This window comes from Larus michahellis, chromosome 21, assembly GCF_964199755.1.
Source record: "Larus michahellis chromosome 21, bLarMic1.1, whole genome shotgun sequence".
Lineage (NCBI taxonomy): Eukaryota > Metazoa > Chordata > Aves > Charadriiformes > Laridae > Larus > Larus michahellis.
In genome coordinates, this window is record NC_133916.1 from 2763438 (window position 1) to 3038832 (window position 275395).

The window sequence follows — 275395 nt, forward strand, 5'->3', positions numbered from 1 at the left end:
CCTGCCCAGACACCAGGGTGACGGGCACCAGGCAGCCATCGGGAGAGCTCTTTTCTCGGGGAAGGCAGCACGGTCGGGGCGGGGGGGTTGGTTTTCATGGCAGGGCCTTCAGCAGGGGGAAAGGGAAGGAGGATGCGATCGGTCCGAGCTCAGCTGCCCTTTCCCCAGGCACAAGGGCTTCACCAGCACCTCGTTGCTCCCCAGACGCTGCCAGCCCCAAGCAGCTCGGCCCCGCGGAGAGGCAGGGCAGCCTTGACCCGACTTTCCCTCTCCCAGCTGTGGTCGCTGCCTCCCTTCTCCCCCCGGCAGCTGGGAGCAGATGAGGCCAAAGTCCCAGCAATCTCTGCTTTCCACTGGGGGCTGATAAACGGCGCGGGCGCCGCACGGCAGCGATCTCCACCCGTCCCGGTTTTGCACAGGAGAGAGTCAATATTTAAACCCAAGTTTGTTTCCTGGGCAGACAGGGGAGCGCTGGGGCTGCGCAGGGCGGGGAGAAATCCCCGGCTCCATCCCGGGCACCAGACCCAAACCTTCTCCACCCATCCATTTGTTCTCCTGACCGCAGGTTTCAGGTCCGTCCCCCCGTCCCCCGTCCCCATCAGCTATACTACACCAGCCCCAGCTGCGGGGCCAAGCACCCGCTAACGAACAGGGCAGTATTTAAGGGAGGGGGGTGCTCAGCCAGGGTTTGGGTTCTCTCCTTGTCTGCTGCTGGTGCAGATGCTGTCCTTGTGGTGGGACACCTCAAACAAAGCATGGGATGAGAACCAGGGTTAGGAACAGGTGGAGGTAAGGAAATATTTAATCATCCTACAAACGGCAGCCCCTGCTTCAAGGTAAGGCAGCATGTTGAAACCTGGTTTTCGTTTAAATTGATCAAAAATTATGTTCGGGTGCTGTTTCCAGCAAACCTTGTGGGTCCCAGGGAACTGGCAGAAATCGCAGGCAGGATGCCTCCTCCGGGGCAGATTTAGGTAAATTCTTTAAAGGAAATAGTGCTTTTCCTTGCAGTGGCTGCAGCCAGGCTGTGCGTGGGGTGTAGGAGGTTGCACGGGTGTGTGACCAGCAGAAGGTGGCCTTAATTTAGAAGGTAAAGGCGTGTGTTCCTGAGCAGGCGCTGTGTGACCCGGGAGATGCAGTGCCCAGCGTTGGGGTGGGGAAGAAACCAGGCAATGCGATCAAAGGCCGGTGGGGAAGGAAGGACCCCGTGAGCCGTGCAGGAGAGGACGGAGCAGCCGAGCCGCCCTGAGGGGTCTGACAGCAGCACAGGGTCTCCACCACCCCTTCCAGAATTGCTCAGGTCCATTTTAACTCCAAATACCTACTTTGAGGTACGTTGTTTGGGAGCAGCCAAGCCCACTCCTGCCTCCACCCTTGCTCCAGGTGCTCCCAGTTGGCTCAGCCTAAACCCGCTGCCCTTCTACGGAGCTGAGGAAGATCAGAGGGAATCGGAGTTTGCAGCAGCTGGTTTAGTCCTGGGTTTGGGGAAGAAACCAAAGGAAATGCCTGTCTTAAACTGAAACCCTCCCTGAGTGAGGGAGCCTGTTATGCAAAAAAAACCAAAAAAAACAAAAAAACCACTTTTTAACAAAAGAAACACCCAAGAGTTGTTGTTTTATAGCTGTATTTTTGGAGCATAGTTAAATCCTCCTTGAAATAATCTCTGGTGTTAGGGAACAGGGCCATGCATTATTTAACTTCTGTTACCGTAAGACAAACCGTAACGGGAGGAAGGGAGGACAGACAGGAGCAACTTCACGACACCGAAGGGAGCTGGGTGGGAACCACCGATCCCAGCGTGTACCAGCACTGTCCCGCACGCCCTGCCTTGTCCCCAACCTGCCTGAGGGAGGAAAACCCCTGTGCGATGGCAGGTCGGGGTCCCCAGAGGACCCCAGAGGATGGGCTGTGACCCCACCTGCTGCAGCACGTGGGAACCTGCTCAAGGAGCCCAAAACCTCTTCCCAGGGAGCGCAGCAACATCTCTGTGCAAAAGACTGCTTCGTGGGGGAAGCGAAGTGGGGGGAAATCTGCCTGCCCGCCGCGACAGCACAGACTGGTGCAAAAAAAACCCTCTTATCTGGTGAGCTGGGGATAAATCCTGCCCTGCTGCCACCGGTGAGCTCTGCTACGCGAGGGCCAGCCATGCTCCTGTGTGCATGAGGAGCTCCTGAACCCGACGCCTCACAAGCCTTTGGCGAATTTAAGGTTTATTCCTCTACTCCAGCCAGCCAAGGACCGAGTGCCCCTCCTGCAACCGAACCCTTCTGTGTGTAGCTATCAGCAGGACGCTGCCACGCAGCAGCCCAGCACCGCAACACGCGGCTCCGTGTCCATCGGTGAAGCCCCAGCTTGTGGTCCTGCGGCCGGGAGATGCTCATGGGATGCGGCCGGGCCGGTCCAACCCAGGACCCCCCTCCCCTGAGACCTGCGTGCAGGCTGCCTGCCCAGGTTACACCCAGCAGCTCCGCCGGGTGTATCCTAAATACAGCCCATCCTGCGGGGAAAAAGCCTTCCCAAAGCCGTTACCATCTGCAGCGCACGCCCCTCCCCGAGTGCTCGCTCCGTGTCCAAGTCCCAGCGCTGCCCTGGAGCCGAGCCGTACCAGTCTCTTTGGGACTGTGCTGCTCTTTGTAGTGGGACGGTGTTTCCCTTTTCTGTTTGGATACTGTAATTTCCTTCTCAGGCCCAGGGGAGGTGGTGTGCTCCCTAGTGTTCAGGTACCCTCAAAACCTTAAATATGGGTGGCAGGGTTGATCTCGCCCGAGCTGAGCTACCTGCCATGCAAACGTTTGCCCTCTCCAGAAGAGATGAGGCTGGAGCCGGCGTAGCCTTCCCAGCAAAGTGACCCGGATCTCTTGCCGCTTCTCAGCTCAGGCAGAACGAAGCAGTCTTTTGTCCCTGCATCTCAGGGCTGGCTCGTTTAGTACCTGGGCATTTTCTGGTTGCCCAAACTTCCCCAGTGACTCCAGCGCTACAGCCTGGACCAAAGAGACAACTCCCTTCTGCTCTCCCTGCTACACATCCTGGTCGAGACAGCCATGAGGATGGGGCTTTGGTCCAGCTGGAGCCTGAAGCTGTATCTCCAGAAGCCAACTTCTTGCTGGCCTTGCTGGAGAGGAGGTGTCTTGTTCTGGCACCACGGACTTTGGATTGAAAAGAAAAAAATATACATATATCGAAACAAGCTTAGGGTTTCTTGAGGAGTCCACGTTCATCAGCTCTCCCTGTGAGCCGGGGGGGGTCAATCGATGGGGAAGCAGGTGGCCGGCATGGGAGCTCTGCGGAAGAGCAGGCTGGAGCCGCGGAAGAGCTGCCCCTACGGAGGAGAGAGCAGAGGGTCAGGGCAGCCGTGCTGAGACCCGACCAGGAAACTGCAGCAGGGACCGACCCGCGCCCGCCGCAGGGCTGCGAGGCCTGAGCACCCCGGAGGAGAAATCGGGGTTTCAGCCCTGTGAGCGCTGGGGTTGGGCATTTTCCCCCAGGGAGGGCTGATGGAGAAGCGCAGGGCCATCTCGCTTTGCTGTGCACAACGCTTTTGCCAAAAGTTCGCAGGCTGCAAGCTCGGGGTGTGTAACGGGCAGACCAGTACTGTCATGCCTGGTACCAGTGCCAGAACTGGAGGGATGGAAATGGGTTACTGAGCATGTCAAGGATGCGGCACAGGCACTTCTTGGGCAGCGCTGAAGACCTTGGGAAGAAGCAGATGGAACCCAAAGCTCCGTGTGTGCCCTGCTCCCTCACCTGAGCACTGAGATACCTCCAGCAATGGATCCAGGACGTAAACGCGGGAGCGTAGGGAGGGAGGCCGGCACGCAACCTGCATGGCAATGAGAAAGAGCTGAGACGGTCTGTACAGATGTCACATTATCCAGACAGGTAACACAAGAGCAGCGAGAAGTGTAAGCAAAGACACAGAAACAGTGTCCGCACTGGGCTGAAGGCCAAATGACCAGCTCGTTATTTACAGTGCAACAGATCGTGTAATTTAATTACCCCTGGAGCGTACAAACAAGGAGCCGTTACCTGGATACACTGAGTCCAGGACCATACGCTCTATCTACGCCTCCAGGAGCCAGCAGATATCAAGACGTTACACCAGCTTGGATGAAGTCCCCTTCCCACCAGCACAAACTCAGAAGATTTCTTGTAGCCGTGGGATTGGGAAAGCCAGCTTGGTCCTGCTCCTGTCTGTACCCACCGCGGCACTAAGAGCTTTGCTTTCCCTTGGGCTGCTCCCCGGGGCCGGCACGGTCCCTTTCATCCCTTCTGCCTCCGGTCTCGTTCAGATCGGACCACGCCACCGTGACTCTCCCTATTTCTCTCCATTTGAGCTTTTATGCTGCTCTTGTCTGTGCCCTCTGATGTAAAATTATAAGCAACCTGGGACAGGAAACGAGGCAGCTCCGCGAGGTGCCGTATAGTTTACGGTTCTGTATGAAAGCTTTACGATCGTTAGCAGAGGATTCAGACAACAAGGGGCTGGAAGAAAGGAAGGGAAAGCCTTAGATCTCGGTGTGACGGACATACCCACAGTTGTTCACTGCCATGAGATCTCCCACCAGAAGGAATGGGTACGTCAGCATGCTCACAGCGATCTGAAAGCACAGAAAACCTGTAGCCTCTCTAATGTTTGTCAAAAAAAAAAAGCTAGTCCCAGCTTTTGCACATTAACAAAGATATCCTCATCTTTCGATACAAAGTACAGACCAGCCTTTGTCCCCAGACCATGAGCTGTCACCCCCCGGCATCAGGAAGAGGAGAAATGACACGGCGGTTGCCTACGTACCCCCATCACGAATTTTGTGTAGCTCCGGATCACCGATGCCTGGCTGAACTGGAAAGAGAAACCAAAAGGGATTGTGGAGGAGGTGGATGACACCAGGCTGTCACTGTCCCTACCTGACACCCCTCGGAGCCTGAGGTGATGGGTGCGGGGCAGGGGAAGAAGGCAGAAAGCAGCAGTAACCACACGGCACCCCAAGCTGAGGATCAGGGAGGACATTTGCTCTCCAACCTCAACCTCTAAACTGCAGCAGAAACACAGCCCAGAGCAGACGCTGCATCTTTAGCACTTTTACAGAAAGAGACACTAATTTGGATAAATTAGCCATTAATTCCTTCCAACTGCAGGTGCTTGGTACGGGCCCCCCCCAAACCCTCCACTGACCACTTCCACTCACGTTATCGTCCACCGCGTAGGTGTTGATGAAGTGAGCCAAGAGGTTGCAGCACCAGAGGAAGATGACATCCCCCAGGATGTGAGGGACTAAACCGCTGCAACGGCAAAAAGAGGAGTGTGAGGTGTAGAAGGGTCCCAGTGCCACCTTCCATGGTGCCCAGCCCTCCCTCCGCCAGCGCAGAGGAACCCCACTCCCCCAAAATGCATCTTTACTTAGACAGGAATTGAAGGGAAAGGGGGAAAAATTCAGGGAAGAGCTCGCCTGGTCTTCAAACGTGGTTCTACATGTGCTGCCAGCTGCTCTGGCCGGGGGATGCTCTGGAGTAGGAAGTTTGGGATCTGTCGCGTGGGCAAGACTTAGCCAAGTCCCCTTGTTCTACCCCAAATCCCTCCTTGGCCCAACTCCGGCTCTGACACCCGGGCGAGACCCAGATGAAGTGGGTTTCCATTAAGCTCATTTTGCAGACGCTCTTCAGGATGCAGAATGAGAAGTTCATCTCTTCGTGGAATCTCCCTCCTTTTAGAAATCAAAACGACAGGGGTTGTTCCTGCAAAACCTGCTCTGCTGCCAAGTGGGATGAGCTGGGGGCAGCACTCCATTCCCCGATTTTTCCCAGTCCCTGATCTTCCCCATCCCTGCTGCCACCTGAGAGCGTGGGGACACAAGGTGATGTGCTGCTTAGGCTTGTGGCTCTCATTGACACGTGGGCCGGAGCTCCCAGCAGCATGAACACGCCCAGCTTCCACAGCTAATGGCACTAAAACACTTTAAAAAAAAAAAAAAAAGTTTCAGAGGGTTTTTCCAGTTTGTCAGAGCTCCTGCAGCATCTGTTGCAGCAGCGCAGGCATCGAGCGCAGGGCCTCCTGCTTTGGCTGTGCAGCCGTTCCACTGCAAAAGGATCCAGGTGTGTTTTAAACCTGCCTGTTTCACCAGCAGATGTGTTCAGCCAGTTCTGAAAATGAGCCTGTGGAGAGCCCCAGGAGTGTTTGCTGGGCCGGGAAGGGCCACCTCCAAGCACACGACTCCGAGTCGATGGTTTCTTCCCAAACACAACGCTGCCTCTTTGGAGCAGGGCACCAGTTTTCTCTCCTGCTGTGGTCGCTGCAGCAGCAGAACGGCGATCGGGACTCTGATTCAGGCTGTTTCGCTTGCTTGGTGTTAGGGTTTATACTTTTTGGAGACAACCCAGGTATTATCAAGGCTCTGGAGATGCAGCCGAGGTCTCAGGGGCTAGGCACAGCAGAAGTCTCCAACAGAAGATCTGCTGGCTTTAAAAGATGTGATGCATGAGAGTGACAGGATAAAGAAATCAAAGCTCTCTGGTCCCAAAGAGATGGTCTGCTTTGCATTTAGCATTCAGTCTTTGTTTAAAAAAAAAAAAAAAAAAAAAATCCTTTCTCTAACACAAAGTCAAGTCTGAAGCAGGCTCCTGAGCTGCTGCAGGTGCAACAGGGGCTTAACAAAGACCAGAAAGAGAGGGCTGGGCCACGGCAGCCGCGTATGTAAAACCTCACCCATCTATTGATAGAGAATCAGATCATTTGTTCTATTTGCAATCAGGATCCCACCCCTCTCTTTCCTCTGTCATCAAAGTAATGACAGATGCTGAGCCTGAGTTGGCGGGATGACTGGAGATCAGGGGTCTCGGAGCGCTGCAGAAAGGGACTAAAAAAAACCCAAATTCACTTGTGCTACAGCTCTCGCACCCAGCGAGATGCCCAAGGAGATCCAGACTAGGAATATTTTTAGAAGATGACAAGTCGTTAAAAGCTGAACCAGCGGCAGGCAGCTGGTGAAGCCTGTGATTATGGTGATGGTACCCAGCGGGAGAAATCCCAGTGCCAGGAAGGGCTGGGACAAGCCATCTTCGAGGTGACCGCGCACAGCAATCTCGGAGCCCCAGGAAGATCTTTCTGGCCTGCTGGCAGGCAGGAGAGCGCTGCAGATACGAGGGGAAGCAAGATAAGACCATCCCCTGAAAAGTCTTTATCTCTAGAGGCACGCATCCAGAGCGTGTGCCGCTGTTATTGCTGCGTAGAGGTTATAAGGCCATGAGAAGAGCGAGCACCGCAATGATTTTAAGGGAGTGGACGTGTTTGGATTGCGTTAGGAGGGCAGAAAAGCAGCATTTTGGTCCTACAGATGCAGTCTGTGTTCCCCTCACGGCAGTGCGATTTCCTAGCGGGGCTGTACGAGCACGTATAACTTCAGAGCCCTCCTGAGACATTTTGGGTTGTGTTAAAGCCTTTCCTGTGAACTATTAAGTTTAATTAGGCTACCAACAGTGTTTATTTTATGTGGAGGAAGGGAACGCGGCGGCTCCTTTCACGTTATTTCCTCGGGAGAGGGAGGATTGCTGGGCAGCATGCTCCAACCGTGCCCCATGCCCAGGGAACGTCCCAGAGGAACCTGTATTTAATGGAGGAGATGTGGGGCTGCCCAGCTCAGCAGAGGAGCTGTGGGCTGCAAAAGGAAGATGCAGTGACACTCGATTGATGGGGTCTCTGCAGACCCCTGGCCCTCTCCCCTTGGGAAAAGGACACGGAGAGACGCCCTGCGATTGCTCGCTTCTTTCCGAGGCGTTCGTGTTTTATCAGAAGGCCCAAATTTTCTGATTGCAGAGCCAAAGGCATCAGGCCTGAAAGCCCCTCCTGAAATTTTGGAGCTGCCTTTACTGTTTTTAACATAATAAAGCCAGTTATCCCCGTGCTGGGAGCGGAGGCAGCAGGTGGTTCTGCTTTTCTATAGATGTGTAAAAAAAGGCAAGAAGTGTTAATTAAGGGTTCAAGCAAAAAAAAATGGTGTCCGCTAGACTTCCACTTCAGCGACGCGACCAATTCACCACGCTTCCTAAGCGGCTGGAAGCACCTTTCAGGTGCAGGCAGCAATGCCGCTGAGCCGGGCATCACGCTCCCACCATACAGGCAAACCTGCTGCCAGCACCAACCGCCTGCTCGTTACAAGCACCCACGGTGCTCTTCAGAGGAATGTGCTGCTTATCCGGGCCCTGGCTTTTATTTCAACACGGGGTCTCATTGTTGCACTTGACCTTGGTGCCTGTTGCACAAACAAATGCTTTAAATGGCCCTTCACTGAAACACAAAGAAGCACCAGGGGGAAAAAGAAAGGTAAGAAAAAAAAAAGAAAAATACAGAGTTTTCTCTGGGCTCTGAAGGTTTGATTGAAGATAAGATCTGGGGCAAACTTAATGGTCAAACTGGAGCGCTGTCAAAGGCGCAGATTTAATCCGCTCTCATGGGAGCGATGTGGGAGTCCCGCGGTCAGACAAGGTTTCAGATGGGGGGAGCTCAGCGCGACTCTGCGGCTGGCAGAGCGTCCAGGAGAGCCATCAGCACCTTCGGACTATGGGGAAAAGCACTTAAGCAACAACTCACGTACACAAAGAATCCCAGGATCCCTTCTTCCTTAAATATCCTGCCGATGGCGCTGAACACACCGCTGCCAAGAAAGGAAAAGAGCTATAAGCGTGCAGGGATTGCTCTGACTCTGTCCCGCACAGCTTCACGTGCACTCTGCAGCCACCAGCCACAGCAGTGTCCCCCCCGCAAGCCACCCTGCCAGCAATGCAGCGGCCAGCTCTGCTCTGCTGCTTCTCCTCGACCTCTTAAGGAGGGTCATGTCTGCATTCTGCCAGTCCGCAATAACGCCTGGGACAACGCTCAACTTGCTGATGGCTGTTTAGATGCCGAAGCCAGAAGAGCTCTGCTTGGCTTTGCGTGAGTGGATACACATGCCGCAACTACGGCACGTAACATGCTTCGATTAGGCTGATTTTCAACCCGAGAGCCCTGTCCTGCCTCGAGGAGCTCGCACTGGAAGCCGTGGGCTGGCTGCAATTGTGTCGAGCATGCTTTCAGGTGGCTGCATGTGTAGGTTTGTCCTGCAGAGAGGCAGGTATTACTGAAAAAGGCTTGGAAAAACCTTGCAGAGTAGCAGGGCTGAACCAGCACTTCATATTACCCGCTCTGCCTCCCTGCTGACTTCCCTTTCTATTAACACGTAAAGCAAAAAGGCAGGAGACTCACCGTGTGATCAGTAAGGTGCATTACAGCCACCAAAATCCACAGAGGCACACCAGGGACAGAGCCCAGCCTCCCCACATCCCTTCATCCCAAACTCATCCACCCTCTAACCACGGCTCAGATTCACTTTTCGGTCTCCCAAACCTCCTGGGTTGCCCTATCCCCCACTGGATGGGGCACCGCTGACTCCTGGACTCGTGCTTCTCTGTGCCCAAACCCTTCAGAGCTGCAGCCGCTCACCTGTATTTGACTTCCCGGCCTACGAACTGGACCATGCAGCGCATCGAGATCACTAGGAGGAAAGAAACATAGGGCTGATAAAGCCATAAATCCAGTTTGGGTTGCAATGGACGTGAAGGAAAATGCAACTTGACCCTTCTGCCCTCCCTTCCATCATCGCCTCCGTCTCCTCTCGGTGGTCCTCATCACTGCAAGGCTCATTAGAAACTAGAGCTCTCCCTTAGTCTGTAAGTGATGGGAAGGATTTTTGACCCTAACCTCAACGGGATCTCTAGGACAAGCTCTTGGATGAATGGGAAGAGAGCACCTCACTGCTCAGTTGGGGTAGTCCCTGAAGGCCAACCCAAGCATCAGCCTTCCAAATGACCGCTCGAGACCTGCATCTGTTCTGTAGTTTTGTACGAAGCCATTTCTGATAGAGGAGTAAATGGGGTTTTTGGGGTGATCCCCAGGCAGGGCAGGGCTCCTCGCTCTGGAGGGGGTTGCCAGGCAGAGGGACACGACTCACCATGCAGCGGATGTGAGACAACCCGGGACACGCACTGCATCATCATCTCGTGAGATGTCTGGGAAGGGGGGAAAAAAACACACCTGTATGAAAATCCGCACTGTTCCACCTGCACAGATCATGCCCCTTCCCTTAGTGTAGCGAAACCCATTTTAGGTCCCTCTTTTGAAATCTGCTGTTCAAGATAAACCTCAATTTCTATGGAATTTTTCATGCCTGGACTCAGAGTGGCTACTAAATACCATGGCCTTTTCATCCAGTTTTCTCTCCGAGTAATTTCACCCTCAGCCCACAATTTTAAGCTTCCTTTGCTCTCCAGGCACACCCCCCATGGGATCTTCCCGATCACTCCTTAACATGCAATATCCACTTCTCACCTCTTTTACCACTTTCCTAAGGGAGGTCTTCACATCATCCTTGTTAGAAACATGCTCCATGTCTTCCAGTGGAAAGGCCTGAGTGGGGAGAGAAGAAACATATGGTCAAAACTGAGGGAGACGCTGACCCACAAACCCTCGATGTCTGAGGACAGGAGGAAACCACAAGCAGTTGCACTCTAGATGGAAGGAGAAGAAAAACAGGCAAGAAAGAACAGAAGAGAAGGAAGGAGGGAAAGCAAAACAGGGAAGAGAGGGGTCATGAAACTGCACACAAAAGGCAAGTGGTTGTTCAAATTAAATAAATATTGTTTAGAAAACAAGTTTTGGGGATATGGGCACTATCCTCCTCCTGTCCTGGAGGATTATTCAAAGCCCTTAGGAGACAGAGAGGGATGGGGGCTTTTCTCCTCCACGCACAGTCGTGGCTGGGTACATGCAGGCTCCCTGGCTCCGCTGCAGTAGCACGGGTGGACCCTGCAAGCTGATTTATGGAGAGAGAAGCCGACCTTTACCTTCTTCACGCTCCCCCTGGTGATGGTTGATAAAGTGCTTGAGATGAGGCGAGGAGTAAGACCGCGGAAGAGGCCTCTTTTCCCATCCACTTCCACGATGTGTCTGGCTGGGTAAGAAAACACCAGGCTGCCGTCAATCAGGAACTGGCCAACTCGCCGAGAGCACCCCAAACACCTCCGGCGTTCAGCCGAAACTGCACCGGAGCTCAGCACAGCACGGCAACCACTCTGCGGTCCCACCGTAAGTGATTTATTGTAACACTCCTAAATAAATTTCACGTAGGATGCAAACAATTCTTAAGTATTCCCTGTCCTATCTGTCTAAGCTGGAAGGATAGCTCCAGTATTTTGGGCTACTTGATTGTTTCGCTCACCCGAAAGGGCTACAAGGCAGTTTGGAGTGAATTGGGGGAGGGAGGTGTGGTGTCACCTCCTCCCTCTGCCCTGAGGGGTCAGACTCAGGCTTAAAATGCATCTCGGGATGGTTCCTGATCACCACCTTCTCCCAGGCAAGCTTCCTCAGGTCTCCAGCCAAAAAATAAGCCAACAGATCCAATTTCTCCCTGATGTGACAAGGTGGAATAGGACCCACCAAATGCCTGTGGGTACCGATTGCTCCTGCCCCCACCCTCTGCTGTCCCAAGCGAAGCCAGGAAGGCTCTGCGCACCTCCATAACCCAACACTGTAAATCTATTTGGAAAATGCATCTTCCAAAGGGCAGCACGGGAGCGTTTCCAGCCCCGGGTGACCCAGGATGGGTTTGCAGTGCTTACGTACTGCTCCTGCGCTGGGTCCCCCCCACCCCATGGGTACCGCTGTCCCATTTTGGGGTCGGTCCAACTCGGCTTTCAGGACTGTGCGCTCCCCTTCCCCACAGCAAACCCGCTGTGAAAGCAGCCCCCAAGGTCACAGAGTGTTCACCCACCTCTCCCGTGCTGCTCCACCCACAAAGAGAGAAAAACAGTACTTTATTTCCCTTCTAAACATATTACCTTCCCTTTTCTTGGTATTTCTGTCCCTTTAGGGCTCCATCTACAATACAAATGAGCAGGGCAGGGGGCCGAGTTATTGCAGGGTAGCGAAGAAAAGCGTTTTGCTGTCTCCAACACGTGCAAAACCCTCCACCAACAAACCTAATCTACTTAAACCCCCACTGCTCCCTCCGCTACGGTGCAAACCCAGAGCGACCTGCCATGGGAAGGGGATGCAGCACCAACGCTGAGGCCACCACCTCCTTGTCCCCAACAACAGGTGGGTAAATGTGACGGCTTTGTGGCTAGCTGTAGTGGTTTATGTCTCACTGGAGCCACAGGATGCTGCCAAGGGGAGGCGGGAGTGCTGCTGGAGGTCGGCGAGGTCGGCCTGGCGGCTCCCAGCCCTGTTTTTGGGGAGGACGTCGCGCTGGCAGGGAGGGACGTTCGCTCACCGTAGGTGAAGAAGCCGGGCAGGTACAGGACTTTCCTTCCCAGCACGTTTCTTCCAACGGTTGGAGGTAGTGGCTCGTGCCCAACCTGCAAGAGAAACCCTGTGAGTAGGTCCCTGTCCTGGTGTTCCTGAAGCCCCTGGGGTCTTGATCCTGGCACCCATGAGCTGCTGGAGGGCCATGAGCCGTCACCCTCAAATACAGGGGGGTGCCATGACACATGGGGTCCCCAGGGTACACGGGGTCCTCAACCCTCCCATTTTATGGGGCTCCCTGTTAGAGGGGTTCTGTGGATACCCATTCCATAGGGGTTTCCTGTCCCACGTCATATAGAAGCCCCCACTGCAGAGCGTATCCCTATCCCCCCCCCCTTTTAAGGGGTCCCCACTGTACAGGGTGTCCCCATCCCCTGTCATATGAGGGGGTCCCGATGCCCCTGCTATAAAGGAGTCCCCGCTGCACAGGGCCCCTCACCCCTCCGTTACATAGGGGTCCCTGTTCCATAGGGGTCCCTGTTGCCGTGGGTTTCCTCATCCTCCCACAATATAAGTTCCCCCATTTTTATAGGTGCCCTCACCCCCCCCGAGTTGTACAGGGACCCCCGTTATACGGGGTGACCTCATCCCCTGTTATATACATATATATATCCCCCATGTTGGATGGGGTTCCTCGTTGCCTCCTTATATAGGGGTGTCCGTCCCCCCCCATTATACAGGTGCCCCCATTGTGTCCCGTTATAAAAGGGGGGGCTGTATATATAGTGGTCCCCAGCGCATGGAGGTCTCCATAGGGGCACTATAGGGTCCCCCACCCCCCGCTACACTGGGGTCCCGATACCCCGTTATACACGGGGTTCCCCGGTGCCCCTCTCCCCCGCCCCCCCCCCTTCCCGGCGGCCCCGGACCTGGACGAGCAGCTTGACGTAGAGCAGGGGGTGGCTGGCGGCGGCGAGCCCCGCTCCCAGCACCACGAACAGCCCCTCGGCGCCCTCGGCCCGGGGTCCCCCCGGGGCCGCCGCCGCCGCCCGCCCCGCGGCACCGCCAGGGGGCGCCCCCCCGGCCGGGGGCAGCGGCGCCGCCGCCGCCGCCATGGCCCCCCCCCGCCGCCGCCACTGCGCCTGCGCTGCACGCGCTGTGCGTGGCTGCGTCACGGCGCCGGGAGGGGGGTGGACGGAACCATTGCGTGAAGGGCGGGGAGCGCGGGCGGAACCATGGCGGGAGCGGCGGGGGGGAGAGGGAGCCGCGGTGTGAGGGAGGGGCCGGGGCCGCGGTCGCGGCCGCCATGACAGGGCGGGCACGGGGCAGGGCCCTGACGGGGAGTCATAGAATGGTTTGGGTGGGAAGGGACCTTAAAGCCCACCCAGTGCCACCCCCTGCCCTGGGCAGGGACACCTCCCACCAGCCCAGGTTGCTCCAAGCCCTGTCCAACCTGGCCTTGAACCCCTCCAGGGATGGGGCAGCCACAGCTTCTCTGGGCAACCTGGGCCAGTGTCACACTGCCCTCACAGCAAAGAATTTCTTCATGACATCCAATCTAAATCTCCCCTCTTCCAGTTTAAACCCGTCCCCCCTCGTCCCATGGCTCCCCTCCCTGATCCCGAGTCCCTCCCCAGCTTTCCTGGAGCCCCTTTAGGGACTGGAAGGGGCTGGAAGGTCTCCCCGGAGCCTTCTCTTCTCCAGGCTGAACCCCCCCAGCTCTCTCAGCCTGTCCCCACAGCAGAGGGGCTCCAGCCCTCCCAGCAGCTCCGGGGCGTCCTCCGGCCCCGCTCCAACAGCTCCGTGTCCTTCTGCTGTTGGTGCCCCAGCGCTGCAGGGGGGTCTCACAGAGCGGAGCAGAGGGGCAGAATCCCCCCCTCGCCCTGCTGCCCACGCTGCTGGGGATGCAGCCCAGGCTGCGGGGGGTTTCTGGGCTGCCACCGCACGTTGCCGGGGTGTGTGGAGCTTCTCCTCCACCAACACCCCCAAATCCTTCTCCTCAGGGCTGCTTTCCAGCCATTCTCCACCCAGCCCAGACTGGTCTTTAAGGTCCCTTCCAACTCTGACCATTGTGTGATTCTATGACTCGTGCACAGCCCCTGAGGGCCACCCCAGGGCTCCAACACGTGGTGGGACACAGCCCACCCCGTTGCAGCGGCTCAGGCCTCCTCCTGCCCAGCTTGTCCCTGTGTACCATCCCCGCTGCTGCTCTGGGCTTGGTTATGCCACCAGTTTGGGCCACATGGCAAAGTCCCCCCAAGCTGAACAAATTCCCAGGGTTTTCTCAGCGTTTCTCCTACTTGCAACCTGCTCCGCTTCCTCTTTCCTTTTCCTTTTGAGGCCAACGCAGAGACAAGCTCTCCTATCACAGTAAGAAGGACAGCAGATGCTCTTCGCCTTGTGCAAACCCTCTTCCCTGAACAACATCGTGGATCCCAGAAACACCTTGAAGCAGAGAGGGGGAGAGAAGAAGGGAGCCGCAGCCATCAGCACCCTGCAACTCCTTTACACCCGGCACCCGCTCACAGCCAGGGCCATGGAGGACGAGGCCGATAATCAACGGAGCGTGTTGAACCTGGTGGCTGTGTTTGAAGAGCACTGGTAAGGAAGGAGCGTCCTGGGGGCTATGGGTGCATTAGGGCTCCCCGTGGTTTTGGAAGGAAGAAACCCGCTGTGGAGGTGGTTTGGAGGCTGTGGAGAAGCTGACTAGAGGATTTGCTGTTCTTTAGCATTCAGATCTTCTTCCTCCTGCTGCAGGTCATGGACAGAAGACTGAAAACCTCAGTGGGATGTGCCTGACCCAGAGTTAGGTTGTGGCATGCTTGTTCCCTCCGGGCTCAGCACCTTTGCAGTGGGCCTGGCTGGTGAATGCTTTTTCCCCTGCTGCCGGGGAAAAAGGATTTTAGTTTGCAACTACGTTGGCAGGGGTCTTCACTAGGAATTAAGTGCGTGAGTGTCTGGGAGGATCCGAGCCTCAGGCACCAGCCTCAGACTGTCCAGCTATTTGCAGCCATGTGGCTCCTAGGAAGGGGAAGAGAAAGTGTTGTTTGAAAGGGGAAAGCGAGTTTCTTTTGAGCAGCATGGCAGTCCCGTAAAACAGCACCTTCTCTTGGAGCATGAGCTGGGATCCGCAAACAATGTGTGCCAGAGTCGGAGCGAGGCAATCTGCCTTGCCCTTGGTGTAGAAGTAATTCCAAGGCTTGGGGTGAGTCATTGTTGTGGTCCATGCCTTGGTTTCCCCATCTGTTGAATCGGGATACTGAATCTTGCCTTTCCTTGCATCAGTGAGGTGCTCTCAGTGAGCCTTAATGAGGCTGCGTGGTTGGGCAGTTTTGCAGCGCTTCCTAAAGATGGTCAGGCACAAGATTTCCTTCTGCTCCAGGAACTTCGCCTGCGCCTCTGCTGTGTGCTTTGCCCCAGGCTTTGTGCTCTTGTTGGCTCCAGAGCAGCATGGTTGTCCCCATGGTCCCACAGTGGAAATTTGGCCTGTGATATTGTTGTGTTGGAACTGTTTGCGGCATTTGATCTGCCTCCAGTTCGCTGCTGCAGTGTGTTTGTTGTTTATCGTGAAGCGTGAGGTTCATTTAGAGGAAATAAAAGTAACTTAGGACTTTCAGAGGAAGCTGGGGAACCTGTAAACAAGTTTTCTGGAACAGAAAACAGTTTTAGCCTAAGTCAGCACAAATAGAAAGAGAGAAGTTCCCTGTTGGATCTCGGCAGTGGGTTTAGGCTGGCAGAGGTCTGGGAGGCACCAGGGGGGACAGATAAAGCCTCTCTGTCACATGCAGGGTTATGCCAGCCCCCCTGGACAGGAAAGGATGCACATGGCTGTGGATGCACTCCCAAGTTCACAGACGTGCTCATCAGCATGGGGATGGACCCGTCATCCTCTTCAGATGAACGTCTGCCACTCAAGTCATCTCCTATCCTCAACTTTGCAGTTTTACGCCCGATTTTGTCCCAGTTTTCTCCTTCATCCCACTCCTGTCTGCAGGCCGCTGGTGGATGTGTTCCTACTTTCTGCCCGGAGCAATTTACTGCAGGAACCAGCTCTCAGATGGCAACTCACTGTTGTCATCTTCAGGGCCTGTGCTCTGTGAGGTTTCTCCCCCATGGCTGCTCTGGACCTGTTTTCCTTGTCTTTGACAGAAAAGGGAAGAGAGAAAACCACCAAAAAACTACCCCTCTGCAAAACCGCCTACACAAGCCCTCTTCTTGACTGACACCTCTTGGTTATTTGGCTTTTAAAGCCTCGTGCCCAAGGCTGCTGGCTCCCTGCTTTGGCTCCACGGTGGCAGCAGCCAGAAAGGAGAGCTGTGCCAGCACCGCAAAGGCTACGCTTCGGGCACTGGATGGCTGTGGATGAGCAATGGCTGTGGGTGGGATAAACGGCAGTCGTGCTTTTCTAGAGCAGGATGGGAGCTAAACATAGCAGCAGGAGGCACTGTGAGAAGAGAGCCTGGATCCTGGCCCCCTTGGAGGATGTACGGGCTTTTAGACCTTGGTTTGTATCAGGGTTGTAGCAGAGCAAAGCAATTCAGCGCTGGGGTGCTGCTGTGCCTTATCGCCTTCACTTGAGGACGGTGGCTTTAATCTGGACTTGAGTGTGCTGGGGCAACAGGCGAGCTGATCACACTGATTCCTCCATGGCAGGGCCAGCAAATTTTCCTGGAGGGACAAACAGGCTCCGCACGACCAGGCTGCTCCTGCAACCAGCCAGCCCCAGCAGCTTCCAGCATCCCCTGCCAGCCAGGGCCAGGGCCTCTCCCAGATGGCTGCCAGGCACCAAGCGGAGCAGGAGAACAAGGAGGAGGAGGAGCAGCAGGGTCAGCGGGGGCTCAGCTTCAAATGCCTCCGTTCATTCCGACACAAAATCAGCGAGGACAACTGGAGGAGGCAGCAGGACCCCGGCTTCGAGACCGGCAGCAAGGTAAGCTCCGGAGGAGCCTCAGGAGAGGCTGGTGCGTGCCCATGCTCAGACCGGGAGTCATGTGGGCTGGATCGGGGAGCTGAGGTCTCTGTTGGCCCTGAGCAAGTGCCTGCCCTGCAAGGGCCAGTGTGTGGGGTGACAGAGAAGTGTCCTGTTCCCTGGTGCTTCGGGCACAAATTCCCCATAGTCAGGTAGATCCAAGCAGACCTTGTCTCTTCCAGCTGTGACGTAACTACGACATGGGGATCAGATGCACAAGTGGGCCCAGCCAGGTCCGTCCCGGGACATCCCCAGGGCTGTGCTGCTCTTTGCCAACTGCAGATGTGTTTCTGCAGGACCGCATTCAATTCCTTGGTGGAATTGCAGGCCATAGGGTTAACCCATCCCACCTTTCCCCACTCTTTAAGGTCGCTAGCCCTGTATTACTCTGGGAGAAAAAGGCACACAAAGGGGTGACCTAGGAACATGAACCAGACTTCCCAACAGCCCCAAAAATGCTTTGTTTTCACCCTCGTTTTTACCACATGCTTTGTTGAGGTCCTTCCTTTGCCTTCCCCTGGAGCGAGGTCCAGTTTAATGTGGGCTGTGAACACTGGGGAACAGAGCTGCATCCCCTTGGGCCGGTGGGTAAAGCTTGTTTTGCAGCCCACGAGACTGAGCCCTTCTCCCTATACAGGAACCAGAGGAAAAGAAAATAGCTCTGGAGCTGTTGGAGACAGAGCAGGCTTACGTCAGCCGCCTCCACCTTCTCGACCAGGTGAGCTGGGGAGCAGAAGGGCTCATGGAAGTCTTGGAAGCGATAGCCCTGCTGCCGTCTGCCCCCACCAGCACAGCTCAGACACCTGTGCACAAGCCAGGGACTGTTTCCTGGAGGTTTTGGAGAGACTAAAGCTGGTTCTGGCCTTTGCTTTTGCTATACCCCACACTTTCAAGGAGCACCTTTGTCCCAGGAAAGCTTTCCATCCCCCCTGATTCTCTCCTGGGGCCTGGGATTTCCCTCCTGCAGAGTCTCAGCCCTTTTCACTGGGTGACATGGCAGTCTCAAGGAGCGAATGGGGTCCTCAGGCCTCTTCCTGACCCTTTTTATTCACCCCTGCTTTCTTCCAGGTATTCTATACAGAGTTGATGAAAGAAGCCAAAAATGGGAAGACAGTCCCGGAGGAGGTGGTGAAAATGATCTTCTCCAACATCTCCTCCATCTACCAGTTCCACGCCAAGTTCTTCCTGCCAGAGCTGCAGAAGCGCATGGAAGATTGGTGAGCTGCAGGAGGGGAGGGCAGGACTCCTGGCTTTCTTTGCCAGAATGGGGGAGCAGCGATGAATTTGGTCTCCCACCAGGACCAGAGAGCTCGGCCTGTTTTGCTCCAAATGTCTTTGTGCTGGAAAGCACTTCTTTAAAACACTCCATCCCATATCGGGGTATTTCTGAAAAGGGGGGTGACAGCTCAGGTGCTTTAGGGACATGCCCAGGTATGAATGGCCCAGGCTGGCTGCAAATTGGGCATGTTCTCGTTCTGGAGAGTGGGAAGTTGTATGGGGACGTAACAGGTGGCAGCTGCAAACCTCTGTCCTCCACCCCTTTGCTTTATCCCTCATTATCTGTCTGCCCCCCTGGACTGAGGAAGCTGCCCATCTGCGGTTCCCTTCCACAGGAGCTGCAACCCACGGATTGGGGATGTGATCCAGAAGCTTGCGCCGTTCCTCAAGATGTACGGCGAATACGTAAAGAACTTCGACAAGGCTGTGGAGCTCATCACCTTCTGGTCAGAGAAATCCCCGCCCTTCCAGGAGCTCATTGCTGACATCCAGGTAATGGGCCACAGCAGCACGGAGGACCTCAGCAATGCTCCCCAAAACCTCCCCACAAGGGAGATGCAGTGGAGGGTGGGAGCTGCCTTGGTCACCGTTCCTGTCTTTGTGTGTCTTTCTGTCTTGTCTCTCCCCAGAAGAGGAAGGTCTGCGCTAACCTAACGCTGCAGCACCACATGCTGGAACCTGTGCAGAGGATCCCGCGCTACGAACTCCTCCTGAAAGATTATGTCCGAAAACTACCACCTGAGTCCCCAGACCGGGACGATGCGGAGAGTAAGGGCTGCGTCTGGCTCTCCCTGCTGTGGGGGCAGGCAGGGTGGGTTTGTGGGGGAAACAGCAACCCCCGATGTTGTACACAGGCATCAGGATACCTGGATTCTCTGACCAGCTGCCCCGTGCCCTTGGATAAACCTCTCAGTCTGACCCTTTACTAGCAGAGAGAGGGATTAATCTGCCTTTTCGGGGTCTGTAGAGGTCAGCGGGGAAGGTGGGTGGTGTTTCAGGATAAGGATGATCCCTCCCGAGCATCCCCCAGGGAGACCCGCGGTGACCGCGGGAGCTGTCAGACCCCTGAGGATCACGGCAGCTCCCAGTCCCGCTGGGACGGAGCGATAAAGGAGCCGGCTGTGTGTCCCCCCGAGGACCCGACCATGCCACCACACAGTCCGGCCGAACCTGGACTCCTGCGCAGCGTTCAGGGCCATTCAGGTTGTGTCCAGGGGAGGGCAGCAGCCACCACACATGGCTCCCTCACGAGAGAGAGACTCGGGGGTTTTCTCCCACGGCTCTCGGTCAAGTGTTTAGCCCTCCTCCCTTTCTCTTCTCGTTGCAGAGGCCCTGGAGATGATTTTTATGGTGGCCAAGCACTCAAACGCAGCTATCGCCGAGATGGTGAGTGCCTGTCCCAGCTGGTAGGGCTTTGCAGCTCATGTCACGGTGATTTGCCAGATTTCCTCGTGGCCTCTCGACTCAGTGGAGCACAGCCCTGCCCTGAATGGGACAGGAGCACCGTGGGTTCAGCGGAGGAGGTTAGACCCTGCTCCTAATGCCTGATCCCATCACCCTGAGCCTGGGGAAGTCATGTCTGCAACATCAACTGTGATGTGACCAGCTGTTTCAAGGCTGGGAGCTGCTCTCGAAGATCAGTCTGGAGTGAGAGAGCTGTACCCCCTCTCTTGGTACTCAGCAGCTGGCACGGGAGGTGGGGATGGAGGGGACCCAGGGGTGACAAGGTTGTGGCTGCTCAACTGCCCCCAGAAACAGGTCCCTCTGCCTCCCCCAGGAACGGCTGCAGAACCTCTGGGCGGTCTATCAGCGACTGGGCCTCGAGGACGACATTGTGGATCCCTCCAATGAGCTGATCAAGGAGGGGCCGATCCAGAAAATCTCCACCCGCAACAACAGCACATCGGAGAAGTACCTGTTCCTGGTGGGAGCTGGGATGCCCAGGGGAAGGGACAGGGGTAGGACAGGAACGGGGAGAGGGACAGCACAGCCTGGACGGGGTGTTGCTGGGTCATCTCTACCCAGAGGGGATGAATTCAGAGCGGGGGGGTTTGAGCCCCTCAGTGCAGGGCACCCTGTAGAGGACATGGTTGGGAACCAGCTCATCCCATGGGCACGGCAGCCCTTGGGGGGCGTCACGCTCCAAGAGTGCTTTGCATTTCCAGGGTGGGAGAGGGCTGTGGCAAAAGCAGTCACGTTTTAGTCTGGATTCTTCCCAAGGACCAGCTCAGCCCCAGGGGGGTGAAGGACCCTAGACCCCAGGGAAGCCCCCAGCTCTGAGCAGGCAGGTGCTGGGCTCCAATCAACCCTCTCCTCCTCCTCCTCCTCCCTGCCCAGTTCAACAACATGCTGCTGTACTGCGTGCCCAAGGTCATCCAGGTGGGCGCCGAGTTCCAGGTCCACCTCCGCATCAACGTGGACGGCATGAAGGTCAGACAGGCACCTTGTATTTGTGATTCCCCCAGACCCTGGCTCCCCTAAAATGCATGCTGCTCTGGGGTGTTCCTGCACTTCCTCAGAAAGGAGGGAGAAGATGGAGCCAGGGGTGGCTTTGTGGGTGAGGAGGACTGGTTGATACGCTCTGATCCGGTGAGACTGCAGTGCAGCCTCATGCATGTAGGATTGGAGGGGCTGAAGGGTTTGTGCCTGAGGGAAATCCCTGTCCCCCACATCACCGAGGAAGGGCCCTGTGTGCTGGATGTGGGCCCAGCCACTCCACATCCTTTCTTGGGTCTCTCTCAGGTGCGGGAGCTGAACGACACACAGTTCCCTCACACCTTCCTGGTCTCGGGAAAACAGCGGACGCTGGAGCTGCAAGCTAGGTAAGGGGAAGGGCGACAGTCCTGCAGACCCTCTCCAGGAGGAGGGACACCAGCTCACTCATCTCCCCTTTTGTACCAGGTCTGACGAGGAGATGAACGCCTGGATCAAGGTACCACTGAGTGCTGGCAGAGGCGGCACATCTCACTCATCCTGGCTTGGATGCCTGGGGCCCCAAACCGGGCTGATTCCCCACTGCCTGTGTCAGGGGCAGCCCCCCCCAACTGCTCCTCCAGCCCTGCCTTCCCCTCTAGGCCTTCCAAGATGCCATTGACAGAAAGGAGAAGAGGAGTGAGACCTTTAAGACAGCAGTGCACGGGCTGGAGACGGGCACCTCTGCATTGAAGGTAACCCTCCTGCCCTCCCCATGCCTTGCCTGCACAGAAGCTCAGGGAGAGCCCACCTGGCTGTGCCTCAGTTTCCCAAGCTAAACAGAGCTTGGGGGGAAGGCTGCAGACAAGAGGAAAGGCTAGGGAAGAGAAAGGTGAGAGCAGAGGGGCTGGGACCACCTGGACCACGGCTAGCTAGCCCCAGCAATGCTCCCACCCCCAGGCAGAGGAGCTGGGCCGTCGAGCTCCACAGTGGGTGCGGGACAACCTGGTGACCATGTGCATGCGCTGCAAGGAGCCCTTCAATGCCATCATGCGCCGGAGACACCACTGCCGAGCTTGTGGATATGTGAGTCACCCCGTCCCCTCTCTCTTCCCTCCCTCCTGGCTTGCTCAGGTGGCCGCTGGGGCAGAAGCACACATCTCCTACACCTTGTACCTTTTCCCCTGGCTCCTGCCCCTCAGCTCCTCATGGAGTTGTCCCTGGGATGCCCCAGCCCTGCCCCAGTCTCACTGGTGTCCCTGTCTGGTGGTTGTAGGTGGTGTGCGCTCGCTGCTCTGACTACAAGGCTGAGCTGCAGTATGATGGGAACCGCCTGAACCGCGTCTGCCAGGAGTGTTACGTCTTCCTGACAGGCCACGTGGTGCTCGAAGACCGGGAGGGGAAGCACAAAGGCATCCTGGAGGTGAGCTCTGCCCCTCTCTGCCCGACCTCCTCGTGTCCTGCTCCTCTGTCCCTCTTTCTCCAAGCTCTGCCACCCACCACTGTCCCCAGCGCTGCTGTCCCAGCTTGGCCGTGTGCCTGCAGCAGGAGGGGTGGGAGTCGCTCCTGCAGGAGTCAGAGGGTGCGAGGACGCTGGATGTGCTGGGACGCTCCCTCCCACTCTGCGAGCCTTGGGACCAGGCAGCCAGGGCTCCCTGCACCACAGGATCTGAGCAGGACCTGCACAACCAGGATCACCCCTCACCTGCCCCTGGCTTGGTGGGGGAGTTTATGGAGCAGGCAGAGAATTCCCCAGGAAATGTTGTTCACACAGTGCCCTTTCTGCCTCTTTCATGGGATATTTAGGGATTTCTTTGCTGTTTTTTGGCAGAAAGGTGCTGCAGAGATATCAGGCAGGAGTTTGCTGTGCAGTTCCCTGCAGCTGCTGGACAAGAACGGCAAGGGGGGCACACGGGGCTGGTTCGTCATCCCGCAGGATGATCCCCTCGTGTTGTACATCTACGCAGCTCCCCAGGTAAGACCGGGCTTGGCTCCACCTGCAAGGGACATCCCGGTGTGCCCATCCCCTGCCTCCCACCGTGGTCTCTTGACAGGACGTCCGAGCCCACACCTCCATCCCACTGCTGGGCTACCAGGTGAAGGACCTGCCCCAGAGCGACTCCCGTCACCTCTTCCAGCTGGTGCAGTCCCGGCAGGTCTACACCTTCGTGGCCGACACGGAGGAGCTGAAGCAGCGCTGGATGAGGGCCATGGCGCGCTCTGCCGCGGGGATTACACTCTCGGAGGAGGAGGATGAGGATGCAGACTCCTGCGACGAAGCAGAATAAGGCCATGCCCACCTCCTGGGCTGCCTGGAGCGTCAAACCTCCCCCTGCCCGTCCTGCTCGCCGCTGGCTTCGGGCTGATCCCCGACCTCTCTGCGCTTTGGTTTTTCGTCACGAAAAGGACAAGGCGGAGGCACGTTTGCCACCGCACGGTCAAGCCGGATCCCCTTTCCTCTCCCTCCTTGCTCTCCGCATTGGACAGAGATGATGGAGGTACCCGAGCCGGGAGGCGGAGGGAGAGCCGGGGGGGTTTCGGGGAGCCTGCGCCCCCGCAGCCAGCCCCAGCCCGCTGTGCCGTGCCGCCGGCTGCCGCCCGAGGGCAGCAGCGCCTCAGCCTTCCTCCCGGGGGGATGGTGCAGGGGGGATGCCCCGTTTTGTTGAAAGCGTGTGTGGGATTGGGACTGCTGTGATAAATCCTACCTGCAACCCCCGTGTACAGTCCAAGGAGCATTTTTGGGGGGGGGGGGGTGTATTTTCCAGAGCGCCCAGTGGGATTGTCATCGGGATCCCACATCGCCTTATCTATAAGCATCCCGGTTCTGAAACCCTGCAGAGACAGCCAGCGTGTAGCTCACCCTCACCCGGCTCGGGGACCCTGGTGCTGGATTTAGGATGTCCCTCTCCCAGCCTGTCACAGCCCTGGCCTCGCACTGCAGCAGTCCTGTGCTGTGGGGGTACCCCTTAACCACAGACACCCCCAGCCCGCCACCCCACGCCAGCCTGCACTCCCGCCCATCCCACACTCCACCTGCACCCCATCCTGCCCACAAGCACCTTCCACCCTTGTACCTCTCTCGGTCACCCGTTTCCAGGGGGGCAGATGCTCTGGGGCAAGGCTGGGTGCACACAGGTGGTGCTGCCGCGCTGGTGCTGGGCAGCGATGCTGGGGAGACACGGGGGGGAATTCCCCTCTCCAGCCTCAGCATAACGAGCACCCCTGCTCGTTTCACATAGCGCTGCACCTGCAGCCCCACGTTTCTCTCTGCGTCCTCTCCAGCTTCCCCAAAAATGTTGCCCAGGCAGATTTTGCCACTCCTGAGCCATGGGATGTGGGAGCCCCATGCAGGGATGGCTGTCCCCGGCAGGCAGGGATGGCTGCCTGCACCCGCATCCCGCAGCAGCTCCAGCCCACCAGCCTCGGGCAGGGCCTGGGGATGTCACAGGCCAAATGGATCCATGGAGAGTGGGAAGGGACACGAGTCGGAGCCTGATGCTGCAAATGGGGACAACACTCGGGGAAAGGATGGGGAGCAAAGATGAACCAGTCATCACCAGTCGGGGAGGGCTTCGGGGAGCCAGGAGAAAGCTGTGAGCATCGTCCTCCTTCCTCAACACACCCAGTTCAGCCCATCCCAGGAAAGGGCAAACCATGGTGGCTTTATCTCCTCCGACTTAAGAGATACCATCAAGGAAGGGGGAGAGGAGCTAGCTGTTGGGGGGAGAGCTCTGCCAAAGCGATTGCCCCTCGGGGTGCCACCCAGCACAGAGCAAAGCGCACGGGGCTTCCCCGAGACACCCCAAAACCGCCCTCCCCTCCCACCACCGCCTCACGTGAAGGGGGAAACCCCAGCACCCCTGGAAAAGCCGGGTGCCGCTGGAGGGAAAGAGTGAGCAAGGGGAAGCCCGCAGGGCTGGAAGGTTCTGCCTGGTGGCCTTCCGCCACGGCGTCACCCCTGTGTCAGCCAGGGACAAAACACGCCCGGAGCGGGGAGCTGCCGTCAGCCCGCGGCTCATGAATGGGCCTAAGAATAGATTTCCTGTTTACCGACCGAAAAATCGCTTCTGGGGCAGAGGGCACCTGGGCGCTATTTTTACCAGCCCCTGCCCACCCCGGTCCTGGCCTCCGGCCACCCACGGGGACCACTGCCCCGCTGCTGCATCCGCGTGTGCCGGGGGAGAGAGGTGGCCGAGGGATGCAGGGGGGTGATGGAGGGGGCAGGTTACCGCCACGGCCTCGGCGTCGCGCTGTCCCCACAGACGGCTGGGGGGGAGACAGCATCGCTCAGCTGCCCCGAGCTTAGAATCATCGATTCTGTGATTCTTAGAATCATACAATGGTTTAGGTTGGAATGGACCTTAAAGATCATCTGGTTCCAAACCCCCCCGCGCTGAGAACAGACACCTGCATCCCCGAAATGGGCTGGTGGGAGACCTAACTCGTGGGCTGTTTGGTGGTTCCCCCGCTCCGCTCTCCTATAAAAAAAAGGAAAAGATTTTTTTTTTTTTTTTTTTTTTTCACCCAAGACATGCAGCAAATGCGCTGATGAATTTTTCTCTTCCCGTGCTTTTTCAGCCCCCGTCGCGGCGATGGTCAAGCGGAGCAGTTTGGCCTCTTGCCTTCCCCGCGCAGAAAGCGAAACCCCATGGAGAAGTCGCGCCGTTTCCTATTCTCGAGAATGAGGAAGGCTCGGAGGCCATTTACTGGAATCCCCCCGCTCCGCCACAGCCCTCCCCGCGGCCTCTTCTTGTAAGCACTGACCAAAATACATTGTGAAACCCGCGCTGCGGCTACGCTGGGGGCCGGGCCACCCCTCATTGAGAAAATCCTGCAGCAAAGGGGAACAGGAGCCGGCGCAGCCGCTGCTTTCCAGAGGATTCGTTCTCCTCTCATCCCAAACCCCGGGTACCGCACCCCAACCTGTCCCCCCCCGCTGCGGGAAAGGGGGTGCAGGGAGGTTCAAGGGCATGGAGCGAGAGGAGAGGTGGCTGGAAGGGATGTGGAGAAGCGTTGGGGGTGTTACAGACCCCCCCTGCCCCGTGCGCCGCTGCGGGGCTCTGTGCGGTGCAATCCCCCCCTGCGCCCTGGGAAGGGGCTCAGCAGGTCCCGGGGCCGGTTCTCCCACGTCCCCTCCAGGTGTGGGGCGGAATCGGGACCATATGGGCCCTATAAAACCCCACACCCCCAGCCTGCAGGGCTGCTCTTGGATTGCCCTGGGAGCTTGCTCTGTAAGGACAGGCTCTATAGGGGGTTTCTCTACAGGGTAGGCTTTCCCCCTCTATAGGCACTGCTCTATCGGGCATATTCTCTTGCTTGCTAATTGTGGGTCCCTATAGGGGCTGCGCTCTGCTATGTGATGGGATTGCCTGCCCTATAGGGGCTGGTCTCCAGGGGGCCGCATCACTGGGGCAACAGCTCTTGCTCTATAATGCCTGGGCTTGGGTTGTAGAGGAGTCGGGGTCCACAGGGGCCAGCCCTCTGCAGCGGGTGCTCTTGCTCTATAGGCGTCGGGCTCTATAGGTATCCAGTTCTATAGGTGTCGGGCTCTATAGATGTCAAGCTCCACAGGTGCATTCCCCTGCGCCATCATCCCCTATAGGGCAGTGACCCACAGGGGCTGTGCTCACCGATGCTGAGCGTGCAGCCCCGGGGGGGGAACCGATCCAGAGCATCGCAGCCCCGGGGGGGGCCCGATCCGGAGCATCACCCCCACGGCAGCGCTGGGGCTGCAGAGGCCGGAGCTGCGGCAGCATGGCCTCTCCCCAGCCGCGCAGCCTCCGCAGCCCACGGGGGGTTCCACCGCTTTCAATAACAGATCTGCCGAGGCCGAAGGCAACGGAGGCAGAGCTGTGCCCTGGCGCATCCCCTCCCCACCATGCCTGGGGCTGCGGGGGGGGGGCACGTGGGACCCCCATCTCCCCTGAGACTGGGGGTAACATCCCCCCCCTGGGTGGAGGGATTTAAGGACGATGCTAAATGATGCAAAATATCTGTGATGCCCCTCTAAAAAATAAAACCCACAGCCAGGATTTTCCAACCTGAGGGCTGGGGTACCCCCATCCTGCTCTGCCCCCCCCCCCCCCCCCAAGCCCCCCAGGGAGCAATGCAAAGCATCGGGGGGCCCCAGGATCCACCCAGCTGCACCCCCCCCTTCGCATTGCACTGGCAAGACCTCGCTGCTGGGGTGTCCCCAGGCTCAGGGGAGATTTTGGGGGGGCGGGGGGGGGGGGGGGTGCAGCTTCCCCATCCTTTTGGGGGGTCCCCGCAGGCTGCTGGCAAAGGGCGTTTCGTGCAATTGAGAACCAGGTCGTGCATCCCGGCGGCTGGCGAAGGCGGGAGGTGTTTCCCGGTGGCGCAGGAATTTGCTGTTTGCGCCTGTGTTGCAGGAGGCTGGGGGGGAAGGAAGGAGGAAAGGGGTGGGGGGGCGCTGGCGGTTGTTATTATTTAATTTTATTTTCCTGCCTCCATCCAGGAATCTCTGCAATGTGCCGGCTGCTCCCCGGGAGGCCGGGGCAGCCGTGAGTCACTGCTGCCGCTGGAACGTGACTCAGTCCTGCTGCTCTCCCCGGCAGGACATGACCAGACTGCCAACGCCAGGGAGAAGCCCCAGCGCCGCTGCCTGCCCGCGCCGGCGGGCGAGGATACCCGAAATCCCCCCGGAGAGCTTGGCCCCCCCCACTTCTCGATGGGATATCAGCCCTCCGCCATGGGGCAGAGCTCAGGCTGGGGGGCAGAATGGTCTCTTTTATTTATTTTTATGTAATTTTATATATTTTTATTTAATTTTATTTAATTTTATGTATTTATAATTTATTTATTACCTTCCCCCCCCCATCCCCGCCCCCAGCCAGGAAAACCCTCCCCACCCACCCTGGCTCCCCCATCTGTGGGTGGCTGGTGGGTACCTCCCCGGGCTTTTGTTGCCCCCGTCTTCCAGGCCAGGCCCTATAGAGGAGCAGGGAAAGCACTTTGGCACCACTCCTGCCCCAGTTCCCGTGCCTCAGTTTCCCCATCCGGTGCGGATAGGAAATTTCCCCATCTAGGGAGCGGGGTTACTTCAGGTTGTGCTTTGAGGTAGGTGAATAGCAGCTGCGGGGGGGTTATTATTAATATTAATAGCCAGGCTTGGTCAGGGCTCAGGTGGAGGGGAGGGACGGGGTGGGGGGGGGACGTGAAGCAGCCCTGAGTCACCGGGCAGGAGCAGGGGGGTGGCCCAGCCCTGCGCTGAGCACCAGCACGCTCGCTGCACCCCAGCTCCACGACATCCAGGGGCTGAGGCCGCCCTGCTCGCCACACCTGGGGCTGGATGAGGCCAGGCACGAGCCCTCCTCGTCCTCATGCCGCTGCCGCATCCGTGGGGAAACGGGCTCCTGGGGTGGGAGCGCAGCGGGGGCGGCTGCGGGGCAGAGCTGAGCACGGGGACGCTCATCACACCTCAGGCCACGCGGTACCTCTGCGGCCGCAGCTGCCTCCGTCAGCCGTGATTGAAAGCCAAGCCGGGCTGGCAGGCCTTCTCTGTGATCTTGTTAATTAAGAAATACATTTAATTAGCAGCACCCCAGCTGTGACTCAGCTAATCATCGTGATCGACACAAGAGCCGGACTCCAGCATCAGGGCACGGAAGCGCCAAACCCACCCCTCCCCACCTTGGCAGACGGGAGCCCCCGGCTCCGCCGCGGGACCCCAGCGCCAGCCGGGCACAGCCCGATGCCCCCCCGGCGTTTTTGGGGTGAGTTTTGCCCCGGGCTGGGGGCAGGATGGGGCTGGGACCGTCCCCCTGCATCACCTCGCGCAGGCAGGGCGTCAGCGCCACCCGGGGCATTGCCACGCTGCGAATAATCATATTAATAACCCATTTACCGTGCTATAAATAGCCCCGATAATAACAGCCTGGGCTTTCCAGGAATAGATTGTCCAAAAATGCGGCGAAAACCATTCCCACCCTGGCCTGGGTTGCAGATGGGGAAACTGAGGCAGGGCTGGTTTCGGGCACGACGCTCGCCCGCTGCAGCGAGCCGAGCCGTCTGCCAGGCAGCTGTGGAATTTGCTCCCGAATAAACCGTCATGTAAATGAGCCCTTATGTATATTTATGAGTGCCATCCTGCCAGCTGGAATCTAATAGGGGAGAAAATAAACTGGGAAACTGCCCTGGAACAGGATGGCGGTGCTTCACACTTCACACCTCGGCCCCACTCCCCGCCGGCGCTGCCCGGGGGTGGGTGTCTGTCCCTCGTCCCCAGGGTGTCTATCCCTGGTTTTGGGTGCCCAGCCCTGCTCCTGGATGCCCAGCCCTGGTTTTGGGTGCCCAGCCCTGGTTTTGGGTGCCCAGCCCTGCACCCTGGGGTGCCCAGCCCTGCTCCTGGATGCCCAGCCCTGGTTTTGGGTGCCCAGCCCTGGTCCTGGATGCCCAGCCCTGCTGCTGGGTGCCCAGCCCTGCACCCCAGGGTGCCCAGCTCTGGGTCCTGCATGCCCGTGTCCCCATGTCCCCAGGTCCTGGGGTGCCCGGGATGCTGACACCGGCTGCCCTGCAGCTCCTGCAGACTGCAGTGGGCTTTGGGGGTGCAGAGAATTTGGGGGTGTTGCCAGGACTGGCTGCAGGGCGGGGAGGGGGGGGGGTGTTGCAGTGGGTGACGCTGCAGTGCATATGACATCCCTGTGCACAGGGAGGGGGTGGCACAAGGGGTCCCTCCCCACTCAGCAGGACCTGGGTGGCAGCTCCGTCCCTGGAGCTCACGATGGATGGATGGATGCTCCTTCCTTGCTGTGCCAGGGATGCGCACACACGTGTGTGTGCGCGCGCGCATGTGAGGCTGCCACGCGGGTGCTGCGGGACACAGAGCCCCCCACCCTGCGGGCAGCTGGGTCAGGGGTGGCCGTGACCCCCCCCGTGATGGGAGAGCAGAGCCCGGGGGGGTGCCCTGTCCCGGATTCCCCGCAGCCTCCGCAGCGGCGCGGGGCGGGGGAGCGGGCGGCGGGAGCGATGCGATTAGAGATGCAGACAGCGCTGCTCGCCTGATGTCTTCCTGTCTCGAGGAGATGGCAGCAGCCTGCGCGGCCCCTCCGCCGCCAGCCAACCCCCCCCCGGCACCCCACACCCCGGTGGGTGCCCTGTGCCGGGGTGCAGCCCCGCTGCCCGCGGCCGGCTTTTCGCAGCAGGTGGCAGGGGGACGCGGTCCCTCGGGTGCCAGCAGGCCACGAAGGGATGCAGTGGCACCAAGGCCAGGCGTGACCCTGCAGCCATGCCAGGGGCGGGCGGGGGGAATGTTTCCTCCCCAAAAAGGGTGGGCGGCGAGGCTGGGGGGGTTCAGAGCAGGGATGCTGGCAGGGCTTCGTGCTGCAGCACCTCTCCCTCCCTCCCCCCTGCTGCTCCCGAGCGCTCGCCGCCGTGATTCCCTGCAACAGGCTAAAAATATCCCCGGGAGCCGCCGCCGCACACCGGCACTTGGAGGTGGTTATAAATAACCCGGGGGGGGGGAAAGCTCGTGCTGGCCCCGCGTTGCTCCGGCCCTTCCCAGCTGCTGCAGGAGGAGGACGGAGCCCCCGTCCTCGCCACGATGCTGGAGGGGTAGATGGAAACGGGGACGGAGCAGCCTCTGCCCCTTGGAAACTGAGGCACAGGTGGGGCTCTGCGGGGGGGGGGCGAGGAGAGGGGATGGGCCCCTTTGCCCGCGATGGTGGGGGAGAGGGGATCAGCCCCGTGCTGATGGCAGGGCTGGAAGGGGGGGGGACATAAACGCCTGCGCTCGTGTCACCCTGAGTCACATCCGTCTGCCTCAGATACATCCCTCGGCATCAGACCCGGCCCTTTGCAGCAGCTCCATCCCCTGCAGCAGAACCAGCCTCCCGCATCCGAGCCATCCCTCTGTGCTGGCTCTGTCCCTTCGCACCAGCTCCATCCTGCTGCCTTGGATCCATCCTGCTGCTTCAGATCCATCCTCCTGCCTCGGATCCGACCTCCTGCCTGGGATCCATCCTGCTGCCTCGGATCCGTCCTCCTACCTTGGATCCATCCTGCTGCCTCGGATCCACCCCCCTTCATCCGATCCAGTCCCAGACCAGCACAGCCTCTCTCTTCCCACACCACCCTCCTCAGGATGGGGGACAAGCTCTGGGGACCAGCTCAGGGGATCTGCCCCCTTCCCTCCCACCTCTCTGTCCCACGGTGCCCCACTCCATCCATGCACCGAGCTGGGGCAGTTCTCATGCCCGTGCGTCTCAGGCAGCTCCACGTTGTGGCCGGCTTCCTCCGAGGGAATGGGCTGCAGGAGGGCAGTCCCGTGCAGGATGCGGGTCCCAGTTTGGCCCCATGTCCCTCTTGGGGCCGAGCATCCCGGGGGAGCCCCCTCCCGCCGTCCCTCCCTCCTGGCTCCCGTTCTTGCCGTGTCCCAGCCCACCCCGGCGGAGCTGCCAAAGCACAGGGCAAACGGGGACAAGCCGGGAGAGAGACTGATTTTTGCGAGCGTTTATTTTCCTCCATCAAAATCCACCAGCCAGAGAAAGCGGCGGGAGGCGGGGGGGTGGGGGGAAGGATGGGGAAACCCATCGGGTTTCACGGGGGATGCTGCCGCCTCCCGCGCCGGCGCTGTATTTATTTCTCCCCTTCCCTGCGCCACATTTCATGTCGGCCCCGTAACGAAGCCGGGTAATAAATATCAGCGTGCTGGTAAGCGGTGAATCACCGCCCGCTCCCGGCGCTGACGCGCTGCCACCGCCACCGCGGCACACCGCGTTTCTGTCCCCAGCCCTTGGCCCTCCGCCAGCCCCACCTGGTCCCCGGCCAGCGAAGCCCCCGCCATCCCCGGCCCCGCGCCACGGCCAGGGCCACCGGGCAGTTTCAGCCGCGGCATAAACACGTTTGGCCGCATTCCCCTGGCTCCCGCCCTGGAGTGGTGCTGGGAATCGGCTCCAAAAAACACATTTTATGGGAAGGCACCCGCTAGGTAGTAATGATTCACCGACTGCGGGAGACCCAGGGATGCTCCTGTCCCCCAGGTGCTGGGGGTGGCCCCCACTGTCCCCATCCCCTGGTGTCACCAGTGCCTAACTGGTCCCAGTGGGTTAATTCCACCCTGGGGGAGATGTCTGCTTACCCAGCCCCCATTTCCCCCCTTAAACGCCCCTGACACCCACCAGCCCCGGGTCCTGCTGCCTCCCTGCGCCCATCCTGCACCCTTCGGCCTCGGCCAGCTGGTCCCAGTGGGATGGGGGGTGGGGGCGAGGGGGCGAGCCCGACCTGGGCGGGGGGACCCTGACCCAGCTGCGGTTTCCCTCCCCGCCGGGTCAGCGTGTTCCCGGTTGAGGAACAAAAGTGACACGTCTGTAAAACGCAGCCGCTGCAGGATGCCCTGGGCTGGGGGAGCACCTCCCGCCGCCCCCGCCCACCCAAACCCCCTCCAAAGCAGCTCCCAGGAACCCCAAACCCATCCCAAACCCAGCCTGGGTCCCGCTGCTGTAACGGGGCCGGCACATCTGGGAGGCACATCTGGGGCCATGCTCGGTGTCACCCTCGGTGGCAAGTGCCGCCGCCCATCCCAAGTGCCGCCAAAGTGGCGTGGTCCCCGGGAGCTGGGGTTCAAAGTCTCCCCCGAGTGGCTGATCCCCTCCACAAGTTACAGAAGGTCCTTGGACCTCGTGAGCAGCTGGTGTGAAGCTGTAATTACCTTAATTAGCTCTGGGATTGCATTCCCTCCCCGTGCTAATTTCGTTTCTACAGTAACCAGCCCGAGAGGTGTGCGTGCGCTCGGAGCGAGACGGAGGCAGGAGCCAAACCAGACACCCCGAAACCGCCCCGAAACCGGGGGCCGCCCCCAAATCCCCACGCCCCAGGGCCTCAGCCGGCCCCGCTCTCCCCCTGCCGAGGTTCCAGAGGGTCCTTGGCGTTTCCCACCATCCCAAGGGGATCATTTGCCGCCGGCAGCATCCACCCGGCTCTGGGGAAGGGACAGTCGGGGGGAGCGGGATCGGAGGCTGACGGTGCCCAAAGGCAGGGGTGGATTTAGCAGCAGGCAGAGCCCGGGCTGGTTCCTCGCTGCTGGTATTTGCTGTAACCCAATATCCCCCTGATGTAAGAGCCATTTGGGAGGAAACCATAAAAGCTTCAGGAAATGGGTATTAATTCACATCGTGGCAATAAAAGGGAAGGAGGGCTCCCGGGCAGCACGGCCACCTCGGGGGAGCAAAGGCGAGCGGGGCCGGGGAGCGCATCCTCCGCCGGGACATCCCAGAGCTGACACACACCCCCCGCCCCCCCATAATGGGGAATTAAATCCCCCCTGAGTCTTCTTGGACCAAAAGAGGGGGTGCTGCCAGGTGGGACCGCCAAGGTCTCATCCGGACGGGGGCGAAGCATTGCCGGCCCCTCGAGTCGGGCGTTTGTTTGGAGCTGGAGCGTGGCTTGGGGCGACTTTCTCGCCCTGGAAATTTGGAGCGGGTCCAGCTCTTCCCCTGCATACCCTCCCCTGACCGCGTCCCTCCCCGACGCCGGCCGGCTTTGGCATGGAGAGGGCAACCCCCCAGCACGGGCGAGAGGCCGGGACTGCTCCTGACCCACAGACCGAGCAGGGGGGAGCGAGGATGGGGGAGCCCCCTGCTCCAATCCCCCATGAGGGCACGCACCCGGCGATGCCGCTGCCCCGCTGGTCTGGTCCCCGCATCGCGGCCATCACCGTGGTGAGCATCATCCTGCATCAAAAGGCCCCTGGGGCGGGCAGGATCCATCCCGCTGCCTGTGGAGGGAGCGGGGGATGCTCCGGGGATCCCCGGTGGGGGGGGGGATGCATGTGGGGTGCCCTCCGCTCTGCCGTACTGGGAGCCCTGGGCTTGCCACACATGTTGGGCTATAAATAGTGCTGGAAAGCAGGTTGTGATGCTCCCGTCACTCGAGGGAGGATTCGGCAGCCCAAAAAGCCAGCGGAGCCCAGGGAGGGGGGCCAGGAGGGCGCAGGGCAGGGACCACCCTCCTGCCCCCCCCCGTTTCAGGCATCCGAGAGCCGCGTTTCCCAGGACGGATTTCTCCCCGGCAGCGGGCAGCGGCAGCAGGACGGGCGGCAGAGGCGAATTTTGCTGAGTGGTTGCTTTTTAAAAATAACTCTGCCTTTGTCAGCAGGTCAGGGTTGCTCCAGATTGAATAATGGCAGCCGGCCGGCCCTCCCCTGCTCCCGGGCGCTCGCTGGCAGCCCCAGCCCGGGACGCTGGACCACGGCCCCTTCGCCAGCATCACTGTCCCCAGGGGCTGAACATCTCCCGGGGAGGGGACACGGTGCCCTGCATCCCCCACCCCGCTTCCCCAAAAGCCACAGCGGGTGGCGATGCCCCAGATTCGCATCCCCAGGGCTGGGGCGGGGGGGGGACACACATGGGGGGAATCGGGGCGTGCGGGGACGGAGCCGCGGGGCGTTTGCCAAAAGGGCTGACTCACGCCGTAATTACGCCTTAAATGTGAGCAAGTTCGTGCAGGGATGGAAGATGCTCACACGAGGGGAGGCCGGGAGCTCGCCCGCTCTCCCCCTGCCACAGGCTCTGCCCCAGCCGCCGCCGCGGCACGGAAGGAGCAGATCCAGCCGCCTTCCATCGGGAGCAGGGAGAACGGCCCCAGCAGCTGAAAGATGAGGGACCATGGGGATGACGGGGAAAACCTGGGGGAGAACGGACAAGTGGCAGGGGAAGGAGGGTGAAACCCTGCGGAGCAAACCCTGATGGCAACGGGCGGTGAATCCAGCGATGCTCGGACTGGGCACGGCACAGGGACGCCTGCGCAGACGGTTCGCGGGCTGGGCTGGCTTCCAGGCGGGAGGCGTTTGGGAAGAGATGAAGCAATTCGGCAGCACCGGCCTCGCCGGGCACCTACGGCATCCGGAGGGGGAATAAAGCACATGGGAAGGAAAAGTTTAAGCGCGAATGGCAGCGAGCCTGGACCAGGGTCGGCTCCAGGTGGTCGAAACTGATTTCTTAAATTCTTGTCATTGGAGAAATGTTGCCTGATACGGGGAAAATGGAAACGGTCTCTGTCTCGGTGGCCAAAGGAGGGGTTTAGGGCAGGAAAGCAGCTCCCTGGGTTTGTCCTTGCTGCTGTAGGGACCAGGGATGCTGTGCTACCTGGGGCTACGCTGCACCCAAAGGATGCTAAGGAAAACGGGGAGGAATGGAAACCCCCCCCAGGCACATCCTGTCCCAGGCAGGATGGGGACAAGGGGACAGGCCACCTGCAGCGGCCAGGCTGCCTGTGGCCACCCAAGGGCTCCCCAGAGACCCCCTGTCCCCTTCCCCATCTCTCTTTGGGGCAGTTTGGGAGCAAACATTGGTGCTGCTCAGCGAAACCCTGCTCCGGGGTGGGTGCGGAAACCGCGGGTGCCTCATTGCTCCCTACAAAGACCCGCGGGGCCACGGTGGGTGGGGAGACGCCTGCTCGGCTGGGACTCCATCAGCAGGATGCAGGAGGGTGGAAAACAGAGGAGACACTGAAAAGGGGTTCAGGTTGCCGGGAACTGCCACTCGGGCTCCCCCAGGGCATTTTCCCCCGACAGCAGAGCGGTGGCACGCTCAGCACCCTCACGCAGGCGTCCTCACGCACCCTTTGCCGAGCCGGCAGGGACGTGAGGTCTCCCCGTCGCGACGCTGTCGCCGGAGCGAACGCTGCCAGCGAGGCCAGATCTCGCTGAGAAATCCTCAGCCTTGTTCAGCTCTGATTTACACCCCGGAGACGCTGCCGCGCTCGGTAAAGCCGCCGCTGATTGATAGCAGCGCGACAGCATCCCACCCCGCGCCATCTGCATCCTCCCCCGGCGCCCGGGGACTGCCCCGTGCCACCCGCCCGCCCGCAGCCCCATCTGCCCGCCATGGCGTCGCCCCGCGGAGCCGTCCCCACCCCACCACCGCCGCCGGGACACGGGGATGATGGTCCCCAGCCCCCTGCGGCACCCTTGGCCACCTCCATCCCCACGGGACCGCCGTGGGTCCCTGCATCCCCGTGCTGCTGGGATGAAGCATCACTCGCCATGGTGCCCGGCGGGTACCGGCTCTGCCGGAGGGTGATCCTGCGATGAAGCAACGGGGACCTTTCCACATCCCCATTGCACATCCGCGGTCGCTCCCTTCCCTGGTTGCAAAATGCCTCCCCGAGCTTTTTTCCATTAAAACCAAACCCTTCGGCACGTTTGGGTTAGGGGTGGACACCAGGGATGGGGTGGATTTGGCCTCCCATCCCTCCTCCTCCTCCTCCTCCTCACCCGTCATGCTATTTCAGAGGTGAGAAAGGAAATCGCAGCCTTGTTTTTCCTCTTGGTTTTTTTTTGTTTTGTTTTGTTTTTTTGTTTTTTTTTTTTTTTAAATAATAAAGGCAGGGAGCAATTTGGGACTGTGCAGCTCGCGGAGGGGCTGGCGGCGCGCCGGCGCTCTCCAGGCTGGCGGGGAAAAATGGGGAAAGGAGGGGGGGGGATATAAAAGGTTTCATGCGGTGAGCCGGGCACTCAGGGAAGAGGCTGAAAGGGGGCGGTGAGTGCTTTGTATTTCATGCTTGAAGGCACCAAGGCTTTTACCAGCCTTCCCATCATGATTTAAGACCGGCTCGGCGGTTTCAGGAGGGGATGGGAGCCACGGCTGGCAGCTCGGCGGGACCCCCCCCGGGTTTGCCTGGGGTGAAGCCTGGTCCTGGCTTGGAGATGCCCCATATGGGCAAGTACGAACCGCGGGTGTTTGCGGGGCAGCTACGGAGTCAATGGGGGCATCTCTGGGGCACGAGCGTGGTTTAGACTCTGCCCTGGGATGTGCCTTATGGGAGCAGTGACGAGCCCCGGTCCCCGCTGTCTCCCCCCCCCGCCATCCCCCTCCTGCTCAGCACCTCATCTGCAGCACGAGGGGTCTCATCCATCCCTGCTCGCGGGGCTCATCCCTCCTCAGAGGGTTATTTACTGTCGGCGAGGGTGCTAATCCTACGGAGGAGGGTGCACATGGGTTGTGGGGTCCTCTCTCACCCCCGGGTCCTCCTGAGCTGGCACCCCAAGAGGCAAAGCCCCCCAAAGTGGGTTATTTCCTCCCCAGGAGACATGAGGGGGGGTTTGCAGCCGGCTGCTCCCTGGCACAGGGATCTGGGGGGGACCAGCCGCGTCCCCCAAACCCATTGCTCTGGAGCACGGGGTGCAGCCCACGTTTTGGGGAGCGCAGGGGGCTCGATCTCATGCTTCAGCCGCAGCAGCGATGTGTTTGGGACTGAGGTTTTCATCCCTCCCGCCGGCACCTCCGGCAGCGTGGGCTCCATCAGGTTGGTCCGTGCCCTGGGACCTGGCCCCTTGGTCCCCCCAAAGGCACCCCAGGGGCGAGAACGTCTCCTCCGGCCCCCCTGTCCCCCACTCTCCATCCCAGCCACCTCCACCCCAGCCGTGGGTCTCACATCCCAGCTGCTCTGGATCAGGCCCAGTCCCCCTCACCCCACCCGCCCGGGGCTATATAAACCCTGAGCAGCCCCAGCTGATTTTCCATCCCTGGGCTTTGCTTTTTTCTTTCTGATTCTGTCTTAAACCAGGCCCGTGGCTGCTCGTCTCCTGTGCTGAGGCTCTTCTGCCGCATCCCAGGCAAGATGCGGCTGGGAAAAGGGCTGGAAGGATCGGGGATGCTGCAGGGGAGGGTCGGATCGTGGCTCTTGGCCCGGCGAGGTGCGTGGCTGTGTGCTGTAAGGGGGGGGTGAGAGCGGAAAAGCTCCTGAAAAGGTTTGTCTGCAGTTCGTGGGGACGGGGGGGAACTGGAAAGGAGAAGTGAGGGGGTGTGAGCAACGGTCGTGCGGGACATGAGGTCTGCTGGGGCAAGGGAAGAGGGAAAGTGTGAGCCCCAGATCCGGGTTTGGGGGCGAGAGTGGCCAAGGATGGGGCTGGGGCAGGGATGCAGGCGGGAGTCTCAGCCCGAGGATGGGGCTGGAGCAGGGACGCGGGCGGGAGTCTCAGCCCGAGGATGGGGCTGGAGCAGGGACGCAGGCGGGAGTCTCAGGAGTCTCAGTCTAAGCGTGCGGGGGGAGCACCGAGGGAGCACCTCCGTTTGGGATGCACTGGGATGGGGAATGGGAAAAGCTCAGCATCACGGGGAAAATGGTCCCCCCGAGACACCCCCCTCCCCCCCCGCCCTGCCCCGAGCACTGCTGCTTCCTCCTGGCAGCCTGGGGGAGGGCACAGGGGGGCTTCAGTCCCGTCCCCCCCCCCCCAGCTTTGGGGCTGTGCCTGGGGTGACATCGGCAGAGGAAGGAGCCCCATTTGCTGCAGCCGCGCCAAGGGCTTTATTGCAGAAAACCCCAGGGAATTAAACATCGTGTTGCTCCCGGCCAGCAGCCCCGGGGGCTCCCTCCACCCCAGACCCCCCGGGTGGCCGGGCAGGGTGGGGACGCAGGGACCCCTCGCCGGGCAGAGCCGATAACCCCCCAGGGCTGCCCTTCCCCAGGGGAGGCAGCCGCAGATAAAAGCCCTGTGGGCAGAGCGGGGCTCGGCTCCAGGCCTGGCCTGGGCTGATACCAGCCCCAAAGGGCAACCTCTCCCTCGGGCTCGGCTCAGCCCAGCGGACCGGACGCCTCCCCCCCACTTCACCCCAAATTCCACCCCTGCTTTGGATAAGCAGCTTGCATCGCTCTGATTGAGCCCGGTGATACCCAGGCGTGCCCTTCCCCTGCTCTTAGTCAGGTTCGACCACGCTTTTTTGGGGGGGTGGAATCTTCCTTATTATAAAAGGGAGAGACCTGCGGCGATGCCCGGATCCGCTGGCAAACCCCTGCGAAAGCCTCCGGCATCGCAGGTCAGGAGGAGCTGGAGCGGGGCTGGGGTGTGTGTGTGTGGGGGGGGAAGCAGCTGCTTTGGGGATTATTAATGAGCAGCGAGTGATGGGAAAGGCGAGGATCAATTGAAACAAAGGAGTGCAATGGTAAAAAGAACCGTTTGCGGAGTAATGGGAGTCCATTTCTCCAGCCGACTGTCGGAAACGCATCCTGTTAAACATCCATCAATTATCCCAGCTTGCAAATGCATTAAGGTAATGAGGAATTATCCATCAAATACACTTAAAGCCAGTACCCCCCCACACCCCCGCCAGCCGCCCTGCAAAAGAGCCACTTCAGGAACGGAAAATGGCCTGAAGGTGGATGGAAAGGTGGGGGGTGGGGGGGCAGCGAGGAGGCGTGGGGCTGTGTCCCCCGGAGCCCGGTCCAGCTGAGAGGATGCTTTCCCAGCTCCTGGGCTTGGTTCCCTGCTTCAGTACCCGTGTTTCCTTCAGAGAGCTGCAGTGACACCGACCGGTGTCCCCCGTGGGCAGCCCAGGTACGTGCTCCCTGCCTCAGTTTCCCCATCCCTCCTGCGGCGCTGCCTGGGGCCACCCATGGGTGCTGCTCGTGTCTGCGCCGTGTCCCCCGTCGCCTCCGTCACTTCTTTTCCCAGGAACAGAAGTAGCGGTGAGTGCGGTGTGCGGTCTGGTAGCTAAATTCCCCAAAACCCGCCATCTGCCACTGCCTCCCCCTGCATTGCCCACACCCAGGACACCCCCGAGCTGGGGGGGGGGAGGGGTGGGGGAAAGGGCCTTGCAGCTCCTTGGGATGCCGATCCCTGGGCTGGATGTGCTGAGAAAAAATATAAAAGCATCTGGCAGGGAGGATCCTGCTCTGCCGTCAGCCGGGAAGGGGGTCCCGGAGCCTCCATCGCCCCGATGGGGTCTGGGGGGCTGCGGGTCCGGTCCCTGTGTGGGGAGGGATGAGCCTGTCCCCACCGGAGCGGGTTGGAAACTTCTGGAGCCGTGGGATCTGAGCAAACAGGAAAATGAGGGATGTGTCCCAGCACAGAAGGCTGGAGGGGCTGGGGTTGGTGGTCCCGGGTAATTAAACCCCTTTGGTGCTGGATTCGGGGCCAGTCCGGGAGTTTTCCGCCCTGGGTGATGCAACCTTGCGGCGAGCCCTCGGCCCAGGTTTCGGTGCCGTGGTGTGAGGGGACACGTCCTCCTCCTCCTCCTCCCCAGGGACAGGGCTGGGTTTATCAGGGCGTTCCCCCGGCAGCAGGATTTGGGGAGCCGGGGCTGCTCTGCGGTGCTTTGCTGTGGATTCTCTGATGTCTGCTGCTGTGGTTGTGGGAGGCTCCTGCCTCTGCCTTCAGGTGGGGAGAGGATTGAAGAGCACAAGTCGGCGTTCCTCAGTCCGTACACCCGCCCGCTTCCCCTCGGCTCTGCAGGGACTGCTCGGTTTGGGGTTGGAGGTGGCCAGCAGGTTCGGAAGTCCTTGGGATGAGGCAAATGGGCAACCAGCCCGCGTTTCCGTAAGGAACAGTGAGAAAAACCAGCTCCTGGGCTTGTCTTTCCCAGGCCTGATATCTCCAACTCCCAAACCCCTCTGGAAGCCCCATCCGGGCTCAGCAGAACCAGCCTGGGCTGGGGACCAGAGCATCCCTCCATCTGTGGCCCCGTGGCAAGATGGGAGAGCGCTCAGTCTGATGACAGTAACTGCCATTAGGTGTCACAAGAGCATCAGGTCTTTGCTCTTCCTGGGAAGATGAGCAGTGGCTGGAGGGACGGGAGGAATGGGATGATGAAGCAGCCTCTGAGGTGGCACCTTGGAGCCGGAGATGCCCCAGGCAGGGGAGATGAGCTCTGGCTGCTGGGAGGGGACTGTGTGTCCTTCGTGATGCCACTGTCATCCCTGGAGGTCACCATCCTTTGGCCCCCAGCTGTCCCCTTCCCTGTTGCCTCCTGGGTCTCCTGCCCTGGCGCTGGGGACAGGCAGGAGGTGGCAACAGGTTCCTGCACTCCCGCGCTTGGCCCTGCAATAACCCGCTGTGTTTTATTGCACGAAAGCAAAAGCAGCGGCTGCTCTCGAGGAAGCGACTGGTGCCTCAGCTCCTCCCTGCAGCCGTTCCCACCTGCAGCCAGTGGCCTCCCCGTATCCTCCCAGCGCCCAGCAGGAGCCCAGGGCTGAGATATCTGCAAAAACAGCCTATTCCTCCCCATTCAGGACGTATCCAGCCATGGAGGCTGCGAGGGCACAGCCGGGCGGGCTCCAGACGCTCACCTGGGAGGGATGCTCGGGGGTTTGTCCCCTCCTGGGATTTCCCACTCCCGGCAGGGTCCTGGCCCCGTGCCACCTCCCAGCCCCCTGTGCCGGGGGCAGCTGCCATGCTCAGATAATCTTCCAGGAATTGGCAATTCTTCCCCCCGCCACCCCCACCCCCAAACGCCATTTCCCTCTTTAATTTTGCAGCATCTGAAACAAAGCAGCATCCGGGGCTCAGTACCTTGATAAGGAGCCACCGGGAAAAACCTTTCTCTCCTCTCCAACCCCAGGCAGGAGGCTGCAGCGAGCTGATAACGCCGAAAACACCGGCTTCCCCGGGGGAAGGACCAGAGCGGGAGCCGCCTCGGGGAGCATCGCTCCCCCTTCCCTCCCTCCGGCTGGTGGGGACGGAGGTGGCCGAGTGGGAGAGCCCCGAGCGCTGGGCTGGGATGGTTTCCCGGCCCCGGGTGACCTCCCGGCATCACGTCATCTCTCCCCGCTCGGAGAGACTGAGTTCATGTCTGGCCTCCCTGGAGCTGGGGACTGACGCCGGGGTGATGGCCACCTCCGCAGCCCCAGCGTCTTGGCTGGGGGCGCAGCCTGGCAGGGCTCTGGGCACCTCGGTGGGGTGTAACGGAGGTGTCCCGGGGTACCGCGCACCCCAAAACCCAGGGTGTGGGACTCGCAGCCTCGAGTCGCCGTCCCCTGGCTCGCTGTGTGAGGGGCCGGCGGCGTGGGGATGCTTTTCCCGTGACTCACAGCATTCCTCGCAGGTCAGCGGCGGCCGGAGGACACCCCAACAGCTCTCGCCGGCCCTGCCCTCTGCCTGAACTCCGCCGGCAAAGCAAATTTGCCCCCCCGTCGGAGACCGGGGGTCCTCGGCCCCACAGCTGCACTGGGCAGGGGGGAGGGAGCGGGGTCCCCCCAGGGTGGCCCTGGGCGAGGATGGGGAGGGGTGATGGAGAGCCCATGGGGGTATTCATGCCGGCAAACCATCCTCTCTGCAACGTGCGGGTTTCTTCCACTTCCACCACCGGTTCTGCAGAACCCCGAAGAGGAAGGGGGTCCCCCATGCAGCCCCGGGTGTTCCCCGAGCCCTGCCTGGCCCTGTGCCTCAGTTTCCCTGTGCCAGGGTGAGGGGAAGCGGTGCCAACCCCTCTGACGCCATGCAGGGAGGTGAGAGGGTTCCCATTGCTTCTCCCCACCCCAGCTCTTTTTGGGCACATCCCATCCCGTTTGCTGCTCGGATTTCCGCCCCCCACCGGAAATATTTCCCTGTATCTTTTCAACTTGAGCCCTTTGAATCCACTCCCGGGGACCCTCGGGGTGCTTCCCCTGGCACAACCCGCATCTCGCTGCATCCCGCCGCCCCCAGCCATCCTGTCTCTGCCTTCCAGGTTATGTGTCACGAGTGTGTCAGTTCTCTTCACTGCCGTAGCATCCCTTTTCTGACCGGGACCGGGGCAGGACGAGTGCCCAGGAGCAGGGACGGTGGCAGCGAAGTGGCCCCGCAGCACGTGAGCACCCATCGTGGCCGTGGCCCCGCCGGCTGCCCTGGCGCTCAGCACGCAGGAATGCCGTGAGTTTGCAAAGTGGTTTCAGCGAGACATTATCTAATGGAGGAGGAGGAGGAGGGCGGATTAAGCCAAACCCACAGCACCGGCTTTCAATTAAACCAGGCGAATTTACGGCTTCTGACAGAGTAAACACACTCTCCGAGCGGCCGATGGGGTCCCGACCCAGCATTTCCCCTTCGTGCCCTGGCAGGCGAAGGGAGCAGCATCCCGCGGGATGCGAGAAACCCTCCGGGCTTTGCATTATTTACCACCGCGCAAAGTGCAGGGAAATGCGGGTGATGCCACAGCGGGCACCGCACGCCAGAGCTGTCCCACCCCGGGGACCCGGGCTGTGTGGACAGGGAAGGGATGGGAGAAGAGATGGAGCCCTGGGAGAGGAAAAGCCCCAGCGGCACCCACTGGGTGGGAGAGATGCAGAGAGCCCCGGGGCTTTGGGTAATGCAGCAGCACCCTGGGATGGAGGGTGCTGTGACCCGATGGATGGGTGATGCTTGGTGCAGGCAGCCCAGGTGCCAGGCTCAGCCCCGTGGCAGCTCCCTTCCACGTCCCTGCTTCGCTCCTGCACAACCCAGTGCCTCAGTTTCCCCCTCGGAGCAGGGAAGGGTGCAGGCTTCCCGGGGGTGGCAGGGGAAGGGCGAGCCGGATGAGCCAAGAGAGGATCTCGCAACCGATGCTGGGAGCATCCTGCTGGCACTGCAGAGCGGGGCTGGGTGCGAGGTGCACCCACATGTGTGCCAGGGCACGCCGGGCATCGCCGCCAGCAGCCCAGCCCTGCCCGGCCGCCTCCTCCGCCCGAGGAGGGGGAGATGGCAGCATCCCCGCTGCCCTCGCTCCGCAAAGGGGTCCGGTGGGACCAGGATGGCGCATCCCCCCACCCCGACCCCCAGCACTGCCAGGCACCCGAGGCTCCCTGAGCCCTTTTGGCCACGGAGGAGGAGCCCTGGGCATCAGGCTGATCCCTGGCTATGGGAGATGAGGCCGCGGTACCCAGGCTGGTGGCACGAAGGGCAGCGCAGCCTCCAAGTCCCACAGCAGCATCCACACCCCCGATGCAGGCACCTGGCCAGGAGGGTGACGGAGGAGCCCAGCAAGACTCCTGGGGTGACGTCCCGGCACCGCTGCTGACGTCTGATGCTGGGAAAAGCCCTCCCTAGAGCAAATAAGCGGCCGGGCTGTGCAAACCCGGCTCGGCGGGTGTCTCCGGGCAGGTATCTGGGTTCCATCTGGCCGCTGTTTACCTGCCCGCTGGAATCCGCCCTGCAAACTTCCTCCTCGCACAGCCCAGATAAGGCGAAGGAGCCACGCTCGGCCTTGCGGGGAGGACCCTGGCACCCTGGCCTCACCGCTGACCCCGGGATGGGTGTCCTGGGGAGATGGCGATCCCCTGGGGATGCCCTGGTCCCTGCACAGGGCAGTGCTGCCGGCAACAGAGAGGATCCCAACAGGGTTTCAGGAGATTTGAGTACCCCAGACAGGTCCCCGAACCCTGTTAACACCAGTGCAGCACTGAGCATCCCAGGAGCTGCAAACCGGTGTCCAGGGAGCGGACAGGGCGGCTGGGTCCCCTTCCAGGAGTGTTCGGGCAGGTCGTGGCATCCCCATCGCTGCCTCAGTTTCCCCTTTGGCCGAGTTCACCTGCCCCGCACGTCCCTCCCTGACCCGCGGCGGTGGCTTCTGCGGCGTGCAGGGACCTGCCACCACGCAGGGAGGGGACCGCGGCGGGTCCGCGCCCGGCCATTACGCTGCCTGACTCAGGCAGGACCCTGCCTGCCTGTCCCGCTGCCGGCGCCTTCAAAGGCAGATGGGATTGTTCAGCCCCTCCGTGCAAACAGCAGCCACCCACTGCTCTGCCCAGGGCGTGCGGGGACCAAGAAGTCCCCGACCCACTCATGTCCCACCCCACACCTTGCATTGAGGTCCTACATCCACCCCAGGGGACAGGGAGACCAGCAGGTGCCTGGCCGCAAGCGCAGCCCCACGGTTGAGCCCCTGGGACCCACCAGCTCTTTCTTGGGTGCTGCCAAGGAGACGAAGGTCCCCCAGCTTCTCCCCGCTCCCAGTTTTGCAAAGGGGAGTTTCCAGCACAGCCCTCGCGATGCAGGTGGCTGGATGGAGAGGGAGTGAGGCTGAGACCCAACGCATTTCATTACACCTTGCAGCGAAACGCATCCACGCTCTGGCACTTCTTGCAGGCCCCCGAGGTTTGCAGCGCTTGGGGCTGTATTTCCACCTCTACGAAGGGGGGAAACTGAGGCAGGGCAAGCAGGTGCCGCCGGGGCGATGCAAACCGGGTGGGAAGGAGCGCGGCAGAGTGGGGAGTGAACCCAGCCCCGGCCCCACACTTGCCGGAGCATGTTGTGAAAGCAGCCGGTTATCAGAGCACCAGCGTCACGCTCGGAGCGAGCGGCTTCCAGGAAAGGAAGGAAGTTGTGGGGTCACCCAGCCCCGCTGCCGCCCTTTTCCAGCAAACAGCCCGGCCGTGCTGATAACGGGGCCGTGCCACCGGCTGCGCAGGAATTCGGGGCTGCCGGCCGCACGCGCTGCCTGAAACACAAGATTTCCCCCCATTTCCTCGCCCATAAAAGCCGGCTGCGATGCTGGGGCCGTGGTGCCCGGTGCCGATGCCGCCTGGCTCTTGTGCAGGGTGCGGAGTGGCATCACACACTGGCAATGCCCCAGTTCCACCCCAGTGCCTCTTACTGGTGGAAACTGGGAGTCACTGGGCTGGGTTTCGTTCCTGGGAGGTGTGGGAAGGTGCTCAGGGATGTGTTTCCCACTGGGCTGTCCTGGCACAAGGTGGGGAATCCTGGTGCAAGGTTGAACCGGGACACAGAGGGTGCCGTGGGGAGCTGCTGCTCCCACACAGCCTGGCTCCTCTCCCACCGCTTCCCATGGGACACAGTCCCGGAGGCCAGCAAACCAGCAGGGCATGAGGCAGTGCCACCAAACTCACAGGGCCCTGGAGAAGCATCAGGGCAGGATCCGACCCCCTGCCGCCATCCTGCCATGCCAAGTGCCCCAGGAGGGAGCAGGGACCAGAGCCTGGAGCCCGCTCCACCCCGATACTGAGAATAATTACATGATTATGCGATTTGGAAGTAAAGAGCAGGTTAATCTCTGATCTCGTTAGTCCGTGTTTTACCATCTGCTTTGTGCAGGCAGGAGAAGCCCTCACCCCGTGGCGCAGCCGGGGAGAAGCGATGGAAACCCCCGGGGAGAGCCGGAGTCCCTCCAGAGTCCCACGGCACAGCAGGACCAGGGGCCATCGAGTGCTTTAGGAAAGGGGTGCAACGGGACACGGGCACAGCAGAACAAGCGGATGCCACCCAAGGCACCAGCTGTCACCCACGGCCGCCAGCCCCAGCCCCAATTCCTGGAAGCCAGGTGGGATCCGGCTCAGCGTGGGGCAGGGACTCCTCCTTTGACCAACAAGGGCCATGACGGCAGCAACAGCCCCGCGCTCCCCCGGGGCTGCCGGGAGGGAGATGCTGGATGCTGGAGTTCAAGCCACGGGGAGAGGTTTGTTATAGTCCAAGTGGGATAAAGAGATGGAGGGATCAGACCAGGGACATGCAGGGGGTCTGCAGCAGAGGAGGGGATGGTCCTACAGCTCCTGGACTCCTCGGGGGCTTCCCCCATCTCCTCCACTCAGGGATTTTTTTTGGGAAGCAGGCAGGGAGGGCGAGAGCTGCCTTTTATTATGCTCTTCCCAAGAGACTCGCGCCAGCCCCAGCAGCCCTGGCCCAGCCTTTGCACCGAATCTCCACACCCAGCGAGGGCAGAGCCCGCTCTGCAGGCTGCCCTCCTGGGGACGGGGCTGGATTTCCACCAGGATTTCTCCTGGCTGAGTGCAACACCTGGCCTGGCTCCCTCCGGCACCCAGAGCCCCCCGGGGCTATGCTGGGGCAGCAACTGGTACCCAGGGACCCCCATGTCCCCGGTGGGGCTGAGCCACCAGCACCGAGAGCTGGCGCCTGCGTGTTGTGGGCATCACCGGGGACGGTGCCCCTTCATCCCCAGCGCCCTGGGGTCTGTGGGGGGGTGGTCCCAGCATCCCGCTGAGCTGCGCAAAGGGATGAAGGTCAAACCTAATTGCCCATCGCCTATCCCGGGGGTCACCGCTCTGACCCCTCCATCCCATCTCCGCACCGTTCGCCCCACGTGGCGATTCAGCATCCTCCGGCTCGGAAACAGCGTCCGGCCTCCCCAGAGCCCCCCGGGAGCCTCCCCTTTTCCAGCCGCAGACAAAACCCTCTCCCGCTCGCCCCACACGCTCCTCAGCCGCGTGTCGGCTCAAGGCCCGGGGAAAAGATGAAAGGGATTTCCCGGCTGACCTCCTCACCCCGCACTATTTGCACCTCCTTTCTCGCACGCAGACAGGCATTTTTCCCATGCTCAGGGGGTCAGAGCCCTCCCTGCACTCCGGCCAGAGCAATGCCAGGAATGTACCTGGGAATAGGCAGGACTTCGCAGGGCGGAGGGAGAAGAAGAGAGCCGGGCACCCTCCAGTCCCCCATTGGCCACCAAAATCATTTTTATAACCTTTACAAGGTGCTTTTCTCATGCAAACACTCTGCAGAAAGAAATTCTTCCTGCCAGTGCAGGCTGGAGGTGCCCGGACACCCTGAGCCTTGGATGTAGCTGGATTTTGTGTCCTTTCCCTGAGGTGATGCCACCCAGGCATCATGGGTGCTGGTCACCGGGCAGATCCTGAGCCCCCAGACACAGTCAGGGTCTCACCTGGGTGCAAGGTCCCCCCCAGCACAGCCATCGGTGCAGGTGCACCCACTCAGCCTCCTCTAAACAGCATTTGGGCTGATCCCATCCACATCTTCCCTGGCTTGCAAGCCATTTTTTTGCCCTTTCATCCCCTTTTTTGGGGGGGAATAAGCCCATCTCCCCACTCCATCCCCACAGGGGCTCCCTGGCCCCCCCCGTGCCTCAGTTTCCCTGGGCTAAATAAGGGAGAACAGCCCGTCCCTAGCACACACCTCTGGAAGTGAAGCCCGGTTGCCATCCCAGGGCAGGCAGTGGGGTCGGATCCTGGAGCATCCCTTGGTCCAGCCTGGGGGCTGCACTTCCACCCTGCGACAGTCCTTTCCCAGCTGTCAGATCAGAGATGGAGGATAATAGGGAATAACACAGGAGAAATGCGTTCCCCTCCCCTCCTCCCCACCTTGACCTTGCGTCACCCAAAACAGCCATAGAGGGGAAGTGAAAATGAAGCAACCAGGGACAAAACCTGCGCCCCAGCTCGGGAAGTGCCAGGTGATGCCCAGGTCCGGGGGCTGCTCCCATCACCCGTCAGGGTCCAAACCCCGCACCCAGCCCCAGAACCCAGCCCGTGCCCCCCGCACAAAGCCCGGTGCCTCTGGCCGTCCCCTCTCCCTGCCCCTTTCCTGGGGCACCCAGTGGGTGGCACAAGCCCCCTCGGAGAAGCGGATTTTCCTGCCCGTGCACGGGGACAATCCAGGCGCCTGCAACTGAGGGGGACGGGAGGGATGGGAAACCTCCTGGGGCCGCGGGAGGACACGGAGGGGAAGCCAGACCGGGCACCCCAGGACACGCCACACGTGCGCGGGGCACCGGCTGCCGGGACCTGGCTGCGGAGGGGCGCTCGGGGAGGAACCCACACAGCGGCCGGGGGCCATCACCCCCCTGGGCCCACTGGGGACGGGGTGCGGGCGATGCACGGCCCGGGGTCCCCACCGTCACCCCGATACATCCCTCTTTCCCCTCTTGCTCTGCGAGAGGGTTTGCTTGTAAACAGCAGCCCCTGGGTAACACTTTTAATCCCTTCGCCTCTTGGCTATTATTCATCCCCGGCTAACCTTAAAGCCTCCCCCTTTTTCTCTGCGAGGCACCCCCAGAGCAGAGGAAATTCCTCAGCCCTGACGTGATGTGAAACACGAGCGGCTCGGCCCCAGCCGCCCCCTTCCCTGCCCCAACCTCGCCGGGCCATTTCCCAACCCAGGTTTCCCTGTAGCATCCCACTCCCCGCCCCCCGCCCCCCCTCCCCTTCTTTTTTTTTTTTTTTTTTTTTTTTCTTTTCCCCCCCAACCACCCTTTTCTGCTTTAGACATTGTAACCCGAGAGGCTGGAAATGCAGCTCCTTTCATCTTCCATTTCCCACATCCTGAGAGTCTGGGGAGAAGGAGCCCACCCAGATGAAGGAATCCCAAATATGTGGCTCCCTCCACCTCCCCGATCCCCTCCGCCGCCCCCCCGTGCGGCTCCATTCACAAAGCAGATTAGCCATGCTGCCGCCTCCGCGCACACCTCGCCCCAAAAGCCCGCGCTCAAAGCCAACATACAAAAAAAAAAAATCATATAAATTAAGAAGAAATCCCCACGTCTTCTCCTCCCGGGTTGCAGGATGGGTCCCTGCGTCTCCTGGCCCTATCACCTTGCTAAGCCGGAGGAGATCGGCACCCGAAGGCCCAGGACTGGGTGCTGGTTTAGAGGGGTTTTGGGGTGCTCCAGCACACCAGTGAGGACCATTCTCCTCCCAGTCCTCGGATGACGCCAGCCCAGGATGGGACATGCGGTTCCCAAGCTGTCACCGCTGTGTTGGGGTCTCAGCTGGGTCTGGGGGGAGTCCCCAGGCACCCAGAGGACGGTGAGAGGGGGGAAGCAGCACCCGGTGGCTGCGCTGGCTCCTGGCATCCATGATCCCAACCCATGTCTGGGGGGAGCCCAGGCTGGGGATCCCAGAGGCTGCGCCTCTGCAGCACCCCCCCAGGAGCCTCTGTGCACCCCGGGATCGGCCGCATCCTGCAGGGCGATGCCCACCAGCTACCCCGCGATGCTGCCGGGGAGGGCACACACACTTCCAAAGTCACCAGTGAGACACCAGGCCACCTTTTCGCTGCCGTAGAGGTGACTTCAAGCGGGTGGCGGCGCTTTGGGGGGTGTCCCAACCGCAGGACCCATTGCCTGGCCGAGGGCAGGGCCCGCTCCCTCGCCAGGGATTGCTGACTGCGCGTAGGTGGGAGCATCTTTGCTGGCCCCACTGAGGAAGGTGACACGCTTTCCCCGAGGACCGGCAGGTCCTTGCCACCGCTTCGCCCCACGCCCTGGGCCAGCCGGTTCTGCGGGCAACCGAGCCCAAGCGCAGGGTGCCACGGGCAGACGCAGCCAAGGTCACGCAATGACTCAAAAAGGCTCACGGTAGGAAAACCACAGCCTTTCTGTGTCACGGCTTTAATCGCCCCGCAATCCTCCCCTCCCTCCTCCAGGGATGCTGTCCCCTCCGGAGGGGGATGCTCCTGGGGCTGCTGTGGGGTTGTGCTCCTGGCTTGGCATTGACCTTGCTATTTTGTCTGCAAGACACCGGTGGAAACCTCAGTTTTAACCCTCCACAGGCTGCAAATCTGCTCCACCTCCACCCTGGGCAAAAAAATCACCCTTCTCTCCCCACCCCCCGGGTATTGCCCTGGCCCTCCCCATTTTCACCTATTTGCTAATTGTGCTGGCGGGGAAGGCGAGGGGGAGGAAATACAAAAAGTAAACTGCGAAAGCAACACTGCAGCTCCAAGGGCCCAGCACAGCAATCAAGCGATAAAGCAGTAATTAAGCCTGATTATCATGCAAGGCAGCCCCGGTTAGACTGGAATGCCGCTGAAGAGCCCGAAAGCTGCCGGGGGATTGTTTGCAGGGCTGAGAACTGATCTTTTGATGTCTGCTGGGAGCTCCTCTCCCGCAGACCTGCCACCAGCGCCATGTGCCACCCTGGGGACCTTCTTCTCCCCAGGCAGGGTCCTGCTTGGGTTTTTCCTCCTCGGCAAGCCCTGCGCCGTCTCCTCTGAGCTGCAAACTGCTCCCCGGGGGCTCACGTCAAGCGTTGGGGTGGGAAGAGGCAGCCTGGGTCAAGGATGCTGCTGCCTGGTGGGGGAAGGACTGGGATGCTGCTTGGACATCCCTGTGTCCATGTAAACGCGACCTATGCGAAAAGACGTGGGCTGCTCTCCTGCAGCCATCGTCCACGGCGGCTTTCATCCCGGAGGAAGAGGGTTGGGAAAAGAGGCGATTCCTCGGGATGAGGGCAAAGCGGGTGGCAAACAGGATGAGGTTTTTTTCATCTCAGCTTGAATGTCTGAGACATCCCCATGGCCTTGCCCGGGGCTGGCAGGGGGAAAGGTGAGCATGTGGGATGGGCTTGGGGGGGGAAAGGTGGCTCCCAGCACTGGTTGGGGGTCATTTGGGGAAGGGGGATGTGTTTGGGTAGGTTATTCTGGCTACAGCTGGGAAACAGGGACACATCCCTGCTCTGCATGGCCAGGGCGTGGAGAAACGTCCTCCCATCACCTCCAAGACTGGGAGAGGGTTCCCCAACCCAGAGAGGATGCAACCCCTGGGTGCCAGCAGGAAGAGGCGGCCGCTGACTCAGTCCCCCGGGGAAATTAGCAGTTGGGCAGGTTTACGCACAAGGATGATTTGGCCTCAGATCATCCCGGTTGCAAGACACGCTGCTGCTCCCTTCGACGCTAATTAGCAGGTTTGGGCAGAACGAGGAAGAAGCTGCACCTCCCCGAGAGCTCGGGAGAAGGCGGCCCCTAGGAAAGCCCTGCCGCTAAAGAGCCTGGAGCTCCAGGGCAGCCCCTTCGGCACCTTCCACCATCCCCGGCGAAGGATTTGAGAAAGTGTTTGGGGCCAGATGCTGATTCTCCTCGTCCCACGGCTCAGCACCCGCTGGCAGAACCAGTTGTCCCAAATACACTCAGGCAGCCGATGGGAATAAGGCAGGAGAAAGGCGCTGCCCACCCCTCAGCTTGCGTCACCCCAAATAATAACAATAATATAATTAAAATAAAAGAAAAAAAAAGGGATGAAGGCTGCTGCGTCAGATTTTCCACACTTTTCCCCAAACAAAGGTGTCACCTTCTGGGTAAAAAACAATGTAGGTTTTTCAGATTGGGGTTTTTTACTGTCAGCCCCTGAAAGAGGACGTGCCGCTTTCTCGGTAAATCTAAAAGAGGCAACAGCGGTGGCAAGCACTTCCCAGCTGAGCCGCAGCCCCGTAGCCGGCTTTGGCGTTGGCATTTTGGTTGGGTTTTCGTATTTAAAAAAAAAAAAAGAAATACTGAAGGAGTCGGGAGCTCACCAGCATTTCCAGTAAACCCCATTCGATTTCAAGCAATTCATCCCACAAGTATGTATGGGATGCTGGGAACTCCTCGGTCTCGCCGGGGCGCGGGAGCCCAGATGGGCTTCGTCTGGAATAATTCAGCTCCCGGTGGCTGGAGCTCTTTGCTCTAAATGCTAATAGAGTGAGTAATCAGAGACCTCCATCCAGTAAATTATTTATCTTATCTCTGGAACTCGGGAAAGCATCTCAGCCAGTGACTTTTGCGGAAAAGGAATTTTTTTTTTTTTTTTTAAAAAGGGGGTTGTTAGTCAAGAGTCCCCAGCTGGAATCGCCACTTTTACTAGAAAAGGGAAAAGTTCAGACCCGGGTTTGCCCGCGATGAAGTAACGGCAGCGTGGGACGAGCCGGCGGGATGGGCGGCGGGAGATGCCAAGCACCACCGGGAAGCTGTGAGATGGCAGGAAAAAAATGAATAAAGGGAAGGATAAGCTAAAAAAGAAATTGGCATTTTCACGTGGATGTGGGGAGGAAGAGCAGCTCCCTGACCCCCGACCCCTCATGTCGCGGCAACCGGGGGGACGCGGGGGCGCTCCCGTTGGGAATGGGGACGGCAGCAGCGTCTTTTATTAGCCACGATGGTCCTTTACTCGCCCCGCTCACCCTTTACTCGCCCCCCATGCCCCGCCGAGCGAGAACCCCGCCCCTCCCGCACTTCTTTGGCGCCTTTTCCTTCCCGCCACGGCGCGGCCGGCCACGCCCTCCCCTCCCCGCGTCTCGCTCCCTATTGGCTGAGGCGCCGCTGGGCGGGCCGGCTCGGCTGGGCCCGGCGCCGAGGCCCCGCCCCCGGGCTGTCCCCGCCCCGCCCCCGCCCCCGCCCCTCCCGGGGCCGGCTGGGGGCCGCCGCGCCACACGGGAGCCCGGCAGAGCGCGGAGCAGCCGCGCCGCCGCCGCTCCCTCCCCGCCCAGCCGCCCGCCGGCCTCCGCCTCCTCCGGGCTCCTCCGCTCGGGCAGCCCGACCGCCGGGAGCCGGTCCGGGCTCGGGAAGGTGGGCCGGGACCGGCCCCCGATATCGAGCGAGGGAGCCGGGATGCTGCTCTCGAAAATTAATTCGTTGGCCCATCTACGTACCGGGACCGGCGGGGAGCTACACAGCGCTAAACTACAACCCGGTAAGAGAACGGGACCGGTTTTGCCCGGCCCGGTTCGGTGCCGGGGGTGGACGGTGGGGCCCCGGGCGGAACGCTGACGGCCGGTGTCGCCCGCAGGGAAGGAGAAGGAGCCGCTGGAGAAGCTGTACCGGATGGGCCCGCTGCTGGGGAGCGGCGGCTTCGGCACGGTGTACTCGGGTATCCGCCTCTCCGACAGCAGCCCGGTGAGTGGCGGGGCCGGCGGCGGGGCGGAGGAGGAGGAGGAGGGGGATGGCGGGGCGGGCGGCGTGCTCAGCCCGCCGCTCCCCTTGGCTTGCAGGTGGCCGTCAAGTACGTGGCCCGGGAGCGCATCTCCGAGTGGGGCGAGCTGGTGAGTGAGCGGGGCCACCGGGAGAAACTGGGGCATCACGGGCCGGGCGTGGGGATAAGCCGAGACCGGGGAGGGTGGAAACGGGGGCACGCCTGGGGGAGCGGGCGTGGGGTCACCGCGGGACGCGGAGCATCCCGGGTGGGGGTTGCCCAGTACCGGTGGGGCCGAGCTGGGCGGCACTGGAGTGTCCCCTGAGCGGGGGGATGCCCAGGCATCGGTGGGACCGGGCAGGGGGGCACCGGAGCATCCCGGGAGGGGCGTGCCCAGTACGTGTGGGGCTGAACTGGGGGCACCGGAACATGCTCTGGTTGGGAGGATGACCGGGACCAGGCAGGGGGGCACCGGAGCATCCTGGGCGGGGGGATGCCCAAGTACCGGTGGGTCTGAGCTGGGGGGCACTGGCGCGTCCTCTGGGTGGGGGGATGCCCAGGCACCGGTGGGATGGGGCAGGGGACACCAGAGCATCCCCTGGGATGGGGTCTGCCCAGCCATCAGTGGGGCTGAGCTGGGGCGCATCGGAGCATCCCAGGCGGTGGGTACCAGACCCCCGGCGCAGCATCAGCCCTGCTGACGGCATCGTGGTCCCCCCCACAGCCCAGCGGCACCCGTGTGCCGATGGAGATCGTGCTGCTGAACAAGGTGGGCTCCGGCTTCCGCGGCGTCATCCACCTCCTCGACTGGTTTGAGCTGCCCGACAGCTTCGTGCTGGTGCTGGAGCGCCCGGAGCCGTCGCAGGATCTCTTCGACTTCATCACGGAGCGGGGGTCCCTGTCCGAGGAGCTGGCGCGGGGGCTTTTCCGCCAGGTGCTGGAGGCCGTGCGGCACTGCAACAACTGCGGCGTCCTGCACCGCGACATCAAGGACGAGAACATCGTCATCGACCTCTCCACCGGCGAGCTCAAGCTCATCGACTTTGGTTCCGGCACCTTCCTCAAGGACACGGTCTACACCGCCTTTGACGGTGAGCCCACGCCCGGGGGATGCTCCCGGTACGGGGCACCACACAGCCCGGTCTGGCCGGGCACCGGCGGTTCCTCCGTTTGCTGGCGGGGGGCTAGAATTAACGATTCAGCCGGCTGCCAAGTTGCTTTTTTGGCGTGGGGCGGATGTTGTGAAACAGGAGCCGGCTCCCGGCGGTGCCAACAGCCTCCGCCACCCACCCCGCCCCGGGCTGGGGCAGGGCGGGGGGGGGGAGCCAGCCCCACACAAACAAACACCCGTGGGGGGAGCACGGAGGGGTTGCCAAGCCCGTGCGCCGGCCGGTCGGGTTTGCAGGCGCCAAAGGGCTCGGGCTGCTCCGCTCCCCTTGTTTGCCTTGGCTTATTTGTGTTGTTATTTTTTTTTTTTTTTTTTTTTGGCCAAGGCGGAGGAGGGGAGGGAAAGGCGTGGTTTTCCCCACCCGTGGGGGTTTTATTTTTGCATGTAACGGTCGGGCCTTCCCCGGGCCCGTGCTGCCCTCTTCCGGCACCGGCGGCTTTTTTTTACAACCCAAAGTTTGTAAACAAGAGTCACGTGCTGGCAAAGGGGGTGGCGGGTCGCAGCGTGTGTGTGTGTGTGTCCCCCCCCGGTCACCGGTGCAGCCCCCGCATCCCCGGGGATGCTCGGGCGAGGATGTGGGAGTGGGCAGCATCCACCTGACGAGCTGCGGCTGTATCCTTGCAGGAACACGGGTGTACAGCCCACCGGAGTGGGTCCGCTACCATCGCTACCATGGACGTCCGGCGACCATCTGGTCCCTGGGCGTGCTGCTCTACAACATGGTCTGCGGGGATGTCCCCTTTGAACAGGATGAGGACATCATCCGGGGTCAGGTCTTCTTCCGACGGCGGGTTTCTCGAGGTGGGTACCTGGTGTCGTGGCAGGGGCTGGATAATGGGTGTTGGGAGGTGGCACCGGGCACACAAGCGTCCCGCTCCTAGGGCTGTGGAGGAGGTTATCTCCCATGGTGAGCTGGAGGAGGTGGAACACGAGGGGCTTGATCTCCTATGGTTAGCTGGAGAAGGTGGGACACAAGAGGCTTGGATTTCCCATGGTTAGCTGGAGGTGGGACAGAAAGGATTTGATCTCCCATGGTTAGCTGAAGAAGATGGGACTGGGACACAAGTGGAGTTGATGTCCCATGGTTAGCTGGAGGAGGTGGCACATGTTCTGCCACCCTGCTCTCCTCCGAACTGGATAATCAATTGGGAGGTTTGGGTGCAGCTCTGAGCACACCCAGCATGGCCTGGGCACTGTGGATGGTGGGACAAGGTGGGCTGGGGCCTTCTCTGGCTGACCAGTGGTTTCTCGTTTCTCTTCCCAGAGTGCCAGGATCTCATCGTGTGGTGTTTGTCCATGCGCCCCTCGGACAGGCCATCTTTGGAGGACGTTTTCAACCATCCTTGGCTGCAAGGCATTCACCTGCCCCAGGAGACGGCGGAGATCCACCTGCACAGTTTGATCCAAGAGCCTGACAAGTAAGAGCTCCACGCATCTCCTGCCCAGAAGAAGCAAAGAAAACCAGATGACTTCCTTGTGACCGTAGCACTGAGCAGGGCTCATCAGATGGGAACACGCACACCTTGTCCTGGAGCTCCGCTGGAGACCTGCTTTTCCAGGCACTGGTGGACACATCTTGTCCTGGAGCTCTGCTGGAGACCTGCTTTTCCAAGCACTGGTGGTCACCATCCAACCCAGCTGTCCTGGCTCCATGTGAATGACCCTGTCTTATTTGATGTTTTGCCAGTAAATTGTTTTTTCGGGGGTTGGTTCTGGTTTTGGAGGCTCCCAAGTGTCTTCCCAACCTGCTGAATTTGGGACTGCCAGAGGATCAGAGACCTTATTGCGAGAAAAGCTTCAACGGGGGGAAAACTGACTTGGGGGGATGGCAGGTACCGCGCCTGAATGGCCGTCTCTTCTCCGCTGTCACCGTGTTCGAGTGCCTTCAGTTGCGATCTGGGCTGTGCTGGAGGAAAGACTTGAATTTTCCTACACTGCTGCTTTTCCAAGACTCGCCTGGCTGTAGAGTTCCTTTTTCCCTTTTCAAAGAGAAAACGGGTCAGAAGATGCTTGGGAGCCAAGCGGGCGCTGCCTCGCCTCCCGTGCCTCCATCTCGCCTGGATTTTCTGGGCTTCTTTGCTTCCCTGTGCCCTCACAAATGCACAAACAATGCAAACCAACAGAGCTGTAAATGTGTACAAAGTTCTATAGGAGCAAAGCTTGAAGTACAGTTGTTCATAGGGATAACATTTTACCTTGTTTCTTTTTTTTTTTTTCCAGTTTTTCGTTTTTAATTTATTTTCATGAATTTGATGTTGTGTTTTGCTTTTTGTTTTTTGTTGTTTTTTTTTTTTTTTAAGGAAGAGTTCTAGCCGGTAGGGTAACTTATTTATTTATTTATAATTCACGTGGGTTTCCAGCCCGCGCCTTGCTTCTACAGCTGCTGATCCCCCGGTTTTCCATTCGGCTCTTCCCTCTGTGTCTGTCTTGTGTCCGTCCCCGGGCCCGTAGCGTTTCTGGTGGAGGTGCGGAGCGTTTGCCTGCTCCCCAGCTCCCCGTGTACATAGTTCTGGGTGCTGTTGTTTCCTTGCCACGTGCAGATCTCCGTTTGCAGATGAGTTTGGGTTTTTCCCCATGGGTGTCTTGGCTGGGGCTGGGGAGGGGGGAGCCGGCCCGGGCTGTCCGCGCTGTCGAGTCTTTCCGTGTAACCAAGTGTGTAGCCGGCGGGTTTTTTGTTAAAGAGTTCATATTGTACAGGGGAATTCAGAAATCTTATTTTTTTTATGCGGTTTTAAATAAAAACAAAAAAAACACTCGATGTGATGGACATATCCCTTTCTTGCGGGGCGGGATGAAGGATGCTGCGAGTGTGTCGGGAACCAGTGACAACACTGTGGCTACGATGGGGACCGCTGGTTTGTCTCCAGCTGAGACTAACTCCAAAGCTCCTACCCCAAGGTTTGCCGAGCGGCGTTAACCAGGACCAGCCAGCCGAAAACACCATGGGGAAGGCTGGATCCGACCCTCGGCGGGGTGTTTCCAGCACCGACTGCTCCTGCCAGGGCTCCTGGGAGAGATCAAAGGGGTGTGGAGCCCTTTGCCTTCCCGTTCATCCGCAGGCTGGTGCGGAGCATGTGCTGGGGACAGCGAGTAAACAAACATCAAAGGAGCCTTACGAAACGCCGGATGTTGTCAGCCAAATTCAATTTTGGTAAGGCAGATCCTGTTGCTCCGGCTCTGTTGGCGCCGAGCGGGTGTTGCATGCCGGGTGCCGGTGGGTGAAGAAAGCCGCCGGCGGGTTGTCCCCACCTCCAGCTCGGCTGTGGCCAACGCGGAGCCGGAGGAAGTCGATCTTCGGATTACCAGAAGTCGGTCGCTATCAGTCAGCAGCGGTAACGCTTCGCTCGAGCTTTTACCCTCCAAACTGTCAAACCCCATTTCCCAGCTCCGTGGCGCTTTGGCTTCAGGGGCATTGGTTGATTTTTTTTTTTAATTTATTTATTTTTTTAATTTTTGCTCATGTGTTTGGTTTGTTTTGTTTTAAATTAATTTCATGTGCAGAACTTTGAAGCTCTGTTCCTGTTTGACCTCATGGAGGACCTGCTGCTGCGTGCGCACAGAGCTGTGTCCCCGCTCAAAGGAAGGGGCACATTTCCCTTTCTGCAGGTTACTTTGCAAGTCCCCCAGCCAGATCTGACACGGAATCAGGGCTTTCCTTGGCTTGCCCCATGGTTTTCTTGCTTAAAAATCCCTTGCCCAAGGAGTCCCCCCTTTTCCCCAGCTCACCCCGGGCTTGCCAGCACCGCTCTCCGAGCCGTGGGGCTGCTGAGGGAACCGGGGGTCCTGGAGCCACGTCTCAGCTTCATGGGGTGACCTGGTGTGTTGTGTCACCGCTGTGCCTCTGCCTTCAGCAGAAAGCGTTAACTTGGTTAGTTTGTTTTGCTTTTTTCTTTATATATATTTTTTTTTTTTTCTTTTTTACTCAGCTGCATCTTTCATCTCCTCCTCAGGGCCGCCAGAAGCAGGAAGCGCAGCTCCAAACGCCTTCAAAGTTTAGGCCTATTTTGAGATGCGGTTTGTATTTAACCTCCTCTCTCGCTTTTCCCCCGGACCATCCGGGAAGCTGCTCTTACACGAAAGCAAACCACCGCACTGCCTAGTACCCCGCCAGGAGCCCGAGCCCCTCGCTTGGCCACTCTCACCCCCCGGCACCACCGAATCGCTATCGCGGCCGCCCCGGCTGCAGGCTGAGCTCAGCCCACCCTTCCAGTAAACGCTCACTAACTGCGGCGGCGTTTCTTAGAAAACTCGCCGCAGAAAGGCCGAGCAGGTCCGGCGCGGGGCTGGAGTGCTGATAGTCACTTTCTTTCCGCCTGTTCCTGATGATTTTTCTCCCTGCCAGGCTTGTGCTGCAGGAGGGGAACGGCGCCATCGCGTCCCCCAGCGAGATCTCGCTGCCTGGGTACTGTCTTGTCACGACAGGGTGCGTCCGAGGTTTGGGTGTTGGAAAAGGATGGGTGCACGTTTGATCCCCTGTGCACCAGCCTTCCTGGGCAGTAATACCTTCACGTGGCGTGGCCAAGAGACACCAGACTTGGGTCCCAGACTCTCTGCCACGGAGGAAGGACCACGGTAGATGTGATGAGCGATCTGAAGATGGGCAGCCACAACATCGGCTGCCCGGTGCTACCCTCCATGCTGCCCATCACCATGGCATCATGGCACGGGGACTGAAAGGAAAAGGCCTTTTCACCCCTCGTTTCTCCTTGATGGGGGAATGTTCGCTGCTGCCCTTCGGGGCCATCAGCTGTGATAAAAAGAGGATGAAGACCTAGGAGTTACCCAGAGGGAAGCAATTCAGAGCCAGCATCGCTCTCCCACCTGCCATTCACAGCTTTTTATTGCAGGGGAAGCACCCACAGTTCCGAAAGTGGGGAAAAAAATGATGGAGCGGCACCAGGATGAGATTTCAGGCCGTTGGAGCTCCTGCTCTGGGAGCACTGGAGTCCTGTGAGTGACTGAGGACTTGCAAAGGGCCAGCACTCGTCACACTTGTGGCTTCCTGTACACTCCATCCCCAGCTAAGGTGCTTGGTGATGCAGAAAGGACCAGCCAGGGGAGCCTGGAGCCACAGCAAAAGGGACATTTATATTTTCCACCTCCCTTTCAGGGAATGGGAGATGGGCGACAGCCAAACGCCTGCCACGGCTGGAAAAATGCAGATGAGCAGCGAGGAGAAAAGCCGCCGGGGGAGCGAGGGCCGGGCTCGCCGCAGGGACCTGAAGAGCTGAAGACTCGAAGGTGGCATCTCGCCCCGTGTCCCATCCCAAGGAAAACATCCAGCTGCCCCCGAGGCAGCGTCTGAAACCCTTTGGCCCTTCTCACCCAGTGAGTCACAGGAGCTATTTTAAACACCTGCCTTAGGAGGAGGTGAATTATCAGCAGACGAGGTGTCCCACAGCTCCAGCTCCCCCATAATAAAGCCTTGGGGAAGTCTGTCTCTGAGAGCTTTGCTGACAGCCTGTGTGGCAATAGCATTATCTCCACGGGGCATGTGGGGAAACTGAGGCACGGTGCCCCAATTCAATGGAGATCTTTAGTGGCGCAGCTTGGGCTCACCTGCCTTTCCCTGCCCTGTCCCTCTTCGGGCTGGGATCGGCCACCAAGGAGCTCCCAGCTTCAGACCCCCCATGTCCCCTGGGCAGGGGATTTTGTCCTCCAGCAGCTGAGACCAAAGCCCTGCACCCCTTTCAGCATGAACCTGAGGTGAAACGTGTCCCTTCTCAGGCCTCTTTGGGAAAAAAAAAAACCACCCATGCTGTGAAGGCGAGGGGAGGGGGGGGCAGGTGCTGGTTTCGGGCACCTGGAGCCCAGCTTGAGACCAGAGTCTGGTATTTCGGGGTTTACACCGACCTTCCCGAGAGCAGGATCTGCGCTAACACCACCTCCGTGACACATCGAAACTGCACCGCTCAGCCTGAGAGTCGGTGGGGGTTTTCATGAGGAAAAAACACTTTATTCGCCGTAAAAAAAAAATAAATAATAAAACAACCGCAAAAGCTTTCCGGTGTGTAAAGTTGAGTCGAATTTAGCAGCTTCAGCTAAAGGAACGTATTTTTGAAAGGGGTAATCAGAGTGTTTCTTTCATCCTTTTCCAAGCTTTTGGTCCCCTTCCTCCAGAGTAATATTTTTGTGTCCTTAATCACCGTGTTTTTATTACAGTTAGGAGGGGGGGGTAAGCGACCCAAAAAAATGAAACAGCGACTCCTGTTTCAAACTGAAGCAGCTGCTTCAGTTAACCCGAAATGACACCCAGGCGCACGCGTGTGAATTTGAAGCGCGGGTGGGTTGCAGGGACGGAGATCTCACCCCGCTGCCGAAGCTGTGAGAAAAACAGAAGCGGCAAAGTATCATTTCAGGTCAACCCCTGCCGAAATTCTTCATCTTTCCCCCCACTCCACCCTCCCACCCCCCCCAAAATGGGCAGGCAGGGCTGTGCCCCCTGGCACACACACGCGTGCGGGGCCTCGTAAGCCATCGGTACCGACCCCAACGGAAACCGCCCCCGCGCTGCCAACCGCGTGGCACGGATGTGCCATGGCAGCCGGATTTTCGGTGCCAGGCTACTACTCGTAGCAGATCGCTCACTGCAGCACCAACACAGGTGCATGGGTGCACGTAGATCCCCCCCCACCAAAGCACTTTGATTTGGCTCAGGGTGGCCCAGGGTGGCTCCTGCCGCCACCAGCTGAGACCTGACAGCAATCGAAGCACAGCCGTGGATGCCGAGGGCTTGGATTTCAGTCCTTTCCCCCACCTTCTGGGTGGGTTTTCTCTCCTTTCTGGGGAGAGGTACAGGGTGTGGGCAGAGCAGAGACAATGAGCCACCTTCCCTCGCCAGGGCGGAGGGATCACCCTCCTGTTTTTCTAGCTGGGTGTTTCCAAACAAAGTCTTTGATAAAGCCAATATAGATGAAGCACGAGAAGATGATGTGTGAATTGTTGTGGAAAAGCAGGAGGGAAAACTCCTCCAAGGAGGATCCATCCCTCAGGCTGAGAGGGAAAAGCAAAGTTAACCCACCCTGCCTGGACAGAGGGGCTGGCAGGCATCCGAGGAGGCTTTGCAGGGATGTGCGGATGTTGAAAATGACTCTAGGACAGACGGACAGACTCTCCGGCACGCTCAGCCTCCCACTGATGCCCCATGCGGGATGGTTTCTGTGTCCCAGAGTTTGCAGCCGTGCTATGGGATAAAGTGATTTGTGATAACCCTGTTTGTCGCCCCTTGTAGCCCACAGGTTTTTAACTCTGGGTGGAAGGAGCAGCATTTCCACCCTGGACGGACTAGCTCCATTCTTGAAACTTTTGCTAGTCCAGCACAGCAGCTCCTGACCAGGCGGGCAGTGACCTCCCTGCAGCTGGCTACCTCGAAAAGCTCTATTTTTGCCAGCTCTTTAGTTTCCCTTCTCCGCTTCAGCTTCGGGATGGGAAAAGGAACTGGCTCTTCTCCTTCGGCTTTCGTTCTCCTTCAGAATCGAAAGCTGCCGGAGATCCTGGGCTCGCTGCCATGGCCTTGGGCTCGCTCTGCCCCCCCGAAACATCTCCCTGGATCTCGAAAGCAGCCGATGGAGGGTCCCTTCCAACTGGAGATGTTCTATGATTCTATGAAAAAGCAATAGCAGGTGGGGTCAGGGTGAATCTCCCTGCGGTGAGGCGCCAGCGACGGGCCTGTGCCGCCCTCTGCCGTCAGCCCCATCCTCCCAAAACACCCGGATTTGCCAGAAATACACCTGTTTTTTTCATTTTTTGTCCCTTTTTTTCCATCACTCCCGACCCTCCTGCATCCCGACAGGTTCCCCAAGCCTCCGCCCGAGTGCTTGTCAGGAGCCATGATCCTGCCGAGCCCAGACCCGATCCTGAGGGGGTGGCGAGAGCTCTGTGTGTCCACCCTGGCCGGGAGGCTGAGCTCAGGGGGATAATTGTCCCTTTGCCCGTGTCCCCAGCGCCTGAGACACCCCGAGGGACGCCCGGCTCCCCTCCTGCCATTGCCCTGACTCATGTGAGGCACGGCCACGCCGGCGGCCTGAGCGTGAGAGGAGCTGCTAATTCACCAAGGGCCATCGCACGTTCCCCCCAGGAGCGGGAGGTCCCCATGTCCCCACAGCCCGGGGACACCGGTGACAGCAGGCCCCGTCCCACTCTGCCCACACCCGGCGCCACCGAGGCCCAGTGGCTGCCGGACGCCCCTGGCGGGACGGGGGTTCTCCTCAGGGCATGAGAGGGACGGCAGCGCTATGGGGTCTGGCGGGGTCCCATGTCACCTGGGAAGTTTGTGCTTTTTTGCCGTCTGTGCTTTTTTTTTTCCCAGTTTATCCCTGTTTATTCAGGGGGTGACCATTTGACCCACAGCTTCACCCACAATGGTGGCTTCTCCCCCGCCTCACAGCTCCCCCCATATTGGTGGCTTCTCCCTCGCCGCACACCTTGCCCCAAAATGGCAGCTTCTCCCCCACCCCAGGTGTCGTTCTGAGGGGACACCCCGTCACCAGGGCTTGTCTGGGGGCCGGAAATGGCCCCAAATGGCCCCGAGTCCTTGCAGGGACCATGACAGCCGCGGGTGCCAGCGGAGCCAGCCCGGGGTGCCGCAGGTACCCAGCCGGGCCCCGTCACCACTCGATGTCGGTCCCCCACTCCGCGCGTGGTTGTGTCCACCCGCTCGCCCCCCCCCACCGCCCCGTAGGTGGTTTAACCCGTTTCCCCCCGCCCTCTCCCGATGGTTTCGTCCAGGTGCTTGCTGGGCGTGCCCCTCCTCTCCCCCCGCAGCGTCAATGGTCTCTCCCCTTCTCCAGAGCGGTGTTTAACCCTTCCCGCCCTCCCCTCTGCAAGGTCCCCCGTGTTGCCCCGCCCCACGCAGCCTCAGCGCCGCTTTCTGTCCCCACTCCGCGCCCCTCTGTGTTAATGGTTCCCTCCACCCTCCCCCCCGTCCGGGGCCCGATGGTTTATCCCCTCCTCCCCCCCCAAAAATGGTCTCTCCCTCCTCACACAGCCCCGCCCTCTCCCTGCCTGCCCCGCCCTTTTACGCTACGTCACTCCCTCCTTCAGCTCGCTATTGGCTGATCCGGAACGCCTTGCCCGAAGCGGCCAATGGCGGCGCTCTCCCCGCCCGCACCCAAGATGGCGCCGCCGGAGGCTGCGGGCGGGCGGCGGTGAGGCGGCCTGCGGGGGGCCGCTGCCTTCCTCCGCGCTCCGCCGCTGCGCCGCGGGGCCGGCCGGCCGGTGGGCTCGCTCGCTCCGCTGGCTGGCCGGCCGGGCCCGCCCCTCCCCTCCGCCATGGCGGCCGAGAGCGGCAGGCAGTTCTGGAAGCGGAGCGCCAAGCTGCCGGGCAGGTGAGCGCGGGCCCGGCCCGGCCGGTACGGCCGCCCCTCCTGTTCCCCGGGAAAGGGGTGCGAGGGCCGCAGATCCACTCCCCAGCGCGGGAGCCGTGGGTGGGGGAAGCTGGAGCAGCCCTTCTGCCTTGGGAGGGGGCTGTCAGGGGCACTCACCCTGGTTATGGGGCTGGGGGCCATGAGGGATCCCCCTGTAAGGGGAGAGATATCGGGGTATCGACCCTGGCTATGGGGCTGGGGGGCACCCCTGCAACAGGGGGAGTACCAGGGGTATCAACCCTGGTTATGGGGCTGGGAACCCCCCTGCAAGCGGGGGAGATACCAGGAATAGCCACCCTGGCTATGGGGCTGGAGGCCCCGGGGAACCCCCTGCAAGGGGAGAGGGGGGATACCAGGGGTATCTACCCTGGCTATGGGGCTGGGGAGTTGGCTGGGGGCCCCGAGGTTTCCCCCTGCAAAAGGGGGTGACACCAGGGGCACCCCAGGCCATGGGGCAGGGGAGTTTTGCTGGAGGAAGCCCCCCTGTGTAAGGGATGAGGGTAGTGCCAGGATTGTCCCCTTATCACAGCAGGGCAGGCCGTGTGGGGACCCCTGTGTGCACCCTCTGCCCCATGGGAAGCAGGGTGGAGGGGGTCAGGGCCTTGAAGACCCCCGCCTTGGGGTGGGCTCGGGGACAGGGCTGTACTGTCCTCCTTTCCACAGGTACCGAAGAAACCTCATCCCTTTCCAGAGCCCTTAGAGGTGTCGCCTTGGGTGGCAGCAGCTCTGTCCCAAGCAGGTGCCTCTGCCAACGCATGTGTCCCCCCTGCACCGTTATCCTCTCCTATGCGGGGTGTCACTCCCGATCCACCTCTGCTCAATACGAGGGGCTGTGGGGGCTCTCAGTGTGCACCTCCCCTGCGTCGGTTCCTGTGTGATGTCCCGGTTCCTGTCGCGGCACCCGCACTCACCCAGGGATGGGAGAAACAAGTGAAACGTCCCCTTCAAGCGGTGTTTAGGAAGAAGAGGCTGGTGGTGATGAAGGAGATGCTCCCTACAAGGTCTTGGGAGCCAGGCTCCCATGGGGAGAGGGCACCCACCTTTCTGGGGAGGCTCTCACAAGTGCTGTGCCCGTCTGGTGCTCCTCTCGTTTGCCTTATCTGAACCCTGGCCTTCCCCTCCTGGTGTGTGGACGCAGCCTGAAATGCTTAGTTGGCTTTAAATCCTGCTAGGCCAGTTAAATCTCTCTTTCTAACGTGCTTTCACTTGCTCCTTTGTCGCTGCGCCGGCTCCCTCAGGTTGGTGGGACAATCCAGGTCTGTGGCGAGCAAAGGGAAAGCCACGAGCGCTACGTGTTCCTCCTCGTCTGCTCACGGGGGAAGAAAATGCTGTGCTCTCCCTGGGGGATTTTGTCTCCCGATTGCTCCCATCACTTTCCCAGAGGTCCCAGCCGTGCTTCTAACTGGTGGTCTTAGACAGCATCTCTCTTCTGCAGCCGGTGACTTCGAGCTTTGGCTTGGAAAGCTCAAACCAGGTGAACCGGTCTGGGAGGCAGCCGGGCCTGCCTGACAATACGCTCCAACGTCAAGTTTTTTGGCAAAGTTCTCCCTTGCTCCTAACTGTCTGCTTGGCAAATATCCTGCTGTCCAGGAGCCTTGTCACCACCTTGAAATACCCTGCGGGGCCCGTCCTTTCCAGGGACGGTTACTGACGGGTCTTGGGTAGCACAAACGGTGGAGGTGGGACGTGCTGTGTTCGTGGTCGCTACGCGTGAAGCTGCCTTTCTTTTTTTTTTTTTTTTTCATCTGAGCTTTGAGAGATCGTCCTGTGCAGATTCTTGGCTGTGTCCTGTCTTTGCCCTGACAAGCTGGCAGAGGGAGGCTTTGTAAAGATTTGGAGACTGCGTTCGCTTCCTTTTCCATGACACTCCGTGCACTTGGTCACTGAGTTCTATTAGCTTTTAGTCGGTGGTTTTTTTTCCCTCTGTAGACTTAGGGTGGCAGAACTAGCAAATGTTGTTTCGTGTCTCCAATACTGCCCTGTGGTTTTGTCACTGGGAATTCTCACCCCAGTAATTTTCTGGCTGCGTTGGCAGGTTGGTCTGGTGTGTTACCCTGTGCGATGGGTTGTTTGCTTCCTGCTCTTTAGAGAGATGGGCAGTCAGGCTCTGGTGGGGGGTATTTAAAAGCTGTTTTAAAAGGAGAGAAACAGAATCTGCTAGGAATAAATACGCTCTGTGCCTGAAGTGGCACTGAGGTTTCGCGGATGTGCTTTCTGCTGCGGTGTCAATAACGCACACCCTGCGATGGTCTCCTCGTGAGCAGTGTAATGCAGATACCGCGGCCGTTGGACCAGCCGCTGTCACTCACCCGTTGCACCAGACAACGAACATGCAGGTAACAAGAAATGCTGGTCCCAAAGAGCTTAAACTGAGATGGGACAGGGGACTTGTCCGATCAGTCTGGGAGCACAGTGGCAGTTCAGGTCCCGGCTCCTGACCCGGTGGTGTGTTTGCTGGGCGGCAGTGCCTGCCCTGAGCTTTCTGTCCATGCAAAAGTCAGGCGAAGGCAGCTTCAGACAGGGAGTTCAGCTTGGAGATGGCGGATTCACCTAGCCAAGATGCATCAGGGAAGACCAGGCAAGAGTGGGGAAATAATGGTACGAGCATCACTCGTATAATAATAACTCGTATAAATATAATCGTATAATATAACTCGTATAAATAATGATACTCGTACGAGTATCGCTCCCCTGCCTCCGATTTCTCGCTAGGATGTGCTCATGCACCTTTTGTGGAGCTGTGGGATCTGCTGGGAGTCAGCTACAGGCACGTGAGCTGAAGGAGGGGGATCAGACATCGAGGGCACTGCAGAAACTATGGCACAAACTTGCTGTCTGGCACTTGTACGTGTGCTCGTGTATCTTAGAAGTCACCTGTTGCACACTTTGGAGCATTTGCGCTCCTCTTGTCCACACAGGTGGATAGGGCAGAGAATCAGCAAAGATAGGACAAACACGGGGAGAACCTGCTTCATGCAGTGGTTCGAGCTCACCGATGCAGGATGGTGGTGTTCAGCCCTGCCTCTGTAGCTTGCTGGAAACAAGACTGTCATCTTCAGCTGCTTGTGTGGGAGCACAGGCTGATGGGCTGTGCAATTAGATCAGCTCGGGATGCTTTGTTTGGGGGAGCCTGGGATCAAATTCTTTAAAAAGAGCTGCTTGGGAGGTGGGACCCTCTGCCATTGCATCGGCCGTTAGCCAGCGAAGGCATCAGCCGATTGCTTCAGAGCCTCAGGAAAGGGTTTCCTCACCCAGAGCTGGCTGCGGCATCCCCTCCTTTATCTCTAACGTACATCGTTTGTTTGGCTTGCGAAGTTCAGGCCTTCGCGTGTGAATCAAAGCGGTCACCCGCTGGCAAGGCGCGGATCCCCACGCAACAAGGAGCAGCGTTGTCACTGCTGTCACGAGACGGTGCCAGCTTGGTGCTGGGTATCGGAGAGGCTCTGCCGGCTCCTCTTCTGCGAGGAGCTGCCATGAGTCATTGGGAAGCAGCACTGATCTGGAGGGGTTGTTTTTCTTACTCCTGATAATCTGCTTGCTATGCCCACCCACGGGGGTGCCTCTGCTTTAATAGCTGTCCTGACTCCTAGATGCTAATTAGTCAGCAAACTCTTTCCTAGGCTTGATCGCTGGTGGGTAAATACAGTGAGCCTTTTCAGCGCTTCCAGCCACGCAGGGCGGCCGCTCCAAGCGGCGAGCCCACCCCTCGCCGGGCTGCACCACCAGGATTTCTCTGTGCTGTGGTTGTTTCCAGCCTCTGCCCTGGATCTCTGCATCCCTCCCCTGCCAGCTGGGCCTGTTGCTGCCGCCTCCCCAGCATCAACTGGTTCCCAGCGTGCTTTCCAGCTGCACCAGGCTGCCGTCCCCCTCCTACACGGCTGGGCTCTGCTTGTTTTACTGCCGGGCACCATCTGCAGCTCCTGGAAACCAAGCCAGCTCTGTTGACCCAAGAGGAGCCTGTCCCTTGTGTGCCAGCTCTGAATGGGCCCTTGTCTCTGCCGTGGGATGCAGGATGGTGCTGTGTACCAGGGGAAGGGGAGGACTTGTTTTTCAGAGATGTTTTTTCAGGGTGGGGTGGCTGTGAATAGTTACCCAAATGGAGGTAATAACTCAGGATCCCTGTCTCGTTTCCAGAGCCTGTCAAACTAGCAACGAGCGCTCGTCTAGTAGCTCCTCTCCGAGGTGATGCTCCCCACGGAGTGCCTGCAGCCCTCTGTCTCCCTGGCCCGCTCCGCAGGGAGGCGAGCCCAGGGACTGAGACGTGGTGACTCACTTCAGGCCACATTAGGAAGTAGTTGATTAAGTTGGGATTTGGACCCGAGTCAAACTGTACCGTAGCAGAGGCAGCTTCGTTGTAGCATTGGCTACGAGCCCAAGAGCCAGCGCGGGGTTCAAACCCTCGAGTGCATTGCGGAGGAGCCCCAGTGTCCCTGGTTAGAGTCCTTCCCTGTGCCGCAGGGCTCGGAAGTGTGAATTCCCAAACCTGGAAATCCCCTTGATGGAAAAGAGAATGGACGTCAGTGTATAAGGCAGGGGGACTGAGACATGTGGTGGCTCAGAGTGAATCGGTGGGGCAGAAAAAGAGGCTCTCTGCAGGCTGAGCTGGGATTTGAGATCTGCTAAGAGTTTAAACAAGGCTTCCCTTTGCTGCCGCAAAGAACAAATCTTCATCTGAATGTGGCACTTTGGATCTAAGGCTTTGAAGACAGAAGGTTATTGAAGTTCCTTTTGGTCCGTATTCAGCTTCTGACAGCAGGCAAGAAATGTGACCCCAGTCTAGGCTGAGGAGATTATTCGTGGGTGCTCCGCAGCTTTTTGCACTGTCTTTTTTTTTTTTTTCTGTCCTTTTCCTGCAGCATTCAACCTGTCTATGGAGCACAGCATCCTCCGCTGGATCCCCGGCTCACCAAAAAGTAAGTGTTTATCTTCTGGAGACGCAGGCCACGAGGCTTTTCAGGTTTTTTGGCTTGGTCCTGCAGTAGGTGGAGGTCTCCAGCATCCTCTGGCACTGTGATGTTCCAGCAGAGAAGGCCAGCAGTGGCGTGTGGGGCTGTCTTGAGCTCTGCAAAAGCTTGCAGGGAAAGCTTATCTTCTGTGGCCAGAAATCCGTGTTGTATCAGCCACATCAAAGGAGGCAGGTGTATTTTTTGGCAATGGCGTCTGAGCCCTCTGCTCCCTTTCAGAGGCAGAAGAATTAAGGGAGGGGGAGGTAAAGCTGCTCAGCCGCAGAACGGCAGCACCCTTCCCGGCAGGAAAAGGCAGAGCTGATCTGAACTGCCTCCTTGTCTCTATCTCACGCTGTGTAGCGGTGAAGGTTCCCTCTTTTCTGTGACGCTTCAGCTGGTGGACTTTGACTCCTGTAGCTTAAGGGTAAATGCGAAGGCTCCTCCTGTGCCTGAGGAAAGAGCCAGGCTGGTTCTGTCTGCTGGGAGCCATAGCAGCTGTACCGGGAGTGTCCTCGAGCGCAGACCACCTCCGTCTAACCTCTGACATGCCTCTGCCCAGGTCGCAAGACTTTTTTGGGGTGTTAATCTACTAGCTTTTCTCTAGGGTGGGGGGCAGGCAAGGCCAGAGGAATTCTACGTGTCTCTCCTTTGCCCTTCTGAGCTGGGAACGCTGGCGCCTCTCCAGCTGTCTGCTGGCACCGGGGCCTCCGTGCCCTGCCATCGTACCAGCTCGGGCTCTGCCTCCCGGCAGCGGGCAGCCCAGAGAGACTTAACACATTCCTTGGGGTTGGGAGGAGGAAGGGGGGAGACTGGAAAAAGGGACTGGCTGATTGGTGTGAGGACATAGGGAAGGAAAGAAAATGGACTCATCTGACAGCATTGCTCTGATACTGTTTCTCTCTGGCTCCCAGCTTCATCAAGGACCGCTCCAAGGCCAACGCGCTACCTATGAAAAACAAGAAGGCCTCCAGCTTCCACGAGTTTGCCCGCAACACCAGTGATGCCTGGGACATCGGTGATGACGAAGATGAGGAATTCTCTTCCTCCTCTTCTTCTTTGCAAACTCTGAACTCTAAAGTGGCCAAGGCTACGGCAGCCCAGGTTCTGGAGAACCACAGCAAGCTGCGGGCGAAACCGGAGCGGGCTCAGTCCGCTCTCAGCGACATGCCCACCAACTGCAAGGTCATCAAGTCCAGCAGTGAGGCCCAGCTCTCCAGGACATCTGGTAAGAGCCATCTTCAGGAGCGGCCTCCTGCTCCGGTACTCTCGTGGTTGACCGCTGAACTCAGCCGCTTGCTGCTACTCGCATGTAATGGGCAAGAGGCTGCAGCACAGCCTGTAAGCCCAACAGAGACTTTTGTCTCCTTGTAGTATCATGCTCTCCAAGGAGCCATATTTGAAGTCCTGCCCTTGATATTTCAGTCTCCTCTGCTGCTCATACAGGCACGTCTGTCCCAGAGGATCCCGTGTTCTGGGTGCTAAGGGATTTTGGAGATATGTTAAGTTCTTGCTCAGGATTTCTCACCTTCTGCTTTCTTTGCGTCCCAGTGTGCTGCTCTTAGAAAGGTCCGGATGGGGCCCTGTAGACCCCAGGTCAGTACAGCTTGGGCAGAGACCTGGGCAGCGTCAGCCCCTGCTCACTTTGCCTTGTGGCAGGCAGACGCTGCTTGTGCTGTGAAAGTCACCCAGCAGGTGGCATTGGCAGCCCGTCGCCTCCTCCTCTCTGTGCTAGCAATTAGCTTGATCACTCTTCAGATCAGAGCCGAGCAGGGCAGATCTGAAGGTCAGTTCCTCTGAGATTCTCACGGGCTTCTTCTACCTCGTCTCCTGTATCCTTCTGCCCATGGCTTCCCATGTGAAGGGAGAGGGCTGATCCACGGGCAGCCAGGTGTCTGGATGCAGGAGGAAGAAGGAGAAGGGGAAACAGAGAGAAGTGATGGAAGAGCCACAACAAATGCCTGCGAACCGGCTGATCCCCTGGAGTGGGCCGGCAATGCTGAGGCTGGGGAAGAGAAGGGTGAAATCTGCGGTGGCAGGGCTCTGAGGAGGAGCGAGGTGGGGTCGGAGAGGTGCCCTCTCCTTCCCTGCCTCACTGCAGCATCTGCTCCTTGCAGAGGAGGCCTGTGTGCGGACCCCCCTTCAGAAGCAGCAGTCCCTTCCCCTTCGGCCCGTCATTCCACTCGTCGCCCGTATCTCTGACCAAAATGCTTCGGGTGCTCCCCCCATGACGGTGAGGGAGAAAACCCGCCTGGAGAAGTTTCGGCAGCTCCTTTCCAGCCACAACACGGACCTGGGTGAGTGTGGCAAAATGGGGATGCTGCGGGTGGGAAGGGGGAGGCAGAGGGGGCCTGCTGCCCGCTTCAGGTTGCGATCAGGTCTGCTCCGGGGTGGATAAAATGACTACCTGCAATTGCTCCAAGCTGCACCAGCTGCTCTGATGGCAGATGGTTGTGTCCTCCACAAGCCGCCTGTCCGTTTCCAGTCTTTCTCCATCTCTCAAATGATGGTTGTGATCGCTGGGGGCTGTTGGGCTCTGCATGAGGACTGACCCTGTGGCACATTGAAGCCCCTGCAGCCACAAGTCCTGTGCCCAGGCTGAGCTGAAGGCACCTCAGCTCCCCTTGCCACAGACCCACGTCCCCAGTCATTGCAAATGTGGAGCCTTCCTGGAGGCTCAGTGTCTCCAGAGCCTGCAGGAGCAGACTGGGCTTTCCTCTCCTTCTAGGTGTAGTGGTTCCTGGACGTGCCTAGGATCTAATCCATTGCCACCACTGTCCGTTTGCAGATGAGCTGAGGAAATGCAGCTGGCCTGGTGTGCCCAGAGAGGTCCGGCCCGTGACGTGGCGTCTCCTCTCAGTGAGTACTTGGAGCTGTCACATAGGAGTTTTGGGGGGAACGTGCCGAGCCAGGGACGAGCCCTTCTAGACCTTCGTGTGTCCCGTCACCAGGTTTGCTCGTGTTGTATCTGTGCCCAGCCTGTGGGTGAGCTATAGGGTTTTTTCTTTTTTTTGGCTCGAGGAGTGCAATTGCTACATCATCTTTGAGCACAAAGCCCAAATTGGTACTGGGAATATGTGGTTCGCTCTGTTTTGGGAAACTGAATCCCATGAAGTTGGGTTACCCCAAGATCAGAAAAGGCATCAGAGGTTGGGAAAGCCAAAACCCGTGAAAGCTCTTTCCCCGGCTCCTGAGTCTCTGTGCCTGATGCTGCCAGAAGCACAAGGTGCCTGGCAGGATTTCAGGGGATGATTTGTGGTGAGGGAAGAGGATCTGCCCTGACACGGGTTTTCCTGCCACAGGGTTATCTCCCCGCAAACATGGAGCGGCGAAAGCTGACTTTGCAGCGTAAGCGGGAGGAATACTTTGGCTTCATCCAGCAGTATTACGATTCCCGGAATGAGGAACACCATCAAGACACCTACCGACAGGTACGAGCCCTCTGCCTGCTGCCTGCCTTTCTGCCTTGGTATATCCCTTTCCTCTCTCTTGCAGTTGGGGTCATGCTAGGAATTCCTCTAGATATAATTATTAGGAGTCTTCTTGGGGACAGGACACCATGTTTCTGTCCTCCTCCTTTCGGGTGTTAGTTTAAGCCTTCCCTAACTTGATCTAATAACTAGATTTCAAACCCCAGCTCTGGTCACCTGCCCACACGCGAGCAGAGGAGACCAGAGATAGAACTGGAGTTGATTTTCTCAGTGCAGCTGCCATCTGTAGCCCTCACGGCGCTTGTCAGCAAGTGCAGCTCTCACTTGGGGGGACGCTGAGGGGTGGAAGCCCCTCTGTTAACCTGTGCTGAGTTATTGTGCCCCTGAAAAGTACAGCTGGTGTGTGTAACCCACCCTCTTTTCCAGATCCACATTGACATTCCAAGGACCAACCCACTCATCCCGCTCTTCCAGCAGCCACTGGTCCAGGAGGTAAGGTCGGGGGGGGGCGGAAGCTCTTGCCCCACATTTGCCTTGGGGCATGTGTGTGGAGTTAGAGCAGCGCTGCCAGTAGTGAGTTAGCTTTGGAGGGAAACTTCCCCTGGCCGATGGCTCCTGATGCAAATACCTGCTGAAACTGTCTGGTCTTGTCCCATGTTTCTGAAAGACTTCACACTTGGAGCTCAGGGGTTGTGAGATCAGCTCCTTTGTGGCAAGAGGTAGCCAGGAGTTGGTAGCGGACCTGAAGCTTTTTGTTTTGAAACAAATTCAAGGCATTTGAACCAGAGCAGGAGATGAGTTCTGTTTTGCTACGAAACCTCTTCTGCGCGAAGCAATATGTGAGAAACCCAGGCGGGGATGGGTTTGAGAAGGTGGCCAGGAGGTGTGAGCCTCTGTCCCCCTTAGGAACAAGCTCAGTGCGTGTGTGGTTTGTCAGAGCATGGTGTCCTGGGGCTGGGGCAGTGTGGAAATAACGCTTTGGATGTTGTGGGGCAGCTGCTCTCTTGGGAACTCTCCTGATCTGCGATGTTTTGGTGTGCCGATGGCTGATACTCGATGGTTAAAGAGCCCAGATAACAGCCTTTGCTGTTCAGGCGATGTTCAGCAAGGGCAGCCCTGTCCTATGGGTGGAAGGGTCTTAAGCCACCTGGATCTTGGAAAGTGGGGTCTGCATTTCTTCAAGAGGAGGCTTTGATGAGGAGCCTGGGCTGCCTTGTTCTGTGAAGTGTGGACTGACCTGTGGATCATAGAATACAATCATAGCATCGTAGGGTTGGAAGGGACCTCTGGAGATCACCCAGTCCCACCCCCTGCCAGAGCAGGGTCACCCACAGCAGGTGGCACAGGAACGCGTCCAGGTGGGTTTGGGATGTCTCCAGAGACGGAGACTCCCCCACCTCTCTGGGCAGCCTGTGCCAGGGCTCTGCCACCCTCACAGCAAAGAAGTTCCTCCTCATGTTGAGATGGAACTTCCTATGGTCAAGTTTGTGCCCGTTGCCCCTTGTCCTGTCCCCGGGCACCACTGAGAAGAGCCTGGCCCCATCCTCCTGACACCCACCTTTGAAGTATTTATAAGCGTTGATAAGGTCCCCCCCTCAGTCGTCTTTTTTCCAGACTGAAGAGACCCAATCGTACAGGAGTCTCCTCTAGGACTCGTATGCTTCTTATCTTACTGGTACTGCTGTAGAAAAGCCTGTCAGCGCATGATCTCTGCTCCCCCAGCTTAGCAGTTATGCTTTTCCGCCTTTCCTTTTTGCACGGCTAACGCAGGTACCTGCTTTCCCTCGTTCTTCCCTAGATCTTTGAAAGAATCCTGTTTATCTGGGCCATCCGACACCCAGCCAGCGGCTATGTACAGGGAATCAATGACCTGGTCACTCCGTTCTTTGTTGTGTTCCTCTCTGAGTATGTTGGTAAGTGACATTTGCTGCTTGAAGCACGGTTCTGCCTCTCCACCGCAGCGTTGGAAACGGTGTGAAGTGCTGGCACCAGGAAAGCTTGCCGGGCTGGAGGGGATGATGTGCTCTTCCTTCAGCGCCTGTGCCAGGCTGGAGACGCATCTTGACCCCTTACTGGATCTTTGCTGCCTGGTTGAATTGACTTCAGTTTTCATGACTTTTGCTGAGCTCCGTGGTAGTTGAAGGGCTAAGGATGGATTTGCATTTGAATGTATTTGGCATCCTCGAAGCTTGGAGGAGAATGGGGTCTTTCAGGCGCTGAGGGAGCGTAGGCAAAGCCCCGATACACAGAGTTGGGAGAGGGGAGGGTCTTGCTCTCAAAGCTTGGGCTTGGAGCTGGTTCTTGCTCTAGGAGGAATGAGTGAAGTATAAAGGGACCCTGCTGAGAATGTAAAATAAACTATTTAACTAAAGGTTCCTGTCCCGTGCTGCTAGTACAGGTGTGTTTCTCAAGCTGAGAGTTTCAGGAGGCAAATTGACTTCTCCCCGCTGCTTTTGGCTTTATTGTCAGCCAGTTGCTTTTAGGCAGAGATCAAGTCATTTCCACGCATGGCATTTTTATTCTTTCTGCAGCTCTAGCTGTGTTTTGGGGTTGACGTTAAGTCTGGGATGCCGTAATCCCTATGCTTAAAGGCTCTTAGCTTTCACTGTAAAGAGAAGGAAAAAGGAATTTATAAGACTATATTAATGACAGAAAAATCCTGTTGAACAAATATTGTTAAGGTCTGATCCAAAGCTTGTTGAAGTCCGTGGAAACCTTCCACTATTTAGTTAGGTTTTGCAAGCTAGCACTCATCTGCCTCTTCTGAGGATGTTGCGAAGAGGTAAAGCACTTTTTTTCCACGGAGATTTCTACTGTGGTAGCCGGTGTGGTCTGGATTGATCCCTAGGAAGTGCTTTTGCTCCTCACAGCCTGAAGGAAAAGGCACAAAATGTGGCCTTGCTGCCAGCTGGAGTGAGTTCCCTTCCCTGGGAGGTCAAGAGCCTGTTGAGTCAGGTCTGAGCAGGTTCCCTTTGAGCGGCTTCTCCTGTGTGGAGGCTGGTTTGATTGATTTATTGTGTTAGAAGCAGAGCTGTGTGCACAGTGAGTTTTCCGTGCAAGAAGGGAGCTGGTCTGAAGCACCAGAGCTGCCTGCAGGTAACTGGTGTGGCTTCTTGCAGCCCTGTACCCTGTTGGGTGTCGGGGCTCAACTCTCTGCATGTGGCTGCAGAGTTGGTGCTGCATCGGACCTGTGTGTCTCTCGCTGGAGCCGTGCTTCTCACCGTCTTCCAGGGCTGTTTTCTCTTCCAAGTGAAGCTTTCTCTCTGAACACTGCTTTCCTGTTTCCAGCTATTTCTGAAACTTGTGTTGGAGGGGGAAAAAAAAACCAACCCAACAAACCTCTACATGAGAGCCGTTGAGTTGAATTTGGCTGAGCAACATCACGCGTCCCCGTCTGTCCCCAGAGCCTGGGATTCAAAGCCAGCCTTTAGGTCACAAGCTGTCCGTGTGGCTACCTGCTCCCTGGTCTGGCTGTGTAGCAGTCGGAGTTTAAGGACGAGATCAGTAATTGCCTTGAATATACACGGGAAAGTGTCACGTAACCCCTTTTGCAACAGGATTTAAGTCTCTGGTTTGGAGCATCAGCTCTTCTCTACAGCTGCTTTTGTTGAGAGCCCCCTGAAGAGCTGGTGCAGGGCAGGGGAGGTCTGGAGGCTCTCCCTGTTGGATCACTAATTCTCAGGATCCCCGGATAAGCCGTGTCTGTGCTGCGCCCGAGTCCTTGCAGCAGGAGAGCCAGAAGAGGCCTGGCACAGTTTGGTAATCCTTGCACAACACAAGGCAAGGGACAACTCACTTTTTCTTATTTAAAGGAAATTCTGCTTGTCTTCTTCAAGCTGTGTCCCCCTTGGAAAGGGGACAATCTGTGTGGCTCCGGCAGTCCCTGCCCACCGAGCTCATACATCTGTGTGTCATCTGAGGGTACTTCCATGTTCAAAGGTGTGTGTACAACTGGCCTGGAAAAGTTTCCCTCGCCTTTCCTGGGAAGGGGGCACCAGCACTGGCTCCATCCTCAAACCTCTTGGGTTTGCTGCCCCTTCTCTCCTTTCAGAGCGGGTGTTTTGTTGACTGCAAGGTGCTAGAAGGGACCCGCTGTGCTGCCAGCTGGCTCCTCTGCTTAGTTCCCCACCATCTTCCCTGGGATGTTTGTGTTGGAGCCTTTGAAGGGCTGCCTCCCGTGGCAGCTGACTCAGCAGGACCATGGCAGCTCTCTGGGCACCGCGGTGCGCGTGTGTGATTCAGAGCCATCAGGCGGAGGTGGGAGTTCACGGGCTGTTGACTGTTTAGCTGTTCAGCACAAAACCGGGCTGACACACTGGTCTTCTACTGCTCAATCTAGTGGCTTCTCACATCTTAGTCTCACAGAATCCCAGACTGGCTGGGGTTGGAAGGGGCCTCTGGAGATCACCCAGTCCCACCCCCGGCCAGAGCAGGGTCACCCAGAGCAGGTGGCACAGGAACGCGTCCAGGCGGGTTTGGGATGTCTCCAGAGACGGAGACTCCCCCACCTCTCTGGGCAGCCTGTGCCAGGGCTCTGCCACCCTCACAGGAAAGGAGTTCCTCCTCATGTTGAGATGGAACTTCCCATGGTCAAGTCTGTGCCCGTTGCCCCTTGTCCTGTCCCCGGGCACCGCTGAGAAGAGCCTGGCCCCATCCTCCTGACACCCCCCCTTTCAGTATTTATCAGCGTTGATAAGGTCTCCCCTCAGTCTTTTTTCCACCTCTGGTAACAGGCTGGTCCCCGTCTCCAAGTTCACTGTAGACTTCTAACCCACCATCCCATGCTTTGGGCAGGCATTGCATTCACAGAGAACAAAGCAACTTTTCCCCAGATAAATGAACCATTTTCTTGGTGCTCGTCATCTGATTAATGTGTCTGGTTGATGGTGTCTCCGTTACATATCAGTTACCAGACCAAGGCTTAAGACATCCTTCAGAGGCTTGACTGGCTTCCTACCAAGGGCTAGAGTGTGTCCATGGGGAAAATGTGAGTGGTTTGGTAGGGGATGGTCTGTAGCTTATCAGACATGTTCAGGGAATAATTTGGCAGTTTCCTTTCATGGAAGCTGACACAAGCAACGAACTGACAGTCAGCAGTAACCCAGCAAACTCCCGGGCCTTTGAGCGCGGGGGGATTAAACACGGCTTGCTCGGGGTGAAAGCTGGAGCAGTTTGGCTGGATTCGGGAGCAGGACCACACTGCTGCGTCTTTGGGTTGGTGGCTTTCCCTCCTCACCGTAGAAGGTGTGGGGAGGAAGGGTGTTGCCTGTCCACGTCCTGAAGGAGGTAAATAAATCAGTGAATGAAAAACATTTGCAGGAAGCTGGTTCTTTTGGATGCTTAGGGAACTCAAAGAGCCCGTTATTAACTTGCATCTCCCTGGCCTGACCCTAAAAGGGTCCCATTGATATCGCTTCCCCCTTCGTTCCGAGTGTGTCCTTGAATCCAGTGTGTGTACACCCCTTGGACCAGCTTCAGAAAATACCAGCTAGGCTGAGCAGGGAGGAGCAGCTCTTCCCCGGAGCTTCCATTCCCTGTGTCTGAACTCCCCTGTCCCCTTCTCCAGTGCTAGTTGGGACCCGTTGCTTCTCCTGTTCTTGCACCTAATCTGGACGCAAAACTCCTCCTGCTCCTTCCAGGTGCTGTGCAGACTCCCGTGAGCCCTTGGCAGATGGGATAGATGTAACTCCTGCGTTTTCAGCTTTCTCCCAACATGGCGAGCTGGCTCATCTTCTCCTGGGATGCTCTACCTGCACCTACCGGCTGCCTTGGCTACTTGGCAGCAAGCATGGGCGGTTTGAGCCCCTGCCACTGCCAGCTCTGGAGCTGGAGCAATTCCTCCTCCCGGCTGATCGATGGCTTCTGCCGCAGATGGCTGAGCTCTGCTTGTTTTCAGCTGGTGCCGGCACGAGGAAGAGCTCGAGGGAGGTGTTGGGGCTGCAGGAGCAGCTGAGCCTGCTGTTGCTGCCCTCCGGGTGGGATGGGCGCAGGCTGCCAGCGCCGCTGGGGAGGCAAGAGGTTGAGCCTCTCCATCTCCTCTCTCCAGGGAGGATGGAGAGAGACAGTCTGGCACCCGAGGAATTGGGGCAGGGATGACGCCTTGGTGCCTGCAGGAGGAAACCATATGCCCCTTTTTCCAGGTGATCAGAGAGGGCCCGGCAAGCGCAGGGGTGCTGAGCTGTTAGTCCTGCTAAAACGGTCCCGCAGCCCCTCCTGCTGCCCTGAGTCACTCCCAGCTCTCAGGCCTTGCGTTTGCCTTTAAAAAACGGCAGTGACAGAGCTCAGAAATGAGTTCAGCAGCCTCAGGCGGTGTCAGTGGTGGCCCCTTGCACCCTCTCCCAGGGCTCTCTGCCCGTCTCAGCGTGTGACACCACTTCCATCCCCCATTCATGGACCTTGCCCAAGGGATTGTCCTGGCTTTGGGACCTGTTTGGTATTTCACCAAGTCCGTAGAGGGGAGCGGTGCCATGGAAAGTATTGATCTCGCTCATTCCTAACTGGCGTTGTTACTAAATCCTAATCATAGTTAAATTAAGACTCTTTCCCTATAAGCAGGAGCAGAAGTGGAGCTGGGATGAAGGGAAGGTGTCGTGGTTTTGGCCAATGGCCGGCAACAGATGCTCCCCCCCGCCCCCAACCTCTCGTACACAGAGAGGAGGAGGAGAGATAAAGAGATTTACAAGTTTAGAAGAAACTAAACTACTTTAATGAAATATTAGTAATAAAATAAAAAGGAAAATAATGAAATAGATACAGTATATACAAAACTGTATCAAGCTCCCAGGATGACGTCACCGGCAGGCACTGGGGGAGCCCCAGACTGGACTCAGCGGCGGGTGGGAACTGGGTTCCAGAGCTGGAGTCAGGAACACGCGGATGGGGATCAAAGGCAGACGAACAGACGGGGTCCTCCTCGGACGTCAGCCGTTGAAGGAAGAGACTGACCCTTTGATCCCTCAGCTTTTACACCGAGCGTGGGGCAGATGGGATGGAACACCCCTGTTGGTCAGTTTGGGGTCACCTCTCCTGTCCGCTTCTCCCAAAGGTGGGACCCCTCTAGGCTTTTCCGCTTCCGACCCTCTAACGGGGCAAATAACAAAATTAGCTGACCTCGGTTGTTACAGCAATAAGTGTAAGCAAGAGCCTCTCTGCGTACCATCCCTTGGCACAAACCATAGACACTGGCCGTATCACTCTGAGAACGAACCATTTTCGGCACAACACGCTGTTAATTTCAGAGGGTTAGAAGAGGCCTAGCGAAGAAGTGAAATTACTGAACAGAAGGTTGGTTCTGTTTTACCTCAAACCGGGACAGAAAGGGAGCCTTGTACACGGGTCTTTCTGTGGCTGACCCAGCTCAGGCTGTAACAGCGGCTTGTCCTCAGCTCCAGCTTTGCCCTGGACCTGTCGCTCGCGTTGGGCGCAGACCTGCCTGTTCCTGCGCAGAGCTGGGACTGGCTTTAACTCTTCTCCAGGGGTCTAGTCCTGCACTGAGCCCCAGCCGCCAGAATAGGGGGAGTCGTGAAAGCTCCCCTACGGAAAGCAGGGGTGTGGGAGCCCTGCCTCCTCTGATCCGCTCCATGCTACCCCCTGCCTGGCATTTGAGGGGCTTCGAGTGGGACTGGGATGCCCCTTCTCCTGTAAATGACATTTACGGGATCATTGCCTTCCCCAAGCACCAGCTTGCCCTGTGACGCTGGCAGCGGTGTCCCGGCTGCCCCCAGCCCCGCCGCAGGTGGCTGTCACCGCGCCGCTGGCTCCTTTTCAGGCCCCGTCGGAGCCATATGTCGAGTATCTCACTCCTTTCTGCGGCGCCTCTTTAATGATGCCGCTGAGCAGATGTTTGTGCTGAGCCGCGCACCCCAGAGAGCTGGGGGTTTTTCCAAAGCTTCTTGCAGCGTGCGTCGGCTCGTGCTGGGGATCTCCTGCCACTGTTTGGCCGCGACAGCGGTGCGCTGGCAGGGTTGCTCCTTTGTCCCCATACTGGTGCAAGGAGCAGGGTGTCCCCCGCCACCTGGGCAGGTCACCACATCCCCTTCTCCATCCCGGTCCTCGTGCCTGGAGCTGCATCGGGAGGTCTTCTGCACGAGGCTTATTTCTCCATGGCTGAGCCTGTCTCTCCCACCAGTCCTGACCATACTCGTGTGGCCTTGTCCCACTCCTTTGCCTGCCCATCCTCTGTGGGGGAAGTTTTCTGGGAAAGGAGATGGGTATTAGATTTTTCCTGCCTTTCTCATTACCTGAAGCATTTGGGAGTGGCTGCAGAGAAGCCAGCAGAAGCGTGATAGTTCTGGACAATGACCTGCAGCTGGAGAACAGCTTTGCTGCTCCTTCTGCAGTACAAGGGTGCCAGATTAATGCAGGGTTAAGCCCTTCCTTGTCCCTAAAGCTCCCGGTGACAGTTTGCTCCGGAGCTGAGCTCTGCCCCAGAGGAGGGGCAGGGGTGGGAGCGGTGTTGGAGTCACTGGCTCTGCGCTTCCCATCCTCCTGCGGGCAGGATCTGTTAACGTCGGTTTTCACAGCGCTGCCAGCCTGCGACAGCTGCCCTGTGGCATGTCTCAGCCGCGAGGGTGGCCCAGCTCCAGCCCCGAGCCCCCTCCTCTCCCTCTTGTGCTCTTTTCCAAGGAAGATCAAAGACGCTTGTTAGGATTTCCGAGCCTCTGGGTTTGGAAAGGGGCCAGTTTAGTCCTGGCATCTGTTGATCTGATTTAGCGGCGTGACGGCAGCGTGATGGGCGCTCTCCTCCCGAGGAGGAAAGGGAGGGAGCTGCTGGGTCAGCCAAGCCGGGAGGATCAGACGTGTGTTTCCCGACTCTCTCCTCCCTGGCATCCACTGCCCGCCCGTGCCCATTGCCCTCTGCAGCCTCCGGGTCACGGTGAGCCTGGCCTGGGGCAGGTGATCCCAGCTCCGAACTCAGCCAGCATCACCGCTGTGCCCACCCTCAAGGTCTCTGCTCTCTCCCTTGTCCTTCCTGGGGCATTGGCAGTTCTTCCTCCTGGGCCCTCAGAGTTGGCAGCCACTTTTTGGGTGCCTCTGTTGTGCTTCAGTCCTGGGATGATGCTGGCGAATCCGACGGGGAGTGGGAACTGAGCTCCCCTGTGCTGCCCCAGCCCAAGGGCGGCGTTTGCTTCCCTGGTTTCTGGCTGCAGGGAGGGATTCACCTCTCCCAGACCCTCCTGTGGTGCCACCAGCTGGCAGAGACCTGCTGTCACCCAGGGCGGGATGGGCTCCAGCGAGAAGTGTCCCACATCCCAGAGGCTTTGTCCCTGCACATCCCTTGCCCCAGAGGGGTGACAACAGCAGCAACGCAGTGGGATCCCCCTCGCAGTCCCCTTGGGAGCCGGGCTGGGTTCGGATCATGGCTGATGAATATTTTGGGGTCCTTCAGCCCTTCCCCTGGGTTGGAGAAGTAGGTCAGTACGTGGGTGCTGTGCTCTGTGCTGGGCACCTCAGTCGTGCCACGCAGGGAACCTTGTAGTGCCTCTTGCCCTGCCTTGGCTTGATAAAGCCCCTCGGTGTGTCCCGTGAGCCTCCCGGTGTCCCCCATCCCCCTGATGCTCTTCCCTCTCTGTTTTGCAGAGGAGGACGTGGAGAACTTCGACGTGACGAACCTGTCGCAGGATGTTTTACGGAGCATCGAAGCCGATAGCTTCTGGTGCATGAGCAAACTGCTGGACGGGATACAGGTGAGCCCTTCTGGGGCCGCAGAGCTTTCTCTCCCCTTGCTGGGGTAGAGTCGTCTTCTCTCTGCCTTTGGGTGAGCGCTCCGCATTTCCTAGCGTTAGGGAGATTTTGCTGCTTCACTGAGCGGTAAAATCCCGAGGAAATAAGATGCTGCGGCTGTCAAACCATCACTGTCCTTTCGAGGGACTTCACAGCAGGCAGATGATCCTGGTGCTCAAGAGCCACGTGGCTCTCGGCTCATGGTGATCGCGGCTCCCTGTGGAGCTGGGCATCTGGGTTTGGGCATTTCTAGCTGTTGTTAGAGCTGCTGCTTCTGACTCGTGGCCTCTCCCCGCAGGATAACTACACCTTTGCACAGCCGGGGATCCAGAAGAAAGTCAAAGCCCTGGAGGAGCTAGTCAGCCGGATCGATGGTAGGTGACAAGGGGGCCCGAGCGGGTTGGAGGCTCTTTTGTCACAACAGTGGGAGGCCTCCTTTGCAAGTAGTACCCTCGGGGCAGGGGTAGACACTTGCCTACAACACGTATGGACGCAGGGCAGGGTAGGGTCAGCCAGAAACCCCCTGGGGATGGGGTTTTTCTGGCCAGGGGTAGCACAGAGCGAGGAGTGGAGGCGTTCGGCAGAAGAAGGTCTCAGGCTGAGAGCGCGTGAAAGCCGGCGGGTTGGGGCAGTGCCGTGAGCGGGAGCTGGGGCACCCTGGTCCCCAGGTGTGTAAGTGAAATGTGCTGTTTCAGAGCAGGTACATAACCACTTTAGGAAGTACGAGGTGGAATACCTGCAGTTCGCCTTTCGCTGGATGAACAATCTGCTTATGAGGGAGCTGCCGCTTCGCTGCACCATCCGCCTCTGGGACACCTACCAGGTACGACGCAGGCTCCCCCTGCCTTCCGCGCGTGGCTGGTCACGGGGGGGCCGGTTCCCTGTACGTGGTGGGATGGAGATCTTCTGGCAGCACCGTGCAGCCGGGGAGATGAGGGAAACAAAGCAGTGTGGCTCTGGGACATTTATTTCCAGTTGGGTGATGGGTGGCCCAGTAAGACGTCTATGTCCGGGGGAGTCGTGCTCCAGTTGAGCTGCAGGAGTTGACCCAGAGTTTTGTTGTCCGCAGTCGGAGCCAGAAGGATTCTCCCATTTCCACCTCTACGTCTGCGCCGCCTTCTTGATCAAGTGGCGGAAGGAGATCCTAGATGAGGAAGATTTCCAAGTAAGTCCTTGGGGCCGGGGGTAATTCCCTGGGGATAGAAGGGAGGGAATTGCTCTGGTTGGGATTCCAGCGTGGGCACAGTCAGCCGTTATCTCAGAGCTGGCTCCAGAAGCATCCAGTCTCGGGATCTTTGCCTAAAAGTAACTTCTGAGCCTCTGGGCTCAGAACTGGGCTGTTGGAGGGTGCAAACACCAAATGCCGGCTCTTTCCTGGGCTCGAGCTTTGGTCACGGTAAGTCCCTTTGTCTCTGCCTTCTGGTGTCCGGCTGTGACACTCTGGTAAGCACCCTTTATCTCAAGAGGTTTGGGGGCACCTGAGGTGCTTCACTGATTCGGATCTAGACACAAGCCCGTCTTAGTGCTGTCTCTGAGCCTTCCACACCTGAGTGCGGTGAGCGAAAGTTATCGAGGTGCCGCCGCCTCTGGTCCTGCCGGCCCCGAGCCTGCTTCGGGTCTGTCCTCTCTGCCTTCAACCGCCCCAAACTAAGCGCCTTCCCCTCTTTCAGGGCCTTCTGATGTTGTTACAAAACCTGCCCACGATACACTGGGGGAACGAAGAAATCGGACTCCTGCTCGCCGAAGCCTACAGACTCAAGTACATGTTTGCAGATGCCCCCAATCATTACCGCCGATAGGTGCCAGGACTCGACTCCCTCCTCTCCCCCCCGTGCCCACCCCCTCCTCCTGTCCCGATCTGATCACTGTGGCATTTTTGTCGTCCCAAGTCCTCGGACACTCCGGCCGGGAGCTGCTCCTCGCTGTACAAAGCTCACATCGACTCTTGTCTTAACTCTTTTTAACGTGTGCCTGTCTGCCACTCCATCCGCCTGGAGGTGCCACTCCAACCACCGTCAGTATTTCACGCCGTGCCGGTGGCTCGAGCCAGGGAGAGCGGCGTGAAGGGGCTGGGGGGGGACACGACATGGGGGCAGCTTTACAGATAAACTGAGCCGAGGACGTTCGCCCTCCTGTCCTCTCCACCCCCTGCCCTGGCCTTGTCCGGCTGGGACCACTTTGGCTTCGCCGCCTCGTGTTAAACCTCCCACCACGTGCTGTTCCCTTCTCTCTTCCGACACCGTTCACTCCGATTCCCAGAGGAAAATGCCTTATCAGAGACCCGCCCGGCCGGAAAAATCCTTCCCCCCCCCTCATCCGACCCTTGAGGGCGGCAGGGCAAGAAGTTTCTCTCAGGGCCTCGCTTCGCCCCCAGGGTCCGGAGACCCCAAGCACTTTGTGGGTTCGCGAGAGCCCCCCCCCCCGCCTCCTGCCCCCTCTCCTTCTCTCCATCCTCTTCGCCTCCTTCTCCCCGTGGGACGACGGGGGGGGACACGACACACCACTCCATCCACGCGCGGTTCCACCGATGCGTGCCATCTCGACGGGACTTTTGGGGACTGAGGTGCTGTCGGTACGGCCCCCTCCGGCACGGAGCGGGGGGGATGTGCGGGGGTGGGTGGGGGGGGCGCTGGCAGGGGAACAGCATCTCCCGAAACCCCCTTGCGAAGCCCCCGCTCCTCCAAGGCGTTCTGTGTATATTGTGTTCTTGTGTATATGGGTCAAAGATGTACAATATACGTCTTCTGTTTGTAGCAGATAATGATTTTATATTTATAACGTGCACCCCCTGGTTCTCCCCATCCTCTCCGCGCCTGGGAAGGACGCCTGGGGACGGCGGCGTAGGGCTTTGAACCCCTCTGGAGGTCTCTGTGTGTGGGGGGGACACGACAACAACATTTCGGAGCCGCAGGTATTTCTGCCCCGACGTGTTTTTTGCAGTTGCCCGGAAGAGGCGCGATAGAAATACGGATCTCCAGGCTTCCCCTGCAAGGAGGATTGGGACGTTTAAAGGAGGTGGGAGCTCCCAGCGGGAAGCCGGGGAGATCCGCGTCGAGGAAACAGGGTATCCGAGCTCATCGGCTGCTGGCACGTGTCCCTCCGAGTGCTGCAGAGCTTTGCCGGTGCCACCGGTGGGACTCTCCGGGGAGGAATGACCCCGGATCCGGCGTTGGCTGCCCCCAGCCCTGCGGACGCCTCCTGCCGGGGCTGCTCCCGCGGGACCGGCGAGGACCAGGCTTGGCCTCGCCACCCTCTGCTTTTAAATCCAACCAATCGTGAATGTTTGACCGGGCCGTTCTCTCCCCGCGGGCAGGCACCGTCCGCGTCGTGCCAAGGGCTGGGTGCGGGAGGAGGTGGGGGGGACGGATCCGGGCCACCCCGGGCTTCTCCCCGCGCTCCCGTGGGGCGATGTGGGCTATCTCGGGAGGTTCCCGGACCCTCCGCTTTCTCTTGCTGTTCCCAGTGGGAAAAGGCAATGGGCCGCGATGCCGGGGCCGAGCATGTGAAAGGCAGAGCCTTGTTGCCAATAAAACTCCAAACAGTGTCTCAAGAAACGGCTTTGCTAACCCGGAGTTGTTTTTCTCAGGCGTTTGGACTTTTATTTTATTTCTGTGTGTGCCTTTTGTTGTTTCCTCCGAGAGACAGACCTGGCGGTCCTTAGTTCAACGCGACAAATTAAAAAGAAAAAAAAAAAAAAAGCAGCAAAAGCCAAACCCAACAGCTGAACGGCATGGTGGGGCAAGAGTTTGCGGGGGGGCTGGGGGCGGTGAGTCCTTGTTTGGCCTCATGAGGGGCTTTGGGCAAGTTCGTTACACACACACACCCCCCCCGTGCCTCAGTTTCCCCACCTGTAAAAGGAGGGGGATGTTCTCCCCTTTCTGTTGTGCTGGGGGACTCGGTGGTGTCCGAGTTTGCTGTTGGTCGGAGCAGCTTATGGGAGGACAAACATTTAACCCCCCCCCCGCCAAGTCGCCTTCTATCCCCTATTAATTAAAGTTCAAGCGCATGGAACAAATAGAATTAGTTCTGTGCGACGCTAATGCCCTGCGCTGGCTGCCCAGGCTTTGTTTTAATGGATTGCGGAGGGCTGGCTCTCCGGCTCCTCCAGGTCCCACCGGGGCCACGCAGCCCCTGTCCCCATCCAGGTTTGTGTCCCATCACAGCCATGTCCCCAGCACCAAGTCACCCCCCCCCCCCCGCCCCAGCCCTGGACACCCCTCCTGGGCTCTGCTCCCCACACCCGCCCGGCTTTGCGGAGCAGTTAAATCAGGGAGCCCATCGGGGTTGTTTCTGGCCCCAGCACTGGTGGGAGCTGGTCCGGGTTTTGGAGTGTCTGCCCTGAGCAGGACGGATCCTGCAGCAACTCGGATGGAGTCCCCTGTCGTCCTTCGGCGATGGAGGCTGTCACAGCCGGGGGTGACGGTGCCCCCGGTCCTGCAAGATGCTGAGCATCCCCGTCCTGGGGCAACCCGGGATGTGGCTCCATCACGCCCTGGGATTTCTCCTCCCCGCCCGGAAACATCAGCGTGGCTCCGGGCGAACTGTTGGGTCCCTGCAGGGAGGGGACCGGAGTGTCCCTGGGGCCGGTGGCACTGGGGGGTGGCCAGGCTGCATCGCTGCATCTGCAGGAGGCTCAGCGTCACCTCCTGCCCTGCCAGCCCCGGGGGGAGCCAGCACCCACCAGCAACGGGGTTTTCCCCTGGGTTTTAGGAGCTGCAGGTCCTGTCTGGGATGGAGCAAACGCGGCAGGGAGCCACCCTGGGCAGGGACACCCCCCCGCCAGCCCAGGTTGCTCCAAGCCCCGTCCAACCTGGCCTTGAACCCCTCCAGGGATGGGGCAGCCACAGCTTCTCTGGGCAACCTGGGCCAGGGGCTCACCACCCTCACAGCAAACAATTTCTTCCTCAGATCCCATCAAATCTCCCCTCTTCCAGTTTGAGGCCATTACCCCGTGTCCTATCATTACACTCCCTGATCCAGAGTCCCTCCTCATCCTTCCTGTAGCTCCCTTTAGGGACTAGAAGGTCTCCCCGGAGCCTTCTCTTCTCCAGGCTGAACCCCCCCAGCTCTCTCAGCCTGTCCCCACAGCAGAGGGGCTCCAGCCCTCCCAGCATCTCCGGGGCCTCCTCCGGCCCCGCTCCAACAGCTCCATTCCAAGCATGGACAACATGGACAAGATGGACAACAGAGCCCTGCCAAGATGAGAAACACGCCCCAGCCAGGAGCCGGGGACCTCTGCACAGCTCGGCTCCTCTCCACCTGCCCAAACCCCCCTGCCCACAGCCCCGAATTCCCAATTCCCATCCCTTCGGGACTCTCGGCCACCCCCTGCTGCGCAGGAGCCCATCCTGCAGCACCCGGCCCCGGGACCCATCGCCCAGGGAACACACTCACCTCCGGGAGATGCTCGAGGCAGCACAAGAAACCCCTCTGCTGTCCCGTCCCTGTCCCTGCTCTTCCCAACCGCTTCGCGCCCGCATCCGGGACAACTGGGACCAATAAACACCACCCTGGTAAGAGACATCCTCAGGACAACACTAGGAAGGAAGGACTCTTTTTTTTTTTTTTTTTTTTTAATACATTAGAACATTTATTTCTCAGAGAGAAAATATAGTCTCAGACAGTCAGATTATAGTAGGTAAAATTAGCTTTTTTTTTTTTTTCTTTCTCTTTACAAGCATAGATTTTCTTATTACCTCTCGTATACCATCTGATATAAACAATTCTAGAAAGCAAATAAACTCACTTTCTACAATAAATAGAGCGATCTGTGCTTTACAGCAGACTGACAGTCACGTTTAGGTCCCGTAGCAACAGCAGGATATCAGCCAATTCAAACTCTAAAACGTCATTTAAAAAAAAAAAAAAACAAAAACCCAACAAAAAACCCCCAACAAACCCAAACTGAACCCAAAAAAAAAAAAAACAAAAAAAAACCCCAAACCCGAAAACAAAACCCCAAATCCCAAGATCTTAAAAACATATACACAGGTCACAAAGTCCACAGCTGAGCTACCACCCGGAAAAGTGTTACGTCCCTGGAAATAAATGACACGGTGTGCATATAAAAGACCCAGCAACACAACTGAGGACTTCAAGAACGGTGACAGTAGGTCTAAATAATTTAGAACCATATTTTACAACTATGTACACAACGTCCTTCCCTAGCCACACTCCGTAGGCATTTTATTATTATTATTATTATTATTTTTTTTACAAAACCCTATGCCCCACCTCTATATGTTACAGGACTCTTCCTTCAAGTGTGGTTCCGCGTCCCAATGTATAAGAAGTGGTATTTTTAAAAAAGTAGACCAAGTAGAAATGGCAGTGATTACTCCCCACTATTCATTATTATTATTATTATTTATTATTATTATTATTAATTATTTTGACCCCCACATTCTCTTCAGTATGAAAAAGTTAAAATAATAAAAAAATATTGAGTTAAAAAGCGAAATGGTGATATTCACTCTACAATCTTGCTCTGCGCCTTTGGTTCTTCAAACGGGGAAAGCGAAAAAGGGAGAGACAACAGAAGAGATCCCGAGAAATTATAAAGTCCTTGGCTAATAGAAAAGGGTTTTGTCGTCAAGTTTCCAAACAGCAGTTTTTGCAACACAACCCCCCCCCCCCCAAAAAACCCCAAATAACGCAGGGATTGTCTGCAGAGCCGGGTTTACCGGGTTTTAATGGATGACAACGCTGGAGACCCCCCGAGCCCCGGCACCGGGGAACGGATCCGCGTGGTGCGGGGAGAAGGCGAAAAGGCAAAACGGTCGTGTGCTCTACTCAGCGCCTGGATTCAAGCCCAACCGAGCCAGCGGAAAACGTCGGAGAGGCAGAAAATAAAGGGAAGAAAAGCAGAGGAGCCTTACACCGAATGCGCGTAAACCAAGGCAAAAGATGCCTCTCCCTCCAACCCTGATCAACCGCGGTGCCCGCAGAGCTGCTCCAGCCCCTCAGACACCTCCAAAATGAGTTTTGCTTCGTAAAAAACAAACAAAAAAAAGGAAGTTATCTTTGCTTAGACTCACTGCTATACTAAACCCTGATACCAAACGTTACTGGAACAAGCACGGTCACAGAAATCAGAATTTAAATGTGAAACTACCAAATAAACGTCTAGGACGTACACACGCGCGCGTGCGCGCACACACGCAAAATCAGGTAATTTGCTTTTTTTTTTTGTATTTAAAGCTCTGTGCATCTGTGCACGTCAGGCGTGCGCAGCAGCGGGGGAGGTCACCAAAATATCTCAAGCTTTCCTGAACGCAACGAGAGGAACCCAACGGGAAAACGCTACGTACGTAGGCAGGAAAATCGTAACGCAAACTCCCAGCTACGATTTTTTCTTCTTTTTTTTTTTTTTTTTTCTCCTTTTAATGCGATGCGACAATCAATAACGTCATTTAAAAAAAAAAAAAAAAAAAAAACAAAAAAAAAAGGCCAATGACGGTTAGGGTAAATTTGGCACAAGAAAGTCCAGTTGGGATTTCCCTAAAGGATCCTGGTTCGGTTACAGCGGCGACAGGTTCCCGGGAATCACTCGGGGCTGGCTGACGACTTCAAAACGCGCCCCCCCAGCCGTGGCAGGGGACAGGCAGGGGCGAGGGAGGGTGCGCGAGGTCTCAACATCCGCGTGCCGCCCTCTGCTCGCCGCATCAGCTCACCTGGGCTCCCGGCAGCTTTTCCCAGCTACCTCCCCGCTCCTGGCCCTGCGGACTGTACATTTCACCTCCTGCCAGCTCTTCGGCGAGACACATTCAGGAAGAAGCCGGACAGGCTCTTTTTTTTTTTGGCACATTTCAGGGTACTTCGGAGGAGCGCTGACAGCCGCTGGGCTCGGCGTCCCCCGGCTGGTCAGCGCACGAGGACGGGCCGCTCCGTCGAGGCGGCGAATGCCGGGTCTGGAAGCAAAGGAGGAGCCGCCACCCCGAGCCCTTACAGGTAACTGGACGTAACGAAGGGATGATCTCCCCGCACGCGGCTCATGTGAATCATGGCTCGGTCGTAGGCCACCTGCACAGACTTGCGGATGCTGGTTTTTCGGCCTTCCATCATCTTTAACTTGTCCACTGTGTCGTCCACGCCGAGGGGATAGACTTTGTCACGCGGAAGCCACTGCCTGCGAGAGAAAGGAGAGCGCAAAACCCCGTCACTGAGGGCATCGAGTGGGGAAACAGGGAAAGAAGAGCAAATACCTGGAGGCCTCTTGCCCTCGCAACGCTACGCTACGTTCCCCTGCAGGAGGCTGACCGCTCCCACGTCCCTGGCTCTTATAGTGGCTGCCACAGGCCAAGGAGTTTGTCCCAAGAGTTTCCAAGACGTGGCCAAGCACTCCAGCTCCTCAAGCTTTCCCCACGTCTCTCAGCAGCGATTAGTCACCGATTGTCATCTCCTCCCCAGGAGCAGCTACACTCGTGTCATCTATTTGTTTATATAATTAACACCCCACAATGATCACAGAATGGTTCGGGTTGGAGGGACCTTAAAGATCATCTAGTTCCAAGCCCCTGCCCTGGGCAGGGACACCCCCCACCAGCCCAGGTTGCTCCAAGCCCCGTCCAACCTGGCCTTGAACCCCTCCAGGGATGGGGCAGCCACAGCTTCTCTGGGCAACCTGGGCCAGGGTCCCACCACCCTCACAGCCAAGAATTCCTTCCTCAGATCCCATCTCAATCTCCCCTCTTGCAGTTTGAGGCCGTTACCCCGTGTCCTATCATTACACTCCCTGATCCAGAGTCCCTCCCCATCCTTCCTGTAGCTCCCTTTAGGGACTAGAAGGTCTCCCCGGAGCCTTCTCTTCTCCAGGCTGAACCCCCCCAGCTCTCTCAGCCTGTCCCCACAGCAGAGGGGCTCCAGCCCTCCCAGCAGCTCCGGGGCCTCCTCCGGCCCCGCTCCAACAGCTCCATGTCCTTGTTGTGGTGAGGACTCCAGAGCTGGACGCAGTGCTCCAGGTGGGGTCTCCCCAGAGCGGAGCAGTGGGGCAGAATCACCTCCCTGGACCTGCTGCCCACGCTTCTTTTGATGCAGCCCAGGCTGCGGGGGGTTTCTGGGCTGTAAGTGCACGTTGCCAGCTCATGTTGAGCTTCTCCTCCACCAACGCCCCCAAGTCCTTCTCTTCGGGGCTGCTCTCCAGCCATTCTCCGCCCAGCCTGGATTTGTGCCTGGGATTGCCATGACCCAGGTGCGGGACCTTCCAATGATGCTAAAAACGTTTAAATGCATTTGACACGGAAGAACGACCTGTGGCCAAAATGCCTTCCTGCACGAGCACAGATTTTTCTCTCCTTGGAGTCCCTACTCAAGGCTTTCAACACTCCTCCGAGCTCCAGGGGAAACTTGGAAACTCCTGCGTTCCACAGAGCAGCAAACACAGGGACTTCCATGGTGGAAAGTAAGTTTTTATCCCCGAGAAAGCTCTGCCTTGTTCCAAGAGGCTGTAAGCACGAGCGTTTGGGTGCCTACAACTATCTGAGTATCATCCCGAAACAGGCAGCTTCCAGTAGACACGTCCCAAGCCCAAGTTGACCCCAACCAACTGATGACCTAAATTGCAAGTGCCTTTTCTATAGCAAGTTTTTGCTGTGCAGTCATTAGCCCAGGTTAACTAGCGCACTCAGAAACACGCTAGCCACCTTTCCTAACGAAGCCCAGCCCCCAGGAGTTAAATCTCGGCCACTGCTAGCACACGGGCAACCCCCGGCAGCTCAGCTTGTCTTCACCACCAAGACAAGGGACCAGCGTCAGTCTTTGTGACCCTTCCGCAGCATCACTGAAGTCAGCAGAAGCTGGATCTGGCACTAAGAGGGGTTTTTGGGACTTTCCTGAGGGGCCTTAGCTTCCCACAAACTGCAAACAAGGATCTAAGTGGCCACTTAAACGTATAAACATCTACCGGAGCTTGTTTTCAACAAGAGCAGGGCAAAGCCGAGGAAATGCTGATTTTTATTGGGAAGGTAGTTTCAATTACAAGTTTGGATTTAGATTTTTCAAAACTGATGATTACAGCAGCAGGAAGCGTGGCGCTGCCATCGATTTTTCAGCTGAAAGTCATTAGTACCTCTTTGAAGAACGTGCCCTGCATCAAGCGGTTCTGGTAATCAGAGACAGTGAAACAATGCAGTGTACTAACAAAAAAACCTCAGGAGTGTGTCTCTTGGCACCTCTTTTCCCCAGAGGACATAAAAATAATCACCGAGTGATGCAAACGCGATCCCCTCCTCAGCTTCCCCAGAAGACGGCACAGGCTTTTCCTTCGCCTGTGCTGCACCTTGCCTCCGCCTCTTTGAACTGCATAAAACACTGCAGCGGCCCCAAAATGTAGGGGGAACCACTCTCCCTTGCTGCTTCCCCCTGCTGTCTTTGGCTCTGCTCTCTCCCCGTGGTGCACCTTCCCTCCAGCCGCGACCCGGCCTCTGGGCAACGCTCACCTCCTCCTCCAGCCCCTCGCCCTTCCCTGCTCGCACGGGAGACGCTGCCTCTGCCAGGGCTGCCTGGCCGCATCCTCACTCAACCCCCTTCCAGGGAGAACAAGGAGGAGACGGACTCTCAAAGCACCGCGAGGCTCCTTTTTAAACTCGATACCTTATTTTACAGAGGCGGCAGCAGAAGAGGCAAGCCCATTCCCTCCTCCATGTGCACCCCAACAGCCCAGCATCCTCTTTGTCCGCAGCATAAACTCCCCGGAGCTGCGATCCCAGCCGCGCACGGGGATTCCGTCCTGTGTGACAATTTATTTCCTTGGTTCGTGTTCCCACGCGGCGTTTGCTGGTTAAATAATCCGGCGGGTTCAGCGTGCGGCCGCCTGCCTCGTTACGGCAACTCACCTCTCCCAGCATAACGTTCCGATTTTCTAAGTTTCCCACTGTTTCACGCATGGATTTCAAAGCCTTATTGCTCGTTTTTGAGGCACTTCACTGGTTTGTGGCTTATTGTATCTGCCTGGGTTGCTGTTACCACGTGAGCGTGGTCAGCCACTGATGCTAAAATCAGCAGATTCAGTCTGTCCAAGACAGAACAGTAAAAGGCCTTGAGATATTTCACTTGCCCTGAACCTGGTGCTCACACCTACATCTTCCGTCTGAAACAAATACCTTGATTTGAAAACTGCGGGGATTCGGCCCCTCTGAAAAATCAGGCAAGTCTAAATATGGAATAAACCCAGCTTTCCGAAAACGTTACCCTGGAGATTTTTGGCAAATCTTCCGCGCAGCAGCGGAACTGGCTGCTCAGTCTGCTGGTGTTTTAAAGTCAAACGCTTTCGCTAATTTGCTGCAGATTTTGACGACTAAATTAGCTCTTCGCGTGCCTCGGTATTTTTGTGGTGATGTGACCCCTGGGCGAAGGGGTGGAAGTGGGTGGAAGGGTGACCCCACCGTGGAAGTGGAACGCTCAGATGTCACGCTTTTGGGCCAGGGAAAAGCAGGCTGGCTTCCTCAGTTAGACTCTTCTTGGCTGCTGCAATATTTAAATTCTCCAATTTGCACGTAAGATAATCACCATAATTCCTGCATGCTCCCCAAAGAGCACGTTAAATCTCCCCTCTCCGCCATCGCCCTCACCGCAGATCCCCGTCTGTCCGTCCGCACACACTCACCAGGTTCTCTTGTTGTCAAAGAAAAGGACAAGGAAGAGCTTTTCTCCTGCCTCTGTCTGCCTCTGCTCCCCCAGCTTCAACACGTCCATGGGTGGGACGGGGATGGGGACCCCATTGTGCAGCAAACCCTCGCGCGGCATCTTGGGGTCGATTATCTAGTGGCACAGGGAAAGGATATTTAAGCACAGAATCCTTCAAGTACTGCAGAGAATGCGTTATTTTTTTTTTCCTGTTCTTTCAGTCTACCCGAGCTGGACAATTGGGATGGGTAAAAAAAATTGCTAGCTCCGTCTCAGCGGCAATTTTTAAGCAATTTTCCTACCCTTGAAGCTTTCAGTCCATTCAGTCCAAAGGCCGAGCACCCAATCGTAAAAAAAGGAAAGGATATCAATAGGTGGCTCTGCGTGGATGTAGATGCGTTCACACGAATTGGTAATTTACTACAAACTCGGTATTTTTGTGTTCAGCAAAGGATTTCCTTCCCTCACTCCTAACTTGTACAAGGCATGTAACACCACCGCTGTCCTCAGCAGGCACAACGCGATTTCCCAACAGCTCCGCTCTGCCGCGATTCCGTTGCCTTCAGCGGCGCCGCTCAGATTTATGCTGCTATTAGAGCAGAATCGGGCCCAGTGTTTGGAGAGGGGCCAGGCAGTGCCAGCTTTATCAGGTTCGGGGAACGCAGACTATGGTCATTTTGGAGAGAAGTAACAACGGATGCATCAATTCTCCCTGTATCGAGCAGAAATGTCAGCGTCCAACATTCGTGCTACGGGATCACAGGAGAACGAAACAGCACAGGGTGGATGTAACGCTCGGTCTAGTCCTCTTTGACTCCTGACCTTGACTCCTAAGGGCTTGAAAACGCAGTTTGGCTTCGACGTTGGCCAGCTGGAGGAATTTATTAAGACACTTCACTACGGCAAAAGAATGCTATAAAAAACCGTCTTTTTTGGGGACAATCTCACCATTTAAGGCCACGCTAAAGCACAGTTTAACTTTGGCTGTAGCCACACAAAGATCTAAAAATGCTTTGGCTGGCCAACACGGCTAGCAGATCTCCCCTCTGGGCTCCCACTTAGTCAGAGCACGGCCGAGGGTCACTCTTTTAGCCCAATCTGCCCTTTTTGATGGCATCAGAAGTGCGCTCAGCCACGGCCGGGCAGACACGCTGGGTCAGCTTACGGCTGGTTTCACAGCTCTGCTGCCTGGATGTAGGGATCCGTGTAATCTCCACGCTGACCACATTGGTTTCACCCCCTACAGCTCCTCAGCAGTCACGAGCGCCGTCTCTCTTGGCGATCCCAACCACGAAGGCACTCGAGGGGATGGCTGCAGCCATGCAGAAATTACACGGAGCAGAGACGGCAGGAAGAGCCACGTCTCAAGGAATATATTTAAAAGCGGCAGAAATAACAAAACACAGTCAGCCGACCTCATGCTCTGGTTTATAGTTTTACTTCAGCAATCTCTGTTGATAACTTAACAAGCACTTAAAAGCCCGCAGCGGTACTGGCGCTTCCCAGCAGTGACTGCGTGTCATGTCTTGCTTTGGAACCGACTGTGGTGCTCACTGAAGCCAGGTTTAAGGATGTCACATTAATAGTCAAATATCCAAAGACGGATAAATCTTAAGGAAATAGCGCTCAAAGGACTGGGTGCAAACACATGCGGATATTCTCATATTTAAATCAAACATATGGTTATTGCAAGAGGATATATACATCACAAGGCCAGTTGGGCACCTACGTATGGAGTTGTACTCACTATAGAGGAAAATGTGGAGGCAGTTAGACACCAGTGGAACCTGGTGCCTGCCTTTGTAAAATTTAGGTCTTCTCATGCCAACGGTACCGATTACTTTCCCCATACCCGCAGAGTGAACGGGAGAGGAGAGGAAAGATCTCCTCCTATCCCTGGCCCCAAGAGAACAATGTTTTATGAATCCTCTGCAATGCTCCGAAACAATGAGCGCAGGGAAAATTAACCGTGCAAAGGGGTTGGAAAAAAAAAATAATATTAAAAAGGACACATTGGATGATTTTGGGAAGTTTTCCTTTTCTGTCTGGTTACAGTGCACATCAGCGCTGTGTTCCGGGCTACCTGCGCCGCGGGTACGGACGGTGAGAGCAAGGGGGTACTTACCAAGGCAGGGTAGGAGGGATAGCCACGGCACTTGGCCCACACGAGCTCCAGGGGCTCCAGCTCAGCCTGACTCTCAAGGGACATCAGGAGAGTCCTGCCTAAGGGACAGAAGGAGACACGGCTTTGGAGGGCGAGTCTTTGCAAGGGGGTTACGGTAACACGAGAAACCACAGCATCATCTAACCCAGACACAGACGAACTACCGCCGTACTGAAAACATACTGCCAATATTTGTTTTACTTTTTTTAACCTATTTGCTTCCTCAGCAAGCAGAAAGCTGGAATTTCACCTTTTTTTCATAGCAAACCTATTATACAGTTATTCGTCACACAGGAACACACATTTAATCATTACTGGGTGCACAAATGCATAATTCCAGGCCATTTAATCAAGATCTAGAACAAAATCGAAAGCCACTTATTGTTTGTACGTATCTGCGTTGGGTATCCAATCCAGAGGAGATAAGACACACACCTCATCTGTAATAAGTTTACGATAAAATTTAATGTGCAATGAGATCTAGCCGGGCCACAGCGAATGCCCAGCCTCCTGTGTGCTCTCTCAGCACAGCCGTGTTCGGCATTAAAATAAAGCCACAATCTCCTAAATCACGGGTCTAAGTCTATGCATGCATGCAGCTTCAGATGAACTCTTTAATATGGAAATATTCATCCCATTCAGTTCTGGGGTGAACAGCTGCTCTATCACTGAAATCAAATGGGTATACAAGAGATGAATTTGGTCCATTAGGCTCCACCAAGCCAAATCCATCCTCAGTGCAACTGATGAAGCTGTATCTGAGATTAATCTGGACCACTGTTCAGAGAGCTCCTTTTTATTCCTCCTAAATACAAATATCTAGACTCCTCCGGTGCCGTAGACTTTGGGGCTATTTGATCCCTGCAGGAAATGCCTGGTTCTAGTTGACAGAAGTCTATTAGCCATCAATTTCTTCAACATGAAGTCAGAAGTATTGCAAAAGATCCTTTCAAGACATGAATAACTCATCTGCCAGCTTCTGCCCCTGGAAACGGAGTAATCATCTTCATTAACGTGGATTTTACAGCAAGTAGTGCTTGCGCTCGGGCCGGGAATGCTCAAACGCTTTACCAGAAGTCAGACTGAATCTAGAAAAGGCTGCGTACAACCCAAACGAGCGCCCTGCCAAGAGGGATCTGATCTGCTTCTCCACAGATGTATTCTTCCATTAATGAAATGACTTTCGAAACCACAGAATTGTCCCACTGATTCTAATTCTCCCGGTCCCAGCCCTGCTCTGCGAGCTTATCCCCGAAGCAGATTGCTGAGCGCGCGGGGGCTGGGATAATAACGGTTCCCAGGGAGCCAGCACACGGGAGCTGTGCAGAAGGGAACAGGCGTTCCAGGGACTCAAAGCTGAATTCTGATTTCAGCATAAACCTGCAATGACTCTATCACTGACACACCGTAAGGAAGACAAGAATCTGGTTATGTGAAGACTGGTGTAGTGCCTTGGGTAGTATTAGAGGAGCGTTACTCAATTTTACTCATGTATAGCACAGTCTGACAAAGACGACTTTGTTACGAAGAGCTTGGAAGCAACGACGGCAATACAAGAGGGAACAGCTAGGAAGTCATCTCCAGAGAGACCCTTCTTATAATTATGATTTGCTGTTTGTATTGTCATTAGAGAGAAGTAGTCCCAAAATCAGGAGAAGACAGTGCCAGGGACGTCACACACACCAGACCTACAGAACGCACCCACCTGAGGGCAACAGAGGGCACAGGCAGGCAGCAAAAGCAAGAAAAATCTTTTATGCAATAACGTGAATTTGTAAAAAAGCAGGTAATAACACATGGGGGGGTCAGCAGCATGGATAGTCCATGCAGGACTGGTTCCTGGCGTGCACCGTGTCCTGCTCCCCCTGGTTCAGATGGGTGTCAGCCCTGCAGTGTGGCGGGACGGGAGCAGGGTGCTCCCCAAAGTGGGGCTGCTGCGCCGCCATGCTCACCTGAGCTGCTGTAATCGGAGTCTCCGTTCACACCTTCCAAGAAGGGCACCCGGGAAAGAGCCGGCTTCCCTCGACTTCGCTTGGGAGGCATCAAACCACTGTTAGAAAGATATGGAAAAGCAGGTATTAGGAGAAAACGGATTGCCCTTGAAAACAAAGCCAAGTCAATGGATTCCTCAGCTCTGTTTAGAATGCAAAATTACTGTGCTGCGGCACCCTCGACATGACAAGAAGACTGAATACTTGAGCAAAATGTCAATCAATGCGTCCCTTGTGGTGCAAGTACACTGGACATCACCCAGCTTTGCCACGAGCAATGAAAAAGGCCTAATGGAAACCAAGCGATAAGGAAGAAACCCAGCAAAGACTTCATGCTGGAGAGCATATACGCAACTGGACTCTATCAGCCCATGTCCTGAACGTCCTTTTACCTCATCGCTACAAACATTTCAGAAAAGGGACTACCTCCACCTCAAGCAATCATATTTTTTCACTCATTGTAATCCGTTCCTTTTTGTTATTTATTTACAATTTTCTAAGAACCAGCCCATTCTGAATAAATTTGGTGCTCAAAAAGAGTGGAGACAAAAGCAGTAAACAGAGCCGTTCCTAAATAGAATAATTGCACAAGTTATCCATGAGACACCAGCTTGTTTTTAATTCCTTGTTTTGTGGGTGTCACACAGCTCTAATGTAATTTTTGCTGCGTGAATTGCTTGCAATTATTGTAATAAGCACTTGCATCGCACTTTTCATCTTCAAAGAACTATACAAACATCAACTAACAAGTCCCCACGCTCCCCTGTGAATTCAGATTTGTCTCCCTCGCTTCCAGCTGGGGAAACGGAGGCAAATGTGGTGGGGCCCATGAGGCCAAGACATGGTTTGAAAGGGAGTTTCTGGCTCCTGCTCCTGTTCCGAAAGCATCCTCAGCCCATGAAGGGTTTTGGCGTGACTCGAGGCAATGACCGAGCTGAAGATCCGGGCACACAGCCCAGGGAGAAGTGGGTGGGTGTCCCATCTCAGAGAAGAGCTGGAGGTCCTGTGCCTCCAAGGGGCTCGGCATGTTCTAAGGGAACTCATTTATTCCTAAGGGAAACAATTTACTGGGGCACTACGTGTTTCCCTCAGGCTGCCCAGAACCTGACTGCGGAGGCGGGATCACTCTGACGCAGGGAAAAGCCCTCACACCTAAATTGCTCCTCCAAACCCAGGGCCTTGCCCTTTGTCATGGGCACAAAAACCTTTGCAAGCAGATTTATAATGGAAACACGAATCTAAACCTTAGCTACAACCGCAAAATTACACACCTCTTTTGACAGCTAACATTCAGGATCACTCTGCATAGCAGAGCGAAGTTTTCATTTAAAAAACGCTCCTGGGATTCAACCCTGCTGCAGAATAATGTGTTACTCAGCTACTAGTTCTAAATCGTAGCGTCGGTCCTGAGAGCGGGTGTGCATGGGGAGATTTATGATTTTAAGAGCCCGACTGACCCTGCAAGCTCGAGGTCTTACAGGACTAACCGAGCACATTGCATCGGGAGGAAGCATAAAATGCCTGAACGTATTTCACTAGTGATGGGTCATCAAAGACAAGCAGAGGGCAGCGACATGTTGAAGGCACTGAAAATATTAGTAAGAATATCAACTAAGGAAGTCTTGATTCTGCCTGTCCTGGACGATCTTAGCCATCAAGGTCAAACGTTCTCAGCCTGCCACTCACACAAATGTGATTCTGGCATAAACACAGGTTTTACCGTGCAGTGAAAGGGCTGTGAAATGATTTCAGTCAGTGACAGGAGGCCTGGGTGGGTAGGTAAGACCAGAAAATAGATACGGTACCCATGTGTGCCCGCTGCATCTGACCAAAAGACGACACCTTTGCTCTAAGTCTGCTCAGTCCTGTCTGAAGTGCCCAGTTCTGCTTTTAAACCTCCAAGAGGAAGAAAGCAGCAATTCAGTAGGAGACAGAAGTTCAGATTCACCCGCTGTGCTGGGATGGACGTTTGAGTTCAAGGTTTTACTAGCTTTGGCTCTCAAGAATTGCAAGAAGGTATGCATCAGCGAGAGGATGTGTATGTATTAAGAAACAGAAGGGTAACAGATACCCATCTGCTTTTGGGTATCAAGCGCTGCTTTGGGACCCATTGCTTAAGAGGACGGGGTGGAACCTGAGAAGCTTTTTGTCCTCAGGGTCAGCACACAAAATAAGTAACAGTTTGGGCTGGTTTCGACAAAGAAGTCGAATGATAAAACCAGGCAGATTAATCCAGACACAGAAGGTGTTCTGGGGAACGGTTTTACACGGGGCACTTACCTGCAGGCTTCAAACGCCAGCCCACCGCCCAGGCTAGAGCTGCACTCCGAGTCAGAGCCGCTTTCTGCGTGCTTGGCGAAGCCGTTAGTCACTCCTGCTGAGGAAACAAATGGGACTCAGCCCAAAGGAGCAACAGCAAGACACAGAGATGCTACCAAGGCTCAGGTAGGGTCAGTGTCCCATGACTCACAGCCACAAAGATGCCGAGTACTTCAACCAGAGAAGGAACTCCCTGTGCAGAGCTCCCCAGACTCAGCGGCAACCAAAAGTGACTAATAAAAGTTATTTCTACCCCCGACACATGAAAAATAAGGCTGTCTTTGAAGAAGCAAGTGCTGGAGAAGTGCCCGGGGATGGTATAGGAGAGCTCCACGCGGTGTCCGGCTCACTGGGCAAGGCCAGAGGCCAGGAAATGAACCACTTGCTCATCTGGCTTCAAGTGTCGTTTGGAACGGACATGGAGGTTCCATGCTGACTGCGACGGACTTCTCCCTACCTCACCCCGGTTACGGCTGCTGGGCTGGTCCCTGCCCATGGGAGCAGGCACATAAAACCACAGCTTATTCGGTTACAGGTTCCTTGCTGAGAGAAAACTGCTCTAGGAAAAACTCATTGCTTCCACAGCTGGAAATGAGATTTTCCAGCAGACAGAGCAGACACTGAGGAAGCAAATTCCCCCTGGGTAGAAGGCGGCTCCCCACCACCTTCCTCTCTAGCCAGTGCAAATGTCACTATAGCTGTAAGTGGAATATTTCACTTCTTTGCCCCGTAGCCATAAATGGAATACTGCACTTCTTTGCCCCAGACGCCCACGGTGCTGGAGATCTTCCCTTCCCTGCCAGGTTTACTGCTCTGCACACTTGAGGGATACCTACACAGAGAGCTGGGATCATCCCCGAGCTTAGACAAGATCCATGACCAATGCCAGACAGGGGTGGACAGGGAATGACCCCCGAGAGCATCCCCAAGCCCAGAGCAGGCAGGGGAAGGCAGACGACCATGGCCTTCCCCCACCCAGGGACCCATCGCCCCCAGGTTCCCCATGGGCTCATCAAAAGCCCATCAGCCATACAAAGGGAAAACTGACACCAAGGCCACTACTGTGTTTCCAGCTGTAAATATGGAATGGCCACAAGGAGCACATTTCGGGGAAACACCTTGTTCTGACAATCCCGACCACGCCGACCTGCTCCTGTGGTAACACAGATTCGGCACACCAGACACTCCCTCCCGTTAGGAGAAATCCGTTGTGTTTGAAACAGTGGAAGGAGCCGAATCACAAAAGCAGCGCTGCAAATCATAGGAAAAAACCACCAGTGCTGCTTCAGCAGAGGAGAAATGTCACTGCCTGCTTATCAGCGATTTTCCAGCACCCTGCCTGTATGTTTTTAATTTCAAGCCCTCATTCTGACCTGTATCCATTGTGGGCAACTCCTCTCTGCTTTAACTACTGGCAGATGATGATGGCGAGTCTCTCAACTACCTGCCTTTCTTTGGGGAAGTCATTTGCGTTTCCTTTCATCTGTCCTGGTAAATCAGTTCCCACGTTCCAGTGCTTTCCTCCCTCTCTCAGTTTGCCAGCAACCTTCTGACAGCCAAATAACTTTAAGATAGTATTTGAGGTATGGGCTAAGTCCAGCCTTGCGGATGGGAACTGCGCGATGATGGCCGTTAACACAGAATTAAAAAGAAATCACATTGTCGTCACTCAGATGTTCCTTTTCACTTCGTGCCTTTCCAAATTTCACCTCAGCTGCTTATTCTCATTTGTAGACCTAATTTGAAAAGCAACCTCCTCGGTATTCCCACTAATTTTATTTAAATCCCAGAACTGAGGGTAGAGCTGATGTAAAAGCAACGTTTAACATCTCATCTCACACAGGCGCTGTGTTACTGGTCCACTGCACGCTTACAACTGATTGCACCATTTCTGTAGCAGGAAACTCTCACTCCTAGGAGCGCCCGAGCCAATGCAAACCCTTCCACGAGGGCAGGAATACCAACACTTCTCAGCCCTTACTGGAGACCCCGGAGTCTCCAGCCAAGCCATTCAACAGCTCCGCAAGCAGCTGAGCGTGTTGGCTTGCCCTGCAAAAAATGGCAAACTCTCTCTTACAGCAACCCCGCTGACTGGTAAAGGGAAGAATTACTTGTGACCTCCCTGGGCTTTATCTTGGTACCTTTATATGTCTAAAATGGAGTTTTCTAGAGCTGAAAGAAGTTACCAGAAACTCCAGAGGTACAACTCATTATGGACGTGTCTTGTCTGTGCTATTTTAGAAACGTGTCGAAGAGATGAAGCGTTCACCAGGCACCTCTGGCTACAGCGACTATGTCTCCTCCAAACATAAAGCAATTTTCAGGTGAGTAGTTTAGATGTAGATGTCTTTACTCGATCCCAGGACTCCCACTCCCTCAGCTCCATCTCACTTTCCAAGGGTACAGAAGGAAGAGAAATCCCAAGGAATTACCTCTCTGTCCGGCTTCCCTGGGTGACTTCTCTCCATCGCTTTCGCTGCAGGTCCTGCTCTGCGGCCGCTTCCGAGCTTGTCGTTCCCTGTCAGGGCGGGAGGGCGAAAGCTGCCCGCTCTGCCCGTGGTCCTCCCCGTTCTCCAGGGAGCAGTCCAGGCCTCTTTGCAGCTTCACCCCATTCTTAGCTTTTTTAAAAAGGACAGATGTCCGTCGGCCCACGCCGCTGAAAGGGGGGCTGGCAGGGGTGTCTGCAGGTGGCAAGGCCAGTCCGTTGAGGCCATTGTCGCTGAGCAGGCGCTGGAAAGCTTGGCTCTCCCGTTGCAGCGCCTTCTTGTCGAAGAGCTCCCTGTCCGACATCACCCTCTTCTGCAGCTCATTCAAGGATTTGCTTTCACTGATGGGTTTGAGCGTTGGAGGGTCCTGCAGAGAGTCCAGCTCTGAGAGGGAGGGTGCAGGTCCTGTGGGCTCCAAGGTCGGAGGGTGCGGGGGCTTGGCATCATCTCCTAAAGGAATAAAGAATCTGCTTGAACATTTTAGAAAGAGGTATTCCCAAAATTCCCAACAGCAATTCCCATGTTTCATCGGGGCCACAGACAGGAGAAGCAGCAGGTGCTGACTGTTGACATGCACTAGGTGAGCTGGAGCTAAAATCCTGCTGCAGCCTCTCACCTTTATCCTCTTCCTCATCCCCTTCCCTTGAGGATTTATCCAGCCCCTCTTCCTGCGGCACAGGCTCCCCGTTGGGCATGGTCTTGTTCTGCTGCTGGGCCAGCTTCTGCCGAATGGAGTTGATCTCCCGTCTCAGGAGCCGGACGCGTCGTGTCCGGGCGCCGCTGGACCGCACGGTGCTCACCATGTCCAGCTTCTCCAGCAGCTCCTTCAGCTGGGCCTCCAAGGAGAGGTGAGCCCGGTTCTCCGGGAGGAGGATGTTATCCACTGCATCAAAAGAGAGTGTAGCAGTGAAGAGAAGGAGCAAGGCTTCTTGAAGACGCATTTGGGACCATTACTATGCCTCATTCCCACTGCCGCTATTCGTGAACCAACTGTTTTAGTTCAGGGATTTAGGAATTGTTAACCTTGGAGCTCTGACTTCCTTTGGGTAAAAAGCAGCTGATTTAACTTGCACTACTCTCCAATTGCCATTACTGTCCCAGAGGCAACAGTGAAAGGACACGTGTCTGCACCCAGCTCGCACCCCAGGTCCTTGGCAGAAACCTATTTCATTGCCAGGTTAAATGACAAGAACAGACCACAAACAGAATTGCCCAAAACATAAAATGTTCACCCTATTCCTCTGGCTCTCCTGCAGGGCTGGCATCCGCAGGAGCAGGGCAGACAGCCGAGGGCTCTGCTACCGCACACCAATACAAATTTCATTTCATTGGCATCCAAGAGGGCTGCAACGTTTAGAAAACGGAGCGCAGTCTGGGAGCTCTGCGTGCTGGATGGCAGCAGTATTCTGTACTAAGTTTAGCCAAGTTATTCAACCAACGCTTTGGAGCTGCACCTCAAGACAGCTACGGGAATTCCTGTTGTGAATGGAAAGCCTCAGCTAGGAGGACTGCTTGGGATCCAGTACCTTAACCCCACATCACCCATTCCATGCTCCATCTAACACATTTGCTCTATAACTTGCCAATTTACAATGAAATGGACGAGCCTTCCTCAGAGCAAAAAATCCTAGATCCACCTTTGCACCGTTCTTTAAAATCCCAAGTTTGTACTACAGCCATGGCACAAATCAAAGAGCACGGGCAGTCACGAGGCTCTTCTGGGGCAGACACGCACTACGAGAGCTGGAGCTAAGCTGCCCTGAGCTCGGAGTGCTCAGCTCACCTGAAATCCTGCTCTTGGAGGCTACGGAGGAGTTGGATAAATGCTTAGATAAACAGACGGATAGAAAAATTCTTGTATGCTGAACGATGGCTACGATTCTCATGCAGGCTGAGTGACATGCTCAGAACAAAGAACACGGTTATGATCTGCCTGAAAATAAAAGGTTACTAAATACTCACCATCCTCCCAAGAAAAGCGGTAAAAGTCCTTGGTTTTGGGTGACTCGGGCAGGTGAATCCCCACATCAGTGTCAAAGCCAATGTTTTCAGCCTGCCGCCGCGCATGACGCAATATCGCTCCTCCGAGGTCTCTGAGCCGGACAGCTGCTCGGTGGAAAATCGTGTCTTTAGCATTATACCTCATGCAGTTGGTAACTATAAGGTTAAAGTCTTCCTCAAACTCATCCAATGTTCGGTAGAGGTGGGACTCCAGCTTCCGCCTCATGGTGGAAAAATCCATTGGGTTGGAAATGAATTCCAGGTAATCTGGAACCTAAACATATAAAACCTGTACAATTACAAAAACCATTTACTAGCCAACTAGAGCGCATCCATCATAAGCACTCGTAACGCCCTTTCCACCAGCAAGGGGCAGTGCCAGCAGTTCATTTCTGTGTCAGCCAGTCAAGGCAGACACATCCTGGCTCTGCAAAACGTTACTTGTCTGAGACGTGATGAAGCTTCCAGAAAACAATACCCTTTTTCGGCCTGGAAGGATACCCACATTGTGAGTCCTCTTTGAGATACTCTTTAGTCCACCAGCAGCTTGGGATAAGGTGGTTTGTGCTTCCAGGGTTACGACAGCACACGAGCTTCTGCCCAGCAATACCTCATCTACAACCCGTTAGACGCCTCTAGGAAAGAGACTTGCCTCGTTCAGGTTGACAGGCTCTGCGAAGATCTGGGCAGCATCCTTCTCCTGCAGCAGGTCCAGCGTCGTGCGCAGAAGTACATTGAAAGGGGTCAGCTGTAGCTCCATAGCAGCCTGCTGAACCTTCACCTGGGAAGGGGAAAACAGCGATGAGCACAGTTGTCGAGGACAGGCGATGTGAGTGGTGTCTCCCTCCGGCTTCCCCTGATTCATCACCCCAGCTCTACTCAGTGATGGAAACCTCAGGTCATCACACCACTGGTGTGGTAGAGTCACTGCTGAAGAATTTCTGGCAAACACCCTGTCCCCTCCACGCGCAGGAGGCACATTAGCAGACAGCACTTTGCAGAGTTTAACTGCGCAGTCCAACCCTTTTGTGTGGGGAACTCCTGTTTATCCGATCTCACAAAGCCAAAACAAGAGAAAACCCCATAAAATTAAAAGATAATACCACTAAAAATGAAAACAGGAAGAAGCTTTTCATGCCTGGTAAATTATCCTGTAGAACTCCCTGCCTCAAGATATCATTATGCCAATTAGCAACATTATACAAAAGTTAAAAGTATGTAGGCATTTACATGAACAACAAGATCCATAATTAGACTACAGAGCATAAACAAAGTTTAAGATATAAGCGCTCACACTTTAAGGCAGAAGCCAAATAACAACAGTGGTTAGACGTTTGCAAATTCCTAACACAGTTTCTTACATCCTTTATGAAGTCTCTAATACCGTCTGATTTCGAGCAAACAAGTTGTAGCACTGGTTTGATCTCTCACACTGAAACTCTATTCAAAGGAGACTGGAACAGGATAGAAGTATTTCTTTCTCCTTTAACATTTTAATGTCTTTGATCTTATAATCACTCATTATGTCATTAAATCAACCACTTCAGTAGCGAAGGAAAGCACGTCTGTTTACATAAAACAAACCGTATTTGATGTGCTCAGCAACAAGACAGCATCAATAAGAGAATGAAGGAAGACGGATATAAAGACCACGCTCTTCCCCCAAAACAGCAAAGAACCCAAACAAAGACTGAGGACTCTGGAGCATCCTTCAGCTAAATGCTGGGCTGGGACAGAGCTCCAACTAGACAGCCTTATCCTTTTATAAAGCACACCATAGTTTCAACAAGCTTTTATGGATTTAGCCAACTGCACTACAGGTATACCAAGATATCAAAAGCAAACAGAAACAAAGCCCAAGAGTGATTTTTTTTTTTTTTGATCCTCCTACCTAAAATATGTCCACACAGCATGCAGGACTGAGCTACTGCTGTAAGCCAGGGACAACGTAGCAAATGAACCAGTGCTGGCATCAAAAAGACTCCAGAAAAGCTACGGCCACAAAAAAAAAAAAAAAGCTTGCAGAGGGGCTGTGAACACAGAGGATGCTGCTTTCCCTCTGCCCAGCAGCAGGGAGAGCACCCAGGCAATGCCCGAGGCCAGGCGTGGGCTCACCCTGCGCAGGGCGAGTCTTCCACGAAGCCGTCCTGGAAGACACTCGTGCCACAGAGCACAGCTGTGGCTGCACCCTCCAACCAGCTATGGCAAGGGAAGACCCGCAACAGGCAAGGCTGGCAAGCGTGGGAAGTAACCGGTGCAACTCTGGAGAACTGCACGTGGATCAAAGAGGAAATCAGTAAATGATCTCCATCTTAAAAGACTGCTTCTTCTCAAAAATGTACTTAAGAGGGCAAAACACAGGAATTTTTAACTTTAGAAACGACGAGCAGAACTGTGATTTAGACCTCGCTCTGGAATAAGTGTTACCAAACTCCTGAAATAAACATTAAAGGAGATCCGACTTCTACTCCGCAAAACACCTGGCCCATGCCCAGAACTAGAAGGGGGGCTGTAGGGCAGGAATCAAACCCACCGCCAGTTATGCAAATACATTTTCCCAGTGCTCTGCAGCCCAGCCCTGGTTCTGAGGGCAGAGGCTGAGCAGCACGAGCCCATGACTGACACAGGGAGAGACGGCTGCTCTGCACATCCAGAAGTCAAACTCTATACGAAAAGAGGAAAAGGATCAAGAAAAACTGTCGTGTTCCTCCTCTGCCTCCTGCAGCAGAGGGTGCTCCCATGGGACCGAAGCGAAGGGCAGCAACTTGCCAGCCAAAACTACCCACCTGCTCCCGTTTGAGTTTTTCCCTCTTACGGATGAGCTCGATGAGCAGCCGTGCCCGCTCCAAGTCATGCCGCAGTTTTTGCCAGTACTTCAGCTCTTCCTTCACTGCACTGGTCTTCTCGTCCTGCTCCTTCTGCAGGACAGAACAGTGGGGTGAGATGAAAAACATGACTGGCTTCCTGCGCTCCCTCCTCCTTCTAGGCATCCCCTGTGAATTGCTCTCATAGTCTTCCTCCTCTCTACTTGTCTCTTGCTCAGACTATGTCTCCTTCCCACGGCATTTAGCTGTCTAACAAACACAGCATCAGCCTTTCTGGATTTTATCTTATCTGTGAAGTTAGGCCTAAATCCTACTGTAGCTACACTCTGTTAACACGCTTCATTCCATGCTCATTTACACCCTCCCTGCTTTTACACCCATGTTCATTAGAGAGACTGGAAATCCTTTCTGTTGGCTGCTGTGCATCGAAGAGGCAGCCCAAAGCGTTTAGAGTATAAAGGCAAGGCGAGCGAAAGCATGGGAGAAAAGAGCTATTATTATCCTCTTCGTAACCAATAAGAAACAGAGCCACAGAAAGAGGTTCGCCAAAACACAATGGAACAGCCAACGCTGGGAGATGAGCTCACACCTTCCAAGACACAGTTCAGTGGCTCCGCAACGCAATCATCCCTCCTCTCCTAAATCTGTAGCTTTTCAAATGGTTTGGAGGATATAGCTGAAGTGCATACACTTTCGCCTGATTGCCAAGAGAGGACAACTGCTTCATAAGATCTTGATGGTTTATATTTATAGGACATTTGTTTTTAAGAACTTATGGTAAATTGCCAACTTAATACACCAAGGAAATGCTGCACTTCCCCAAGCACCAGACTGATGAGTGGGAAATATTTTTATTAATCCCTCAGAGCAGTCTTCATACAAACCAAAAGCCTATAAATTCCTCCAGCTACGGTAAGAACATACGTGCACAATGTGCACGATGCCTACGGACAGGCTGCGTTAGAGGGTAGAGTCCGGCTGCTTCATTACTTCAACTGCTTCTTGTGCCAAACGCGGTGCTGTTCATCAGCATCGAGTGACTCTGGACGTCAGCTCAGAGGAGGAAGCACAGGAGTCCCGAGCTGATGATTATATCTAAACTTCCATATGAATGTGCATGGGAGGGTCGGAAATTGAAGCAGCAGGAAGAATGACCCAAACTGGAATTCGGCCAAGACTCTGGAGTTAACACCCATTTTCCCGAGGAGGGGATCTTTAATCACTCGTGAGGAACGTGGCTTTATGATTCATCTAAGAGACCAATCCATCAAGGGCCCATCACGCCCTGGCACAACCCTGGCTCTCCTGACTCAGGGGGAAAACTCTTACCTGCTGGCTCCTCAACACCGATTCTCGTGGCACAATGGATATCCCGCTGACAACTAAGCTTTCAGGCACGAGCATACCACGAGCAAACCAAAAGAGAGTGAAATCAGGTCACTCTCTGATCCTTTCACCCTCACTCCCCTTCCCAGCCATGCATCAAGCGCATCTCCCCCCGGGATGCAAGCTCTCCGTCCTTCCCTGCGGGTTCAGCTGGGGACCAGTACCTGCTCCGCGTTCCTCTGGGACTGGAGGTGCGAGTGCAGGCGCCGGATCAGGGGCACGCCGTTCCTCGCCTGCCGCTTCAGCAGCCAGTAGTTGTGGAGCCTCTGCATGAACTGGTTCTTCCTCTGGAGGGAGAGGCCGCTGCAGATTTTGTTCAGCCTGAAGGAAGCAAAGAGGTGTCATGGAACCAACTGCGACGCAATCATGACTCTGCGGACACTGGCAATAGCAGCAGGTTTCCCGACGAAGCTTTGCAGTGTTGTGTCAATGCACGCTCTGAGCTACGCGTGCAACTGGAATGAACTGGGATCTACCCACCACAAAGACATACGTGCCTGCTTTACACGATACGTGCCTACTTTACACGATATATCCTTACTTTAGAAGCAGCTCAGCTGGAGGTTCTCACCAAGCACTTACCACAGCACAAAGTACGCAATCACCGATTCAGCGCCCAGCCTTAACTTCAAAACTACTTTCAGTGTCAAGAATTCTCCTGGGGGTCATTTAAGTCCGATGTTATTAAGCTGAAGTTTGGGAAACCAACGTGACAGGAGTCCACAAATAACACAGCACCTATTTTAACCTTTTCAAACCATTCGTTAGATTTTATGTGGTGCCTTATCATCAGTTTTTCAAAGCTTATCTGTTAAAATACCGGCAACACGTCACCACGCTTCCTCAGGCACCAAACGAAAATCCAGCACTACCTAGTTCTGCGTGAGAGAGAGCCGGGAGAAAAAAAAATACACAGCCAAATTCAAAGCTGTTTGCAACACTGACAAGTTTGATATGTTCTGTAATAAAACGAGGAATTAAAAAACTATGAAATGAGATTTAAAAAAAATAACAGCAGGATGACCCCTATCTGCCTGCCAACTTGTAATGCCTGAAGTATTTCAAACACACCTTTACAGCCATCTATGTAAATTCGGATGCTGGATGGGTGTTTGCTGTTAGGGACCACCACGGATTCTGCGTTACATGACAGTTTGGGATGACTGCTTGGCAAAGCAGCAAAACCGGTGTGCCAGTGACACCCATGTGGAAGAACATGAGTCAGGGAGGATTCTGCAGAGCACGCTTTGAACACGGTTATTGCTAGGTCTTGACTGGAGACAGCGCTTCCAAGTTCAACAACAAGAGGGACTGAGTCCTCAAAACAGACTCTGTCCCGTTCCAGCTGTCCGGCTCCTTCCCATCTGCCTACAACACTCACCTGTAAGAGGGAATTTGTGCGACTGTCACCATGGGCACAGACGAACGCCCGTTGGTCACATCACCAGGCTCTTTTTTGATCTTCTGCTTCAATTTCACTTGGTTCTTTTTCAGAGACCCTTTGGGAGGGCCAGAATTGGCTTCCTCCTCTCCCTCCTCCTTCACAGTGTCCTCCCGCCCCTCACCACTAGCAGCTGGAGCCCCTTTTTTCACCATCCCAGGTGGGGAATGACTCTCACAATAGGCAGTCTTGCGCACGGTGAACGTTGTGCCGTTGATGCTGGTCTCCCGCATGGGTTCTATCTTCATGAAGAGACCAGCCCGCTGGGCACAGGTGACGTGGAAGGCAGTGTAACAGTTCACCTTGTGGCATTGGATAGCAGCTCCCATGCCCTTCTGCTTGCAGATATAGCATGTGAGCTTCCACCGAGCCGGGGGGATGTCATTTATCCCTTCAATGGGCTCCAGGAACACAGTGTTTGCAAAGCAGACCTCTGGGATCCAGATGGCACAAACCACATGAGCCCAGCGGCCATCGCTGGTCTGCTTGAAGGCTCCACCTTTGTTTGGGCAAAGGACACAATCCACAGGGCGAGAAGGGGACTGTAAGCAGCAGCGGCAAAGCCACTGCCCCTCGGGGATATAGGGCACGCCGTAACACTCCTGGTGCACGGCCAGATTGCAGATATCACAGAACAGGATGACGTTGCTGTTGTGACACTCATCGTCCATGCAGACGCAGCAGAAGGCATCCTCATCAATGAGGGACTGCTGAGCCCCATTATTCCGGCTCTCAAGGTACGACTCCTTTTCCAACCGGTCCACCAGCAGCTCAAAAGTGTCAGCAGAAACTGTCCCGTAACCATCGTCCCTTCTCTTCTCGTTGACCATTTCCAGCCACGCCAGGTCCTCCTCATCCATGTCATACTCCACCTCTACATCCAGGTCCTCAGGAGGCTTTTCAATGTACCGGTAGTAGGCGGCAGGGAGAGGAGGGGCATCTGGCTGGCTGAAGAAGTCCACCACACGGAAGTTGGGCTGGGGCAAGTGTAAAGACGTCCCTGGCGCGTGTTTGGAGCAGGGCTCTTTCTTCTTGCCTTTGGAAGGTGTTTTCTTAGATTTGGAAGGGAAAAGGGGCTGCTCGCTGTTTTCCTTGTTGCTGTTGCACTCTGTGATGTCCTGGGCCATCAGCTCATCTTCTGTGATGATTTTTAAGGGATCATAGATGCTAATGCGATGAAGGCGCCCATCGATGTCTACTTCCACGATCCGCTGGGCCTGAGCATATGTCAGGGTCTCGCGAGTCGGTGAGCACTTGAGGCTGTAGGGCGAGGGAGAACGTCTCCCCTCCAAGTTCTGCCGGGACCTCCTCCGAGGCTTCCTCATCGCTGCGGTCCAGAGACCCTGTAACAAAACAGGACAGAGGACAGTGTAAGCCAAGGAGACAAGCAAAGAGCAGTACAAATTCAAAAACTCACTCAGCGTTGCAATAGACCAACATTTCTACTAGAGACTCCAGCAACTTCAGGCTTGCTGAGGCCTCTTCACCTTCTTACACACAATAAGGTAATGGATATACCAACCATTTCTTGCAATGTGTATCACAGCAATGCACAGCACCCTCCAACCTTCTCTATTTACATGCCAGGAGACGTATATACCCCCATACCACTGGATGAGAAGAGACAAAATATATTTTAAGCGTAGCATCCAAAGAGTCTGCTGGGCTTTCAGCTCAGGAAACCATTCAGATCCCCCAAAATTCAAACAAACACTTATCACATCTGCTCACACCGTTCACATACTAAGTTCACATAAGCCAAGGAGTTCTTCTCTGTTCTTTTGCCTGCAGCTTTTCTTTGATATCCCCAATAGCACACAGAATGTGATGGATGTTTTCCAGACAGAAAACACTGTTCCTGCCCTGTGAAAGCAATTGCAATGGTTTTTTTTTGTCACTGAGCTCCGTATGAGAAAACCAGCAGTGCTCCCTCATTGTAGGTGCAAAAAGTCCCATAATGAAAAATCACCCTCCAGTTCTGCCTTTCCTTCTCTTGCAGATGTAGCTGTTCCTTGCACCACCCTCCGGTGTGCATTGAATGGACTGTGTCCTTCCCAAATGCCCAAACAGAACCAGAGGATGAACTGAGCAATGTAGCGGGTGGTAGACATGCATCCCTTCCGCTCCTCGGTGGGATCCAGGAGGAAGAGGAGGGGAATGAAGATGAGAACAAGCAGCATGGAGCCCGAAGGACTTACTGGTTTTGGCTCAGCGTTAGCCCCTCCAGAGCCACAATCCGTGTTCGGGCACCTAAGCTGGTTCTGCACAGAGGGTCCACAGGGGTAGGAGCAGGAAAGCAGCAAGATGGCTTCTGGACTGCACCAGGAACACACCAGTGGAGTTTGGTCAGAGCCTTAACTAAAAGCCGAAGCCAGCTCTGCCCTCACAAACTGCTAATCAGCAACCCAGATAATTATTTGAGAGTCAGCTCCTGACATTAAGGAGGTGCCCATCAAGGGGGAGCGGAGCAGAAGCCTGGGGCCGGCGAGATGAACTGGGGGAGGATGGAGACGTGGCGGCAGGAGCCTGGCGATCCGAGGGCAAAGGAGGGAGGCAGCAAAGAGTAAGCCAAGTGAGTAATGCAGGCGAGAAGGGCAGCGTCAGGGATGGGAACGTGAGTTATGGGAAGAAAGGGGCTGAGGCTGAAACAAACCGGAGAGAGACAAAGAAAAGCAAATGTAAAAATCTCCCTGAGAAGATAAGTCGGCCCAGAGCTTATCTGCTGCTATGCAGAGGCCTGAACCAGCACCTCACCCTTACTTAGAGCAATCCACAGTTTCAGACCCTTTCTGTGGGACCCGCAGACAAGAAAACACACTACAAACCTACAATTTGTACTCAGCCGTTGCATTATTTCTGCTCTGTGAAGAACATAGCGCTGCAAACCTTCAATCATGAGAGTCAGAGCAAGCAGCACCTCGCAGGACCTAGCAAGAAGTCCTGAGTTTGTGCCAAAAAGAATGTTTTTCTTCAAAGTACTGGCTCTGTGAACCACCAGACGAAGCCATCGTACAACGCGTGTCCTGAGAAACAAACAGGCTTTGGGAAAAGTTTGCTTCTCCTTTGCATCCACGGAAATAAGCTGCGGGTGCCGGTTTCAGTACGCAGACCCACAACAATGGAGCCTGTAGGCACAATTTAATTTCAGGCGACAATTTCCACCTGCAAATACAGGTACCACCAATTTCAGGACCTTTGCCTTAAAACCGTAATCAGCCACTTGATCAGCCACTGTAGGCACTTGTCCCAGCCGAGCTCCAGAGGCTTCTATCAGTAGGAAAAAAGAATTTTAAAATAAGGGTATAAAGGCAACTCGATCATCAAATGAATACACTAGAAAATCCTGCCGACAAACTTGCCTCAAACTCTTGCAATTCAGGCGGGCTATGAGCAAAGAAGGTATCGGAGGCAAAAAGATATATGAGCAAAAACGTATTGGAGGATAAAGTAATTAGCAGGAGCCGACTACATTCGCATTTAATACTGTGTCCAGGAAAAACAAGGCATTAGCTGATTGCTGAGGGATGAGCAAACTTCAGCAAAGTGAGCACCTCCAGGAAGGGTTATTTTACCTGTTGATGGGAGAAACAAGGGTACGGAGTTCCCTTTGCTTTAGTGAAACAATCAGGATATTGTCTAGAGAAATTACCCTAAGTGGGTTTTCCACCACAGCAACCGACTGCCATAAACCAGCTCATTTGTAAAACACACAATTACTTAGCACTACGCAGAAGCATCTAAAATGGCACGGAAATTGCTGGCAGCAAGAGCCGAGTGCCTGGGATAAGACATGCACCTGGATATTAGGAGAGACACAGCTACCCACTTCCAAAATACCTTGAAAGCAGCAATGAAATGAACTCAGACAGGCTGAGCCGAACACCGCGACCCCATCTGCAACACAGAAACATCTAAGCAGCAATCTAGGAATGTTTTGATCTTCTTGGCACGCTTGAAAACACCTCCCGGCCATGGATAAAAAAAGAATCCCTCTGCAAACAGCATCCATGCACACTGAAATGCAGAACAGACTTGGCTTCAGTGGGGTTAAATGCTATTTCAGCCTGTGCTGTCTCTGTCCCACTAGGGACAAAGGTTGCTGATGTGAAAGCAGAAAGTTCAGTCGTCCTCTCGCCGTCGCCACAGTGTGCTCAAGGCTTTCCAAAAACCTCCCATCATTTCCGCTGGGTACTGTGCCAGGAGCAGGGGGTGAGGTTCCTAGAGAGCAGAGCTGAGCAAATGACACGGCTACAACGCACAAAAGCGCCAGGGATGAACTTAATTCTACTCCAGGAGTTCGCTCAGGAATGGTTCAATTCTCCCCAGCAGCGGTTTTCACACCTGCGGGCCAGAGATGGCTGGGGGCTGCAAAAAGTGGCTAAGAAGAACAAGCCCACCACCAGGAGACTTAAATTTACTATAAGGGGTTGAAAGCTCCTCCTAAAAAAACTGGAGAGATCCTCATATTGGACAATATCGCAATACAGCCACACACAACCTTAAAAAATCAAGCACAAGTGGACCCTCTAAAGGAAGGGCTAAACGTAGCCATGATGTACCCCACGCAATACTGCGTTGGCCGTTTCCGAGGGGCAGAGGCATCCTCTTGCACCACAGAAGACCTCAGTCTCCTTCCCACCGCAGTCCTTCCTTCCAGCCTTCCCTCACTGACAACTAAGGATATTCTTCCCTGTCCCAGGTTTCTTTGTCAACCTGCTGAGGACACGAGGCTGGAGCTCCAGGCAGTGATGCTGGGGGAGATTCCTGGCCCTTTCCACCATGTCTTGGGGAGCCAAGCGAAGAGCCAGGTCCCTCGACACTGAAGACCTTCAGCAAGGAGATGGCCACCAGGAGCTTGGCGAGCAGCAGCAGATGAGAACAAGGTGGCTCTCACTCCACTCTGATGCACTGTAATTACCGGCAGTGGCTGCACTGCATACAGCCCTAAACAGTTTGGGGTTCAATGTCACCGAAAACTGCCTCTCCCCAGGGCACCAAGTCAAACACCAGGTCTGGGGACATTCCTGCTCGTCGCCGGCCCACGCTGGCGGCCGTGCAGCTGTTTGTCGCTGTTTGCTGGGATTTAAAACCCCCTCCTGCGCAGCGGGGAACAGACACCTAGGGAGCTGTTTAACAAACGTGTCCATAAAATAAAAGCAACAGACGCCAGAGGAAAAGAAACAGCCTGGAACAGCCTTGGCCCCCATTCCACCCTTCTCTCGCCAACCAAAAACACCGTGTGGAGCTCCTGCCGCCCTCACTGATGTCCCTCCGTGTTCTCACCACAGGCCCATATTGCCCCCACACACCTGCCAAGGGTTTACGCTGCTCACCCCTACGCTGGTGCTTGCAACGAAGTGTGTCAGTGCTCAGCAGACATTATGGGGAGCTGCTGAGCCAGCACCTAAACCCGGCACATGCAGAGATCTTTATCGACTCCCTGATATTTCTGTAACCAAGACAAGCTGACAGAGACATGCCAGGCTGCAGGAGGGGAGCTCCCTCCAGAGCAGGGAGGCTGCAAGACATAACGTTGGGCTGCGGGTGAAGTTACAGTAAAGTCTGTGCTCAGCAATAGTTAGTGCATGCCATGAGCCGGGCCTGGCCTCAGCAGCGCTCTGAGGGAACCGTGACACGCCATGAGCCGGGCCTGGCCTCAGCAGCGCTCTGAGGGAACCGTGACACGCCATGAGCCGGGCCTGGCCTCAGCAGCGCTCTGAGGGAACCGTGACACGCCATGAGCCGTGCCTGGCCTCAGCAGCGCTCTGAGGGAACCGTGACACGCCATGAGCCGTGCCTGGCCTCAGCAGCGCTCTGAGGGAACCGTGACACGCCATGAGCCGTGCCTGGCCTCAGCAGCGCTCCAAGGGAACCGTGACACGCCATGAGCTGCGTTCAGGTGCCGGCCGGGACCTCCTCTCAGGAGCTTCCCTGTGCAGCGAGGGCCACGGGGTCCCTGGAGGGAGCCCCAGCAGCAGCCAGCGATCTGGGTCAGGACACAGCAGGGACCCGGACAAACATCAAGCCGCCCCCGCGGGAGAAGGCGGCCCGGCGGGTGCTGTAACCGACCCCGGTCGCCAGCATCGGGCCCTGCCCGGCGGGCTCACCGTCCCCCGGGGAACGAGAAAAGTACCCATGGGGAGAGGGACCATGGCGGGGGAGAGGGAGAGAGAGCCCACGCAGCGCCAGGCCGCTATTGGCTGCCGCCGCCGTCCATCCCAGCTCCACCACCAATAGGAACGCAAGGCACTGCGGGCCTAGAGGAGGGTGCGCTCGGCCCCACCTGGGCCAATAGCGTGGGAGAAGGTGGGCGGGGCCCCTACGGGCGCCGCGAAGAGGGGAGGCCAAGATGGCGACAAGGGGGGGGTCCGGCTGCCACGGAGTTGCCCGTTCCCCTTCCCCAGGTGCCTGCCGCCGCGCTGCCCCTCCTCGGCGAGGGGCCGCGGGTCACTACCGCCGCGCAGGGACGCGGTGGGTGGGGGCGGTGGACCCGCAAGCTGCGGCGCACCGGCCTCCCCCGGCTCCTTCCCGCCCGCCCGGTCACCTTCCCGCGACCCCGGCGCGGGGGTGTGTGAGGGAGGAGAGACCCCCTGAGGGAAGGGTGTCGCGGCCTCCCGCGCAGCGCTTTACCTGGCCGCCTCAGCGCGCCGCCGCCGCGGCGGTCTCCACCGTTGCCGCCGCCTCCTTTTTTGGGGGATTTTTTTTTTTTTAGATTTTTTTCCTTTTTTTTTTTTTTTTTTTAAATCCTCTCTTTCCGCCTCCCTCTTCCCCCCCCAACCCCCCCCCCCTCCCCCCCCCTTTGGGGCGGACGGTCTCACCCAGCCGGCGGCGGGAGGGGAGGGCACAAGATGTCGGCTCCGTCCTCTCCAGCTACCACCACCACCACCACCACCGCCGCCGCCTCCTCAGCGCCGCCTCCTCATGCCGCTGCTCCCGCCGCCGCTCCCGCCGCCGCCGCTGCTCCGGCCCCGGTGCCGCTTCGCCCCCCGCCACCCTCACCTTCCACCCCCCCCACCCCCCCCCTTCCCCGGGGCCCCGCTCGCTCCAGCGCCCCCGGTGCTGTGTGGAGGTGGGGGGGGCGGGGGGGGGGGGGGGAGCAGGGGACACACGCACAAGATGGTGGCGGTGGCGGCGGCGAGCGTAGCCCGGCCGAGCGGCGAGGAAAGGCGGCAGCCAGCGGGCAGGCGGGGGAGGGGGCTGCCGCGCTTCGCTCCCCCCCCGCGGGCAGGGACCGCCCGCCCCTCCTCGGTCCCTTCCCACCCCCGGGCCGCGCCGAGCCGGGAGAGTCCCCCCCGGGGGGGTGCGGGGTGACGGGAGGGAGCGGAGTGGCCTTCATGGCGGGGGGACCCCTGCGCCGTTCGCCGGCCTGTCCCCTGCTTCTGGCACCCGGAGGTGGGCTGTCACCCCCCTTCCTCGGGCTTGGGTACAGCCGTGGGGGTCCCTTCCTAGGAGCCCCCAGCCATGGGCTCAGGTACAGCCATGGGGGGACCCTTTCTAGGAGCCCCTAGGCTACCAGGGTTGGGCAACTTGGATTTTTTTTTGGGTGTCTTCAGCCTGCACTCGCTTTTTTTGCAGGGGTCCCACAAAATGCGTGGGAGCATCACCAGGTGCTGGAGTGACACCCACACCCCCCCGAGAGGCTGTAACCTTGTCTCTGCCACCCTCAGCCCAAACCAGCAACATCAAAAAAACGGTGGGATTTATAAGAGCCCGTATTTATTTTCTAGTTTGATGCTTCGGGTCCAGATGGCCTCCCGAGGTGCGGAGGTGTGGCGAGGTGGAAGGACAGCGAGAGAGGGACGGAGAGGAATGAGCAAGGAAGAAGTTATGTTTGCAGCCGAGATAAGTGGTGAGATAAGAACTGCAGAGGCTCCTACACTTATTTTTTATAGAGTGCTCCACATACTTGGGCACATGTACGCTCCACCTCCCACTCACGATCGCGCAGAGTATTGCATAATATTGCCATCTGAATTTATAGAATTAACCGAATTGTTTTCAAAGGAAAAAAAAAAAAGATTGCTATTTTCCCTCATTTGCAGTCCAACTATAGATCTTTTGTCTTTTAACATATGTTAACCGCGGAATCTGAGAGCAGCCGGTCTGTGACAAGTACGTTTTGCAAAGTACTCGGGTTGAAGCCTTAAAAGCACGGGAAAACATGTTATTTAATGCTGAACAGTTTTACACATCAACTTCTAAGTACACCTTTCTGTGTATACCTCTTAAAGCATCTGCTGTTAACACATCAGAACTCAAAAATAAATAATAATAGATTCTGTTCTTGTCCTGCGTGAAAAATAACATATCAGAGATTTCAAAATAAAGTCCCAGTGCTCTCACTGATTTCCACAAGATCTCACCAAACCCAAAAGAACAGCTACGCAGCAGCACCACGCTCCTATCCGTGAAGGATTAAAAAAATAATAATAAAAATCTATAGGTGTTTGTGCTTCTGAGTTGAGCGTTGTTAGTTAAACAGTAAATAAAGTCATTTCAATAATCAATGAGTAACTTCACTGTCCCATTTTCCTTCCTTATGTGAGATCTTCACTTTGATTTTAACGGCGGGTTTTATTGGGGTTTTTTCCTTGCATTTTTAGTTTGGGCTTTTTTTTTAATACGACAAAGTTTTGCAATCTCTTTCATTTTGACCTCAGTTTTGACGCTCTATAATCCTAGAGTTGCACTGGAATTGGCTTATTATAATTACGTTAGGTTCCAGTCTTGCAAAGATTTGCATAAATGCTTAATATTAAGCATGTGAATAGCCCTGTTAAATTCAGTCGGGCGGCTTGTGCACAAAGCAGTGTACAAACATCTCCAAAGAGCGGGGGCCGGTGTGTTGGAACATCAAAACAAGTTACCCATCGTTTAATTTTATAATGGAGCTGTGGAACTAATGTGTTATTTGAAAAGAAAAACAAACACCAACATTCTGAACTTATCTCAGATCCCAGAGGCACGACTTAATTCGATTTCTTCGCTCTCCTGCCTTTTAAAGGGTGCAAGTTCAAACCCAGCGATGTCGCTTCACATGAAAGCAGCAGCCGAGGCAGTTCAAACAGAGCTGGGCACCTTCAATCATGTTATAATTGTTTTTCATCTTCCTTCAAGTCTGTAAAACATACTTTAAAAGGGGGAGAAAACTATCGTTTGGAGTGGAGAACTGACCTTTTTTGTCTGTTGATTCATGAAGCCTCAGAACCGAGTGATGGTTGTATCGGTGCTTCAGCCGTGTGTCCTGTGGCCATTTTCTGTAGAATCGTTGAAATTAATATAATTGCTAAGAAGGACTTGTGTGCATTAAAGGTTAAAAAGCCTGGTATTTCACAGCGATTAGCCGCCGCTGCAGTTTATTTCGGCTGGATTTGCAAGTGCTCGGCTGCACTTCCTAAACCCCTGGTTTCGTGCGGGGTATCTATAACCCGGTTCAGTCCCACCGACTCCGGAGAGGTGAGACAAACACTCAGCGCCATCACCTTGGCGATGTTCTTTTTTTAATCTTCACATGCCAATCGGAGTTTTAAAACCCTTTTTCAGGTGAAGCGTTCTGCAGACAGACACGAAATCACAGCTGGTGGTGGAAGAGTTTTTGTTTTTCCAACCAAACTTGGCTAAAAGGAGTTAACTCGCTCTCGTTTAACAAGAAAATCAATGAGGGTTGAAGATATACGCTAACCTTTCAGTATTATTTAAGAGAGCGCAATCCAACAAAAAAGGCGTTCTCAATCAGCCAAAGTGCTGACTGAATCGGTTGTGAAGCGGCGCATTTAACGTTGCATTAAAAGCTGTATAAACCCATGTGCTCAGGAAACGTCCCTGGAGAGAGAAATCGGGCAAAACATCCCATACACCACATTTGCTCGGAAACCGGTATTTTCACAGCGTAGTGACGCTGATGGCCTTGAACATAACTGCAATTAGTGCAGTCAGCGTTCACCCGTTTGGGGGAAAAATGAATTAGTACTGGCTATTTTGGTCTTCATTCAATCTTTCTCTTTCATGTCTTGTTTCTTTTAGTTGGGAAAAGAGAAAGAGCCGTAATCGCGTTACCAGCCAACACCCCGCTGACCCACAATACGGAAAACTGCAGAGGATTAGGAACGTTTCCCCTGGTTGCTTAAGCAAGTCGGACATGGAAATACAAAAAGGTATTACCATCTTTTGTACAATATCTGCCTAGAGTTCTCAGGTGTGTTCAGAATTTTCTGTATTTCTCACTAGAGTTCTCACCAGAGTTCTCAGACGTGTTCATAATTTTCTATATTTTCTTTCTCACCACATGCTTAAAACTTGCTAATTATTCGTTTAGTCTGCTACCTAGAAGGTAAAAAGGTTAAATATGAAAACAGATTCTCTTTTTTTTTTTTTTCCTATAGGATAAAATAAGCCTTTGCTTTTCTAAGAGGCTGTAGATATTTTCAGAGCTCTGCACTGAAAGGTTTCTAGGTGGTGTCCAAAACGTGTCTTTGTTAAAAAATCCTGATAATTTTGTTGTGTCTCCTAAGAAAGACAAATACATAATAATCATCACCATAAAAAAATCATTGCTTCCTCTGCTTTTTCTTTCCCACTTACATCTGGAAGTACCTAAATAAATATGTCCCATAAAGTTGCAACTTCGCAGACCTAATTAGCTGTCAAAACTTACACAGAAAGGTTGTTTACGAGGAAGGCTTCACTTTCCAAATAAACAAAAAATGCTTCGGCAATAAACTCAGAAATAAATGCAGGAATAACAAGCAAGTAGTGTTTCAATATAAACATCCGTATGTTATGTGAGAGAGGCACAAAGAAATTGCATCCACATAAATTTTTATCAGACATCCTGAATATAAACAGCAGGCATATTTCTGACTGGTCCAATTTATGGAATTTTGGATGGTCACTTAATGGCTGAGTGATTTTTATCACTTGATTTTGTATTTTTCGGTATGTAAACTATGCAAGGGGGGAAAAAAACCCCAAACCCTAAGGAAAGGAATGTACATCAGTTCTGTGTCAGCGTGGGTCACCTTCCAGGCGCACCTGCACCTGGGCTAAGATCGTTGCCGCTTGGACTAATAGCATCCGTCAGGGTCACTCACCCCCTGTTGCTGATTTTCAAGTATTTTAAGCCTTGGCCTGAGTCACCGGCTCTTGTCGAGTAGGTGTTTTTCAAACTCCTTTCCTGAAATGTGAATATGATTTATTGTTTTTTCCGTCAAGTAGCTGATTCCTCTTCATTGAAACGTGTCCTCAGATGCCGTACGAACACGAGGACGGTTGATCTCTACAAACAGATGCCGTCTTTCCACTACCAACCTGCTACGTTTCCTGCTGTCTGTTTTGAGTCACTGGCTGGTATGTACCACAAAAAAACCAAATACCTGCACACCTCCACGGTTCCTGGGCTTGCAGAGCACCAGTTCCCTGTGTTCGTCAGGATATTGGGAGTTGCAGAAGAAATAGCGCTTGGCTCTTGGACGGTGTGCTGAAGGGTCAGGGTACAGCTTGGTGGGTGAATTAAGGAAACCAGAGCGCGGAGCCCACGCACCGGCTGTTGAGGTTGCTCTCACCATTTCAGAGCATTCAGCGTCAGCTCACAAAAGAGAAAACTGACTGAGAAACTCCGAAAATATTTTCTGGAAGTACATGCAGCAGAAAGCCTAATACTGAAGAAGCTTTCCTACACGCCATCCCTGAAACGAGCGGGAGTAACATTCGCTCTCACTGATGGCAAAATCTGTGTGTGCTGTTGCGTTCATGCTTGTTCTTCTCACGCCCGTTCCTATCAGAAGTCCCCGGTGCCTCTTCCATGCTCGTCCTCTGCTCAGACGGACAATTCCCGAAGGGCATCTCAAGTTATTCGCTAAAGCTACGGAGGCTCCTTTTCGGCTACCAGTAGATTGCTCAGTATATCCCTTGATCACGAAGGTGTTTTCTCCCTCAGCCACCATTCCAGACAGCCAGCAAACTCCCTCTTCAGGCCTGCTTGTCCCCTTTTGACGTGGGACAAGATGACTAAGAAATCACACCCTGAATTCCCATTTGAAGTGCTTTATGAGCTCTGTCTGAATGGGTTCTTCACCTTAACAGATGAATTTCTGAAAGAAAGCTCCATGCTCCAGAAGTCTCCATAGATTTACTCACTTTTTCTCTACAAGACTGATCTTTTTAGGACTGTTTCGCACACTCACCTGGATGATGACCCTCTGCTGCTAACCACTGAGCCTCATTTTACCAGGGCAGAGGCAGCTCTAAAAGCCTGCAGCTCTCCGAGAGGTTTATGGCAGCTGCAGAGAGCTCCTCTCTGACCTCCGTTAAAGATTACGCAGGGGACATGGCAGCCAAGTCAGATGCCAGGTTCAAAAGGACAATATTTCAACTGCTGTTTGACCGATGCAGCTGGAACTTCTCCCTTCCACCGTTCAAGGAAAAGACAGGTTGTCTCACACTTGGGAAGAAGAAAGGATGGTCCCTTACTCTCATCAAGCCGGGGTTCTTCACGACAGAGTCAGCAGGACACCGCTGCGTGTCCTCCAGCCCAGCTTTTCCAAGCACTTTGTAACAAAACCATTGAATTTCGAGGGAATTTCGAGGGGAATCCAGGAACATCACAAGGGTTCTGTGCTCACTGTCCCCACCTACGAGCAGAGTGAGGCAAAGGGCTTGTACGTGTCCCAAAAAGATATGAGCCAAGAGAAACCGCATCTCATCAGCGCAGAGCATCTGCACAGCTACCGCAGGATAACATCAACACCGTCATATCGAAAAGCTGCAGCCGCTGGAGGGTTATCCCGAGCGCTACACGGCGTGAGCTGCAATGGAGAGACAGCCAAGAAACACGACGTCACTTTGTGCAGTTCCCAGTGGGGATGAGAGCTCAGAAAATTCTGGTAATGTTGCAGTTTTCCCTTATTTGAGGTCTGTACCGCAAAACGAGATATCACTTAAGGCAAAGAAGAAAATGAGAGAGCGTGCGTCCTGGCTAAACCGAACCAAAGTGACTCAGCAGCTACAGAAGGGGCGGAGAGTTGAGAAATACTGCATATATTACGGAGTTCATACACCTTCTCAACAAATACTTTTCTGTAGCCCTGGGGACTGCGTGCCCCGAGCTCTCGCACAGCAAAGACACTTGTCTCTTGGCACGTGTCCCTTGGGATGGACTTTGGAATCACTGGCTGGATCCGACCAACTGTAATAGGGAAGAAGATGCCAACTAGGAAGATATTCATGCTGCAGTCCAAAGGTGTTATCACAACTAACAGCCGTGCCTGCCTCGCGTCGAAACATCTAGTGACTACATCCATAAGCCGTGGATCTGCAGAGACACCCGATTCAGCATGGGTTGAACAAATTTCTGGAGATCCTGAGCAAATATTCAGGCTAACTTGTGCTGAGCTCCCTGCTGCTTCACAGGCTGTGCTGTTAATACATAAAGCGAGTTCAGATACTCTCGCATGAGCCGCAGTCGCACCTCTGGATTGCAGGGTGGGTCTGTGCACGGCCAGCGGCGTACAGGAAAGGATTTGGAACGGTATCGCAATAATTTAGAGATATTTATAGTTTTTTGCTGTCAACCGCAGGCAGAATACATTGGCAAGAGGTCTTAAGAGCTGAACAGCTCTTTGGCAATCAAGCACCTGTAATTGTAGGGAAAAACCGTAGGTCCAAACCAGATCTATATTCACATACATGTTTTTTACATCGTTTTATATCTGACAAACCTGTCTTACTGCTGGTGAGCCTTACACTTGACAGCTTCCCACAACACGCCGCAAAAGGGACCGATGGCATAAGCCTGAGCTCCTGGGCGGACTGTCAGATCACAGAAGCTATTGAACGCGAGTGAATCACAGCTCCCTTACTGCTCAGGATTGTCTCAGCCTTGTAACGTTAATACGGAGGGACATGCAACCTATGCAGACGTTTATTAGAGTTCATTCAAGAAAACTAATGTTTTCCCATCCCTCAGCAAAGCTGCAGGTAGGTGCCTGGTTAGAGAATCGCTCTGTATAGATGGCTGTGCGCTTGTATCCTGCTCAGCGTATAACCAGCAGAAAATTAGGTCTTTTTTTTTTTTTTTTTCTTCCTGTAAGTACCTCTATAAATTTCGCATTCGCAATTAGCATTTCTAGGACTGTGATTATTAACCAAAGCGGTGTTTCAGGGAATATGTGACAGGTTGGGGGGCGTTCTAAAATATATTGAAAGATTTTTTTTTTTTTTGGTGGGAGCGAAGCATATTCATTCATATTTTGAGCAGGAATAAATAAAGGCCTGCCAGAGGAAAAAAATAAAAAAATCTATTCTGTAACACTGCAGAGAAGGGATAATTTCCCCCAAAGACCCCATTGTACTTAGGAAACTCTGGCAATTAACTGTTTAGCGTATGGACAACGAGACTTTCCAAGCATAGAGGAGGAAGGGAAAAATTCTCAAAAAAATACTGTCCGATGTATTGGACGTCACCTCAGACACAGGTGGTCAAGACCTGGCAGTTTAGAATAAGCCACACAAGCACATGTGGGATGTATTTCAAAAGGACTAATGAGAGGTATCGTCTACGAGATCATCAAGATGAATTGGAAAGAGAGCCAGGAATTTGCAGAACCAAAGTCTCAGACTTTGAAACTACCTTGGGAGTCCCTTTACTCCCCAAAACCCGGCTCTTCCACTTTTGCTATCCTGAAGTGTCCCACCCTGGGGATCAGTTACTCTTGGTTTACTCTCAGCACGAGTATTTAGATGCTCATATAAAACCCAAACTCACCAAGGCAAGAACTGTGTAATAACATGGTTGTAACAATACCACTTTCAGATCCCTTTCGCTTATTTTGTTCTTGTAATTATTTTTCATCTCTCCTCTGTTCTCATGGTAATAACATTTCTAGCAAACACCCCTGTGCTGGTGGCTTGGGACACACGGACGCGTACGCATCAAGAAATGCCAGGCTTCAGATGATATCGGTGTACCTCCAGTACATCAAATTACTTTAAAGATCAAAACATTCTTTTAAATGTGAACGAACTATTTAGCATATTGTAGAACCAAAAGATGGAACAAACTTTCCCTGGAGGGAGGACCCAGATGACTGACTGGTTGGTCTGCGTTCGTAAAACAGCCTTCCCCCCTTTATGTATCATACTCTCTTATCACGATGCTATCTCCACACCTTTCCAAAGCAATTAAATCCAGGCAAATCGTCTGGATTTTCTCACATTATCGTATGTTTTTTCTTGCCTACAACCAGGAGCAAAAAAAAAAAAAAAAAAAAAAAGAGATTATTATGTTGTTTTTCATCTCATATAAACATCTAGACCTACCAAAAAACTGTGTTCGAGCAGGGCTGGATGCGGCTGGCTGGGGACGCTCTCCCCAGCCCAGTGCCAGCAGCACCACACCGTCCCAACCCCGTCACTCGCGGGGGCTCTGAGCACCTGGGAGAAGACGATTCCTTGTAACTACCAAAGAATTACTCACTAAAGAAGTGAAGGCAGTAAAATAAGGGCAGTAAAGGGAATCTGCGAAGCTGTTACTCATGTTTTCTAGCCGGTAGCGGGTTTCCTGAGATACTCTATTTATTATCTTAGATGTAGACTGAAGGAGCTAATCTCATACCAAGAAACGAAGATATTTGAACTTATTTTCTGTGGCCACTGAGTTGATTTATTGTGTTCCTCTTTCTGCTAGTGCTAGGTTGTTCATGCAACACACTTTTCTGCTCTCCCTCCCCCCAGTACATGAACTTTTCTTAGTTACTTTGAGAGCTGAGCCTTAGGACTGACTATTGACGATTTTCCAAATCATCTATTTAGATGTCTCTTCGTATTGAGGAACAAGCAGCCGTTAAAGAGAACCAAAGCCAGAGGATCCCTGGTTTTGCTGATCCCGCAGGGCAGAAGGTATGAGAATATAAGTGGTGAGGGAGATAAAGGCAGCCTGGAGCAGGCAGGGTGACTCCAGGGAGAGGGTGCTCAGCCAGAAATAAGTGTGGTGGAGGGAGAACCATTGGGGAAACCAGCTGGGCACAAAGGAAGGGCAGCAGGACGGGTAGATTATAACCCAGCTCCATGGGATACCTGGTCTATCAATGTGGGAAATGGCCTTGAAGTCCCAGGATGTGTTTGCTAGCAATAAGGAGGAGATGGCACTATTCAAAACCCAGGGAATGAAATAAACAGAGCACAAAAAAAAAAGAGGAGGCAGCAGCTGTCTGGAGGGGGAAGCACCGTAGCAGGGAGTCGCGTGTATAGCAAGGGTTTGGAGCTGCTCTGAACACAGACCCGTCCCATGATGGACTGGACTCCTGTGGTGTCCTGGCACTGAGACCGTCCCAGCACCCTCGCTGTGCTGGATGCTGCTTGTCTGCACGCGGAGTTAGGTTGGATAAAGTCTTGTTATGCTGAATTTCACTATTTCTGATTATTTTGCCTTGGACTCACTTCCCAGACAATTTTCCCTTTTTCTTTACCTTATCCATAATTAATGTACTAAAACCTGTGCTTGGAAAGCCTAAAGAGAAAAGAGCAATGAAACCGCCGCTCTCTTAAGTGGACAAATAAAAAAAAAAAGTAATAAAGAAACACCAGGTAAAATTCTCCCAGTTAAAGTTTCAATGAGAATATATTTATCTTTTGTCTTGAAAACTGTTTGGGGTGCTTCCCCCTTTAGTAGAATAAAGTCCAATGCCCACAGCACGGCGTCATCCTTGCGTTGGCACCCAGAGAAGTCCCACAGGCCAAACAATGGCCACCAGCACGGCAGTGTGGAGTGGATCCGCTCCATCATCCGGGAGAAGTGAATCCCAGCCACGGCCGCGCCGGTCGCTATAATGACATCCCACTTCGCTTCTTCGAGTCCTTCCGTGCGATGGGACTGAAGGACAAGATCTCCTTGTAAATATGCTCTTGAAAAACAGAACAAAATAACCATGAATGTGCGATCTTAGAGGGCGCAAATGAAAGTTTGACTGTTATATGTGCAGAGAGGAGGCATTCAGAGGAGGGGATATGGCAGGTACAAGCTGGAAGAGACAAAGCAGAGAGGCAGAAAAAGTCTGCCTGAAGAGCTGGAGGGGTCTTTGCTGAATGCACAAAATCAAGGGCAAGGCCAGGGCGATGTGCGCAATCACCAGCAGGTAATCGCAGCCTTGCCCAGTGTGGGCACAGTAAGGAGAGAGGGGTGGGGAAAGTCTTGTGTTAGCCAGGAACCTCAAAGAAGATAAACTTCTTACTTCTCCACTCGTCTATCGAAAGCTTTTCGTGTTCCAGAGAGTCATCGTAGGACTGTTGGGCTTCTGTCTCCTCCTCGACGTCTCGGAACTGGTCGAAATAGGGGTGAGCCAACGCCTCCGTCGCCGTAAGGCGCTTTTCCACATCCAGCTGCAGCATCTTGTCAAGCAGGTCCACTGCTGTAGGAGAAGACAGCAACAGGGCTAAGCAAGGTGCGACAGAGAACAGGCATCCCGCGCACGAGCCCTGCAAGTGATGGGACGGGTGTTTCCAGTACTACATTCTCCAGACCTGAAAATGAAAGAAATTCCTCGACCTCGCCGAGGTAGCACCGAGCTCCCATCGGAGGGGATGCAAAGGCTGCCCAACAGCAGCCTCAGGGAGCTCTTGCTGACAGAACTGGAGGTGTAAATTGTGCAGAAATAACAAATTAGTCTGGAATAAGCCTTGCTGCACAGGTGGGGCTGCAAGAACACAAAGAGCAAGCCAGTAACTTCAAGGTATTTTTCAGTTTTCATCATTTGCTTTCACTCTGACCCCCGCAACTCAAGTAGTCTTAACATGAGTGATCTATATAGAAACCTATACATCCCTGGTAAACAGGAAGGCAGGAAACTCAGACACCAACTGCTCTGTCAGCCCCGTTCCCCCTTGGTTTTAGCGTCTTAATGCTTTCTTCCTTTCAGCTTTTAGAAGAGTTTTGCTCGCTCTCACCTCAAATCTACGTGGGGAGAAAAGCTCCTTGTAAGAGATCAATTTTTACCCTGAAAATTGCACATCTCAGCTGCCCGTTAAAAATATCAATAGACCCAGGTGTTCAACAAACAGTTAGGAGGTAAGCTATACTCTAAAAAATAAATTAAAAAAATCACTGGCGTGGACTGCAGGGCTCTCTTAGCACTTTATCAAAACCTGTGATGCCTTCTCTGCAGAGCTGGAAAATAATAATGAAAAAACAAGAGCTGTTCTGTTTATCTAAATGTTACTGATCATACCATCACCTGCTTGGCTACAAACAGCGAGATCTGGAAGCCAATATCAGCCAAAATTCATCCCAACTCTCATACCAAGTGGAGCTGATATTTGCAACTGTCCTAATGCCATAATTTGCATCCCACAACCGAGACATCCCGTTATATCCAGCACCCGCTCTCTTCGGGCTTGCTGATAAAAGAGTCAGAAGTTTCCCTCTTCCTTAAATATTGCATGTTACAGGCTGTGTCATTTCAACATTAAAAAAAAGAAAGAAAGTAGTAAATGGCCAAGAACAGCAGAACATCGGCATTGTAATACCAATAAAGAATCATTTTGCTTTTAACTCATATGTATTTGCCCTGGGGAAGGGCAGAGGCACAACCTGCAAGGGATAAAGTTGTAAGAAATTATGAGAAAGAGGAGGAAAAAAACATTGGAGCTGTGGCGGTCAGTCTGCCTCCATCCAGCTGTGAAAGCTCGTGAGAAACGCCGGAGATGACTTACCCTGAGGATTGGCTTTGGGAAAAAGCACAGACAAATCCTTCTTAGGGATTTTAGGAAGGGACTTGATATAGCTCTTCGCCTGAAAGAGAGAGGAAAGCGTAGACATTTACTGCAGGTGGGGAAGTGCCGGGGGCTGTGAAATACGGGTCTTGGGTCTCATGGCTCAGATGGGCAAAGGCAAACCGAGAGAAAACCGAATCATCCCAGATGTCACACTCAAATGACCGGTTTGCAAGGAACTATTTTTATCACTTGAGATGCAGAAATATTCCTGCTTTAAGGGCCAAACTGGATAATAGAGGAGGTCAGTGGTTTTCTGGGGCATCAGGCACCTCACCCAGAGTCCCTGCAATCCACACCAGTTCCCAACGCAACGCCAAATCCATCAGATGTGCCACCAGCAAAGAGAAACATCTTCCTTGCCAAGCACCTTCTGCCAACAGACTTGCTGTCGCAGAAGCAGCACCTCTCCCATCTCAAAGACAGGGCCAAGTTCACCGCTCCCCACCAACCTCTGCCACCAAGACCTGAGTCCACAATGAACTTTCTTACCGCTTTGTCCTCCAGCTTCTCCACGAAGTCTTCTCCTGGATGTCCCGTTACTTTCAGGATCTGAGTCAGTTGATCTAGGTCTGGCAGGCTGCGTTAAAGATCATCCGTCTGGGAGACACCCCTGGACACCCCCCAACAGCTCAGCCCATGGGCTGGGAACCAGAGAGCCTGAGGACCCGTGGGAGCTACGAGTAGATTATGATACAAACCCAACAGAGCTGCACAAGCAGAGACTCATTGTACCGTCAAAAAGAGCTCCAAGGCTTCTTTCCTAGGATGACATTTTCATCAACGGATAATTTTGCCGGCACAACTCAGCCAGGGCATGCGCCCGTGGGCTTGGGGGTGTGGCGGTGTGCTCTCCCCTTTTCCCACCCACCGGCTTCTGCTCAAGCCATGGCCATCAGCAGGAGTTGTGATGAGTTGCACTTGAACTGTGGGAGGTGGCTGGCAACATAACCAAAACCCTGTCTGGAGTGGGAACCTGGGTATCTTGTTCCCATGCAAATATGACTACAGGTCAATTCTCTTACTCCATAAATAGCGGACAGCCCAAGAGCCCTTTGAGCTCTCCTGCACGGCAGCGGCTGCATGCCAGGCTCTCCCCTTGAGTGGGGACGCTCATTTAAGGTTCTTCTCCTCGAGGCTGAGAGATTCCTTGCCGCAACAGGTTCTCGGTAAGTGACTAATAGCATGCTAAACTTTGAAATCTTAGCCAAGTGATCTAAGGATTGATTGTGCATATATAATCCTTTAGACATAAACCGTTGACCAAGTTCTGGGACTAGGACTGGATCCAGCCGCATCCCGACCCCTCTCTGAGAAGGAGTTTAAAAGCCGGGGGGTCCTTTCTGAGCCTCCTGACTCAACGGAGGGGTCTCCCTGAGAGCTTGTCTGACCCCGGCCTCGACGCAGTAAATAACCAAGTGTACCCTGGCATCGAATCTCGTAAAACACTGTCGCATTCACTGCTAACTTTGTTAAATCACTGTTTTATGTTAATAAACATTTCACTACTCTCTTACAAGTGAAGTTATTCACTCCGCCCGCAACAGGGGGATATGGAAGGGTTTGGGGTTGGAGCTATGGCCACGCGAGGTCAGACTAATGATTTAGAGCACACGTGGCCAGCACAGAGGTGTATTTCTAAGGGTGGCTGGGCCCCCTCCCATCTTCTCTCTGTTTTCCTCACCACAAAGACTGTGATTGGTCTGCACTGACTGTAATGGGTCCCTGCGATTACCCCTTGGTAAACCAGACCGACACCTGCTTTTCTCAGTAACCTCATTCATAAAAGCGCTTTCACGCACACCAAGAATTACTACTCCCCCCAGGGAAAAGGTTCAGCTTGAAAGGATACAGTCTTTTCCTTTAAACAGCGTTTTCCCGGTCAGCATTTCTGCCATGATACAGCCAATAGACCAGATATCCACTGTTCAGAGAGAAAAAGGGAGAAAAAAAAAAGGAAAAAAAGAAAAATGGACAGTAAAAAGGCAGCAATGATTGCTGGGGCTGCTGCTTGCTTTGTGTTTTGGGGCAGGCACCGATTTAAATTTCACTCCCATTTTCCACCCTCCCCTGTTCTTTCTATGCTGCTAAAATCTCTGCTTTCATCATTTCCCGCAGGCACCAGCTTTGGGAGTTGTGCAACAGCTCTGGGACTCGCTCCGCTCCAGGGGACACCGATGATAAAGAAGAAAAACATCTGGAGGGTTACGTGAGATTTGACCCAGGCGTGACAGCGGGATCCCCGGGCTCGTCACCAGACGGTGACACCACCGACGCCAGGCAGCTCACCTGTCTGGTTGTAATGCATCCAGTTCAGAATGACTTCTGGGGCTCTGTACCAGCGCGTCACCACGTAGCCTGTCATCTCAGCATCAGCGTGTCTGGCCAAGCCAAAATCCAAGATCTGCAGGTGACCAAAGGAAGAGGGAGAAGGAAGGGCAGGAAAGAAAAGAGAAATCCTACGGGCAAGTGAGAATCTACTTCTAAGAGGAAACGAAGCCGATCCAATCAGATAATAACGAAGGCTCCAACTACACCAGAGCCACCCACGGGACGGTACAAAGAACTAACAGGTTTGTCTTAATTCCACTGTAAATTGCAAGCCGGCTGCAAAACCAGTTGTGTGAAGACCCTGCCGAAAGGACCAGAGCTGTGGGCTACCTGGAAGGTCGCTTCCTTTCTTGAAGCTTAAGTTTCAACTCTCTGAGCTTTATTTAATTGAGTTGTTCTATAACCTGGCGGCAAAGACGTGCTGGGAGCCACCCCGACTCACCCTTTCCTATAAAAACACCTTGCAGCTGACAGGGGGTGGCCTCTCCCTTAATACTGGAGATGAACGTAGCTTGACCCAACCTTTACGGACAACAGAGCCATTCCCTGTAATATGTGTTACAGAAAACACACGCTGGAGCACCACACCAGCGAGCTGCAAGCAAATCCTTCAGAGCAACACTGAAAAGAACTTTGGCTGGAATCACAACCATCGCGTCAAGGAGAACCAAAGGGTAACCGTGGTTGAATCCAGTTATCCTTCAGGGATCGCTCACCTAACGCGAGGATTGCTCAGCAGTACTGAATTTATTTAGGAAGGCATTACGATCTGCCATGCCACAGGAATTACGGCGACAGGATGTTCATTCCAAGTCTTGGGCCCTGATTCAGCAAGTTACATCAGCAGGTGAGTATTTCCCACTGCCTGCAACCGCCGAGTAATGAAACGCCTCGAATCGAGTCTCGGAAGGCAAGAGGAAACATGACGGTGCCAAATTCCTGCTGGCAGAGCAGTTCCTCCACAATCTGATACGCTACGTGCTACAGAGGGGCGCTTTTCCACCTACCTTTAGCTGACAGTCTTCGTTCACAGCCAGGTTTCCTGGCTTCAGGTCCTACAACAGACAAAAGCAGAATCATAAGGATGTTTGTATTTGCAACGCGTCAACACGAGCCTCAGCCAAACCTCTGCTCATCTTTGGTGGGATCCCGTAACAGCCCGAGCCCAGCACTGATACAGCAAAGACAGCGTGCCTGCTGTACTGTACAGCTTTAGATCACGGCTTTATTTTTTCCTGAAACAGTTTGAATTCAAAAAGCATCAGAAAATGCTTCTCAGCTCATCAGAAAACACAACGTTTCCCCAAAATGCCGCACAAATGAGCAAATCCAAACACATACAGGGTGTAGGAGGGAAAAGCGGGAGGACACCAGAGAGACCTTAGAGCAGACGAGGCTATTAGCGAAATGATGTTTAGGAATTTATTAACTTTACGACCAAGCTGTGTTTTCTCCTAAACAGACGAAATTCAGAGTAAGAGCGCACATGAACCTACCCTGTGGATGATGCCGGCCGAATGGATATACTGCAATAAAAAGAGGAGCCACAATGTGAGCACCAGCAGACAAGACTTTCTGTTCTCCAGCAGAGAAACGAGAGCTACGAACAAGACCTTGCACCCAGCCCCCCCCAAGCAGCAGTTTGACAAGAAATCTCCGCACTGAATTTCTGACAGTGTCTGCAGTTAACGTCGCCACCCCAAAAAAAAGAGGCATAGAGCCGCAGAGGCGGTACGGAGCAATGGTTCCTTAGAGCGAGTGCACTAATAGCTTCAAACTATCAAAGGCGTCGGGGTTACAGGTAGGAACATGGTGAGCAGAGGACCTGAAAACTTGGTCGGTTTGGGTGTTGAACCACATGAAAAAAAAAAAAATAAATCTCATCGTTAAAATTGGAAATCAGATCCGAGTTGCAGAAACTGACTACGTGGCTTTTCTCACACCGGTTAAACCTTCCGTGTGTTCTTCCCCCCTTTACTTAAACTGAAGATAACAGCGAGCTGGGGAAAGGTGTGATTAAGGTGAACTCGTTAATGCCTGTAAGCCACGGCTCCGACTCCCGGTGAAGGATATTAGAGAGGGCAGCGTTAAGACGTTGTCTCCACACCCCAGGGTCTGCAGCGGTTGCTTTCTGCTCTCTCAAAGCCAGTTACAGCAGCAGGTTCCTCCCGTATTCTATTGAATAGAAAATCATCCCCTCTGTCTTTTCCCCCGAGAGCCTGCTAGGAATTCAGCAGAAGCTCCTTTTGCTACCAGCCTCTTCCTTTTTACGTGGAATTTTGCTAAGGGTTTGGGCTGACACAACCACTGTCACAGGAGAACCACCGCAAGGTCTCTGACTGCCGATTGCTCCGGTACCCGAGTGACTGACGTGAACAAACAGTCATTTTATTGATGCGTGCTGGAACGAGAGGAGTTCAACAGCAAATGTCTGTTCTTGGGGGATGCATAAACCCCCCGAATCTCCCCATACAGTGCTGGAAGGGGGTTTAGTGATGGTCAACCCGGAGGTGACGTGTAGTGGAGACACGGGGAGTCACTAAACTCCTCCAGACCCACCTACCTTCAGCCCTTTCAGCATTTGGTAGACCAGGTACTGGATCTTTTCATCACTGAATTCATGTCCCATGATCTTTTGTAAATCTGTCCGCATGTACGGCATCACCAGGTAGCTAAAAGGCAGTAAGACAAGGCCCTGAGTCTAGAAGAAAAACACAGGGAACCAGGCTAGCCTTGTTCTCACTGGTTTGGGGGTTTTTTTGGCTGTGTTACTGTAACTAAGAGGAGTTGTGACAGTGTCCCCAGCTACGCTAGCACAGCCTGCAGTGATGCTGGGCTTTCAGCCTGCTCTGAAAATTGCTCTTTCTCCTTCCCTCGTATTGGATATCTGACATGAAGTAAGAACAAGAGTCTTCCAAAACTTTAATGATCTTGAATTAGTTTACTTTAGACCTCAATTATCAATTCCAGACAGCCTCACACCACCCGGGAGCTGAAACATCTTGCGCAGCTTTAAAGAGTCTTGCAAAACTGCTGCGTTGGCTCCCAAATTTATCTTTGTAATGTTCTGCGGCCCTGCCTCAGAAGACAACATCTCGCTTCCTTCAGTCTTTGGCCTGCCTACTGAGACTGCTAATTAGTTGACGGTCTTCCAGCAGGAACCGCTCTGAGAACCCTCAGACGCTTTTCCCGCAGGCTGCCAAACACCTGGCCGTCAGCCCAAAACCCAGACCCCGGCACACGCTGCTCGTGCTCAAGGACGGGGAAGGGAAAACGACTCGTCCAACCTGACCATCAACACTGAGGGAAATGCCAAAAAAAAAAAAAAAACAGTCAGAATCAAGATGAAGAGAAAGCCAGATCTTTAAAATTCCCAGTTTAATTGCCCCAGGGCCTGGTGAACAAGACTTCTCCCATTCCGAGTGCAGCCTCACACAGGCAGTGCCTTAGCATGGATCGCGCTGCGTGTGATGCCCCATGGCATGCGGTGCCTCCTCGTTACATCCCTCGCTCTCTATATACCGTGTTCTCCCAGCTGTGAGCACGGCATGGCATCTCTTGACGTATTCCGGGTGTTTTACCCACAGGAACTGACTTGGTTTTTTGATTTTTCCCTGTTATTTGGGGATGTCGGGCTTTGGTCTGGCCCCTTTTCAGCTCGCTGTGTTGGGCTGCGCCCCAACCTGAGCTGTTACCCGGCGTGACGGGTGTCTTGGGCAATGGCTGAGTCTGGAGAGAACGAACGCAAAACCCAAACTTACAAGTCCTGGAATCCCTGGTAGGAGGCGGCGGAGGTGAAGACATCAAGCAGCCCAATGACCTGACGGGGAAGAGAAGTCCACATTGAAACCTGGAAAGCATTTGCTGTGCACGTGGGACTCGGGGGGCAGCTCTCCATCGGCACGCGCGTGTGGGTGAGCACCCAGAACTCCATCTGAGGAATCCGAGGACTCCTCACTATGCTGCGCGGCTGCTTTTCCTCTTACTAATGCACGGGAGCACCCATTACACATCTGCTTCAGCCTGGTGCCAACTGGGCGCAGCAGGCAGGCAGCAGTCAAACCCCGAGACTGCCCGCGCGTGCCAAGCGTCAGGACCTCTCGATTACAACGAAGGTGATGCCACCAGAAAGGACTCGCTCCCAGGTGGCAAGAAAATCCCCCTTGTTTCAGCAGGAATAGAGAGAGAAAAAAAAAAGAGAGTACTTACGTTCTCGTGTTGCATGTGCTTCAGCAGCATGAGCTCTCTGTACGCTCTCTTGGCAAAGATCTCTGACTGGAACGGGCGGCAGAGCTTCTTGATAGCCACTTTCTCCCCTGTCTTCTTGTCGATGGCTGAACTGCGGCAGACAAATAAAAACCAGTTCTGACACGGGCAGTGCGTTTTTAACGAATTTTGCAATAGCAAAGGTCTTCTCTTCGAGAAGAGCTAATTTTGGGCCTCGCAGAAGAACGGCAAAGAAAAGCCCCTCGGTCTTTCCCAGTGGAGCTCTGCGCACAGAGGTGTCACCATGAGCCAGGGCAGCGGAACACAGCCCGTGCTCCTTGGAGGGCGAGGTGGGACACCAAGCAAAGTATGAGTGACCCGGTCTTTATTTCCCTTAACCTGCAGGAGTGAGCTAGCAGGACCGCGAGAAGAGGCAGACACAAACGGCGAAAGGTCAGGATTAGGTCTAACTCTGCCGTCTCCTTCCCTACCGCGTGGAGATAAGGGAATAAAGCAATTCCTGCTTCACCATCTGCTTGGGGGTTGTTGTCTTTTAAAGGTCCGTCAGCCTCTTCATTGTATTCCGGAGCAAAGGCAGCGGAGGTCACACACCGAAAACACAGGCTGCGGGAATTCATTCTCCCGCGTTCAGGATCTGTGATGCCGTACGTGTGCTTCTGTGGAACAGCGGGTCTGGCTGAAAATGGGAGTCTTTTACAAAGCTGATGAAAACGTGGTACAACAGCCGTCGCTGGGGACGTGACGCGTTATTCCCTCTGGTGGCGTTTGCTGTCTGCGGCCGGGCAGGGCGACCCCACCACACTTTCTCCGCTCTTTGGTCAGGCCCCAGGTTTCACCAGATAAGAGGTGGGGAGGGAGCTCCTCGGGCAGGGACAGCTGTAATTCGGGATTCTCGGTATTTTTCAGGGGGGTCTCAGTGCACCCCGTTACACATTGCTGCCTCGGGCCCTCCTCGACCCCTCCCAAGAGGCGAACAGGGTTTGCCGAGGGGCAAATCACGCTGTGGGTTTCCAGAGCGGTTCCCGTCCTTTGTAAATCCTTATCTCGCGGGGAAAGGGAAGGGCTATAAATCGGCACGTTCACTCCCACGTGCAGCTGCACAGCCTAACCCGAGCCCTCGTGAACGCTGGCGTTAGCGCTTCGCGCGCATCCTCCAGCCTCCCACAGACACTTTTTTTTCCCCCGCTTCCTTCTCCGAAGGGACGCGGAATTCACCCCCACCGGTCCCCGGCTGCAGCCACGGCTCCTTCCTCGAGGCCCTGGGAGCACCCGAGCCGAGGAGGGGCAGGTACCATAAAGCTGTAGAGCGACGTCACCGTGAGCTGCAGGGCCATCACTCAGAGGCCAGACTTCATAAAGTGAATAAACAGGGAAATGCTGTCTATAACGCAATCAAACAGCGCATTTTGCTGGGTTTAGGGCTGATTACAGTGGGAGAGGCAGGAATATCCCGCTCCGCCTGGCTTTTCCTTGGGTTCAACACTGAGCAGGGGTCACCAGTTCCTTGCTGCAAATCTTGGGAGTCTCTTGCGCAGCTTTTTCTCCTCTGTCGGCCACAAGCGGTCGGTTGTGCTGTGTCCTCCGGCAGCCTGAGCTGTCAGCAGCTCCCATCAACCTCCCCGATACCATCGGGCAATCTCCCCGCTCTTGGCCACCGAGGTCCCTGCCGGTCGCTCTAAGTTGCGCGTGACGAGAGCAGAGACATCCCTCGAGAGGCGCGACGGCCATTTTGTCGACGCATTCAGATGGGGAAAGCAAAGGGAGTGCAGGAACGGCCACGCGAGGCAGCTTCAGCGCTGAAGATGGCGTGGGGTATCGCGGGAGGACAGGGAAGGGGTGGCTCCGTTTCAGGATTTCAGCGGGTGTCGGCAGAGGGGACAACACAGCGTTAACTGTTCTGAGAAGCGAGGGAAGTAAGAGGAAGGGACTTGGGTCACGTAGTCAAACAACTTCTGCAGAATTCAGGGCAGACTTCCTAATCTGAGGGTGCGTGTTCTCACCTGCGTTCCCAGCTGCTGGCCTGCGGAGCATGGATCTATCCCACAGGACAGTTTGGGTGACAGAGCTTCAGCCTGCCCAGCAGGGACGCGACCGTCCCCCTTGCCGTGAGGCACAGCTGAGAGTTAATTCAGCTGCCGCCGCCGGGAGAACCCACCACGTTCTTCCCAGCACAGGTTTGATGAATGGCTGAAGTTCGGGATGACCCCGGGCAGGCAGAGCCGTGGCCCCGGCAGAGATCGGCCCGACCGGCGTTGGAGGGGCCAGAAGACTCTTCTTCCACAATTACACTCAACTAGAAGCCAAATCACTACAGGTTTTGGCAGAATTAACGAGGGAAGAAACGCATCTTTGCTGTTTTGCCGGAGTTTCTCAGTTGCTCGAGCTGTAACAGCCGGCGGCTCCCCGTAACGCTGCGATAGGCAAAGCTTCCCGGCGATTCCCAGCAGAGGACAGCAAATCCCAACCCCACAGGCATCCACCTCCGCTTCGTGCAGGGATCGGCACCAACCCCCTGCTGAGCACTGCCCGTGCCACACCACCACCCCGCACCCTCCCTCCACCTCCGGAGCAGCCGAGGCTTTCCCTGGGACCAGGAAAAGACTTGGCATCATCTTGTTGGGTTTTTTCTACTGGGCAAGGAAACTTGGGAAAGATTTCTCTTCCGCGTCTTTATTTTCTTTTCTTCCTTCTTTCCTTTATGATAAAACCCAGAAAACACTGGACAAACGTCAAAACTGCCAAGTTTAGCCTTCGATTTTGCAGGACTCATTTAAGCATCTCAGAAGCTTAAATGCACCCGGGCAGCAGCACGGGGGAGGGCAACACCGGGTGCCTCTTTGTAAACAGGCAGCCAGGGGACAAGGACAGAGCGCGGGCCCCGGGGTTCCGGGATCCGGGGATCCGTTCTGTGGCAGCCGGCACAGACTTTGCCCAGCGCCTACAAAAGGAGACACACCTATTTTTTTTTTTTTTTTTTTTTTTTTTTTAGCAGCTCGGCGTGTTATGAAACAAGAGCTTCCTCCGGATCCCGTCAGGCGGGTGCTTCATATCGAATCGAACCTTTCAAACAGTCGCCCGTCTCCCCCTCCCCGTCCGACGGCGTAAAAACCAAGCGAGGTCCGACTTCTGCTTGCTCTCGCCACGGGCACCGCTGCCCAACTGATTAATTAACTTCGCAGCTCTCCCGTAGGCTGAGGATTATCATCAGCCAGGGAGAAGTCCCAGTCCGGTACTAGTCCTGGTTTACGATCACTTCTATCTATTTGCTGATCCCAAGCTGGAAGCAGGACCAAGGCAGGGGTCGTGTTGTCCAGCTCCTTTCCCCAGGCAGCCCAGCAGCATCAGCTGCCTTGGACCAAGGCAGCGGGGACACGCTGCAGGGGACACGCTGCAGCCACCCCTCTTCCACCACCCACCTCCGTTACCACCTACAAATCGCTTTCAGACACCCAGGTATTCCCTCCCCCCTGCCCCACACAGACTTTGCTGCCAGACAGAACACTTCACGCAAAGCCAGAGACCAACGCAGCACGAAAGCTGCCCGACCCCCCCGGCGCGGAGGTGGCACCCCAAGCTGCCTCTCCTGGTCCTCGAGCCGCTGCCCAAGGTCGCCTGTTGTCCCTAAAGTCCATCACGGCCACCGAGGTGAGTCCAGGTGGGAAACTCTCCCCTCCGAGCCCACCCAGGGCGACGACAGGAGGAAACATCTCAGTTTCTTCAAGCCACCAAGTCTCCAAGCCGCTGCCCGCTGCACCGGAGCAGGAGGGAAACCGCCTTCATCACACATGCAAATGGCCTTTCCTAATGGAGGGGTGCTGACAGGCACCTCCTCGCTCCCCCACACACACACCGGCGCAACACTTCAAACACCCCCAGCTCGCCCCGTGCCATGCCGGCAGGACCCCACTCACCAGACGGAGCCGTAGGCTCCCGACCCCACGGGGTGGAGGGACGTGTATCTCCTGGGCAGCTCCCAGAGGGTTTTGTTCACCTCCTGTCTGTAAAAGCCTCTTCTCCTTGCGATGTTCATCGCCCGGCGGGAGCGGGACTGCCACCCCCCCAGAGTACTGGAGTGCGGGAGGGCTCCTGGGGTGAGACAGGGACAGCGAGGCCGCCTGCGCTGCTGCAAAAGGCTCTAGCGAGTTTCCTTCTCTGTTTTCAGCTGTTGCGAGCGTGAAGGGACATGTCTTTGGACCCTCCTCCCTCCGCCTCCACATCGGCGGAGGTGAGGCATCAGGTTTCCCGACACGCCTCGGTCGCGTCCAGGTGCCTCTGGACTCCGGAACGGGCGCTGAGCACCCACCCGGCCCTGCCGCAGGAACACCGCTGGGAGACCCACCGCCACCGACGGCTCTCCCGCTTCTGCTTCCACCCGGCCGCCAGCCGAGAAATGTCCTCGTGGGGCTCAGAGGGGGTCTCGTGAAATCCCCGCTCTGAACCAGCGGATGAGTAAGGACTCGTCGAGCCGGGGAATCCGGGGAACAAGCCACAGCGCCTCGTCAGACAAGCGGGGACATTCTTCTTCCCAGCTGATGGAAGACAGCTCCAGGCTCGTGACGGAGGACACCGGGGTGTTACATCCACACGAGAGCAAGGATGGCGATTTTTCTCCCAAGCCTGGCGTCCCAGCAGAGCGGGGACATGGTGGAAGCCGGCTGAGGTTCTCCACCTTCGTCCAGGTGACTGCAGCGCGGAGGCTGAGGAGCAGCTGCGAGACGGGACCATCCTGAGAACTGTTTGTCTCCAGGCTTTGCTGGGTCTGGTTTCACCCCCTGCAGCAGGGGGTCTTCTCACCCCTTTTCTGGTCTCCACAGCCAGTTCTCTGCTGTGCCTGCCCGCGAGAAGGTCCGTTCCTGGGAAGGCAGAGAACTCCTCGCCATTTTGCTCCAACTTTCGGAGGCTCAGGAGGGGCTCCCAGACCGGAGGTAGGAGCACCCAAGGAACGTCCCCAAGGAAGTGACTAAGCTGGGCCTTACCGAGCCGGCCCCGCGGCTCATGCCGGGCTCTGCCCCACCAACCTCAGCCCTGCCCGAAGCCTCACCCGCGAAGGCGTCCCTGCTCCCAGCGCGTCCGGGCGGCAGGATTACAGCCAGGTTACCCGATAAATAGGAATTACTGAAAAAGCCCCAACAGATTCATTTTTCCTGCTTACAAGCAGCCTCTGCAACACAGATCAGCGCTGGCTCTTCAAACGGCCATGGCAAGAGCTGTTTTATCGAACACAAACCGGGCACAAGGTGCCGGGGCAGTTTTTTTACCCTTGTTTACATCAATCCGTGTAAATAAGCCCCGGCTGCAGCAAGAGCGCAGCCAGGAAATAAACCGGTTTCTATAAATACACCTGTGAGCAAGAGGGGTTACGGCAGCAGCTCCCGAACACCCGCGAAGGGGTAACTCATTCGTCATTTCACGAGCACGGCTCTTGCTCAACCACGCGTGCACGCGCGGGCAATCAGCGCGCAATTAAGGAGTTCGGAATATCTAGGGCATGGCTCGGCTGTGGAAAGATGAATTCATTCCAGTGACCGATTCAAATTGAAACTGGAAACCTTGACTCAAGCGATTTGATTTTGGAGGTGCACTTGATGTTTTTTCCCCCCCCAGTTCAATTCTCACTGATTTTAGTGTATACATATATTTTTATTTCTTTTTTTTTTTTTTTTTGCTAACTAGGATATATTATAACGGAGAACATTCAGGAATTGTGGAATATTTTTTTTTCTCCCAGAAAACACAGACAGGTCCAGTTTAGGCATTTTTCGTCTCCACTGGTCCCAAGGCAAGCGCAAGGTGAACACAGGCGGGGAGACGGCTCCGTGTCCCCAACACTTCTCCATGTCCCCAACACTTCTCCGTGCCCGTACTCGGAGCAGCTGCTGCAGAGCTCCGGGACGGGGGAGCCCACACGTCATGGCTACCGGACTCGGACCAGCACAAGCCACCCTGGTTTATCAAGGCCTGGGAACTTCGGTTCCTGAGGCTGTTCGAGTGGGAGGGACACAGCTTCGGGCGATCGTTTTTCCAAGTGAAAGTCAGCAAATCTCCGCTACGGAGAGCCACGATGCTCCTGCCCCCACAAACACCCTTCACCCTAACGAGACAGCAGCCGAAGAGGAAGAAAAATCACTTTTAAATAGCAAACCAGCACAAACCAGCACTACCGGGGATGTGCCCCAGGTCCGGGCAAGCAGCAGGACGTGGTCTATGGTGTTAATACGCGCTTGCCTACGCTACACAGAAAATAAAAGTATTTTTTCTGTGTCCAGTACTCGTGGTCAGACTCTGAGCTGGTTTTGCAGCAAAGAATTCCCTTGGGACACACGGACACCTGCCCGGTGTCAGGAGACACTCAGTCAAGGAGTCACCCGGCCTCGGCCCCCAAACCCCGACCACCACGGGCAGGATCCCGAATGACACGAGGGAGAAGCTCCCACCATGCTAAAACCAACCCGTCAGCGCACGGGATTCGCAAGCACCATCAGCGCAGTAAATCTGAAAAATAAGTTTTATTTTTTTTTTTTTTTAAACCAGTGGTATCGTGACATCTTATCTGGCATAACCAATTACAGCAAAAATTCATGGGTAGAAACAAAATAGCAGATTTCTTCTTTAAACGCGTCCTCCTGTGGAGGCTGCGGGCGGCTAAGCAGCGTGGCACCGAGGGGAGGGAGCGGGTGCCACGCGGCGCTTGGCGGAGTCCGGGCTCCGGATTAAACGTCCCCACTCACACACACGCACAGACACACACACACACACGCACGCGCGTACACACACGACGTCTATATTTTTAAAAATCTTTAGCAATATTTCCGCATGAAATCACACCGTAGCATCTACACATAAAACGGCTGATAAAAATAATCTTGCTGTAGGTTTACATAGTATATCTACATTTTCATTTGAATACCTGGACTGCTGGTCCAGCAGAAAAGGGAGGTTTTCTGTCTTGATTTTGTTGGTCTGAGGAGAGGTTTTATCCCAGAGCATGGAGTAGCTGCTCCAAGCATCTCACCCCAGACCTTTATTAAGTGTTTGACCTGAAGAGATCACTGGGAAGTAGCCTGGGAAGAATCAATGGCTTTTGTCATCTGCGTCCCAGCCCTTTGTGCTGCCTCTTCAAACGTGGGGTAAAACCAACTACAAACGGTTCCTCTCCGTCCCATCGGTAAGAATACAAAATACTGCGGAAGCCTTTCTCCTCACGTACACGCGTGTGTTGTCCGCACAGGATGCCTGCAACAAATCGGTATCTAAAAACGCCTCCTCCCCAAGTCCTAAAACGGGGCCCCCGAGCGCCCCAGACACAGAACACGCCGAGAAACCTCCCTCCTGCCAGTCGCTGCCTCTGGGCATCTCACTCACGCGGAGCCCCGTAAAACACAAAATACTTAAAACCACGTTTGTGTTCAAACAAACTCCCTCTGCACGTTTCCTCAGGCAGAGACCAACCTGCTAAAAAACAGCCAAGAAGCTCTTATCTGAGAAGGTAAAAAAAAAAAAAAAAACAACCAAAACCAAACCTCTAGTAAATGTTAGTTTTATATATATAAATATTTATATTTATAGATATAGACAGTGAAAGGGAGATTGTGGTTTTATGCATGCTTATTTCTTTGCTTTGGATTCCAATACTTCTAAAAAAAATTCTTTTCAGGAAATAACTTAAGTTCTGGCACAAGACGCCATAGTTTTTTTCTTTGAAGAACGTTTTTTTGTTTTTTTTTTTTTAAAACATTTGATCTCACAAGAAACCCTCCGTCCCAAGCTCTCCTTCTCTGAAACCAGAAGGGTAGAACACAAAGAAAAAGGTGCATGTTTCTATGCCGTATATTTTATCTTTTCCTCGCCGAAGCCTCCAGGACGGCAGGTATTTCACAATGAGCTGCAGCACGAGAGAAAGGACGCTGTGATTTCAGGGCGCTGGCTGAGGTAACTCAGTAAAAGAGTTCACCGACGATTTAACTGCCCCAGTGCCGTCCCCAAACAAGTAACAACAACAACAAAAAAAAAAAAACCTCAAGCAGCTCTACATGCACAGACAGCTACGACATGCAAGAACACCCCACCTTTTTAAGGAACAAAATACACAAACGTGTGGCTAGCAAGAATCTTCTCCAGCCTCTGTCTCCTGGGAGCTCGCGGGAAGCCTCAGAACGAGAGGAGGGGAAGAGGGAAAACCAGAGGAATACCCAAATCCAGGGGCAGAGGCTGCTGCCTCGGAAAGTTATTTCCTGATTACATGGAGTTCATGCCTGGCTATCTGGGAGCCTTCACCCTGAAAAACAGCGGGGTCAGAGATTTCCACTCCAGACTTCCTTTCCCCTCTCTCCCCATTCAATTTAAGGCACAAACATATTTACAGTTTCAAACAAAACCTTTTCGTGTTCCAAGAATCAGACATTAGAAGGCCTGCACTTTCTGCTGTACCAGGAAGATCTGGACGTAAATCAGCCATCTGGCATCGAGCAAGGACATCCCCCAACCCCACCTTCAGTCCTGAAGCAAAACAGAGGCCTGTAAACCAACTTCCCTTATTTTGAGGTTACTTAATTGCAGAAGAATTGATAAATGGCAACGATTGTAACCAAACTTTAAAAATGCCAACTTCCCCACCTTGCCCCAGCAGCGCGAACCGGTTGAGCACTGTTCCTCTGGAAGGACCGAAGAGCAACCAGAGCGTGTCTTCAGAGGCTTCCCCAGGCCGTACACAGAATACAAGAGAGCATGCAGCATGTTTACATAGACTCAGCTTCCTTCCCTCCCCCCCACCCTCCCCACTTTAACACACACAAAACCCCTCCACCAAGGAGAATATTGTTGTGACGAGGCACTTAGACGATAATCGGAGAGTCCCTAGGAAAAGGCCTTCCCCTCACAGTGACGTGGGACAAACAGAAGAGAGCCGTTGCTCAGGACTCCATCTCCTCTTGGTCGAGCGGTGGCGGCACAAAGCTGATCACTTCGTCGTAAGTCAGGCCTGGGGGGAAAAGCAGGACAGAAACTTAATAGGCAGAACTAGAGACATCCCCCACGCAAGAAAACAATATTAAAAACAATATTAAAAGTTTCTAACACTATTTTAAATGAAAAGCGTGGTTTAATTAAGAAGAAAAGAATGGTTATATCATTCTTAGAGACTAACATACACAATGAAAGACACTTCCAGAGCGTTGAGGAGATATGAGTAAGTTTGAAAACATAGAAGACATGAGCAACTATGTCGCCTACATGTTTGTATGCTCATAGGAATAATTAGTTACCAGGAATTATGCTAATTATGTGCACAGCATGCGATAGATTCACTCAGTATAAGGACCTCAGAACGAACAGGATGCCCACATTTTTAACAGTTTCTTTTGTGGCTCTAACTACCGCAGCGTATTGAACCGCAGCTTACGGAATGGACCACAGGGGAAGCAGGTTGGCACCCCCCCTCCTGTCCCCCCAAACTCACTTTTCCATTCTTCAATCTCAAGTTCTCTGCTTTCAAAAGACTGGTCATAGGGGTCTGCCACTGGTTCATCGTCTGGGTCGTGGTACTGAGCAAAGTAGGCATGAGCCAAGGCTTCTGCTGCAGTAATTCTCTTGTCTGTATCCAGTACCAACATCTTCTCTAGCAAGTCCACAGCTGCAAAAGCACCAGAACAGAAAATAAAGGATTTTACATAGCGATCTGCGTGAAATCGTACTCTGAAATGTAAGCTTGTAAAAGCCCAACGTATATGAGGAACCCGTAGCTTCTCAGGACCCACCCCACCATCCATAATTTCTTCCTCTTACACCCTCAGCCCACACATAGTTCGTGAACTTTGAAAGTGGTACTAGCTCTGTCCTGAACTACTTCTGCAGTCAAAACAGAACTTTGGGAGAGTCTCGGTGCCCCCGGGCATGCGACCTTCAGCTTCAGGAAGAGCACAAGACTTCAGAAGCAAGCCTTACCTAGTGGATTGGCACCAATAAACACATTTTCAAAGTTCATTTTCGGCATGTAAGACAAAGACTGAATGTAGTTTCTTGCCTGTGGAAATAAATGCTCTGTTGAAATATAACACAATCCAGCCACCAAGACAGAGTACATTTTAATCGTCCTGAAGCACCGGTTATTACGGTCTGTCTCCTCGCTTTGCTTTCTCTTTACTTATTCTGATACTTCCTAAGCCCATCAGCATTATCCCTTCCCAACTAAAGACCACTCAAGACAGCAGAGGAAGAGCTGACGTTCCTTGGGGTTCATGCAAGACTGAAAAGCAGAGAGGTGCTGCAAGAGCTGACGGCCCTGGAGTGCCGGGAAGGCTGCGTGCAGTGTGGTGGCTGTCGGTCAGCCGCACACCGGGGCGCACAATGCAAAACCGACTCACAGCCAGGCTCTCCTGGAGTCTCAGAAGTCTCCAAATCTCAAGTCTTCATTTAGTACCAAAAAAAAAAAAAAAAAAAAAAAAAAAAAATCTTGCTGAAGAGCAGGTCGTTAATTGCCCACCCCATGCCACATGCGAGCGTATCGTTTATAGAAGCAGCCAACACGGCAAGTGAAGACCTGCCCTGGAAACCCCCCTCATGTGCTCAGGTCTCACCTCGTGGCTGGGCATCCTGTTAATGAGATATGCAGGGGGTGTTCCCGTCAGACGCATGATCTGCTGAAGCTGGTTAATATCTTAAGTGCCTAGTCAAGGGCTTTGTTAAAAACAGTGCAAAAACCATTTTAAACAGAAAACAGCTGCATACAAAGCATCTCTTCTGCAAACCACAAGGCAAAAGCCATACAGGCAGGGTCCACTATTTTTTTCAAATATTTGTGCAAAGTTTAGCAACTGCACTAGTGAACACTTAAACCAATGGGGAATTACTGATCAGTGGGTCACAGGGTCAGCACAGAAAGTATTTCTGTCCTCCGTAAGTAGCGTTACACTAAAACACGGTTGCATCCACCATTTCCCAACAGTTTTATGCCACCAGAGTAGATGGTTCCTTTGGCTGAAGCTACTCCTCAAAAATTTTCCTACATACAGCCTCAGGAAAACGAACAAAAATTAAAACAGAAAACAAAAATTGTATCCTCTGCACTGGTTACCAGCCTTTTTTCTTGCTGCATAGAAAGTACTTGAGTTCCTTGTGGTGCAAAGTGAAATCGGCTCACAACTGACACCTCCTTCCAAACAGCTTTGAATGCACTTGCATATGTGGGCGAGGTGACAGAAGGCAATAAATGCAAAATTAGCAAAACATTAGCATTGCATAAGAGAGTTAGCTCATGTCAGCGAACAGAGAGAAAGTAAGAGCAAGTAAAATAATGCAGCAGAAACCCAGAATTCATTACAGTGACACACTAAAGGCCCTCAAACACTGAATAGCTTTGCTATCTCCATACAACAGAAAAAATTAGTAGAAGCAGTACTTTAATGCATTTTTATTTTTTTTAAACAGACTCTTGATTTGCACCTGGCAAAGAGCAATTATTCTTGTTATTGTGCAATGTTAAAAAAAAAAAAAAAAGAGACCCACTTCAATCTTACGTATGCAAACTAATCTTTCACTTAACCTAGACAACCTCTAAGCTTCTCTCTCGCGCTAATCCCCTGTGCTTCAAATACCAGACTACCCTTTAAGGGCAGTTCACAGGGCCCCCAAAGCAACCTGCATTATTCAGTTCTAACGTCCCAAGGGTAGAACATCCCAGGGCTTTTTAAAAATCGGTGTGACATTCAGCAAGGTGCCCAACTGATTCCAGTTGCACCCTACGTCTACCTTCGTCAAATGTAATTCAAGGCTAAGCTCACTTTTCGTGTTTACCGTCACTGTTACGAGAAATAGAACATAAGCTGCAGTACAAAATAATCTTATCGCTCTCCGCCGCGCTGATCCTCTACTACACCTCAGGAACAGCAGAGGGACTTGCTCGAGTGTGCCAAGTCACCTCTGTGCAGCTCATTGCTCACTTTGCATCAACTTGCTAATCCGCAATGTTACAGCATCTCTTGCTCTAACTTTTATGCACTTCACCTTCCAAAACAGGTAAAATTAAATGCCACTTAATGTTGTCTTTGCAGAAGTTCACAATTCAAGATTAGAGCAATATAGAAACAGCAGTATGGCTGAAAACAGAGGCCACCCTTTAAAAAGGAGGCTGCAGAAAGCTTTCTGCTGTTACTTTGATAAAAGGGCCCCATACAGCAATACCCGTTAAATACACAGCACAATTAATTGTATTCTCAGCAGACTATATACTGTGTGCCCTGGAAACAGCTGCCACATAAAAGCACCTAAAAGGCATTTTGGATTTGATGCTACAAAACCAAAGATGGTGGCAGTAGGTTTCAGAAATTAATCCTGCTACAGAAGGGACTGAGCGTGTTTAGAGGATAACACACCCGCTCCTGCTAAGAAAGATCCCTGGCTAGGCAATCTGGAGAAATAATAATTGAGATGAGCCTCAAGCTCTCAGCTGTGAAAAATACTTCCCCAGCAGCATCTGATCATACAATACATCACGAAGTATAAACCCACAAACTGAAAGAAAAGTCACGAAGCAGTAAAATGCGAATATGGCAGGAGGAAATCATACCACAGGCAGAGGTAAGAGGAATAAAGATCAGATACACACAGCGTAAGAACACAAAGCCATCCAAGAGCGAAGAATGACAAAGGAAGAAAAATAATAGAAAATAAATCCCAAGACATACTACAGATAGACTACAGGAGGGCAATACACAAACTCGGGACTTCCGAAAGGGCAGATATTACAATCAAAGTGTAAACTCACAGACTCTGAGGAGATTTTCTTCAAAAGCTCAGGCCCTGGGGTTCCAACGAGTCTCAAAATGAGCTTCAACTGATCAATATCTAATGATGGACCATAAAGGAAAATGCTGGGACAAATCAAAATGAAAAGCGCAACATATCAGCCTGTTAATGTTGAAAGTTAACACCTGCCAAGGCCTTGACTGAAAAGCTATTTTAAGCAAACCGTATTCATTCCTCTCGTTTACAACGGAACATAACACAGGTCTGTATCAGATTGGAGAACTTGTCCACAGCACACCCCATGCATTGAATCGGTCGCTGCATCCTTAATCATCGAGGAGCAGAAGTCAAAGCTTTCGCCCCCCTGGCAAAGGGTCAGTTCACGTGCTCCCTTCACCCTTTCCGGCCCCACACCGCAGTCGATGCAATTAGCAGGATTAGGTTAGTGACAGATGAAGCAAAGCAGAAGGCTGAAAAGTGCAGGCGCTAATATTTATAAAAGTCAAGGCCTTTTGTGAACACCTTCCAAGGTATTTCAGCCACTTAGAAATACTTAGGAAGTCAGGAAATGAGTGGACCCTGCTCGTGACCTGCAGCGTCCCTCCACCTGGAGGCGGGGGTCACCTTTCCCAGGCCCAGAGCAGGGGGTGCTCAGGGTGCTCGTCCCCCCCCCCAGCTCCCTGGACCAGCCGGGCGGGCGGCACGAGCGCCTCAGCTCCCCCCTGCCCAGCGGCAGAGAAAACAGACCACGGGCTCAGATTTGAAAACTCTACGTAAAAAACTCTCGGGACATAACGTTGGTAGATGGAAAGAGTGTTTTAGCCAGAACAGAGCTCCCCCACCAGGCCACCTTCTAATCTGAGCTCTCCCCTTTAACAGGGCAGAAAAATTTAATATTTGGTGTAAGTGACAAAACATACAAATTGAGGGAAAAAAAATCCACTAAAGGCACAGTTTTATGTCTAAAACTCAAGATAGTAAGGAGACATAAAGTATTGTTTTAAAACCATTTAAAGACTAATCTCCCTTCTTCTCTGAGATATCCTCCATGCTGCCCTTCAAACCTACTGGCAATTTCAGAATGTCTCTGTAATGTTTCTATTTGCCCTTAAAATTATATCAAACTACTTACACATTTTCCTTTCAGTAAGAGCAGTCTCCTTACTAGACAATGCTTTTTCTAGGATCTATGCCTTCCTCATGTTTTAAGATCCAGTTACAATTCCTTGTTAGAACGTTTTGTAATTCAAATACTATAAGCACTTCAAATATTGTCTCTTTTTTTTAAGAAAAAAAAAAGCCTCAGAGTTCCTATGATACTGGCAAGCCATATATGAAGGAAATCACTAAAACCTTTATTTTTTGATGTAAACTTTGGCCTAAAGCTTTACATATGAAATGAATTACAAGCGCTGGAAATAGTGCTTTGTCAGAACAGCTGAACTAATTTCTCACTTCTCAAGGCGCTGGGCCAAATCCCACCTACTTAAACACTGGAAACCAAACAGTAAATCCAATGTACCTAGTTGGATTTAGCTGCTGAATTGCCAACTCTTAATTGTCAATGCCTGAAATGAAATCAGTGTATCTCCTGGTGTAAGGGAATTAGCAGAGGCTGCTATTCTAACCACAATTAGCTCGTTTCAATTGGCTTTTCTTCAGTGCCATTTAAAACAGCCCTTACACCTTTCATTCATTCTTGTGCAAGAAACAGTTGTGCAAATTTCGGACTCCCCACGTGCCTCAGAAGTCACGTGCCATACCTCAGTTTTAATATTTAAATTATTTTAGAGGCGTTTAAAATCACGTGCACCAGGTGCGCCAACAATATTGCTGCCCAGTTTGCCGTCAGTTCTTTTCCCAGGGAAAATTTGCTGTTGGAAGTCACTGGTGTAATACACTTCAGTGACTTCTCAAATAAACAAGAGCAAACGCAGACTGCGTAGCTCCCACTGCCACGGGCACGCCAACACCCAGCCCCTGCTTCTGGTTTTACGCTGCCATCTCTAACTTGCTGAACTGCAGCATTCGTTTAACTACGGGGCCTACCACGTCCCAGAGAAATCAGCCATAAGCAATTAAAGACAGGAAAAACACTTAGTAAATACGAAGCAAAAAGAAAAATAAAACCACATGTGGATGGAAAAGGGAAGCGCAGCATGCAAAGCCCAAGGGCCAGCACCAAGGTACCCCCAATGTGTCTCAGGGACCCTAAAATTCATAAAAAACAACCTGCCACCACCGCCAGCAGCAACAGGCATTGCAAGATTGCAAGAGCTCATCCAGGCAAAGCAAAGTTCCGAAGTTGTTTTAGCTGCCACCACAAGCAAGAGTAAGATCTATCAGAAGAATATGCAATTTCAGACTGGTTAGTTATCATGGAAGTCTCACACCACTGAATAAAAATAATAATAAAAATACTCTTCAGAGTTTAAAGGTAATACAGTCAACTTAAAACATACAGAAAAAGAAAATTGGCTAAACTAGTACAAAACATTAAAGATATTCTCATTTGTACTTTATATCATTTTATGCAAGTCAAATTGGCAAACTAAAATCAACTTTTCTACTTATTTGTATGAATCGTTCACATTACAAGAGCTATAAAAAAAATTATGAATACACATGTTTAACAGAAACTGATCTTGGCATAAGACAGATATGACAATAACAAAAAGAACGCCTCTAGCTGTGCCTCACATTAAAAGCCCAAAGGACTCTGATTTTCATTACCTCAATTGTTTTTGTCTCCGACTAGTCTTTCCCACAATCTTCCTCCCCTTCTCCACCTCCTGGCAGAGGTTTTGCCAATATTAGAAACCCATCTTTCACCCAAATATTTGTACCCATAGATCAGAGAATCACAGAATGGTTTGGGTTGGAAGCGACCTTTAAAGGCCAACCTAGTCCAACCCCTGCCATGGGCAGGGACATCTTCAACTAGAGCAGGTTGCTCAGAGCTTCAGCTATTACAATAGGAACAATTCAATTTGCTTATATTCAGTTTTAAGTTAGGAATATTGCAACAATCCTGCAGAGCTAAGCCCGTATTAATCATATTTTTTAAGCCAATGACAGCCATCTTCAGAATCTCCACAGATTAGGCCCTTCAGAACTTAAAACTAAATTCATCATTAGTTTATCAGTGACATAATTAGATAGCATTGAAGATCATCGTCTCAGAACACAACTTTATTACTTACCAGATTAAATTAACTGTACGGTTTGCCTATACTGAAGCCCCTTACAAGTAACATATGCATCTCCAGGCTGGATAAAGAAATCTCTGATGGGCAGTAAATAACATCACACCATTTCTGCTAAAGCCGTGGTGAAAGGGACCAATATTTTGAACTCGAGAAGGAGGATGATGATCCTGAGAAGGCATTACCTATTCTGTCACTATCTATTTATCTCATTTTGGAAAAGTGAAACCAGAAATGCGAAGCCATATAGTTGAGAAAATTAATGTCTTCAGACCAAAAAGCGAGAATGTCACATTTTCAGTCGACAAATGGAAGCAGTTTCCAGCTTCCCCAAACACACAGAATACATAGTCACATTGCCTCCAGTTGTAAAGTGAATTCCCTAGAACTGCAATGGATTTGGATAACACTTTATCCTTGGCTACTAGAAGCGTGGTAAATACACCTTGAATTAAGCATGGTAATACTAATTGCAAAGTCAGTAAGTCAGCAATTGCGTAGTGACGCTGCAGGAGGAACACAGGCCTCAGCAAATCTGTGGGTACAAAGAAATCAAGAGCCCAGAAGTACACAATGGGATCTACACCTGGCAAATTCCTAAAACTTTCTCCCAAAAATCATGCATAAACAGAGATTTCAAAGGGCATTCCAAGAGAGGAAGAAGCTAGAACCCATTGTTACCTTCTGCTTGCTGCCTTTAGGTGTCAGCAAACCTGGGGGAAAGCTGACAGCTTGGTGCCTTTCTAGATCTAAGCGTGACACGCACAAACGAGATTCATAACCACAAACCCTGCTCCCCTTAGAGTTCTAACCTCAGGATCGAACAGCATACACGGTATTCAAAGTGGGGAACCACACACACAAACTGTAACTATAGTACTACAAAGTTTTACCTACAACAGAAAAAGATTGGGCCTTATTTTTCTTAACACCTAACCAATTCAGAACAGAAAAAGCATTTAATTCAAAAGCCTTACTACCATTTGCAAAAGAAAATGAGCATTTAAGGTAAAAAATCCTACATGTTAGGAGATATAAATTAGTAAAGTATCTTAATAGGACAAAGCAAACAATTTAGATCCTAAAAGTAAACATTATTTTGCATTGCAGATATTATTGGCTGTGATTCACAGGTAAGAATGCAGTTGGAGAAAAAAGTTCACAGGTTTGGAAGATAACTTCAGTTCTTGAAGAACACATTGTGAAGCATTTCTTACATATTGCAAATCCTATTAGCAAATATTTTAGGTGCAAGAATCAAGATTTTTAAAATCTTAAGTGTTATTAGGGTTAAACAGTGGCAACAGCTTGAAGACTTTTGCTTTGTTTGAATCAATAATTTTTCGTTTCCCATTTTTTTTTTTCTTCATGGAAGCAAACAAAATCTACCCAAGCCAAATTATAGGTGCTAAATCAGCCAACAGAAATATGTTAACTTTTCTTCTAGCTTCTAAGTCACCTCCATGTTAGTTCTGCTTCTGGCCCTTACAACAGAATAATACAGCAGAGATGACTAAACAGTAAAGTATAGCAAGTTCAACAAATTCGGAGAGAGATTATGAGATGGAAACAGGCAGAAAAAGAGAAAAAAAGGTAAAGTTAAAGCACGTTGAAAAGGGAGATGAAACAGTGTCAAAACTGGAATCAAAGCCTTGCCCCCCGCCAACGAGTTTTAGAATCTTGACGCTTCCCAGAATAATGTAGTACACAGAAGGCCAGCACTTCCAACACTAGTTTTCTCTTAATCAAATGCTAACATATTTGAATTAACAGATATAAATACTAGTATACTAAACATAAACAAACTGTGGTTGAAAGAATAAACTTTGGTAAGAGGGGGGCAATGTAATTTTCTCTGGCAAATAAAGTCCAGTTTCCAGGCAATGAAAAATCTTGCCAGTAGTAGGTTACCCCTGTATGTTGTGTGGCTGAACAAAGTCTCAGTTCTAATTTCCTGGGGAAAACCATGACCAACTCTCACAAAGCGCTCTCATAAATTTGCCCAAGTGTCCTATCCAGGCTACTTCGGTGCAGCAAAAAGCTAATTTTGAAAAGGTGTTATTCAAGCTTGATTTTTCACATCAATACAAGCTTACAGTAAAAGAAGTCTCACAATCTGTTTACGTTCAAGCGTGGAAGCGGAACCTAAACACTTCAGAGCAATTTGGAATGAGATCCTCAGCACTAACGACTCTGTAAACCCCCTGCTTTGCCAGCGTACCACCGGATGCAGAAGAGAGGCCAGAAGGGATGCTTCGCATTCGCTAGAAACCTGAAGCGCAAGAGAAGTCGTAGCAGACAGCCTACTCCATGCGGTTATTTTCTACAAAGAGCAATGAATTTTGATAAACTTAAAGGAAAGTAACTCCCAGAAACAAACAACATCAGAGTAATTCTAGTGATGCTAACAGACAATAAAAAGGAATAGATTTGCCTTCTTGCACATTGTGATTGTTTCATGTGCAGCAAAATCAAGAACTCACCTCATCATACTGTGAGTAAAAGAAACCATTAATTTAAAAACAAACAAACAAACAAAAAAACCCCACAACCAAACGAACCCAGAACTTCTTTTCTTGTGAAGATCTCTAACTTCCATTTCAGAAAAAAAAATTATATTACTTTTAAAGGATACGGTCTGTACCAGGGAACAACGTTCTTCCAGTCAACAGTTCAGCCATAATGCATCCCACTGACCAAATATCAACTGAACAAAATAAAATAAAAAAACAAAACAGCGTAATGCAGAAAAATAAGGTCTCAATGTAATCACTCTATCCAACGAGTACAAACAACTTTATCCTTAAACAGTCCTATGGCATTGAAAGAATCTGAGGCGTGCTGCAAGCTAACTGGTACTCTTCAGTAACTACATCATCTAAGACTTGTCCAAATAACAGAACACTAGATCAGGCAAATTTTCCTTCCAGAGCATAATGTGCATTGAACAGCAAAGAGCTGGGGAGGAACCTACACTATCAAAGAGGGAGAAACCTGTTCAAGACAGCTCTGAGGAATGAATTTGCACATGGCCTTACATAAATTCTACCCAAACAACCACCAACTATTCCACTACAGATAGAAGACAAGTCCATATACATGCAAGAGGAAAAGAGAAAGAAGAAACAGTAGTGAGGTATGAAATCAGAGTAGTACATTATTTTCTTTGATCCACATGCTCTCCCGTACAAGAACTATTCTCAGAATTTGCTTTTCTTCTCTGTGCCTCATCTGGAAGTATTGTAGGGAAGCACAGTGTGCTGCTGAGAAGATACTGGAAACTGTGAGGAAGATTTAACTGTGAAGAAGTGGCTAAGAAGAAAGGAAAGGATATATACTTTTTAGCATTTCTTCACACCATAACTTGACATTCTTCAGCATATTCCCAGTAACTTCCTAGAAACACACCTTCTCCTCATCCAGGCACATTCCATTCACTTACTTTAAAAACCACTGCGCTACGAAAAATAAGGGGTAAGTGCTGACAATATTTTGCTGATTCCAATTTCAAATGTTCAAGTTTAAAGAAGTCTTGTGAATGCTATCACAATGATTCTTAATTTACACCTGGTTCAAATAATAATCTATGCTTTCCTTCTTTTAATCACCCTTACTGAAGTCTAATTACCACGACTACTAACTTATGTGATCAAATGGAAAGGAGCACATACAAAGGACAACCTCTTTTGTCCACAATTCAGGGAGTGAAAAGCCTGGTGTTGGATAAATACACTACCTGTCTGGTTGTAATGCATCCAGTTCAGCATGATCTCAGGAGCCCTGTACCACCGGGTAGCCACGTACCCGGTCATCTCATCGTCTGTGTGTCGGGCCAGGCCAAAATCCAGGATCTACAGAACAGACAAGACATCCACCAACTACTGCAGCGGAACAAAGCAAACGAGTTAAAGCAAATAACTAGGCAGTTCTCGGATTGGGTGGAGGAGAGGTGGTGCAACCGCAAAAGCAGATTATGAAACTAAATTTCACAACCTGTTAAAAGACACTAGCCTAGAACAGCATAGGACTCAACAATCAGAATTACGTCTGGATATCTTCCCTCCAAAACAACTAAACCCAAACTAAAGCCGTTAATTCTTCACTTACAAGATGATTCATTAAAAACACAAGAGCAGATACAGAAAAATCATTCTTGCAGCCTTTTACAGCCGGGAAGGACACTATTACTTTGGAACACAAAGTATTTCCATAAGGAATTATTTTGTCCCTTTAATTTCAAGGGACACCCAACAAGGCATTCACTCAAATCGCGGTCAAACCAATCAGACCTTGTGATGACATTACCTTTAGCTCACAGTCTTCATTTACAGCTAGGTTACTAGGCTTTAAATCCTAAAAAAATTAAACAACATCAGCATTAACAGTGATATTTATGTTGTTTCACATGTCTAAAGTAGATAAAAATGTAAATGCAGATAGAAAATAGATTCTAACTGTCTGTAAATACCAACCCTCTATGCCCAGAAAAATTATTTTGTCCCAGAGTCAGCTTTCTCTTCTGTGGTCCTCAGAGGTGTCACATATAAACAAAAATGCATAAAGGCTTATTGCAACACCAGTGCTGTAAATGTATATTTAACAAATAGAGAATCTGTTTCACAAAGATACAAGTCAAACACAGGCAGGAACAGAAACTATGGATCTTAACAACCACTTCCCATGTTTAACCTTTTGACTGTTTAACTGAAATAATTCTCGGAAAATTTCTTCTCTATAGGTGCTAAGATTCTGTGCTACGTTTTTTAAAGACATTGTCTCAGCACAGAAAGCAATTTTAGGATAAATACTCACCCTGTGTATGATGTCAGCTGAATGGATGTACTGTAAGGCAAGATGACAAATTTTATTTAACAGTCCAAGTAGGCTCCCTTCTTATTTCGTCACTAGACAACACTGCCTGACCCCATCCCACACAATTCAAATGCTACAGAAGGAACTGAGTGTGTGTCTACGGGTTTCAAGTAGGTAGGTGTTTCACTTTGTCTCTCCTTAGGAACACCCCAGAGCACTACCAGCTCGAGTGGGACAACACAAGTAAACAAAATTAAAGAAATGGAAGATTCATATCAGATTAGAGGGCAGCAAACTTCATAATTTTCCAGACTTAGCAACATATAGAAATATCTCCTTAAATGATACATAGCTTTACTGATACAGAGCTACAAACAGGTATAAAAGGAAGGAACAATAACAATACGTTATCCTACGATATGTTAGGAAAGTCACAGAAGCCCCACTATGTACTCATATGAATTTCTGAGGATATGACATTCATCAAGAACTTCCACCTCGGGTTGATGTGCTATCAACATTCAGGGAGGGCAGGTGGAAGTACCTTCAGTCCCCGAAGAATCTGGTATATGAGGAACTGCACATGGTCATCGGTGAGTTTCTGGCATTTCACAATGTTGTTCAGATCTGCTCCCATAAGGTGTGTCACCAAGTACCTATGAACAAAGGGAAACACAGGCTATGGAGCAATCCCTTCAGCAGGATTAGGATAAAAATTCCCTATGAAGCACCGATAGCAGGGCTGACTGTCCCAAAGCACGTTGCTGAATGAAATTTTAAACATTTTAAATAACACAGCAGATTGGTATGCCAATTCCTACAGCACTGGTCGATAAAACACAAGTGAACAAGTCTGAAGTGACCAATAGTTTAGGATGTCCTAGCATCTTTTGTGTTGGAATTCAGATTTGTTTGAGAACGACGGCAGACAAACTGTCAAATATTTCTATAATAATCTGGGAGACGTGAGGAAGATACAAAAGATGTTTCGTTGCAGTCTTCATAGAAGTTACCTACACATCATTGAATTCTTCTAGTGACTTGGCAGGGGTGAACACATCCAACAAACCAATCACCTAGAAAGAAAATAGTAAAGTGATAAAGCTGTGAAATATAATCACAGTATAATACTATACAGATACTAAGATCCTTTGTGGAATAGAAACTGCTCATTCCAGTAGATGTTTCACTTCCAACTACATGAATCATTCAAATGTAGACAAATTAGTATTCATACAAGGTCAGAAACAAACATTCAGTTCTCGTGTAAAAAATTAAGGTTAAAAATATACAGCTGTCTTTTCACACCAGCCATCCACTTAAAGCATCGAACAGGAGCCATAACAAAGGCAGGTGTAAACACGGGTTTAGAACACCTTATTTCAAAAACCAACTGAAGTTTCTTCAGGAAATAAATTAATGAGAAAAACGCAAAACCAACCACCAGACAAAACTGTTTGCTTCCTGCTCAATTCTTGGTTACACTGTTGCCTACGTACTAAAATCAGAATTGGGAGACTGTATTTGTTTAATTTGTACTGAGTAATGGCTAGGAAAAAAATCAAGGATCCGTAATGCAAGCGATGAATAATAATGACTAAACAGAAAATAAATCAGGAAAACAGTGCAATGCACTGAGGACCCAATATGCACAAACAGCTTCATACTGTCATTTTTATTTTCTGACCAAAGAGCAGAAAATAAATCCATCTGGTCGATAAAGATTGTTCTAATTTTTTCTGGAATGTGCTTTTAAACCTTTTTTTCCTTCTCTTAATAGCAAATAATATTTTATGAATATATGAGATAAAGGGACAGGTTGTCTTCATCCACCTCCATAAAATTCCTCTTCCGTTTTTAAGTTAGCATCTCCCTTGTCTCGGACACACAAGCACGTTTCAGCAGCTTCAGTAATGGTTCCAGCGTGCACGTGAAACCGAGTTGGATTCCCCCTGTTCCCCTTGGCACCATCCTTTTCATCCCATTGTTTACACTTGTCAAGAATATCAGGCTCAATTGAGTTATCTCTCAGCAGGGAATTAAAGACAAAATCTTTGAGGAACCTAGACTACATCTTTGGAAAAGAGAACAAGCAGGTAGGAAACAGAAGCATCTGTCTAATCTATATTATACATTATAGATTGCGTTTTATTGAGGAAACTGGAGAGAGAAAACACTTTCCTGTCTCTCCCGATATACACTGCAGCAACTCCATTTCTAGACAGACGTCTTCAAACTCTAGCATTCACATCCATCCTGTATAATAATTCTCATGCTTCCAGTTTCTTTCTCTGGTGGATTATTTCATACCACTTTTTACAGGAAAAAAACCCACAGTATTATCCACGCAGTTTAGCATGGAAAGACAAAAACTGACTTTACTATCTAGGCTTCAGGTCTTTTCATTTATCGTTTTTATCTCACTACACTGCAAAGCACAGTATCAAACTATCCGTATCTTTCATCAAGTTTCACAAACATTTAAATATAGTTATTCTGCAGCATATCACCGTCTCGCTTCTAAGGAAGTGTGAACACCAGCAAATTCAGAACCCAACTCCTAACCTTTTGCTTTCCCCTTCCAGCATTTTAGGATGTCACAGAGCTTATTAATTTCTCCGTGCGACAACAAACCCATTTGCTCTCCCATCTGCTCGGTGTTGTGCTTTACGCAAGCTAACAAGTCCTCCTGGAACTTGAAAGTATAATGCAGACACGCTCAAGTGCTCTGCAGGTCCATTTATTTGCTCAAGACCATCACGAACCCGACTAGCTACAGAATTTAGAAAACCATCCTATACTCAAGCCCCTAAATCCACGACACCTTCCAGATTCACTGCTATGTTCTGTGCCACGTAAAACCAAGTGTTTGACTTGTGAACTGCGATCTGAACAGTCAAGACACCAGCACTAATAAGCCTGCCTGAACTGGCTCTGAACATCTCTGCATCTGCAGGATTTTTAAACCACAACCTAGATAAACTTCCCACAGATAGATGATGGTACGATGAACCGATAAGAAGTATTTCTATATATAAACAACTTAACTTCCTTTTATCTCAAAGCTACATAGGCTTTTTGTAATACTTAACCAAAAATGTTAATGAATGCCAGCCAAAGAACTGTTGCAGCACCAGTCACAATCTAGTTTTCATTGCTTAACCTTATTAGCCTAGAAAAAATGGACTGATATGCTGGGTTTTTTTGGTTGGTTGGTTGGTTTTTTTGGGGTAACACATTTAATCTCCTGGTTGGAGAACATAGTAGGTACAAGAAAAGGTCCAGATAAAACTCTAGGGGTTGGATATTAAGAAGGACCAAATGCTGCCTCTACTGTTGAGGCAATGGTATCGTACAGAGGCACGGAGGAAGCGTTGTTGACAATAGCATACATACGCATCAGAAGTTCCAATTACATTAGCCACACTAAAAACACCAAGAAGATTTAAGGGATAGCAGCTGCTGACTGCAGGGGTTAGAAGCCACAGCACACAACCACCACTGCCACAACAGAAGATGTCCTGAACAGACCTTCCAAGGACAACCTTCCAATGCAATTAGGCTTGTTTGGCTTTTTGTGCTAGATAAAGGTCCTAGGTTTGCTCAGCTCACTTCCGAAACAGTATTTCCCTTCTGCTAAGTTGGAGTTTGCTCGGACCAAAGAAATCAAGAGGTTTTCTTTCCTCTTAACATTCTGCCAGCTCTACAGAGGACAGGTTATGACTTTTTGCTCCATTGCATGTAATACTTGCTCCAAACAGCTTGCAATATAAATACACTGGTATGTTAATGCCACAAACACACAGAACTAGTTAACCTACTGTTTTCTATACCAAATGGGAGGTTATATCAAAAAAACAGTTCAACGTAACATTGGTCACATCCTATTTTGTTTCCCTGTTGGTGATTTAAGTGGATGGTTCGTATGAAAAGCCATCTGATTTCCACCCCCTCGCCACCCCCCTTTTTCCTCCCTATGTTACCTACAGTAATGTAGCGAACAATCCAGTGAACAATCTAGTGACACAGGCAAGCCAAAACAAATAAATACAAAAAACCCTCCAGAACACACTAAAAACAAACCTTGAGACTTTCTTTTTTAAAATAAATGCTTAACATAAACTACCGCTTACTACAGCAAGCAAGCAGGAGAATGTGACATCACCTGTGTTCTGAATCCTTAAAACAGCATGAACCTGCTAAGCAGTAACTTCCGGATTATTCTAGGAAATATTAAGACTTCTTAATAGAAAATTGTTTATATGGGGGGTTTGGGGTTTGGTTTTTGTTTTTAACCTGCATGCTTTTCTACAACCATAATCCCCTGACCTACTGTAAGCTTTGCATTTGTATTAGAAAAAAAATACGTAACAAGATCCTTAAGTGCAATCTTGCTGGATCCCCAGTGGACAGTCCAACTTCAGACCAACTTTTCATACCATCTCCTTCCACTTACATTTTCATGTTTCATGTGCTTAAGTAGCCGTAGCTCTCGGTAGGTCCTTTTGGCATGGATGATAGACTGAAATGGTCGGGACAGCTTCTTTACAGCCACGCGCAACCCAGTTTTTGTGTCAAAGGCAGAACTACAATAAAGAGTAATCAAATTATCAAAATGAATTATTTATAAGCACCTTCAAATCCACACAGCAGCTATCTCAACACTGAGTCACAGTCAACCCCATTTGTCCAATGCACCCTTCACCCCAAATCCCCACATATTTACACAACTGTTAGTTTCTACAGAAAACGTTTACCAGGTGAGTCTTGTTCAGACAGTAAAGGAAAATTTTGTAGAAAAACCCAAACGTTTATGATTTTTCTGCCGAAAACCAATTGTGTTCTTAAACGTAAATAGGGCAATAAGAGTCTGGAGACAGAAAGAGTACTTGTAAATATTTCCTGTATTCCTAAACATATTTTCATACACCAGACCACCACAAAACGCTATGCTTATGATCCTATCTTTATGGTTTAAGTCCATACAAAAATCCAAGGTCTATACACAATAAAATCAACTGTGATGGTTGTTAATCACAATTGAAGCTGAAATCAAACCGCTTTGGTAAATCACATCTAATCCTAAACTCCCGTTATACAGAAATACATGTGAATAAGTGATGTTTAGTTGTAGATCACTAAAACTTGTCCCTTTAGCAGGAACTTATACGTAAAACCTGTACATATAAATAATGTTGCTTTTTAGAACCCATGAAGACCAACTCCATCCTATTTGGTAACTTCATATATATATATATGATAACTTCAAATATATATATATATTTGATATTTTGTACTGTCAAATAATCTTTTGAAGTAAGTCCTATTACAACCTATTTATTTGTAATATTAAGAAGCAAAAGCTCGTGAAACAATCAAAAATTTAACACATTAAGAACTGTGTTAAATTTCTGATACACCACATATAATCTTCCAGAGCTTAGGACTTAAGAGGAACTAAATAAATGTACGTATTTAGCTGTAAGTTACACCTCTTGATCTTCTCTTTTTTGATGTTGTTATCTAAAAGAGCTCTGGTTTGTCAAAAAGGAAGGAGGAGGAGAAAGAGAGGATGTGAAATCAAGGTTACACTTGATTCAAGATAACAAACAAGGGGAAAGTATGGAATGGAGAAAGTCAGAGAAGGACAATATTTGTTTATTTTCCTGCTGCATTTTGAGTCAGGGTGAACTGCTTCCATTTAAAAGTGAGTAGGCACTAGCTCTTGGAAACATCAAGTGAAAAAGCAAGCTACACATTTATAAATGTAAAGTGTGAGGCAGCTTAATTAACAGAAAGTTCAAAGCCAAATCACAAAAGCAGTCCTAGAACAAAACCACAACTGCACATACAACCCTCACCCCCCACCCCCGCCAAAGAAGCTATCTGAAATAAATGTAGTTATCATTTATTTTTAAAGCAACTACCTGGAATTAACTTGCAAAAAGACTCCTTATCTCAAAGTTATCATTTACACCTCACTCAGCCCAGGCAGATGAAAGAAGCCATTAAGCATCCATTTTTTAATCTTCACACACCACTAGAATATTGATATTTAAGCTGCAACACTTCAGGAAACATAGAATTCAATTTTTTTTTTTTTTAAGCTTCACGTACACCATTTTGCAATATACAAACATACTTAATTCAGGCTGTAATTATATGACAATATTTTAATGATACTCAAGGTGTTTTCTAGGACTTAGAGCAAAAATAAGATTAGTCATCATAAATCAACACATGCTGTTGTGAATTAGTCATGAATCTTTACCAGCTTTCAAACACTTTGGGTACAAAAGGCAGCAATAACCAGTATCTCTTTCATCCTGAAAAGAAGGGGATCCCCTGCATATTAACCACCTTCACAGCTACAGAGTCAGATTTCTCCCTTGGTTTCCATCAGATTCTCTTTAGAGAAGATTTTCAGAGTCATCAGCCATATCACAAGCTATTTCAGAGGCCAAAGTAAACTGAATTTCACCTTTCTAATGACATTTTTGGGGTCATATCAAGTCATTGTTCCACTATAGCAGAGGTACAACCTCCAAGGAGAACTGCAATCAGTAGAACTGAGAAACTGTTTAACCAGAACGATGACATTGAGCGCAAGCCCAGGGAAGAAAGTTCTGTGTTACTGCGCATTCCCAATCTAGAGTTGCTCTTGAAGTCACAAGAATTCTAAGTTCAGTCACATTTGAGGCCTAAAGATTATTTCCCTACAGATAAAGGCACGCTGACTAATTTTCTCCCACTACAGATAACTGCCTAATGGTTTTCAGGAGTACGGAACGCAGAGCTACAGAACAGCTGTCATGTTGCAGAACATTTTAAAGAACACTAAACTGGCTTTCATCACAGACTTAAAACAGCTGCATTACACTGATCATATTTCAGCTAAAAAAGCCCAATTGGGAACAAATTGCACGATCCACAGTTTTAAATCCCTTTTAAAACAAGATCAGCACAAATTCAGAATTTATCACAGCTTCCACGTTTTTTTAACCTCTTACATATTATTGCTCTACAGCACACAAACCAAATCCATCTCACTCTAAGTGAGCTCTAACTACAATTCTGGGCTAACCTGAAGTGAATCCAGAACACAAGAGCTAGAATAAAACAATTATTTTAGAGAACATATCCACCGATTCAACTTATAACTTCTCAGAAGTAACACGTGAAGTAGTCTGGGGAACTGAACTACACGCAGAATTACTTAAGAGTGCAAATTATTTAAACATTAGATAATCAGCACGTTAATTTTTGCCCAAAGACTATTTGCTAAATAGTATGCTGCTCATCACTAGTGCCTATGCAAATACCCAAGCTAACTGAATCTCTTCAGTGGTACCTTAGGAGTTAGTTTATGCATCCCTAGTTATAGGCAGAAGAAAGACAGTTCTTAGCACCTGACAGTTTATCATTAACACCAGTCACTTCTGAGTTCAGTCTGTACATGCATTTCCATCACTTACCCTCCCAACACTCTACAAGAACCTGTAAATCTTATTCTCCTCTGCTATGTTGGCTTCTGCTTCCAAGAAAGCTGCAGTTAAAAATCTCCCTATAGGACAGATGTGCTCACACTGACTTAATTTCTTAATATACAAAGTACTCATGAAGTTCAAACTACTCACCTTCACTTTCAGAGCTCACGGCTTTTCTGTGCCTGCCCATCTCCTGCTCCATCCCCCTTCCTCACATGTGTTCTGCTAATCCTACCTGTATGGCCGCTTCATCCCACTCGGTTTATAGTTCTTTTCATATCATTCCTCACATATCTACCACACCTTACTGGAGAAGCAGGCACCTGTCCCTCCAAGGGCACACATACTTTGGAAGCACTTGCACACTTTGATAAGGGATTAGTAAGCCTAAAGACCCACACTGGGGAAAAAAGGTGCCACAGAGGAACTGTTACTACAAAGGTGATGTTTAGGGTTCATTTCCTCTGGAGCCTAATATTTTAAAATTTCTTAAATCCCTAGTATCTCTCTGTTAGTTTAAAAAGAGGGGAGTTATCTCAGTATCTTCATAACACCCAGGAAATTCAGAGTCAGTGTTGGTACAACTGTGGGTCGAAATGGGAAGAAATCACAGGTTTTCGAAGGGCTATATAATCCAACAGTCCACAAACAAAAAAAGCTAAAAAAATCTTATGCAAGATTCTGAGGAAGAATAAGTCTTGGCTCTTCAATTCCTTTCCAAATAAAAGAAGGCAAGAGAGATAGCCTGCAAAGCAATTAAACCAAACCCCTTCTTTTACAAAGGTATCAACACAACACACAAAGAACTGCTGCAAAAAAAAATACAACAATGAAGTAAACTCCTAAGAGTGTAGAGAGTCTGATTTCATAGCATTTTAGAAAATGATGGCAAAGATCACCAAAACACCTCTTTGCTTAGTGTAGAGCTGGCTGAACTTGTGCTGTTTGCTGAGACTTCCCTCCAGGCACAGGAGAACCAAAGCGATGCTCCATCTGAACTGTGAGTCACCGATCGATCCCATCTCCCTTCAGCAACTCCCCACTGCAATATGCTGCATTATCCAGACCCCTCTGCTTACATGAACTATTAAAAGACTTCAGGAACCCACATGTTTTCGTGCAGACCTTGTTACAAAATCCTTTTCATGCAAAAGACTATGTTGTATGAATATACAAAACTGTTGCAAGAATAATCGAAACAGCATTTCACACAACAGATGTCACAGCAATTGTTATGTGACTTCGTAACGAACAATCTGAGGATACATATCGATGTTTCTCGAAGTTTTGGAACTGAATCCCTACTTGCGTCTCCACATACTTTCAGTTTTTAAAAATGGATCCTGAAAAATATCCGAATTGGTTGTTTGAATGCCCTTCTTCCAACACGGCACACAATACTGCTGAAAACATTGGAATATTTGCTCTAAGTTTAAGCACATACCTTGGAGTGCCTTAAGCTGCCTGCAGAAAATGCCTCTCTCTCTCCATCCACTGACTACAAAATAAAGTCAGGTTCTTCTATTACGGTGTTCCGAGTCATACTCCCATTAGACGAATAAAGCAGCCTACACCAGACAGCTCCATAGTCTCAATGATTCATCTGCTGGCTTCTTTCTTTTTTATTAATTTCCCCCCCCACTTTCTAGAAATTCCTCATTTTTAAACACCTCATCTTGACATCTAAATAAACAACAAAGCATTTTATTACATTCTAATATAATAATGCAGTAAACACACACAGAAGTATATTTAACCATTCAGTTTAAGGGTGGTTAAAACGCCAAAATTTACTATACCAACACAGAGGTACATAAAATGCAAAGTCTCAGTTGAAACTAGGTAACTTTTTACTGGGGATTAAAAAAAAAAAATCTCTAAAAGGACTGACAAAGGAAGAAGTCATTGCAGGAATATCCTAAATACTATGCATCACCATTTGCAACTTAATCAAATTACATATATATGTGCAAGATCTTTTGTTTGTTGTTTTTTTTTCTTTTCTTTTAATTATGACATAGACTTCAGAAAGATTAGTGATATGGAAAGTATCTTTTCTGAAACATGAAGAACATACAGAAAACCACTAACATGGGCTGCAAAAAGACTCATGTGCCACATGTCTGAAATTGCTTCCAATACAAAATTGTTTCATCTGGTCTGAACACGGTTGCACAATCTTCGAAAGTTTTGACACAGCAAAACAGGAAATTCACGATGACAAACTTTGGAAGTGTTACACGCACAATGGAAATTGCGGGGAGGAGGGAAACAGAAGAGGAACGGGCCAGATGGTGTTGGGTCAACCTGAAAAATGCCATGGACAAGGCATTGAGTACATTCATTTCCTATTACATTTGGGGAGTTATGTAACTCTGTGGCACTTTGAGGGTATTTATCTGCAACAGCAGCGAGGCCCTTCTTTCTAAACCCCTCTATTTAAAAAAAATAAAATCAACAACTTCATTAGCCAATCTCGCTACTAGGTTTGACCAGCCTTTTATGAAATTTAAGTCTTTGCATATTTGCAGCACAGCAGTTTTAAGAAACGCATGTTATTCAGGCTGAACTTACCAACAAGTCTGTAACAGTAGGTTAAGGACAGCTGAGAGCTTTATTTCTTTAAAACTGCAGCACATGCAAAGCAAGTCCTTTCCTTTACTGGTAGAGTTCAATATGCACCCCTCCTCATGATAAAACATACGTGATATTCATAGTATGTTATGCACATTATGTTAATGAAAAAATATGCATGCTTCCTCAAATACAGCAGCAGAGCAGATCTATAATCATTCTGCACCCGTATTTTAAAATTCTGATCACACTTTGACAAGAGCCAAAGATCAGGGAATAAAAACCAGAATGCTTGTGTGGAAAATACTTCTTAATAAAAGCACACAGCAATCTGTGAACACTTTTATACAGCTCTACTATATGACTGCTAAAGCCTGTCAAACCAATTCAAATACAACCTTGCATTTAAGATTAAACAATATATACAGCCCAGTTAATTTATGTTTAATCATCCAACATACTTCAGCAGAGAAACTACAAATTAAGGAAGTATTGTATTTCGCACGTGTAACCTGTCATATGTTTTGCTCCTATTAGGTAAGCATTAAACCTAAACTCTTATCTTCAAGCTCTCCGTATTTCTGCAGGTCTCACACCAGGACTTTACTCTCCCAGGCAGTGCATACTGCAGTCATTCTGTCATGCAGCAATAAACCAAGTTTTCCTGTGTTCATCTACTATTGCCGAGAAAATATCGATACTTGTAAACCCCACAAGAAGTCAGGGATGCAAAACCAGCGCCCTCACAGCCTTCCCTCTACCCTCCCTGCCTATCAACAGGCTCCAGTTAAAAATATAATTGCCGCAAATACAACCTATCCTTCAGGTCCAGAAAGAAACTGGGACAAGAGCTCTGCAAAGCCAGCTATGGGGGACTCGCCAGCCTCCATCCCTCTTCGCCCCCCCACCTACTAACTGCAAGGCGGCACGGTGAAATATGTCTATATGAGATCATTCGGGGGGAGGGGGGGGGGGGGAGAAGGGGGGGAAGGCTGGGACATGATTATCTTCCCCTGCAAAAATGTTTCGGTGCCACCTGCCATGTGGTGCAATCCCCGACGCATTCCAAAGACAAGACTGCGGCGCTCCCGCTCTGAAACGCGGTGGGGGGGGGGGAAGCGTTTCTTGCAGGAGGCTGGTAAAAAGCCGGGGGGGGGGGGGGGGGGAGATGAACCCCCGGAGGACGAGCAATCCCCGCGGTGACTCCCCTGCACCCTCCCGCCGCCGGTCCCTGCAAGCCCGGGCAGGTTTCCAGGCCCCGGGCCGGGCCGAGCAACCTGACGCGACCCCCCCACCCCTGCATACATACACCCCCCTGTCCCCTCCCAGCACTCACCAGACGGAGCCGTAGGCCCCGGACCCGACCGGGGAGAGGTTCTGGTAGCGCTCGGGCACCTCCCACACCGTCTTGTTCAGCTCCTGCCGGTAAAACTTGGGCCGCTCCTGAGACATCTCGGTTCCGGAGCCCGCCCCGCCCGGCCCGGCGGGAGGGGGAGGCTCTACCCGCGGCTGCAGCAGCACCGCCACCACCACCTCCAGCAGCTGCGGCGGCTTCTTCCTTCCTCCTCTCCCCTCCCCGCCTGGCTTCTCCCGCGGGCGGGGGCGGCCTTGCAACAGCAACGCCCTCCCCGCCGCCGCCGTCCCCTCACGCCGCCGCCCCGCCCGCGCTCCCCCTCCCGCCTTCCCCTCACCTCAGGGGGCGGCCGCGGTGACAGCGGGGCGGCGGGGGCCCTGTCACCGCCTTCCCCCCCCACACACACCACCACCAACCACCCCCGCTTCTCCCCCAGCTGGCGAAGGGCGGGATAGCCCCGTGAGGTGAGGCGAGGTGAGGGGCCGAGCGGGGCAGCGGGGGGGTGGGTGTGTGAGGAAAGACACTCCCGCCGCAGGTAGGAGGGCGACGCCGCCACCCTCCACCCCTCACCGCCCGCCCCGCTCCGCCCCAAAGCGGGCACGGCCCGGGCCCGGCCCGGGCAATGGCCACACACACGCAGCGCCGCCGCCACGGCGGAGCCCGATGGCCCCTCACGGCCGCTCTCGCGAGAGCCGGGGCACCGCGGGCGGAGATGACCCAATATGGAGCCGGCGCGGCGGCCTCTCGCGAGAGCGGCCTGGCGGGGAGGGGGCGGCGGGGCCCGATACCGCCCTCCCAAATCGGCTAGAAGTGGGGAAGCGCTGGCCCTGTCTCGCCGTTCCGTGAGCCCCACATGGCTTTCCTGAGTAGTGCCCCTTTGGGTGTGCTTTAAGTAAAAAAACGAAAAGGTAAACGGCAGTTCCAAGCACAAATCCAGGCTGGGCGGAGAATGGCTGGAGAGCAGCCCTGAGGAGATGGACTTGGGGGTGTTGGTGGAGGAGAAGCTCCACACACCCCGGCAACGTGCGCTGGCAGCCCAGAAACCCCCCGCAGCCTGGGCTGCATCCCCAGCAGCGTGGGCAGCAGGGCGAGGGGGGGATTCTGCCCCTCTGCTCCGCTCTGTGAGACCCCCCTGCAGCGCTGGGGCACCAACAGCAGAAGGAGATGGAGCTGTTGGAGCGGGGCCGGAGGAGGCCCCGGAGATGCTGGGAGGGCTGGGGAGGGACTCTGGATCAGGGAGAGGAGCCGTGGGACAAGGGGCAATGGGTTTACACTGAAAGAAGGGAGATTTAGATGAGATATCAGGAAGAAATTCTTTGCTGTGAGGGCGGTGAGCCCCTGACCCAGGTTGCCCAGAGGAGCTGTGGCTGCCCCATCCCTGGAGGGGTTCAAGGCCAGGTTGTACGGGGCTTGGAGCAACCTGGGCTGGTGGGAGGTGTCCCTGCCCAGGGCAGTGGAAATAGATAGTCTTTAAGGTCCCTTCCAACCCAAATCATTCTATGATTCTAAATAGATGAAAAAACTTATTTAGGCAGCACTGGGGTACAGGCCCCGGGTAGCCTTTCACGGTCAGTAGTGGCTGTACCTGGGGCTAAGCATAGCTCTAGTGCTTCTGGAGTCCTACAAGCCAGTATTAATTGCTCTCGTAAACTTCCTCAGTCACTTTGTTCCCTTCCAGGGGCTTCCAGCCAGCAGCGATGGGGGAAGCTAAACTTTCCCTGCCCAGCTTTCCCAGCGTACGGATCTTTGTCCGTGTGTTTGGAGAATAAACTGTTTCTCAATACTGTAGCAGGCTTTGCGATATCAAAGATACGTATGTACTTGCTTTCAAGTATGTGCCCAAGACTCAATGAAGTCATTAAGTGCTGCAGGTTAAGCGTGTTTTGGAGTGGAGCCCAGGGTGTCTTCACCAGGTGGTAAGTACAGAAGGTCACAGCAAATAAATAGGGATTTGTGTTTAAGGCTGCCTGCTTTTGATCTCAAGCTCGAGGAAGATGAGTTGTGAGCAGTACTGTGCAAGACCAACACGTTCGGAATGGAATATGGAAACCTGCTTTAAAAACACGTGGCTTCCCGTGTCAAACCCCTTCTCTTTCTCTACCCAGCAGGACCCTGTCCTCTGAGTTATGGTTGGAGTCCAAATAACAGGAGTGAACAGCTGAAAGTCACCACTGCTCGCATCTAAGAAGTAACTATTCCCTGGCATTTTGGGGTTTTTAATGCCTTTAATTTGCAAACTGTAGCTTCATGCTAGTTTTGCTCATTGTATTACCTTGCCTTGGAAAGGTGATTATGCTCCAAGATGTCACAAACAGCTAAGTCTTCAAAAGCTAACGAATGAAATGCTTCTTAAACTCATCTGGGGAAGACCTTGATTTTTATCTCTTCAGTAAAAAGAGGGAGAAACTATGCCCTAGGGATGGAGTGTATTTGAGATGTGCCTACTGCTCGCTCTCTCTATGGTTTAGAGTGACTGGGGCGTGCGTATGTGTTGGGAGACGGGTCTCGGAAGACACTAAATATGGTGTCAGAGTCCCTGTTGCTGGATCTGAAGTAGCAGATCTCGGTGATGCAAAGCACTTGACCTGTACAAACTGATCCTGGTGGTTCAGGAAATGACATGTGAGGAGAAAACTTAATGAATTTTATTGCATGTTTTTATATTTTAAACTTAGATGGCATTCTGAATAGGCTCTCAAGTGCTCACTCACAGCCTTTTTGTATTTTCGCTTTTCTTTCTTCTGCCCACATCACCACCTTTCTTATATGTACTTTCACTTGGTACCTCGGGATGTGAATTTTTTTCCTGCCTCAGCTGTTGGTATGAGAACTTTTTCTTAGATCCATTCTTGCACTGGACCTTTACTTACTCAATATTCACTTTCAGAACTCACATCTTACCTGCTCTGAGTAATAGTGATTGAATACAGATCTCCTTCCTGATAGTAAAATTCTAAGGAATGGGAGTCAGAAATTTTGGGGGGATTTAAAAACCTGAATGGTGTCAGATACCCCTTTTATAGAGCAAGTTGTGGCCTTCGTACAGCCTTGGATTTATCTGCTCTCAGTATGATTCAGACTCTTCCTTTTTTCCCCCAGGATTGGAAACAAGGGGAATTCAGATAGGTTCCTCAGCTGTGGTAGGTTTATAGAGAGGGATTGTGTTGAGTTCCTTAAACAGAGGCCTGCTTTTGGGATCACAAAATGGAGGGGATTCAGGGCACATTTCTCCTGCAGAGTAGGAACAAGGCAAGTTCCAGGATCCAGTGTTCCTACAACTGATTTGGCAATTGATTTGTTTGATCCCAAGAACAGCATGTCCTTCAGGGATTTCAGTCTCCAGGGCCTTGCTTATCCCTGTTGTAACTGCCGGCTTCACAGGACCTATGTTGGAATGGATTGATCACATCTCATACTTTTTATTTTGGGTTTAGTAGATACTTCAGTCAATGACCCTGCTTCTTTCTTCCAGTCTCACTGCCAAGAAAGAGACCGTTCACTGTGCTCTCCAGTGTTTGCTGTTCTGCTGGTTTTGACTGTGATCACCAGGAAAATACGACACTAGACAACGATACTGTTGGTACTTACAGGCAACTGGTGGCTTTACAGGGTCCAAAGAAAAATGCAGACAGAAGAGCACTTCCAGGCACGCTTTGAAAGAAAACGGTCCTCCACCTTGGGTGGAGCACTACAGATCTCTCGAGAGAACAGACAGCTACACTGCAGGTGAGTTCTATGCCAGGAATTTATCAGGTATAAAGAAATTAAGGAGGCTCTTCAAGCCCCAGTGTAAAAAAAGGTGCTAAGTTTTCCACAGCTGGTAATGAAAATGCTGGACTCCACTGCTTGATAATCAAAGCAGAATACCAAGTTACAGCAACTTGCCCTGGAAGCGTGTGAGATCAGCTTAGCGCTGCGCTACCAAAGTTGCTATCTGCAATCTGCGCAACCGCCTGCTCACTTCAGGACGACGATAGAGTGAGGGGTATATGCACTGTAAAGAGAAACTGCCAATAGTTGTAGTTCCCTCCAGTGCTTCCCGCAGCCCAGCTGTCAGACACAAGCTTTCATTTGCCTTTTTTCTGATTTGTGCCTTTTGATACTTTTATTTCTTAAATTTCAAGAGTCTTTTTCTGTTCCCTCTTAGGTGGGGACAGGGAAAGATGTGTAATGGTATGACTGAGATTGACTGTGCTGCTTTGGCAGTATTTTGGAGCTATGTTCCCGTGTTCTTTGAAGAGAACGGGTGAAGCTAGGGTACTGATAAAGCATTAATGCTTCCATGGCCTCATTTTCCCATCTGCCAAAATTCTCTTTTGGGCATTATACTGGGAGTAGAAGCATCTCCTCTGCCAGAGGAGCGCTGCAGGCTGCAGGCTCACCAGAAGGCAGTCTTTGTTGGCGGCATAGGAGAATTCCTGATGTACTTCCAGCAAGGCAAATATAATAAAAAATAGGAAGCCCGTTCATCGGCTTCCCTTTTAGTTTTGTTTGACTATGAATACTCTCAGTTTTCTTTCTGAATCTCTTTTTGGATGCGGAGTGGACTGTCAATGGTTACGGCTGTGTCTGCTCTACAAAATGCTCCTAAGAAAGTAAATACAAAATCTCTGATTCATCATTTATCTGGGCTTTGTTTCAGCATGTATACTGAGCGTATACTGAAACTTCAGCTGTTGTTTTGAGACCATGGCGGGACTTGAGGCTCGAATCTAGCTATGGGTGAGGTTCCACAAGGTGTGGTGAGCTAATCTAACAGCTCGCTGCTGCCAGAAGGGACAGGACCACACAGGGAAAGGGAAGCAGGGGAGGCAGAGCTCTCTCTTTCTGTGTAACTAGCTCTTACATCCGCTCAGCTATGTGCGGGACTGCAGCCTAAAACTATAGGTCACGTCTACCTTACACTGCTATAAAGTAATTTCCTGGTGATAAGTGAAGGCAAACGGAGCCATAGTTGCTATTGTGTTTTCTAGTTTTCATTCACCATGAAGACTTGTCATCAAGATTCATTTCCGCAATAGTGAGATCCTTTAGATTGTGCAATAGCCTTCTGTTCCAGCGCTGTCTTCTTATATATTTAAAAAAAAAAATTAAGAAGGAGATTGGATGAAGTTCTGGAGTCAGAGAAACAAAATTACTTGATGGAACGGGTTGAATTATGCGTAATTGTGACATGTGACCTAGAGTAAACAGTCTGTCCACCCAGAAACACCTGGTGCAATAAAATTAAGTCTTGCCCAGAGATCAAAGGGAGAATTTTGCTCTAAAGTCACAGCTAATATTATTGGAAACTTTATCATTGCACTTGATGCTTAATAAGAAAATCTTTTTATTCCCTCCCCCAGCTCATTGTTTAAGAACCCTGTCTGCCTTGCTTCCTCATAGTCTTTTCCCTGTTTTTTTTTCCACTTCCCTATCTCATGTGTTTTCTCTGTTCTCCATTTTGTATCCACTTGTCTGCCCACCGTGAAGTCACCTTAGACAATAAAATGATGGAAAGGGGCTCAGCTCTGTAATGTTAACTGGGGGCAGTTCCCACAGCCACTGTTGAAGGCTGCCAGAAGCCTTGGGCAGACACTACATCACTTATATTTGGGTTGTAAGAAGAAAATCCCCAACATTGCCAGGGCATTAATAAGGGGAAGAAGGAGCACAGGGCCATGGGGTTAGTCAGAGTTTACCTACTGGAAATTCTGATTCAAAAACATATGCGCAAAATAAATCATGTAGGTCAAGTCCTGTTTCCATCCCCTTATTAAATAATGTAATCCAGGAAACATTTGACTGCTTTTGGGAGTTGGGATGGGCTTGCCTGTTTTAATTTTCCAGAAGTAGTGTTAGTATGTTTTTCTTCTCAATCAGAATAGGAGGAATCAAAATGCCATCTCCTATTTTTCTGCGGTGTTAATGAGGTCAAGTAATTGATGCATTCAGCGCTTTGGGCTCTGGCGTGGACAGGCTCTCATATGAATGGCACACAGAGTATTTGCGATTCATCTGAATGGAATGCAAAGGCATGGGGGTGCCTATGTAGGATCCATGTTATGTGCCAGCCGGATCTGCGGAAGGCTAACGCCTGCGTGGGTTCACCGTACGTGGTGCCTGCAGAGAGCTAAACCATGGCAGCGTGGCTGCTGGGAGGCCATGCAGAAGCGCTGCAGAGATGGAAACCGTAAAAGGCATTGCGTATAGCTTAGCTTCTCTGATTCTTTTCAGCTTCTCCTGGAGGAGGCTCAGAAAGATCACACTCAAGATGTTCCCTGTCCTGAACTGGCTGTTTTCATATCGGTTCAGAGAATGGATCTTGAGGGATCTGCATGCAGGCCTAAGTGTTGCAATGTTTCAGATTCCTCAAGGTAGGCAGAGAGAAAAAAACACTCTAGCTTCTTTCTGTATGTCACGCTTTTCATAATCTGTCTCCTGCTCTTTCTAATGTCATCAGGTTATGTGGGAACTTTAGCCTTGGAAGTTCCTTAAATCATTAAACTATTCATTTGCATATTTGTAGGAGAACTTATTTTCTATAATCAGACGTTACATGCTGTAATTTCAAGGACAGGACAGGACACTACTCCAAATATAAACTAATAGCAGCATTTTCCCATATTGAAAACAAAATAACATGGTCTTTAAAATCCAGGTGGCAAAACCCAGGTCTGTTAGACAGCCACATGTATGGCTGCTAGTACGTGGCCTAAACAGAGTTGTTCTGGTTCTTCGTCCAATTTCTAGTTAGCAAGGGCCTGTGTTGTGAAACAACATTGGCTTTTGTCACTGACCAGCCTGGCTTTATCAGGTCCCGAATTCCCTAAAAAATAAACTGTGGGAGTTGAATGGCCATCTGGTTCACTGATTTGGCACGTTTAGACCCAAACTGGGAAGCGGCAGGTAGCGTAAACAAGACCAGCGCTCGTGCTACCTATGTGTGGTGACTCTGTGAATAAACGTAATGGGATTTTCATAACGGTTAACAGGTTTTCACCAGCAAAAGTTTACTTAAAAATAGTAACCAAAGATAAAGAGCTTTCCCAATTTGCTTGACTTTAGAAACAGATTTTTGCTTTCCAGGACTTTTAGGAGTTTGGCTGACCAGGTTACCTCTGCCAAATATCAATGGCTTCCTTTCTGCGTTCTGCTGCTCGCTGGCATATGTTGTATTTGGGACTTCACATCATATCTCAATTGGTGAGGTTTCTTTTGTACTGTGAAATGTTCCTGCAGGACTTAGAGATTATGTTCAATGCTCCTTCAAAAAACTGGTGACATGTCTTAGTCTGTTTCATCTAACAGGCAGATGTTATTTAGGTTGAGAATCCAGACCCCCAGATTCTCACATCATTGTTGTTGTGCTTCGGTAGCTGATCTGTGGTCAGAATTTCAACTAAGTCAGTCAAGTTTCAGCTGCGAGGTGTTTTTTATCCCCGAGGACATGAGCTATCACAGACACCAGTGCAAAGGAGACGGCTGGAGTCTCATGGAGGTGTCTCCTATGTAAAGGACCGGTGCAAGCTGCTTCCCCTTTACCCCCAGGATGTTAACATGAATCATGATTTGGCTCCTGGTCTTCTCCAGGGTCTTCTCCATGCAGTTTCTTGCCATGCCTGAACTGTTGATGGGCTTACATTCTTAATTTGTTCACCAGCTAGATTATTAAACTGCTGTTTACATGTGAGAAGGCCCTTCACATTATCATAATGAGTGGGTATGCGGAGCTCAGGCCTCTTAGGTAAATTGGCAGTTCTTTCTTTGACTGACTCTGTTTTTCAGCCTTTCTGGTAGCTCACTGTAATACATCCTTTTTTTTTGTGCTTTACCTTAAAATCTTTTTGTTGTGCATCTGACCAACTGAAGACTTCACTTGTAAAACAGTAGGAATCTGAAATTTTCAGACAGGACTTTGGAAACTTTAGGTACTTAGTCAGAAGCAGTAAAAATTGATTATATAAGTGGATTATATATATATATATGAATGAAAATTGACTGTCTCATACTGTACAGACTGATGGTGGAGGGATGAGATGGATGTGTGGTTTTAAGATAAGTCTTTGTTGCAACATCTCGTGCAGTTCCCTTTTCTGTTCTGTGTTCTGTCGGTTCCAGGCTCGTTCAGCATCCTAAATGTGGTGGTGACAAACACTCTGAAGACTCCTAATTTCACCCAAACATTGTCCTTTAATGGTTCACCGAACAATTTATCAGACACTACATTTATGAAAGATTACATGGAGGCCTTGACACTTACCGCATCAATAACTTTTTTGACTGGCATCATTCAGGTAGAAGACGAATCTGTTTTATATTCTTAATGATGTATTCTCTTAGAAATGTAAGAATTGGTGCTGCTTGCATATTCTTACCACAAAACCTAAGATCAGCACATTTGAATACGTATGTTGTGCAAAGTGGGACACGAAGGTCTGTCTGTCTTTTCCTCTCCTGCTGTCTGAAAAAGGTATGATAGGTTAAGATTCCTGTGTCCATGATTAATAAGTGTGAAGTAAATTATTATCTTTTATGTTGACCAGTTCTACACTATGTTGGCCCTTAGGTAGTCCTGCATAACTGCACACACTTGATGTAAAGTGTTTCTATTTTGGTTTGGCAGTGCCTTACTTAATTGTGCATAATGAAAATAGCATGTTCAAATAACTATCCATCGGGTATGGCAGCGAAGACTCATGCTCTTCAAATATGGAAACAAGAAGGGCGGGGTTAGGCATTGATAATTATATCACGTCTGGCTTCTCGTTTGTTCCATACAGTTGCTGCTGGGTTGCTTTTGCCTGGGGTTTGCAACAACATACGTGCCGAAGACTCTCATCGATGCTTACCTCACTGCAGCAGCATTGCATGTCATCGTATCCCAGTTTGCCTTTATCTTTGACATCATGTTAGACTTCCACAAGGGTCCCCTGGGCATTTTTTATGTGAGTAAATTCGTTATTAGTCAAAGAAATGCGTGCTTCTTAGAGGGGAAAGAAAAGAACAGCTTCAGAAATTGAAGGCAATTTTAATCTAAGTCAGTTGCTAAGGGATATTTGTGCAAGTCTCAGCTGTGGTTTACTTCGCCTTCCTGTTGTCTTGAACAGTGTATGCAGCTTATTGTGTGACATGCAAGAAGAAAAGTCTGTGTGCGTATTTTTAATTACTTATGTAGCTCTAGAATACATTTGCAGCATGTCTATAATTGTAGTAGAGCAAAGGTTAGAGGAAAAGGGAATTTTTTCCTCACTAGATCATCATGGGGAAGCTATTTGGCACACAGTGTCTTTATCGTACCTGACAAAGAAGCAGCAGACTCCGAGCTAAAGACAAGTTAAAGCTAATTCATCCTAATGTACTTTGGTAATGTCAATCAGACAACTTGAGAAAATGGTAGTGTAGAAGAGAGAAGAATGACAGTACTAGATCTGAGCTATTTGTGGCAGTGTTTTCTCTGCAGATACCAAAAGATGATACAGATTTTTAAATAGCTCTTTTCTCTTAGCTTCTCTCTTCTAATTGAAGTTACCACCGTAGTAGAAAGGTTGAGTTCAAGTGTCAGGGCAACCTATGTGAACCTCCTGGAATATAGAAATAGCTGTAGTATCTGCCTCTCATCCTCTCTGTGATGATTCTTTTTCAGAACCTATTTCATTACTTCCTGGCTCTCCCAAAGGCTAACGCCACCAGCATATTGCTATTTTTGCTTAGCATGGCTGCACTTCGAGTCAGTAAATTTATCAAGATAACTTATAAACACTGTCCTATTGCATTTCCTATGGAACTTCTCTTGGTAAGTGATCTTCAAAATCCCATTGTGACAAGTGAACTAACAGAGAGTATGATACACTTTATTTGAAAAACCACTTCACATATTGCTTGAAAATACTGTTATATTTACACACGGAATCTGTGCTTAAGTCCTTTAACTACTGCACGATTAACTGTCTTTAGATGGATTGTGTACGGTTTCAGGAGCAAATGCTATATAATCTCTAGTATTGCTTCTTGGTTTTTTTTCCCAGATTATCACAGTCACCATTCTTTCTAATTGCATTCATCTTCACGCTGAATCTAGTAGTGCTGTGGTCAGTATGATTCCGCAGAGGTTAGTAATCTATGCTGTTTGTGAGGTTGTACTTTTCACGTATAAAAGAGATGTTTCAGCCTGTTCTGGAAATCTGACATGGGCTGACTTTTACTGGGCATCGGAATAACTCTTCAAGAATTTTAATTGCATCATCGTTTCCAAGCATATGCAGAATTCAAACGATAGTTTTCTGTATCAAATTCAGGTTTTATTAGTAGAAAGAGGAAGGAATTTGGTTTTTTTGTGAGGTGGAAGTCTACAGATTGAGAGCATCTCCTGCAGGGTGCTGGATGCCTCTGACGATGATCCCGGTTTGGAGTTACTGTGGACAGAGCTCAGAACGGATCTAAACTTATCTGTTCTTTGGTCCTGTAGGTTTCTGCCTCCTACGCTGCCAGATTTGTCAAACCTGAGCAAGATCATACAGCGTGCCTTCTCCCTTGCTGTCGTAAGCTATTTCCTTCTTGTTTTTGTTGGGGAGAGGTATGCTTCACTTCACAACTACAATATTGCCAGCAATCAGGTGAGAGCAAAACTGCGGGTGCCTCCTGGGCTGAGAAGCAGGCTGAACTCCACTTGCAAAGCCACAAACTCCCTGACAGTGCTAGAAATGCAAGGACAGAGTGAATACGGCAGATGATGGTTTTGTAGGAACTTGTTACCCTTCCCTAGGCAAAGTGGATGTTATAAGCCAATAATGTGACGGCTAAAACATAGCCTTCTTTGACCAAGAGGCCTCTGAATATTCCCAGTGATGGGGCTGAACCTTACACACAAACTGATCCCTGAGGATCGGTGCTGTCGTGAATCCATGAGACTATAAAAGCATGATAAATTAATAGCTGAAACTGTAAATGGCCAGAGCAGCAGTAGTTCTTCTCTATATGTGGCTGCCAACCCAGTGTACGGATTCTCTGCCCGGAGTGATTGCTCTTAAGGCTTTTAAGCTAAAATTGTGTTAGTTTCCAGTGTGCTAGAGTTAGTAAGCATTAGGCATTTTGCACTACTCCGTGTTTAGCTGCTTGTGATGGCTTTGGATGTTTACTAGAATGGCACTAAGCCAGTAACGAAGCTGCCCTGACTTCTCAAAGCCTCTGGGGATGGATATAAAGGGAATGTCTTTTCCACTCAGCTTTTGTCCAGGTGTACTATGCTGCGTATTGAGATTTGACATGTTAGCTTGAAAGTCAGCGCTTCATGGCTTTGGGGTTCTAAGTGGATTTCTTTGAAAGAAGGAACTGAGTTTTTGGGTCCGTGAGATCCTCAGCTGGGAAAACCGTATGCCTTTTAAGAGAGCTCATTTAACCGTGGCAGACCTTGCTTTCCAGAAGGTTTCCTGAGCTTAGCAACACTGATGACCAACCAGCAAGCATGAGCAAAAGGAAAGGAATTCCTGATAAGCTACTTCTATGAAGGTAAGTCATACATTTGGGGTTTTCTCTGCTTCCTTCTGTTTCTGTTTTACAGGAGCTAATAGCAGCAGGGCTATGCAATATTTTCAGCTCATTTTTCAAAAGCTTTGTTGTCAGCTGTGCTATTTCTGGAACTGTCATTCAAGAGAAGACAGGTGGAAGAACACAGGTGAGCTGGGCTGGATTTGTTAAGCTTCCAAACTCTCGTCTCAAATCACTGTATACTGGGTATAGGCTGACATTTAATCTGAACTGTTTGTGAGATATAAAGTTACATACCCACGCAACATGAATCCAGATACCCTCTCTGTGTGTCTTACATTGTGTACTGTACTCACGTGGTATTTACAGCACATGATGTGCCATGAAGGAAGCCAGGATCCTGTGGGGAGAATAGGATATGTTCATGCAGTTTAAAACTGTATTTTAGTGAATATACCCAAAAAAGCCAAATGGAGTATTGTTCATGCACCCTTAATTCTTCTGCCACTTCCTCCCAAGTTTTGAGTACTTTGTGATCATTTTTCTAGGGGGGAAAGAGGGTCTAATATGTAATAATAATATGTAATAATGTTTTTATCATACCTCTTAACTGAATGTCTGTACATGGTTCACTGGATCATAGAAGTAATTTTGTTTAATAAAGAGGTTATTCCAAAGTCTGACTTGCAAGAGAAGTATCTTACCACTCAGGTGAAATTACGCAACCAAAATTCTGCATTGTTCTGTTGTGCCTAAGAATAGTCCATTTAGGTCAAAGTTTATATCTACAGAAAACTCTTTCAGCTTGAGTATTCTAGCATTTGTACCATGCATTGGAGCTTACCTGTGGCCTTTGTTAATTGTGCCGGGGTTATTTTTCCCAGTCGGTGGTGTTACATGGGCCATACCGGCTTGTTTAGAGAGGAGAGGACAAGTGAGGAAATGGTTCTGTCTCTAATAAAGTACATAATAATGTTCTCTAATAAAGTATTTCTGTTCAGTTAGCAGCGGCGATTGGAGCATCTATGATGCTGGTGATTGCGCTGAAACTAGGACACTTTTTCCAGGTGATACCTAATGTACGTGAAGCTGAAATAGTTCGGGCAGCAGTCTGCTTACTTTCTAAAGCATAAAATGAAAAATTTCTAAGCGTAACGTGAAGATTTTTCTGGGGCAGTTGGGGATTATATCATGCTCTAGAGTTAATTGTTCTCAGGGATGGACCAAACCAAAATAATGATTTTAAACTCCTAAATTTCAGCCGGCTAACATATTAGGTAATAAATATGGCATCTCTCTCCCATCTCTCACTGATCAGTACAAGCTAAAATTCCTTGGCTAAAACAGGCCTGAAATGTCACTGCCAGCCTCTATAATTTAAACTTTGTATTTCACTTTTGGTCTCACACCTTCCAAGCTCTTGCACACCTGTAGAACAAATTGATGAGATCCTTTCTTGCATCGGTATAAGTAGTTCCAAGATGGGTGCGTCAGAATCTTTAGAGTAAAGAGGTAAATAAAATCTTTGAAATGGAAATTTGGGTTTAGTATCTCTGATTCTAGCTTGGTCTTCGAGGTTTATTTTAAAACCATATGGACTCATAAACTGCCTCGTGTGCGTTTTGCATTGCCAGTGTGCCTATAAACTTTTCATTATTGTAGGTTATTCAGAGTACTCCATTTTCCACTTTTCCCTTAAAGTTTTATTTAGACTTTCTCTTTTTTTTTCTCTCTAAGTTTTCTTAGGGAACCACTGACAGAGCATCACTTCCTGATTTTTTTCCTGGCCTCTTTGTAAGATGGGAGAATTAATCCCTTTCCCAAAACTAGCTGACAAAACAGAATTTAACCGTCTACTTCCCCTCAGTCTCCTTTTCGTTGCTGAGAAAGGCTGTTCCAACAAATGGTGTCAAACAACTTCCTAAATCTGGCAATGAACTACCCGGGCTAATTGAAACCATTCTTTGAAGCAGCAATTCTTAATTCTGTAGATAGCGTTGGCCTTTCTCCTCGTGCTGCAGGAGCCGCGGGGATTCACTGTAATGGAAACTACACACAGCATTGCACCGGGGAGTCCACTTGTATTGGCAGGAGCCATTGTAAAATCAAACAAGAAATTACAAGCTAGCTTCATGCTGGTTTGCAGATCAGAGAACTCTTATATGCATCTATAAAATTTATGGAAATAAATCTATTATAAGATTTTAAGTTCAAGCAGTTTGTCTGTCACGGTTATCTGTTCCTTAGGGTGTTTGTGGTTGCAAGCAAAAAGTAACAAAATAATAGATGCTATTTTTTTTCTGATTTCCACAGAATATACTGGCTGCTATTGTGGTATTTAACATGTTCCCTTTTCTTGAAAAATTTCTGGATGTCCCCATCCTGTGGAGACAGGATAAGTATCATTTCGTAAGTGACAAAACAAGCCATCGAGGGTTTGGACTGTGCCTTAAAGGGAGAAACGGATGTTTGGGGAGGGCAAGGCAAAGCCGTGGGCATTCCCTTAGAAACGGGATCCTTTGAAATATCCGCTGAAAGAAGCGTATTGAAATCTCTACACATCTATTTGCAATTAATTCTCTACAGGGAGAACTTATTGTTGGTGCTTCCCAAATCCCCTAGGAAGGAAACTGTCTGGCTGCCAGCCGGGGCCACGTTCTCATGTCAGCTCTTGTGCAGGGTTTCTCGTCAAGAGAAAGAACCCCAATATGATGTGGGTTTTGCTAATAATTGAAGCCCCTGTTAAAAAGTCTGGAGATTTGAACTGAAATTTGTGATCCTTGTTTGCAACTGCTTCCAGGACTGGGTTGTTCTAGATGTGCCAACAAAGCTTTTCACGTATTACCATTTCTAGCATTTTTTTCTTTTTTTCTGCCTGCAATTTGGAAATGCTGAGGCTGAGTTGGAGGTCATTTTGCATCTTTTTACTGCTCTTGTTCTCTCTGTCTCTTGTTCAAAGGTTATTTGGCTTGTAACTTTTGCTGCAGTGCTTTGTTTTGGTCTTGATGTCGGTTTAGCGATCGCCATGGGATTCACGTTCTTCATAATCACCATTAGGTCACACAGGTACCTGTAACTTTTAAAAGAAAACACTAGTTTTTCTTAGAGTTGGTGTTTTAGAGAGAGTTATACATGTGACGATGGAAAAAGCTGTTTCGTGTTCATAAGCGCTTCAGTCAGGTCATTCTGGAGTCTCTCTAATGCTATCCCAAACCAATAATCTCGTGGAATTTATGGGCTCTGTACCATGCTATTGAAGACTCCGTATTGTCGAGTAAGCATCACCCAGGAGAGCTGATCTGTCTACACGCTTCTGTAGGGATAAAATGAGATGTCGTGACTTTATTTCATATACATTCCTCAGTCTTCACTGCCATTTACCAAGTTGCTTTATCTTCTCTGTAAACTCAGCTGGTGAGAGGGGAGGGAGGTTACGTCGTTACTCAGTTTGTTAGCTGCTAATCCAAACAGGAAAATCACTCATAAATCCAAGCCACACCTCAGGAGATTTACCGTGATAGGGAGGTGCTTGTCCGGGTAGGCTGAAGCCTCTAGAATAACGTGGAAAGAAGTTGCTGCAAATATCGAACTGCTTGTGGTCTGATCCAGAGCGGAATTCAGGAAGAATTTCAGTTGCTGTCTGAAGCTCACTGTGTGGCCTCTGCTCAGAGTTGTGCTCTGGGGTTTGCCTCGGGATTTAATGAGCGTTGTGAAAGGGCATTTCTGCAGCCACTCTTCAGCTGAGTTCTGTTGTCCGTACTACCTTCAGGATACGTAACCGCTTATCAATTTCCTACCAGTGACAGCATTATGCCGACAACACAAAAGAGCTGAGGAAGTTATCTGCAAAGAGATTGCTTTGAAGAGGGTCTTGACAACAATTTTCCGTACATCAGGGCCCGCTGCCTTCCAGTTCAGCCAACCAGCCACATGTTTGGTCTGAACTGACCAGAACCTGCCCCAAAACCGTGCAGAACCATTAGCAAAGCACAGTACCCAAAGCAAAATATTCTCCTTCAGGGCAAAACCCGGCATTAATGCACAGTGACCTCTGGATCAGACCTAGCTTACGTGATCCAGCTCTAAGCATGAGTTACAGCTGCCTCTACCTCTCTGTGTGGATGTATCTTTGAGGAGGGCTGTGGGGAGATGTAGCGGGAACATGCTTCCCAGTGTGATAACAATAATCCGAGTGTTCCAGAGCTAAAAATGAGACATTATACATCCTTGAGGACACCAGTGTAGCTGAAGGCTGGGCTTGTGTACCGCTCCCCTACTCAGAGAACCTTGATTATGAGTGAATAACTTTGTGTACTCGCACCCTCTAAGTTACGGTTGGTGTTTCCCCTGAAGAGGAGAGAAATGGAGATCAAGCTTTTGGGAACAGATGGGTTTTCTCTGTTTTCTGTGAAAAACTAATAAACATCTTGTTTCAGAATGAAGATGGTGGTGCTGGGACAGATTCCAAACACGAATATTTACAGAAGTTTATCCGTCTACAGAGCCGTAAGAGAAAACAAAAACCAAATGCTTCATCTCTCTCTGTAATCCGGCTTCTTCCGTTAAATGCCTGGGGGTGACCATTCAGACTCATTTCATTTGATTCAAAACTTCGAGAACTGAAGAATGTTTAAGTGTGTCTAGTGTGAAGTGAGTCAGACACCAAGCTCAGCCTGCGTGGGCCTTTGGAGCTCCTGGTGTCCATGCAGGTGCTGTAGGTGACCCTGCTCTGGTAGGGGGGTTGGACTAGATGATCTCCAGAGGTTCCTTCCAACCCTATGATTCTATGATGTGTGCTGTCTCCACGCTGGGAGCTCCTCTGCCGTCATTTCCAGAGCTCTTTGGCAGTTTTTGCTTTTCTCAGTCTGGTTTTGTACACTCTGTATAATGTTTTCACGCTAACGACTGTGCGTGTGCTAGACTGACTCACAGGTTCTCCCGGGGATGGGATAACAGGTAGGACATGGGCCTTTTTAACACCTTATTTTCAAGACCTGCACCGTACGGAATTAGGCAATGCAGGAGTAGAGGGAGCTGTGCCTTTGCCGCGTGGGTCCGTCCCCAGTGCTGTGCTGAGGGATTTGCAAAAAATGGAATAATATAAGGACAAGGTTAGTAATTCAAGGCTATAGTGTATGTTTTCTGTAATGAGCATTAAAAATTATTTGGGTTATTTTATATTAGAGCAGCCAACTGTCATCTGTGATAGATCTGCTGGAGGTGTGTTTTTAATTGCAAGGGAAGCAGATTAGTTTATGGTAATTAGGTCCGATGCCATTACCAGTATGTCGTGTAGTCAGCAATGGGACCAGACAAACCCTGTCCTTAGGGTAGGACCTCGCAGACTACAACACGGGCAGTCAGGAGGGGGAAAAATAGCTCCTGCTGGGAACAACCCTCACAGATTCGACTTCTGTTTTACAGGCAAGGGAGATTGAAGGTATCAGAATCTTCCAGTGCTGCTCGTCCATCTCTTTCGCAAACATGAATCACTTCAAAACCTATTTGTTACACAAGGTAAATGCTACTTTTTCAGTCAGCGGAAGTTTCTAAGAGGCTGCATTAGGGAGGTAAAACCTCTTAATTAAAACTGCCTTTCTTTTTCAGATGGACATGAAAGCCGTGCCTCTAGATGAAAGTGAAATGAGGGCTTTAACTAGTCTGTCTGACACCGCAGTGCAAAGAAAAGATCTTAAATGCTCTTGTGTCTGTCATCCAACTCCACCACCACCTAGGGTCAGCTTTAAAAGCGTATTTATCTAGTCTGTCTGTTTGAGGTGCCTGGTTTTATGTTACTGAGGTCAACGTTCATAACTTGGCAGTAATGAAAAGGCTGTAAATGTTTATATAAAGCATATATATATTTGCTGTATGAAAATAAGCAAACATTACTGCTGTATTTCTTTACACGTACTTTATGTGATAGAGCAATAGTGGCTCAGCTTACTGGGTGAACGAACTAGCAACTGAAGTATTCAACATATCCTCTCCTCAGCTGAAAGGATTAATTTTGTCAGGTGCTTCTGTAGGGATTTTCTTCTTTTTCCCCACAGAAGTGAGAGAATTCCCTTGCTTGGGAGGAGTTTGTTCCACTGCCAATACTGCCAAGCGCAAGTACAAAATACCTCAAAGGCAGCGACGATTATTGTGATTAGAGGATTTCTCACCTTTACTATAATTGGCTGCTGGGCATCTTCTAGGGTCACTCATATCCCCCTTTATGTGAACTTTCTGAATTGCCTCAGACAAGATCAAAAAGGAATTTCATATCTTCAGAAGATATCTTTCAAGTAGTTTTATGTGATCTGTAAAACCCATTTTATGAGAAAGTTGAAAGACAGTGCTTTGGAAAACATACGTGGCACCAGGGTGCTTTAGATAATTTAACATCCTCTTCTAAAGCACAAAAATGCAGAGAGTGGCTTTTCCTTTCTTGTGTTACAAAAATTAAAAAACATATTTGGAACTGTTAAGAAAGAAAAATCGATTAAATCAGTCCATTCTGTGACCGGCTGCCATACAAGAGAGTCAGATGCATCAGAGGTCTGCAGAACTCGGGCAGTAAGTCGGCTTACTCTTGCTCCGGAAGGCAATGGCCATGGGCAATATTTTTTTTTTCTTTTCTTTTTTTTTTCTTTTCTGAAAGGTAGAAATAACAAGACAGATTCCAGTATCATGGGCCATTTCATGGTGTGGAACTGTTTGGTGGCTGAAGGCGCTCTGCTGAACCACGCCTGAGCCTTGCCTAAATCACCTCCTACTTTGCATACTCTTGTGGCTTTGTGCTATATTTAGTGTTATTTCACATGCGTTTTTTTACCATGAGAGAAGAAATATCATATGATTTACAGTAGTGTCTTACTTGCAGCCAAAAATTTTCCACCTCCTGGGCCCAATTCTTCCAACCACTGGTGTACTCTCCATTTTTCATCTTAGATACCATATACAGAGAAACTGGTGAAGCAACACCACGCAGACAGCGAATCCTCGTCATCGTCAGTTAATTTGGTGCATTGGTCGAAGTATGAAGGCAGACTCAGCTCTCAGATATTCTTGGTGGGAGCAGACGACGTATCCCCAGGCTTTAACGCGGGACTTTCGGCCGCAAAAAAGGAGGATGAAGGGAGAAGAGCTTGCCTTTCGTCAGGCTCTGCCGTAGATAACTCCTCGGTGCAGTTAGATCAGGAGGAACAGCCAGTGCTGCTGTCGTGTCCGGTTCACACCATTATTGTAGACTTCAGCATGGTGCAATTTGTGGATTTGCTAGGTTCAGAGTTACTGCGACAGGTAAGTAACCTGACTGCCCATAAATGAGAGACCTGAGGTTTACCCAATGTCTTATGTTTCTAGTTTGCCTAAAATGCCCTGCTACATAACAATCCGCATGTCTTCCAGTTGACCTTTAGCTATCGAGTTTCAGAACTTAACAAATTCCCATAAAAACACATTTTTTAAAAAAAAATGAAAGTCCCACTATCCATACAAAGGACACGCAAAAACCTGTCCTCTGCTGCAACCAGTACTAGAATCATGTAAACTAAAACCACATTTATAAAAATGTCTACTTTGGGGGTTTGCATTTTGGCTGTTTATTTTTTCTTCTGGCTGGACACTTAGAAAAAAAAAAAAAAAGCTCTTCTTTCAAAGTGGCAGATATAAAGCTGATATTTTGTTATTGCTGACTCCCTAATGAGCCTTTTCTTCAAAGTATGCCTTGAACTTTTAAGTCTTCAAGTGGGGCTCTTAGCCAATGGAGATATATATTTAGCAAAAATAAATTTTGTGTAGCTGTGCTTCTCAGAAAGATACAGTTCCAGATGGATTCTTAGTCAGCTTCCTCAAACTCTGTGGCTCAACTTCAAAAGATTTTTGGTTTATAACAGGTTAGATTAACACCTGTTGGGAACAATTGTGGGCTGAGCTGATGTCCCTCAAATCCGTATTTGCCACTCATTAAATGGGAAAGTGGGGTAAAGTCAAAGTCTTTCCAGATTCCTTCCAGCCTTGTATTCTGAAAATCTGTGATTCTCTGAAATAATGCGTTTAAAAAAATTGCCTTTAAAAAAATAAACTAACTACTTTGAGGTCTTTTAATTACAAAAGGTCAGGCATTGAGAAAATGATGAGAATCTGTCCCCTCTAAAATCCGATTCCTTTAACACTAAGTTGATATATCTCAAAATGTTGGATATGAAACCAGAATTACGGGTCACACTTGAAAATATGGGCTCCTCTTCTGGTTTACGCGTGGGCATGGAGAGATGTTTCAAGTTAGTCTGTTCCCGTGACAACTTTTTGTTTGAGTGAAGCAACATCACTCTGTGCTGCGTAGTGAACTGGGGGGGAGGGGGGGGTGCTGACAGTGACCTGTCCTGCTTCTGGAGCCAGCCATCATTAAGATGTTGGACAACGTAGAATCATAGGATCATAGAATGTGTTGGCTTGGAAGGGACCTTTAAAGGCCATCTAGTCCAACCGCCCCTGCAGTGAGCAGGGACATCTTCAGCTAGATCAGAACTTGGCTCGTTAGTGCTGAACTCAACGCCAGGATTTGAGATACCGGAATAAAGGTTTTCTTCAGGGATAAAACACTGCAAGAGAGGTTTTAATTCCCTCTTTATGTTTTACTTTCTGGTGCACTTGTGTAACGCAGAATTGCTCTAACGCCTGCGTGGAATTCTTTCCCCAGATCATCCATATGTTTCACAATGTTGGCATTACAGTCCTCCTAGCTGCCTGTCACTGTGAGTACAGTATTTGTCTCCTAATACTGACTTATCTCCAAGGATAAGTTTTAAACTTCAGTGAAATGTTTTAGCCGTACTGCTTCGTGTGATTTTGCTGCTTTAGTTATTTCCCCCCATTTTTTATAGCCTCTGTGATGGCAGACTTTGAGAAGAATGATTTCTTTGACAGCTGTGTCACCAAAGAAAGGTTCTTTCTGACTCTTCACGATGCTGTGCTGGCTGCTTTGGACAAGAATGAAAAGCCAGATGAGCTAGAACCTACCGCGGAAGAGTTTGCTGAGGAACCGGTAGCTGAACAGCAGAAGGTAGAATATTTAGCTTAACATTTAAGCCTTCATATTGTTAAATTATCCTCTCAGTAACTTAAACCTCGTCAGGTGGCTGAGGAAATAGGGCAGAGCAGACGCTCTGGTGAATTCTCCAGTTTTTCACAGGTACTTGCCTTTTTGCAACGGATCGATAATCCGATTTGTTCCTTTGAGTCCTGTGTTCCTCTTCGGGGAAAGGCATCTTTGTGTGCAAAAGCTGGGAAGGCGTCCCGCTGAGTTTTGTGGCAGGGAATGACTTCGTTGGGTTTTAAATTGTTTCCATTCCTCCGACAGCGCAAGGACCCTGCCAGGGCAGAGCAAAAGCTCCAAGTTTTGTATTTCCAGAGGTTACTACAGCAGCTCCCTTGGGGCTGGCGGGGGAAGTGAAGGACAGCGCGAGCTTGATTTCCTGGAGAACTGCAGTTTATGCACATGCTCTTTCTGTCAATACTCTGCAATAATTTTTAAGCTCGCTGGCTGTCTCAGCCAAGTTTGAATAGGACAGACGGTTGCAAGTTCCAGGAAAAGCCCTTGTTCTGAGTAGAAGATTCCAGTAATTGTCCCACCGAGGGAAAGAACCCAGCCTTGGCTAATCATCCCATGCGTACCGCCAGGCTGGGGTCCTATAGCAGAAGGAAGCGAGGATGAAGTCAAAAACCTGTCCAAGTCTGCAGGAAAACAGGGTTCTTGAGTTCTGCGGCTCACTAAACAACTTGTTTAACTCTCTTATCTTGGCATTGTACAGAATAGTCTGATGCAAGGATATTGACCTTCCGGACTCTCTCCCCCCTAGACGAAACTTCAAAGAACGAAGGCGACAGTATATGTTCACCCATCTGCCTTTAATGGACGTGGCGGGGAGTGTTGGGAGCTGCTACCGGGAGGAGGTGACAGTGGTTCCCCAGGAGCCCGCTTTGCGATGGCGCTGGCCTGGGGGTGCGGAAGGGACCCCCGGCAGCTTGGGGGTGACAGGTTCGGCAGTCCCTGCTGGCGCTGGCTCATGTCCTCGGCACCTGGGCACTTGGACTACCCCATGCTCCCATGCCAGCGTGGCCCTCGCTGCTGATGTGGTGTTGCCTTGGCATGGGAACCGCCACGCTTGACCAGCTCAAGAGATCGGCCCCCCTCGGCTTACAGTGACGTTTGTCTACATTTCAGGAAAGAAGTTTGCTCCTGAAGAAGAGTAAAAGTGTTTTCTCTGCAAAGAACTCTGACAACAAACTTCTGCACGAAGAGCCAACAGGAGATGCCTCAAGCTCAGCCCAGAATAAAGAGGAGCCAAGCTCTCTCCGGAGGTACGATTCTCCGCCCCTTCAATCGGATTTCCAGGACCCAGGCTGGGGGAAGAGATGGAAGTACACCAACAGGCCCTGAATGACAAGTCCTGGGGAACCGGGATTTCAGTAGAGAGGAAAAAGGTACAGTTAAGCAACAGTTCTGGCCATTCTTATCAGCCTTCAATCCTCTTTTTCTTTTTCTTTTTCCTGTTCCAGAGTTCTTAAAATAGACAGCCTGACTAACGCCTCCAGTAATTCTGTTGTTCTAAACAAAAAGCAACATTTATGTTATTGCTTTCAAGCATTTTCAAATACTTATCCTACCGAGCAGTGCTGAAAGCATAGCAAACTCCATGTATAATTCCTATTTCTGTAGCTAATTCTAGCAAATTATTTGCGCTTGTTTTCTGAAATTCTGTAGCAGTTTAAATGTCCTGACTCAGCAATTCTCATATATTTATTGCTTGCTAGTAAGTTAAATTAATCTGCCACATTTCAACAGGTTATGTGAAGGCAGTTTCATTATTTTCAGATGTATTTAGAATGATATAAATCTTCAAAGAAAACTTTTTATTATTACTCTTCAACACTTTGCTGAAGTTGATTATATCTGTGCAAACGTAATGTGGTGTCCATCCATTATTTCTACCTCAGTCCCTTTCTAACCCACCAGGACTAAGTAGCAGTAAAAAAATAAAATAATTTTTTCCTGGTTTTTTAGTCCTTTACTGAAATAGGGAAGAATCAAGGAATGTATTCATTTTGTTTGTGAGAATAAGCCACGGTTTTCCCTCCTGACGCCTTCCCTGTGGGAGCAATCCCCGGATGTTTGTGATCTTTGCGCCCGGCGGTGCGGCGAGCGGAGGAGGTGGGTTGTAGGCTGACGGGGCGAGGAAAGCCCGGTCCCCAAGGCGTGTGGGGCGAGGAAAGCGGTACCCAGAGGGAGCCAGGAAAATTGTGGACTTAGATACAGTTGGGACTTGGGGAAAAAGAATAGTTGTATTTTCTATAGATCAGCCATAGAGTGTGATGCAGTAGTACCAGTACAGGTGTGCGAGCTGGGATTCCCGGGACAGCAGACGCGTTGAACTGTACCGGGAAAAACACATCACACCACCATGCCCTCATCTGGAGGATGGGCCCACGGCGCAAATGCCGAGTGTGAAGAGCTGCAGGTGAATTAATTTTAGATAGGAGGACAGCACGGTGTATATACCCCACTCAGACCCTGTTTTAGGGCAAAACTTGGGTTTAAATGGTGCATCCTTTGCGTACAGATCCTGTGCTAACTCCGCTAACATGGGAGCAGCTCTAACTTTCGCTGCTGGGCGTTGCGTGGTTTCTGGGTGTGCAGTAACAAGGTGGCTCCTGAATCCTGCTGCTCCTCGCTGCTAAATTTTAGCAATGATACAACAGCTAATAGGAATATTAATGTCAAACTGTCTGTAATGTATTCCAGTGAGTTCTTCCAATTTTATTTTATTTTTTTCAATTTAAGTTCTTATTGATTTCAAGCAGTTTCTAGGAGGAAGCCACAGTATTGCACACGCAAACTGCAACGGTAAAGGATTTTAGTGGACATTCCTGTGTAGAGTTGCTTATTGTGGAGGAAACCGAGTCCTGGAACCCTCATACCTTTTGGATTGAAAGACAGGAAAAACTGAAAGCTTAAATGGTGTTGAGTAATTCTCAAACCACATACGCTTCCCTGCATTGTTGTGGAGGGTGGCTTCGCGCCAAGCTGCTCTCAGCCCTGTTCAAAACAGAGTAACACAAACCCCCCGAAAAGCATATCCCTGATTTCCAGATTCTGTTGTTGGCTCTCCCACGGCAGCCTTGGTTGAAGATGAAATGGCATTCCAGGCTTGCTGGCACTATTGAAGTCTCCATTGCAAATTTAATTTTTTTATTTTATTATTTTTTTGGCTTGTTCTGCAAAGTTCTGAATCCTTCCTTCCTACCGCCCTGACTCTGCAGGGCTGGGCACCAGGGGACGGCTCAGACGCCGGTACGTCAGTGTTTGGATGAGGGGGGATTCATGCTGCAAAAGAAATGTCTTGCCCGGAGGAAGTCCAGACAATCCCGATCACAGAATCCCAGACTGGCCAGGGGGGTGGGAAGGAGCCTCTGGGGGTCACCCAGTCCCACCCCCTGCCAGAGCAGGGTCACCCAGAGCAGGTGGCACAGGAACGCGTCCAGGCGGGGTTGGGATGTCTCCAGAGACGGAGACTCCCCCACCTCTCTGGGCAGCCTGTGCCAGGGCTCTGCCACCCTCAGGGTGAAGAAGTTCCTCCTCGTGTTGAGATGGAACTTCCCATGGTCAAGTTTGTGCCCGTTGCCCCTTGTCCTGTCCCCGGGCACCACTGAGAAGAGCCTGGCCCCATCCTCCTGACACCCCCCCTTTCAGTATTTATGAGCGTTGATAAGATCCCCCCTCAGACATCTTTTTTCCAGACTAAAAAGACCCAAATCCCTCAGCCTTTCTTCATCAGAGAGGTGTTCCAGTCCCCTAATCTTTTTCCCTTACAGCTGCGCGCTGCCGTAACTCTGCTCCCACACAAGCACACCAGGCTTCGGGGTTGAGCCAAGCAGAAATCCCTGGAACATGGGCTGGGAAGTGACAAAGCACGGACTTTATGGCCAAGGACTCCACCTATGCCTCTAAAAAGCCACCGGAGTCGGAGTTCAAAGGCCTGTCCGTAACCACGTGTCGGTCGGCAGCTTGACGTGCTCACCTGACCCAGCTGGGACGACGGCAGTCGTTTTGTGCACGCAGGAATTTTTTGATGTCTGTTATGGTTTGAGAAAACCCACAACGATTTATTGCCGTTTAGACAATTTTTCTCTCATCCCATGATCCCTCCCCACCCGGGAAGGGGAATGGGGGAAAGCGAGGAAACATGAGGGTTGAAATATAAATAGATTTAATAGGATAAGACTAAATAATTAACAATAACACTATAGAACCAGTATTAATCCCGATACTAATATAAGATATACAGGAATTATACTCAGCCAATTGTATCCGTAGGAAGCCGTGCACTCCCAGCAGGGACAGCCAATGTGGGACCCTGCGAGCGCCGCGACTTCGGAAGGAAGGGAAGGGCTCAGGGCTCCGACACCGGGGCAAAAAGTTCTCTGGACCGGTGCCATCGAGGGAGAGAGAAACTACGTAGAAAACTTTCTGATTTATATCCAATGTGACGTTCATGGTATGAAATAACCCTGTTGGCAGCTCGGGTCAAATGCCCGGGTCTTGCTCCTCCTCATCCCTGCACCTGGAAGGGCTTGAAAACACTGAGACCTCGAATCCCACGTAGCCTAACTGGCTATAAAGGAAATATTTTCCTGAATTCAGACGCTAGAGTCTTCCAAAAGTGGAGTTTTCCCCGGTATTAGAAATTAGTCCTGTGTCGCTCAACCCAGGAAAATGTCTTTCCCAGCTGGGGGGATGGATGCCACCATGTTTTCTCAGCTGGACAATGCTGGAGGAGCTCTCCCTCTCCATGGAATTGGAGGACACAGATCCCAAAAGATGCATATTATCATTGCAGATGGTGCAAAGTGTATATAGAATGGTTTGGGTTGGAAGGGACCTTAAAGCCCAGCCAGTGCCACCCCCTGCCCTGGGCAGGGACACCTCCCACCAGCCCAGGTTGCTCCAAGCCCCGTCCAACCTGGCCTTGAACCCCTCCAGGGATGGGGCAGCCACAGCTTCTCTGGGCAACCTGGGCCAGGGGCTCACCGCCCTCACAGTAAAGAATTTCTTCCCAATATCTCATCTCAATCTCCCCTCTTCCAGTGTAAAACCCTTCCCCCTCGTCCCGTGGCTCCTCTCCCTGACCAGGAGTTATATCAACACGGAACTCTGGGGCACAAATGGCTGCAGAAGACATCCAGCAGCCGAGGAACCCGGGGAGCCGTGCAGAGCGTGGCAGCAGCAGTTCCGATGCCTGACAACCCTTTGGGTGGAGAAATTATTCCCAATATCCATCCTAAACCTCCCCTGGCGCATAACTGGTCTTTCTCTGTGATTCCATAGACACTTTGCACCATCCGTGATGACGGCGGATCCGTGTCCTCCAATTCCACGGAGCGGAGCCGCGGCGGCTCCTGCGGTGCGTCCGTCCGGGACACACATCGGCCACGTGGGAAAAATCAGAGAAAACTGATAGAACTCGAACCCGGAGCAGACGTGGTTCACGCTCTGGTGGTGGCCGGTGGCCGTGGCTCCTCGGTGTCTCGGGTGGGAGCAGGGGCAGGAATCCCGGCTGGAGAGCCGGCAGGAGGGCGAGCGTGGGACTGAGCGGGGACGGGGGTTAGGAGGAAAACAGCGTTAACGGAAGCGGCAGGTGGAGCTGCAACGGTGAGTCCGTAACGGGCGTCACGGGGGGCTGCGGGGGCTCGCAGAGAAACGCTGCAGTGGCCCCGCGCTGGCAAAGTTTCCTTTTTTTAACAGCAATTATTGAATAAATAATATTTATTAGGTCGTAATATTATATTATTAGGTTACGTGTATCAGATTGTATTATACTACATTATAGATCAGATTATATATATTAGAATAACATGATGTTATTTTATTTTACATTATATCTTATAATACATTATATAATACATTTTATATATTCTAATACTTTATATATAGTATTATAATGTTATATATAATACAGTTATATATAGTAATAGTTATATATAATAATATATATAATAGTTATGTATAGTTTTTCATATATGGTTATATACAGTTTATGTAACGTTATTTTATAATACATTACATAATACATTATATATTATAGTACATTATATAATACATTTTATATTATACATTCTATTACATTATATATAGTATTGTTATATATGTTATATATAATGTTATATATAATAATATATATAGTTATATACACCTATTAGTTATATATAATAATAATAGTTATATATAACAATGTAATATATAATACATTATATATAGTATTGTGTTATCTATAACATATTATTCTATAACACATTATATATATTTTGAAATATGTTGTATATAACGTTATAATACATTATATATAGTTTTATGTTACATATAATGTATTATAATATATATTATTCTATATTATAAACATGATATATATTGAGATATAACGTTATATATAATGTATGGTAACGTTCTCTCCATGTAACAACGCCGCACTGTGCCGTTGGGGGCCCCGGAACTCGCACCCTCGGGTCCCCCGGGCGCGTCTCTCCTGACGTCACGGCGTTACCGGCGGGCGACGGCCAGGCAGGGCGACCGTCACGCGCGCGGCGCTGACGTCACAGCGGCGGGGAACCGGGGGTGGAAGCGCCCGTCAGACGCGCGGCGCGCGCCGCCCTCCCGCCGCCCCGCGCCCGCGCGCCGATGCCGGTGGGCGGGAAGCGCCGGCCCGCGGGGGCCGGTCGGGGGCGCGGCCTGTGGCGGGGGGGCGCGGCTTCCCCCCGCAGCCCCAGCCCCAGCTCCGGCTCCAGCCCCGAGGCCGCGGCCGCCGGGTGGCGCGCGAGCCCGCCCAAGCTGCGCATGCTCCGGGCGGCCCGGCCCGGCCCGGCGCGCGTGCGCGCGGGTCTCCCGGCGCTGGCGGCCATGGAGCGGAAAGGTGAGAGCCGCGCCGGGCCCGCACCCCTCACCCACCCCCACCCCGGGCCGGCACCCCCTCGCCTCCCGCCGCCCCTCACGCCTCTGTCCCCTTCTCTCCCGCAGTGCTGGCGCTGCAGGCCCGGAAGAAGCGGACCAAAGCCAAGAAGGACAAGGCCCAGAGGAAGTAAGTGCGGCCCCCGGCTCCCCTCGGGCGGCAGCTCCCGCCGGCACCGCCGCCTCTTTGTTACCCCGCGGGGAAGGGGCCGCCCGGCACTCCCGGGGCGGGGACGAGCACGCGGACCGCTCGGGCCAGACGAGTTTTTTAACGCGAGTTTAATTGCAGGCACGTTCCGCCGCACGGGCTGGCAGCCGGCGCGGCTGGTGGCCCCGGGGCGGCCGGTTTGGTGGCCCCGGGGAGGCGCGTTAGGTGGCCCCGGGGCGGCCGTTTTGGTGGCTCCGCTCTCCCCTGGGGCTTCACGGCTCCTCGCCGCCCACCGTCGTGGTTTCTCCGGCGGGTTGCGGACCGGGGAGCGGAGGAAAGAGGGAGCCTGTCCCCACAAGCCCCTTCCCTCGGCCCCGGTGGGGTTACTAGGCCTCCCCCCCCGCCTCTGGAGCCCCCAGAGCCGCCTGCAGCAACCGGCTTCTCTTCACTCCTCCCCCCCCTACGCTTATTTTTAAAATCTCGCCATAACGCTGCCATGCGTTGTTTACTTCTCCCTCTGACTTTGATGCTCCCCTGTGGCTTCTCTTCCTACCGCAGGAATTTCACAGGTTCTTTCTGTGCGGTGAACTTTTGGATGCAGATATAAGAATTAATGAGGTCGCGAGTAAAGGCCAAACGACGGCTCCCACCAGCCTGCCTTAGGTGCTGCACTCGGTGCTGCTCTAGTGAAAGGTGATGCGACTCCCAGGGCCCGTTCTGTGGGCTCAGTCAAATGCCGCTTATTTGTGTAAAATCTCTGGGACCTCAGGAGGTTTTACGCTCCCCGGTGCATAGGAAAAGCAAAGGTATTCAGTACGGAAGGCTTTGGGGTTGGGATCTTTAGGCCCTAGAGTAATGCTTTCTTAGTCACTTCCTCAGACAAATCGCAGGGATTTTAAAATAATTTTCTGGTTGTCTCCAGCAAAGATTCAGTTGGTTTTGAGATGGGGCTTCTGAGGAGTGAAGAGCGTTAACTAAACTCTTTGGGAGATGTGCGTTATGTTTCCGTGCTATCTTGGAGATGTGCCTGGCTTCTCGTGAAGATAGGGTTAGGACAATTTTTGAAGAGCCCTCCTCTTTCTTATAGAATTATCTGCATCCTAATTTCTGAAAGAACAATCCGTTGTTTAATTCTATACCTGTTACTTTTTTTTTTTTTTCTTGTCCAGCTGCAGACAAAACAATACCAAGTCCACACCTGCAGCTGGAAAGACTGATTTCTGTGTAAATTCTGAGGTTGCTGAATGGTAACTTTCAGTACTGGCATGGTTTGTTTTTTTTTTTTTTAAAAAAAAAATCCTCTTTAACCACATAGCCAGAACAGGTGAACTGCACTGCTGGTTAGTTGTTGATTTTGCTGCTAACCTTGATTTGAGTGCAAAACCATATGATTTGTAAAATGCTATGTTTACCTTCTTAAACTACCTGCTTCAACTCTTTTTCTGGTACCATAGGCTGATTAGATCCTGTCTCAGGAAATAAAAGAAACTTGCACGTACTTTATGCTTCACATCGTACAACAAAAAGAATCCGGTGTCAGCCTCTAACTTTAGGTGCAGTTCCACAATGTTTATGCTATTTAAATACAAAGCTGCTCTAGTTAAATCTTCTAAAATAAGCTTAACTGGGTTGTTGCAAGACACTTTTTCGATAAAATCTAATCTTGAAACCACATGGAATGTCCTTTTAACATCTAATGGTCCATGGTGGTTGGTTAGATCACACACACGTAACTTTTTCTATATGAAGAGCAGTAAAAAGCGTGAAACAAATGATTTTAAAAGGTTAAGGTTGGTAAGTATTAGGAATTATCTTATTATGGGTAAGTATAGGAATGCAGAGAATGTTCTAAAGGGATTTAAAGCAATTCAAAATACCTTTCACTTTAGAAATTAACTACACCTGCTTTAAGTTTCCCTATCAACCCAATCTGGTTAAAAACAGGAAAAAAAAACACTTGGAAAGGTTAAAATAATCAAAATGGAGAGTGCATTGTGCAAAATTGGAAAGTTACTGCTTTTTTTGTCATTCAGGAGTTAAAACTGCTGCTATTTAGGTTCAGACAAGACCAGCCTGAACTGGTTATTTACAGAAAACTCTTGTAAACACTAATTACGGTTCTGTGAGCAAGATTTATTTTTTTTTTTTACGGGAAGATCAACCAAGTTCTTCATTTTCCGCAAGTTCGGGATATTCCTGTTTCTTCCCATCCTTCCCATCTTAATTTTTTTTTTTTATTTGATATGGACGAAGTGCATTTGTCCTGACATGCTCTTCTGTGGAAAGAGCAGGCAAAGTTTCTTGGCAATTCGAAGGTGAGGTACCTGTGTCTTCCCACTCCGGTAAAACTACCCCAAATCTTCTGGTCATCTGGAAGAATCATTAAACCGTCTGTCTCACATCTTTGCTTTGGAAGCTTCTACTTGTCTGGCCTGCTCCCTGGTCCCGTCTCTGCCATGGGGGAATTGGAAGAACGTCGTGGCTGCGTACCTGTGCCCGGCTCCCGTTTTTCTGGGAATTGAGGAGGAAGGACAGGGAGAGTGACAGTTGAATGCCTCGGAGGGACAAAAAGCAAGCCTAGATACAGAGAGGTCCTGAGTTCTGATGTTGACTATCACTGGGTTACTTTGTGGCCTCAAGTGAAGCGTTGATTTCAGTTTCTTCTTATCGCAGCCTTCTCCATCAAAAAGGCAAGGAATTAGAATTAAAATGGCTTTAAATTATTTTTAGAAAATGCGAGGCAAGTTTCTACTCGGCCTTTTTCTTAATATTAAGAATATATCGGGAAATAAGCATGTTAAAGCTTTAGTTGCTAATAAAACGTACAGAGTTTGGTACGTAGGCTACGGCAACGTGTGTTGCTGCCAAGAGATAGCTTTGCTGAAAGCTGTCTGGGAAGTGTGTGATGTATTAACTTTATCATTTTGTGAGGTGTGAACATCCCAGGCACTAACAGTCAGTTGATTCCCAAAGGCACTCAAAAAAGCCTGTCTTTAAAAAGAGCTGGTAGGCTTACAAGGTTTGTTTGTGTTTTTTAACTAAAACTTTCATAACTTAGACTGTAAACTTTATAAACAGCTGGGTCTCGTGAGGTGTGTTCAAATAGTTATTTTTGCCTGATTGTCAAAAAATTTGAGGTGGTTGCTAGTACCTTTGGGTTCATCAGCGATAGCGAAATGTGTTAGGCTAATATTTGGTCCTTAGGAAGGTGGGGGAGCTGCACAGCGCTTTCCTGGGGACGGTTCTTGGGCTGCTTTTCCTCAGGTGACTTTTAGGGAACTGAAAACAGAATTCCTGTGCTCTGGCGTTGGATGAGCTGCGTTGGATGGGGATGTCCGTGAAGGCAGTGGGAGGAAGGAGCCCTGGGTGTCCCAACGGTTCAGCCGTTCGTCGGCCACGAGGTGGCTGCTTCTTGCTCGGCAGTTCCGGGGGCGCAGGGCAGGCCACGTGTGACGCCTCGGCGCGGTCAGGTAGCGTCTGTGTAGGAAGTGGTGCGGGGCTAACAGGAGATTACAAACGTGATTTTTGAAGGCTCCACGTGCTGTTTTGGGGGGGAATATTGCTTTGAGTTAGCTCAGGTGTGAACGAAACATCCATTCCTGACTGAAGTGATGCTGGAACATGCCATCTGCGTGGTTGCGTTTGAAAGAGATGAATTTCCTGTGCTGCGAGGCTGTTGTACGATGTGAACGCAGGCCCGATATATGAGGAAGATCTGGTATTTACTTCAAAACCATGCTTCTATTTGAAAATACAAGCTTCTATTTGAACTGAAAGATAAATATAGATGTACTTTACCAATGGCTCTGGTGATTTGTAATGGAATCAGGCGCTTGTGACTGTTAGACCATAATTGCCAGTAAAATACTGTGGCTTTTTTTCTGTCTACGTTGTATGTTGCAAACCCTTAGAAGATCAAACTATTTTCTTTGTCCTAGGAAAAAATGACTCTTTAGGTTACTACTGAGATCAAGACCCAGAGTTTAAAAACTAGGCTAAAAACCCCATCCTGATTCAAAGCAGTTAGAGAAACAGGCAAGAAACTGAACAAACAGCTCATTTTCTCTGAAGTGAAGAAAATAAGAGTGTTATTAGAACTGGGCTGCAGGGTCTGTATGATGTGTACATGCTGGGTATTTCATTGGCAGGCCCAGAGGAATAATACTCATCAAATGCAAGTGTCTTGCTTCAGCGGCGTCTTTTCTGTGTCAGGAAAAGTTGTCCTGCTCACGCGCAGACCCAGCAGTTGTGTGTGAGGGGTGTTGAACCGATGGTGCTCAAAGCAGAACATTCTATTACTGTTAAGCACGAGTAACCGCAAAGGTAGCGGCAGCCTCACAGTATGTGGCTTGTTCTGAAAAATGTACATGATGTGAAGTGCTTTCTTCTAATTCTGCATGTACTGGTGAATTTATTTAATCCTTTCTTTACAGGCTGTACTGAGTGGGAGAGACTTTTTTTTTTTGCAAGACTTTCAGTAATTCCTCTGGCTCCCTCTACTTCTGGAGGGAGGGCAGTGACAGAGCTGAGGTGATACAGTACCGTTGTCTTCCTTCCTCTCCCTCTTCCCCAAATGCATGCAGTGTTTTCAAGAATCTGTTTTATTATCTGTAATTTTCTGGCCAGACTCTTGACGTGCAGTGAAGCCTCCCTTTTTTCTTCCTCAATAGAATTGCTATGAAGAGAGACGAGGAAGTTGTTAATTTTTCCATCTATGCACTGCGGGGAGCAGAAAATTCCTAGTGGAGTCTGATGCTTTCCAGTTTGTTATTGCATATCTTGCTTCTACCACTTTTCTGCCGTCTTTGAGGAGCCCTGGAGTTCTGACAGCCCTCTCGGATTCTTCCTCAATTTCCTTATTCAGAATTTTGCCTGCCATCAGGATCTTGGATTATGTTTTCCTCGCTTGTCTTTCATAATTAATACCAGGGCTACATCTTTTTGTAAGTATTCTGAACAGAAGTTAAAGGTAGACTCAGAATGCATCGCCCACAGGATTTTTTTTCATTCAAATACAGAAGGGATTATCAGACTATGACAGGACACAACTGAGGATCTGCTGGTTTCCATGGAAGTCCCTTGGTTTGTAATAGCTGGAATAGCAGACGGTTTTACAAACAGCTCGTTAAGTGCTCATGTGGGGGAGTGGATACGGGGAGCAGGAAACCTGATTGCCTCTGTTATTTGTGCGTTAGTACCGTTCTCTGAAATTCATTATTACTTATCTTCAAACTGAACTCCCACAGATCCACTAAACGAAAGTGTGTCTCGGTGCCTCAAAACTAAATGTTAGACCATCTCCTGCCCTCTTAAATTTTCGACAGTGGTATTCTGGCAGCTCTGGGATGGCTGCCCTACAGCTACAAGTGGTGCTGGCATAAAATGCCATTTCTTTACCCATAAAAATAGGGATGGGAGAGTGAATGAACGGCATATAGTCACAAAATAATGTGGATAATAGTCTCGGAAGTCCCCTACACCACATGATTTATGATTCCCCCCACATCCCCTCAAATACTTAAATTTCTTGAGCAGAAAGGTAAAGCAGGAAAATACCTTTATCCTTTCCGACCTGAATTCATACTGAAAAGTTTGATTCTGAACAGTTACAGTATTTATGGAAGTCTAGGTTTGCCAGCAGCTCTGCATGTACGCGTGTCGGAGGCTGGCACCAGAAGCAGTTGTGATGACTGGATGTGCCTTAACATGATCTTGAAATTACAGGCGTGCTAGGAAATAGTAATAAGATGCAGTCTGGCAAGTGTACTTCCCTTAAAGAGACATTGTCTTGGTGTGAAAATGGGAGAGAGATTTTAAATCCTGGCTTTCACCGTGCCGTATGGAGCTTTTCTCCCCTCTTCCCCAAATGAAAACGAGGAATCCCTAAGAGCACTTGAAGCGAGATCTCGCTGCGGTGGGTGTACAGCCCTGGAAGTCGTTGGCTGGTGAAGCGAAAGTCCCGGCGTGTGTTATAATACTTTTATCTTCGTCTCCTACAGCACGAGCTGGATTATTCGTCGTTAGTCTGAAGTTCACTGAATTGGATTCTGTTTGGGGATGTTTCATGTGTGTAATTTGAGCTTGCAAATGAGGAATGACAGTGTTTATAAAGATTGTGCTGCAGGCGGCTTAAAAATCATTTAGGAAAGCAGTTGTCTTCGGTTTCCTACAGACGGGCGTCAGCTCTGCAAATATTAAGGGACTCATAAACTGAGGTGAAGAGGAGGAGTAAGGAGAGTATCTTAGATGTGTGCGAACAAAAAAGGATGAAAGGTGTGAAAAGCGATTGGGATTAAATGTATGCTTGAAGGTGGAAGGGGTCTGCTCTTGTATCCGCTCAGAGCGGGGAGATGGGCAGCATGGACAGTATTTCTGCTGTTTTGGGGACAAGGGAAAGTGCTGATTTCCTGTACAAAACAAGAGTTTTGATGAAGTCGCTCTTAACGAGGAAAACCAAACGCACCTCTCCAAGCGTTTTATGTGAGTTATCGGGGCAGAGGAAACAAGTTCTGAGTTTTGCCGGTGAAGGTGCGTGTGGAGACTTGGCTGTTGTGAGGGCTTGACTGGTAATTTATAGACAAGGGCCAAGGAGCCCATGCCGGTGCCGCTCCGCAGCCCGAAGAACACTGCTCTTCCATCTCGTTGTCTTTGCTAATGGCCATGACTGTGGTCTCCCATCTCATGCTGTTGGACCAACCTCAGTGCAAATCTGCCACGACACACATTGTGTGACTGAGGCTTTTTAACCATTTTCTTACCTTATTCTTAGTGTGTGGGACAGATAAGTGACTCTCTGCAACTGGCAAGAGAACACAAAAGTGTTTGTGTTTTTTTTTTTTTTTTCCAAACTCTTTGAACACCTTTTACAAGGAACAAGTGAGTGACTGAAATCTTAGTTCCTGCAAATAACCGTCCCTGTCCCTGCTATGCGTCGCAGAGGTGAGCAGAGTTGTTGGCCGACGCATTCAATGAACTTGGAGGAAAATCTTGTCCACGGTGGAAAACTTTTCCCGTTGTTAGCACCTCTTCTGATATGAAGAGGTTGTTAAAGGGATGCTCAAAACTCCGGTGAGCTTTTAAGGTGAAAATGTTTTAGATGTATAATCAGATGAATCCAATACTTCTTTAAACTTCTCGGTTGAAAAATGCAAAGCCAGCGTCGGAGTGTCTTTCGCTAATGAACAGTCTCTGCAGCAGAGAAAATACCTAAATTATTACTTGCTGTGTCACGTTGGTGCTGACTTGTTTCCTCTATCACTTACATAAACCAGCAGGATAAACAGGCGCAGGAAATGGCTGGTAATTCTTCTACATCGTCAGAGGATGGTGTTTAGTGCCTGCTGCTGTGCAAAATACTTGGCTTACCTTTTTAAAGAAGATTTGACTCCTTCTCCTGCTTTTTTTTTTTTTGGCTACTTTTAAGCATAAAGGATAAGTTCTTCTTGTAACTCTGGACGGGGAAGGCTTGGAAATACTTCAGAAAATTCACTTTTTTTCTTTGAACGCCCTTTCTCCCCGGTGTGATTGCGCTGGCGTTTCTGTATCAAAAGGATCGGACTGTCGGCAATTAACCATGATCCTTGTCTTCATCCGAGCTTTGAATCCAGTGGAATATTGAATAGGCAAATAAAACCGGCTGGTTCAGGAAGATGACTGACTTTCTAATTTCATTAAGGGGGAAGACTGAGGCAGGTAGACATCAAGAGGAAGGAGGTGAATTTATTTTATGCTCAGCCCCCGAGATGCCTGAATTGGCAGAGAGATGAGCTGGGAGCAGCCCCCAGCCTTGCTGCCAGGCCCCGTACCTGCAATGCAGCGCTGTGCCTCTGCAGCTAGGTGGTGGAGGCAGAGCCCTCCTCTTCCTCGCTCCGGCACAAAGCTGCGCTGCCTTCCCGGAGAACCAGCCCCTCCGCCTGCCGCCCATGTCCCCCCTGCCTCCCCGGCAGCCTGCCGTCTGATTTTTTTTTTTTTTTTTAATGGCTCTTTCGAAAACTATTGGGCTGTCTTCAGGAATAGCTTTATCAATGGGAGGCCGCGCTTCGTGCAGGTAGGTTACCCTCTTTAATATTTGTCTCGTGAATTTGCAGTTCTTCAGACGTTCCTGAGAAAATAAGGACTTTTGGGGAGGGTATCTAGATACGGATTCGCACGAATTCCATCAAAGACCTAGCATTTTGCCTTAGCATTGCTGTTCCACATTGTTTTCCTTAAGTAAAATAATGCTGTACAGTTGTAGAGAGACCCTGCAAATCCAGGTGATTCTGAGGATTAATTAGCACATTGAGAGAGCAAAAGTAAAAGGTGATCAAGGTGTTCTTAAGTAGAACAGAGGTGGCTATAAAAAAAAAAGTACCCTAGAACACAGAAATTTGTTTTTTCATGTGTGAACTATTAACCATTTTTCATAGGGCTCTTTATATTTTTTTGCAGTATTGCTGACAGCTGTTTGGGCTGTCACATTTAAGTACCGCGTATGGAGGGTTTTTTTGCTGTCTTTAGCAGCCTTTTGTGCCTTTTAGAGTAGCGTCTGTGTGAGCGAAGCAGGCAGATGAGTGTTCTGGTTTTGTGTATCAGTCTTTTTTTGGGTATTAATCCACATTCTGCACTGATTAAGCCTCTCTTAATCCGTATCTGCAGTTGGCGTGGTCACTTTGGGGGAAGAAGGTAGTGGGTTGTAATAACATCTAATGAATTTTCGCAGGAAGGCAAAGGAATGAGATGTATTTTGGAGGTGATTTCATAAAGGAAATAGCATTGTAGAAATGTATGTGACCTGAATACGGCTCGCTGTCGCATTGGTTGGTGTAGTAGATTATAACATCGGAGTGAAATGCTTTTGGATCCCCAGGACAGACTGGGATGCAGACTACAGGGCGTGTCGTGTACGAGGTCGCCCGCAGCAGGATTCGTCAGCCCCTTCCTAGGAGGGGTGCAGAAAGCTTCCCGGAGAATGGGCTTTAGTGCTTCCAGCAACTTCTTCCTCGATGCATGAAATGGCTATTATTGCCAATCACTGGGACTGCAGAGCGGCATGATGTTTCTCGCTGCATCAGTGGTTCTTAAGATGAATTTTCTTTTGTATCCGTTCTAATCCCCTACATCTCGCACAGTTACAAAGGTGAAAATCTTGAAGCAGCATTGGGGAGCGTTGCCCTTTGCTATTGACACGATGGGTGTGGCAACTGGGCTGAAATTCTCCTTTCTGTCCGATTTTTGCGTCCTGGTTCCCTTTACCCTGTCTGTAGGATTTGTTATATACGAGCATCCAGTCTCCCCTTCTGCCCATGGCCCTTTCTTGCCTTTGCTGCCTGCTCTTAATTTGGGGATAGTCTGTGGCATTATTCGTAGCTCAGTTGTCCCCAAAGGAATGCAGCAATTTTAAAGCACCTTTTTGACCTCCAAGACTTTTTTTCTCCTCACCATGGTTTCCTTCTTCCTACCCCTGACTTGTAATTCCGTGGCTCACGGGGGGCAGAAAAAAGTCTAAATACTAAATATCTTGGGGCTGGATCAAGCTACAGGGTTGATAATAAATGTCCCTTTGGCTGGCAGCGGTGGAACGGACTGTCTGACCATCGTCTTTTATGGTTTGGGACCACTAATCTGTGGTGTTTATCTGTTCCCGAATTAAAAAATCAGCAGGATTTACTCACTGTGACAACTGCCTGAAATAAACGTTGGGTGGTTTGGTTGTGCCTGGGATGACCTTTGTAGCTCTTCTTTGCTTTAATGAACTTCAGTTCCAGATTGTAAATGGCTACAAGTTTAGTCGTGATCAGGTTGGACCGGGTGATTTCTTCCTTTTCATGCTCCATAGATATTTAAGATGGCTGTGGCTTTAACGTGTAGTAACGTATTTAACGTATGAAGTCCCAGCAGAGCGCATGTGTAGTAGGTGAAAGCTGAACATTCACGCTGTTGTACAACTGCTTAGAATTGTAATATTAAACTTGTCCCATGGATGAAGATGAGTTCGTACGGCCACGATGTAACCGAGTGGGAATCCTGTCCATCGTGAACTGTAAAAACTGCATCCGAAAGCCCGCGTGCGTTAGCATGTCCACTGGCATAACCAGTGGCTGTCGCAGCAGCTGCTCCTTCTTTGAGCAAAACCAGTTGAATTTGAAAATGCGTGGTGGAAGGCGGCAGTTACATCTGCTGCTTCACTGGAACAATAGTTTCAGTACGAGAAACTTCCACTAATTCACACTGGCAGGGAAGCACGTTGTAAAGAATGTTATCTCGCGCTCGTACGTCACTGCTGTAAAGAAATTTGTTGCCCACCTCCTTGGACAACTCCAGCTTGGCTTTTTTTTTTTTTTTTTTAATATCTCATAAGAAAAGAAAGCTTAATGTTAATATCCTGCGGTACCTTGCCATTAAATCTTGCCAATGCAAATGGTCTATAAGCATTGTTTTCATTAGAAATGCTTGATTTGGACAGAAGGATACTGAAGATTAAATTTTGTAGAGAATTAAGCATTCCCTGTAATGCTTTGTAAAGTAAATACCTTACCTGGGTTAGTTCTGTGGCTCCGTGAGCTGTTTGGCTGTCGCGGTGTGCTGCCGGGCAGGCGGGGTTGGGGCACGGGGGACACCGCAATGTGTTTTAGCTCGGGCAACGTGAACGCGGCTTAAATGCGTGAGAGCAGTGAGGTGGCCTTTGCCGACGTGATCTTCACAAGCAGGAACGTGGAGTAGCACCTTTGGTGAAAACCACATAAAATTAATGTTTTTATTTATGAATGTGGGAGTGAAAAAAAAAAAAAAAAAAATACCACCTGGGTGCCTGGTTTCAATCCCTCTGCAGTCACAAGCTCTCGGAAGGGTTTGCAGGACATCTGCTCTGCATGCTCCCACTCTCCGTAGTTCAGACAACTGTGACAAACTTTAGACCTTCAGCGAAGAGACGAACTAGAAACAACAGCCTACCAGGGGAGAACAGGGGCAATCAAGGGCAGTATTAGGGATTTGGGAGTTCTAAAGTGTTAGAAGCAGAAGGACTGTTAAATGTTCATTTGATCCTGAAGGTGAAAGGGACGAAGGGCACAAGTTCTAAGACAGTGGTTTAACTTTTTTGCCAAAGGAGTAAGAATGAATTGATGTTAGTCTTTAAAATAACATTCATCAGCATTTAAATCTTCAGGTTTTATATGAGGCAACATCTTAAAATATAAATTTGCTTTAGAAAAGTCCTCACTGAATGAAAGGCTGAGAAGGACTTCAAAGAGATGAACGCTTTGGTGGTGTCACTGAGCTTTTAACTCACTGTCTTGTCTGGCCTTTTCTTTGTTCCACTATAAAAGCGATTCCAGGGCATTAAGTTGCATTTCTCACTAGCATATGAAAAAATGTTTCTACCTACCTTGATACTAGCTTAGGAGTAAAAGCGTTTAAACGTGAAAATAGTTTTTCTGAAGGCTGAATGTTGCATCTCCTCCATTATCAGCAGTCCCTCATGGGAAGCGCGAGGTCCTGAGCCGAAGAGTAACGTGTGTGAGACATGCAGTGTGTTCTCTTCCAGACCCGACACTCAGCATCGGGGTCCTGCTGCTCATTCGGAGAATGATCTTCCCGAGCAGGAGGAGGAAATCCTGGGATCAGATGACGATGAACAAGAGGATCCAAATGATTACTGCAAAGGTGAGAACTTGCCTGTCTAAGGCTCTGGATTTCCACTCTAATCAAGAAATTCCCCAGATTTCCCATCTACTGTAGAGAATGAAAGTAAGACTCCTCCTTACTTTGTTTTTCGAAGCTGCGTGACAACAATAACATTTTGCAAGCTAACCTGGAATAGAGAAACTATTCTCCAAGGTTCCCTTTATCAGTCAAGATTTGAGTTGGAGAGCTGTTTTTAATGCATGTGTTCAAAGCTGTTAGCTTTTTCCTCTGTGCCAGAGGGCTTCCAAAATTGGTAAAAGCAAGTAGACATTCAATTTCATTCTAATTTTCATCAGAAAAGGGCTGCTTTCAAATCAGTTTCAAATTCTTCACTGTTTTCTTTTGAAGATCATCGTCTTGGTATCCATTCTTCAGGTAACTGTGTGTGCAGATGTAGTCTTCCACTGCATAGAAACTAAATCCAGAGCAAACGGAAACACCAGTGTATATAATTCCATATCAAAAGGGCCAGGCTGTTTTTTAACATAGCGCATACTTTAAAAAAGACAGAACACTGATCGCAGAAATTCAACTGATCACTTAGTTGAAGCATTGAATGTGTGTCCCCACCTCCACGCGCTTTGTAAGACTGCTTCTGAGATTGTGTTGATTGTCCCTGTTGAATATGGCAGAGGGAGAGGCATGTAACGAATGCTATATATGCATATAAAAAAATGCAAAGTAGAAATAGGACCGGGAACTTGAATTGCAATGTTTCTTACACTTCAGTGCTCTACTTCAAAGCATTTACATTACTTCTAGCGTGCTACCCAAATATTTGTGGGATTTTGTTTGCTGTAAAGCAAGTGGGAAGAAGAGAGCCATTGTGTGAATTAGCAACTGATGCGGCTGTCGCTGTTGTAACTGAAATCTTTAAGTGAAGAAAAGGGGCTTCTGCTACTTGAGCTAATGAAGTAATGGATTGTGATTCTGTGTCTTGTTTGTGAACCAGTCAATCAAGAGAGATGAATCTTCCTGGCAAAGCATGGGTTTCATGGGTGGTATTTGCTGACCACAACTCAATAGCAAGCGCCTGGAATCTAGGGTGTAATTCCAGGTTCTGGTAAAAGTTTATGCTTTACCGATTACAGATTCTTCTCTTTGTTCTGTTTTCTGCCAGTTCCCTTGTGTCTTTGTCTGGCTTTTCATGTCTTTCTCTGCTTCCATCATGGAATCCTCCTGCATAGTCAGAGCTGAGAGATACTAGGGGTACGGGGAGACGACTGCCCGAATTTCAGCGATGCTGTTAAATGGCAAAGTGTCTTTCAGTCAGGAAAGTGGTTGCAAGGAAAAACTCCCTTGGGACCTTGGGTGCAGTACTCTTTCACATTATGAGGATGGGGCATGCAAAAGCAATGCTGATATTTAGCTGTAAGATTCTGTTACTGAACATCATAAGCTGTGTTTTCCAAAGGTGGTCAGCGTGGCTTTTACTGAGGAAAATAACCTTTTTGTGATGCTGCAGTGATGACTTACATTAAAAAAGGAGGAAAAGTCAGTCATTCCAGTTCAATTGCATGAAAACTTTCCAATCAACTAGGGGGCTTTTCGCAGCTCTTCCTCTAACGTACTGTATATTTGTTCTAGCAAGATCCGATTAGAGAAACATTTGCATTTGTTAAAGGATTACAATTTTAAACGCATCAAATAAGTCTGCCTCGAGTTGTGATGCTTGTTCTGCATACCTGCTCTTCAGCGCTCGTGTGATCTCTTGATATACAAACTTCCCACTGTTTTTCTAGGTGGTTATCACCTTGTGAAAATAGGAGATCTGTTTAACGGACGATACCATGTGATTCGGAAGCTTGGATGGGGCCACTTCTCCACTGTGTGGCTCGCTTGGGACATCCAGTAAGTCTTTCTGTTCTAACTGGTGTTTCTGGTGGGGATGTACGGCATCGCACACACATCATCAGAAAGCGTCTTTTCGCTTTTAGATAAAAGCACGAAACGTAGCTGTTCACGTCCTAACACAGAAGTTTCTTTTGGTATTGTGCATGCGAGGGGGTGGGAGGGAGTTAACAGAACAAACCGTGTATGCGGAAGGAGTGCCCTTGTCTTCAGCAGTCTCTGACCTGTTACTTCATTTTATGAGAAATGACTAACATGGATGTTTTATAAAAAGAGACCCAAAGACAACCATCATGAGAGTGCTTAAACCTCTTTTTTCCATGATGCCTTAAATAAATAGGTCTCTTATGTGCAAAAGAATTAGGATAATCCTGGAGAATAAGTTCTTTGTACGAGTGTTAACAGTCTCCAATTTCCTTTACTGCGTGTGTAGAGGGAGGAGGTTTGTGGCAATGAAGGTGGTGAAGAGTGCAGAGCACTACACAGAAACAGCACTGGACGAAATCAAGTTGCTAAAATCGGTGAGTGTCTGAGAGTGGGGTTCAATTTTTAAACTTTTTTTGAAATTCATGTTGCGGAGTTCACGTTAGTCACCTGCTTGACATTTCCGGGTCACGTAGCTGCAAAGAATTTGGATAGAAACCTAACAGTAGTGCAGTGGATGAGACTTCAGAATATGTTCTTGCCTAGTAGTTACCTCAAGGAACACAAAATTAATCCTCTTTTTCTCTGCAGGTGCGCAACAGTGACCCAAATGATCCAAGTAAAGAAAGAGTTGTTCAGTTGTTAGATGACTTCAAGATTTCGGGAGTTAATGGTTCCCGTATCCTTTTGTGGAATAAAGGCAAAGAATTGCGCAAAGCTGGGAGTTTGCTGGGGAGGTGATGTGTCGGGGCTGGTGAGCAATGCCCAGGCGCCTCCTTCGCCGCCCAAGGAAACCTGCTGTAGAATCATCTGCCTCAAAACTGCCTGCTAAGCTCAGATCCAGAATGATCATTCGGCCTGACGTAACGTGTGTAAGTTGCAGAGATGGCTCTGCTTAGTCATGGTTGCAACATGGGAGATGGGGTGGCTGCGTCTGGCTTGTGATCAGCGCTGAATGGCTTCGCGTCCGAGGTGCCCTTGTGGTAAGAGCCCGTCTGTCTCAGCCCCTCAGTTTTGCAAGCAGCCTGCTAATAACCCCTTATTTAAGTAAAGCCGTATAAAATATTAAGAACAGTAATTACAAACAGCAAACGCATGCAGTCTGTAACTTGATAATAAGGTAGTTTTCTAGTTACGGAAGCACGGACTTTATCAACGTTGTTAGGATGTTTGAAGTGTATTGCTTTGAAAATCCCCTGTCGTTCTGTGAACAGCCTTCTGATAGGCAGTGATTTGTGGCAAGTCCCAGTAATGCACCTTTAAAACGTAAAACTTCTGTGCATGTTTCTGCTTTGCAGTACCTTGAACTTTATTTCCGTGAGAATTACTAGGCTGCTTGAGAGAATCGGGCTGTAGGTTATAAATGTTCTAACACTCCCAGAAAACAGCAGCCCCATAATGTTTTACCTCTGTTAACTTTTTTCCAGTACCTAGCACAGAGTAAACGTTGACTTGATCTTGTATTTCTTTCACTCTTGTGGAACACATGCGTGCTTTCTGCCAGTGTAGAAGAAAAGCAGCCTAATAAACTCCTAGAAGTTTGCCTTCTAAAGCAAAGGCACAACGCTGACTGTGTCACTAAAGAGACTGTAGCTGTTGAGAGCTTATAGGCAAAAAGCAGATAATGTAAATACTGTTGAAGCCCAGGCTTGTCAAAAGTTTGTTTTGCTGGTAAAGAGGCAAGGGAGGGCGGAGAAAGTACCTTAATTGTTGTGAAGATGACTTGTGAAATGGAAATTTTATTATCTTTTCAGGTAATGCTGGTACAGACAGATCTGGCATCGAGTTTTGCCTGGGGCGAGAGCCAAGGCTGTTCCAAAACATACATTGTTGGCTCGGAGCTGTCTCAATACTAGCAGGAAACACTAATGCACGCTTGCTTGGGTGATGGCTTCCACCCAAAGCAGGAGATTGCTGCTGCCGTGTTAGGACCATTGTCCTAACCAACTCCATCCCTTTGTATTTGAGGTTTTAGATAACAACAACGATGTGTAGGATGGGATGGTGCTGTTAAGGTCCCTAATCTCCCTTAGCTGTGCCAGAAGGATGAGGATTCTTTAATATAAAAAGCTTAACTGGTAGGGATTTCTTTTGATCTTCAGTCCTGGGAATTCAGGGCTCTGTGGGTCAGGATGTCCATCTCTTTCCTTGACGGAGTTCCAGATATCTGTATGGTGTTTGAAGTTCTAGGCCATCATCTCCTGAAGTGGATCATCAAGTCAAATTATCAGGGGCTTCCGCTCCCTTGTGTCAAAAAGATCATCAAACAGGTAAGTTCCAGTTCTGACTGCACTCATCCCCTCGACCCAGTGAGAACTCTTTCACTAATCTTTCTCAGATCCCAGAAAGCAAAAGTCAAAAATCAGTGGTGTCTCTCTCATGCGAGGAAATCATCCTCGGGTTAGTATTTCCTTTCTCTACTGCGAGAGCCTTCTGCTACAGATACTTATCTCCTGACACTTAAACTGTGATGGGAGGCCAGCTTTGCTTTTAACCTCTTCTTACCCTGGTTATTCCTTGTAAGTGCAAGTACTTCTTTTTTTAAAACAGTCGCAGTGGGTACAGTCCTTGATGATGGGAAGAGCAAGAGAAACCTGTTCTTCCTACTGGGTAGTTGCCTAAGAAGAAACATCTTTCTACATGTGAGGTGGAGGGGAGGAGGAAAGCGTGATTTTCTTGTAGGGTATTAAAATTAGATTTTCAGCTATGGTAAGTGTTGAGGGTAAAGAGACAGTAATTTAAATTCATAGCAAAAAAAACCTGTATGCAAATCTGTATTTTCTGGAACTGAATAGTAACCACTGATCACATTAGCTCTAATCTGGAGTATTCTCAAACACAGAAGTCATTCAGGTTCGTTGGTCATCGGAGACAACCTTACATTTTCACTTCACTCTCAATTTGCTCATTCTTTGCTTTTCCTAATGATCGGTTTCCTTCTCTCCTGTCTGCAGGTTCTTCAGGGTCTGGATTACTTGCACACAAAATGTCGAATCATTCATACGGATATTAAACCTGAGAACATTCTTCTATGCGTTAACGACCAGTATATCCGCAGGCTGGCTGCAGAAGCAACAGAGTGGCAGAGATCGGGGGCTCCCCCACCGTCTGGCTCTGCAGGTGCTTTTTTCCTGAAAATTGGTGCTATTTCTCCCCCGCCCCCAAATCATAACGGTCAGTCATAATCTCGCAACGCCAACATTTAGCTGAGCCCATCGTAGCATAGTTTAGCTTAGGGAAGCTCCCTTAACTTTGGTATTTTAATGTTTTGGTTTGCATTTTCTCTTCAGTAAGATGCATAATACATGCAGTAAACGAAGCTGCACGGCAGGAAGTTTAAGTCTTTGATATCAGTCAAGCAAGTCTACGATCTGGAATTTTAATTTTGCATTTACTCATTCGATGTTTTTCTCTTTTTTTTTAATTTTTTTTTATTCTTGCTGTACTTTTATAGAGAAGTAAGCCTCCAAAATAATATTTGCTGCTATTTTTAAAATGTTGTTACCAAACCACAGAGGAAAAAGCTTACCTTAGGATAAGAACACAGTTGCAGCTTTTGAATATAAATTTCCTAATTTACTGATCTTCCTTTCCCTTTCAGTGAGCACTGCGCCACAGCCAAAACCAGTAAGTGTGATAGCTTTCATGCGTAAGTAGCCATCTCTTTAGAGTATCTGCTGCGTTGTTTCATAATGCCATCAGCGCTAAGGGAAAGCAACCCTGTATCAGAAGGAAAAGGGTGATTTGTGTTTGTCATAGTCACAGGCATCAGGTTCAGTGCTGTCCTGGAGATGTAGGGAGCTCCTTCTAGCTCATATATCACCAGAAGAAGTGGGTTTTTTGGTGGTCTCACGGTCTGTTGTGAAGGTGACTGTTGTCTGAAATCCCTCATTTGGAGAACACTGTAGGCACCTCGGGTCAAGACAGAAATGCACTGATAAGAGCCTTAGGCAACTGCTCCAAAAGCCTTAATATCTGTGTTTTATTTGGGTGAAGAACTGTCTCCAGAGTTTTCATCCCAGACTGCTTCCTCAGCTCTAAAATTAAAACTTAATGCGTTTTAGATTTATTGAAATATGAAATGCTAAGTCCCGTTTCTCTGCGTCTGTGTAGGCTGACAAAATGTCAAAGAATAAGAAAAAGAAGTTGAAAAAGAAGCAGAAACGGCAGGCCGAGTTGTTAGAGAAGCGAATGCAAGAGATAGAGGAAATGGAGAAGGAAGCAAGCCCCGGGCAAACACAGCCTGAAGAGGAGGAAGAAGCTCAGAGCCCCCTGGAAATGCTTATAAAAGTTCCACCAGAGGAAGATGTCAGCAAAAAGACAGGTATTGGACCTAAAGTATGGCTGTAGTAGCACAGTGTTGTCCCGTCACTCATGCTGGCACGAGTAGAGGGAGCATCTTGAGTAGAGGTGGCCAGTGTTATTTAACCTGTTTGTATTGCATTTTACTCATCTAGAGTAAAGATTAGGAAGATTAAAGAGACTAGGAAATTTCCTGTTATAAATTGAATTAATGAATAACTTGTGGTGCTTCCAGTTGCAGTTGTACTTTAGACTACTGAATGCACAAGTATTCCCACTTTGAAAAAAAAAAATAGCTATATATTTGTTTTTCAGCATGGGGACATCCCCTCCTTTGTATCTGGTGTTGCTTATGTGATTTTTTTCATTTATAGTTAGAAATGTAAGTCTACAAACTGTCACTGGCTGTTAAATTACGGGATAAGTACTGTTCGGTGTGTTCTGATGGTTTTGCTCTTAAAATGGAGCACAAGGAACTCCTCTCAGTTACTTGAGTAAATGTTTTCCCAGAACTGGAAATGCAGCCTGACTGAAACAAAGCTTATACAGTGTAGGCAAAAAACCTCTTTAATGCTTTTGTTTAAATATGATTTGTTTTGGAGGGGGGCAATACTAAGCCTCTTGGGTTTAGGAGAACATAAGACACTCATTTTGAGAACTACCTGCTTCTGAGGGCTCCCTGAACAGCTTCAGCTATTCCGTTGTTTAAACGTGTTCTGCTATATTTTCCTTTTCCACTCTTCCAGCTGAAGCCGTTGTACAAGAGCAATCTGTTCTGATGGAAAGCAGCGTGGAAAAATGTGTTACAGAAATAAATTGCAACGGAGTGATACAAATGACGGACTTCCCGGACTCCGGCAATCAAGGGTCTGTGCGACTTGAGGATGACCTTCATAATGCCAATGACTGTGGCGATCACCCTCACACGCAGAAGGGGAACTTCCGTAGTTGTAATTACAGTCAGCGTAATGGTGACTCGGAGAACAGGCCTCAAGAAGGAATGTCGGACTCGTTCGTGCCCTTAGTTTCAGAAGATTCCATGGTGTGTCAGCCCACGTCCAACGAAGAGCGCTCATTCAACGAGCAGGAGATAAACCACTTGCAAGAAAGCATCCGGACAGAGATACCTTCAGAGGATGAGAATGAGAATAACAGCCCGTCGGACAACAAAGGTATAAGAGGAACCCTGTGAGAACAGGCTCCTTTCTCCTCGATCTGGGAGAGTTGTGTTACAACACTTCATCAGAGTATTAATAGAAACCCCCGTTTTGAAGGGATCAGAACCACCTGTTTGAGCCTTTTCCTCCCAGGATTAATTCACCTGACAGTTCTACTCAAATATTTGCTGTTTGTAGCTTCCAGTTGCAGTTGTACTTTAGGCTATTGAATGCACAAGTATTCCCACTTTCAAAAAATAGCTATATATTTGTTTTTCAGCATAGGGACATCCCCTCCTTTGTATCAGGTGTTGCTTACGTGATTTTCATTTATGGTTAGAAATGTAAGTCTACAAATCGTCACTGGCCGTTAAATTACGGGATAAGTACTGTTTGGTGTGTTCTGGTGGTTTTGCTTTTAAAATGGAGCACAGGTAACTCCTCTCAGTTACTTGAGATGAGTAAATGTTTTCCCAGAACTAGAATTAAAGCCTGACTGAAACAAAGCCTATACAGCGTAGGAAGAAACCTCTTTAATGCTTTCGTTTAAATATGATTTCTTCCAGGGAGAAAAAAAAACTAAGTCTTGTAGGTTTAAGAGAACATAAGACACACAGTAGTGTGCAGCGGTTAAAGCACATTACAGGTGTATGGTTTTTTTGAAAAACCTGGTTGATAAAACTGTCCTTTTTTGCATCTTTGAGTCAAGGTCAGGTGAAGTGTATCTGCTTGGAGAAGGAGGGAGAAACTAGCATTTGTACTTCTGTTTAAAAAAATTTCTGTAGTGTTTTCTTGGCTGGGGAAGTTACGTGGGTGAAAAGCCGCGAGTGAAACTTACAGATTTTGAAACTTGAACTGCATTTAGTTGGACGCCCCTGCTAGATTACTAAGTGTATTTTGCTTCTCGCAGCTCTCTCCCCAACCGCTTTAGAGCGACGGCTGGATCTAATTTAGTGACTTAATATTTCTGCTCTCCACTGTGTCATTGAGGTTTTTGCAATTTTTCAGCGCCTGTAACTGTCTCTGTTGCAGCAGTGAGTGATGGCTGTGTCAAAAAGATGCTGTAATATTTAGACTGTCCTTCAAAGATTTAGGAAGACTTAAGGGTTGAGAGGCTTGTTGTGTTTCTGGCAATGCCCTTATTTAAAAAAGCCTGTCTAGGTATAGACAGATTTTAAGGCTGTGTGAAGAGTGCTGGGAAAGTGTCACTCTTGCGTGTGCTTATTTCTGCTTCGTAACACCAGTCGGGCCTTAACGGTGGTGGTTCTGTTGTTCGCAGCACAGATGGATGCTGATTTTTATACCTGGGGAGGGAAAAGTTGTGATCCATAAGCAAACCCTTTCCTGGGCAGGGAGAGGGCTGTAAGATTTGGATGACAGATGGTGACAGCGTCCGTGTAGCTTTAATCAGCTGTTGTACATGTTGCCTCTAGGAAAATCAACTGCTGGGAATTTCCTTCTTAATCCTCTTGAGCCCAAGAATGCAGATAAGCTCAAAGTGAAGATAGCTGACCTAGGGAATGCCTGCTGGGTGGTAAGTTTGAAATCTTTTCACGTTGACCGTTTAAACCTGCTAATTCATTCACAGTATGCCAAGATGGAAAAGAATCTGTAAAATAGATTCTTAGACCTGCTTGTGAAAGTAGTGACAGTTGGAAACTGTGTGTTGGGGGGGAAAAAAGAGGGAGGGAGGGAGCAGGGACGCAAAGAACGAGTCCTCCAACGTAGGATTTCAGCCTGTGTTCTGGGTGCCTCTTAGTCATTAGATTATTTTTAATAGGCCTGTGGACAGTGTCACATATAATGTGTAGAAATCTGCATGTGTTAAACTTCTGAAGGAGTCTGGAGAACGAGAAAGTTGCAAACAATTGCTGTGATGTGCTAGTTCTGTCGTTTATTGGCTTGTCAAAGCATTTCAGTGGATTCATGAGCACATGAAAGAGACTCAAATAGTTTTAGTCTTTGATCGCTGTGCTGTGCTGCTTTTAAATGTTTGACGTGTCAAATGGAAGAAATGTATATTTTACTTAGCTTTGTAAGTGGCAAAATACTTCAGATCTTATGGGGGAGAGTCTCCAACTCAGAATTGCACGTCAGGTTTGCAGCATCTGGCAAGACGGTCTCTTACCTTGATGTTGCTCATCTGCCTTAACGTACCTGAGTCACGGCTTGTCACGGTCAAGGAGAAGGTGCAGCTTCTGGAACAGTCTTCCCTTACTCTATTTTCGTGTCTTGCTTTCCTCTAAACTGCTGGACTGTTTTACTTCAGAAGTGTCTCATGTAGAGCTTTTAAACAGTACTTGTACGAACATAAGGAAATATTTAATAAAGATGTAAAATTCAGATGAAATTGATCTGCTCTGGCCTTCCAGGTTGTTGATTCTCCTCTTTTTGTCTGTAACGGCTTAATAAAACGTTTCTTCTCTTTAGCACAAGCACTTCACTGAAGACATCCAGACGAGGCAGTACCGATCCTTGGAGGTGTTGATAGGGTCGGGGTACAACACCCCTGCTGACATCTGGAGCACGGCGTGTATGGTGAGTGGGGTCACCCAGGGCCTTTCACGCTCTTTCTGCGGATTGGGCTGGGAAACTCGCTCTCTGGACTGATGAGTCAATAGCCAAGCCTGGCAAAAACCCTCACAGGTGGCCAGCCAACTTCCAGACTTGCTGAATACCAGGTTTCTGTACCAAAGTTGTTTCTCTTTTTTTTTTTTTTTTTTTTTTTTTATTTTGCCACGTGTGGCTTTCCTTCTGAAAGTTAGTTCTGTTGTGCGGCACCAGCAGATTTCAAATACGATTGCGCTTTGTCATCGTGCTTTGTGGAAAAACAAGACAACTGTGCAATTCTGAGGACAAAATCCTTTTATATAAAGAGCCTTTCTCCTGCATCCAGCGCTGTTTCACAGACATCTGCAGTATAATTTCATATTTTAATCGTATGCATGCTCGGCATGTTTGCAGTCATTTTGTAATCTGAGTAATGCTGAGACGAGGCTGATGCTGTTCCTCTAATAGCTGGCAAATGTAGAATATGGCAAAACTTATATTTTTTTCAAAAAATCAGTCTAGTCAGTTACTGCGTGTACCTCTTTGGTGTCTCCATTCTGTGCTTTCTACAAACCGAAGCTTGTTTTTTATGTTTTAAGCTTGGAAAATAGTGAGTGGAAAGGATTTTTGCTGTCTTGGCAAACAAGCTGTGATATTTTTTATTTTTTTTTGATGATTGTGGTAAAAGAGAAGTTGATAAGGTTGTGTTGTCTCTGCAAAACTTGTGACCAAAACTTAGTAGTTAGACTTCAGTCCATAAAGAAAACTAAAGATTAGAGAAGGTCGGAGATTCTGGTTTGAGTAAAAGTGAATATGTAAAGGGTAAATGTGTCATGGAATTTAGGAGTGGTGAGTTGAACTGAATGCAAATGTTTTTCTCATTTAAAACATATCACAGAATGGTTCGGGTTGGAAGGGACCTTAAAGATCATCTAGTTCCAATGCCCCTGTCCTGGGCAGGGACACCTCCCACCAGCCCAGGCTGCTCAAAGCCTCAACGTGTTTTTGTATCTACAGGCAAACGTTCAGAGATCAACTGTTTGAAAAATGTCTCTTCAATGTCTGAAATTTGCGGAGAGGGGGAGAATCTTTGTTAAAAAACAAAACCCTAGAGTTTGGACGTGACATCATTTTGCAAAATGCTGTAGAGGTAGAAGAGAGGGTAAGCGTGTGAAATGCCTTAATTTTGTAGAGTTTCACACAAGCGTACTGCATTATGCTGTGATCCAGAATTCATCAGAGATATGCCTATGATGTTTTTTTTAATGTAGTCATTAAAACGTTGCAAAGTAGTTGCACGTCTTAAGATGGGAATGGTGTCCCAGAGTTATTCTTCCCACCGCTTTGCTTCTGGCCCACAGAGATATGCAGAATCAACCTGCAGCGCATCTAACAGTGTGTGAAGTGTGTTAAAGTGGTTTAACATGCTCGTTTCTGTTTGTTTAGGCCTTTGAGTTAGCGACAGGAGACTATCTGTTCGAGCCGCATTCTGGGGAAGATTACTCACGGGATGAAGGTGTGTTTGTCTAAGTCTTTCCTTCTTAAAACGGGACGTGAAATACAACGGTTGCCTCTTCAGAATGAGCCTTCTCTTAGGAGTTAGGGGTGCAAAGGCTCCTTGCAAAAAGATTCTTTACCCAAATCAGCACCAACTGTGCTCGAGCCTCTGCAGTGAAACACCGTGCAAGAAAATCCACGTTCTTGTGTTTCCCATTGCTCTTACCACTTGGGTTCCCTATTCGCTTCTTAAACTGATCATGCCTCAATTTGCCCTTGCCCTTTTTTTCCCCTTCCCCTGTGACTTTGTCATTGCTTAGTGTCATCTGATTTCAGGTGGATCTGAAAGTAATTTTTAAGGGAGACAATGTCTTTGTCCTCAGATCCCAGAGAAGGAAACTGGGGCGTAGAGATGTCTTGTGTGGATCTGTCTCATTGTCTTTTCTCTTCCAAAAATCCAGATCACATTGCATTGATCATAGAACTTCTGGGGAAAATACCTCGCAAGCTCATTTTGGCAGGAAAATATTCCAAGGAGTTTTTCACCAAAAAAGGTAAAAGCAAACAAAGCAGTGTCTCTTATCGCCTCATCCCCTGCCCCAAATACACAGGAGCGCCTTGCTGGAAATACCAGTTAACAATAGATGGCTGGCAAAGATGCCTCTTGAAGTCATTCCTTTGTTTTATGAAACTCTTTCTCAGTAAAACTGTACCTAAACATAAGGCGTTCTTGTCTAACTGCTAAAAGTATCCTACGCCCTAGTACCTGACGTCTTGGTGTAGATCAAACGCAGCAGGTAGAAAAACAGGGCTGCAGATGCTTCTACAGACTCGATCGGGCTTTATTTAGCTGCTCGTTGTCAACTAGAGGCGTTGACTCACCTTTGAAGTCTTCTCTAGACAACTTTGTTCCGTTTCTAGCATGCCACTCGCCTAAATAGCTCCTCGCGTCCTGAGCCATGGTGCTCGGGATGCATTATACCATTATGGTAAAGCCCTAAGTACCCCAGAAACTACTGAGTCTCAAGAAGAAGTTTTTGACCTAGTTTAATACCCTTTTTTTTTTTTTTTTAATAGAACAAACTCTTTTTTGTTAGTAGTGTATTGCTTTCTCAAAGTGCTGCGTGTATTGCGTGTATTCCAAAGTCAACGGCCCAGTGTTTACCTGTCATGTCAACTGGTATAATTGGCCATTTAATAAAGTTAAACAATATTTGCTGATATTGGATCAGAAATAGCAGGAGGTAAAATGAAGCCTTCAAGAAAGTATATTTCTGGAACAGTCTTCAAAAGTGGATGGAAAGGGGGTTTTAGGGTAATTTATTTCTTCTCTCAGCATGCCCTGCTGTTTATACTCCCTGTGCCCAACTGTTGGGAGCAGTTTCTGAGTTCAGTCTGTCTCGTTTAGCTGTTCAGCCTGTTTTATTCAGCTACGCCGTTCCCACGTCCTGCGCTTAACCTCTTTGTCTTGCTTTTCAGGTGACCTGAAGCACATCACCAAACTGAAGCCCTGGGGCCTCTTTGAAGTCTTGGTGGAAAAATACGAGTGGTCCCAAGACGAGGCAGCTGCATTCACAGACTTCTTATTGCCCATGTTGGAGCTGATCCCGGAGAAACGAGCTACGGCAGCAGAGTGTCTCAGGCACCCCTGGCTTAACTCCTAGAGGCTTCAACCCAACGCCACAGCACTACACTCTGGTTTACAGCATAGCGTACGCGCACCCAGCTGCCCCTTCCCATTTCCCCCCCCCGCCTTTTTCCTTGTTCATTTTCAGTGTGAAGTTCTTCCTTCGAGGCTTCCAAGGATTTTAGATAAACCTAACCTGTTCTGCTGAGTTTGCTTGTGTGACTCGATGGGGACTCTCCTCAGCCGGTGGGCGTCATCTGTGTTTTGCCTTGACTGGGCTTCGCCAAAGACTAATTGACGAGAATATGAAGTTTTTCTTGAGTCTCCTCACCGTTACGCGCCGTGTGTTACAGCTGTGAGCTCACCCGTGCTCGGATATGCTCCCTTAGCTAAATTTCAACTCTCCTTTCTTCCTGAGGGGGACGCGAAGATCCCAACGCCTCCTTATCTCACTGACTCGGGAGCCAGTTTCCCGCTGTTGATCCAGTAGCTAGCAATGGGGTGAGAAGTAACGGATGGCACCGAGGTGCTGTTAGTTCCTTGTAGAGCAAAGACCTCGAAATCCTCCATTTTCTGGGTGTCCGCTGTATTCACGTAACTTTTCCTTAGTTCTAGCAGCTTCAATCTTTTGAAAAGAGCTATTTAAACCTAGGTTTTAGTATCCTTTATTTCTTCCTCCAAAAAGCCCTGCCCCTTTACTTTTTCCTTCCTTGTGCCCGGATAGTCGGAATAGTTTCGGAACTCGGTGACATTTTCTACTTTAATGCCTGTGCCTGTGACTAAAAGGTGACAAGCGCAATAGGCGAAAGCTGGAACTGACTCAACGCACAATCTTCAGCAGACAGATGGGTGCGCCCTTCGGCTGCGGAGGTGGCCTTGTTGCAGGCAACTCTTCTAACATTTTAGTGAGCTCTTACGTTTTTGGGGGGTTGTGGTTTTTTGGGGGTTTTTTTTTTATCCCTTACGGGCACTTTTTTGCCTTGCTTGAGGCGGTTGCTGTATCCGTGAGAGATTGGCTTTCACTGCTGCAGTCTGCTCTGCCTCTTAATTTTTGACCATTCGCTTCTTCCCAAGCATCTGGATCACAGCCACGCTATCGCCCTTGACTTTGAAAATCAACACTTGAAGGCCCGCTGTAAAAGATTTCTGTTTCCTTTCACTTGCTTCAGGTGCTGGCCTTCGGAAATAACTCCCCAGGGTGGGAATGCCTTTTATTTTCTGGGCCACTAGCACAAGGCGAGCTCGCAGAAGTGGAACTTTTCCATGTAGATACTGGATTAGAAGCTGTTTCTGGAGTTACCCCAAGTTAAAATGTTCTGTGGGGTTTCTATATAAGCTTCTTGGAGGGGTTTGGATATAATGAGTAAATGGGTTAATTTTAATTAAATCACTGTGGCGTTTGATAGTTCTATGATGGCTTCTTCTAGACTTGCCCGTCCTGTTACAGATTCAGTGCATCCTGCTCTGCTCTAAAGCAAGATTTGGCAGCGTTGAGACTTCAGAGGCGCTTCCTTACCCTGGACCAAACTGGCCTTTGGATTCGTGGTGGCTCCCGGAGGACAGAAGCCGCTGCTGGAGGCCACCCAGATGCTATCTGAGACAATGACATTACCAAAGCTGCCAAGACTACTGTTACGTGTCACTTCTGTATGTGTGTTTGAAAATCCTGGTTCGTAAGGATCGTTCATTCATGAACCTTGGTGTCATTTAATCCACTTGAAAAAGAGTTTCTCCGGTCCGGTGCCTGATTGGGCTTATTAATGCAAATCATGCTGCATGTTCTTTTAGGGGTAGATCAGGTTCTCTATGCATATAATCTAAAATTAAAGGAAGGTAACATACCAAAAGAGTTTTAAACTGCTGATTTGACTTTTCGCCCCCCCCCCCGCCCCCTTTCATCTGGAGTTCTCCGGTTGTGTGTCACTTCCATATCTGTTACAGAAGCACTGCAGGCGGGACTGGGTTCCACAATACCTCCTGTCTACGTCCTGTGAAGATACATTGGCAGGGGCAAACAATTTCTGTTGTCTTGAGAGCTCACCCGCTCCTGTGTCCTGGCTGATTAAAGAACTTTGCCTCCAAGGGCTCTGCTTCGACTCCCAGAGCTCCTTCCCTTCCCTCTGCCCGACCCCCCCCCGACCGGGGGAGGGATTTTACCGTGAGATCCGAGGCTGGAGCCAGCTTGTGAGTTGAAGACCTGCAGAAGCGGCTGTCGGGATTCAGTCTTGTACCGTGTGCTCGTTCACTTGGGGTTTGTTAAACTTCCAAATTGCCGTAAAGTGCTCACACTAAAGGATTTGTACTTGCTGTGTCAGTCTAAAACCTGAAGGAAAATACATTTTTATTCTTTCTACTTGGGTGCTTTGTCTTTTTTCCTTTGTGAAAGCCGTACAATAAACAGATTATTTAATAACTGAGCCCTACTCCTCCTATGTTCCCTCTGTAAGTCTGTTCTTTTTGAGCCTGTGGCCCATCTATTCGAATTTTCTTATTAGTGAGCACTTTGGTTTTATTTCCTGAACGAGATGCGGGGAGATGGTGTAGGTGAAGATGCTGTTGCTGGTATCGTGATCTGTTTTAAAAGAGGGAGCAAAGTAGTCAGTAGCAGGACAACTCTGCTGTTTATCCACTCTAAAATATGTTTTTCTCCCAAGTCTGGCCTCCCTCTGCTCTCTTCCCTAGCAAAGGGTCTTAACAAACGCTTTTTTTTTTTTTTTAGAGGGAAACATAAAGCTGGAAGGTGGTTGTTAGAATTGAATGGGCTGCTGCAGGGACCAACAGGTCGCAGCAAGCAGGAATGAAAAATCATGACACGGGTTAATTTTGGGTTCTGCCCAGGGAAGAGCTGGACCTTTTGTCTCCCGCAGAAGCGGCCGGTGCCGGAGGTGGGTGTTGGATGTGGTGAAGAGACGAGGGCGAAATGGGACTAATGGGGTGGTTTGGTGAGTTGATGCTGACTGGCACCATCTGCCGTGGTTTGCAGGTATTGTTGCTGCTACAGGCCTGCTGCAGCCCGGCACAGCTTTTTTTTTTTTCCACCCCCCCCCCCCCCCAGAAAAATGCCCTTTTTAAAAAAGTTATGTTTGGTTATCGTTGCCCAGAGGGGGAAGCTGATTCATGGCTCCGCTAGGAATTGGCTCTTTCACGGTATTTCTCACGCACAAGGGCAACCTGGGACACGGCAGAGGATTTCCCCTGCCCCAAGGAGACCGGTGCAAAATCCAAAACGCTTATTTTTTTATTTATTTTTTTTTTTATTATTCTGGAAGTAATTTCCTTGAAAGAAGGTGTTACAAACCCCAAGAAGCAGCAAATCGCCATCCCTCCCCTTTCCCACAGGTTTGCTGATGGATTAGAAAAAAACATAACCTGTGTCCGGTTTGGGCTTTTCCCATCAAATAACCTCCCGGAGAGCTGGGAGCCGACGACGGCCCCTTCGGCCAACAGGAGAGTTGTAGAAAATCCACAGAAGTCGGTAAGTTTAAAGCTCTTGGAAAAGTCACTTTAAGGAAAAGAGCCGATGGAAGAAGAGCTGTAGGTGTTCCTGGGAAGAGAAAGAAAAGGTCAGCTGTTGCCGAATGGAGCATGATTGTAAATTTTAAGCTTTTTTTTTTTTTTTTTTTACCACTTGGCAGGGATTTATGGTTTCCTGGTGTCAGGAGGCAAAGCAAAGACTTATTTCCCCTTTAACCACAAACAGACCCAACAGGACTATAGCACCAGCGCCTATATAGGGTTGTCAATCCTTTAAGTAATCCTCAAAAACACCAGCAGCAGCATTACGTGTGCTGGGGAGAAACGGTAAAAATCACCGCGGGCGTCACTTACGTGGCGAGCGGCTCCCTCAGTCATTGCCCTCTTCTGTAAAACAAAAAGATAATCGCAGTGTTAATGGGGTATGGTATAAAACTGAGGGGGTGGGTGTTGTTTTCCAGGTTTCTTTTCAAAAAGGAGTAAAAAAAAAAAAAAAACAACTGGAAAATGTGATTAGCGAGGGGAAGCTCTGGGCATGTGAAATGTAGCCTGGCTCAATTTGGGCTCCTGCCTTGGGCTGCTTTGATTTTCTGGCTGCTCCTGGTGCTCTCGGAGTCCTTACGAAGCAGCACCGCGACCGTGACAGCTCTCCTGCTGCTGCTGGAGGAAGCCACCAGCCCTCAGCTGCGCGGTGGGAATGCTCTGCAGCAGGACCGGGGCTCGCAGCTCGGCCCTTACCTTTATTTTCCACTTTAAAATCAGACGGGAGGAGGTTGTCCTGCCGGTTCCCCAACACGAAGGCCAGGAAGGAGAGGATGAGGGCGTCGAGGATGCCGATGATGCAGAGGATGTACGCCCAGCGCACGGTGCAGGCGCCCAGCGTGTACTTGTCCGTCTTGTCCCCGCACATGCGCTTCACCTCCCTCGAGTCCCAGCCGTCGGGGTAGATCAGGCACCCGATCATCAGCCCGGTAGCTGCGGGGAGAGGGAGATGTTACAGCGGCTGCGAGGTACCTGCTGAGCCCAGAGTGCAGGTGGAGGAGCGTGGCATAGCCATGGCCAGGCCTGGCCACAAACAGATAGAATCACAGAATGGTTTGTGTTGGGAGGGACCTTAAAGCCCAGCCAGTGCCACCCCCTGCCCTGGGCAGGGACACCTCCCACCAGCCCAGGTTGCTCCAAGCCCCGTCCAACCTGGCCTTGAACCCCTCCAGGGATGGGGCAGCCACAGCTTCTCTGGGCAACCTGGGCCAGGGGCTCACCGCCCTCACAGCCAAGAATTTCTTCCTAATATCCAATCTAAATCTCCCCTCTTTCAATGTAAACCTGTCCCCCCTCATCCCATGGCTCCCCTCCCTGATCCAGAGTCCCTCCCCAGCTTTCCTGGAGCCCCTTTAGGGACTGGAAGGGGCTGGAAGGTCTCCCCGGAGCCTTCTCTTCTCCAGGCTGAACCCCCCCAGCTCTCTCAGCCTGTCCCCACAGCAGAGGGGCTCCAGCCCTCCCAGCATCTCCGGGGCCTCCTCCGGCCCCACTCCAACAGCTCCGTCTCCTTCTGCTGTTGGTGCCCCAGCGCTGCAGGGGGGTCTCCCAGAGCGGAGCAGAGGGGCAGAATCCCCCCCTCGCCCTGCTGCCCACACTGCTGGGGATGCAGCCCAGGCTGCGGGGGGTTTCTGGGCTGCCAGCGCACGTTGCCGGGGCGTGTGGAGCTTCTCCTCCACCAACACCCCCAAGTCCTTCTCCTCAGGGCTGCTCTCCATCCCTTCATCCCGCAGCCTGGGTTTGTGCTTGGGATTGCCCCGACCCACGTGCAGGACCCTGCGCTTGGCCTGGTTGGACTTCACGAGGTTTGCAAGCGCCCACTGCCTCAGCCTGCCCAGGTCCCTCTGGATGGCATCCCTTCCCTCCAGCGTGTCGACCGCTCCAGACAGCTTGGTGTCACCGGCAAACTGGCTGAGGGTGCCCTCAGTCCCACCGTCCGTGTCACCCACAAAGACGTTGAATGCCACTGGTCCCAGTTAGGACTTAACCAGGCTCAAAGGTGCCCCGCGGTTGCCCACCACGCGTGGGCTCTGCTCGGTTGGCGCTGCTGCAGCCAGGGAGGGGCCGGGTTCAGCCGCCGCTCCCTGCCAAGGACACGCTGCAGCAGCATCTCCCAACCCTGCGTTGCCCGGGCAACATCCTCCTGCCTCCGCGCGCATCCCGGCCTGCGTCGCTCCCGAGAAACATTTTCTCCAAACAAAAGCAGGAGGGATTTGGTCTGTACCAAGGTGGGGAACCCCGTTAGTGCCTTGCGTGTGGCTGGGTTTCGGCTCGTGGTTTGCGAGGGCAGAGCTGCCGTCAGCAGCAGCTTGGCAGGCAGATTAATTCTGCTTGTTCAGCTGCCGCGGTTCCAGCCCAGCCGTGAGCCACCGGCTGCTCCCGACGCCCGGCCCCGGTGGCCACAGGGCCCTTGGCGCGTCACCTTGGTGGCTTTGCCTTGGGAGACCCAACAAACCCAGAGCGAGCTGCCGAAGGGCCGTCTTCTGCCAAGCGGCTCACCTCCCAAAATCTCACAAGTGCTTTTTTTTTAACTCCCAACACGGTCGGAGAAATCATTGTATTTGCTGGACAAGAGCGAGCGGGCGCCGGAGGGAGAAGAGCCGAGCTCCTCTGCAAGGCTTTGGGATGGGATTAATGGAAGCTCTTCGCATCCTCCGCCGTTATCTTGGTGCAGAGCATGGATAGAGCCGGTCCTTTACGTGTTTGGGTGCGGGTGTGAGAACATCCCGGGCTCCTTGTGCCAGAGACAGCCCCAGGGTGGGAGCTCCGGATGAGCGTCCGTTTGTCCCTGTCCTCTGGGGACACCCACAGCCTCCTGCTACACCCGGCGCCGGGGCCTTTTCTCCGTCACTGGGTGCTCGGTAAAACCAGAAAACACTTTTGGGGGGGTTCCCTCACCTTTTGCCGATGCTTTTTCTCCTCGCCTTGAGGAGAGCGGCAAGGCCCGCGAGCAGGTTCCTAGCTCTGCAGAGAGCATTTCTCTTCCTCGAGAAGCAGCTGATTTCGCCTTTATTTAATTACTCTTCCCTGCAGCTAAGGAGAGGAGGAGCGCAGAGAAACGGGGGAAGGTGGAAAGAAATCACTTCTCTTGGGAAAATGCGCCCTGGTGTGGAGCAAAGCCCAGAAAACGGATCCTCTTTTTCCCTGCCCCGTTTTTAAAATAACTCCCAGAAATGCAGCAGCACCTGCGTTGCCCGGTGGTGGCTCGAAAGCTGCGGAGAACCTGTCTGTGGCGGAGAAACCGGGCTCCCGGAGACGATTTGGGCTTGTCCGCTCAGCCAGAGCCACCTGCGCCGGGTTTCTCTCCCCATCCGGCGCAAAAAAACGTACATAAAAGCCCCAAATAACAGCAGCAAAGCCTTTCCCGGCTCCCGCAGAGGCTGAGCTGCCCCAAGCCTCTTATCTAAGTCTTTGCTTGAGCTCGCTGCTTTAGCCGGGAACTGGAGCGACCCTGATGCCACCCTCCCACGGGGTGTCAGCCGGGGTGTCCCTGCCGCGGGGGCACCCGGGGACGGCGGGGGCCGCGCCTGGTCCCAGCATCAATGATTCAGGAGCAGCCGAAGGGCCGGGTTGGGTTTCAGCTGGGGCCGGGAAGGCGGGAGCTGGGTTATCGGGTATCTCGGGTGTCTCACCGCCTTGGGAGAAGGAGGGAGGGATGGGGAAAGGCTGGAGATCCGCAGGGCTGAGCTCCGGGAGGGATGCGAGGATGAGCGGAAAAATAGGGAAACGTGGGTGATGGGTACCAAGTCCTACGGTCAGTCCCCTCCTGCCGCTCCCCCTCCCTCGTACGTCTTCCCCCAAGCTCAGGGAGGTACTGGTTGCTGCCGAGGGTATCGCAGGCACCCAATAACCCAGCAAACCTTGTCACCGTCCCCCCGCTTAATTCCCGCGGGATCCCTAACGCAGCAGGGAGCCCCATGACCCGGCCCCGGCCCCGCAGCCTTCGGTGCCCTGGGACTGATGCTCTGAAGCCACAACCATGGGGCAGAGCGGGAGCGACGGCGTTGGGCGATGGTGAGAGGAAAAGCTCCCCCCCAGGTGAGCGGGGCTGGGCCGTTGGGGCCGCGTGGTTTCGCAGCAGCGCCTGGAGGGGAGCATCGCCCGCGTGTGATGAGTCTGCTGGGCCTCAGCGGCTCTGACAGGCTTTACTTACTGCAAATTCCCCGCTGGTGACCAGTAAAGGGGAGCAAATGGGTCATGGGGGTTATGCTGGTGCCCCTTTTGTGGCCAGCCCCCCCCTGACAGAATCGACGTGGGGACAGAGAGGGAAAAGCAGCTCCAAGCACACCATCGGCAGCTCCCGGCCCCGCTCACCTGCCGCCAGCTGCATCCAGGCGCAGACTTTATAGACGGTGGCTGCGTTGCAGAAGAAGAAGAGGCTGAAGCAGAGGATGGAGCCGATGATGAGGAAGGTGGAGATGCCGACGAAGAACATGGCAGTCTTGAAGGCGCTGGAGGGGATGGTGCCGAAGTCAAGGGGGCTGCCCTTGCAGATGAGCTCGCCGGTGAGCGCGTTGCCGACGCAGTAGGAGAAGAGGCCGAAGTAGCCGGCCTGCGGCGTGTCGATGCTGTCGCCGATCCAGTAGGGCTGGATGAAGGTCACCACCATCAGGATGGAGAAGCAGAGGGTGAAGAGGGCCCAGAGCACCCCCATGGCCCGCGCGTTCCGCACGTAGTTGGTGTGATAGATCCGCGCCGCCTCCTGCGCCGGCAGCAGCTTGGGCATGGCGGGGACACCGGCACCGGCACCGCCACCGCCACCGCCACCGCCGCCGCCGCCGCCGCCGGGGCGCCCGGCGCTGCCCCGCCCCACCGGAGAGCGGCGGCGGCGGCGGGACCGCCCCGGGAGCGGCGGCGCCACACGTCCCCCCCCCCCCGGCTTCCCCGCTGCCACCGAGCCCGGGGAGGAGCCGGGAGGAGGCGGCCAGACCCCACCCCCAGCCCGGGGGGGAGCGGGAGGAGGCGCGGCCGGGGATGGGCTGCCGGGATGAGCCCCTTGTCCCCGGGATGGGACCCCGGGATGAGCCCCTTGTCCCCGGGATGGGACCCCGGGATGGGACCCCGGGATGAGCCCCGTGTCCCCGGGTTGCGTCCTGTGTCCCCAGGATGAGACGTCAGGATGAGCCCCGTGTCCCCGGGATGGGACCCCGGGATGAGCCCTGTGCTCCCGGGATGGGACCCCGGGATGAGCCCCGTGTCCCCGGGATGGGACCCCGGGATGAGCCCTGTGCTCCCGGGATGGGACCCCGGGATGAGCCCCGTGTCCCCGGGATGGGACCCCGGGATGAGTCCTGTGCTCCCGGGATGGGACCCCGGGATGAGCCCCGTGTCCCCGGGATGGGACCCCGGGATGGGACCCCGGGATGAGCCCCGTGTCCCCGGGATGCGTCCTGTGTCCCCAGGATGAGACGTCAGGATGAGCCCCGTGTCCCCGGGATGGGACCTCGGGATGAGCCCTGTGCGCCAGGATGGGACCCTGGGATGAGCCCTGTGTCCCCGGGATGAGACCCCGGGATGAGCCCCGTGTCCCCGGGATGACAGCCTGGGATGAGCCCCGTGTCCCCGGAATGGGACCCCGGGATGAGCTCTGTGGCCCCGGGATAAATCCTGTGTCCCCGGGATGGGACCTCGGGATGAGCCCCTAGAATGTGCCCTGCATCCCTGGGATGTGCCCCTGGGGTGTGCCCTGTGTCCCCAGGATATACCCCCGGGATGAGCCCCGTACCCCCGGGATCCATCCTGTGCCCCAAGGATGCATCTCTGGGACAAGCCCCATGCTCCCAGGATGAGCCCTCTGTCCCCAGGATGAGCCCTGTGTCCCCGGGATAACCCCCTGGGATGTGCCCCGCGATGCACCCTGTGTCCCAGGGATGCCCCCCTGGGATGTGTCCTGAGCATGTGCCCCGTATCGCTGGGATGCTCCCTTGGGATGCGCCCTGTGCTTCCATCATGTGCCCTGGGATGCACCCAGTGCCTGTGGGATGAGCTCTATGTCCCCAACACGCACCCCAGGACCTGCCCTGGGCTGGCCCCCGGGCCGTGCTCCAGGACGTGCCCCGTGCCCTGCTGCGCACCCTGGGATGCGCTTTGTGTGTCACCGCGAGGCCTGGGATGCGCTCTGTGCCCATGCCGTGCACCCCGGGATGTGCCGTGCACCCCTGGATGTGTCCCAGGACGCGCACGTGCCCCAGGACGCGCGTTGGGATGCTCCCCAGGATGTGTCTTGCCCCCCAGCGTGTGCCCTGGGATGTGCCAGGGGCTGTGCCGTGACCCCCAGGATCCACCCGGGCTGTGCCGTACGCCCCAGGATGTCCCCCAAATGCTGTGCCCCCTCTGCCGCTCCCCTCTGACCCCCCAGCTGGTGTCACCTGGGTCTTCCCCCACTGGAGGGGATGCACGGGGTGCTGCATCATTGGGGTGGGGGGCTGCGGGCCCCTGGACTCCCCCTGTCAGCTCTGGGGCTGGCTGGGGCTGCAGGCAGGGAGGGGACCGTCCCCACACCCCCGCTGCAGAAAGGGAAAGGGCCCATCCTGCTGCCGGGGCACCCCGGGGCGTCCGCCGGCACCTGGGGCAGGGCCAGGTCTCTGCCTGCACCCTGTGTCCTGCTGCCAGCGGAGCGTGGGCAGCCCCGAGACGGGCTGTGGGTGCTTGTGGCCACCTTGAGGTGATTCCGCCCCTTCTGCTCCGCTTTGGGGAGACCCCACCTGGGATACTGCCCCCAGCTCCGGGGCACCAACAGCAGAAGGAGACGGAGCTGTTGGAGCGGGGCCGGAGGAGGCCCCGGAGCTGCTGGGAGGGCTGGAGCCCCTCTGCTGTGGGGACAGGCTGAGAGAGCTGGGGGGGTTCAGCCTGGAGAAGAGAAGGCTCCGGGGAGACCTTCCAGCCCCTTCCAGTCCCTAAAGGGGCTCCAGGAAAGCTGGGGAGGGACTCGGGATCAGGGAGTGTAATGATAGGGCAGGAGGTAACAGTTTGAAACTGAAAGGGGGGAGATTTAGCTGAGATCTGGGGAAGAAATTGTTTGCTGTGAGGGCGGTGAGCCCCTGGCCCAGGTTGCCCAGAGAAGCTGTGGCTGCCCCATCCCTGGAGGGGTTCAAGGCCAGGTTGGACGGGGCTTGGAGCAACCTGGGCTGGTGGGAGGTGTCCCTGCCCAGGGCAGGGGGTGGCACTGGCTGGGCTTTAAGGTCCCTTCCAATCCGAACCATTCTGTGATTCTATGAGTTCTCCAGGAGCCACATTTGCCACACATCCCGAGGGACTGCAGAGGCTCAGCTCCTGCCGTGGGTCCAGATGCCACGTGCCAGCGTGACTGACATCCAGCGCCGGCCTCAGCATCGCCCCTGGGGCCGCCCAAGGCCAGGGCTGCCCGGGTGTTAATCATTGCCGAGAGCAGCCGGGCCGACGCAGGTGCAAAAAGCTGTGCCGTTCCCAGGGCTGGTTTCCTTTCATCGGCCGCGTCCCCCAAGCACTGAAACACTGAGAGCAGGGCGCGATGGTGGCCCGCGGGATGGGGACATCGGTGGGCTCTGGAGCATGGAGTGAGGGCGGCGGGATGCTCTCAGGGGGATGGGTGCTAGAAGCTCACTCCCGCCACGCCTTGAGCTTTCTCGAGTCCGTGACCATAATGTGCGAGCAATGGTGGGTCTGGGGGTGGGCGCTTTCCCACGGAGCCATGGCACCGGCTCTCGCTTTGCCCGTGGATCCATCATGAGGGAGGGCACCTCGGCGAACCCCAGCCCCACGGCTCCCTGCAGCCCGGGTGAAGGAGAGGAGGGAGGACTGGAAATCCCCGGCGGGGGACGCGCAGGAGCACCGTTACTTCGCGTTCACTCGGGCCAAAGGAGCTGCCAGAGGGCAGGTTGACATCGCCGGCGTGGGACGATCACCGAGGTCCCCGCGGTGGCACCGCCTGGCAGCGGGGACATCGCCGTTTTCCTGCCCGGGGCAAGGTGTCGCGGCGCTGCCCCAATGCCACGAGTTGGGGTGTGATAGGAGCAGCCACATCAGCTGATGGAGACGGCGGCTATAAAGCTGGCGCCGGCCCCGTGGCGGAGGCATGAGCGAGCCCACCATGGCCACCACGCTGGTCCCCTGCCTGCTCCTGGCCCTGCTGGTGCTGGCCCCAGCCCTGCCCGCCCCGGACAAGCGGGGGCTCATCTTCAACTTGGTAAGAGGGACACGAACCCTGTCCTGGCCGCGGCCGGGGGACACCCCGAGTGCCGCACCGGAGGGTCGGGGAGTGCTTCGGTCTGGCAGCAGCAACATGGGGGAGCCCGGGGGTGGGGGGGCAAAACTTACTGCAGCTGGGGAAACTGAGGCAGGCGGGGATGGCGTGCTGGGTTTTGCAGGGTTGTGAGGGTTCACGGAGCCCACGAAAGCAGCTGAGCAAAGGGACGGGGAAGCCCAAAACCGGACGGGATTGAAGCTCTCGGCTGCCTGCGCCAGTGGGGACCCTCTCCTTGGGGGGCTCGCGGGGAATGGGGAGGGGGGACGCTTTCCCTGCGGTGTCCCAGCCCCCTTCCCGCGAGCCAGGCAGAAAACAGCACTTCAGCGAGTGGGATTTTGGGCCGGACCGAGGAAATGCTGGAGGGTGGGAGGCTCGGGCGTGCTGGCAGTGGAGCTGAGCCCCAGCCGAAAGGCAGAGCTGGTGTCCGACACCCCCCAAACCCCCCCGGGCACACGGCCGGGGGAGGGTGGTGTTCAGGGGGGACACAGAGGGACCCGGTGCTCGTGCCCCGCAGGACATCGGGGAGCTGTGCCTGCAGAGCGCCCAGTGCAAGAGCGGCTGCTGCCACCGCGGCAGCGGCCTGAGCCTGGCCCGATGCGCGCCGAAGGCGGCCGAGTTCCAGGAGTGCTCCCCGAAGGTGCGTGTTCCCCCGCTCCCGGGGGCGGGGTGGGGGGGGACGGGGACGGGGACATGTCCCCCACGCTGCCCTGAGCCTTGGTTCCCCGCAGAGCCTCTACGGCGTCTACTACAAGTGTCCCTGCGAGAGCGGCTTGACCTGCGACGCTGATAAGACCATCGTGGGCTCCGTCACCAACAGCGACTTCGGCATCTGCAAGGACCCCCGGAGCGAGTAGTGGTGAAGGAAGAGACCCCCCCAGTGCCCCCCCCATACCGCCCCTGCCGCCCTGCCTTTCCCCCTCCCCGGGGAGGGGGGGTGGGGGGGGGCTGGTTCCAGTAAAAAGCATCTTTTGCCGAGCTGCAGGGTGGCGTTATCACTCCACGTGTCCCTCCATCCGAAAAAGCCGTGGGGAGGTGATGGCTGCACCGAGATGTGCATCCTACGGAATCGTCTAACAGCCTGGCTCGGGCCAGCGGGGTGAGCTCTGCCCGGGGGGGGAAGCAAAGGGGACGCAGGCAGATGCCCCCCCCAAGACCCGAGGCAGCCGCTTGGCTCGTGCCGGACTCGGTTTATTTGCCGCTGCGGCTGCTCTGGTGGGAAACGTCCCCCAGGAAAGGTTTGTCGCCGGAGAAGAGGGACTCGGAGGTGGTGTGGGAGCTGCGGGCGCTCGGGGTGCGTGGTGGTCGTGTGTCCCCCCCCCACCGCCGTGCCGCACTGTGGGCCTGACCCCACACTCCGGGGGCTGCACCCCCTCCCCGGGGTGGTCGCCCGTGTGGGGACCCTCCCCGAAACGGTGCTCGTAGGGCCAGGGGTTGTACGTGCCGTGGGGGCCCCTCATGCAGCACCCCCACCAGCATCTCCTGGAGCCGCGTCTCCGGCAGCGAGATGCGCGGGAGCCTTGGGAATCAGGGATGGGGGGATGCGGGGAGCAGCCCCCCCCAGCAGCAGGGGGGCAAATCCCCTCGGCGCTGCCCCTGTGCCCTGAGCAGGGGGAGCTGGGGGGGGGGGGATGCCCAGCTCAGAGCCGGCCGTTTGGGCATGGGGAGGGGGCACAGACGTGCTGTGGGGGGGTGAGGAGGAGGAGGCAGAGTGTGGGGGGCTGCAGGAGGCGAGGGGGTCACTGGAGGGGGGGTCTTGGCTTCTCCGGTGCCGTCTTCACCCCGTGTGTTTCCACCCCCGGGGGCAGAATGAGCACCAGGGACCCACAGCGTCGTTCCCCATCGCCCCGAGGGGCCGGGCACCCCATGGCGGCTCTGCACCGGGTGGGGGGACTGCGGGGGGGCCGGGGGCCGTAGCGGGCAGCTGAGGATGTCCTGCAGGAAACTTTCTTTCCTGGACAACCAGCACCTTGAGGATCTGCATCTGCAGAAACACCGGGGACGCGGCTGGGAGGGTGGTACGGCCGGGGTGGGTCCCCACTTGTTGGGGTGGGGGGGGGGGGGGTGTGACATGGGGAACAGCGTGGGGACAGGGCAGGGGGTGTTCCGGGGACACGCTGGTCCCTGCAGGCCGTGCTCGATGGAGCTGCAAGAGGGGAAAACGCTGACCTGGATTTTAGTTTTACATTTGCGGTGGGTGGCGAAAGCCGTGAGGGTCTTGGTCTCGTCGCCGTGGTGGTCCCAGCAGGAGGCCACCGGGTCGGTGTCCTCGTGGGTGCGGGACGAGACTGGGAGGCAAGGGGAGATGGGGACGGGGACGGGGACGGCAGCCCCCCTCCTGCGGCAGACAGGCACCCCCGGCAGAGCCAGGGGACGTGGGGCACGGACATGGGACACGGGACACGGCGTCCTTCCCTGCCCTCACCATCCCCGTCCTCCATTCCACCCCGGGGAGGCTGGCATCACCCAGCACACGTACTGGGCATACTGGGAGCCCTGCCTGCCCGGATCCAGCCTCGCCCGGGGCTTTGCATCCCTGGCATGGGCAGGATGCGGCCAACACCCGGGCTCCGGCCGTGCCGGGACCAGCAGAGGGCAGCCGCAGCGTGCCCACAGCCTGGGACCCACCCCCCCCCCTCCAACCTCTGGGGGGGCCCCCCCAGCCCAGCAGGGACCCCCCCCAACCCCAGGGGCAGCTCAGCCTTGTGGTGGGTGGGGGCTGAAATGCCCCCAGCCCTGACACCCCTTAAGCCCCACTTTGGGGGTCACCCCCTCCCTGGAGGGTGGGGGGATATTGGGGGGGGGGGGTGGTGGTCAGCCTGGGCCAGCTCCTGGTGTATACGATGGGGGTTTGGGGGTGTCCTCATTTTTGGGGTGTCCCTACGTTGGCAGGAGGAGGATGAGGGCAATGGAGAGGTGGGAATGGGGTGGCTGTGCTTGGGGAGGGGGGACACACAGGCATAAATGGCCCCCCCCCCCGGCCCCATTTCGGCCCTATATTTACTGGTGAAGCGGCAGCTTTATTTTGGCAGTTCCCGGCTGGTAAATATTGGCTTAAAACCGAAAACCAGGCGCCTGACTCACGGCGTCTTAACAAACACAGGAAGGGGCCCCCCGGCGCCTGTGGGGTGCTGCCAGCCCTGGGGACAGCGGGGGGGGGGGGGGGGGGGGACGGGGACAGGACACCCCACGGCGGGGTGGGGGCACCCTGAGCTGGGGGTGGGGGTGGGGGCGGGGGTGTGAACAGGGCATCCTTGTGCAGGGAGATTTTGCTGCAGGGAGGTCCCCAGCGAGGGGGGGGGGGGCGCCAAAGGAGGTGGGGGGGGGGACACGAGGGGATGCACCCCCCCCCCCCCTCGCTGGGGACCTTACTTCACCCTGGGTAATGGAGGGGTGCAAGCAGTGGGGTACCCCTTCCTCCCACCCTGCTTTAGCAGCCCCCCCCTTGGCTGAAAATCAACGAGGAGGAGTATGAGGCTGAAGGGGTGTCGGGGGGGGGGGCATCCCAAGCCCCCCCCCCCCCCCCCAGTCTCACCCCATCACCAGGGTCGCACCCCGCTTTGCATGGTGGCAGTGCGACCCCATTGCAGGTACTGGGGTGCCCCTGGTGTCCCCCCCCGCACCCTGTTTGGGGCTGGGGGGGGGACACATGGGGGGATACACACCCCCCCCCGGGGACCTCAGTTCACCCTGGGCCATGGAGGGGTGCAAGCAGTGGGGTGCCCCTTCCTCCCACCCTGCTTTAGCAGCCCCCCCCCTCCCCTTGGCTAAAAAGCAACGAGGAGGAGTATGAGGCTGAAGGGGCGTTGCGGGGGGGGGGGGGGGGGGTGGTACCCTAAGCCCCCCCCGCCCCCCCCCATCTCACCCCATCACCGAGGAGGGCACCCCAGTTTGCACCGCCATCCCCGCCTGCTCACCCATGGGGTGCCCCCCCCCCCACCTCCGGCTTTACACGGGGCGGGGGGGGGAGGGGGAAGGTTTTTCCCTCCCCCCCCCCCCCCCCCCCCCGCCGGGGCTGTTTTTACCAGGAGGGTACAGGATGTTCTCGCAGCGCCGCGCTCCCTCTCCCCAACCTCCCTCCTCCCTCTCTCTTCCCCCCCCCCCGCGCCCCCCCCCGCTTTCCGCCAGCCCTCGGCCTTCACCTCTCCTCCTCCGCGCCGCTTTTAACCCTTTTTTTTGCGAGACGCTGCCTTTTCCTCCTCCTTCCCCCCCCACCCTCCGCCTCCATCCATTCCCCCCCCCCCCCGGCTCCTCTTCTTCATTGCTTTTTTATTTCTGCAAAGATGCGGCTGAATCTCCGCCCCTGCCCCCCCCCCCCCACCCCTTTCACCCTGCTTCCCCCGTGGCTGCGTGGGGGGGGGGTGGTCTCCAATGGGGTGCCCACCTGATGCCTATCATTGCAGCCCCCCCCCACCCCCCCCCAGCAACACACCCCCCCCAGCAATACACACCCCCCCCCAGACACGGAGCACCCTCCCAGCCCTGCCAAAAACCCCAAGAAAAAGTAGGGTACGGGGGGGGGGGGGGGGGGGGGGAGGTGTGTGCTTGCTCCTGCAGCCTTTGCCCCATGGGCAGGGGGGCTGCCAGCCCCATGGGGGGGGGGGTTAAATGCTTCCTCGGGGGGGGGGGCTGGGCTGTGAGCTGCCTTTGACCCCCACAGAGGAGCCTGGGCAGGGGCAGCCCCTCAGCACCCAGTGATTTTGGGGGGTGGGGGGTGGTGGAAGACCCCAGGCACAGCCTGATCCCCCCCCCCTAACCCCAGTTTGCTGCAGACTGGTGTCACTCAGGGGCCTGATCCTGCAGCAGGGGGGGGTTTGGGTTGGAGGGTGCTGGGGACGCCGGTGCTCCGTGGGGGGCTTCTGCTGCGGGAACGCTCCCGAGGGGGTGCCCAGAGGTGTCTCGGGGTGTCGGGAGACATTTGGAGGTGCCCCAGAGATGTCTGGGGGTGTCGGGAGACATTTGGAGGTGTCTGGGGGTGTCAGGAAGCATTTGGGGGTGCCCAGAGGCATCTGTGGGTGTCAGGAGGCGTTTTGGGGTGCCCCCAGAGGTGTTCAGGGGTGCCCAGAGGCATCTGGGGCCGACCACTTGCTTTGGGGGCTGCTTTTATTTTACTCTCCCCCCTCTGGATGACTATTCCCCCCCCCTCGGTTTTGGTCAGGGCATCACACGGCAGTGACCAGTGCAGCCGGGGGGGGGGGGAAAGCCGGTGGCCCCTCTTGGGGTGTCCCTTGGCTACGGTGGCTTTTTGGCTGTTGGTGGCCACTATGTTTTCAAGGCAGGAGCCGCGGGGATGAAGCACGTCCCTGGGGGGTGCGGGACACCCCCACCGGGGGCTCGGGGGACCCCAAATCCCCGGGGAAATGCCCCGGTCTGTCCCCCGCAACGTGGGACACCTCAACCTGCGCCCGCAGCAGGTCCAAGCCGTGGGGCACAAGGGGGTGCAGACCCCCCCGCGCACCCAACTGCAGCCCCCAGGGATGGGGGGTGGGGGGACACACCTGATCCTGCGACACTCCGATGGGTTTTTCCTAAATCTGGGCCAAATTCGTGCCGTCCTGGGGCGAGGGTTTGGGGCTGGAGCTGGCGAGAAGCCGTCCTTCGAGCTCTCGCTGGAGGGAAAAGCGACCTTTCTAGCAACAACAACAACAACAACAACAACCACAAATAAATAATTAAAAAAAAAAAGAAATTCATGAAAAGCTCTGGTTTGCCTCTTCTTGCCAAAACCAATTGTTGAAGATTTTTACCGGCCTCTCCGGCTTTTGCCTTTCGCATGTGACGGAGGGAACAATGTCAGGCGCTCTCCTGGTTTTCTGTTGGGAAGATGGGAAGGACCCAGTGGGAGGGCAGGGACTGGCTCGGGACAAACTGCAGCCCCAAAGGCCCCGAAATCTGCTGCGGGGGGGTGTGTCGTTCCCCCCCCCCCCTCCATCCTTGGGGCTGGCTTTGGTGCTGGGGTCCCTTAAGGATGGTCCCCCAGCCCAGGAAAGCACCCCAGGGCTGGGAACTGCCCAGCTTGGGACAGTAGTGGAGGATGTGGGCAAGGCTGGGGGACACAGAGGTGGCCCTGGGAGGGGGGGGGGCATCTCGGCACCCCACGCACCCCTCCTGACACTTCCCAGTGGGGCACAAGCGGAAAAATCCTCAGACTGAACGATTTGTGAGGCTGGAGGAATTAATTAGCACAGTACTGGGGGGGAGAGGGGGGGCTGATGGGCTGCGTCAGCCCAGGGAGAACTCACAGCTGGGGGGCTGTGTCTCCCCCCCCGCCCAAGCTGGGATGCCCCTTGCTGGGTATTTTTAGCATTAAATTCCCCGAAATGCGGGTGAGCTGGGCTGGGAGAGCAGGCCAGCACCGGGGGTGGGAGGGAAAGGCAGGGGGGGACAATGGGGGGGTGTTGTTGGGGGGGGGACTGGGGGATTTTGGGAGGAGGCTGGGGGGTGCCTGCGGGGGAAAGAAGGGGAGGATGCTGGGGATACGCTATGGGGGCTGCTGGGGGGGCTGCTGGGGAGACTATGGTGGGAATGCTGGGGGGGGGAAGTTGGGGGTGATGCTGGGGGGATACTGGGGAGGGGGTTGGGGGGATGCTGGGGGGTGTTGGGAGGATGCTGGGGGGTGCTGGGGGGGGGGACGATGGGGGTGATGCTGGGGATACGCTACAGGGGCTGCTGGGGAGATTATAGTGGGGACGCTGGGGGGGAAGCTGGGGGTGATGCTGGGGGGATACTGGGGAGGGGCTTGGGGGGATGCTGGGGGGTGATGGGAGGATGCTGATGGGGGGATGAGAGGGGGGATTCTGGGATTATGCTATGGGGGCTGCTGGGGAGATTATGGTGGGGATGCCGGGGGGGAGAATTTGGAGGGGATGTTGGGGGGATACTGGGGAGGGTGTTGGGTGGGACGCTGGGGGGTGTTGGGAGGACGCTGGGGGGCTGCTGGGGAGAGTATGGCGGGGCTGCTGGGCTGGGGGGGGGAAGTTTGGGCTGATGGTGGGGGGCTGTTGGGGGCCGTGACTTGGAGCTTGATGCCAGGAGTGATGCTGGGGGGGTGTGTGTGTGGGGGGGTGTGTGTGGGGGTGTGTGGGGGGGGTGATACCGGTGGCCACTCCATGCCCCACCATCCAGCGGGGACCAAGGGGTGGGGGGGTGGGGGGGGCCACCCATCTGCTCCGCGGGTCTGGCCAGCCCCCGGGAGGGGGGGTTTCTGCCTGCGTGCCCGGAGGCAGCGGGCACCCCCCCAACACCCCCCGCAGGCAGTTGTTCCCCCGCCGCCGGGCAGGGCCCTGGCAGCGGCGCACCCCCCCCCACACACACACCCCCACACACACACACCCCCACACACACACCCCCCGCACACACACCCCCCCCCGCCCCGGCTGCTGAGTCAGGCTGTTCCCGGCGCTCCCGGTACACGGCGTCCCCACGCCGGGAGCCTGGCAGCCCGCCCGCCCCGGTGCGGCTCCCGGCAGGGGCAGCGCCCGGTCCCGGGCCCCCGGGATGCGGCTCACGGAGCTGCCGGTGCCGCGGTCCGGAGCGGAGCCCCGGGAGCCGCAGCGTTTTGGGGGGGTGTATTTTATTATTTTTTTTAGGGAAGGCGCGGGGGGGGAATTGCTACCGTAGCGCTGGCCTGAGTCCCGCTTGTGCGTGTCCCCGGCGGGTGCGATGTCCCCGCGGGGTGTCCCCCCCCCCCGGGGCTCCCTCAAGCACCCAAAAAGCATTAGGGCAGCCAGGAGGGGGGATCTCCCCAGGGTGTTTTTTTGGGGGGTTGATCCCTCCCAGCATCCCCATCAGCATCCCCGGGGGGGGTGCTGCACCCTCCGCTCCCCCCTACCCCTGCACACACACACACACACACACACACACACCCCCAAACACACACACCACACCCCCACCCGACACCCCCATCCCCGGGTGGGGAGCCCCCCGCTGCCCCCGGCTACCCGCCGTCCCCGGCAGAGGCTGGTACAGTTCGTTACGTCCAGACCGGAATGTACTTTGTGTTAGAAGTGGCCCCAGGCCAGGACGGCAAAAGCCGGACTTTATTTATCCTCCCCGCTCCAGCCTCGCTGCATCCTGCAGGGTCGGATCTCCGGTGGGATGGGGGGAGCCCTGGACGCTGGCCTGTCCCCCCCCCACCGCTCATCCCCAGCCAGGAGGTCCAGGGATTATTCCTCTTTTTTTTTTTGCCCAGGGGGGAAAATAATCTGGGAAAATATTTGCGTCCTTTCAGCCGGTGAAAATTGTTCCCGGTAAAAAGTGTTCCCCGTGTCCGGGAAGAAGCACTGCGGGGGAGATGGGGATTCAGGGATGGATCCAGCCCCAGCAAAGCCTCTGGCTGGAGGTGGTGTGTGTCCCCCTCTGCTTCCATGAGGGTTTTTTCCAATGGGGGCCAGCGTTTGGATGGCAACCTGGAGATTTATGGGTTGGAAATGCCCTGGCCACGCTGGGGGATGGGGGGGGAATCCGGCCTGGGGCGGCTCTGGGTGTCTGGGGGTGTCGCAGCCCCTCTGCCGGTAAGAATTCATGGCAGGAGCCGCGAGCTCGAGTGAAGTGAGAGAGGTCGCGGCCGGAGGGCTGCATCCAGGGGGCTCCGTGCCGAAGCTCCATGCCGACACCCAGCATCCCTCCCGCGGCCCCTCCGCTAGGAAGATTTGGGGCGATTTCACGCAGAAAGCAGCTGGTGGGTCAAGCAACCTCCACGCCAAGCAAGGTGGTCCTGCCCTGCTGCCCCCCGCCGTGTCCCCCTGTGTCCCCACCCCTCCGTCCCTGCCACCCAGCTGCACCCACGGCCGGCGGCGAGGACGCGAGGACACGGTGTCCTCCTGGACTCTGCCGCCTGTTGTGCAACACCCAGCTGCACCTCCCGTAAACACCCGGCTCCCCGCGCTGCCGGGCTCCCGTCACCCCGCACCCCTGCGCCGGTGACAAACCGGGCCCTCCGAGGGGTGCCGGTGCCGTAAGGGGGGGGCGTCACCAGGCTGCAAAAAGCTGCTTTACTTCCCAAAACAGGCAGGTATCTGGGTATACCGGGGGTAAGGATGGATTCGGTCCCTGCGGGAGGGGGTGCGTCCCGTGCAGGTCATCTGCCCCGGGGCCATCGATTTCTGGCCGGGGCCATCGATTTGTGCTGTCACAGGCGGGAGGAACCGGGGAGAAAACCCATTTCCTGGGCTCTCCGACGCGCTCGAGAGAGTCACTGGTGTGGTTTTAGAGGTGAGGCCGAGGTGGGGGGGCGGGGGGGGACGGGACGACGCCTCTCCTCCCCGTGCTCGCAAGGCAGATTAACGCCGGTTATTTTTAGCAGAAGACAAGGATGAATAAAAATATCCCTCATTTTCTTTGAAATTTTTTTTATTTTTTTAATTTTTTTTTTTTAAATTTTTTTTTTTTCTTTTTCAGGAACCACCGCTCTCACATCGCACAAGGCGCGTGGGGGGCCGGCACGAGGAAGGGTAGCACCGGTGAAGGACAGGGGGGTCTCCGGGCTTTGCTCCCTGGTTCTGATGGGGGGGGGGGGGCAGGCAAGGCTTTTCCCGGACCCCCTTCCCTTCGGGGCCAGGTGACAGCCACACGGCGGGCGCAGGGCTGGGGCCAGCTGGATGGCGAGGGGGAACAAGCAGTGCCCCTGGCAGCCGCCCGGGATTATTTATGGAGCAGATTTCCTCCCGGTTGTGTTACGGGGTGGGGGGGTGTGGAGCAGACCCCAGCACTTAGCGGGGGGGTTTGGGCATCTCACCACCCCTAAAACCAGAGCGAGCCGGGGGCTGGGGGGGGGGGGGTCCGGCGCTGGTATCGCCATGATTTAGAAGGTGTCTTTTTTAAAAAAACCCACTCCGGTGCTTTCTTCCCATCTGGTTTGCTTTTATTTTTCTAAGCAAATAAACAAAATTGATCCTTTTTGAGGACACACATCCCCCACTCCCCCCCCCCCCCCCGCCTCTGTCGGCCCCAGGGTTTTTTTTCAGGCCTTGGGTGTTATTTAAGGGACCTGCACGAAATTAAGCCGTGGGGCTTCCCGATATTGGAAACACGTACTATTTCTTTTGTAAACGGAAATTTAAAGCCGGGCGGGAAATGTTTAAAAGCGAAATGCTCGATTCGCCTGGGTGAAAAAGGAGGGGAAAATGAAAAGTCATGAAAATAAATTTTTTTTTTTTCTTTCCTGAAGTAGGCTTTAATTTTAACTCCGGATTTCCAACGGGTGCCATCGGTGCCTGAATTACAGCTGGGAAAATCAAACTCGGCCCCAAAGAGCGGAACCTGCGACTCATCAGCGTGGCGCTGCCTTGACACCCCCCCCCCCCCTCCCCGGGGCCGGTTCATTGGATCAAGATGCGGGAATCGGGGTGTCCCCCCCAGTTTTTTTTGCCCCTTCAGCTCCGACGCTGCAATTAGGGTGACGTGAACGAGCAGCGATGGGATCTTTAACTGCAAATGTACGTAATTTCTAACCTCGGGGGGGCGGGGGGGTGTTTTGAGGAGCTCTTAACAAAGACTTTTGTCTCCTTCATACTGATCAGGAACATTTCTGCGTGTCCTCCAAACCCATGTCCCCCCCCCGCCCCCTCGTCCCAGCTGTGGGAGATTATTATTTGCTTTTTAGTGTGATTAATTGCCTTAACGAACCCCGAGGTGGTTGCACGGGGTGGGGGTCCCCGTGGGGCGTTGCGTGGGGCTGGGTGGTCCTGGGGTGCCCTTTGGTGGGGGGTGTATGAAGGTGTGTGTCCCCCCCGCCAGGGGCACTGCTCAGGGCCAGGGGAACCTTGGAGCGCTGTGTGGGGCCGAGGGGTCCTTGAAGCACTGTGTGGGGCTGGGACACCCCCCCCCCGAGACATTGCACGGGGTCAAACAGCCCCCAGGGACATTGTGGGGGGCTGGGGACACACACCCCCAGGACATTCCATGGGGCTGAGACCCCCCCAGGACATTACATGGGGCCAAACAGCCCCCGGGGTCATTGTGGGGAGCTGGGGGCACACACCCCTGGGACATTGCATGGGGCTGGGACTCCCCCCAGGACACTGCATGGGGCTGGGACCCCCTCGTGGGATTTCATGGGGCCAGGGACCCCTGGGACATTGCGTGGGGCTGAGACCCCCCCCCCAGGACATTACATGAGGCCGGGATCCCCCACGGGGCATTGCACAGGACTGGGAAACCCCCCCGGGGACATTGCACGGCGCCGAACACCCCCCAGGGACATCACACAGGGCCGGGGACACCCCCGCCCCCCCGGAATTGCACGGGGCAGGGACCCCCACGGGGCACTGTACTGGGCCGAGCACTCCCGCCGGGGCATTGCACGGAGCCGGGACACCCCCCCCCGAGGGACATCATGTATGGTCGGAGAACCCCCCCCGAGGTATCGCACAGACCCGGGATCCGCCCCCCCGGGACATCGCACGGAGCCGGGGACCCCTCCCACGGGGCATTGCATGGGGCTGTCCCCCCAGTCAGGACCAGGACCCCCACACCCCCCGGGGCATTGCACGGGCCCGTCCCCAACACCAGGACCAGGTGTGTGTGTCCCCCCCCGGGGCCAAACGCCCCTCTGGGACATCGCTGGGGGTCGGACCCCCCCGGTTCCCTGCCGCCGCTGCCCCCGGCAAGTGCGCGGGGTGGGCGGGGCCGCCCGTCCCGCCAGGGGCGGGGCGAAGAGGCGGGACGCGCTCTGATTTGCATACGGCCGCCACCCGGACCAATGAGAAGGCGCAGCGGGCGCCCTCCGCGAGACGGGCGGGCGGGGGGGCCAATGGGAGGCGGGCGGAGGGGCGGGGCGGCGGGGGAGACTCGGCCGGCGCGGGCGCACGGTGCCACTCGGCGCGCGGGGCGGTAGCGGCGGCAGGTTGGTCCCTGCGCGGGTCCCGCCGGGGGTCGCTCCGTTGGGGCCGGGGGCTGCTGGGGGAACCTTGTGTGGGACCGAGGGGAGCCCTGCGTGAGGCTGGGGGCGGCTGTGTGCGGCTCGGGGGTGCCCTGCGTGGGGCTGTGTGGACATCTGTGTGGGGCTGGGGGGGGTGTGGTATTTGTGTGGGGCTGGAGAAGTACTCTAGTTGTGGGTGGGGATGGAGGGGGGAGCACCGGGGGACCCTGCGTGGGGCCGGGGGATGCCCTGTGTGGGGCTGGAGTGCCCTGCGCGGGCGTCTGTGTGGGGCTGGGGCGGGGGGTGTCGGTGTCTTTCTGGGGCTGGAGAAATACCCTAGGCCTGTGTGGGGCCGGGGGGTACTGGGGGAGCCCTGCGTGGGGCTGGGGGGGTGCCTGTGTGGGGCTGGGGGGGGGCGGCGCTGGGGGACCCTGCGTGGCCGTCTGTGTGGGGCTGGAGAAATATGCTAGGTCTGTGTGGGGCTGGGGGGGACGACGACACTGGGGGACCCTGCGTGGGCGTCTCTGTGGGGCTGGGGGGGTGTGTGTCGGGGTCTTTCTGGGGGGGGAGACATACCTTAGGGCTGCGTGAGGCTGGAGGGCTACTGGGAGACCCTGCGTGGGGATGGGGGGCCCTGCCTGGGCGTCTGTGTGGGGCTGGAGAAATACCGTAGGTCTGTTGTGGCGGGGTGGTACTGAGGGGTCCTGCGCGGGGGTGTCCTGTGTGGGGCTTGGGTCTGGGCTGCCCTGCGTGGGTGTCTGTGTGGGGCTGGGGGGGATGTTTGTGTGGGGCTGGAGAAATACCCTAGGTTTGCGTGGGGCTGGGAGGGGGGTGCTGGGGCACCCTGCATGGGGCTGGGGTGCCCTGCCTGGATGTCTGTATGGGGCTGGAGAAATACCGTGGGTCTGTGTGGGGTTGGTGGGGGGGGGTACTGAGGGGCCCTGTGTGGGGCTGGGGGAAGGTTCGGGGGTGCCCTGCGTGGGGCCGAGGGGTGTCCTGTGTGGGGCTGGGGCACCCTGCGTGGGCGTCTGGGGCTGGAGAAGTACCCTAGGTCTGTGTGGGGCTGGGGGGGGTGTGTGTGTGCTCAGGGGTGTCCTATGTGGGGCTGGGGTGCCCTGTGTGGGGCTGGAGAAATACCCTAGGTCTGTGTGGGGCTGTGGTGTTAGTGTGGGGCAATATAAGGTTGGAGGGAGGTGTGTATGGGGCTGGGGGGGGGTGTCTCAGAGGTGTCTTTTGCGTGGGGCTGGGGGTCTGGATTGCCCTACGTGGGTCTGGGGGGGGGTGTCTGTGTGGGGCTGGTGAAATACTGTAGGTTTGTGTGGGGCTGGGGAGCTGGGGGGGGGGGGAATAGCGTGGGCCAGTATCGGGTTGGAGGGAGGGGTGTTTGGGGCTGCATGGGGGGCACTGGGGTCCTGCGTGGGGCTTGGGCCTCACGTGGGGTGGGGGGTCCCTGCCCCAGCACAGGGGATGTCTGGGGGGAGTTAACACAGAGTGTTGCTGGGGGGCACTGGGATGCACTGGGATGGGGACAAGGTGGTGGGGGTTGGTGTCCCGCCGCGTGTGCCACCGGACGGTGCTTGGGGGAGGGGATTTTCCTTTTTCCCCACTTTCCGGCCCCAAACGGGGCTCCTGTGCTCAGCTGTACCCTGGTGCCACCCCCTCAAACCCACCCCCCGGGTCGCATACAGGAAGGTAAGAGTTTCATTGACGGGGGGGGGGGGGGGGGGGGGGGGGCGATAAGTGATTACACAAGGTAAATGTGAATATTTTTTTAAGCTTCTGTTATTTTTCTCCCTCCTCTCGGGGCACAAAACCTCTTTCAAAGCTTCTCTTTTTCAGTGGCCCGTTCGGGTGAGCCTGCTCTTATCAGGAAAGATCTTGGGGGGGCGGGGGGGGGGGGATACATCCATCATCCCTCCGTCCCCAGCCGGGGCTCGGATGCCGCGGTTGTGTTTCTGTCCTCACTGTGCTGTCAGGGGAAAAAAAAACCTTGAAAAATTAAAAAAAAAAAAAAAAAAAAAGAAGCCGGGCACTGATAGTTTGGGTTTTTAGAGGTAGAGTTTAAATGGTGTCTCTCCATAATGAGCAATAAACTGTTGAGGTGGATTTAGGACATCGCTGGGACATCAAATCCAGCCTGGAAACCGGGATTACAAGTTAAAAAGAGAAGTTGAAAGCACGAATTGTTCCTTCCTTTAAAAACGCGGGGAAGCCGCGTCCCTCCTGTGTCCCTTCCGCCTCCTTCCCTGCCCCGCCAAGGGCTGGAGGGGGGAAAGAAAATTATTAAATCCGTCTGATGGAGCCTGTGTCTGGCTCTTACGGGCTGTTTTCCTGGAGGTGTGGTGGATGTGGGTCAGATGGGGATGCTGTGCTGGGAGATGCTCAGGCTTTATTTCCACCCTGGTGCCCTAGAGATGGGAGAGAGCTGCTGGGAGTGTGGGGGGGAAGGACACGGGGGACAAGCGACAGAAATGCTGCCGAAGCAGAGGGAACGACGGCCACTGCTGGCAAGTGGGCAACCAGGGTGAGGGGCTGGGCAGCGACAACTTCCCGGGGGTGCTGGGAGTTTTGCAGCCAGGATGCTGGGGACGCTGGTGTCCCTTGGTGGGGATATTGGGGGTCCTCAGTGGGATGGTGGGGTCCTTGGTGGGACGCTGGGGTCCCTTGTCAAGGATGCTGGGCCTTGGTGGGCCACTGAGGTCCCTTGTCAGGGATGGTGGTCCTTGGTGGGATGGTGGGAATGCTGGGGTCCCTTGTTGGAGATGCTGGTCCTTGGTGGGCCACTGGGGTCCCTTGTCAGCGATGCTGAGGTCCCTTGTCGAGGATGCTCGTCCTCGGTGGGACGCTGGTGTCCCTAGGTGGCAATGCTGTGGTCCCTCGATAGAGATGGTGGGGTCCGTTGTCGGGGATGGTGGTCCTCGATGGGATGGTGGGGTCCGTTGTCGGGGATGGTGGTCCTCGATGGGATGGTGGGGTCCGTTGTCGGGGATGGTGGTCCTCGATGGGATGGTGGGGTCCGTTGTCGGGGTGGTGGTCCTTGATGGGATGGTGGGGTCCGTTGTCGGGGATGGTGGTCCTCGATGGGATGGTGGGGTCTGTTGTCGGGGATGCTGGGGTTCCTTGTCAGGGATGATGGTCCTTGGTGGGATTCTGGAGTCCCTTGTCAGGGATGATGGAGTCCTCAGTAGGATGCTGGTCCTCGGTGGGATGCTGGTGTCCCTTGTCAAGGATGCTGGTGTCCCTCAGTGGGATGCTGGTCTTGTCCCCATGGTGTGACGGGCGAACCTCTGGGACGCAGGAGGAGGAAGGTGAGGGTGTGATGGAGCTGGGTGCTCACGGGAACCAGAGGTGATGGGGTGCTGAGGGAGGAAGGGGTGGCTGGGGGCAACGGGGGGGGGGTTTTGGGGTGATGAAGCGGGTGAGGCTTGTGCTGGAGAAGATGCACGACGCTGTGTGTGTCGGGGGGAAAAAGCAGATTTCTGGGGAGTTGGTGGAGAAGTTCTTGCTTCTGCTGAAACTTGCTGGGGCGGGGACAATGGCACGTGGTTTGGAGGATGGAGGGGTTCGGGAGGTGAAAGGCTGGCATGATGCAGGCTGCTCGCAATGCCCATCCTGCCCGGAGCGGAGGTGTCTGCTGGGATGACAACTTGTGCGATTATTTTTTTTCTTTAAAAAGAAAAAACAAACAAACAAACCCCAAAAAACACAAAAAAACCCCACAAAACCCCCCCAGAAAACCCCCAAACCAGTCCCAAATAATCGTAGCTTCCCAGGGCCGTGCCTAGCACACGCATGAATTCTGTTGAGGTCCTTCCCCAGCACCGTTAGAGCATCTCCCCACTGGGACGTGCCAGAAAATAAGGACAATTCCTGAGTAAAAACCAAACTACAACCTTCAGGAACATCATTATTGTGTAATTAGGCGTGTTTTAATTACTGGCTCGCAGGAGAAAGTTTGCTGTAAGGCTGGAGATGCTCAGCATCAAGACCCCCCTCTGTCCAGCTGCGGCTCCCCGGGCTGGCACAGGGGAGGAAATATTCTGTAAAGTCCTTGGAAAATAATTTGTTCTCAGTTATTTATGCTTTTGTGCTATTTAATATTTTATTTTATATTCACTCTCCGTTATATACAGTTATTTAAAGTTGTTACAGCCCCTTGAGGGAGCTGCGGAGCTCGCGCTACTCTCACGTATATCACAGGGAAATAATAAATTACTTGACGAGTTTTGGTTTTGTTTTTTTTGTTTCTTTTTTTTTTTTTTTTTTTTATTTTAATGCTGTACATTTGTGGGCGTAAAGGAACGGCCACGAGTGCTCTAATGGACGAGTAACTTGTTTGCCGCGGAGCTGACGAGCTTTTTTCCGTAATCAGTAACTGTGATTGAAACAAGGATTTTGGGTTTTGCGAGTGAGTGTATCAGAAAATTAGGAAAATAGTAGGAAAGTAGCTGTTAGAAGTGAAGAGGTGGGGTGATGGGGGGTGGTAATTAGATTGTGTTTTGCCTGCAATAAATGTGTCTTCGTAAATGGTAGTTTAGATACACGGCTTCGTAAATAGTAATAAATAGTAGCATCGCTCTTAGAAAACTAGCCTCATTTAAAGCATTCCTGCTTCAGGTATTTTTTGATCCGTGTTAAATTGAATCACTTAATTAAACAAAACGAGCTCCGGGAGTCACCGCCTCGTCTTGCTTGCCCATAACAGCGTTTCTGGGGTGCAACCCCAAAGCCGCAGCATCCTCGGTAGCCCCCCAGACACCCCACCCGCCCCCCCCCCTCCCCCCCCCCCCCCCAGCCCTGCATCCCGCAGCATCCCCCCCGCGCCGTGCCGGTGCTCCTGGTCGGTTTGGCATTCCCCGGTTCTCTCCAAGAAATCCCAATTTGGCGTGGGAACAGGCTGGTGTTTCACAACGTGCCGGGAATTGCCTTTTCCCCCCATAACATTTGGCATTTATAGACCGTTGGTGCTTCAAAAAAAAAGGTCTCGGGCGTTGGGTTATTTCAGGGTGCGCGGCAAAGCTGGGTCCTGAGTTGGGGATCCCCCCACCCCGGAATTTGGCGCTGGGGCTCCGGGGATGCTCCCAAGCCCTTGTACGTGGGGAATAAGTGATTAAATTCACCATTTTCACTGCCGGGGGTGGGAGGGTGGTTGTGTGCTGCGCTTTGGGGTCACCTGGCTGAAAGTTTGTTGGAGAAACCCCTAAATCTGTGGTAAACAATGAGATGCTTTTACAAACTGGGGGGGGGGGGAGAAATAATTAAATGAATCCAAGTTTAATTGTCAGATTTATTCTGGAGAAAAGGCTAAATTAGATCAGAATTGGCAAACAGGGCATTTCTTGTTTATTCCCGGTTCGTATTTATTTTAGTTCCCTCCAAGCTGTCTCTTAAAACTGAATTTCTCGGCGTTGGCGGAGCTGCTGCCAGGGGGATGCTCCCGGCTGCCTGTGGAGGGGTCGAGCTTTACCGGGATGTGCTGTACGGGGAGGAGAATGTCACATTTAATAGCCAGAGGTGGAATATTTTCTTTCCAATGTCTCAAAAACCCTGGCCGGGTTTTGTTTGTTTTTTTTTTTTTTCTTTTTTCTTCCTCTCCCTCTTGTTTTTGACGAGGGGAGAAGACACGATGAAAAGAACCCGCTCATTTTCGATGGCAAAAGCCCCAGTTAGAGGGTGCCAAGGAGTGGGTAGTGGGATGTCAAGTACTTTCTCGCTTTTTAAAGATGGCTTATATAACCTGCTTGGCTTTATTACTGTTATTATTATTATTTCCCCCCCCCCTCCGGTTACATAATCCTAATTTATGAAAGCATTAGGAAATTGCGTTCCCCGCTGTTACGTGAGTGTCTGTATATAACGGCCCCGGAGCTCGTTAGGATGCTGCGCTCGACCCCTTCGCCAGCCATCTCCCCAGAAGCTCAGACAGGTGTGGAACAACTATTTATACACTTAATATTACTATTTTATTAAATTTATTGTTATTTTTTACCATCATCCGCGGCTGTGCCAGCCCCTCCAGGAGCAGGATGGGTGCAAGCTGGTCCTAGCCGATGGAGAGAAGCAGCTTCACCGCCACCTCCGGCATTCCTGTTTTTTCCAGTATTTTTGGGATGTGCCACTGGTGGGAGAGGCTTGTTGTGATTTTTTTTTTTTTTTTGGTGGGAACAGCTGAAATCCTCGCTGGGGCCAGGGACAGGAGCTGCCAGAGCATCACTGTGTAAAAACCCTCGACTGCATCCCGTCCCTGGCACCTTCTCCCCTTGGAAGAGCATCAACCCATAAATGTTTATGGGCTTTTGCCTTTCCTGGTATATATTTGTCTTTTGGAATAAAGGAGGGGGAAAAAAGTTATATATATATATGTATATATATTGCTTTTTTTTTTCTCCTTCATTTCACATTAAAGCGGAGGGGTTTATGTCTGCGGGTACCCACGCTGGAGGGGATGGACCGCGGGCTGCTGATGGGATGCTCGCAAGAGGGTTGAGTCCAAAAAAAGCTTTATCCCTGGGAATTTTTTTTTTAAAGCAACCTGGATTATCCCCGTGCTTTCTTATTTTGAAGCAACCTGGAAAAAACCCCCACCGACCAAGCATTTCCTCGCTGGTGCCTTGCTAGATAACCAGTGAAAGAGCCAGATTTTTTTAAAAATGGGTTTATATTGTAAACTCGGGGAGGAGGAAACACCTTTTTGCAAGTCTCTTTTGCCTGTTGCTGGTGAGGGTGCGCTTGCCTGGCTCCCGGGGGATGCAGACGGGCTGAACCCATCTCGCTTGCTGTTGAAATATTTATTCTGGCAGGCAGCAGCGAGCCGTCCCGCTCACTTGTTCCTCTCGCCGCCGCCGAAACTTGAGGGCAGCCTCTTATTCAACGTATTGAAAACGGAAGGAAAAAAAAAAAAAAAATTTAGTTATGACTCGGATCTTAACTAAAACCCACTTCAGAAGCTTAAAAATAATAGCTAGGCAAAATGATTAAGCAAGTGTGACGGGAGCACATACCGCTGTATTTAAGTTAGCCGCGTGCGGTAGTTTCCTTTTCTGCCTTTGTTATTCTCTTAATTGCTTAAAAAATCTCCTTTTGCTTCTGTACGGATGGATACCTTCTCAGGGGGCGGATTGGAGTAAAGGCGACCGCATCCCTCTCCAGGGTGTCCCTGCTGGCGGGGAGGGGGATGCGAGGCCATGGGGCGGGTGGCACCGGGATGCAGGGGATGCTCGGAGGGATGCTGGGGGGTACCGGGGTGGCTACCACTGTCTCCGTGGGCAGGAGTTAACCCTGGAGCAGCGACCGGCCGTGGGTAAAGGAGACCAGGGAATCACGGTTGGCAATGGAGGTTCGTCAGGGTGCCGGGCAATTAAAGCAGCTCTGTTTGCGTTTTGTGTTGTTTGTTTGTTTTTTGTGTTTTTTTATTTAAATAAAAGTTGCCGTGACTGGCCCCGCTGGGATGTTAGCTGCTTGCACAACCCTTGGAAGTAAATCAGTCCCTGGGAGTCTCATTCAGCTAGTGATAAATTTATGGCTTTCCCCTGTTTGTTTGAAAGGGGGGGGGGGAAATCAAGTGGCCAGGATTTAAAAAAAAAAATAAAAAAAATTAATTTTTAATTCGAGCTGTGATATGTGAGTGTGAGAGATGGGACTCGATGTCTGGGTGAATCCCGGCATGTTGGGATGGAGCTGAGGATTACATGGAGCTGCCTTGTCAGCTTAAGAAGGTCGTATTTTCCTAGAAATTTGAATTTATTGTGGACTAAAATGCCATCTCCTGGGGTCCGTGCTCTGCAGGAGTCTTAAAACACTCTGGTCTGGGGAAAATTGCTGCTCTGGTCTTCCCCTCCCCTGCTGCACGGGGACGGTTTGCTCAGTAAATAGGTATTTTATTAGAAAAAATAGTTTTCTGGGTCGAGGGGGAAGCGAAACCACGGTGGGGTGGTGGAGGGAGCCCAGCTGCTGCGCTAATTGGGTCCTTCTTCGTTATCTATCTATTGGTGGGTGTGCTGGGGCTGGAGGGGCATCCCTGTGCTGCTGCCTGGCTCAAGGGACCCAGGTTTGGGGTGATGCTGGATGGGATTTGGGGTGATGCTGGATGGGATTTAGGATGATGCTCATCAGGGTTTGGGGTGATGCTGGATGGGATTTAGGATGATGCTCATCAGGGTTTGGGGTGGAGCTGGCCTGGATTTTGGGCCCCCATCTCCCCCTCTCTTCCTCTCTCCCCATCGTGCATTTAGATCCGTTGTTTTTTTTTTTAGCTTGACCTTTGCATTTTAAAGAAACTCGCTCCCGTGTTGCAATCCGACGCTTTTAGGGCTGCTGTGGTGCCCTGGAAGCGAAAGCGCTCTGTGCTAAGTGGGTCTTAAAAAATCCAAAAAACAAAACCCCAGAGCAGTCAGCTCTTATTTTTCCATCCTGTTAATTTTCGTCCTGACTTTCAGCAACAGTCAATAAAAAAGTTGGACAGAAGATAGCCTTTTTTTTTTTCTTTTTTTTCTTTTTTTTTTTTTTTTTTTTTAAGCTGACGGTAAGATGCTAAATGCTGTTTTATGGAAAGAGCGAGTCAAAGCATCTTCCCGTGGCTGCGGGGAGCAGAGGAGCTGCCACGGGGTGTTGGAGGGGGGGGGGGGGTTGTCCGTGGTCTTATCACCCCTTTCTGACCACGGTGGAGCGTGGCCTGGGGCTTAAAACCACCGTTTTAGGGGAGGGAGTTTAGGGGAGGAAGGGAAACCACTCAGTTCTCCCTGCTTCTTAAATTCTGTTGTAGAATAAAGCAGCTGTGGGCTTTTATTTTATATATTTCTTATGTATTATTTTATGTATTGTTTTATTTTTAATATTTTTTTTCTTTCTTCTTACTAGCTATTCGAGTAAAATCCCCACTGTGTCTGTGGGTGGGCACCTCCACGGACCACCCCCCCTCCCCGGACCTTCAAACCTTCTCCAGCCATCACATGGTGACGAGGTGAGACCCCTCCAAACCCTTCCCCAGCCTTTCTCTTGCCTCCCCCCCCGCCCCTCCTCCTCCTCCTCCTCCCTTTCCCTTCCCGCGAGCCTCCGGGAGGGATCTGCGATGTGAAGTTTCCATTTGGAGCTGGCAAATTCCTGGTATGCCGATTTCTAGGAAACGTGGTGTGCTTGGTGAAACCCTAGCATGTGCGATACCTGTCTGTCCTCAGCCCGGGGTCGGACATCTGCATCCCATTCTCCGCTCGGAATTTTTTCTCCTATTTTCTCCGGGCTGGAAGATAACAACAGCTGTGCGGAGAGGGGATCGTAAAAAAAAAAAAAAAAAACAACCCAAAAAAACCCCCAAACAAACAAAAAAAATAGCTTGTTTTCATGGCGGTGGATTTCTGTGCAGCCTGTGCTGGTGGTGTTCTCCATCCTCCCGGAGAAGAGGTTTTTTTTTTTGGTGGCAAAGATCGTCGTTAGAAAAGGCTTGTGCAAAGGGGAAAAGGGCTTCGAGTTGCTGCTGTTGCTGGTTTTCCATAGGCGCGTGTCTGGCATCGCTTGCAGACAGCCTGAAAAAGACTGGATAATGAAGGTGGGGAAGACACCAGCCACTGCCCAGCTTGGAAAAATAATTAAAAAAAGCCTTTTATTGGACCTGCTTTTAAAAAAAATAGACAAAAAAAAGCGCCGAATGTATTTTTTCTGAAGCAGCAGCTGAATTAATGATTCTGTGGGAGCGCTAAAACGGGGGATAAAGCCGTAGCGCTGCCCGTACGGGGTGTGCTCTACCGGTGCCCGCTGCCGGCGGCTTTAATTGCTCGTGGGCATCAATCACAGCGACGATCTAGAGGAGGGAAATGGTATTTGCAGCAGCGTGCAGGGCAGCATTTGGGCAGATTTCAAGCATTTGGGCAGATTTGGGAACTTGCAAGAGGGGAAAGGTGCAGCACTCGGTGCTTTTTGAGCAATTCAAGGAGTTTATATTCATTTATTTTGGAGCTGAGAGCAGGCGAGCGCCGTGGGTCGGGATGTGCCGGTCCGAGTGAAGCACCTTGTGCACATCTAGGAGTCCCCCCAACTGGCAAATCACCTTGTTTGCTCGGCTAGAAGCCCTTTAATATATTTCGTATTAATTAACGCTGAAATACTTGCGCTTGGAGGAGAGATTGTGTCCAGATGTCGAAACCTCTGGATTTTAAAGCTTGTTTGTTATAGCTCTTAAATTACAGATTGAACGGCTACGCGGAGTTTTCAGACCATCCCATAGAACTGATTAAAAGCAACCGAGGGGAAACCCCAAACCCTTTCCAAGGGATAACGTGGTGGGGGTGGCAGCTCCGGGTCCCTGTGGCCACAATGGTGTCACGGACTAGACCCCGGCATTGGGCTCCCAGCTGGAGCAGAGGCATTTTGGCAGGGGGTGTGTGTGTGGGTGTGCGTGTTACAGGGTCCTGCGAGGGACTTTTCTTCAGGATGCGAAGAATCAGGCTGTGAAAAGTGCCCCAAACTGCGCAAAAGTGCCCCAAAACATGCAAAACCCACCCCGTCGCCCATTCCTAGGGTGTGTTCTGGAGTTCTTTAATCACCTTCCCATCGCTTCCGTTCTCCATGGATGGAAATCCCTTCACTCTGGGTGGCCTTTCATTGATGCCCTTCGATGGGGATGGAGGAGGACCCCCTCCTTATCCCAGGGTGGGTTTAACCCTTCCCCACCCACCTCCTCCTCCTCCCCTGTCCGTATTTACAGCCCAGGGAAGTGAAGCAGCGCGGGAGGAGGACGGTTTAGCCCGGCTTTGTTTCCAGGCTGACAGTGTTAAGCTCATGGATAACAGCAACGGGAGAGCGGGGTGTCAGAAACTCCCAGGGGCTTTTGCATGGCGTAATTAATTAAACCCCCTCCCCGTATCCGGAGCCCCCGTGGTCCCGCAACGAGGAGATTCAGGCTCTGACACCTCCAGCAAGCCCTCGGTGACAGCCCCCATCTCCCTGGTATTTAAATCTCTGGGCATCTCGGATATTATTATTAATAATTCCCCCCCCCCCAACTGTTTGTTTCGAATGAATTGGGATTTTGAACCCCAGCCAGCCTCCTGCGGCCACTCCGAAGGGAAGATAAGCGGGAGCACCGCGATGTTATTCTCTAACCTAGTTGGAGCCGTTTTCGCTGGCCGGAGGAGTCTCAAGCTCTTTCATAACGTGGACCACATCTTAATAGCCCGTCTTGTGGGCTCCATCCCTCCCACTGCTGCTGACGCAGAGCATCTTCCCCTCCCGCTCGCCTTGGCCAGCTTCCCTGGATGACTCCACTAATTGCTTACGTAGAAAAAATAATGAGAAGGATGCGTATGATATATTTTTAGATGTCTCTTGGTGGGATTTAGCAACCGGCGAGCTGGAGCCAGCACCTCCCTATCTGTCCCCAGCGGTGGCTGCTTGGTGGACCTCAGGAGGTTCTGCCTCAGGAGGAGGCACTTCTTTTGCAAGCGGTTTCCCTGTTATTGGGGCTTCTCCTGGTCCTTAATAAATGGATTTTGGATGCCGTGTCCCTGGTGATGCACGGGATCTATGCTGGGAAGCCCTGAGCCAAGGCATGATGCTGGTGGCACGCCTGTGCCATGATGGGCACCGTCACCTTGCTCATCTCCAGGAGGATGGCCATGGTGGTGGCAGGGCAGTGTGGGTCATGGTGGCTTGGAGACCATCTCAGCACCCAAAGTAACCATCGGCAGGTTTTCCCCTGTCTAAATACCCCCGAGATGACAAGTCTCACCACCAAAGTTGCTTTTTTTAGTGTTTGGGTTTTTTTTTTTTTTTTAAGGTGTTCCCATCGGAAACCTCAGTGGAGCAGGAGAATGGGAGCAGACGCAAAATCTCCTGCAATAATACCCTGAGGACTCTGCTAATTGAGCATTGCAGCAAGTAGTTCCCTTATTTTTCTCTTTGCTTCTTCCATGGCAGGGTTCTTTGTGTCTCGGTGGTTTCCTGTGCCGGGGGGGGGCGGACGGGACGGGACGGGCTGGGCTTCAGCTCTTCCCCTTCCACCCGGGTGTGAGGAGCCCAATTCTTGCAGCACGACTTATCTGCCCTCGGAGCTGAAAACATCCTTTCTTTGCTCTTTTTGAATCCCCCGAATGAGTGATTTCTCCTGCTGGTTAACATCAGCTTCCACACCAGAGGCTGTGGGAAAAGTTTCGCAATTAGAGTGACTTTAATAGATCTGGTTTATGTCTTAAAAACCCCATCGCTTTCTAATTCTCCCTCACATGTTTCCTTGATTACGTGTCGCGCAGCAGTGCGGCTACCAAAATAGCCTTACGGTCTGAAGGAAATCATCAGGAAATATGTTCTTTAAACCGTAGGCAGTTCTCTTTTCACCAGGCACCATTGGAAAAAGTCTGCGTTTGACCAAAAACGGGGCTTTTTTGGCACCTCGGTGACGTTGGGAGCGTGGTGCTCCACCAGTTTGCCCAAAAAAAACCCCGATTTCTTTTGAGTTTTACTGTGAATTTTTTCTTTAGCCACCCAAATGGTTGGGATTCTCTTGATGTTGGGGTTGCTTTAGTTTTTGGAGAAGGTGTTTGCTGCGTGTTCAGGTCTCTCCGTGCGGGGTGGTGCTTTGCTTGCCCGAGGCTTGGAGCCCGCTCTCGCGTTTTGGGGTGTTCTCGGTGGGCAGGAGAAAGTGAGGTTTGCCTGGGGTCGAGCTGCTGCTTTCCGAATAATAGAATCTCCGACAAATAACTAATTCCTTGCGGGAAATAATCTTAAACTGTATAAAATAACGCACGCATTTGCCTTTTGAGTATTTCTAGCGTATTTCTAGCACCTGTGCCCCGTGGGTGCCCACCTCGACGTGAGGCAGAAGGGATGGGTGAAGGTCAGTGGCCATCAGCCCTTTGCTTCTCGCCCACGAGTGCTTTCATCTCTCCTGGCTTCGCCGCTGCCCTCAATGCTGCCGACGTAGGTTTAACTGCAGCTGGAACCATGCAGCCGCTCGCTCGCTCACCCACCCCTTTTGGGATGGGGGAGAGAATCAGAAGCGTAAAAATGAGGAAAAACGCGTGGGTTGAGGTTAAGATGGTTTAAGAGGTAGAGCAAAAGCTGCGCACGCAAGCAAAGCAAGGAATTTGTTCCCTGCTCGCCGTCGGCAGGCGGGCGTTCAGGGCCCCATCACTCGGGAGGACAAATGCCATATCTCCAGAATTCCCCCTTTCCTCCTTCTTCTCCCAGCTTCATACACTGAGCATGACGTTCTGTGGCATGGGACATCCCTCTGGGCAGTTGGGGTCAGCTGTCCCGGCTGTGTCCCTTCCCAACTCCTTGTCCCCGCGCCGAGCCTGCTCGCTGGTGGGGTGGTATGAGGAGCAGGAAAGGCCTTGAGAGCTCAGCAACAACCAAACCCAACAGTGTGTTATCCCGAAATCTCATTTCAAATCCAAAACACAGCACCACACCCGCTGCTGGTAAAACAGTGAACTCCATCCCAGCGGAACCCGGGAGGGCACTTTCACGCTGGTCCCGCGTCAAAGTGGGTGCTGGGCAGAGCATCACGGCAGAAGATGCGAGAGGTTTGGGTGCTGCACCCTGAGATGGGCTTCCACGTCCTGCCTGGTGTCAGGAGTCGGTCGCCTGGCGCCTGCGTTACCTCCTGGTGCTTTTTTGGGTAAATCTCTTGCTGGGGCCGCCTCCCGCGGCAATGCCAGGGGTGCAGCAGTGACCTAGAGAGGCTGGAGATGAAGGCCGGGGACCTCCGGGAGCATCCCCATCACTGTGGCCGGACGAAGCCGTGGGGCTGTCCCCGGTCCGTGGGGATGGCCGGTGTCACACATCGGGGTTTCCTGCGCCCTGTGGTTCGGCAGCGCCGGGGTGGCCCTTGGGAAGGGATTTTCCGTGTGAGATGTTCTCGAAACTTCCTGCCCCCAGCAGGGAGCCACTTATTTTCCTCTTAACCCTTTCCTCTTCCCCCCTGCCTGACTCCTGGGGCACTGACGGGGTGCGTGCTGTGTCTCCCCAGGTCTGGGTCTTATGCACGGAGACCATGACCACTGATGAGGCCACCAAGAGCGAAGGGGAGGTGCAGGCGGCAGCTCTGGCCGAGCGCGGGGAGGACATCACGCCGGCTCGAGACCGAGGGGTCCTGAAGGTGAGTGGGGGGCTGCCAGGAGGGTCCTGCCTTGCCTTCTGCACCATGGGGTGCATGGTCACGTCGGGGGGCTGCATGCCCAGCCTTTGGGGTCAGGTAGTACTTCCAGGGCTGTAGGAGTGATTTTTTTTGTTGCTGCTGTTGTATTTGAAAGGCAAAGGAGGTGAGCATCGCTTGGAATAAAGAAGGATGGAGCGGCATTTCAGAGTGACGGATTCAGGCTGCTCAGTGGATTTCGCTGCTATTGTGTTTCCTAATCAGATTATTAGCTGTAAATCCACAAAGCATTTTTGTGTGTGACTCACAGACATTAGAAAGAGCACATTACTGAGGTCATCCCGTCTGCTTCCGCAACCCCTTTTTCATATTCAGGGCCGTTTCTGGAGAGTTCTGCTCCCCAGCCCTTGCTCTTCTCCAGTTGAATAGGACCTTTCCTCTAAGAATAGCATCCTCCCCTGCTCCATCCTCAGCTCGAGAACTGCTTGTTCCAGGCTGGAGCATTCAAAAAAACAACAACAAAAAAAAAGAAGTGTTGACAAGAGGCGAGTAGTGAGATGACACACCCCTGCGAGTAAAATGTGTAGGGACGGAAAGCGAGAGTAATTGCCTTCGCTTCAGGTTTCCAACGGTGGTGTTTATCCTGACACCTCCGCAAAGGTCCCTGCTCCCAGCCCTGTCCCGCTCCATCGCCCTGCCTCCCGTTGGGGGTTTATTTTTAGGGGCTGATGGAGGGATAAATCGAATAACTCCCCCTCGAGCCATCCTTTGGTTTAGAGCAGTTCTGGGGCACATATGCATGCATGTATATATTTATATATATGTGCATATAGATATATTTTTATGTATTTGTGTGTATACATATGCATGTATAAAAATACATATGTGTGTGTATCTCTATATATCATAGAATCGTAGAATGGTTCGGGTTGGAAGGGACCTTAAAGATCATCTAGTTCCATATATCTCTATATTTATATAGACATAAGGAATATATATTCTATGTATCTATACTCTGTATATCTCTATATCTATCTCCATATGCATCCTTAGCTGTCCCATGGCCTCCCTTCTCACAGCTGGTTTCTCTCTCTCTCAGATCATTAAACGACCCGGCAGCGAAGATGAGACCCCCATGATCGGGGACAAGGTTTACGTCCACTACAAAGGCAAATTGGCCAACGGTAAAAAATTCGACTCCAGCCGTGATCGGAACGAGCCCTTCGTCTTCAGCCTGGGCAAGGGTGAGCTGGGCCACGGGCTCTGGTCGTGGGGGTGCTCCCGGGGGTCTGTGATGCTCCTGGGACCCTGCTGTAGGACAGACGGAGGGTGTCAACCCTAGGGGTTTTGTTTTTTTTTTTGGGGGGCCATCCTCTCAGCACCCAGGTTGGGGTTTTTCCTGCCGCTTGCTCCCTTCCTGCCTGACGTCCGCCTCTCTCCTAGGTCAGGTCATCAAGGCATGGGACATCGGGGTGGCTACCATGAAGAAGGGGGAGATCTGCTACTTGCTCTGCAAACCCGAGTACGCGTACGGCTCTGCTGGCAGTGCCCCCAAAATCCCCTCCAACGCCACCCTCTTCTTCGAGGCAAGTCGTGCTGGCGCGGTGGATGAGCTCGTTCGCTCCCTTTCTGCCTTGCCAGCCAGCTCAGAAATAAATAAATAAATAAGTAAATAACTAAAGCAAACCCAACCAACAAAAAAAAAAAAAAAAAGCTTGGATTCCTGAAACGTGTCCCTCTGCTCCAGAAACCGCTGCCAGGGTTTTCTCAGAAATGTGTGTCTGAGCTGGGAGGCTGGGACTGAAAACTCCGGCTGGGGAGAGTCCCGGTGCCAGGGGCGGAGAAGGGGGGCGGGAAGCGGGCAGATTCCCAGTTTAAAAATGTACACGGGAAGGAGAAGGCGGCTGGGAAATGCCTCCAGGTGCTAAAATCTGATTAGTGCCGGCGGGGCTGGTAGGAAAGCCAAGGTTTTGGCGGGGTGCACTGGCCGGGCAGGGCTCGTCGGGACAAGGCGGTGGGGCAGGAGGAGAGGGATGGGTTTGTCCTAAATTAAGGCTTAGTCCTTCCAAGTCCAGCGGGGACGGAGCTGTGGGTCGGAGCCGGTCAGAATAAAGGGGAAGCTCCTGCCCTCGCTGGTCCCGGGCGGCTTTCACAGCATCATCCAGCACCGGCTGTGTTGTACCCTTACAGGCTTCATAAACTTGTTTGGGTTTGTTTTTTTTTTTTTGTGTGTGTGTGTTTTTTTGGGTTTTTTTTGTTTTTTTTTTTTTTACTGTTACTTTGTGTTACGCTTCAGGTACTGGATGTGTCCCAGTTTCTAATAAATCGGGTGTATTATGCTGTGGCTTGGAGCTGGCTTTTTTGGGCAACTTTTGCTCGTCAGCTGAATGGAGAATTAGCTGGCTTGGCTCTCCAGCCGGAGGATGAACTGCTGCTCTGTGGCTTCGCTGTTGTTTTTCTCCCCTCCTTCCCCCCTCCCTCAGCTCTGCCCACCTTTTCTTTATTATTTTTAATTTTTTTTTATTATTTTTGGTCAGGTCGAGCTGCTTGACTTCAAAGGCGAAGACTTGTTTGAGGATGGAGGGATAATCCGGAGGATCAAGAGGAAGGGAGAAGGTTACTCCAACCCTAACGAAGGTGCTACGGTGGAAAGTGAGTGTGGGTCCCTCCGTGGCGTGGGGGGATGGGGACTGGAGGGGTGACCCTGCCCTGGACTCCCCCCTCGCAAGGAGGCACTGTGTAGGTTGTAGGTGGCTGTGCATCGCGGTGGGATGCAGGTACATCCATCGGGAGGTGGGAAGGGATGGAGAGGGGCTGGGAGAGCAGCGGGGATATGCTGCTCCTTGGCACAGACACCTCCCCCCCTGCCCCGGCGGTGGCTCTGCCAGAGGTGCTGGCCAGGAGGGTGGACTGGGAAACCTCCAGCCAACGATGGAGCCACCAGTCGAATACAACCTGCGCTCTGTTTAGTTTGTCGCGTTGGCAAATGCATCCCTGCGAGCCCCGGTGCTGCTCGGTGGGGAGGACGTTGCGGGCGGAGTGATTAACTTCACTCCTAAGAGAGAAGTAGTGAAATATTTATTAACGTAAACCAGTGATTTAACAAAGTTAGCAGTGAATGCGACAGTGTTTTACGAGATTCGATGCCAGGGTACACTTGATTATTTACTGTGTCGAGGCCGGGGTCAGACAAGCTCTCAGGGAGACCCCTCCGTTGAGTCAGGAGGCTCAGAAAGGACCCCCCGGCTTTTAAACTCCTTCTCAGAGAGGAGTCGGGTTGCAGCTGGATCCAGTCCTAGTCCCAGACTTGGTCAACGGTTTATGTCTAAAGGATTATATATGCGCAATCAATCCTTTGTCTCACTCAGCGAAGATTTCGACGTTGAGCGTGCTGTCAGTCGCTCACCGAGAATCTGTCGCGGCGGGGGATTTCTCGGCCTCGAGGAGCAGAACCCTAAGCGAGTGTCCCCGCTCACGGGGAGATGCTGGCGCGCAGCCGCTGCCGGGCAGGAGAGCTCCAAGGGCTCCTGGGCTATTTAGAGAGTAAGATAATTGACTTATAGTCATATCCGCATGGGAACAAAATATCCAGGTCCCCGCTCCAGTGTTTTGACTGTGTTGCCAGCCGTCCCCCAAAGTCCGGGTGCAACTCGTCACACCTCCCACTGATGGTTATGGCTTGAGCAGGAGCCAGGGGGGGAAGGGGGGAGAGCACATCGCCACAGGAGGAGGATGGAGGGAGCAAACCCCCAGCGGGGTTTCAGGGCTCTGCCGTCTCCTCTGACCCTTTGGCATCCATGGCAGCGTCCAAACTGGCTGCCAAACCCCAGCCTGGCCTTGCCCTGCCTCGAAAGCGTGGGCAGCCGGGACGTCCTCCCTCGATGGCATCCCTTGCCAAGCGTTTTGGGCACCAGCGCAGGCAGTCGGCAGCTTCTTGAGCCTCCTTGTTCCAACATTGATTCTCGTTTTAGTGGGTTTTATCACATTTGCTGCAGAACTTCTTTTCCTTCCCCTGCAGCCAGAGGGCTGCTGCTGATGGGGGTTGGCGGGGGGGGGGGGGCACAGCAATTAATGCGGAGGGTTTGCTGAGGCCGGGCTGGTCTCAGCCGATGCCGGAGGATGAGGAGCTCGGGTCCCATCGGGCTTGTCACGTTTCTGGAGCAGACATTTCATGGGGCTGGATGGGGGAAGCCAGGCTCATTTCATATTTTATTTTTTTTTTTTCCCCTTCCCAAGAACCCTTCGGCCAAAGACACGGAGCTCGCTCCGCACGGGAGGCATTTACTTTCCTCTCTCCCTTACAGAGCTCCTGTACGCAAAGGTTACGCTCCCTTTAGCGGAGGAGAAATTGGATCTGAGCTGTGACAGCTCATAAAGCTCGCCGCCTCGAACGGCTGGTTCTTCTAACGAGGCCTTTTTTTTTTTTTTATTATTATTATTTTTAAAGGAAAAATGAGTTTTTGACTCAGACTTGACTGTCTGCCTCTCCTGCGGTGAGCATCGTAGCTGGGGACCAGCTGCGAGCCGAGCTTCAAGCCGGCTCCGCTACCCTAAAGATTAAACGTAAAAGACTAAATATAACTGAAATCAGCACAGATCCAGCGTTCCGCTTTATTTTGACGAGGTCTGAGGGCGTTACAGCCAGCGCCGTGCCCGATGCAGGGGACGGGGACAGCTCTGTGTTTGTTCCTTTTGCAGCTCGAGGGTTTTTGGGTGCTTTAATGACTCGGGAGGGGGCTGAGGTGGGGAGGAGGGGGGGCTGTGCCGATCCCCCTGGCAGCCCCCCCGGCCTGCCAGCCGCTCCTGCCGCATGGAATGCCTTTGGACCTATGCATCCCTACGCATCCTGGGGCCGGAGACCCTTAAATACATCCCCGTGAGAGGGGATGGGGAAGAGCAGGCACCAGGCACCCTGGCAGCCTCACAGCCAGGATTTTGGGTGCAAATAGGCTTTTTTTTTTTTTAAAAAAAAAAACAAACAAACAAAAAAAAACAAACCAAAAAACAAAACAGTGCTTTTAGGGCGGGCACTGTGCTGGGGATGGAGCAACCTTGGGGACGGCTTGGTGGCCTTGGGGATGGCACAACAGCCTTGGGGACAGCTTGGTGGCCTTGGGGATGGCACAACACCCTTGGGGACAACACAACAGCCTTGGGGACAGCATGGCAGCCCACCCCGGCAGCAGGGCCGTGACCCAGGGGAGCAGCGAGGGTTTCTCTCAGCCCTGTGTTTGGGAGGTGCATCGGCGCTGGAATTAGGCTGGAAGAAACCATGCTTCCAGGAGCGAGCATCTCCAAGGCTGGAATTTTGAACGCATTTTCTAATAAGCTTAAAGTTTTACAGACCCTTAATTCGCAGGTCCGGTCCCTAAAACACGGGCTGCAGTCGAAATCTGGCATTCCAGCTTTTGTTACAACCTTTCTCCCCCACTCCACCCGCCGCCCGCCCCAGCTCCCTCCTCCTCCTCCTCCTCCTCCGTTTTTAATCTGAGTACAAATTGCTGTCAGCACATCAAGTTCGTGTGCCAGCCGCACTCGGTACACTCTGTTCTCAGCTCTTCAAAAACAAAATCGCTGCAGGCACCGAGAGAACAATAAGTCAGGGCTGCAACCGGAGTGATGTTCCTTCGGTGCCTTTTTTTTTTTTTCTTTTTTTCCCCCCCCCCACCCCTGTAATCCAAGAGCGACTGCAGCCAGCTGACCTGCTCCTGGAAACCCAAGCAGAGATTTTCTACCCCTCCCCTCCTTTGCTGGCTATATTTTATGGGCGATTAAAATAGAGCGAAGCTGTCCTCGAAGGGATGGAGCGCAGCATCTTCCTGTGCGTCCTGTTTTAAAGTGGGATCTTCTTTTCTGTTTTTTAAAGTGGGATCTTCCCCCAGCATCCCACTGGGGATGAGGGACCTGGGAGAGCTGCTTTTGGGGTCAGGGATTCCGGATCCACACTCACTGGGAAGGCGCAGGGGGATGGCGTGGTGCTGGGGGGTTGCTGGGTTACCTGTATTTTAGGCTGAATTTTCCGCGTTCCTGTGCTTAAGAATATCGCAGAATGGTTTGGGTTGGAAGGGACCTTAAAGCCCAGCCAGTGCCACCCCCTGCCCTGGGCAGGGACACCTCCCACCAGCCCAGGTTGCTCCAAGCCCCGTCCAACCTGGCCTTGAACCCCTCCAGGGATGGGGCAGCCACAGCTTCTCTGGGCAACCTGGGCCAGGGGCTCACCGCCCTCACAGCAAAGAATTTCTTCCTCAGATCTCATCTCAATCTCCCCTCTTTCAGTTTCAAATCATTACCTCGTGTCCTATCATTACATTCCCTGATCCCGAGTCCCTCCCCAGCTTTCCTGGAGCCCCTTTAGGGACTGGAAGGGGCTGGAAGGTCTCCCCGGAGCCTTCTCTTCTCCAGGCTGAACCCCCCCAGCTCTCTCAGCCTGTCCCCACAGCAGAGGGGCTCCAGCCCTCCCAGCATCTCTGGGGCCTCCTCTGGCCCCGCTCCAACAGCTCCGTGTCCTTCTGCTGTTGGTGCCCCAGCGCTGCAGGGGGGTCTCCCAGAGCGGAGCAGAGGGGCAGAATCCCCCCCCTCGCCCTGCTGCCCACGCTGCTGGGGATGCAGCCCAGGCTGTGGGGGGGTTTCTGGGCTGCCAGCGCACGTTGCCGTGGCGTGTGGAGCTTCTCCTCCACCAACACCCCCAAGTCCTTCTCCTCAGGGCTGCTCTCCATCCCTTCATCCCGCAGCCTGGGTTTGTGCTTGGGATTGCCCCGACCCACGTGCAGGACCCTGCGCTTGGCCTGGTTGAACCTCAGGAGGTTTGCAAGCGCCCACTGCCTCAGCCTGCCCAGGTCCCTCTGGATGGCATCCCTTCCCTCCAGCGTGTCGACCGCTCCAGACAGCTTGGTGTCACCGGCAAACTGGCTGAGGGTGCACTCAAAAATAGCCGGCTTGGTTTTGGGTAGTGCAAAAGCAGAGGACAGCCCTGGGGGAGCTGGATTTGCCTTTTGTCCTCGTCCCGAGCTGGGTGGGCACACACCAGCCTGGGTTTCGTGGTCGTTGCACGCCAGAGATGGATGCAGATGTGTCCCGGGGTGCACGTGAGCACCCCCCTCCCCGCTCTATCACCCGTGAGTCCCAGCGTGGCACCGGTGGCAGGAGGGGGGGGACAAGGCAGAGCTCAGAGCCCTGTCCCCGCGCTGCGGAGAGGAGCCCCCTCGGGCTGTGTGACAGTGGGGTCTAACCCCCGAGGGCTGGACCTGCCGTGGGAACGGGGGAACCGGGAACTCCCTCAATCCCTGCGTCTCATCCCGGCGACTTTCCGTGTGTCCCGGGGCAGGGAAGTGTCCACGGGGCAGAGATGGGCAGGTTTCCTTCAGCCCAGGAGCCTGGACCCCCTTGGCTGTGCCTTGCACTCGCTTCCCACCACCTGGGACAAGATGGTCAATGCCCTGCCGGAGCTTAAATCACATCCCACGGCTCCGTGTGGTGCTGGGGGGGCTCTGAGAGCAGCCCCCAGCCCCAAGGGTTGTTTTCCTTTCAAGCATCCCTCTTCTCCCCCCTTCATCACCAGCGATGTCTCCTCTCTCTGCTGTGCAGTGAGCGAAGGTAAAGCTCACGGCCTTCCAGGCTGCACAGTTGCGGTGCCTACCGTCAATTTTTCCTCTTAAAATTAGCTTTTTTTGTTTGTTTCTGCTTTTTATTTTAACGGTGCGTAGGAGTTCCTTATGAAATGGCTTTTACTTTATACCTACCCGCATGCGTTGTGCCTTGTACCCTGCGAGCAGAGTGCGAAGAACATAAAACTGTCCCCAAAGCCCTGGGAACATCTTCAAGTTCAAATAAATAAAGAATAATCTGGCTGTGGAAACCCAGCCAGGAGTACCAGGTGGTGAATGTGCCAGGTACCCGGTGTCCGCTCCGGCTGCGCTTCTGCCAGCGTCTGGGGCTGGAACAGCGCAGTTTATTGGTTGAAGATTAAAAAAAAAAAAAAAAAAAAAAGTTAAATAAATAATACCCAAATGTTTATCTTGTACTTGGAGTCCTTAGAGGCAGGAGAACATGGCCTTGTTTTGGAGGCGGGAGGCAGGGCGGTATAGCGCTGTATAGGAGGTTTGTAATCGCCGTGATAAACTCGGCGTGGCGGCGTGCCAGCAGCAATATCCAGTTCCAGTAAGGCTTGACTCGTGCCGTTGAGTGCGAGGGGAACATATTAGTCACGATGTTTATCTGTTGTCTGGTCCTCGCTTAGACGAGATATGCCTGTCTTGCTTTCCAGCAACGCTTCCGAGCCCTCCCCAGCCCTCCCTGCTCACCAGGGGCTCCTTGGCTGCCCCCAGCCCCGTGTCTTCCCCCATCTAGCGCTGGAGGCTTTGCTGGATTTTGGGAGATGTGCTCGATAAGGTGCTTCACGAGATGCTTTGTTCGGAGCCCACCTTGCCTTGATTGGGCTGTTGGGTGGCTCCGGGTGCGATCCCGCCCCATTCCCTCTCCCCCCCCTGCAGTTCACCTGGAGGGATTCTGCGGCGGCACCAGGTTCGACTGCAAAGATGTGAAGTTCGTGGTGGGCGAAGGGGAGGACCACGACATCCCCATCGGCATCGACAAAGCCCTGGAGAAGATGCAGAGGGGGGAACACTGCATCCTCTACCTCGGGCCACGGTAAGGAGCATCCCCCCGGCCATACCCTTGAGTTTTAAGCTTCCAGCATCCGAAGTTGTTTTAGCACTGGTGGAAGATGATGATCCCAAAAATGGGACTCTCCAGGAGAGCCTTGGGATAGCAATGCCGGCAGGGATGGCAAGAGTGACCGGTGGCACATGCAGAATCATAGAATTGCTCGGGTTGGAAGGGACCTTAAAGATCATCTAGTTCCAACCCGGCAGGAATCTCAGGTTGCTTTAAAAATCAGGAAAAAGGGCTTTATCCGAGTCCTGGGGCTGAAAGGGAAAGCGTCTCCCGGGGCTGGGTCCTTAGACTGGAGAGAAACCTGTATAAAAAGATGGATTTGATGCAGCCGGAAAGGGTGATTCCCAATATATGATGCATTGTATTAATTAACATTATAAATAAAATTATATATAGTATATATAACCTTATATATAACATTAACATTATATAACGCACGTCAGATATCTTTGCTTATGGGGATTAACATTACCCCGGCCCCAAAACGTTAGAAAGCTGCGGGCAGGGAGCTGGGTGTGAAACCAAAATTAACAAGTCGTCTGTGTTTTGGGCCAAACGCTGCCGAAATGAAGATTTTGCCCCTCTAGCACCCCCCCCCTCCCCCGCTTCCTCCTCTGACAGCCTCTTGCTGCCCTTTCAGGTACGGCTTTGGGGAGGCGGGGAAGCCGAAATACGGCATCCAGGCGAACGCGGAGCTGGTGTACGAAGTTACGCTGAAAAGCTTTGAAAAGGTGAGGGCAGGAGCGTGCTGGTCCCTCCCCGGGTTACGGGGACATCAGTCCCTTCGCAGCGTCCACCCTTTGTCCCTGGCGCGGCTGCAGCCCGGCCCCTGCTGACGTGGGGACGTCACCAAGGATCTCTGTGTTCTTAATGTGTTCTTTTCTCTTGGTTTGTTTTATTTTTCTGGCCTGGGTCCAAGGCCGGTTCTCTTATTTGTTCTTAGCCTTGTTCCTTTTGTACTTTCTTTTTTTTCCCTTTTATTTATTTTTTCCTTTTCTTTTTTCCCCCCCTTTTTCCCCTTTTATTTTTTCCCCCCTTTTTTCCCTTTAATTTTTTTCCCTTTCTTTTTTATTTTTATTTTATTTTTATTTTTTATTTTTATTTTTTCCTTTTTATTTTCCCCCCTTTTTCCCCCTTTTTTTCCCCTTTTTTCCCCTTTTTTTTTTCCTCTGGGCTGCACAGATAAAAGTTGGTGTCCGGCCAGCTGGCCCTGAGGAGCTCAGTGGGCACGCCGAGCTGGCCGTGCCCACGGTGATGCTGGAGTCGGGATGCAGGAGATGCCCGTGGGATGGGGCAGATACTGCTGTGCCACATCCCCAGCTGGGTCCCCTCCCCACCCCGTCACCCTGGTCAGAGCGGGACCGAGCCCCACCACATCCCCTCTCTGCTGGGGGATGGCTCTCCCTGCCTCCTCTCCCCTCTTTGGGGTTCCTTTTCCGTTGGGTTTTTCCATCCTCCTGGGTGGACAAGGCACCTTGCTCAGGGTGAAGTCCCAAACCCGGGGGGGGGAGGTTTCTCTGTTGTAAAGGGCTTTCCCTGTGCCCTGGGTCTGTGCCCCGAGTGTGCTCTGGGTGTTTGCCCTTGCCCAGCCCCTCAAATTAAAAAAAACTGCTGGATCCAGGCTGCAGAGGTGGGTCTCTGAGAACCTCCTGAGGTTCAACCAGGCCAAGCGCAAGGTCCTGCACGTGGGTCGGGGCAATCCCAAGCACAAATCCAGGCTGGGTGGAGAATGGCTGGAGAGCAGCCCTGAGGAGAAGGACTTGGGGGTGTTGGTGGAGGAGAAGCTCCACACGCCCCGGCAACGTGCGCTGGCAGCCCAGAAACCCCCCGCAGCCTGGGCGGCATCCCCAGAGAAGCTGTGGCTGCCCCATCCCTGGAGGGGTTCAAGGCCAGGTTGGACGGGGCTTGGAGCAACCTGGGCTGGTGGGAGGTGTCCCTGCCCAGGGCAGTGGGGTGGAATGGAATGATCTTTTAAGTTCCCTTCCAACTCTAACCACTCCATGATTCTATGATCCACCCTCGTTAAGGAGCCACCCTAGGAAGCCCTGTGGTCCTGCCGGTGCGGTGGGCTGCCGTGCTCCGCTGGGATTGCTCCGAGCATTTCTTTGCAGGCCAAGGAGTCGTGGGAGATGGACACCAAAGAGAAGCTGGAGCAGGCTGCCATCGTCAAGGAGAAAGGCACGATGTACTTCAAGGTTTGTAAACCTGGGGATAGCGGAGGCAGAGCGAGGGAGGTGGAAATAACTCCGGGGTGACTGTCGGGGACGTGGCTTGGCAGTCGTCAGTGTCGGAGACGCCGTGTGTCCCCCAGACAGCGCTGGGGAAGGCGAGTCCTGCCCTTCCTCTGCCTTTTTCTCACTCCCTGAGATACCTTCTCTCCCAGCATTGCCGGGCTCATGGGTGCTCCCTGCGGAGCGGGACGGCAGATCGGGCTCTTCCCAGGGGTGGATGATTGTGGCCAGGGCTGATGCTGAGGAGCTTTGGGGTTCCTCATCCCGGGCTGGGGCGTCCCTGTCCTCCTCTGTTCTGCCCGGAGGAGGAACGCGAGCTCTGCCTTGGCTTTTCACGGGAGCTGCACACCAGCTCCAGCCAAGCCCCCGGTGTGTTTGTAGGTATTTGTCATCCCCCTTTTGGTCATTTATTTATTTAACAGACCACATTAAACTCGTAACCTGTTTGCAGGATGTTTCGGGAGCAGACCGGGCATTGTCGGCGCGGGTTCCTCTAGCCTCTTCTTCTTTGCTCCATCCCAGGAAGGCAAATACCTGCAGGCAGTGATTCAGTATGGGAAGATCGTGTCCTGGCTGGAAATGGAGTACGGCTTGTCGGAGAAAGAGTCCAAAGCCTCCGACTCCTTCCTCCTGGCTGCCTTCCTCAACCTGGCCATGTGCTACCTGAAGCTGCGAGAGTACGCCAAAGCCGTCGAGTGCTGCGATAAGGTAGAGGTGCACGAGCCCGGGGGTTGGAGCATCTTCTCCTCTTGCATGTTTTCACTGGGAGTTTGGGGTTTGTTTTTAATTTCTTTTCGTATAAGAAGCCATTTCCAAGCGGCAGTGGGGTGGTGGCATCCATTCTGCACCTTGGAGTCTCTGCGGATGCTGCGTGCTCGGAGACTGCGGGAGCAGAAGTGCTTTGGGGAGTTTAAAATCCACCTGGGTATGTGCTTACAAGAGCTTTTCTTCCAAAGCCAGATCCAGGTGGACGGATGCTGCGTGGACCAACAGCCTTAGGATGCTGTTTGGGTCTGCCCAGGCTGGATTGGGCACGGCGGAGGCGGTGTCTCCACGTCCGTTGAGGGCTGGGATGGGGCTTTGGCAGTCCCTGAAAGAGCCGGCAACCTTGTCTTTGTCAGGAGACTATTAATTCTGTTATAAAATCTTGCATATGGGAAAGATAGTAAAGCTAGGTGCCTTAATTTAAAAGGTAATCGTCTCTGAGATGCATGCGTGGCTTTTGCTACAGGAAAATAACGTCATTGCTACAGCAGGGAGACAAAAGCACGTTTAATCCATCAGCTCCTTTGCCTCCGAGCTCCCCGTGCTCCTTCGGGCCCAGATTTAGTGTTTACACCCCATTTCTTGTCCGTGGGTTTGTCTCCCACCGACTTGGCCACTCTCAGGGGGGTTTTGAGCAAGGAGAAATAACCAAACTGTATTAATGACGTTGACAACCGCTGATGGAGATGAGTCAATTTTTGTGGAGCAAGACGCGAGTGCTCTGGAGACTTGAAGCCACCTTGTCCTAATTTCGGCAGATTTAATGAGGCTTTGACCGTAGGGGAATCTTTTTGGGGAGCCCCAAGATCCACGGGGATCTGTGTTTTTCCAGGCTCTAGGACTGGACCAGGACAACGAGAAGGGCTTGTACCGGCGGGGTGAAGCCAGGCTATTGATGAACGAGTTCGAGCTGGCAAAATGTGACTTTCAAAGAGTGCTGGAAGTGAATCCACAGAACAAAGCGGCGAAATCCCAGATCTCCGTCTGCCAGAAGAAAACGAAGGAGCACAATGAGCGGGACCGGCGGATCTACGCCAACATGTTCACAAAGTTTGCGGAGAGGGATGCAAAGGTGCGTGTTACAACCCCTTTTTGGCCATCTAGCGGGTCGCGCTGAAGGATGCGCGGCAGGTTTGTGGCGAGAAGAGATGGGTTAAAACCAATTAAATTATAGATGAGGCTGAGGATGGAGGGACAGAGCCTGCTGCAGTGGGAAGAAGTGGTTTATTTCTTGGTCTGTCTTACGCAGAGGCTGCCGTCAAATGCTCAGCCATCAATAAAAGTATTTTGCAACGCGAGCTCACGAGGGCTGATAAAGTGGTTGGCGTTCGTACTTAATTCTGCTGTTCCCAGCTAGTGACTGTTGATGACCTCCTGGTCACCAGTGAAACGAAATGTCATCCCATCTCTGGCAAGGCCAAGGGTATTTTGAGACATGATAGTATGGATTTCCTGAAGCTGGTAAGGCAATACCTGCTCCTCTGCTCGTACGGAGAGATCGCCGTCTCGTCCCAGGCTCTCGGCCAAAATTCCTCCGAACAAAACCCGGTGTACTGTAACGAGAGAGGACACAGCTTTGCAAGTGGTCTGTTGACGGTCATTTTTAGCGTAATCTCTTCTGAACCCGTGCCTGGAGGTTGAGGCTGTGGGAGAAGCGAGCGGTGGGGACCCTGGGGACAGCGTGCCAAGGTCACCGGCTCGGGGCAGGGAGCGGAGGTGCTGGCGACGTTGGCTCGTGCAGGTGGCTGTGATAGGGACAGTCACTGCTGGAGCAGGCAAAAGGCTCTGCCGTAGCTATCTTCTCCTGCACCCACAGCCAGGTGTACGGGCTGCACCCGTGGCTCGGTCCCATATCTCTGCTGGGATGCTGCTACCTTAGGGAATTATGGAATTGTCTGAGTTGGAAGGGACCTTTCAGATCATTGAGTCCAACCATCAGCTGCCCAAACCACCACTGACCCACGTCCCTCAGCACCGTCTGCCAGGCTTTTAGATACCTCCAGGGATGGCGACACCACCACTGCCCTGGGCAGCCTGTTCCAAAGTTTTATAACCCTTTTGGTGAAGAAATTTTTCCTAATATCCATCCTAAACCTCCCCTGGCGCAACTTGAGGCCGTTTCCTCTCATCCTGTTGCCTTTTCTTTGGGAGAAGAGACCGACCCCCCCTGGCTACACCCTCCATTCAGGGAGTTGCAGAGAGCGATGAGGTCTCTCCTCAGCCTCCTTTTCTCCGGCCTGAACACCCCCAGCTCCCTCAGCCACTCCTCAGAAGTTCTCCAGCCCCTTCTCCTCGGGCTCCAGACCCCTCACCAGCTCCCTTGCCCTTCTCTGGACACGTTCCAGCCCCTCAAGGTCTTTCTTGTAGTGAGGGGCCCAAAACACAGCACTTGAGGTGGGCCCTCAGCAGTGCCCAGTACAGGGGGACAATCGCTGCCCCAGTCCTGCTGGCCACACTGTTCCTGGCACAGGCCAGGGTGCTGGTGGCTGCCTTGGCCACCTGGGCACGCTGCTGGCTCATACTCAGCCGGCTGTTGACCAACACCCCCAGGTCCTTTTCCACTGAGCATCTTCCCAGCCACTCTTCCCCAGCCTGTAGTGTTCATGGGGTTGGTGTGACCCAAGTGCAGGACCCGGCACTTGCCCTTGGTGAACCTCACACCATTGGCCTCGGCCCATCCATCCTCCTTGTCCCTGTCCCCTCTGTGTCCCTGTGCCCATCCCTCCAGGGATCCCTCAGTGCCCGGCTCCCGTTGAGGTGGGTCACGCCATTCCCAGGGGATCCTGTACCTTCCCCAAAAATGGTAAGGTTCAACCTCCACCAGCTGCTGAGCCAAGAACACAGGAGCCTTTGGCGTGAGCTGCAGTGGTTGATAGGCAGGGGGGGTAAAGGGGGGGAATTTTGCCTGCCCTGCCAGGCTGGTACCCATCCCCAGCATCGCGGTCACCTGCCTGCTGCTTCCTTCTCTGTCATAGAATAGAGGTTTGGGCTGGAAGGGACCTTAAAGCCCAGCCAGTGGCACCCCCTGCCCTGGGCAGGGACACCTCCCACCAGCCCAGGTTGCTCCAAGCCCCGTCCAACCTGGCCTTGAACCCCTCCAGGGATGGGGCAGCCACAGCTTCTCTGGGCAACCTGGGCCAGGGGCTCACCACCCTCACAGCAAAGAATTTCTTCCTCAGGTCTCATCTAAATCTCCCCTTTCAGTGTAAAACTGTCTCCCCTCGTCCCATGGCTCCCCTCCCTGATCCCGAGTCCCTCCCCAGCTTTCCTGGAGCCCCTTTAGGGACTGGCAGGGGCTGGAAGGTCTCCCCGGAGCCTTCTCTTCTCCAGGCTGAACCCCCCCAGCTCTCTCAGCCTGTCCCCACAGCAGAGGGGCTCCAGCCCTCCCAGCAGCTCCGGGGCCTCCTCCGGCCCCGCTCCAACAGCTCCGTGTCCATCCCCCCTCATCCTATCGCTCCATTCCCTGATAATTACACTCGCTACGCTCCCTTTCCAACTCCGTGTGCTTTATTTGCTGTTTTCCAGGAAGCAGCTAGCAAAACCGGGGTCGAAAAAGCAGTGGAGAAAGAAGCTTGCGAAAAGGGACCCAAACCTCCCGGCGCTGAAGAGGAAGAGGCTGAAGGACACGTATGATGGAGGAGGAGGGGAAGGGAGAGCCTCCTGCCCTCGGCCCGCACAGAAAAAGGTTGCTGCCAGACCTCGGGACTCGCCAGTGTTTTTCTTGTAAAGCTTGTTACAGTCTGTGTGATCGTGGAAGCAAAAAGCGCCTTGCAAAGGGGAAAAAAAAAAACCCGAACCCCATCCCACCGCCCTGGGTGTGCTCCGGGGCGGAGCGGGAGCAGCGGGACGCCGTGGGACCACCGCACGTGGAACAAATAGCTTTTAAACGGAGAGAAAGACACAAAGAGAGGGGGAAAAAAAAAAATAAAGAAAAATTGAAACTCTTGGCTCTTGGGAGGTTTCCGTAGACAGCTCGTCCCGGCTCCCTTGGCTTGGTGGCGGCTGTCGGCGCAGCATTCCCGGCTCCTCCGCGATGAGTTGGGATGTGGGAGATGCTCCGTGGTGGCTGTGGTGCTGCCTCCGGTTGTACCTGGCGCCTGAGCGCGCCGGTGCCCACCCTGGGTGCCGCCGTGCCTCCGCCAGCCCCCGGCCCGGAGGGGACTGTCACCGGTGGCCCAGCACTGGTTCACCCATGGGTGCTTGCTGGGCTGGGATGGGAAATTGGTTTTCTCTCCCGGTGGCTTCTCGGTGGCCAAAGGGGTTGCGATGCGGAGCCAGGCGGGGGGGTGAGGACCCCCATCCCCTCCGCTGCAGCCCCCTTGGTGTGGGGACGTAATTTGCCTTTAAAGCACTGTTTTTTTTCGGGGGGGCGGGGTGGGGGAATTTTATCTTTTGAAGAAGCTGGTTTGTATTTCCTTGGAGGGCAAAAGCCTCCTGTCCAGCTCCGCTGCGCGCAGGCGCTCGGTCGGCAGCCTGCACCCCAGCCCTCCCCTCCCCGCTTTAAATGGGGGGGTTTATGGCTTATTTTGGGGTCCATATTGGGGGGCGGAAAAAAAGAGCGGGTTTGGCGTGCTGCGGTTGGGAAAGCGAGTGGCCGAGTCTGAGCTGGCGCCGCGGGTTTACAGCACCTCAGCGAGCGGTTTTCCTGCAACGCTGGCTGCCGCGGGGAGGGGGGACATCGTGTCCCCACACTGGGGCTGCTGCCACCACCTCGGCCATCGTCCCCCTCCCTCCTAAAGGGACGCCGTCGCTGCCGCGTGCTGACAGCTTTCCGGTTGTTATTTTTCCTGTCTGTTCTTTGTAATACCCCTGTTGGAGCTTGAAAATAAATGACAAAGAAAGAAAGAAAGAAAAAAAAAAAAAAAAAGAAAAAGAAAAAGTGCTTTTTCTCTGGATCTTGCTCAGCAGAGGGGGTGGCCGTGGGGAGATGCCCCCGCTCCAGCGAGGGCGTCGTTAAGGAATTATTGGTGTCCCCGAGGACGATGTTGCCCGTTTTTATGAGCATCGTTGTTCCCTGGAGAGCCGGGGAAGGGCCAGCATGCGGCCTTCGGAGATGCCTGGGATGAGGGATGCTACTTTGGGCTTTCAGGTGGTTTTCCAGCCTGGGGGGGGGGTGTGTGTTTATCCTGGTGCTTTTTTTTTTTTTTTCACATGTGTATTTGGTTCCCCGGGGGGCACCTTGGGGGCGTTTGTGCCCCTTGGCTGAGGGTGCAGAGGGAGCAGAGCCGTGCCCAGGGGGACGGCGGCGCTGCCTGTCCCTCTCTCGCCTCCCCCCACTGCCGCAGTCTTGGGAGGGTGAACCAGATTGGGTTAAAATTCCTCCTCTCCAGTCCATCGGGTGGTACCTGGAGCATCATTTCTCAACCTCCTCTGGCTGTTCACCCAGGTCTCCGGTTTTACACCACCCCCGGGATGTCTCAAGGCCAGCAAAGCATCCCAGTAGGTGCTGCGAGACCCAGGGGCTCTGCGAAGAATTGGCTTTTTTTTTTTTTTTATGCAGGCAGGGCCAAAAAAAAAAATAAAAAATTCATTTGGGGGCAGCCCAAGCCCTATTTTCCATAGGAAACAACTCTCTAGAGAAAAAAAAAAAAACCAACAAAACAAACAACCAGAAAACTTGTTGCACAGTTTCTGGGTTTCCCCCCTGTTTTTAAGTAGGTTTTTGGCTTATTTCGCTGCGGTGCTTTTCTTCCCTTTGGAAGAGAAATGGAGCTGGGGCAGGTGATGAGATGCGGTTTGGAGATGAAAAGGGGAAAAGGGGAAAAGGGGAAAAGCGGGGGGGGGACGGATTTTGTAGCGGAGGCACCGAAACCTTCGCAGCGCTGGTGGGTCCCGGGTGCGCGGTGTTCAAATGCCACCTAGTGGCACTAGGCGGGGGGGGGGGGGAGAGGGGGGAATGGGGCGATGGGGGGGGTTTTGGGGTGTCTATGGTGGGCTGGGCAAGGCCGAGGGGCCGGTGGGGGGGGGGTACTGGGGGCACCGGGCTCGTCCGGCTTTGCAAGCGGAGAGCATCCGCAGCAGCCTTCGGATGGGAATATGAACAGCTAAATATTAAGTGCTGTTAACAACGAGGTGTTTGGGGGGGGGCGGGGGGGGGCAGTGATGTGAAACCTGTCACCCAAAGGGACCTGGGGACGTGGGACTGGGGTCGGAGCGGAGCGGTGGTCCGTAGGGAAGCCCTTAGCATCACCCGGACCAGAGATGCCACCGTCCCCTGCACGGGCTCCCCACGCAAACCAGCCCAAACCCTGCTTTTCTATCACGGAGGTGACATTTTTGGGGTGCAAAAAGGCACATCCAGGGAGGGTGACCCTAAAG

The 275395-nt window shown here is 52.6% G+C and overlaps 13 protein-coding genes across 32 annotated transcripts; 8 read left to right on the forward strand and 5 right to left on the reverse strand.

The window, feature by feature from the left end:
* Positions 1 to 1607: 1607 nt before the first annotated feature.
* On the reverse strand, positions 1608 to 13394 carry MTCH1 (mitochondrial carrier 1). Its single transcript, XM_074564313.1, has 12 exons — positions 13195 to 13394; positions 12294 to 12378; positions 10867 to 10973; positions 10352 to 10429; positions 9975 to 10032; positions 9467 to 9518; positions 8583 to 8642; positions 5184 to 5277; positions 4790 to 4837; positions 4531 to 4598; positions 3745 to 3820; positions 1608 to 3319 (listed from the first exon to the last, which is right to left on the reverse strand). The coding sequence occupies exons 1-12, from the start codon at positions 13378 to 13380 to the stop codon at positions 3245 to 3247; spliced, it is 987 nt and encodes a 328-aa protein (XP_074420414.1). The 5' UTR covers positions 13381 to 13394; the 3' UTR covers positions 1608 to 3244.
* A 1208-nt stretch (positions 13395 to 14602) lies between these two features.
* Positions 14603 to 28067, forward strand: FGD2 (FYVE, RhoGEF and PH domain containing 2). 4 transcript variants are annotated; one of them, XR_012584375.1, is made up of 19 exons: positions 14619 to 14866; positions 16919 to 17195; positions 17872 to 17952; positions 18303 to 18451; positions 18848 to 19004; positions 19142 to 19280; positions 19840 to 19898; positions 20290 to 20436; positions 20850 to 20942; positions 21255 to 21334; positions 21414 to 21444; positions 21587 to 21679; positions 21885 to 22010; positions 22201 to 22347; positions 22756 to 22899; positions 22979 to 23422; positions 25503 to 25676; positions 25762 to 25832; positions 27400 to 28067. XR_012584375.1 is itself a non-coding variant. In XM_074564466.1 (16 exons), exons 1-16 carry the CDS (start codon positions 14652 to 14654, stop codon positions 23210 to 23212), a joined length of 2172 nt encoding a protein of 723 aa, XP_074420567.1. In that variant the 5' UTR covers positions 14603 to 14651; the 3' UTR covers positions 23213 to 23640. The 4 variants fall into 4 exon arrangements, 2 of the variants coding, with proteins under 2 accessions (XP_074420567.1, XP_074420568.1); XR_012584374.1 differs by lacking the exon at positions 25762 to 25832; XM_074564466.1 differs by lacking the exons at positions 25503 to 25676; positions 25762 to 25832; positions 27400 to 28067 and having other exon boundaries at positions 14603 to 14866; positions 22979 to 23640.
* Positions 28068 to 52503: 24436 nt separating this feature from the next.
* PIM1 (Pim-1 proto-oncogene, serine/threonine kinase) lies at positions 52504 to 56904 on the forward strand. Its single transcript, XM_074564444.1, has 6 exons — positions 52504 to 52759; positions 52856 to 52962; positions 53058 to 53108; positions 53703 to 54069; positions 54771 to 54947; positions 55411 to 56904. Exons 1-6 carry the CDS (start codon positions 52678 to 52680, stop codon positions 55566 to 55568), a joined length of 942 nt encoding a protein of 313 aa, XP_074420545.1. The 5' UTR covers positions 52504 to 52677; the 3' UTR covers positions 55569 to 56904.
* Positions 56905 to 63220: 6316 nt separating this feature from the next.
* Positions 63221 to 85585, forward strand: TBC1D22B (TBC1 domain family member 22B). Of its 2 annotated transcripts, XM_074564298.1 has the most exons (13): positions 63221 to 63472; positions 68368 to 68424; positions 69369 to 69682; positions 70572 to 70751; positions 71243 to 71313; positions 71757 to 71885; positions 72312 to 72377; positions 73684 to 73798; positions 81465 to 81571; positions 81907 to 81982; positions 82304 to 82431; positions 82678 to 82773; positions 83279 to 85585. In XM_074564298.1, the coding sequence occupies exons 1-13, from the start codon at positions 63417 to 63419 to the stop codon at positions 83405 to 83407; spliced, it is 1524 nt and encodes a 507-aa protein (XP_074420399.1). In that variant the 5' UTR covers positions 63221 to 63416; the 3' UTR covers positions 83408 to 85585. The 2 variants fall into 2 exon arrangements, with proteins under 2 accessions (XP_074420399.1, XP_074420398.1); XM_074564297.1 differs by lacking the exons at positions 63221 to 63472; positions 68368 to 68424 and adding an exon at positions 68450 to 69016.
* A 3366-nt stretch (positions 85586 to 88951) lies between these two features.
* BRPF3 (bromodomain and PHD finger containing 3) lies at positions 88952 to 116788 on the reverse strand. 5 transcript variants are annotated; one of them, XM_074564327.1, is made up of 13 exons: positions 116662 to 116788; positions 109784 to 111186; positions 108567 to 108723; positions 106978 to 107109; positions 104844 to 104972; positions 104153 to 104465; positions 102807 to 103073; positions 102137 to 102640; positions 99666 to 99762; positions 97347 to 97444; positions 95356 to 95453; positions 93211 to 93365; positions 88952 to 89736 (listed from the first exon to the last, which is right to left on the reverse strand). In XM_074564327.1, exons 2-13 carry the CDS (start codon positions 111166 to 111168, stop codon positions 89553 to 89555), a joined length of 3519 nt encoding a protein of 1172 aa, XP_074420428.1. In that variant the 5' UTR covers positions 111169 to 111186; positions 116662 to 116788; the 3' UTR covers positions 88952 to 89552. The 5 variants fall into 5 exon arrangements, with proteins under 5 accessions (XP_074420428.1, XP_074420430.1, XP_074420427.1 ...); XM_074564329.1 differs by lacking the exon at positions 116662 to 116788 and adding an exon at positions 116474 to 116633 and having other exon boundaries at positions 99666 to 99759; XM_074564326.1 differs by lacking the exon at positions 116662 to 116788 and adding an exon at positions 116474 to 116602.
* Positions 116165 to 123961, forward strand: LOC141733659 (uncharacterized). Of its 4 annotated transcripts, none has more exons than XR_012584365.1 (4): positions 116165 to 116247; positions 117571 to 117692; positions 119867 to 119997; positions 121058 to 123958. XR_012584365.1 is itself a non-coding variant. In XM_074564336.1 (4 exons), the coding sequence occupies exons 1-4, from the start codon at positions 116692 to 116694 to the stop codon at positions 121295 to 121297; spliced, it is 585 nt and encodes a 194-aa protein (XP_074420437.1). In that variant the 5' UTR covers positions 116674 to 116691; the 3' UTR covers positions 121298 to 123961. The 4 variants fall into 4 exon arrangements, 2 of the variants coding, with proteins under 2 accessions (XP_074420437.1, XP_074420436.1); XR_012584366.1 differs by having other exon boundaries at positions 121089 to 123958; XM_074564336.1 differs by lacking the exon at positions 116165 to 116247 and adding an exon at positions 116674 to 116814 and having other exon boundaries at positions 121089 to 123961.
* A 2566-nt stretch (positions 123962 to 126527) lies between these two features.
* On the reverse strand, positions 126528 to 139318 carry MAPK13 (mitogen-activated protein kinase 13). The gene is made up of 12 exons (XM_074564332.1): positions 139075 to 139318; positions 135146 to 135275; positions 134698 to 134756; positions 133500 to 133608; positions 132433 to 132462; positions 131944 to 131991; positions 130895 to 131009; positions 130458 to 130529; positions 129098 to 129177; positions 128546 to 128624; positions 127069 to 127245; positions 126528 to 126741 (listed from the first exon to the last, which is right to left on the reverse strand). Exons 1-12 carry the CDS (start codon positions 139191 to 139193, stop codon positions 126662 to 126664), a joined length of 1098 nt encoding a protein of 365 aa, XP_074420433.1. The 5' UTR covers positions 139194 to 139318; the 3' UTR covers positions 126528 to 126661.
* Positions 139319 to 142783: 3465 nt separating this feature from the next.
* Positions 142784 to 167654, reverse strand: MAPK14 (mitogen-activated protein kinase 14). 2 transcript variants are annotated; one of them, XM_074564334.1, is made up of 12 exons: positions 167317 to 167654; positions 160376 to 160505; positions 156937 to 156995; positions 156464 to 156575; positions 155920 to 155949; positions 155413 to 155460; positions 154844 to 154958; positions 153743 to 153814; positions 147921 to 148000; positions 145103 to 145181; positions 144618 to 144791; positions 142784 to 144140 (listed from the first exon to the last, which is right to left on the reverse strand). In XM_074564334.1, the coding sequence occupies exons 1-12, from the start codon at positions 167430 to 167432 to the stop codon at positions 144073 to 144075; spliced, it is 1083 nt and encodes a 360-aa protein (XP_074420435.1). In that variant the 5' UTR covers positions 167433 to 167654; the 3' UTR covers positions 142784 to 144072. The 2 variants fall into 2 exon arrangements, with proteins under 2 accessions (XP_074420435.1, XP_074420434.1); XM_074564333.1 differs by lacking the exon at positions 147921 to 148000 and adding an exon at positions 145735 to 145814 and having other exon boundaries at positions 142892 to 144140; positions 167317 to 167623.
* Positions 167655 to 169478: 1824 nt separating this feature from the next.
* SLC26A8 (solute carrier family 26 member 8) lies at positions 169479 to 189955 on the forward strand. The gene is made up of 20 exons (XM_074564479.1): positions 169479 to 169522; positions 170807 to 171060; positions 173551 to 173690; positions 174403 to 174519; positions 175435 to 175610; positions 176097 to 176261; positions 176960 to 177109; positions 177342 to 177424; positions 177782 to 177929; positions 178874 to 178987; positions 179802 to 179879; positions 181114 to 181209; positions 181760 to 181866; positions 183237 to 183306; positions 184225 to 184317; positions 184408 to 184536; positions 185737 to 186087; positions 187490 to 187544; positions 187674 to 187852; positions 189014 to 189955. Exons 2-20 carry the CDS (start codon positions 170957 to 170959, stop codon positions 189227 to 189229), a joined length of 2571 nt encoding a protein of 856 aa, XP_074420580.1. The 5' UTR covers positions 169479 to 169522; positions 170807 to 170956; the 3' UTR covers positions 189230 to 189955.
* Positions 189956 to 194470: 4515 nt separating this feature from the next.
* Positions 194471 to 222081, forward strand: SRPK1 (SRSF protein kinase 1). Of its 2 annotated transcripts, XR_012584338.1 has the most exons (17): positions 194471 to 194753; positions 194858 to 194918; positions 206461 to 206579; positions 208343 to 208451; positions 208885 to 208972; positions 209187 to 209274; positions 210759 to 210865; positions 211550 to 211715; positions 212197 to 212222; positions 212709 to 212919; positions 213644 to 214069; positions 215488 to 215588; positions 216485 to 216592; positions 217622 to 217766; positions 218051 to 218120; positions 218563 to 218655; positions 219581 to 219936. XR_012584338.1 is itself a non-coding variant. In XM_074564072.1 (16 exons), exons 1-16 carry the CDS (start codon positions 194522 to 194524, stop codon positions 219763 to 219765), a joined length of 2190 nt encoding a protein of 729 aa, XP_074420173.1. In that variant the 5' UTR covers positions 194474 to 194521; the 3' UTR covers positions 219766 to 222081. The 2 variants fall into 2 exon arrangements, 1 of the variants encoding a protein (XP_074420173.1); XM_074564072.1 differs by lacking the exon at positions 217622 to 217766 and having other exon boundaries at positions 194474 to 194753; positions 219581 to 222081.
* A 902-nt stretch (positions 222082 to 222983) lies between these two features.
* On the reverse strand, positions 222984 to 228180 carry LHFPL5 (LHFPL tetraspan subfamily member 5). Its single transcript, XM_074564073.1, has 4 exons — positions 227556 to 228180; positions 223941 to 224177; positions 223557 to 223589; positions 222984 to 223272 (listed from the first exon to the last, which is right to left on the reverse strand). Exons 1-3 carry the CDS (start codon positions 227965 to 227967, stop codon positions 223573 to 223575), a joined length of 666 nt encoding a protein of 221 aa, XP_074420174.1. The 5' UTR covers positions 227968 to 228180; the 3' UTR covers positions 222984 to 223272; positions 223557 to 223572.
* A 2775-nt stretch (positions 228181 to 230955) lies between these two features.
* On the forward strand, positions 230956 to 232436 carry CLPS (colipase). The gene is made up of 3 exons (XM_074564347.1): positions 230956 to 231405; positions 231980 to 232102; positions 232194 to 232436. Exons 1-3 carry the CDS (start codon positions 231295 to 231297, stop codon positions 232317 to 232319), a joined length of 360 nt encoding a protein of 119 aa, XP_074420448.1. The 5' UTR covers positions 230956 to 231294; the 3' UTR covers positions 232320 to 232436.
* Positions 232437 to 240259: 7823 nt separating this feature from the next.
* Positions 240260 to 273024, forward strand: FKBP5 (FKBP prolyl isomerase 5). Of its 7 annotated transcripts, none has more exons than XM_074564075.1 (14): positions 240260 to 240471; positions 240862 to 240914; positions 241634 to 241898; positions 252179 to 252281; positions 257283 to 257411; positions 258508 to 258652; positions 258852 to 258994; positions 259946 to 260060; positions 265898 to 266054; positions 266722 to 266812; positions 268193 to 268276; positions 268835 to 269020; positions 269910 to 270149; positions 272603 to 273024. In XM_074564075.1, the coding sequence occupies exons 5-14, from the start codon at positions 257307 to 257309 to the stop codon at positions 272708 to 272710; spliced, it is 1374 nt and encodes a 457-aa protein (XP_074420176.1). In that variant the 5' UTR covers positions 240260 to 240471; positions 240862 to 240914; positions 241634 to 241898; positions 252179 to 252281; positions 257283 to 257306; the 3' UTR covers positions 272711 to 273024. The 7 variants fall into 7 exon arrangements, 6 of the variants coding, with proteins under 6 accessions (XP_074420176.1, XP_074420177.1, XP_074420178.1 ...); XM_074564076.1 differs by having other exon boundaries at positions 240294 to 240471; positions 240862 to 240887; XM_074564077.1 differs by lacking the exons at positions 240260 to 240471; positions 240862 to 240914 and adding an exon at positions 241212 to 241271.
* The last annotated feature ends 2371 nt before the right edge of the window (positions 273025 to 275395 follow it).

Excerpts from the sequence above, each read along its gene's own strand:
- MTCH1 (XM_074564313.1), bottom strand. The coding sequence starts at position 13,380 with ATGGCGGCGGCGGCGGCGCCGCTGCCCCCGGCCGGGGGGGCGCCCCCT. Across the intron at positions 10,974-12,293 it reads GCCCGGCTTCTTCACCTACG|CCAGACACATCGTGGAAGTG; the intron begins GTGAGCGAACGT and ends TTTCTTACCCAG. Across the intron at positions 10,430-10,866 it reads CCAGGGGGAGCGTGAAGAAG|GCCTTTCCACTGGAAGACAT; the intron begins GTAAAGGTCGGC and ends CTCCCCACTCAG.
- FGD2 (XM_074564466.1), top strand. The coding sequence starts at position 14,652 with ATGCTCTTCGCCTTGTGCAAACCCTCTTCCCTGAACAACATCGTGGAT. Across the intron at positions 17,953-18,302 it reads GCCTCCACCTTCTCGACCAG|GTATTCTATACAGAGTTGAT; the intron begins GTGAGCTGGGGA and ends GCTTTCTTCCAG. Across the intron at positions 19,899-20,289 it reads ACGCAGCTATCGCCGAGATG|GAACGGCTGCAGAACCTCTG; the intron begins GTGAGTGCCTGT and ends TGCCTCCCCCAG.
- PIM1 (XM_074564444.1), top strand. The coding sequence starts at position 52,678 with ATGCTGCTCTCGAAAATTAATTCGTTGGCCCATCTACGTACCGGGACC. Across the intron at positions 52,963-53,057 it reads GCCTCTCCGACAGCAGCCCG|GTGGCCGTCAAGTACGTGGC; the intron begins GTGAGTGGCGGG and ends CTTGGCTTGCAG. Across the intron at positions 54,948-55,410 it reads CCGACGGCGGGTTTCTCGAG|AGTGCCAGGATCTCATCGTG; the intron begins GTGGGTACCTGG and ends TTCTCTTCCCAG.
- TBC1D22B (XM_074564297.1), top strand. The coding sequence starts at position 68,886 with ATGCGAAGGCTCCTCCTGTGCCTGAGGAAAGAGCCAGGCTGGTTCTGT. Across the intron at positions 71,314-71,756 it reads TGACGTGGCGTCTCCTCTCA|GGTTATCTCCCCGCAAACAT; the intron begins GTGAGTACTTGG and ends TTCCTGCCACAG. Across the intron at positions 72,378-73,683 it reads AGCAGCCACTGGTCCAGGAG|ATCTTTGAAAGAATCCTGTT; the intron begins GTAAGGTCGGGG and ends GTTCTTCCCTAG.
- BRPF3 (XM_074564327.1), bottom strand. The coding sequence starts at position 111,168 with ATGAGGAAGCCTCGGAGGAGGTCCCGGCAGAACTTGGAGGGGAGACGT. Across the intron at positions 102,641-102,806 it reads GGATGAGGAAGAGGATAAAG|GAGATGATGCCAAGCCCCCG; the intron begins GTGAGAGGCTGC and ends TTATTCCTTTAG. Across the intron at positions 93,366-95,355 it reads ATCCCTCCTACCCTGCCTTG|ATAATCGACCCCAAGATGCC; the intron begins GTAAGTACCCCC and ends CTGTGCCACTAG.
- LOC141733659 (XM_074564335.1), top strand. The coding sequence starts at position 116,692 with ATGTCGGCTCCGTCCTCTCCAGCTACCACCACCACCACCACCACCGCC. Across the intron at positions 117,693-119,866 it reads GTTTGCAGCCGAGATAAGTG|TTGGGAAAAGAGAAAGAGCC; the intron begins GTGAGATAAGAA and ends TGTTTCTTTTAG. Across the intron at positions 119,998-121,057 it reads GGACATGGAAATACAAAAAG|CTGATTCCTCTTCATTGAAA; the intron begins GTATTACCATCT and ends TCCGTCAAGTAG.
- MAPK13 (XM_074564332.1), bottom strand. The coding sequence starts at position 139,193 with ATGAACATCGCAAGGAGAAGAGGCTTTTACAGACAGGAGGTGAACAAA. Across the intron at positions 130,530-130,894 it reads GATGCATTACAACCAGACAG|TGGATATCTGGTCTATTGGC; the intron begins GTGAGCTGCCTG and ends CTCTCTGAACAG. Across the intron at positions 129,178-130,457 it reads GCTGTTTAAAGGAAAAGACT|ACCTAGATCAACTGACTCAG; the intron begins GTATCCTTTCAA and ends GCAGCCTGCCAG.
- MAPK14 (XM_074564334.1), bottom strand. The coding sequence starts at position 167,432 with ATGTCTCAGGAGCGGCCCAAGTTTTACCGGCAGGAGCTGAACAAGACG. Across the intron at positions 145,182-147,920 it reads AGAAAATCTCCTCAGAGTCT|GCAAGAAACTACATTCAGTC; the intron begins GTGAGTTTACAC and ends TTATTTCCACAG. Across the intron at positions 144,792-145,102 it reads TATTGGTGCCAATCCACTAG|CTGTGGACTTGCTAGAGAAG; the intron begins GTAAGGCTTGCT and ends GTGCTTTTGCAG.
- SLC26A8 (XM_074564479.1), top strand. The coding sequence starts at position 170,957 with ATGCAGACAGAAGAGCACTTCCAGGCACGCTTTGAAAGAAAACGGTCC. Across the intron at positions 171,061-173,550 it reads AACAGACAGCTACACTGCAG|CTTCTCCTGGAGGAGGCTCA; the intron begins GTGAGTTCTATG and ends GATTCTTTTCAG. Across the intron at positions 183,307-184,224 it reads GTTTATCCGTCTACAGAGCC|GCAAGGGAGATTGAAGGTAT; the intron begins GTAAGAGAAAAC and ends TCTGTTTTACAG.
- SRPK1 (XM_074564072.1), top strand. The coding sequence starts at position 194,522 with ATGCCGGTGGGCGGGAAGCGCCGGCCCGCGGGGGCCGGTCGGGGGCGC. Across the intron at positions 208,452-208,884 it reads TGGCTCGCTTGGGACATCCA|AGGGAGGAGGTTTGTGGCAA; the intron begins GTAAGTCTTTCT and ends CTGCGTGTGTAG. Across the intron at positions 218,121-218,562 it reads AGATTACTCACGGGATGAAG|ATCACATTGCATTGATCATA; the intron begins GTGTGTTTGTCT and ends CCAAAAATCCAG.
- LHFPL5 (XM_074564073.1), bottom strand. The coding sequence starts at position 227,967 with ATGCCCAAGCTGCTGCCGGCGCAGGAGGCGGCGCGGATCTATCACACC. Across the intron at positions 224,178-227,555 it reads CTGGATGCAGCTGGCGGCAG|CTACCGGGCTGATGATCGGG; the intron begins GTGAGCGGGGCC and ends CTCTCCCCGCAG.
- CLPS (XM_074564347.1), top strand. The coding sequence starts at position 231,295 with ATGAGCGAGCCCACCATGGCCACCACGCTGGTCCCCTGCCTGCTCCTG. Across the intron at positions 231,406-231,979 it reads GGGGGCTCATCTTCAACTTG|GACATCGGGGAGCTGTGCCT; the intron begins GTAAGAGGGACA and ends CGTGCCCCGCAG. Across the intron at positions 232,103-232,193 it reads TCCAGGAGTGCTCCCCGAAG|AGCCTCTACGGCGTCTACTA; the intron begins GTGCGTGTTCCC and ends GGTTCCCCGCAG.
- FKBP5 (XM_074564074.1), top strand. The coding sequence starts at position 244,845 with ATGGGGACAAGGTGGTGGGGGTTGGTGTCCCGCCGCGTGTGCCACCGG. Across the intron at positions 258,653-258,851 it reads CGTCTTCAGCCTGGGCAAGG|GTCAGGTCATCAAGGCATGG; the intron begins GTGAGCTGGGCC and ends CCTCTCTCCTAG. Across the intron at positions 268,277-268,834 it reads AAGGCACGATGTACTTCAAG|GAAGGCAAATACCTGCAGGC; the intron begins GTTTGTAAACCT and ends GCTCCATCCCAG.